The sequence below is a fragment of the Schistosoma haematobium genome, chromosome 1 (assembly GCF_000699445.3).
Source record: "Schistosoma haematobium chromosome 1, whole genome shotgun sequence".
In the NCBI taxonomy this organism is placed as follows: domain Eukaryota; kingdom Metazoa; phylum Platyhelminthes; class Trematoda; order Strigeidida; family Schistosomatidae; genus Schistosoma; species Schistosoma haematobium.
This window is the reverse complement of record NC_067196.1, coordinates 67,656,561-67,944,918: the sequence shown is the minus strand read 5'-3', so window position 1 is coordinate 67,944,918 and position 288,358 is coordinate 67,656,561. Positions and strand designations below refer to the sequence as shown.

At 33.4% G+C, this 288,358-nt stretch overlaps 5 protein-coding genes across 8 annotated transcripts; 3 read left to right on the top strand and 2 right to left on the bottom strand.

Annotated features, from left to right (window-relative positions):
• Window positions 1-37,092: 37,092 nt before the first annotated feature.
• Window positions 37,093-39,258, top strand: TRP1_2 (bifunctional tryptophan synthase trp1; the record flags this gene model as incomplete). Its single annotated transcript, XM_012939742.2, has 1 exon — window positions 37,093-39,258. The coding sequence occupies one exon, from the start codon at window positions 37,093-37,095 to the stop codon at window positions 39,256-39,258; it is 2,166 nt and encodes a 721-aa protein (XP_012795196.2).
• A 32,638-nt stretch (window positions 39,259-71,896) lies between these two features.
• TRP1_1 (bifunctional tryptophan synthase trp1) lies at window positions 71,897-124,003 on the top strand (the record flags this gene model as incomplete). The annotated part of the gene is made up of 10 exons (XM_051218564.1): window positions 71,897-71,968; window positions 79,885-80,236; window positions 85,065-85,339; window positions 90,653-90,800; window positions 93,722-93,809; window positions 103,246-103,477; window positions 108,780-109,130; window positions 112,921-112,968; window positions 121,489-121,604; window positions 122,779-124,003. The coding sequence occupies 10 exons, from the start codon at window positions 71,897-71,899 to the stop codon at window positions 124,001-124,003; spliced, it is 2,907 nt and encodes a 968-aa protein (XP_051074920.1).
• Window positions 124,004-124,088: 85 nt separating this feature from the next.
• JMJD4 (JmjC domain-containing protein 4) lies at window positions 124,089-142,928 on the bottom strand (the record flags this gene model as incomplete). Of its 2 annotated transcripts, XM_035733691.2 has the most annotated exon segments (13): window positions 124,089-129,295; window positions 130,343-130,486; window positions 131,179-131,336; window positions 132,532-132,903; window positions 132,933-133,057; window positions 133,401-133,630; window positions 134,376-134,508; window positions 137,865-138,154; window positions 140,076-140,163; window positions 140,223-140,316; window positions 142,429-142,535; window positions 142,575-142,815; window positions 142,835-142,886. In XM_035733691.2, 13 exon segments carry the CDS (start codon window positions 142,884-142,886, stop codon window positions 128,885-128,887), a joined length of 2,445 nt encoding a protein of 814 aa, XP_035587813.1. In that variant the 3' UTR covers window positions 124,089-128,884.
• A 7,480-nt stretch (window positions 142,929-150,408) lies between these two features.
• Window positions 150,409-220,033, top strand: MS3_00001939 (uncharacterized protein). 3 transcript variants are annotated; one of them, XM_051209459.1, is made up of 25 exons: window positions 150,409-150,456; window positions 155,792-156,436; window positions 167,426-167,620; window positions 168,698-168,775; window positions 173,075-173,142; window positions 173,502-173,880; window positions 177,463-177,700; window positions 180,126-180,466; window positions 180,693-181,316; window positions 184,941-185,219; window positions 186,611-186,941; window positions 188,120-188,406; window positions 190,740-190,999; window positions 191,719-192,080; window positions 195,318-195,585; window positions 196,829-197,277; window positions 198,357-198,623; window positions 200,990-201,153; window positions 201,981-202,202; window positions 204,490-204,708; window positions 206,370-206,573; window positions 209,576-209,854; window positions 214,839-215,018; window positions 216,830-216,850; window positions 219,270-220,033. In XM_051209459.1, exons 2-25 carry the CDS (start codon window positions 155,822-155,824, stop codon window positions 219,561-219,563), a joined length of 6,624 nt encoding a protein of 2,207 aa, XP_051074917.1. In that variant the 5' UTR covers window positions 150,409-150,456; window positions 155,792-155,821; the 3' UTR covers window positions 219,564-220,033. The 3 variants fall into 3 exon arrangements, with proteins under 3 accessions (XP_051074917.1, XP_051074918.1, XP_051074916.1); XM_051209460.1 differs by lacking the exons at window positions 150,409-150,456; window positions 155,792-156,436; window positions 216,830-216,850 and adding an exon at window positions 160,538-160,854; XM_051209461.1 differs by lacking the exons at window positions 167,426-167,620; window positions 168,698-168,775; window positions 173,075-173,142; ... (18 more) ...; window positions 216,830-216,850; window positions 219,270-220,033 and adding an exon at window positions 159,899-160,447.
• A 2,519-nt stretch (window positions 220,034-222,552) lies between these two features.
• MS3_00000894 (uncharacterized protein) lies at window positions 222,553-264,075 on the bottom strand. Its single transcript, XM_051208477.1, has 7 exons — window positions 264,025-264,075; window positions 249,976-250,163; window positions 242,093-242,881; window positions 236,326-236,825; window positions 230,642-231,353; window positions 227,344-227,842; window positions 222,553-225,702 (listed from the first exon to the last, which is right to left on the bottom strand). The coding sequence occupies exons 3-7, from the start codon at window positions 242,471-242,473 to the stop codon at window positions 224,084-224,086; spliced, it is 3,711 nt and encodes a 1,236-aa protein (XP_051074915.1). The 5' UTR covers window positions 242,474-242,881; window positions 249,976-250,163; window positions 264,025-264,075; the 3' UTR covers window positions 222,553-224,083.
• Between the last annotated feature and the right edge of the window lie 24,283 nt (window positions 264,076-288,358).

Genomic DNA, 288,358 nt, shown 5'->3' with positions numbered 1-288,358 from the left:
AAAAAGTCTTTTCACATAAACTTGATTGACAAGCAATTCAAGTGTAAATCGGTTTATTCATTACACATTACAGAATTATAATGATATATTAGTTTATTTGAAATAAAACCAAAATTATCATTTGTAATCATATAAATATGAGCGATTGAATAAAGCCTTACTGTTTAGATTAATTATATCTTCTATGTTATTAAATTAGGTATAATTTCGTGATGAAGCTTTGTTCTTCATTGTAGTTTAATCAGTAGATGGAAATGTTTATATGCCAGATGTCTATGGTATTAATGATAGATTCATTAGACGAAGTGATACATTCATATTTGATAAAGAATTAAATTATCTAATATTTATCAACAAATAAAGGATTGAATATAAAACGTAGACAATTTTTGTTAAATGTTTCAGATACCTTTAAAAAACTGGTTGCTTATACTATGATATGATGCTGTTTTTCACTAGTATTTATGTAATACATAGAAGATAGAAAATTGTAGTGAACTTATAGTTGTAATAAGCATTCATAGTAAACATGCTATTTATTTAGCGATGTAGAAATTTCCATTCCATTTAATTGTTTATACGTTCTTATTGAAAATAATCAACTACAGGTTATGTTTTGCTTCTTCCTCATACTTTATAAAATATAGATGCGCACTCCTGAAGAGTTTCATACTTGGACAAAGCGGCGGTCCAGTGCTTCCAGGTTTTCAATGGTAGTCTAACATAAATCGATTCATGATCTCAATAAAAAATTTAACAATCTTCACAACCCCAAAATTATAATTACAACGTGCTCACTAGTAACTAGCTTCAAGGAATACTCGAAGTTCTAGTGACAAGCCGTGACCAGTGGAGTAATTCCATGTCAGGTAAAGACAGGTATCTACCTCAGAAAATGGAAACTGATCACGTAATTTCGTGGATTGGTTGAAGTTAGACATTAGCACCGTCAGATCCTGGTCAGCTCAGTGGTCTAGAGGTTAAGCGCTCGCGTGCGAGACTGAAGATCTCAGGTTCAAATCCCGCGAGCAGGATCGTGGATACTTCAGAGGGGTCTGATACTAGGACGAAACGGCGGTTCAGTGCTCCCAGGTTTTCAGTAGTGGTATAACATTAATCGATTCATGATCTCAATCAAAAACTTAACAATCTCCACAATCCCATACTGATAATATTTTGTTAATGGTTTTTCATAATGTACAAGACTAGGCAAAATGATTAAAAGTAACTAGATACCACCTTACTATAAATCCACAGTTCAATAAAAAATCATTATGATTTGGTGTTAACATATTAACCTACATCTCTGCTAATCTTGTTCATTTCATAAATAACCGAAAAAAAAATCATCAATATATTAGAAGACAAGAAAATCTCTAGACATTCTGTTTACTTCATTTTGTTTTTAAAAGTAAGAAACAAAATATGAAATTTGTGTATAAAATTCTGTGTTTGTGTAGTATATTATTGCAACAATGTGTACTAATTAAATATCATAATTATAAACAATTTCAATAATGGGATAACTAATTAATTAAGTGATGCTATTCATTTCAATAAATATCATCATTCAGTTGTTTATTGTATCTCCTTTCATTATTATAACAAATACTTATGTTTTATTAAAAGACATAGCATATATATATATATATTATTAAACAGAAATTTGGTAGTTTGTATACATATATCGAATAAATAAACAGATGTATATCCCTAAGGATTTATGAGAATAATGGTACTACAACACAAGAAATGAAAATAAACAAAGTAGAAACTAAAAATGACATAAAGAAAGATTTTTATCTACAAAATAAAAGTGCCTACTCAGTTTTATTGCTGCTTACTTACTTACTTAACTAAGCCAGTTAACTCTCGTGGATGATGATGATTTTCGTAATGTATGTCTTATCCACCTTCAACGTCAATCTGATTTCTTCCTCAAATAGGAGATATTTTGTTTTCTCCCACAGTAGATTGCTGTTGATGGTATCCGACTAACAGACAGTGAGTATATTACGTAGAAATTTGTTTCTAAATAAGTGTACTTTTGTGGTCATGGTTGCAGTATTTCAGCTCTCTACAGTAGGACTATCTTGACGTTCATATTAGAGATCGTGACTTAATGTTGAATGACAGTTGTTTTGAGATGTATGAGCAATTCAATTGTAGGAATGCTGTTCGTACTATGCCAATCTTTGCCTTTACGTTTGCATCAGATCTTCCTTGTTGATCGATGATGATGACCAGATAGGTGAAAGTTTTTGCATCTTCCAGAGTTTCTCCATCAAGTGTGTTTAAGTTGCTGTTCTCCATGATGTGTTTGAGGATTTTTTCCTTTCTTTGTGTATATTGAGGCCTACTGCTGTAGAGGCTTCTATTACACTAGTATTATTCACCTGCATTTTTTAGTGTATAAGAAATAACAAGGCTAGGTCATCCTCAGAGTTCAAATGGTCTAGTTATATCCAAATCGCCTATTGTATATCAGTTCCTCTTCTGATTCTCACGTCTTCCATAGTCTTTTTCAACTTTTCAGTTATACAAATATGATCGATATAGTTCTGCTTAGAATGATTCGATTTGAAATATCAGTTCATAAATATATAATCAGTTAGAACGATGTATTCATTATATTCATTTATTGTTTGTAAACACATTTCTACCACAAATTTTAAGAAAAAAAAAGTAAAGATGTTTTTAGTTTGTTTTTTTTCTTCTTCTTCAATGTTTTACATCTTTAACCATATTTATATAACTCATTTTTATATGGAATCGTATTTCTCATTCACTTATCATTTACGTGTTAATAGTTCTCTGTTCATTCTATTTACATTTGATATTAATGCAAAATGATTTTCTTTTTTTTTGTCAAATAAAATTTTTTTTTATTTTTATCGTACTTAAATCATTTTAGAAAATAATAAATTTCGAAAAAATTTTTTGACTGAAAGAAGAAACAAACAAACAAACAACAACCAAATAGTGTATTGTTTTATTATAGAAATTTATACATACGTATACACACACAAACACTCACACACGCACACACAGGAAGTCAGAAACAAGATCCATAATTCACACGTATTCATTTTCAACAATCCAGAATTTATTTCAAAGAAAATTAATCGAAAATCAGGAAATTCTTGAAATTTTCGCTTTTTTTGTATTATTATTTACGAAAGTTTGACAACCAATTTTATTATTACTAAATAGTATTATTACTATAATAATTATTATTATTAGTAGTAGTATTAGTAGTAATGGTAGTAGTATTAGTAGTAGTATTGATAGTAATTACATATTTGTTGTCTTAAATTACATTCTGAAAAAACAAATTAATAGTATCACGTGTAGATACATTTATTTTTCAGAGAGAAAAGAAATAAGATTAACTAATTCTTTTTACTATTTTTTTATGTGTTCGTGTGAATAAAATATACTAATTAGTAGTATGAATAAAGTTTGATTATATAAAAGAAGAAAACAAAAATGCATTAAAATAACAAGAAAACAGTAATATGATTAATAATCGTTCTTTTTTCTTCTTCTTTGGAAGACACAACAGAAACAAAAAAAGAATGAAGTAAACAGATATACTATTCAATTGTTTGACAAGCTTCATTTAAATGTAAGTAAATATAATGAATGAATGGATTGTTAGTTTGTATTTCTTTTGGCAGTTTCAAAAAATCTGTGTATATATGAAAATATCTGATTGTTAATTATTATGGATTAAACGTAGTTAAAAAATCATTGAAAACTATGGAAAAACTTGATATATATTTGTTTGTTGAATTTTTATGAGTTTGTCAGCATTTGGAAAGAAAGCTGTATTGAACATTTGTAATGATATCTCTACAGTTGTCAAGTATTTGCTTAACTTCAGTTTCATTTTGGACACAATAAATTGGTGATCTGAATCTATGTCAACTTATCGTCCTCCACGTCCTCACGTCTTACATTGACTTTGTGAATTTTTTACTGATGTAAATATGATCTATGTGGTTCTGTTTGGTGTGATCCAATGAGACCGATGTAGCTTTGTACAGGTATTTGTGTGAGAATATATTATCACTTGTAACCATTTTGTTGAATACACATAAATTCACAAATCTCTCATGAATGTCGTTCGAAGTCGGTCAATGTCGTCAAATGATTTCTTGATATCCGGTGTTATCGATTATGACATTAGAGTTCAGGTCTCCGTGATTGGAGGATGGTCAGATGTTTTCCAGTGTTATTGTGCACGATCAATTGCAGCCTGTCATGAATCTGATTTTTATCATGTTGATTGTCACCACTGGTAGGTGAATAGCATTGGGTAGCATTAATTGTGATTCCTCCGTTCTTTCTTTTGAATGATGGTTTGATGATTCTGGATCCATGAGATTTCCATCTGTTTGAACTTTGGTATGGTTGAACTCCACTCGTTTAAAATATCGAAAAACAGGAATATTTAGATTAAGAATAGAACAGTCAACGCAAAGAAGATTTTTGCCGTTCTTAAATAAATTTTTAAAAAGATTTATTGAATGAATTTTTAGCTTAGAACGCCAGGTTTATAATTTTAGCTAAGGACTGAAATTATGAGCAGAGGTCCTTTTTCTTGAGAGATTATCAAATGAAGAAACAATGCGCTCGCACGCGAGACCAGAGGTTCTGGGTTCGATTTCTGAAGATTTGTGTAAAGCTTCTGAGTTATGTATAAAGTACTTTTCATCTAGTGATATAAGAAAAGCATCGTTACCCATCTGAAATTTGCTAAGTTTCATATTTGATCGAGCTAACTATAATAATAAGCCACTTCCTTGACAATTAATCACCTACGTTGAGCATGTTTTATTGCGTAAATAAATGTTTGATTGTTGTTGCACTTTCTTTGTCATGATCTGAGATATTAAGCTTGGAAGTCTGGACAATTTTTGCATTGAGTACATTAAATTAAGCAGCTGGTAGGAGTATTGAAAGAAAATTTCTCAATTTCAGTACAAATGACATCAACGCTTCACATAGGTTTCGGTAACTCAGAGTTGTTGATTAATTCAGGAATAGATTCGTCATATATTGGGTAACAGCGTTTACAACTTAGTGATGAATAAACTTCAAAAGCTGATTTATTTGTTTTGCTAGACTTCATATAGTAAAAGTTACAGCAAAAAATTATTAGCAGTACCGAGTTTCCATTCAGCAAAATGACAGCTTACTGATTAAAGTGTAAGCAATTTGACATTTATGATTAAATGAAGACGCGATACAAACCGGCCTAGACTGGGACCTTAATTCCTAACATACGGCTGATGCTTCAATTCAAGGAAGATTCAACCCTATACCGTATAAGTTATCAATCTCAGGAGTCACGTTAGAACTTAAAATTACCATTTTACAAGCGAGTGTAAATATGAGTAAGAGATACAGATGTTTAAATTTTATTAACATAACAGCAGTAGATATAATCTCTTTGTATAAAACCTTCACAAATTAATAATTTTGAAAAAATACTGCATCATATTAGATGAAGATGGATAGCGGTTAGCAGTGAAATCCAAGACACATGTTCCGTTCCATTTGGGACTCGTCAGCTGAATGACCTGCACCTTAGAGTTGATGTTCACTCTGGGACTCAAACCCAGTACTGTTCGCTTCAAACGCCATCACGTTATCCACAAAGCTGCTGGGTCCTGATAGGCACCTGCTTGTGCAATGGGGTGAAGTTTTAAATTCACTTAGGGTTGTTTAATTGTATCTTCCCATTGTTATTCAAGACTGCGATTGATCAGTCTCTTGTAGGTATGTGTGCATCCTATGCAGAGTCAGAGGGTCTTCATTTAGAAGAGTTATGACGCCTCATGATGAAAGCCAAGTTCCTTCTGACAACCAGAGCAACCACTTATTTAGGTACATGGAATACTCGTACAATGTGGGAGACCGAAAGAGTTTCCCAAATTGCTGAAAAATTGCTGCAGAAATTTATATCATAAAATTGAAAATACTATCTGAAATCCAAATTTCTTTCTGTATCTAATAATAATAATAATCTATTCTATTTCAATTATGAAATACAAATTATCGTACAAGAGATATACTCTTCACTAATGATTGATTTCACATATAACTATTCTAGGGTTAACAATAAAACAAATAATCTTTTCATCATAAAGTTATCATTTCTTAATAATGGTTAATTATTTTGGTAACTGAATTAATTTATTCCATTTTATCTATAAAGACATAATGGAAGAGACATTTAATTGAAAGAAAAAAAAAGAGAGAAAAACGAAAGAACGCATATCACTTTAATGTTTATTTAAATATTTAATTATTAGACTTGAGTATTATTATTCCTTTAAGGCAAATAAATGTTTCTATTCAAGATTTGTTTGTTCATTGGTTTATTATTTTTTTCACATTTTCTTTTCGATATTAAAATTTATATTTTGTGTGGTGAAAATGACAAAGTTAATCGTAATTCTGTAATTATAATGCATCGGTGTCTATATTTGACAAAAATAAATAATTTCAACAGTTGAGATCATGAGTCAATTGAAGCTAGACCACTATGGGGAACCTGAAAGTACTGGATGGCCGTTTCGTCCTATTGTGGGACTTCTCAACATATGCTCACTAGTGACTGGTTTCAAGAGGTATATACTCGAGTTCTAGTGAGAAGCAGTGATCAGTGGAGTTCAACCGGGCCAATCGTGAGGTAGTAACTCACTGATGACAATGGTGGATGTGTGGCTCAATTTCGTGGATTAGTTGAAGTTAGAAATTAACACTGTTGGATGCCGGCTGGCTCAGTGGTCTAGTGGTTAAGCACTCGCGCGAGAGAATGACAAGTCCTTGGTTTAAATTCCGCGAGGCGGGATCGTAGATGCGCATCGCTGAGGAGTTCCGTGACAGGATGAAACGGCCGTCCATTGCTTCCAGGTTTTCCATGGTGGTCTAGTTTCAATTGACTCATGATCTCAATTATTGAAATTACTATAACCCTCACAAAACCCCTTCTGATACTAAAGATAAATAAGATGAATTCAGTTATTAATGGATTAAAAATGAAGTTAAATAGCCTATAGTGAAATAATTCTCAATTTGATAATAATGATAAAATAGATTGTTTACTTAGAAAATATCAATAAAGTTTTTTTCTTAAATATTTTTGTCAGATATAACTCTGGATATCGAAATTTGTACGTTTTAATCGTTTTGTGTTGTGGACATTGAATTTGCAAATGTTGTGTACATTGTATTCGATGGCAAAATATCCGGTATATATATACACATATATGTTAATATTTACATTGAGTTATACACATAATTCGACTGATTTCAATTGTAAAAATTGTTTCATTCTATTTGAATCTTGTTGTAACTAAGCAACATGGAGACTGTTTTTCGAATGTAAGTTTAAAAAATAATAATACTTGATTCTTTATAAGTTGATTTCAGCTTTAATAGCTATAAATGTGTTTATCGGAAGCAGTTATTTAATCTGCTCATTTATATAGTTGTAATTGATGTGCTTACATAATGCAGTTGATTATTTGAGCTATTGTCCACTAAGATAACCGGTCACGTTACAACTTCATTGACAATAATTGTTCAACATTAAATACTATGCAATATGGAGTAAATGTTCAGCGACTAATTATTTTAAGTATCTTTTATATAAAATCAGTCTCAGTGCTCATAGATGGGACGTTTGAGGTACTGTGATTTATGACGAGGCTTTGATATTCGTATGAACAACCAATTCTCTCAAGGTTGAAGATAAACTTTACTGACAAATGTAAACTAGCAAGAAACTTCTCAGCTTATAATTTTTGAACAGTTAACGATAAAAACGAGCTTGTATATTGAGTTCAAGTAATTTTTTTAGTTCTTATCATTGTTGCAGTTCAACTAAGGTTGACATGTTTTATATAAACAGTCTACATAAGAGCATGGTGTTTTGCAGTTTTATGGTGGATGCAATTGAAAAAGCGCTATTTTAAGAAACGATATACGTACAGGACTTCTTGATTGTAGTCATAGTAAGTTAAAAAATGAAGAGAAACATCGTGATGAACTATAACACCAACACTTGAAGAAATAAATTATATATTCATGTTAAAAAATATCTATCACTGGTAATCATAGTCACTATTATTACTTTTCCTTTTATAAAAAATGCAGTTTATAATTTGTAATAATAATTTAACATTCGCAAAATATACCAATTCTTAAATCCGCCAGTACCACTTCTAGGTTTACTACCAGTCACAAGCCCACAAAAATGAAGGAGCCTTCGGTAATCGAGTCAACATCCCTGTCACGTAGAAAATAACCTCACTTAATAAACACCAACAAGAATAAACAATTTAAATTCTCTACTCCAAGTTGGACGATGTTCATTCAGAAAAATTACGATGTCTCATGATTAAAACCGAGATTATTTGAAAATCTTCACACCCATTACACTTCTAATAACCACAAAAACAATCAATGTAGGTACACAGCATGTTCGGACAATGTGGCAGACCGAGAGAACCAATCAAATAGCTACGACAACGAACATATACAACTTCACGCATCTCGCAATCACTGAAACTCATTGATTACAAACTACACAGAAAAGGATACATTCGACACGGATGATGCTACAATCTGTTTACGAACGAGAAAATACATCACTAACTCAAGGAGTTTCTCTGATGCTGTCTAAGGAAGCATGAACAACACTTAAAGGATCTAACGAATCTCATGAATCCGTAATCGTGAACGCACCATTGAAAAGAAAGAACAAAGGGCATTGCAGTGAATGTTATCCAATGTTATGCACTCAACTGAAGTTAAGCAAATACTTGACAACTGTAGAGATATCATTACAAATGTTTAATACAGATTTCCTTTTAAATGCTGACAATCTCAAGCAATTAATGATAACTTTCAACAACAGGTTACAAACCTTGCAGGATCTACTCACAGAATGGATAATCATAGTGGAGGACAACATGGGAGTGATCCAAGGAGGACTAACTTCAACATGTCAGGAAGTCCTGTACCGCAACAAGCATCATCCTAGCGAATGGATCTCTTTCAAAACCCTGATGAGGATTCAAGAAATGAAGAACAAGAAGACACCGATTAATAACATGCCAATCAGGCCAAAGTTGAGTACAAAGAAGCGAACGAGATAATAACGAAAGAAATTCGAAGTGATAATCGACAGCACGTGGAATACTTAGCAACGACAGCGGAAAAGGCTGCAAGAAAAGGAACTAAGAGACGACTATATGACACAAAGAAGAAAGTGGCATGGAAATATCTTAAACCAGAGAGACCGGTCAAGAACAAGTAAGGCAAGACAATCAGGAAGAGAGAAAGATGTGGGTAGGACACTTCGAACAAATTTATAGAACAGCTCCATTGAATCTGCCGGATATCGAACAAGCAACGTCACACTTTCTTATGGATTTCACTCCGCAAACGATCAGAAAAATCAGTGTGGTCATCAAACAAATCAAATGTGGAAGAGCAGTAGGATCTAACATAATAGCTGAAGCACTGAAGTCACACATATCTCACTCTCATTCTCGCACTTCTTTCTTCCCATGATTCTGAAGGGGCTGGATCGTTTCACAAATCTGGTCAGCATCATCGATCAACAAGGAAGATGTGATGCAAACGTAAAAGCAAGGATCAGCAAAGTACGGACAGTATTCCTACAATTGAATTGCTCATACATCTCAAAACAACTGTCATTCAACATTAAGTCACGATCTCTAATATGAACGTCAAGATAGTCCTACTGTAGAGAGCTGAAATACTGCAACCATGACCACAAAAGTACACTTATTTAGAAACAAATTTCTACGTAATATACTCACTGTCTGTTAGTCGGATACCATTAGCAACAATCTGCTGTGGTAGAGAACAAACCAGCTTTCATCGGAAGAAGAAATCAAGAAAAGACATTGAAGGTGGATAAGACATACATTACGGAAATCATCAAACTGCATCACAAAACAAGCTTTTACTTGAAATCCTGAAGAGAAACGGAAAATTGGAATACTAAGAAACACAGTGTGTCAAGAATCGAATGCAGATATGAAAAGAACGAACAGCAACTGGAAACAAATTGAAAGGATCGTGTAGGATAGAGTTTCATGAAGAATGCTACTTGGTAGTAAGTAAGTATGTATATCTACTTTCGTCGTAATAAACTTGTTTATTATTGGTTATTTCAACTTTTTTTATTCGATATGATTATTTATTCATTGTAACATTCATTAAATATTGCCAATAAATATTTCGATTTATTATTTAAATTAAATATTACAGTTCTCAAAAATACAAATTTTACATTTCATTTTATTGACTAATGAACTCCTCCTGTAACTCTTCTAGAGTTACTGCCAGTCCCAAGCTCGGGTGAAGGAGGAGGGTTGGGCATGGGGTTAGCAACCACATCCCGTAGAAAACTAACTCGCTAAAAAAACGCTAACCAGAAAAAGTTATTCAAACCTTTTAAACCCTACCCTGGGAGTCAGAAGGTCTTCATTTAGAAGAGTTATGACGCCTCATGATGAAAGCTAAGTTCCTTCTGACAACCAGAGCAACCGTTTATTTAGGTACATGGAATACTCGTACAATGTGGGAGACCGGAAGAGTCTTTCAAATTGCTGCAGATATGAGGAGATACAACCTAGAAGTGCTTGGGATCAGTGGAACATATTGGACGCAAGTTGAACTACAACGACTAGCTTCAGAGGGAGCTTTTGTCATACTCCAGCCTATGCTCCTTCACAAGGAGTAACAGGTGTAAGTAAAAAAAGTTATTGACTAATGAAGAATTCTAACTGTTCAACTTAGAAACAACAAATAGGTCATTGTTTTTAATGAACTATGACCTAAGTTAAAATACTTCATGTATATGATCTTATTCAGTAAGTAATTGCTTCTTGTTTTGTTTTTTGTTTTAAATTTAAGATGAAACTGTACAGTAAAAAAGTTACTTTATAATGTAAAAGTACTTATCAGTTAGTTTGTTCGTTTTTTCATAAAAAGGAATACATGCATCATAATGTGAAAATCAAGATACGGAAACAAACAGATAAACTTAATCTGATTGTTTATTTCAGCATATATAATGATATTAACAGAAGGCAATATAAGCATATAGTTACATAACCGGATACAATGTACTATTAATTAACACCATCTGTTTCATATGAACATTTGTGCAAATCTATTAAATTTTATTGTAAAATTTATTTTGTATATATTCACTTAAGCTTGGTTGTTAACGAACAAACTTCTTTGTTGTTGTTGTTGTTGTTGTGTCTTTTATGTATGTCTAGATTATTTATTAATTCTTTATGTAAGAAGTGCGCCAATAATTAAGTTTAAGAAACAGAAGTCAAGAGATGTTTAATATTCATTAAGTAAATCAACTTAATTTACTGAATTTAATTTAGTTCCGACTTTTTTTTTAAGAAAAAAGAACAATTTATTTGTTACTTTTAGATATAATATTTTACAGGGTATTTAAATTTTAGATATACTTTCTATTTATCTTTCTCTTAGTTGCCATGGCTACGAAAAGACTCTGGAATCTCTGATGGATTTGGAGGAATACAACCCTGTTGATAATAATTGATTTGATACTCTGATCTTTGTACGGTTTATTAATATTGAGTAAAATCTATAAAATAACTTGTTATATTAAAAAGTTAAATACTATCTAGGTTACCCAATTAATTTTTTTAAAAAGATTTCAGATATAGTATTCCATAAAATTTTTAAATGAACTTTTGAAAGAAAAAAACGCTAAGCTGTTTAATGTCATCAGTAAAATAAGTAGTGAATTTTAAAACATCTTGTTATTCTATGTCCCCCGTATGCTAAGCAGATAGTCGATTCTTATGGTAGTGAGTTCTTCAGAATACTGCTTACGTACAACTGTTACTCCTCGTGAAGGAGCATAGGCCGCTCACCAGCACTCTCTATCCAACCCTGTCCCGGGAAATCCTTTCCAGCTCCTTCCATATCTGCTTCTATTTCCCGACGTAATGTGTCACTTGGCATTCCTCTTTTCCGCTTCCATTCCGGATTCCAAGTTAGGGCTTGTCTCGTGATGCAGTTCGGTGATTTCCTCAATGTATGTCCTATCCACTTCCAACGTCTTTTCCTAATTTCCTCTTCAGCTGGGAGCTGGTGTGTTCTCTCCCAGAGAAGGCTGTAGCTGGCCGATGGATGTTGAGTATCTTGTGTAGATAACTATTTATAAGTACTTGTACCTTCTTGATGATGGTTGTTGTAGTTCACCAACTTTTTGCTCCGTATGGTAGACCTGTCGTGATGTCCGTATCGAAGATCCTGACTTTCCCCGGGCTTGGGAACGGCAGAAACTCTAGAACAGCTACAGGCCGAATTTCTTCAGAATATAGGTCGTCTTCTTTATATGTTTTAAATATCTTTAATAAGTGTACAATAGAAAGGGCACTGGCTAAATTTTTAAAACAATTAAAATATTTGACAATTTAACTTCTGAAAAATCCACGTAATCTAATTTGATTCCCTGTATTTACATCTATTATTCCACCTGAAAGTTGGATCTTTGTTTACAATACACTTATGATAGTTCATAAAACATGATTTCATATCAAGAAAAGGAAAAGTAATTAGGAAGTTCAATCATGGTCAATTAATAGAATTTAATCACCCATTCCATCCACATATAAGATATAGTGTGAGACAATTAACATAGATGAATAAAGAGAATCGTAATGACAAAGGTTATCAATCATAACTCTATATATATATGTGCAAGAATAGATCGGAGGTGATTTGTTGTTAGAATCAAATAGATTCATCTCAGTCATAAAATTCCGTCTATTTTATATTTTATATCTGTTGGTTTATATGTTTATTGATTTTAAATCTTTTCATTTGTAAGTTATCTCTTGTAAATGTTGAGTGGTTAGATACCCTAAAAAGCACTCTCAGTCCTGAGTGAACTGATCCATTTTTCGCGATTGAGATCGAATTAATTTCATGTAGCAGTCAAAGACTCTAATACTAAACTGTTTGTGAATTCAAAGGTTTCCATGAAGACTGATATATTTGCGCTAATTGATTACTAAGAGGTAACCAATCACAATTCCTTATTGTTAATCAAATTGAATTTCTTGAGGAAATGTAGATAAATGGTGTAATTATATACTGATGAGATTGTCTAGTTAGATGATGAAAGCCTAACAATAAAGCCATACAGGCCATAGGATATAATGATTTCTAAATAAATATCATTTAGTTAAATAAAGTGAAAAAATATTTAATATCAGATGGGTTTTGTGGATATTATAGTAATTTCAGTGGTTAAGATCATGAGTCATTTGAAGCTAGACAAACATGGAAAATTTGGAAGCACTGGACGGCCATTTGCTCCTATTGTGGGACTTCTCAACATATACACACTAGTGACTGGTTTCAAGAGGTATATACTCGAGTTCTAGTGAGAAGCAGTGATCAGTGGAGTTCAACTGGGTCAGTTGTGAGATAGTAACTCACTGATGACAATGGTGGATGTGTGGCTCAATTTCGTGGATTAGTTGAAGTTAGACATTAACATTGTTGGATGCCGACCTGTGTAGTGGTCTAGTGGTTAAGTGCTCGCGCGCGAAACCCGTAAGCCCTGGGTTCGAATCTCGCAGGAGGCGAGGTCGTGGATGCGCACTGCTGAGGAGTCTCACAATAGGACGTAACGGCCATCTAATGCTTTTAGGTTTTCCATGGTGGTCTAGCTTCAACTGACTCATGATCTTAACCATTGGAACAAATATTTCATAAAATATCGGTTTTGTAGTTAAACAAACAATGAACAAATACTGAATGAATTCCTATTAGATACTTATAGACCATAATTCATCAAAATATACAATGAATATTGTTAATGAAACGTATTCTATTTAATTAAATGATGGACATAGCAAACAACCTTGATAGTTATTGTATAATACTGATACGATTTATCTATTGTTTAAATACAAAATTTGTAAATAGTTATTTATTGTGGTAATTTATAATGAATAAACTAAACGATATTGTTCTCATTTAACATTAGAAAAACATTTTGTAAGTACATGTTTTCACATGCAATAAATATATACATAACGTTGTATTTTTTTACTTATTCATGTATAGATACGTTGCTAAATACACTGAATATGATGACATCAGGTAGTATATCTTTATTTCATGATTGTACAATCGGTATTGGGACTATCAGCTATAAAAAAAGTAAATGACATCACTGAACTAAGGCTTCTTAAAGCATTCGTCAACATATACCGAAATAAGAAATAGCAAGGTTTACAGTGACATTGATATATCCAGTCTAGTTTTTGTCATGGCAATTGGTTTTGCTATGAAGTTTGATGGACATTCTATCTTAACATAGTAAACTAAAGACGATTTCGTTTTTACCGCCTAAAGTATCATCGCAAAACATGAGTTTAGGTCAATAGAACTAAAAAAAATAATACATCAGTCAAATAAAGTTATTTTCAGGAAAAAAATTTTTACTTGATTTTCCCACCAATCAAACATACCGAGATTGTACTTTACAGAGATTTATCTTCTTATATATATGGGACTGGCAGCTGGAATATATTCGATGTTTTCTGGCTTCAACAGAGCTGCGCTATTCAAGAGTTATTCAAAGTGTTCTACTAGTCTTTTCCTTTGTTCTTGAGTTTCAGTGACTGGCTTTCGTTCTTTGTATTTGACTGACCTCTCTGGCTTACAATATTTTCCTACTAGTTTCTTCGTTATATTATATAGTTGTCCGGTATTTCCTTCCTTGCGGCTTTATCCTCTGTCATTGCTACGTCTGCCACATATAACTGTTTGTCGGCTGTATTGCTCTTCAATTCCTTGTTCGCTTCTGTGTATTCAACTTGTGCCTTGATTTTCTTTGTTCTTGTCTGACTGTTATTAATCGGTGTCTTCTTGTTCTTCATTTCTTGAATCCTCATCAGGGTTTTGAAAGAGATCCATTCGCTAGGATGATGCTTGTTGCGGTACAGGACTTCCTGACATGTTGAAGTTAGTCCTCCTTGGATCACTCCCATGTTGTCCTCCACTATGATTATCCATTCTGTGAGTAGATCCTGCAAGGTTTGTAACCTGTTGTTGAAAGTTATCATTAATTGCTTGAGATTGTCAGCATTTAAAAGGAAATCTGTATTAAACATTTGTAATGATATCTCTACAGTTGTCAAGTATTTGCTTAACTTCAGTTGAGTGCATAACATTGGATAACATTCACTGCAATGCCCTTTGTTCTTTCTTTTCAATGGTGCGTTCACGATTACGGATTCATGAGATTCGTTAGATCCTTTAAGTGTTGTTCATGCTTCCTTAGACAGCATCAGAGAAACTCCTTGAGTTAGTGATGTATTTTCTCGTTCGTAAACAGATTGTAGCATCATCCGTGTCGAATGTATCCTTTTCTGTGTAGTTTGTAATCAATGAGTTTCAGTGATTGCGAGATGCGTGAAGTTGTATATGTTCGTTGTCGTAGCTATTTGATTGGTTCTCTCGGTCTGCCACATTGTCCGAACATGCTGTGTACCTACATTGATTGTTTTTGTGGTTATTAGAAGTGTAATGGGTGTGAAGATTTTCAAATAATCTCGGTTTTAATCATGAGACATCGTAATTTTTCTGAATGAACATCGTCCAACTTGGAGTAGAGAATTTAAATTGTTTATTCTTGTTGGTGTTTATTAAGTGAGGTTATTTTCTACGTGATAGGGATGTTGACTCGATTACCGAAGGCTCCTTCATTTTTGTGGGCTTGTGACTGGTAGTGAGCCTAGAATTGCTATAGTCGGATTTATAATATTTTTATATATTCGGCTGATTTAGATCTGCTTACTGATTGCTGATTTATTTGTATGCTAAGGTTTTAAAAATTATCTCCTTTTTATTTACTCTCTTCAATATCTCACTTTTCCAAGCGTGTCTACACTTGATCACGTGCATCTATTTCTGCGGAGATATGTCATGACTGTTACTTGGTGTTCATGCAGATGAAAATAAAGGGTTTGACCACTTTTTCTGTTGTAGTGTTTTTCATAATCGAAACGGATAACTTTAAATAGATGTTCAACGTTCCTTCGATCACATATCATTATTCTGTTTGAATGTGACTGATTTTGCTCGTTCATGGGCTTCCATTATTTCAAATGGTCTCAATAATCTTGTCGTAACTTCTGATGTCTTTTATGTTTAGCAGAATGATTCGGTAATTGGTCTCGAAATTTAATTTTGTTCATTTTGATCAGTTTGATTGATATTTTTATATGAAGTCTCTTGGGTAGCTGTACGTTGGAAAACTGTCATTAACTATTTTTCATTATTTTCTGTATCGTATATGTGCTGCTGAGCTTTTTTGAAGTTGGAAGACAGTTATTTTTGTGAGTTTTTGGGCTGTTATTATTGTAGTTGAAAATTTAATCTGTGTCTCGACTTCTGTAAGTATCTATAAATTACGTAATGTGCAGATGTGAATACCACCAACCTTCCACATTCTCTTCGCTAATCTCTAGCTCATTCTGTTGTTGATTGGTTGTCTGCATTCGATATTTGTTAAAAGAACATCCTGACGAAGACATTCGTTGAGATAATGCTGTTATTATGTTGTGGAAAATTGTCTTTTGACTAAATTCTTTAATTTTCAAACAATGAGAAGCGTCTCGATAATGTGATGATAATAATAATAAGATTATCAGAACTATGATAATCTTCGTCTTCTTACTACATTATCGAAATTTATCAAAGGGACTAATTGCTTTAAATAAGAAGCGTGTTCTACTTATATGATTCTGGGATGAACAAAATTTGTAGCTCGATTTGATCACTTTTTTCTTAAAAGACATTCAACCCAATTTGATAATCGTTTATACATATGCATATTATATATTCATATAATATCATATCACTATCTCACAATTGATTGATCACTGGGTGGCGATCAATGTCATGCGTGTCTAGTCCTTATTAGTGCAGATCGAATGCTATCGATCATGTTGCATTGTCGAGTCACCTAGACTGGTGGCCACATTGCAACATGATCGATAGCCTTCGATCTGCACTAATAAGGACTATACACGCGTGACATTGATCGCCACCCAGTGATCAATCAATTGTGATTACATCTCCGTCCCACAGGAGGTCGGTCGCGCCTCGGATAGCTCAGTGGTAACGTCTCTGACTGTGAAGCTGGGTAACACGAGATCGAATCCGCCAGGGAGCACCAGTTCCCTCAAGATTACAGGTACACCTTGCTGGCGAGTGCCAAGGAGCACGAAACCCGGGTCCAGGGTTTCCTGTCGACTACCTCCAACCACCATCTAATCTCTATATCACTATCTAAATTTGCAGCTGAGCTTGAAATCTTTCCCGTAGACATCTTTTACTGAATTCTTTTAGTCTGAATTATTATCATTTCATCTTCTAAACGTCTTTTATTCATAATTATGTTTTAAATTATTGTTCATTTGAATCTTTTCCGTATATTTGGGTTTATAATTTCATCAGTGATGTCTCTCCAGAACTACGAACATTCCACATTGTTACAAAAATAACTGAATATGTCTCCATATCGTAGAAATGCAACGTTCTGCATGAAACTAACGTCGTAATTCATAAGGTATTAAGGCAAACCTATCAAGTCAATATGTATTCATAGGTTTGTAGTTTAATGATATTTAGTTTATCCCTTATTTGAAAAGTATTTGCACATTCATTTTGTCATCAATATAAATTCAGGTTTGTTTTTCTTTTGTTTACACGGGAAAACAAACATCTGCTTTGGAAGTGTAAACAAGAAGGAAGGAGATATGTCAACAATAAAATAGCGATTATGCATAAAACTTTTAAACCAAGCAAGAATGCTATGAAGACATTAAATTATTTGGCTTCGGACTTTTGATTATAAATTGTATTTTTGACGAACAAGAGGGCTTTAGTTAACTTTTTAACTTATTTTATCGTACTGACTCTTAATGTCAGAAAATCGGCTACGTTCAGTTTGTTTTCTATTTCTGTCAAATTTACTGAGGCCATAATTGTAACTATATGAACATCGTCGTTACATCATAATTCTGACTTCCTGGAATATTTAGCTTTCCCTAAATTCAAGTCTATTTTCTTCAATAGAGCGTAAGTTTATCACGAATAAAATACTGGGAAGATTAGTTGTCGCGTTTGAGAGACTTTATATTACAATAACAGAAACTTTGAAGTAGTTTTGTTCTCTAAGCTGAATGGTTTGGTTTAAACCAAATCATCCACCTGAGATACAAATCTTCACCATCTCAATAGCAGAAATATTTTCAACAACGGAGATTAGCAATAAGGCATCTAATATGGTAGAAATCTGAGAAACATTCACAAGATTCAATATTCTTATCTTAAGTAATATGAATACTGTACAGGCAAATTTTAAAAAAGGTTACTGGAAAAACCATGTCAAAGATGATGTAGTACCATATGAAAAATCAAATAAATCAAACTGAGAGAGTAAAATTGAGATAAGATGCAAGATTGAGTGATGAAAAGGAATTTATGACTGGAAATTCAAAATGAGACATTACCTAACTAAAAGTTTTGGAATGGGTTAAAGCAGTGAAAGACTGATGACGACATCTTCTTGAATCCGTTATCCCTATTTAAGGCTTCTTATAACAATAGAGTCGTCAGAAACAATAAATTTTAAGTCACTTTCAATGACTTTAAAATATCCACTACCAAATAGATTATGGTAAGGCAGTTGTTGGCTCTTAATTGATCTCTCAGTAACGATTTTTCAATCCAAAATATTTATTTGTATAGAATCCTAATTTACGTTCACAGTTATAAATTCTTTTTCTTCACTTGTGAGTTTTATATAAGGTTTATTCATTGTATATTTTAAATCCAAGGCAAAATTGGAAAATATATTCATTCCCAACTGTAATGGTAAAATCTTCATTTACCTTTATTGGTTTTTTTTAAACGGCAAAACTCCAGTTACTTGCCTATACTTTTGAAGAATATTTATAACAAGTGAATTACTGTTATCACAATCTGATATAACTCGAAACATAACTGGAGATCAGGTAACATCCAAAAATTCTTTTATTTTAGCTGCATCCTTTTTAGTTTGACGTTTTTTTACGCTACGAGTACGGACTGCTGGGGACTATCCAATGAAGGCAAACTAACAGTCTAATGTCCTCGAAATTCCATTGTTTCGTCAGCTAGTATAAAAAGAATAAGTAGTAGGATGTGAAAAATTATTTTATATCTTCTTGAAAATCCAAATGATAGATTTAAGTAAATATTAAAATTAAGGACAAGGTCATATGATTTACGTAGGTCTATTTTATCTTCAGCTGATATTTTCTTTGACTGACAACCATAATTTTAATCTGAATATCTTTATGTACAAGAACTTATATACATTTTAATCGTGAAGTTGGCACGATCTCACTTAAACAATAAAAAATTCACAATGAGAAATTCCCAAACTTTTCTGGATTTGTTCAAATTCAACGATAATAGTCGACAGTGTAAATAGTTTTTTTCTGCCTCACTAAATGAATGCATTGTCATCTTATCGATCATATAAAATTATCAGTATAGTATGGAGCCCGGGGATCCGACTCCAAGATCGTATAGATGTTTGCTATCGCCTATTCTCGTATATCATCATCGACTTAAACCGCGTTATCCAATAACGGAATTAAATAAGTCGAATAACGAGAATTGACTTGAGAATACATATATTTCGTACATGAAGCGAATGAAGCATAGCAAAGCAAAAATGACACGTATGGAAGATGGCTGGGAGGCCAACTCCATCTTTGTCAAGCGTTACTCAATATTTATAGTCAGACAAAAGAAAGCTACAGACATGTGATTAATGGAATAAGAAGGGCACACACATATACGCTCATATAAAAACAGTCTAGATTGATAAGCGAATAAATAACAGGGTCAAAGTATAGCTCAAGCAGAATGAATAAAATGGGATGTCCGAAAGCTAGAATAAGGTATATGGGCTTGGCATAATAACTGACACTACAATGGGGTTGAAGAGGGCATTGAGTTTTTGATTGAGATCATGAACTGATCAATGTCAAACCACCATTGAAAACCTGGTAACATTGGACGGCCGCATCATCCTATTGTGAAACCCCTCAGCAGTGCACATCCACGATCCCACTAGCGGGATTCGAACCCAGGGCCTTCAGTATCGCACGCGAACGCCTAACCTGTCTCTACCCGACACGAATTAGCTCTATCATCATCAATCAACATCAATCAGTTCATGATCTCAATCGAAAATTTAATAAACTCCACAACCCTATACTGATAATTACCATGTGCTCACTAGTGACTAGGTTCATGAAGGAATTTCGGAGTTCTAGTGAGAAGCCGAGATTGGTGGAGCTAATCGGTGTCAGGTAAAGACAGCTGTCTACCTCATTACAATATAAGATGGTCACGCAATTCTGTAGTTTGGTTGTGGTTAGACATTGTCACTGTTGGATGGTGACTCAGTGGTCCAGTAGGTTAAGCGTCCTCGTGTGAGACTGAAGGCCCCGGGTTCGAATCCCGCTAGTGGGATCGTGGATGTGCACTGCTGAGGGGTTTCACAATAGGATGAAGCGGCCGTTCAATGTTCCCAGGTTTTTAATGGTGGTTTGACATTGATCAGTTCATGATCTCAGTCAAAATATAAAATTATTGTATGTAATGAGTAAGATATAGAATCTGTCATGATTACCCTTATACATCTTTTTAAGATCAGATTTAACCCAAATGTCTTTGGGGGAATTTCTAAAGTTAAATCTAACCTGAGAAAACATTTATGTACTTATTAATTTTTCTAATTCACAATAAATGGTTATATATTAGTTCAGATTTTAAGCATCATGTAACTAGATTCAGGCTGTTTTCAATATTATGGTGTAGAATTGTGACTTAATGGTTAAATGACTGGAATTTCAACGAGATAACTGTTGGCTCGTTATTTATTTAATAATTTAAACACATAAACCTTGGTACAAGTAGACACCAAATAGATATGCGCCACATAAAGCATTCGATTTGTCTGAGGGCTAGGATACTGTCCGGGTGCTCAGACCGAAACAGATGGTTTTCTTAGGGGGCCACACCCTGAGCCTTCGACCTGAAAGTCTGATCCACAAGGCAGTTGAGCAACATCAGGAAATGGAGTCTCATGGTAGCCGATGACCAACGATTAGTTCATACGCCATTTGTTCCATCAGGATACTGGAGTCCATGTGCAACATTGGTTTGGAATTAGCATTTTCCAACTCCCCTAGGTGGATCCTCCATATCTACCGACCCGGTTAAACCGCCGGGCTTTGGCTTTTCATTATCACAATTTCTTAAGCAAGTCCCCTCCGCTAGAAGTTAGTGAGTAGGACTTCCTTGGCAGTGGTTGTATGCACGTGGTCATGTGAGAGCGTTTCATGAGGGAGAACTAGCTCTTCCCACACTCGGCCGTTTCAGGGCATTTAGGGGCTCGAAATTCGTTCCATATTTCTACAGTCATGGACCTAAGTATTATCACCAAGTCTGACAATTATAGCATGATTAAAAACAGAGTAAAAAACAACAACTTATAATTGATATATGGGTAATATTACACTAAGATTAATGAATCTGTGTCTATGTTCAAATAAATTTTTGAGATATTTATTTAACCGAGAATTAGTGGATTTTTGGTAAAATATATAAATGAATAGCAGCTAGCTATCGGGACTCAGTAGCTTAGTACTTAATGCAATGGCATTTGAAGTGAACGGTACTCGGTTCGATTCCCAGAGTAGACATCAAATCTGAGATGCATATACATCTAGCTGACGAGTCCCAAATAGAACGAAATGTGTGTCCTGGATTCCACTGCTAACCACTATTCATCTTTGTTTATATAAATTAATAGTTTTTTTTAATTTCTTGATAAATGTGTTTGATGATTGTATTATATTCATTAATCAATAGATGTATCTTAATTACTATAATTTTTATTATATTCAACGTATATCAATTCCTGCTCTTACAGTTTAGATTATAGAGAAAGTTACTTATTTTTATAGAAGTTACATTTATAATTCCTTTCTTAAACAACTTTTTTAAACATTTCATTTCAGTTTTTCATTAAGAAAAACCAACAAAAAAACAACAACAATCCCATTAACTTACATTTCAAGATCAAGATTATCGTTTATGGTGTTGTCCCCATTGTGTTTAATTTTTCTTTCTTTCTCTCCCTCCCCTTCCCCCCTTCTCTCTCTCTCTCATTCTCATGGACAAACATGAAATTTCAATTTACGCAATTAGTACAAATATTTTAATGTTTTTTTTCTTTCTTTCTTGTTAATAGAAACAATTGTAGCAAAGTTATGAAATAACTATTTGTTCAAATGAATTCATTTTTGTAATAGATATATCCATATGGAAAAAGACAATGTACTTTTATTAAATAAGGAAATACACCCCCCATATATATATATATATATATATATATATCGTTAAAGAGTTGAACATTGATTATAAATTATGTCATAACAATCCAAACGTGTAAGATAAAAATGATATAAGGCACCATTTTGAACTTATTAGATAAAAAGAGAAACTATTTAGAGAAGTGGATTTCAATTTTATTACTGATTAATAATTTTGTCCATTATAAGTTTTATTTGTTTTGTTATTTAAATAAATTATATATATACATATTTTTTTACTTACTTTACTTACGCCTGTTACTCCCAATGGAGCATAGGCCGCCGACCAGCATTCTCCAACCCACTCTGTCCCACTCTGCCTTCTTTTCTAGTTCCATCCAATTCTTCATTTTTCTCATGTTTATCTCCATTTCCCGGCGTAATGTGTTCTTTGGTCTCCCTCTTTTCCTTTGGCCTTGAGGACTCCAAGTGAGGGCTTGTCTTCTGACGCAGTTGGGTGATTTCCTCAATGTGTGTCCTATCCACTTCCAGCTCTTCTTCCTGATTTCTTCATCCGCTGGGATCTGGTTTGTTCTCTCCCACAGTACGTTGTTGCTAATAGTGTTCGGCCAACGGATCTGAAGTATTTTGCATAGACAATTGTTAATAAACACCTGTATTTTCTAGATGATGGCATTCATAGTTCTCCAGGTTTCTGCCCCATACAGTAAAACTGTCTTGACATTTGTATTGAAAATCCTGACCTTGGTGTTGGTTGACAGTTGCTTTGAGTTCCAGATGTTCCTCAGTTGTAAATATGCTGCTCTTGCTTTACCGATCCGCGCCTTCACATCTACATCAGATCCACCCTGTTCATCAATGATGCTGCCCAAATACGTAAAGGTTTTTACATATTCCAAATCTTCTCCGTCAATTGTGATTGGATTGGTTCATTCTGTGTTGTATCGGAGAATCCTGCTTTTCCCTTTGTGTATATTGAGACCTACTACTGTTGAGGCTACTGCTACACTGGTCGTCTTCTCCTGCATTTTTTGTTGTGTTTGGGATAGAAGGGCCAGATCGTCTGCGAAGTCTAGATCATCCAACTGCATCTTAGATGTCCATTGTATCCCGCGCTTCCCTTCAGACGTTGACGTCTTCATGATCCAGTCGATATATATATATATATATATATATATATATATATATATAATTTCACTTTTATTTTGATTGACTTTTTCAATCTGAGTTCAATGTTTAATATAAAACGAATGAAAAAGTGGTGATAATTTTAAGAAAATGGATCAATTTTTGATTATTATCAAAAGGAGGTTTTATGGAGAGTGTAGTAACTTAATAGTTGAATTCATGCGTTGATTAAAGTTAGGCTACAATGGAAAATTTGAAAGAACTAGACGGCCGTTTAGTTCTAGTGTAGGACATTTCAGCAGTACACATCCGTGATCCCACTCGTATGATTCGAACACAGGATTTTCGGTTTTGCGCTCGAAAGCTTAACCTCCAAACCACTGAGCCATCTACCATCCAACGGTGTGAATGCATAACTAAAAACGTACACTGTAGTTTTAAGTATTTGTTTTTCATTAAGTAGATTGTTTTTTAAGTCAATAATTTATCATTTACATGACCCAATTTAAATATATTGTAATTAATTATATACAAAAAATAATGAACTTTTTGTTAATACTAAATAGCATAGGTTAATAGTGAATGCAATAAACCAGTGGAACTTATTACTTAGTTTAAATCTTAACTTGATTAATCTGAAATAAAATTTACTCCGTTGTAACTAAGTAACAACTCTATTTGTTTTACAATCATATTCACTAACGGCTATAACAATATACTTATTTGGCTCTTTGAAATTTATAAATGAATTTAAAAGAAAACTATGCTTATATTGACTGTATTATATTTGCAAATCGTCTGATAAACTGTCAATGCTTATTAGAAGAAATACTAGTAATCTGAAATTTAAATAGTGTTTGTAAACGATAGTCATAAAGAAAATATATAAAGTAGTTGAAATCACTAGTTAATTGAAGCTAGACCACCATGGAAAACCTGGGATCACTGGACGGCCGTTTTATCCTAGTATGGGACTCCTCAGTCCTCAGCAGTCCGCATCCAAAATACCAACCCCCGCGAGATTCGAACCCAGGACCTATCAGTCTCACGTGCAAGCGCTTAAACATTAGTCCACTGAGCCGGCACCTAACGGTGTTAATGTCTAACTTCAACCAACCCAGTGCTTCCAGGTTTTCCATGGTTGTCTAGCTTCAATTGACTCATGATCTCAACTATTGAAATTACTATAATATCCACAAAACCTCTTCTGATAATAATAAATAAAGTATTCGATAGTGTAAGAAAGAAATCATTATGAAATTTATTAGGTTTTTCAATAATTCATACAACTTAAGCTAATTTTTATATTAATCATACTATCTACCTGTGAATGTATGTAGTTCATATTGTTACTATACAAAAAATGAACGTTTAAACGAGATTATACAAGAGTTCAGGGTACATTAGTTTCGAACTTTATTTACATTTGATGATTCTGATTATCACGCTGAATTAGATTGAACCAGTGTGGTTGGGGAAATGTTCAAAATATTTAAATTTCTGTCACTGACATTATTTCAAATATATTTTGACAAATACTGTATGACTTCTACTTAAACTAATGCTTTCTACATTATTAATAACAGAACAGACAAGCTACAGAATTTTTAAAATTAAATACTGAAACAATATGTCTTTTTTCTTTCAGTTTTTGGAAAGAAAACTTTAGTTTCTAACTAAGTTTTTTTAGATCGTTTTTCCCTGGTCTTGACAACACTAAAATCTTTTCTATTTTCATTGGTTTCTGTTTATTGTTTATATGATTTGTATACTTTCTATGGATAATTTGTTTCACTTTAAATAATGAATGACTATTGCAGATTAAATTCATTTAGAGAAAAGAAAAAGAGAGAGAGCTTGAAATGCTTTGTAGTGTGGCGTCGAGTCTCGGTTGACTATGATCACCACTACAGGAAGACCACGTGCCAGCTAACCGATAAGATCCCCCGTAGGCCAAATATGAGAAGGCAGTTGATGGCTGTAGTCGAGATGCATTTGTTGGCGATCTCGTGTTATCGAAAGAATACCGAGATTGTGCCAGGTTATAAGTGTGGTTACTGAGCATAACCGAATCCGCGCAAGGTCACAATCAACGGAAGAAAGTATGTGTTTTGGTACAGTTAAACAAAGAAGTACGGTAAAACAATCCCTGGTAAAATTGGTTATAATAATAATTGTTTCCATTGCACCAATCGCGTTCTCTTGATAAAAGTAGGTCACTACAACTTACGTAATTCATTTATCTATATTAGTATCTAGGAGGTTTGTAGAGACTGCTGAATTTAAAAATTGACCTTATAGACTAAAAAATAGAATTACTGGATAGATGTTTCAACACAACATGAAACTCTCCAACAGTGAATATCTATGAACCTAAAGAGAACCAAACTCAAAACCTTAAGCTCTTTCGGTGAGTGTTTAATTTTTGGATCACTGAGGCAGTATCCAGTGTTTTACTTCTATCAACTGTTAATATTTCGTTGAATACGAAGCCTTTTATCTAATCACTGTATGGAGACTGAAACTTCATTTAAGTTTGATCAATAGTATTCGTCTTACTGAGTTTGTGAATAAAGATAAGGAGATCAATTAAGCGATCTGATGTCCAACCTGATTACTGGTGAATATTATTGAACATTTCTTATATAACATAGTAATAATAATGATCATAACACTATAGATCAAATGAATTGTTTAAAGCTTATATTTATTGTGTTGTTCTCTAATATTTATTTTCAATTCATAACGATTAAGATATACAACAATATTGTTATCGTAATTTACAATTAAAATAAATTATATCCGACTAAAAGAGAAGAAGAGAGAGGGAGAAAGTGTGTGCGTGTGTAGACATTTTACAGGTTGTCTTTGTTATCTTTAATTTTTATTATCTTCAGTGTGTCTGTTTGGTGGGTTTTTTGTTGTTGGAATCTTCAACCGTTCTTATAATCGATGCCTTCTGTGTATGATGGCTTATAAGTAATCTCTAATTGAACTATCAGTACATCTGGTTATAATTTTTTTTAGTGAAAAATCTCATAATGAATATTTTATCAAAAACATATTGCACGCTTTCTTGTTTTTTTTGAAGACATATATTCTTTGACCATTGCTTATCTATTATGAAAATTAATGTAACTCACTTAGTAAATATTACATTATGCTCTGGGCTTTGTCAACTGGATTGTTTAAGACAGGTGTTTTATATACCTTGTCAATACCTACATCATTTTAAAATACTTAGTGAGATATGTTGGAAAAGAGACAGAAGTGATCATGCTTACACTTGTCATCAAACCATAAAATCATTGACTATTGGTTTGGGTTGCATTTCAAGAGGTGATCATTGAAGACTCTAACTGATATGGTTCAAAAGTGATCTCATTAATAAATGTGTTTTTCTTCCTTTTTTCGTCCTCAATCTTGTGTTCGAATTTTATTTTATGTACTTTTTAAAAACCATATTCTCACTGTTTCCTCGTTTTCATGAACACTGGAACAACTGCTATTCGGAGTTTTACTCACTAATAATTTTATCTCGTAATATTAAATTAGTTTGGTAACTTGTAGGAATGTACTTTGTGTGTTAGGCTTAGTGTTAACTGTATCTGACTGACCTATGCACTCAGCGTTCGACCGCGTTATTTGCATAAGATATATTTATACTCTTGGGGTGTTTCGCCTTAAGAAGGCGGAAAGGTATACAAACTTGAGATATCCTGATTGAAATCTGAGTAGTGAACCTCTAGAAGGAGTCACTTTGTAATAAATATTAGATTGGTGTAACTAAATTTTGAAAAAAAAAGAGAAACAGTCACTCCAATATTTATTATCAGGTAATCATTGTAGTGACCGATACATCTATAAACGGATATCCAAAACGTTTTACAGTATGATAAGTGATATATATGCTCACTAACAACTAAAGGTCTTAATCACTTGACACTCAATTTTCTAAAGTAACTGTTTTCTAACCAATAAGGTACTGGATATATCCTACTTAAAACGCAACTATTTCATACTCTCCTCCCATTATGGCCATCTTTTTCCCCTTCCATCTTCTCCTTAAACCTTCTACCCTCAACTGCTTTATTTCTGTTTCTATGATACACTTGATTGCATTTCATCTCAATTTCAACATTTTATCTTATCATGCTGAGCTATCCTTTCTCAATGATAATTTACCTATCTTTTGATGAGTAATTAAGCCATTAACAATCAACTGATTAGTAGTTCCATTCACTTGATGCTTTTTACTTGTATCTCCCCTTTTTTATTTAGGACTGTGATTGATCAGTCTCTGCTAGCCACTATTCATCTTTGTTTACAAAGCTTATGACCTAAGGCAATATCGAGGCAGTCTGCACACGATTCACATATACCTACAAGAGACTGATCAATCGCAGTCTTGAATAACAATGGGAAGATACAAGTAAACAACCCTAAGTGAATTTAAAACTTCACCCCATTGCACAAGTAGGTGGCTGTCAGAGCTCAATAGCTAAGTGGATAACGCGATGGCGTTTCGTGATAACTACTTAAACTTTCGACCAGTGAAATGGTGCCCATTAATTCACATTCATAATGACAGTCAATTTACTATACTATACCACCATCATACAATGCTATTAGTGATACCTGTCTAGTGTTCATTGTGGTTGGACTTCGTTGATCACAACTTCTAATTAAGACTACTAAAATTTTCTCTCGGACCTAAACAGAGATGAGTATCATGAAGATATTATTATGTCTTTTAAACAGTAATAAATCTAACCATGTAACTTTCAAAACATGCAGATAAATGACTAAATGATTGAAAGTTCTATCCAAATAAAAAAACATTTTCAAACTTGCCAATTTACGATAATGTAATAAGAAGACGAAGATTATTAGAACTATGTGATATACGAAAACTCAAACTCCCTTTGTGTATTCAAAAACAGTTTGTTCTCACCTTAAAGCTACCGTTGTAATACTGACTTATTATCCAGAGTGATTAGGTTTCAAATTATGTTCACTCTTATTATATTATTATCCTTGTCTCCTCTTACCCAATTTCCAGTCTAGTTGACCTTTTATTTTTATATGTAAATGTTCTTAACAAGTATATGTGTGATCAGATTGTTCGGAATGTATTGAGCTAATATATCACATAGTTCTGATAATCTTCGTCTTCTTATTACATTATAGAAATTTATCAAAGAGACTAATTGCTTTTAATTGTCAATTTACATTATGCAACATAGTACATGATGTCATTATAATTGATTTAATCACTTTCAACCACATCATACTCATTAAATTCCCATTTACAAATATTAACAAATAATTTATTTTCCAATAGCGTTCAATAGCTTGATCAAACGATTATTCACTTTTGTTATGAGTTTCAGAATACAATGTACATTATGTATTATAGTTTAAGTATAGTTAACTATAAAACTAATATACTATATCAGAAGGGGTCTTGTGGAGATTTGAGAAATGTCACTAGTTGAAATCATGAGTCAATTGAAACTAGACAACAATAGAAAACCTAGAAGTATTCGGCGGCCGTTTCGTCATAGTATGGGACTAATCAGTAGTGCGCATCCACGATACCGCTCCTCCCCCCCCCCACGAAATCCCAACTCAGGAACTATCAATCTCGCATGCGAGCACTTAAACACTAAACCACTAAGTCGGCCGCATACAACGCTGTTAAAGTCTAACTTCAACTAATCCACGAAATTCCACCACCGTACACTATTGTCTCCAGTGAGTTGATATCTCACAACAAACCTCGTTGAACTCCACTTGTAACGGCTTCTCACTATAATTCCACGACATACATCTTGAAGTCAGTCAGTAGTGAGGAGATGATTATTATCAGAAGGGGTTTTGTGGAGATTTTGGAGAATTCACTAGTTGAAATCATGATTCAATTGATTGGGGGTAAGGGTTGGGCGGTATCATGGACGTGCACTGCTGAGGAGTCCCATACTAGGACGAAACGACCTTCCAGTGCTTCCAGGATTTTAATGGTGATGTAGCTTCAATTGACTCATGATTTCAACTAGTAATATACTATATGCATATATTTGTCTATCCGAAAACAGAATTTATATAGGCTGTTTGAAAGATAAATATACTTTTTTTTAGTAACAATCAAAATGACTACATTGTTTTATTTTACATCAAATCAGTCAGTACATATAATTTAACCTAAAATAAATACACTCAGTTTAAACTTACATTTTGTGTTAGTAGATGATAAATTAGAAACTTATTATAATTTTTTTAATATTTATTATGACATTCAATTATATAGAAACGACAATAATTCCATATCATTTTAGTTGAATCTAAAACATGTGTTAATCAGTAAAGTTTTTTTTGTAAGTGAAAGTTTCCCTTTTTTTTATTTTTTTTAAAAAAAATAATAAAATTGGAAGGGGGAGGGGTGTACATAACTACCATAATATTTTTGTAGTTTAACACCAGGTGTAATTTTTCTTTATTAAACTCATCAGTAACTGAATTTTTTGTTGTTGTTGTTGGTTATTTTACAATATTTTGTAAACATATTGAATTAATCTGTTTGTACTTTTTTTCTTCTTATATTATTACGTTTACCTGAATAAATTTATACTTATTGCCAAGGGCAATGTAATTGGAAAAAACAAACTGTTTAATAAATAAGGTAAATGAAGTTATGGTAAGATTGATTTAAAGCAAAAATAAACAGAAATTTCAATTTAGGCAAATTTTTTTTCTAATACAATGAAAGTACGAGACATTAGTTTTGTAATATTTATAAAGTTTAGTTTGCTAATCTTAAGTTGGACATAGTACCCGTAAAACTTAGATTAACAAGTTAAAAAAAAGATTATTTGTAATATGATTAAAATGATGGGTGACACTTTGTTACTATTCAGGATGTCAAAAATATATGTTTCGTATTTTCTTACAAAATCAGTTTCGTGAATGAGAAGGTTGGAAAATATCTAGGAAACTTTAATAAACAAAATGTTTGAATGAGTGGGTATTTGATACATCTGTATTTATACATTTTAATTGTTGAATTCATGTGTCAATCTAAGCTAATCCACCACTGAAAATCTGAAACAATTGGACGGAGAGCACATCCACGATCACTCATGGGGACTTCGAACTAAGGATATTCGATCTAGCACGCGAACGCTTAACCTCCAGACCACTGAGTCAGTTGTCATCCAACGGTGTTAATCTCTAACTTTGATCCATGATCTTGTCCAACTCTCCATCCATTGTCTGAGGTGGATAACCGACTCACACCCGACAGAGATTGAACTCCACTTGTCACAGATTTTCACTGGAACTCCAGGAAATCCATCTTGAAGCCAGTCACTAGTGAGCAGATGATTATTGTCAGAATAGGAAAGCATTTGTTATTCCGACCCAGGCAAGGACGTTTCCACTGTTTCTGACTAGGTAAATAGCGAACTTAGAATATTTTATCTTGTTCATAACTTATGATCCTTTGTTTAACCTTCAGAAGGCATATGAGTTGCCAGGTGTATACAGGAACATAATATGTCTAAACTGGACCAGCCTATCATAAAATTTGATAAAATTGGTTCAGTGAAGTTTTATTTTCTTAAATTCATTCTCGACACAATACAGTAGAATATTTATACGTTTTTATAATGATGACCAATGATATATTTATCAGTAATAACAATTTGTTTGTTTGTTTGTGGTGAATATAGTAATAATTTGAGCATAATGAAATATAAAACATGGTTTAAGACGTTCGAATACTACCACTTCAACCGTTTCGTATTATTCAAGATAAATATGGTGATCCTAAAACATTCGGCTAACTCGTATTGATTAGTAACAGCACCAGGGCAGCACTAACATGAAGGTTTTTACAACCGTATTTCAGTCATTCTTATAGAGCGTAAAATGAAATAAACACTTGTGGTAGTTGATATTTGGCAAACCTTATTCATTTACCTATAATTAATAAACACAGATGTTATATCTAAATAAGTACTTGCCTCTGGATAATAGTTAATTACAAGTAATGTAAATCAACTATTTACATTGAATGTCAAAATTATGTATTATGCTACTGTTTAATTGTCTTTTCTTGCTGTTCGTCCTAATATTTTGTATCAATAAATATGATAGTTACTTGATTTTGAAGTTTCTACACCACTTGTTCGAAAAATAACAGATTGATTAGTCATAAACTAAGTTGTTTTTGTACATAATTCTAACGTTTAGCAAGTGGAATAAGAATTTATAAAGTTTATAAAAACGAGATCGTATACTCGAAACAGGAGTTATTTGCATTCATTAGATTCGCTAATCACTCATGTAGCACCAAAAATATACTATTAAAGAATGAACAACAATTGGATGGAACTGAGAAGGAAGAATGGGTTGGAGAATGCTAGTCGGTGGCCTATGCTCCATTGGGAGTAGCAGGCGTATGTAGGTAAGTAAAAACATATACAACAAATACCAATCTAATGATGCATGTATTATAAGATTGCAGATTATGTAAACGTAAAAAGAAAATGTAAGTATTTGCTTAAATTGTGATTAATTATATTTGACATCTACAGATTATTTCATAGAAATGCTTGTTTGCCTTTTTTTATTCGGCTTATGCTTCAAGCTACAAACCGGTTACCGAGATTCCACCTAGTTAATTGGGCGGAAAGATTACCAGAAGAATTCCACTGCAATAAGAAATAACAATACTAATTACTGAATCAAAATCTGATATCTCATTGATACACCAGTTTTTTTTATGAAGCTTACTTACTAGTTTAAGTAAAGCTATTACTTAGAGTGTACATTTCACAGACATTTTACACATTTTATGTACCGGAACATTTTGTAGTATCAAGAAACGAAATATTCATTAACAGAAGTAGTTGTACATGAAATTCATAAAAACTATAATAAAGATTGATCAATAACAGATATTTATGCAAACATTCATCATAGCGGTTCACAATTATCAGATTTCCCGATTTTTCAGTGATAACTTGCGCTTAATGAGCTTCAATCTATGGCTACTATAGTTCAAATCATTCTGAGCTATGAGAGTCTTAGGTTTAATCTTCAGTGAGAACGTGTTCATAAACTACATAGGAGATTTCTTAGTATGATGATAAAGATATCTAATGCGTTCTAGACTTTATTGGCTATTAAGCTATAAGCGTCCAAGGATTTTAAACTGTTTTGATAATACACAATGGTTGTTATTGAATCATTCTACATAGATTATTGGTAACAACTTAATTTTAATCCATATTTTTGTAAATTTTTTTCAGTTCAAATAATGATTCTTTCTTTTCAACTGACAGTTAATTTTATGAAAATATGGTTACTGAATTTTTCTATACTCATGATTTTGTGCAATATTCAAATGATTTTTACATTTTATACAACAATGATCTTCAATATAATTGCCGCCCCCTTTTTTGAATAGTTTTTTTCTTTTTTTTATTCTAGTCAGTAAAAACATTTCAATTTTATCTCATTGTTTTTATGTTGATGAAACTTTCAATTTTTTTCGATAAAAAACATCAAACAGATTGCTTTGTAACTTTGGAAATCGACAATTTAATTTTATCTAAAGGGGGTTTGAGGAGAGTTTAGTAATTTTATAGTTGAACTCGTGAGTCAACTGATGATAGACCACTATGGAAAACCTGGAAGCACTGGAAGGTCGTTTCGTCCTAGTATGGGACTCCTCAGCAGTGCACGTCCATGATACCGCCCAACCCTTACCCCCAATCAATTGAATCATGATTTCAACTAGTGAATTCTCCAAAATCTCCACAAAACCCCTTCTGATAATAATCATCTCCTCACTACTGACTGACTTCAAGATGTATGTCGTGGAATTATAGTGAGAAGCCGTTACAAGTGGAGTTCAACGAGGTTTGTTGTGAGATATCAACTCACTGGAGACAATAGTGTACGGTGGTGGAATTTCGTGGATTAGTTGAAGTTAGACTTTAACAGCGTTGTATGCGGCCGACTTAGTGGTTTAGTGTTTAAGTGCTCGCATGCGAGATTGATAGTTCCTGAGTTGGGATTTCGGGGGGGGGAGGAGCGGTATCGTGGATGCGCACTTCTGAGTTGTCCCATACTATGACGAAACGGCCGCCGAATACTTCTAGGTTTTCTATTGTTGTCTAGTTTCAATTGACTCATGATTTCAACTATTAAAATTTAATTTAAATAAATAAATAATATCGAAATATATTTTGATTAATCGGTTTCGAATTTTTGACCTGGAAATAAAAGGAGATTATTGTAAATTAAACTTTGAAGATGCCAATTATGTCTAAATATACATCATTCTTGTTAGATAAGTATTTACGTTAGAATAAAATATGTTTTTATTAATCTTTTTTGATATTTTTGGAATGTAAACAACTGGAAAGAATTAATCAGGATAGAGTTCGATGGAGAATCCTAGTGGACGACCACGAGAAGTAACAGGCGTAAATAAATAATTAATCCAACGTCTATATTGCTAGTAATTTGTATCCGGTAGGTGTCTGATTTTATTTTTGCGTTACATATTTCGTATTTATGTATGTCAGGATAGCTAACTAGGTGCTTGACTACGAAAACTAACCTTTGATATATGAAGTGTACAAAACATAATACTTGTGATGATACTCAGTAGTCCAGGTAGTCTAGCGTTAAATATTTTCTTCAGTTTTACTTTTAAACGTTTAACAAGTATTTAAAACAATGAGTATGAATTCATCAATGTAAGTAAACATCTATTTCGAAATACTCTCCTGGAACGTTAAGCCTACACCTCATAATGAAGTTAATGGCAGTCAAGGTAACAGAATAATCTTGAACATTTTGAACAATCTAATAATTCATCGGTGAATTAAAATTTTAAATAAAATTCATGATTTAGTACATTGTACTATCCGCTAAAACCCGTATGGCATAAGAAAATGGATCATTAACGGGAAACATTCTTTGAAAATATTAATAAATTAGATTTTTCAATTCTTAAGGTGACAAAATGGTGAAAAATAATAGAAAATCAAAATTTTTTTTGAAGTCAACTGAATAGACTTAAATGTTGACTTTATTTCTGGTATTGAATTATTTACCGTAATAAAGTCTAAACATATAGCGGTTTTTCGAAATAATCATATTCAATGACAATATTAATCTATCTGATATACGTTGGTTTATGTTGGCCAGACACTATCAGCAAAAGCCTACTATAGGAGAGAACAAACTAGATTCCAGCGGAGGAAGAAATCAGGAAGAAACTCTGAAAGTGGATAGGACACACATTGTGAAAAGCACTGAACTGCATCACAAGGCATACCCTCACATGGGATCCTCATGGTCAAAAAAATAGGAAGACCAAAGGACATATTACGTCTAGAAATGGAGATAGATATGAGAAGAATGAACAAGAATTGGATAGAACTGGAAAGGAAGGCTGAGGACAGAGTGGGTTGGAGAATGCTGGTCGGCGGCCTATGCTCCATCGAGAGTAACAGGCGTAAGTAAGTAACTAACGTTGGTTTATAATTAAATCAATAAATGTGAACAATTACTTGTTCAGTTTGTTATACTTTATCGATCTAAACAAATTATCTGGTTATTAGTTGTGATACTAGATGATGAACTTCATATATTTGAAATTGATTTTAGCAAGATAGTCTCTATGGAAATTTCAAGGTGTCTAATATCAACTGTGTATGAATAAATTTTCTTGCTATTCCTAATAAGACACTTTCAGGAGATTTGTGTTTTGATCAACATTTCTCTTACCGGTTTTTTTTGTTCTTGTTATTTTAAATATTACTCTTATAACCAAATCTAAATGATTCATGCCATGTTTATTAAAAACGGTCTAGTTTTTTGTTACTAATATTTTAATGAAATAAATCTGAACTAATATTTCTATTCAATTTAGTAAATATTTTTCTAAATATTACCCAATGGTCCAGTACATTTCTTGTTTATGCACATGAAATTTTGCATTCTTCACTTTTCCCTTAGCTTCACTTAGTATATAGAAAAAATAACATTGCAGTTTTACAAATACGATATGATGGTTAGGGGATAGGAGGGGGTTCTTTAAACGAGTGTTCAGTTTATCTATCAATCTTCGGTCAATATTATACTTATTGAAAAATGATAATATCCACATATCAAACAACAGTAAACTAAATAACAAACTAGTTATACAAAGATGGATAGTGACTAACAGTAGAATTCATGATGTGCGTTTCCTCCTATTTGGAATTCGTCAGCTAGATGCACCTACATCTCAGAGTTGATGTTTACTCTGGGACTTAAACCCAGTACCGTTTACTTCAAATACCATTGCATTATCCACTTCGCTACTGATAGCCATTTGCTTGTGCAATGATATGAAGTTTAAATTCAAGTTAATACAAGTAAAACAACACCAAATGAATTGAATTACAATGATGATTAAACTTGAAATAAGAAAATATGTTTATCACCATATTTTATAAAAATTTGATTTCAATGGTTAAGATCATGAGTCAGTTGAAACTGGACGACCATGGAAAACCTGGAAGCACTGAACGGCCGTTTCGTCCTATTGTGGGACTCTTCAGCAGTGTGCATCCACGACCTCGCCCCCTGAGAGATTCGAACCCAGGACCTACTGGTTTCGCGTGCGAGCACTTAACCATTAGAGCATTTATAGAAAAAAATGTGATTTTCTTATATTAAAAGGAAGAATAATTACAAATCGTTTTTTTAAAAATTTTATTTATCATTTAAACTTATTTGTATCCAGCTTTACACATTGGTCTATTTCAGTGTTTGTTATGTTGTTGGTTAATTTTTTCTTTTTTATATTTATTTTGCAATCTAACAATCTAATTGGTTATTACTAATACCATCCTATCCCTATGTGAATAATAATAATAATGGTAATAATAATAATAATAATAGTATGAATTTGTAAGTCAACTTATTTTAACTATCTAATTTTTAAAAAAAGACGATTGACCAACCAGATACAAAAATGAATTCATTATGGTGAAGTTCTTATTCATAGGAGATGACGATTATAATTTTATCTTTTATAGAAATATATATATATATATATATATCTTGCTATGTTTCAATGTTGACTGTTGGAAATATTCTCATTCAATGATAAAATGCTTATTTTTCTCGTTCTCTTTCTACTTATATATGAGACTAAATGTTAATTGTTGATGCAAATGTTCAAATGTTTAATCTTTGAAAAGAAATATTCAACTATTATCATTTTGATCTATGAAATATCCTTGTCTATATTTTCACAAATTTGCATTGAACATAATATTTAAATTAAAATTAATATATATATATATATATATATATATATATCGTTTATATTCATTTATATTGATATCACATATGTATATATATAATGGCACGTATTGATAATAAAAAAGTAGAATTTGTTCATCGAGAAAGTGAATCAGATTGTCGAACATTCAGAACTGGATCTATGGGAGAAAAAGAACAACATATAAGTCGGTTTCGTCGATTAACATCTGGTAGTCTTCGTCATAAAAGTCGTGGTAGTCAAGTACCAATAATAAAAACCGATTTTATTGAACCTGTACATAATATAGATCCATTACATACATACTTTAATTCTGATACTGAAGTAAGTGACTCAGGTGTACCTCGAATAAATGATAACTCTTATATCAGTAATACACGTAGACCTAAAAGATACAGACGTTCATGTCGTTCTGCTTATGAAACACCTAATTATTCTACTGCTTTAGGACCATTAAGAGAAAAACATAAACTTAGTCCATTGGAACGTATATTTTTAGAAGCAGCAGAACGAGGTGATAAATCTACCCTGATCCGATGTTTATCATTTTCAAGTGGTGTAAATGTTAATTGTGTTAACATGTTGGGTCGTACAGCAATTCAAATTGCAGTTGATAATGAAAACATTGAATTAGTTGAATTACTTCTTGAACAACCTGGTATAGAAATTGGTGATGCAATATTGTATGCTATTCAAGAAGGTGTTTATCGAATAGTTGAAATGTTAATTGATCATCCATCAATCACTAAAGAAATGTTAGGTACATCATGGACAACACAGTGTATTGGAATCGGTAAGCGAGAAGAAGAGAGTCATGACTTTTCTGCTGATATTTCTCCAGTTATGTTGGCTGCAATTTGTAATCAATTTGAAATTTTACAATTACTTATAAATCGTGGTGCCAGAATAGAAGAACCACATAAATCATCATGTTCCTGTGAACATTGTCATCGACTACTTACAGATGATCCACTGAAGCATACTCTTCAAAGAATAAATACATATAGAGCACTTGCTAGTCCAGCATGGATATCGTTGACATCTCCTGACCCTATACTAACTGCATTCGAATTATCTTCAGAGCTTCTTCATTTGGCATCACGTGAAAATGAGTTCAAAGAAACATTCTTATCATTATGTGAACAATGTAGGAAATATGCTTGTGATTTATTAGATCTATGCAGAGGAACAGGTGAAGTTGTCGCTGTACTCAGTAAAGGGACTGATAGCGATGAAAGTCTAAGTGATATTAGCAGTGATGAGTCAGATGATCTGCAAGGAGTAATAAAAACACACAATCTGTTTCCACCTACAAATCATATTTCTACATCTTATTACTCTCCAAATCGCCAAATTCACCAAACAAATCGTAGTCATCTTGATCTAATAAATAATCAATCTGAAAATAATCAAAATTATTTAAATAATGGAAATGATTGGCGTGAATTATTAGATAGAACATATATTTCTAAAAAACGACATCATAGACGTTATACAACATGGAATCATCCTACTTATTCATGTGCAAAATTTAATCAAACATTAAGTATAGAAAGTTCAAATCATGATGAAATAAATAGTAATGAAAATTTGCATCCATCTACTAGTAAAATTAATGAATTATATGATCCAGATAATCAACTTACTTATAAAGATCATTTAGAAACAACAAATAATGTATATTCATCTACCAGATCACCTATAACACTCAATAATAATAATAATACTTCTAGTTTGTATCCATGTAATATAAAAGAAAACAATGATACTAATAGTAATATTATAATAGAACCCAATTCAAATGAGAATGTATCAACAATGTTAATGACATCAGAACCATGTTCATCTATATTTTTTGAACGTAAACGTAATAGTTTCGATTGGGAATCACCAATATGTAGTTTTAATCAACAAACTCAATTAAATAATAATAATTATAATACAATAAATTCAAAACAAACTATTTTCAAAGGAAATAAATCAACTCATCATTCAATATGTTGTTGTTGTTGTAATTGTTGTTATTCATCTAATTATAATGATTGTCATTATTCAAAATCATCCATTAAGAATAGTAATGTCAATCGTTTAAGTATTAATAATAATAAATCATCCACTTCGCAATTGGAAACTATTGAAACATCTGATATTATTGGTATTAGACAACAGAGGAAATTTTATTCATTTAAATTAGATCGTTTAAAATTAGCCATTAAACATGAACAGAAAAAAGTAAGTAGTAAATGATAAATATTTTCTTTATTTAGTTTTATTTTTCTTCTTTCGTTTTTCTTGTGGTGGACTAAACATTATATTAACCAAAAAGGAATAGCAATGAAGTTATTACGTCCAAAAGTTAATATAACAACAAACAACTTATAAATTATTAACGCAAAATAAAGGTTCAGGGATGTTACTTAAATCACCTGGCTGTTGCGTGTTCCGTTGTGCTTGGTACCAAAGATCCACAATTATAGATAATTATTAATTCCAATAAGGTAAATATGGCTCAAGCCAGTTTTCTCGACGTAGAATGCAATAGGAATGTCACAGCAGTTTATAAATATGGTTAATAGTTAATCAATAGTTTAGTTATTATATCCACAGTCATGATAGAACGAGGCATGTGTGTATAAGAGTATATTTATTAATGCACAGTTAACAGTATTGTGCTATGTGTAATTCAAAAAGGAAGTTAGTTGTCTAGGTCACATACTTAAACAACAAGTGCAATCGTATAGTGATAAATGTACAGATTGTGGAAATAAACAAAATAAATGCAAAAGCTTCCAAAAACTATTTACAAAATAGGTTTATTAGGCCTATCTCCTCATTCTTTTAAAATAAAGTACTTCTTTTGTGTACAGTACTGTTTTAATAAAGAAATCACATTTTCAGATGACATGAATTCATCAATTAGAATAGTTATTAATTGAACCAAGTATTACAGATGAATATTATTGAAATGTTAATATAAAATCACTGTTCTTTTCATTATAATGTTGACTGCTGTAGAAAGTAAACTTTTAAGAAATCAGTATATGCACTATCTAGTTTGTTTCATCTTATTATAATCACGAATCTACTTAGTGTTAATTTAATGTAAATGATTTATTTGAAGAATATAAGATTTAAATATTTGATATCAGAAAGAGGTTTTTTGTGGATAGTATAATAACTTAATAGTTAAGATTATGAGTCAGCCCAAGCTAGAACACTGTGGGAAATCTGGAAGCACTGAATTGCCGTTTCGTCCTATTATTAGACATTAACATCACTGGATGTTGGCCGGTTCAGTGGTCTAGAGGTTAAGCGTTCGTGTGTGAGACCGATAGATCCGAGGTTCTAAAGCCGTGGGGCGGGATCATGGATACGCACTGCTGAGTCCCACAAAATAGCGGTCAAGTGCTTTCAGGTTTCCCATGGTAGTCAAGCTTCAATTGACTCATGATTTCAACTATAAAACTTAAGTATTTAATGGAACAATGTTAATTATAACACTTGAAATGAATATTGTAGGACTCTCTGCTTGTATGTTTAATTCAATAAGCATCATCTTAAGCAAAATTATCAACTTTAAATTTCAATTTGATAAATACTACATTATTGAAAGTTTTTGAACGAATACATTCCGAATTTTTCAACATTTAAACTATCTTCGATAAATAAAGCAAGAACAAATATTGGTGCAGAATAGTATGAATTCATATCATTTCGAGGTTTCTCGTCAGCTGCTTACAAACCAAAAAATGTGATAGAATTTTTTACATTGAGATAGAGTGAAAACAAATGACATAGATGAGTGTAAATAACTGGGTTACAATAATAACTATATATATATGCTAGAACAGGTCAGAGGTCAAAAGGAATTAATTCGGGTTGGGTGGTGTAATAATGGTATTGAATAATCATAAGATAGGTTACGTAATAATAATTAAATAGAATTTGAAAAGTTAAGATAACTTAGGAGGATCAGGTGGTGGAAATGCGTAAATAATAATGTGGTTTAAGAATTATGTAATAGGGGAGGAATATAAATATTTTAAAATAAATAAAAATAAAATAATATTAATCATAATAATAATAATAAAGGGCTACCAGGGTAGTGATAAGTTAATTAAAGTCTCTTTTTGAATGCATAAGTCAGGTTTAAGTTTTTGATCATAATAGCTTCAGCAAAACGGAGGGTGGTCGTACTTCTTTGTCTATTGATAACTTTGAAAGCATGAGGAATGTCGATGGTGTGCCCGGTGTCAAGTAGATGTCGAGCTATTTCACTGTTGAAGGCCTTATTCCCTCGCAGCCTCAAGTTTTTGGGTTGATTATTCCAGCGATTTCATCACCTTTGAAACGTAAGTGTAAAAAGCAGGTTTTTCTTTCTACTCCATCGTATTTTGTATGAGGATTGCTTTTTGCATATTTCTGAAATAAACTCTGCGTTGAAAGTCACCTACCCAGCAGCAAAACTTATGACAGTATGGCAAACGAACTGCTCACTTCAACAAACCAAAATCGACAAGCCCTCTTTTCTTAGTAGCTCCAACTGCATCTACCAATTTACATGTACGTGCCAAAGCACATACATTGGAAGAACTGAGAGAAGAGTGCATGTCCGCATTTCTGAGCATGTTCCAAAAACTTGAGGCTGCGAGGGAATAAGGCCTTCAACAGTGAAATAGCTCGACATCTACTTGACACCGGGCACACCATCGACATTCCTCATGCTTTCAAAGTTATCAATAGACAAAGAAGTACGACCACCCTCCGTTTTGCTGAAGCTATTATGATCAAAAACTTAAACCTGACTTATGCATTCAAAAAGAGACTTTAATTAACTTATCACTACCCTGGTAGCCCTTTATTATTATTATTATGATTAATATTATTTTATTTTTATTTATTTTAAAATATTTATATTCCTCCCCTATTACATAATTCTTAAACCACATTATTATTTACGCATTTCCACCACCTGATCCTCCTAAGTTATCTTAACTTTTCAAATTCTATTTAATTATTATTACGTAACCTATCTTATGATTATTCAATTCCATTATTACACCACCCAACCCGAATTAATTCCTTTTGACCTCTGACCTGTTCTAGCATATATATATAGTTATTATTGTAACCCAGTTATTTACACTCATCTATGTCATTTGTTTTCACTCTATCTCAATGTAAAAAATTCTATCACATTTTTTGGTTTGTAAGCAGCTGACGAGAAACCTCGAAATGATATGAATTCATACTATTCTGCACCAATATTTGTTCTTGCTTTATTTAAATTCATAAAGGGAACCAACTGCATGAAATATCTTCGATAAAGACGTTTTTTGGCAAGCTTGTTAGACATAGAATTAAAGTTAATTACAGGAAGTAACTTCAGTGAGACTATAATTTATGGATGACTATTGGGCGACGCTAAAGAGACCTTGAGACAGTCCACCTAATAACTAGGACCAAATGAGTCTTATAAACCAATGTAGGGAATTAAAAATTATAATTTACAGTTGATGGTTAAGGTTAGGTATTAGATTTCAGGGTTTTCATCACGAACTGACATCAGCTATAATGCCGAAACTCCATTTAACCAAATAAATGAGTGATTTTCACGTCAAAATTCGAGACCTGTTACTTTATACATGATTGGTTCGTCCATAAATTATAGTCTCACCGTAACTTCTTTACGGAATGATTTACAGAGGCTTCTGTTTTTTTATAAATTCAATTTTGAATAGACAAAAGTTAAGCAAATTAAACGTTTACTTATCTTATGATTATGATTATGTAATTCAGATTATACAATAAAATCATTTGAAATATTAGTTAGACATAAAACAAATTCAGATTTCAAACAAAACTCCAAGTGAAAATAGTCAAACTGTAAAAGTTTAGTGGTAGATGAATATTTGAATCATTTGAATGAAATTTAAGAGATTACTTACGAGGCTATTAATATCGTAGCAAAGAAATACTCATGATTCTTATCTACATGACATAAACAATGTATGTTTTTTATAAAGTCGATATAGTGTGGTTAACAACTGATTATTATCATCTATGGTATATGATAGCACTGTTCAGGTGTAGATAGTTCAGAAACTAATGAATCAACAGTAATGCCTATGTAGTTTAATCACTGTAAAACAAACGTAATGATTGAATGTTTATAAAACTCACTTAAACCCAGTGATTTTTGGATTTAGTATAGAAATAAAAATTTCAGTAATATTTGACTATTTAAAAAAAAACCTAATTTCTTGAGGTCTAACGTCATAACAAACTCCATTTTTGTCAATACTTAGATCTTAGTTATATATGTTTTGTTGAATAATATTTGAAAAACCTTAACAACTATAAAAAGTTCTTCTAGCCTATTTAATCACAAATACGTTGAAAATGGGTCTTATGGCGATGATGATGATGATGATGATGATGATGATGATGATGATGATAGAGTTTGTTACTTTATTTACAGGTAAATTAGTCAATTAAAAGTAAGATAAGATGTTTGGTAAATTATCACAGCTCATTATTTATGGAATTCTATAATGATACTTTTCATTTGTAATTTGCTTGAATAAGCAAAATACATCTCATTACTTCAATAATAACGAAATTATAAATTAAAGTTTCATCGCCGTTTTTCTTAACATGTTTTACAGTCTTATAACTAAATCGGTCAGTTTATTGTAACAGTATGTTTGTAGTGTTTCTGTTTTCTTCATCGAATTGTATTTGTCCAAGGTAATTGTTCACTTTTGAGTTTTCGCTAATCTAAGTGTTCATTGAGACTAATTTAAAAATATCAGAACGATTTTTGTGGAGATTGTAGTAATTTCAACAGTTGAGATCATGAGTCAATTGAAGGTAGACCACCATGGAAAACCTGGAAGCACTGGACGGCCGTTTCGTCCTATTATGGACTCCTAAGCAGTTCTAGCGAGAAGCAGTGATCATTGGAGTTCAACAAGTTCTATTATGCGATAGTAACTCACTGATAACAATGGTGGATGTGTCGCTCAATTTCGTGGATTAGTTGGAGTTAGACATTAACACCGTTGAATGCCGGCCGGCTCAGTGGTCAAGTTGGTTAAGCACCTGGCGCGAGACTGATAGGTCCTGCGTTTGAATTTCGTGGGGAGAGGGAGGGTTCGTGAATGCGCACTCCTGAGGAGTCCCACAATAGGACGAAACGGCCGTCTAAAGCTTCCAGGTTTCCCATGGTGGTCTAGCTTCAATTGACTCATAATTTAAAAATAGTTTATTTGATATCAAGTAACATTTTTTGTTTCCTTAATTCGGTAATGCTAACGTTTAAGCATTAAGAAAATATTATTGTCAGTTGAGTGTGATATAAAGAAATCACTCGCATTATTATTTATCCGAGTGATTCAACTATTGAAGTTACTACTATCTCTACAAACCCACATCCTGATAATAAACATGTATTCACTAGTGTCTAGCATCAAGATGGACTTCCTGGAGTTCTTGTGAGAAGCTGTGACTAGCTAGAGACAGTTATCCACCTGAGACAATGGATGCAGAGTTGGACAAGATCATCGATCGATTGAAGTTAGAGATTAACACCGTTGGATGCCAGCCGACTCAGTGGTTTAGAGGTTAAGCGTTCGCGTGTCAGACAGAATATCTTGATTTCGAATCTCACATGGAGGATTGTGTATGTGCACTTGTGAGGAGTTCCATACCAGGGCAAAATGCCCGTCCAGTTGTTCTAGGTTTTCGATAGTGGGCTAGCTTAGATCAACACATGAATTCAACTATTTAAATTGCTACAATGTTTACAAACCCTATTCTGATTAAGACTAGTTAAACTACAATCTATTAAACGACTTCCTGTTTAATATATATAATTAACTTACTATTGGAAGCCATTATTCACTTCTTTTCAATTTTTAATTATTTTTTTTCACAAATCACGCCTTTATATTAAGTTGATTATTATATTTTCAGTCACTAAGCAACAGACTGTTCGAATATATAGATTCATCATCATTGTATAAGACTGTATTGAAAAAAGTATTATCTATTAACAAACAATTCATTTTACTATACTTGTTTTGATGAAAATATATCAACATTTCTTTCACTGATACACTGATTAGTAGATCAATAAGGTTTTATTTGAATGTCTAGAAGTAACCTAACGATACTTTATCATTATATTTGTTTGACTTTCATTCAAGAAATCCCTTCTCCATCTCATCAACTATTTTGTTTCAAAGATGCCTTTTCAAAAAAATCAACAAAGTCACATTGGGAATCTGATTGATGAAAATACAAAACTTATGTCCATTATGTACTCGTTGAAATTGAAGAAAATATATTATGTTGCTAAATTTACTTCCATTTAGAAACCTAAGCATGCAATTCTACATAGGCCTCTAAATCGCATAAAATATTAAAGCGCTTCTCATCGTATTCAGTTGTTTGCATATGTGTGTGAACACTCTTTGAACGGAGCAATCAAACGTAGACATGTGTAGCCTCATAAACGGTTAGACAAAATTCGGGAGTAGAAAACTGTACTCCTTGATAGCAAAACCCTTGGCTACCTGGAAATTCAAAGTATCTTTGTGTACATAAAGACAATTTATCCTAGCCTCAAATAAGTCTCCATAAGTTGTGATCATTTAAAAGGCATAGAATGTGGACATCTACTTATTCTTTTCCCATAAGACTAATTTAATCATTCTATTTCCAACGATCACTTCAAACTTATGAAGCAAAATCATTTTCATAATTAGATGTTTTGATCAGTACATATATTACCAAACTGCATCACACAAATACACCGCATTTCTTTAAATCAACTCTGTTATGTTATTTCAATATTAAAGTATAGAAAAGTGACTAATTATTGTTAAATATCCATTTTGTAAACAATTCTTGTCTTACACTCGTCAGTTAAATGAATCTGTTATTTAAAAACATCCGAAATGCCTTTATATCATTATCTAGTCTCATAGTCACAATATAAAATGATAATAGATACATATATATAATGGTTTTTCTTAGGAAATTCAGCATATTTTGGATATTTCATTCATTGTTTTCATTAAAAACCAACCACTGTTACTATTTCATAGAACATACAAAAATAAACGATAATAGTTGTCACTTTTTCATTTATTTACTTTCCACAATTCATCATTATGAACAATCATTACTGTAACTTTTAAAGGCTCTTTTTATTCCAACTTCGTTATAGAATTGATAAACACAAAGATGTATATGTGCATGCGTGTCTATGTGTGTATGTATGTGCATATTTGATCTGATTTCTATTTCTTTCATTATATTTAAGTAGTATATTTCTAATAGAAACTATTTAGTTTATTATTTCTTTCTTGGCAAGAAAAAATAAAATCATCATTTTTAAAGATGATGGGTAAAAATGAAATAATTCAAAGATAATTTTATATCACGCAATAATTTTATTTTTAATTTTTATTTCAGAAAAACAAAATTAAGCGAAAATTTAACCAGAAAATTAATAACAAGAAAAATCTTTTAAATTAAATAAAAGTTATTTTATTTTTCCCAACTTAGATACATATATATATATATACCTCACCATTAATTGTTATCATTTATTATGATGGTACTATGGTTCTGAACAGTTTGGAGTTTCTGTTGTTGTTTTGTTTCCTTTTTTATTTTAACAACCAGTTTATATAGGCAGTTTATGATAGGCAATAATAGATTACTAGTATAGGGGTTGTGGAGATTATTAAGTTTTTGATTGAGATCATGAACCGATTAATGTTAGACCACCACCTTTGGAAGCACTGGATGACCGTTTATTTAAGTTGTCATTTAATCTTACCTATTAAACCAATTATTCTATTGAAACTCATATCAAAGTAAATTTTATAATAAAACTATCGAAACTATTCTCTTTTTACTTCACTTTGTTTCGTTTACTTTTACTTTTTTTCTTTTTTGTAAAAAAACTTTGTTTTACGTCGCTTTTTTTTTGTTCTGCTAATTGTTATTTTGTTTAGAGTTGAATGTTTGAAGATTATAAGACTGTGGACTTAGTGACAATAAATAGTTACAATAAGGATATTATATTCTTTGAAGTCATTTTTAAGAATGAAAGTGATGTATAGTGAATAGAAGAAAAGAAAAGAGAACAAACAAATAGATAAACAAACGAAATTTTCTGTTCATTCATCTTATTTCATAAAATGTAAATAAAATGAAAAAAAAGGTTGTTTTTTCCCCAAAAATTCAAATAGTTTATTGTTTTTATGAACTTTTTTAAAATGTATACACTAGATATCCAAATGTGGTTTAGTAGTTGAAGAATGAATGATATTGTTGATTGTTCTTAGATGATCGTTGTTACTTGACCGTGGTACTGTGTTACATTCTTTATATTATTAACTGGTTGTTATTTCATTGATGTGAAATTTATTAGACTGGTTTCTAAAAACGTCTTTTTAGAATGATATCTTTGATCTTTATTTTTTTAAAAATTTATGTTTTAACATTTCCTAATATATAAGTAATTGAAATTGCTTTGTTGTGTGAATTTAGCAGCTTAATAACTGGGTGTAGTTTTATCCAACTGTGGATATTTTCACATAAACTTAAACACGGTATTATTCTATTCAAGTGCGAAAGCATTAGACATTAAACTAAATCGTTACTAACTGGAAAATTCTTCAAAGAACTTTTGGAGGCTTGGCACTCAGTTCAACCAGCAATCAACAAACACATTGAAATTGATCCGATTTATCAACCAATCAGAAAAACTATAGACACTTCTTATTTAATTATCCTTGTCTAAAATCAATTCTTCTAGTTGAACTGAGAATTATTTTTGTAAGTTAACTTCAGATTTAAAGTAGTTAAATGTTAGTGTTTCTTATATCTTTACCGTTCAAATTATGTGACTAATTACACTAACCAAGGACATAGATCACATTTTCAAATTAAACGTTAATTATATTTATCTGTATTGTAATAAAAAAATAGTTGAACTTCAATAATAAATATGGATAAAGACGAATTGTAGTTAATTCATTCAAAGTAATTAACAATATTATTCATTGAATTTCGAAGTTGAATATTAGTTATAAACAATTGAATAATGTATCAGAAGGGGTTTTGTGGAGAGTATAGTAAATTCAATTGTTGAGATCATGAGTCAGTTGAAGCTAGACCACCATGTAAATCCTGAAAGCACTGGACAGCCGTTTCGTCCTATTGTGGGAGTCCTCAGCAGTGCGCATCCACGACCTCGCCTCGCGAGGTTCGGACCCAGGACCTATCGGTCTTGCGTTCGAGTGCTTAACCACTAGACCACTGAGCCGGACGGCATACAACGGTGTTAATGTCTGACTTCAACTAATCCACGAAATTGAGCCACACATCCACAATTGTCATCAGTGAGTTACTATCGCACAACAGACCTTGTTGAACTCCACTGGTTCTCTCTAGAACACCAGGATATACATCTTGATGACAGTCACTAGTGAGAATATGTTGATTAGTATCAGAAGGGGGGTTGTGGATATTGTAGTAGTAGTAGTTAAGATCATGAATCAATTGAATAATGAACATATTTTTTTATATAAAACTATTTTGATAATTTATTCATGAAATTTAACATAACAATTATTATTCATGAGTTAATTTTCAGAAATGATTAGCTTGTGGTATCGGTTTTTACATTAAGCCCATATGACTTATTCTAGCTTCTGGACAGTTCAATTTACCTATTCTTCTTGAGTCACGTTTTGACCTCGTTAATTATTCACTTATCAACCCTGACTGATTTTATATGAGCGTAGGTGTGTACACTTCTTATCCTACTCATCACATGTCTATGACTTATTTTTATCTGGCTATAAATATTGATTAATGCTTGATTAAATGGAGTTGGCTCACATGCCTTCTACACCGCGAGTCATTTCGCAGTCATTTCTACTCTTTGTCCCTCTGAATGTCTGTTCAAGTCGATGAGTGTACAAAATGTACGTGTTCGAAATTCATTCTCGTATTTGACTTATTTAATTCCGTTATTCATCAATGCAAGTCGGTAAAGACATACGTTAATAGTCAGGATGTATATTTTGACAGCTATCATTCATACGATCTAATTGTAGTCATATAAGGGCCCTACTAAAGTCATGAGACCGTCGACAACATCGTGCGGTCTAATTGACGTCAAAATGACGGGCCGCTAAAAGTCTTAGAAAAAAAGGCTTTAAAAAATAAACATTAAACAGAAGATAGAAGTTCATTACACTTACCACTTATCACTTGTTCTTGTAAATATAAAAACCAGAAGAAAAAAACAAGCAATAAAAACAACATGAAAACAGATGTATCAACTTATTAACAAATTTTTCAATTATTAATTTTTCCTATTGAAAGTGACAGAAAAACACGATTTTCACTAAGATACACTTCTTTTTCGGTATATAATCTCTTTTCATGAATTACTAAGAATCATAGTTACTATTTATAACGAAATATGATTAGAATTGTCTTTCATCATGGAAACAACAAAGTAAGTACTTACTAAAGGTACTGAATGATTATCTGTAGTTCGGGATTCTTCTAAGAGTATCTTATTATATCTGAGATTTTAGATTCTAAAGGCTAAAATCAATCTAAATTCATTTGGGATTGTTTACTTGAATCTTCCCATTGATGTTTACGACTGCAATCAATCAGGCTCTTATTGGTATATGTGCTTACTGTGCGTATTGCTTCGACATTGCCTTAATTCACAAGCATTATAAGCAAAGATGGATAGTGACTAGCAGTGGAATCCAGGGCACTCCTTTCGTCCTATCAGGACTCAGTAGCTAAGTGGATAACGCGATAGTGTTTGAAGTGGACGGTACTGAGTTCGAGTCCCAGAGTGAAAATCAACTCTGAGATGCAGATACATCCAGCTGACGAGTCCTAAATAGGACGAGACATGCGTCCTGTATCTCACTGTTGGCCACGATCTATCTTTGCTTATAAAATCAATATATATTAAAAGATGAAAAGATTATCAGTAGTATTGTATCGTAAATGTATTGTTTAGTTAAAATGATAAAGTTAATGTGAAGGCACTTAGTTTTCTATGATTATTAAAGAGTGCTTGAATGTATACTAACTCAATAAAAGTTATAAAATTAATGTAGGCACTTTAAAATGTTTTATTAATTACTAAAGAAAGTAATTAGAAATATCAATGATAATATACAACAAATGTAAAATTAAATGTCTTTTTGAAAGGAATTTCCACTGATGTAATCAGATTGTAATTACACAACACCAACACAACACATAGATTAGTTTTTTTCTTCAAATGAACTCGTTAGAAGTCTTGACATGAAAAGAGTATTTTTAGTTGATCGTTTTTTTCTTTATGGACTAGTTTACAACGGACTTCCTTGTATAATTTACATTTTATTGCTTGATATCACACATATTGACACAATGGTAACATACTTATTAACTGTTTACATATATTATCTTGGAAGTTACCTTTTAATATTTCGTATACACAAATTCACGTCTTAACAATAAATCTATTGAAAAGACATATTTTTATTGTAGAGCACATTAGACTAGCTCATATTCAACGGATTCGCTTTCCAATAAAATGTTTTAAAGGTTTTTAAAGTCTTTGTATTTAGTAGAACAGCTTTGTTTATGACCGAAATATAGAGAGATAATTTAAAAAGAATTTAAAGACAGTTCAGGAGTGAACATCAATTCTAGGATGCAGTTACATCCAGCTGACGGGTCCTAAATATGAAGAAACGCGCGTCCTGTATTCCACTGCTAACCACTATCCATCTTTGCTTAAATAGCTTGTGACTTAAGGCTATATCGAGCCAATTCGCACAGGATGCACATATGTCAACATGAGACTGATCAGTCGCAGTCCTAAATAACAATGAGAAGATACAAGTAAAACAAAATCAAGTGAATTTAAACTTTAACCCTTTGTTTCAGTTTTCAAAGTTTTAATGTATATCTATGTTAAAGTTTGCAGCAAACAATAGTGAAAATATCACAATAAACTGACTTCAATTTATCAATTTTTTTTACTGCAATGTAAGATAAAATAATAATTGGTTGTAATTATTTAACAAACGTTGACTGTAATACACCTAATCTTAAGTAGCTCTAAATCGTACGTATGTATGTAAGACATAGTAAAGGGATAATTGTATGTTGAGAGACTTAAGTTAATGACTTGTATATACTTTACGTGATTGTTTATCTTGAAAATATCTAAAATTGCAATGAGGTCAATTGATATGAAGTAAAACTAGTTTTAAAAAGGAATCACAAGCCACATCTTTACACTTAAAGACTATCAGAAGTAATCAATTCTAGTTTCATATTTTTCATCAGTCTAACTGCACACGCATTACCACACCGTATCCAACTTAGAAGGTTTTAGCTGTTGTGTCTATACTAATTATTGACTTCAGTAAAAATTTAGTAGTTTTCATTCTTACTTAATATTGTCAATGAATGTTTTTTTCACTCTTTGATTTACTGAGTCGATTGCTTCTACGTTCTTTACAGGATATCCACCTCTAGTGTGAACTGTGAACTATTATTCAGTTAAAGATATGTTTAAGGTTCAGTTATGTTTCAGGATCACATCTATAATAAACTAACAAGAGCTTGAATTACTTGAAATATTTCTATATAGTGATAATAGTGATTCGTTTACACATATCGTACTAGTTATATTGAAAAGAAAAATATATACCTTAACAGAACGGCTTTATGCAGTACCTAAAATAAATGCTATTTACGACTTCTATAGTGCTAATACTTTTGATGGAGTTTTGTTCTGTGAGCTGGATAGCTTGATCCATCCAGCCATCCAGCTCACAGAACAAAACTCCATCAGAATCATCCACCTGAGCTACAAATCTCCACCATCTCATAGTGCTAATACCTATATCTTGTGGAACTTGTTAGCCTTATTTTAAACCTTGAAGTGTATAAAACTATGGCTTAACTTCATAGGATGTAAGCAAATTTAAATATTTGTACATGTATTTGTTTTAAGCCACCCAGAAATAATAATAGAAAAACCATATTTTCCTTTAATCTAAATTTGTATAGGGCCTATTGAGAATGGATTTTACACATCATCCATAAAATTACCTAAAAATATGATAAGTGAATGATTAAAATTGATGTTTTTTTAAACTTCACGGATTCAAACAGCTGGTTTATTATCATAATAAAGAGTTATGGTGAAACTCTCTAGTTTAACTGTAAAACAATCTGAACAATCAATTTATGTTAAATGGTTTTAGTGAATCAGGGAAACGTAAGTAGATTCATTTAGTAATAATAATAATAATAATAATAATAATAATAATAATAATAGTGATAATAATCATCTACATCTTATGTTTTTAAATGACTTTCTTTATGAAATAAAGTATTTGAATAAACAATCAGTACGTTGAAATTCTTCATGAAAATTTTCAGAAGTTTTTCATCAAACTTGTATGTATAGAACCACAAAGTTACTTTACATGATTATTTAACTGTTGAAAGAAACTAACGCAATTTATTGTTGATCGTATTTCTTCAAAAATTTTGTACAAAAAATGTTAGAAAAGATATGCATATAAACCAAGTGAAAACACATTTAAAACTAATCCATTTGTTTTAAACGGAACAAATTTATAACAAGTTTGTACTGATAATGTCATATAATATTTTATTGATTAAATAACTTACTTACGTCTGTTACTCAGTTGTGGAGGATTATAGACTATCCACTAGCATTGATCATCTAACTCTGTTCTGAACGATCCTCCTAAGTTGTTTTCGCTTAGTTAGTTACCGATGAGTAACACTTTATAATCTAGTTCAGTTAGTATTATAACACGACCTCAGATCACAGCTTCTTCACAAGATCTTATAACAGTGCTCTCAATATTCATCCTTCTCAAGACAACAAATCAACACATTGATATACAAAACTTGCATTGAAATATTCAAAAGTCATTTCTCATCAATTCCCTTGATTAAAATGATATAGTTGTGTGAATACGAAGTCAACAATGCTGAGAATAATATGAATATTACTCACTCACACCTGTTACTCACCATGGAGGAGCATAGAACACCTACTAGCATTCTTCACCCAACTCTGTCCTCCACAATACTTCCATGTTGTTTTCAGTTCACATTCATTCTTTTCATGTTTGCTTCCAATTCTCGATGCGATGTGTCCTTCGTTCATCCTCTTTCTTGTATCCCTTCAAGATTGCAACTGAGCACTTGCATCATGATGCCGTTTGATGAATTTCCGAAATTTATGTCCTACCCACCTCCAACATCTTTTCGTAGTTTCTTCTTTATCTAAAAGCTGGTTTATTCTCTCTCACAGTAGGTTGTTGCTGATTGTATCCAATCAACAGACATTCACTATTTTACATAGGTGATTGTTTATAAATACTTTTTTTAATGATGATTGCAGTAGTTCTCCACGTTTCAGCTCTGCATAGAAGAACTGTATTGACTTTGGTATTGAAGATCGTGACTTTGATGTTAGCTTTCAGACAGTTGTTTTACGTTTTATATATTCTTCAGTTGTTGAAATGCTGCCTTTTATTTGTTAATCCTTGCCTTTAACTAAAAAAAACATTTATGTTATTGTAAGTTGTCTTTATATAAGTTCTATTTTATCAATTTTTTCTAATGTAATCTTCATATTTGGTAAACAAAGACTGTTGAGTCTCCTTAATACCAACAAGTATGTTTATGCTGTAATTCTTTTAAAAGTGAAATCTTCAACAACACTATTCATTGACAACATATAAAACAGAATTCTTACAACGACGTTCTTGTTTTATACCATAAAATAAACTAATAACAATGACTGACATAAATTTTCTAAAATAAAATTAACATTCTCAGAACTGTTAACTGATTTATCTGTTAACTTGTAGTTACCTTTTGTTTTTGTTTGTTGTTGTTGTTGTTGAAAATCTTCAATGTGATAGTTGCATTATTCTTTAACCTTATGAATAGATCATTCCAAAATAGTAAGATATTTTTTTGCCGTCAATCACATATCTATAAAGTTTCTCACTCTTATTGTATTAGATAGTGTATAACTTGATGATCATTGTCGAAGTTATTTTTCTCTATATTAACCAAGATGGTTCTGTTGACGATTATTTGAAAGAGTAAATGTTTGAGAAATTTGATAAAGATAAGCTTGAAATGATGTAGATATTTATGATTTTTAAAAAAATCTATTTTGTGTTTTGTTTTTGTTGTTGTTGTGTGAGATGAATGACATAAAAATACAAAAAATAAAATGTTAACAAATATTTTACTGGTTCCTTACAAAAAAGAAATAAAGTTGTTGACTAAAATATCTAGTTGTATTTGAATAAACTAGTTAGAATTCTCACAGTGAATATTTCATTTTCTAATATGACTTATCAAGTGTATTCATTATTCATTTTGTTTTACTCAGTAACATGGAATGTCAATCATATATATATATATATATATATATATATATATATATATATATATATATATATCTTAAAGAATTGTGTTTACTACAACCTTGTGGGACTGAAGGTTTTGGTAAGCAGCGTTTTATCGATTGATTCGGTGACAGTGACACGTAAACACGTACGAACAACCTAGTGCCCTGATTGGTCCCGCTTCCTGTCTAGCCCAGCCACTTGAGTCCAGAACACAAGTCACAGCCTCTGAGTTATGAATCATTTTATTCCAGACATACTCTATTTATATACCAAACAAACAAACCACATCGTACCATAAAAATAGAAAACAACATTTACATAATATTTAACAAGTGAAATAAACATCGACCAATAGGAAATGTCCATTTAACGTCCAAGGACACCATTCGACTTAACACGATAATTATTGGTACATTCTTCTGCATACCTAACAAACTTAACCCCGAAACAGTATACCTCAGCAAAAATGGAATCACCTGAAAATTAAGCAACTATAAAAAAGCACTCTAGATTATTTTAATAGTTCTTGGGAATGTGTACTTTTAATCCTTTAATTAATTGGATTTAAACTATCTAATTATATAATACAAGTAGTGTTATATATAACTATTAGATTAATCATGTCGAAAATGAATACTGTTTTACTTAATTGATACATTTTGATGGAGTTTTGTTCTCTAAACTGAATGGTTTGATTGTAGAGCTTTCATTGTTCTTCTAAGCGACATTATCAACACAAACTTCCGGTAGAAGTGAAGTATTCAAATTTCGACTATATATGACTCACATATGTTGCGTAAGTATAATATTATTGAACATTGAGAAACTTAAATTTACTGGTTGTAAACGTTTTAGGAGTACTAACTGTATTTAATATCTTTTTATATTGAATAGTAACAGCTGTTACAGAAAACAATCATAAAGGAAAAGAAGTTTGGAATTTCAATGGTTAATTTCAATATCTATGCCTTATGAATACTATTACTTGTACCCATTTATATAAATTATTTTAACCTTAGTTAATCTGAAACTTAAAGATTTGAGGTTACTTATCTTATCTAAATTAAAACTAGTGAAAAATTTAACCATCTGTTATGTATGAAAAAAAAATACTTTTTTTCATTATGAAATCAGTCATGCAAAGATCGATCATGAGAAAAAAAATTTTTATCAACCTAATGAAGTGGGGGTTTTCAAAAGTTAGTGAGAAATTCAGAAAAAATTTCTTTCTTTAATATATAATGTACTTTCGATATAAATCAATGGGTTTGTACTACATTGGAATTAATGTAAAAAATCAATATAATTTATATTCGTATTGACGGATATCCTCAATAACTGCCTACGGTGGGAGGGATTAAACCAGTTTCCAACTGAAAAGGTAAATATAAAAAAACGTTGAAGGTGGATGGGACATAAATTTCGGAAATTCATCAAACGGCATCATGATGCAAGTGCTCAGTTGCAATCTTGAAGGGATACAAGAAAGAGGATGAACGAAGGACACATCGCATCGAGAATTGGAAGCAAACATGAAAAGAATGAATGTGAACTGAAAACAACATGGAAGTATTGTGGAGGACAGAGTTGGGTGAAGAATGCTAGTAGGTGTTCTATGCTCCTCCATGGTGAGTAACAGGTGTGAGTGAGTAATATTCATATTATTCTCAGCATTGTTGACTTCGTATTCACACAACTATATCATTTTAATCAAGGGAATTGATGAGAAATGACTTTTGAATATTTCAATGCAAGTTTTGTATATCAATGTGTTGATTTGTTGTCTTGAGAAGGATGAATATTGAGAGCACTGTTATAAGATCTTGTGAAGAAGCTGTGATCTGAGGTCGTGTTATAATACTAACTGAACTAGATTATAAATTGTTAATCATTAGAAACTAACCAAGTAGATAAACTGGTATCGTGTTCATCGTATAACATAAATATCCTATACTCAACCTCATGAATGTATATCCCTATGGAGGTTCTTAGTGAAAAACACTGCTGATATTTAATGCCTCGTTTTAAGTTTTTCTTGGAATAGCAGATCTCTTCACTTTGGTAGACTGACTGAATTGAAACACTTTAGATTTTTTTATGTTGCAATTATTTCATAAAACATCTTAGGTCCCTCCGATCCAATAAGCTGGCACTGAGTAAATACAAAGAATTGAATGTTAAACTTTGAACATGATATAATGGATAAGTATGGCTGAACAACTAAATAATTACATTTCGAAGTAAATATTGCTTGTCAAAGAAATAAAACGAATAATTTCATATTGGAATTATTGCATGGTAACTAAAGTGATTGTAGAGTAATAAGTTACCTAATAAATGTTTCAATTCTAATTGTGTTGAACAACTCTTACAAACTTGAATTAATTTTGATTTGGTTATTTATTCTCTGAAGAAGTGGCTTACACTAAGTCACGAAACGCCAAAAAATCTAATGTTTCTACTCATTAGGATATTACAAATATTTTAATTTATTCATAACAATCTACTCAATGCTCAAATTATTCGAAATTATCAAGTCAAACCTTGTTAATGTTACCTACAAACTCTTACACTAATTTCATTGTAGAGTGTAAACTTTTGAAAGTCTTTCAATGTCATACAATAAAGTTAACACATAATGAGATATAGTAATGTACATTAGTCTAATAAAGCTGTCTTAAATATAAGTTGACATGAAATACAAATCTGTAGTGAATTTGTTGCTTAAGATAAATGATAACTTAATATAATTTTTCTGGTTAGCGTTTTTTTAGCGAGTTAGTTTTCTACGGGATGGGGACGCTAACCTCATGCCCAACCCTCCTCTTTTATCCGTGCTTTGAACGGGCAGTAGCCCCCGGAGGCACTTCAGGCGGAGTTAACTTTTAATATACCTCCTGATATTTTTATACTATAAGATTTGAAATGAGTTGGCAGTGATAAGTCAATCAATGGAAGTACTGTAGCTTTTTTATACTCTAATCAATTTTAAATAAATTAAGCATTGAGCAGAAAGTTAATAGTAAATGTACTACTTATGGTAACCCAATAAGTAGAAAATCATATTTCTGACGTTTTGTGACTTCATGTAAGCCACTTCTTACTCTAAGGAAGTAGGATATCATTACTAGTATATTTATTATTAACTAATCATTTGTTTTTTTGGTAATGGCATAAATATGAACTTCGAGTACGTACAAAGGAGAGGGACAGTTACGTTTTAATTGATTCGAGACACGATGAAATACATTCATTAAAATATTTCTACTTAATTGTTTGTAGATGAACTTTATTATTTGAAAGTTCTGCATTCCTAAAATTCAAGGAACGCAGTTGAAAACCGAAATAAAACTAACTGGTTACTTTAATATTTGTTGTATAGCCAAATTAGCCGTTTATGTTTCAAATTTATTTAATTTATAACAGAGTATGGTAATCCACTTGGTGTTGTTTTACTTGTATCTTCCCATTGTTATTTAGGACTGTAATTGATCAGTCTCATGTTGGCATATGTGCATCCTGAGGGGGAATGCCTCGATATAGCCTTAAGTCACAATCAATTGTAGTCCTAAATAACAGTAGAAAGATACAAGTGAAACAACACCATGTGAATTTAAACTTCACCCCATTGCACAAGCAGGTGTCTATCAGGACTCAGTAGCTAAGTGGATAACGCGATGATGTTTGAAGCAGACGGCACTGAGTTCAAGTCCCAGAGTGAACATCAACTCTGAGATGCAGGTACATCCAGCTGACGAGTCCCAAATAGGAGGAAACTCTGCTAACCACTATCCATCTTTGCTAAAAGAGAATGATAATGTTAGGAATTCTAGTCATTTGACTAAGCTATTCAATTCGTAACTGATACATATATGATAAAATCATAGTGAAAAAGTGTTTACTTTTTAGATGACCAAAATAAATCTTAGATGGTATTGGTTTAGGAATTTAATTTAATTAATAACGACTACCCTTCAACTCCTTTGCCTAGGTTAAAAGCTTTATAGGGATATATCATGATAATATATCTCAGTGGAACTTCAAACAAATTACTCTATCTTACAATGTAACATGTTTCAACAACTAAATAGAAAATCAACAGTAAAATAGATAGAATGATAGATAGTACATGATTAGTTTCCAATATACTGAATTGATATAAACTAGAAATTTGAGGAATAGTAAGGTCAAGTTGATATAAATCATAAGTAATACATCTCAATGTTCAGTAATTTACATTATTATTCATGTTGTAATATCAATAATAATGTTGTTGAAAACAACTGTTAATGAATTAATGAGCATAATCTACTTATATAAAAAAGGAAAATACTTAAGAAATGAAATTATTTTTTCAATGAAATGTATTCATTTGAGAATTATTATTCAATTTGTATTAACCATGATAAATTACGATAAGATGATGGTTGGAGGTAGTCAACAGAAGACCCTAGACCTAGGTTTCGTGCTGTTTGGCACACGTCAGCAAGGCGTACCTGTAATCTTGAGGGAACTGATGCTCCCTGACGGATTCGATCCCGTGGTCGATGGGATTAGATCTGTACTAAGAAGGACCTGACACATATGACATTGATCACCACCCAGTGATCAATCAACTGTAAATAAACTATGATAAAAATGAATTATACATAACTATTCATATATAAATTAAAATTGTTTAGAAAAAATGTTCATTAGAATGATAATAATGTTGATAATAAAATTCACATTCACCTGTAGTGATAATAATGATTATTTATTATTATACCTAAAAGAAAAGTTAAACAAAACAAGCATGTTCTAGTTAGCGTTTTTTAACGAGTTAGTTTTCTACGGGATGAGTTCGCTAACCCCATGCCCAACTCCCCTCCCTTACCCGGGCTTGGGACCGGCAGTAACTCTAGAGGAGCTACAGGTGAAGTTAAAACAAACATGTAAATAACAATAAAAAATTATAAAACATGATTTTTTAGTTAGATTTTCCAACTAATGATAATGGAATTATTTGAAAGTGATATAATTTTACAGTTTGTTGTATAGAATTCATATTTAAACATCTTTAGATTTTCCGCTAATTTCAAAATATATATATTCAACGAATGAAATATAACAGATTTGTATAATTCTTATCTAAGAAATGTGAACAGAAGTTAGTTAATATCGTAAAACTAAGGAATTCGATATACACTGAGCTACGAAATACACCGTTTTAGTGAAAACTGATGATAATATTGATAATAAATTAGTTGACGAAGGGTATAAATCTACAAAGTAATGGTTAAGAAATGACAGTGTTAACTACTTGATATGATAAGATTAAACATTATAATTACGTTCCTTTACTCAATGTGACTTTTTTGTTCCATTACTCAGTGATGTATTTGTGTTTGTTTTACAAGTGTGATATTTTATTCAACATACGATATTCATGTATTAAATTAAAACAAACTATGCTCAGCATGACACTCAGCTTGTGATTTGTTATCACTTTGGGTATGTTTCATACACGCGATTTTTATCCTAATTATTAATCTAAATGGATGTAAAGTCAGTAGAAAATGAGCGTATTTTCTACTAGAGACGTCGTCATGTTTGTGGGTTAATTAATCTTCACTTGTACCAGTCTTGGTGTTCATACTTCATATCATGGGAATTGCAGTGGTAACTTGTTTTACAAGCATAAGTAATAAGTGACTTCGACATAACAGTTAGTGACGACTAGACAAAACAATTGGAAAAGCAGTCACAGAACTACTAACCTGCCAGTCTACTTCAGGCTGCAATACAATCAAAGTAAAGTTTTTATATTCGGCCTATTCCTGACCAAATAAATAATGTTTTCTGTTGAACAAAAAAATTCTTAACATATATGTTGAATCTGTGTCTTACTGAGATGTACACATCTACAGTCACATTATATTGTTCTTCTTAATATAAATTATGTAGGTAGATATTCTGTTGTCATCCTCAGATCATGATGTATATTTTACATCAAGAACTTAGTAATCATGGTATTCTGCTAATTATTTTCTGAATAATGTTCCCTAAAATAATATTTCTTATCACATTAATTAGAATTCATTGCATAGCTTGTTAAACATAATTTATTCATTCATTTTCGAAAGAAAACGTATATCCTTCACCGATCGTTACTTTCAAAACATCACATCTGCATACCGTGTATTAAATCCTTGCTTTTTTCTTTCATCATATAAGAGGTTTTTATCCTAAGATCATTACTGAGAAATCCTTAATTGGTCTATGGTACAAAACATCTTTATATATTATCTTACAGTTCTTTATAGCTATATAAACACGATTAGAAATTTCCCACTATCATTATGCACATAGACAAATATTATTTTTATTCATTCTAATTCAAATAACAACAATGGCGTAGGTGTATACATACTTTATCTTCCCTTAAACTATGAGATTAAAATTACATTATACCTTGCTTTCTACTAACTAATTCTTCCTTCCTATACTATTTCCTTATACTCAATCTTTCTTTTATATATTGCTATGATTGAAGTAACTACTTCTATGAATTTGGTGTTGATCTTGTTGTGCTAATGCGGTGTAACAACTAAGACTAATGCATACATATGCCTGATCCTACGTTGTAGCTGACTGACTAATTGACTGAATAACTTTAATCTCTTGAAAATTTAACAATAAAATTATCAATAGACAAAACTGAAAAATCTTTTGAAATTGTTTATTTAAAGCCAAAATATCATCTCACAATGACAATAATATTACTTACTTACTTACACTTGTTACTCTTGATGGAGCAAAGGCCGCAGAACAGCATTCTACAACACACTCTGTCATCGACCTTCCTTTCCAGTTCTATCCAATTCTTGCTCATTCTCCTCATATCTGTCTCCATTTCTCGACGTAATGTGTTTTTGGTCTTCCTCTCCTCCGTTGACCTCGAGGATTCCATGTGAGGGCATGCCTTGTGATGCAGTTCGGTGCTTTCCTCAATGTGTGTCCTATCCACTTCCAGAGTTTCTTCCTGATTTCTTCCTCCACTGGAACCTTGTTTGTTCTCTCCTATAGTAGGTTGTTGCTGATATTGTATTAGGGATTAGAACAGTATATAATGGCTACTTTTTAATCGTTAAATTTTAATATTCTTTAATTGTGAATAAGATTGAAAAATGATAATGCATCAAGATTATTACTTAATCTCACATTAGATAATTAACTATTAAAACATCATAGGAATAAATGTATTCCATAAGTTAAATCTATCGATACAAACAATGTAGGATTGATTCGATTATAATCCTTCGTAATTTTTTAATACGTTCATCCTGCTAATATGTATGGTTAGTTTCATTTTTAATTATATCGTGTTTTAGTATATATTTGTTATTGTTAAATAATTACTCAGTAATTACTCAGCTCAACTTTATAATCATCAATCTTACTTTATATCTATCATATATGAATGGTGTATCTGTAACATATAACAGATATATAAGTATATAGCCGAAAAAAGATTGATAACAATACTGTCAAAATGAAAGAGAAATACAGATGAATAAGCAATATGCTAGGTTATTCTTATGTTAGATGTTTTATTGGTAAATTCATTATAATAACTTTATTTTCATCATAAACTGATTGTACTTAACAAATGAATTGGTGATAATTTAATAGTTGAATTCGTGAGTCGATTCAAATTAGACCACCATAAAAACACTGGACGGCCGTTTTGTCCACACTAGTGACTGGCTTCAAGAGGTATTTCCTGGAGTTCTAGTGAGACGCTGTAACCCATGGAGTTCAACCGTGTCTGTTGTAGAGGCATTTATTTACTGAAGACAATGTTAGATGGTGGCAAAATATCGTGGATTGGTTGAAGTTAGACATTAACACTGTGGGATGCCGGCCGGCTCAGTGGTTGAGAGTTCGTGCGCGATACCGAGAATCCTGTGTTCCAATCCCACGTGCGGGATCGTGGGTGCGCACCGCTGAAGTGTTGCATACTAGAACGGAAAGGCCGTCCATTTCTTCCAGGTTTTCCATAGTGGTCTAGCTATAATCGATTCATTAACTTAACTATTAAGTTACTACAATTTTCACAAACCCTCATTTTGAAAATTAGTAATGACTGAATATTTTAAGCTTGATTCATATTCTCAAATAGTTTTGTAGTACAAACTCGTTACACTTAAGCTTCTGTTTTGAAGCTAGTGGTGAATTTTAATATACTTGCACTAGTGTGCAGTATTGATCACATAATATGACAGCGTTTGGTATAACTGCTTCATTATTTCCTCCGAGTAACAATCCACTTTTGATGATAATGACGTATGTCGTTACACATAGTTTTCAACCTAATTTGAAATACAGTCACACTGCTGAGGAGTCCCACAATAGGACGAAACGGCCGTCCAGTGCTTCCTGGTTTGCCATGGTGGTCTAGCTTCAAGTGACTCATGATCTTAACCATTGAAGTTAAAAATATATTTGTTCAAGATAATTGAACAAAAAATTTATTTTATCATAGGACTGTTTCAGTTACGTCATTTTGGACAAAAAATTGAAACAAATTCATTCGGTGACACCTTGCTTAAACCTCCTTGTCGTATATTTATTAGTTTTGCAAATAACATAAAATCGTAACTCTCTGACTCTTCATGTATGTCAACTGCAAACTTTTTCCCCATTACGTTTCATGAAAGAAGTTCCATTCTTTAAGGAGGCGAAGTTAAGGCAGATTAATCATAGCGGTTAGTAAGCTTTTCATTGTTTTCTTTTTGAAGAAACGACAGTAAATCACTTTGGAATTCGTGGATTAAATATATAGATTGTGAAAAAAACGTTGTTAAGCGGGAATTTGTTAGAGCATTACCATAACCTAGCAAATAGAACTGATTATAGCGATGATAACTAATCATTTTCAGGGACTGAATTCGATTTTTAGATTGTGAGTCTCCTATCAAAAGTATCATTAGTTTAATCCGAACTTAATAAGCTTTCTAATTCAGGTTTTGACTCACTTTCTTTTATATTGAACTTTCAGAAATGATGCACCTTAAATCATCATGGTTTCATAAGTGTCGCTAATTTATTGCAATTAACTTTAGTGTTTAGATAACAGTTTTGAAACTCAAAGCGACATGAAATCAATAAATCACTAATAAATTTTCAGTAGTGAATGTACCTTAAAATGTCGGATGCAGATTTATTACCTAAGAGCATTGTTATATAGACAACCAAAGTTTATTTCTGCCTCATTGAACAATTTAAGAATAAACGAAAATACTGAATTCTGTGAATAGGAAAGAGAAGTTAGTAAAGGAAACCAAAATAAATAAGGGAGGGCAGTAGATGAAGGAAAAAGAAATATATCATCAATATAAAAAATATATAACGAAATAAGGATTTATTCTATTGTATTTACGCGACTTCCATTATAATCTCTACATACACCACATACATGATGATACTGTTCGATTTCTGTTGGAGATGTTAGATCCCCAGAACTCACTTGGTAAATGCCTCAATTTTATAATTTTATTTTGGAAATTTAAATTTGCTTGTTTTCGCGCCAAAAGCGCACTTTTTACCTTCATGTCGTATTTCCCACTTGGGAAAATCTTTAACGCTATTGGTCCGTTGTGTATTTTTAGTATGGTATTTTTGCTGCGCTTCCCAAGGACAGTTTTATGCTGTATATATACGTTTGATTTGTGTCTGTTATTATTTACTTGTGTTTCTGGCTTACGGAATATACTTTCCCGTTCCAAGCTTGGACTTCTTCCTCTAGTTAGTGGGGCTGGGACTGTTAGGTATGCAGAGGAATATACCAATAATTATCGTGTTAAGTCGAATGGTGTCCTTGGACGTTAAATGGACATTTCCTATTGGTCGATGTTTATTTCACTTGTTAAATATTATGTAAATGTTGTTTTCTATTTTATGGTACGATGTGGTTTGTTTGTTTGGTATATAAATAGAGTATGGCTGAAATAAAATGATTCATAACTCAGAGGCTGTGACTTGCGTTCTAGACTCAACTGGCTGGGCTAGACAGGGAAGTGGGACCAATCGGGACTCTAGGCCGTCCTTACGTGTTTTCCGTGCCACTGATTCGATCGATAAATACGCTGCGCATCTAACCTGCAGTCCACCCGTTACAACAGGGACGCATCAACTAGCTAACTTATTGGTCTACGGTCACAAGTCTTTGCTCTGTTTGCATACTAAGTGAACTCGTAATAGCTTCAAACCTAGCAATTTCATTCTCTGAAAGTTAAAAGAAATATTCTTTTTTGTTTCCATTTACTTTTGAATGTGAAGTGAATTTTTTCTAAAAAAAATAAAAACTAAATCACGTAGTAAAAATGAACAAAAAACAAGTCAGAGTTATAAAAGGAAAGGAGAAATTACCTTGTCAAATGTAAATCTTTGATAACATCTGCTAATTAGTGTAATCGACTGAGTAGTTATTATTTGTAGTTGAACAGTTGAAGTATGAAGTTATATTTTGGCAATTTAATTTTTTATTTAATTTTATGCTAAAGATTCGGTTGAAGTATTTGATTAGAATAAGTTCACTTTTACATTCTCGTCGATCTTTTTTTTCGGTCGTTAACGTAGGTAGGTATAGATTGATGAAAATGGTAATTACTGTATTTCTATTTAGATGCCGTTGGACTTCTTGACCACCGCTATCGGTGTAGTCCAATCTGAGAAGTTCATAGGCTCAATGACACCTATTTTCTGAAGGCGTTCTGGTTCCTGTTCAACCACAGGGAGATCCGTATGAAGAACAAGTCTTTTATGTCGATAAACGGGAGTAGCTTCAGGTCCTCAGGGTTAGTAATGCTTTGGCTTTCATACATTCTTCCACACCCTAAGTAGACTCGTTGTGATGTCTTTGTAACGCGGAACTCTTTCGAGTTCACTCTAAGGGGTTTTCAGTTCTGACACGGCTGAATATGTTGTTAATCGAATGGTGTGCCAGTTATAGTGCCTCTGTCAGACCTAACCCCAATAAATCGAGCACTGGATTCTTTGTAATGTATACTGTTGCATTCGTTGTTGTATTACCTTTAGAGTCAATGAAGGGCACTTCTCTGACAATCTTCAACTGTCCTGTGGAAGAATTGTGTGGTTGTTGCGTCGTTGACGACGCAATATTCTTCCTCGTTTCCGGATCGATGAGAGTAGTGTCGGATACTGTATTCAGTTGAAAACGAATACGGTGCTTGTTAATGTCCACAGTTACATGCTGCCTTCGGCGATCAATTCCTGCTCAATTATGAGCTATCAATATTTTGTTAGTTATCCCTCTCGATTTGTATTTCTTGAAATAGGGTTTCGATGGGTAACGTTAGTTTCTTTATGTCCTTTACGGTGGCATTTAGTGCACCGATGATCCTTATATGAACGGGAATTCTTGTAATACCAACCTCCACATTTAAACTGGTCTTCTGTCATGGAAGATAATTTGAACCTCTTATATTCTCGGTTCACGATTCCTGCATGTTTCACCCACTCTTCTCCTAGTTCTTTCGTTATCTTTAGGCATTCGAAACGGATATTAAATAGAGATGACTGTTCTCCGAAGATTTGAGACAGGGTTTTAATTGTTTCATCAGAATTGAAGCCCCATGGCTTCTTTGGAATAATAAAATTACTGTAGCGTTCATGTTCCGTCGTCCTAATTTTTCTTCAAAGTATTCTGACCTTTGAGGCGTCATACAGCCTGCAGAGATGAATATGGAACAGACCTTAATATTTCTTGAACCAAGAGTCAAAAGTAACACCTGCTACGCCGTCAATGTTAAATTCACGGATAGCATTTATGACTCAATCGGTAGTAGTTCACCAGCAGCGGGGTTTTACCGAGACAGGGACGTTTTCTGACTTTCCGTATAGAGTTTTAGTTCCTCCAAAAGATGATCATTGTAGTTTTCTCCGTCGTTACTGATAAATTTTCTTACCGAACGCTTGATTTGGTTTCCCAATCTCTTCTAGTATCCCTCAGGCTTTAAAAGAAACATAATGAAATCAAACAATGTAGGAATACAATCTTAATTCAAGTTAACTATTGATCTGATTACATATGGATAATAAAGAACATTAAATTGATGGGACCAAATCGTTGACAAAATCTAATTAATATTTCACTTATTTGTCAGGTAAATGAATATTGAGTCAAATAAATTAAAAATTTGATAAAAATTCAACTTTTTTTTCACTTTCGTCAACTCAGACGTTGATTTTAAATTTTACCATTTTATGACTTGCAGTAGTGTATAATTGTCTTAGTTGTATACAGTTAAAAGGCTAATAATTACATAGTACAGATATAAATTAAAGTTCAGCTTATTAGTTACATAATAAAAGGGTGAGTTAAGTAAAACTGGGCAGCATCAATAATGAACACGGTGGATCTGATACAGATGTGAAAGCGCGGATCGGTAAAGCAAGAGCAGCATATTTACAATTGAAGAACATCTGCAACTCAAAACAACTGCCTGTCAAGCAACACAAAGGTCAGGATTTTCAATACAAATGTCAAGACCGTTCTACTGTATGGAGCGGAAACCTGGAGAACTGCCACAACCATCATCCAGAAGATACAGGTGTTTAATAACAGTTGTCTATGCAAAATACTTCGGATTCGTTGGCCAGACACTATCAACAACAACCTACCGTGGGAGAACACAAACCAGATTGCAGCGGACGGAGAAATCAGGAAGAAGCACTGAGAGTGGGTAGGACATAGATTGTGGAAAGCACTGAACAGCATCACAAGGCATGCCCTCACATGGAATCGTCATGGTCAACGGAGGAGAGGGAGACCAAAAACACATTACTTCGAGAAATGGAGACAGATATGAGGAGAATGAGTAGGAATTGGATAGAACTGGAAAGGAAGGCCGAGGACTTAGTTGGTTGTAGAATGCTGTTCTGCGGCCTATGCTTCACTGGGAGTCACATTCGTAAGTAATCAAGTAAGTAGTTAAGTAAAATGATCGAAAAGCTATGGTCATTTCTCACTAACAGGTACCTACCATTTTATTTTACTTTGAAACAACGCAAATGGTTGGAATATTATTTCGTTAATGTGTATATGTTGATATATATATTTATTGACCATTAGTTTACTGTAACTGTATTTATAAAGTAAACTTACATCACAGAATCATTTATGCTGTAAACAAAGGTCTGTTGTAAAATAACTTATATATGTATAAGTTATTACATTTGATATTGTTGTTTGTCTTTCATTAGAACTCGTAAGCCAATAACTCTTAAACTTAAACTTCAATTGATATCTTATGCCAATGCTAAAATCATAAATGCTGGAAATAGAGTATTCTGTTCGCATCTATCAGTAACTTTCAAATATTGTTAAAGGTAGAGATTAATTCAATAAGGATTTCAACTCAGCAATAGGCCTTTATAACTTATCATACGTGTTTTACGTTAGCACCAATAAACATATAGACTTATTAAAATTCTGTAAGTTAAATTAAAGTCTTTCCGAGATGTGATTGTCATAAACAGAATGGAACAGGATACTACAACATTTAACCGACGATACATGATTCAAACTGCATGATTCAGGTTTTATAATTTTTGCCTTAATGTTTGTCATTCAAATCTGTTAATATACATTTTGTAATAGAATTTCTATTATTTACTACAATTTAACTTTCTTCATCTTTAAGACCTGTCAATTGAACAATAAAGCTGACAGAGTTCAAATTTTTAAATGAAGTTTCTACAGTAGAGTACACTCCTCACGTTTTAGTTACCAAAGACATATTGAAATAATGATAAGTTTCGTTTTACATACAAAAAAAAACAATTAAACATAGTAGATAAAACATTAGTCATTTCATTCTGTGCTTAGATACAGTATTTTTCCTTATTTGGAAAAAGGAAAGCTCATCTTTATTAAATTTTTTTTCTGTTGAGTTCAAGCAACAATCAACCAGAAATAGTATCTAAGGTATCCTGAAACATAATTACCAAAAATATCATACACATAGTTCCCTCTATCATTATGAAAAGTCGAAGAACAAAGCTTTTAGCAGAATAGCATGAATTCATTTTATTTCGTTTGATTCTCTTCAGCTGTTTACATTTTATAATATTTAAAATCATAATTACATAATGCATTTAAATTATTTACATCAAAGAGTTTGATTGAAAGTTATATTGAAGATTTATATTAATTAGCAATATTAACATTCATTTAATATACAATAAGAATCCTTTTTCATTATTGAATTATGCTTCTGTTTTTGAGTGATACTTTAGTTGATGCAAACACTGTAGTTTTTTTATTTTGAAAATATAACAAAATTTCTTACATATTTTTAAAAAAAACTATCTAAAGAATAACAACAATCAACGTTCAATAATTACTCTAAAGCTATTCGGTCTGCTTAAGCATCTGGGCTACCTGTTCCTGCCATCCAGATATTTCAACAAGTTATCTATTTTTATTTGTTTTAATATATCAACATGTTTATTATTCACATGATGTATTCTGCTGCGTTTCTGAAAAGTGTACAACCTTTCGTTGTCAAAGTTACAAAAAACTCCATAAGAGCCAATGTGGTTGCTGGCAATATACAGCGAAAAGAATGCACATTATTCGGACGTTCATTTACTGAAGTGCTAACATCTAACTGGCGATCACTCAATATTTATCGCCATGACCGACCAAGAAAAAAAATGGAAACTTGTTGAAATACTTTACGCTGAGAATTCTATATTGTACCAAAAATATAATATTGAATAAAGCTGATAATAATAATAATAATATAGCCCCCTTTCAGAAATAATACATTATTCTTACAGGTTTATCACTAATATATTTCTTTATTAATGTGACAATATTTTAATATCAGAAGGGGTTTTGTGGAGATTTTAGGAATTTCACTAGTTGAAATCATGGGTCAATTGAAGCTAGACCATCATGGAAAACCTGGAAGCACTGGACGGCCGTTTCGTCCTAGTATGGGACTACTCAGTCCTCAGCAGTGCACATCCACGATACCGCCTACCACGAAATTCGAACCAAGGACATATCAGTCTCGCTCGCGAGTTCTTAAAGACTAGACCACTGAGCCGGCATACAAGTGTTAATGTCTAAGTTCAACTAATCCACGAAATCGCGCCACCGTACACTATTGTCTTCAATGAGCTGATATCTCACAACTGACCCATGATTTCAATCAGTGAAATATTTTAATACATGATCAATCTTCATAACATTAAAATCTTTAATGTTATTTCCCTTCAATTTCTTAATTACTACTTAAATATTACTCAAATTCGAGGTAAGTCACGTTAGTTTACTGAATAATATATTTCTTATTTTTAAAAACAACAACATCAACAACAAAAACTTTGGAAATTTATTCGTTTTGAATATAAATAAATAATTTTTTTCATTTTTCTTTCCGTAAAAAAACTAATTAACATTTTAAAACACTTTTTTCTCCCTCCCTACCTCCTTCTCACTCTTGCTCACTTTTTTTTTTGTTTTTTTTTCAGCTTAGAATCTCAGAAAAAAAATAAAGGATATATGCGTTTTTTTTCTTTTTATTGTTTACAATATTTTTTTCTCTGTTTTTTTCTTAATCCTACTGAATTAAACATTCAGTGCTTTCATTTTACATTGTAATATACTAAATAAAATTATTGGTTAAGCTGAAATTACTTAACCGATAAATCTATGAATATTATAATGTATATGATAATTCATATGAAATTAACAATAAAATGGAATAATTAGTAGGTCGTTTATTTAGGGAATGAGTAATATATACATATATATGTATATATATATGGAATCCTATTTACGATTACGAAATTATCTGTATATGATAATAATGATAATAATAATAATGATAAGGCTGATGTGACTCGGTTAAGTACACGTTTGTAGATTGACTAATGTACTATTTGTAGAATAATCGGTTACATTTGAAAATATTTCCTATCGGAAATGATGCAAAATTACTTTTCGGAAATAGGAAATAATGAAATTTTCTAGTTGAATTGATGAGTCAATTGAAGCTAAATCACCATGGAAAACCTTGAAGCATTGGATGGTCATTGCTTCCTAGTATGGAACTTCTCAGCAGTGCTTATCTACGATCCCGCATCGTGAGATTCGACCACAGGCCCTATCGGTTTTGTGCGGGAGCGCTTAATTTCTAGACTATTGAGTTGGCATCTAAAGCTGTTAATGTCTAAATTCAACCAATTGATTTACAAATTATTATTCACAGTGAATCTATAAAATTACTAAAACCTCCAACAAAATAATGGCATATCAAGGGTTTGACGATATATGATTTTGAGAAAGAGATAAGAAATTTCATCACTCTGAATATGGATTTCACAAGTAGTATCTTTTCTAGATAGCACTAGTAGTGGATGATGTAAATTTGATTTTATTTATCTTTTTTAATTTCAAAAACAAAAGATTTTAAGGGTTAAATCAAAATACACGATCACCTAGTAAATGTAGTAGGACATTTATTTATTTTAAATAACGCCACAATTACATGATTAGCCAGTCCCATATATTGTTTAGTTGTTTCTTCGGTTTACAGGATTCTAAATCGATCTATTTATGATAGTTTATTCAATGCTTATTTGCTGGTGTTGAAGAATCATTGACTAATTAAGTTGTGTATTTTTTTCGGGATAATACAGAACAATTTTGTTGTATTTGTTAGTTTACTACCTGTTCATTTTTTTTATTGAGATCATGAATCGATTGATGTTAGACCATCACAATTGAAAACCTGGAAGCACTGGACGGCCGTTTCATCCTATTGTGGGACTCCTAAGCAGTGCGCATCCATGATCCCAAACGCGGTATTCGAACCCAGAGCCTTCAGTCTCGCATGTGAACGCTCAATCTACTGGACCACTGAGCTGGCCGGCATCCAACGATGTTAATGTCTAACCTCAACCAATCCACGAAATCGCGCGATCATCTTCCATTGTACTGAGGTAGATACCTGTCTCTACCTTACATGGATTAGCTCCACTGGTCACTGATTATCACTAGAACACCGACAATTCCCTCACAAAGCTAGTCACTAGTGACCACATGGTAATTGTCAGTAAAGTGTCATTTTGATGGACAAGTGAATTCACATAACAAAGTTACTAGATCTGTATTATTATATATGTAGTTGAACATGGCTCTTTTGGATAATTTAATATTTACAATAATAAAATAACTAGTCTTGGAATATGTCAATGAGTAGAAATTTTTATGTAAGGACTGCATATTTAACTCAATTATGGATTACATATTTTCAACGATTCTCATTTAAATGGAATTTGTTACTGTTGAATGGTTTGTATTACATTCTATAATAGCAAATCAAATCAATACTATCGTTAAGGTAATCCCAATTGATCTCTTAATTTTTAAGCTTGTCGTCACAATATCTTGTTCTTAATTATTGATGTGTATAGAATCTAACCAATGTTTCCAATGACAGTTTAAGTAAACGAACCAATCAGTTAATATATTATAACTCAGCAAAGAAAATGGTATCTTCAAGTTATGTTTCAGTCTTTTCGCAACACGATGGTTAAGAAAAACTTTTCGGTGACCGAAAACGACTTCCATTTCGCGTCAGAAAGATCATGAAATACGTATATTGATAGAGTGGTATATTCACTATGCATAGTAGAAAATTATATATTTTTTTATATTCATTTAGTGTTATGCCAGTCCGTGTATTGTTCGATTACAATTGCAGCATTTTAAATCTTCCCAACGAATAATCCGTTTTTAAAGATTATAATTCAAGCAATTTATTACATTAATCATGACATATTTACAGTTCTAATCCTCCAATACTTCCAGTCTTTTGAAGTGAGCTATGTGAAGTTCATAACTAAACTTATGTATTATTAAAAGTCTATCCGTTGAACATTCAAACAAGTTAAAAATGTAGGCGTACTTATTGTGACATTTTAAGAGTTTCTTCAAAGACATTGATCGAAATGAAAGTTTTTTTATAGAATAAATGAGGCGCTGTTGTGATTTGACGAATAATTACTGATATTTTGTGAAAAATTCAAACTTACATTGTTCTGGACAAAGTTTTAGAAAGTTAGCACTTGGTGTACTAATAGTTAAACTTACTATATCCTTTGTGCCTTGTAAGACGATGCTAAAAGAACATAGATATTCTATTACATTTTTAAATTGGTGTTATAGATGTTTGCCTTTTTTAAGATTCCATTACTTCGGTAGCAGTAAAAATAATTTTAAAGAACAGGCATCAAGTAAACACTTATTAAAATTCATAATTTTAGCAAAATAAAACTTTTGTTCATTATTGAGACAATCATCATAATCCAGCTATTACAGTAGTCAAAACTCCGTTTCTTGTGTCCTAAAGAATGTTATATGGAATATAAAAGAACTGAAACGTAAAGCCCAATAACCGATGAATATTTTCCTTACATCTATAATCTTAATAAATCTCTTGAATATTCAGTACAAAAGGATCGGAATCTAATCACTGTTTATAACCATTAGTCCCAATGATAAATTTCAATAATCCGATGTGAAAACTGTTATCAGGATTATCTAATATATCGGCGCAATATATAAAATGAAAAGTTTACAGAAACTCGACACTATCAAGTGGAATATTAGAATTTTGAAAAATGCAGACACAATGGTTAAGGTAAGATTGTTAGAACAACAACAAAAAATAAAGTGTGTTGTGTTAACTGACAAATCTTCATTTTATTTACATAGCACTTGTAACATATTCGCTTATTCTCAGCTATTGTAAAATAATAAACCCTACACTTTAGATTAACCATCTTTAAAACCTTATGCCATATACTAATTCCTTGTTGTATTCATTATATATTTCTATAAATTTTTTTCTAAAAACTCTTTTCTATTTTTCAAGTTTAAACTGAGATACCTGATGGATAAACGCAATATTATAATCAAGAAAGTAGGTTGATTAACCCTGGAATAAGCTTTTTGTGAATTTTTACTAAATAAGGCATATGTAGTATTCAATAAGGAAGGAAAGATTCAACAATAGGGATTAATTAACCTTAAAGTCTCGATGGATTTCACATATATGTAAAAGCGATAAATGTTGTATATATATATATATATATATATATATATATATATATATATATATATATATATATATAATGTGTATAAAGGAAGTTAACTTCAAATGTCAAAACTAATCTTTTCTTTATTCTGTTTGAAGACTATAAACAAACTAAAAATGCCCGTGACAAAGCACTATAAAAGTGTTTAAATTTACCTTTACAAAAACTGATTGTGAAAGTATTTCAAACTGGAAACTGAAGGATTTTAAAAGTAAATTAATTGATGAATACAGAAAGCTTTCATCCAAGAAAATAGTGCAAACGAATAAAGAAGAAAATACATATATCAGTTTTGCAAAGTATCTTTGGTACATACTACAGTCTGATTGTAAATGACGAAAAATGATTTTACTTACGAAGTTATTCCATTTAACCTTCGTGGAGAATCATAGGCCGCTCATCAGAGTTCTTCATCCAACTCTGTCGTGGATAATTCTTTCCACTTGTTTCCAGTTGCTAATTATCCTTCTTATGTTTGCTGCCAATTGTCGACACAGTGTTATTTGGCCTTCCTCATATTTTCATTTCCATTCAGGATTCCAAGTTGGGGGTTGTATCGTGATGCAGTATGATGACTTCCGAAATTTATGTCTCATCGACTTCCAACATTTTTTACCAGTTTCTGAAAGCTGTTTTGATCTCTCCCACAGTAGGACGTTGCTGATTGTATCCGGTCAACAGACATTCAATATTTTGCATAGATGATTGTTTATAAATACTTGTACCTTTTGATGATGGTTGTAATAGTGCTCCACGTCTCAGCTCTGTATAGAAGAACTGTATTGACTTTCTTATTGAAGATCGTGACTTTGATGTTAGCTTTCACAAAGCTGTTTTGAATTCCACATGTTCTTCAACTGTAGGAATACTGTCCTTACTTTGCTACTCCTCCAATATACGTCTGCGTGCAATATTTTCGATAAATATCCAGTTTTGTCAGATATAGTAATTGTGACCTCAGAATAAAGTATATGTATTCAGAACTCTATAATCTATAATTTTCATTTATACCAGACTTGTGTTCTTACTTTCGCGTCGTTGGAATTGCAGAGGTCCGTCGTTTCGAGAATAAGTGTTAGGTGTTTTCGACACAACAGTCAGCAACGACCAGATATAACAAGTAAGCATTCAAATTAACAAAACATATCAAGAACTCTAAAATTTCCATTCAGTTGGTTCCCTTTGAGAATTCGAATAAAATCAAAACAACAATTGAGGCAGAATAGTATTAATTCATTTTGATTCATGGTTTTTTATCAACTGCTTGGAATTATATATGTAATAAAGTGTAACATAATATGAAGCAATCGGCATTGATGAAGAAATTAGAGTAACAAAGATAATGACTACATATATATATGTTTGTGTATGAGCATATTCGATGTCATTTGGAATTGAAATTCAAAAACACATTTAGAGTGAGGCAGTAATTAAATGTAACTGTCATCGCTTCAGATTGTTTTGTTTTAAACAGAGATGCTAGTCAGTGTTTTAACACAAAAGAATCTCTTTTACAATTGAGCATACTATAAATTACTCCTATTTATGTTTACGTTTGCATAATATACAGTTTATTTTACAAGTTAACAAGTGAACAAAAATCAGTTACTTGGCCAAGTCTACCGTTGTATAATTAATTTAAACAAATGTTTCAGTCATTTTCAAGTAAAAAAAAATACTATTTTTCTTTTTCAACACTTCATTGAATATCCGTCAGTAATTGTCAGTGATTGAGTTATACTGCGAAACTTTTTTGACTGCATTTCTGTTGGGACGGCTTCCGACAATTACGACGGAGCCTCCATAGGCCCTAAAGGAGTCAACCAGAACATGATGGAGCTTTCTAGGATATCAACGAAGCATGCTACTATTGAACAGTAACATAACATGCCTCTTTGCGGATTGCCTGAAATGCATTGTTGATATAACAAACGTTAATATCTATAAATACCCATGATTTTCTGTACATTTTGATTCTTAACCAACAAGCACTTCTTCCGTATTTTGTCTTTTGATTTGTGACTGTAGGGGTTCTATACGTTTGAGTGCCATAGTTGTATACCGTATTCTGCGTTAATCACTCACTTATTTATTCATTATATTCAACCCATTAAACTGTGAAATAAAATTCTCAGTAGGTTTAGTAAATTTGTCTTTACTTTCAAAGTTCTCAAGTTATGACCTTACAAACGAAACTTCAATAATGCCGTTTCGTCAGTAGACTAAGGAATTTTAAATGTTTTTTCCCCAATAAAATTATGTTAATATCTGTTCTGTTAGACTGTTTTAGAGTTTGTTTAACAAATTTGATTGTATTTCTAACACTAAGGATAAACCTTTTACTTCATTAAAATTAAGTTATTATCTAATAATATGTAGCATGCTCAATATTTAGATAAAAGTACAATTGTGTGCATACTTTTTATCTTAAAATAGTCTTCTGTATACATTGAAAATATTTCCCTACTTATGATAATGTTTATAGTTATATTTAAATAAATATTTTGTCATTCTAAGCAAAGATGGATAGTGGCTAGAAATAAAATCCTGGTCATGTGTTTCGTCCTATTTAGAACTCGTCAGCTGAATGCACTTGTATCTCAAAATGCATATCCACTTTGTGATTCGAATTCAGAAAAAAAAACTCGAAAAGAATTAGTTTGTTCTATCTTTTGAATAATTTTCAGTTTAAAATCTTAATATTCACATTAGGAAACAATTACAAATTAATCTTGATTGTTCAAATTTATTTATTCTATGGATTATGACAATTGATTAGATTAAAGTAAAATAGTTTGAAATCATATGATTACTAATTGGATCATCATAGTGAAGTATAAGCAAAATCAACCCATATTGATCCAATTAATTAGTATATAATTAATATCAGAAGGGGTCAATTGACTCGATTTCAACTAGTGAATTTTCTAATATCTTCACAAACCCCTTCTGATAATAATCATCTGCTCACTAGTGACTGACTTCAAGAGATACTCCTGGAGTTCTAGTGAGAAGCCGTTGCCAGTAGAGTTCAACCAGGTCTGTTGTGAGATATCAGCTCACTGAAGACAATGGTATATGGTGGCGCAACTTTGTGGATTGGTTGGAGTTAGTCATTAACACCATTGGATGCCGGCTCAGTGGTCTAGTTGGTTAAGCGCCTGGCGCGAGACTGATAGGTCTTGGGTTTGAATCTCGCTGGGTGCAGGATCGTGGATGCGCGCTGCTGAGGCGTCCCACGATAGGACGAAACGGCCGTCCAGTGCTTCTAGGTTTTCCATAGTGGTCTAGCTTCAAGTGACTCCTGATTTCAATCTGTGAAATATAATTAATAATTAAATCTATATAATTAAATAACTTATAATTCATTAAATTATATCATATAATGAACTTAATATTACTGTTGATTATATTCTTATCAACATAATGTAATAATAAAGAGACGAATATATATATATATATATATATATATATATATATATATATATATATATATTTCACGCTACATTTTGAAAGGGGTTTGATTTTATTTTTGTTTTAATTAATAAGAATTGCTTTAAACTAGAATGAATTACTTTGATCAAGTTTCATTACAATTTATTCAATGACCTTATGATTGAAATTAATAATCATTAAATATTGCGTGATTAATGAATAAATCATTAACTGATTTATTTTCTATTTGACCTTTATATACTACTGAACATAATAGTAATAATAATAATCTTAAATTTCTTTGAATTCATTGAATTATATAGTTTTTTTCTCATTTATAATCTATAATAAAGTTAATATGATGTATGGACTTGATTGATGATTGAAATAAAAACTGGTATTTTAGGTATTTATTGTAATAAATTTTGAAATAATAAAGAATATAATGTCAGCTACTATGTTAAGCTTATATAAGTTGTTTTAACTTCTGGGTAAACTGTTTTATTCATTCTTCTTGAGTCACTTTTTGTACCTTTGTTTGCTGATTGGGGGGAGGTGAGAGTTATTATAGCAGCTCACGAGCAATTGAGTTTGTTTATATTTAATTCGGTTAAGCTCTATTGTTAATTTATTTAATGGATAGAGTCATCCGTATAATAACAACTTATCTATATCAATGTACCCTTATTCTTGTTACACTTGTATGTATGCTTGAGCATTGTTTATTGCTCACTCATATACTCACTCTGGTAGTCCTACAATTAATCACTAACTTGATTCGATGATTTACTCATTTCACTATGTATATATACGTACATTTTAATCCTGTTCATTGACTCGCCGACTTGTTCATTTGACTAGCGTATTCACTCACTTACCTGCTAGCTTTTCAGCACAACTCTTTCATGCTTGCTTAGCGTGCATGTAATTTTGGTTATCTGTGTGTGGTACAACAATAAACGTAATCAACACTTCGTATTCGCCATTGGGGCGTTGTCTAGTGACGGTTATCAGGACGAACTGTAAACGAAGTTAAAGAATTATATTGAATACCGACCATCACAAGAAGAAGCAACTACTCTACAACATATTTATTTGATGACTTAATCACTACTTATCATTCATAAATATATTTATTTGGAAGTTGTAAGCATATTTAATGGGGAGTTTTTATAATGAATTTTCATTCCTCTTTTTTTAAAAAAAGAACAATCAGAAGTACTTTAGATTTTGAATAATTTAATTAACTGGTAAAAGTATTTTTTTATCAGAATTGGGTTTTGTGGAGATTGTAGTAGTTTTTAATAGTTGAATTCATGAGTCGACTAAAGTTAGACCACTATGGAAAATCCGGAAGCACTGAACGGCCGTTTCATTCCAGCATGAGACTGGCTTCATGAATTATTTCCTCGAGTTCTAGCGAGAAGCCATGACCACTGGAGTTTAACCGGGTCTGTTGTAGAGGCAGTTATTTACTGGAGATAATGGTGGACGGTGGTGCAGTATCATGGATTGGTTAGACATTAACATTGTGGGATGCCGGCAGGCTCAGTGATCTAGAGGTTGAGCGTTCGCGCGCAATACCAAATATCCTGCTTTCGAGTTCCACGTACAGGATCGCGGAAGCGAATTTCTGAGGAGTTCCATACTAGGATGAAACAGCTGTCCAGTGCTTCCAGGTTCTTCATGGTGCTCTAGCTTCAATTGACTGATGAATTCAACTGTTAAATTACTATAATATTCACAAAAATCTTTTTTGAGTAAATGGTTAGTTGAGTTCTCAAGAAAATTATAAAAGTATTTGATAAATATTCAACGTTATCTTAACTCATTTATTTTATTCGTTATTTGTAAAGATGTTCAAGTTTAAATTAGAAGTATAAAGTGATTTCGAGTATTTAATGTAAAGTAGGGAATCTACACCAATAACGTTTACTTATCTAAAATGAGAAAGTGCGAAATGCTTATTCATTGTATGTTTCTTATCGGTAACTAAATATAAACAAGCAATTAATTTGGTAATTCATATAGCTTATCTAATTGGATGAGTTTTTCTGTTTCGTAGTTCATTAATTCTTTCATAAGATGATGAATATCTGTATGTATTAACTGTCCATAAAATTTTAGGGAAAATGTGACTTTTCAGCTATTTACTGAGTTTCTTAAGAATAAAGTGACCGAGAACATAATCCAGAGAAATGAGATCAGCCAAGGAACTACTGAAAATCCAATTATACTGTAGAGATGTTTTTCTAAATTCAAAATTGTTGATATTATAAGCGTACAGGTTAAAAATGCGACTGCAACAAAGAGCTGATGAAAGTAGGTAATATTCGTGCTATATTATGGATTGAGTGAAGTTAAGATTATAGACCATTGGAGTCGAACTTACTCGTTGAATGGTGTGTGAATGAATATGGACTGACAGACTGTAATTTGTGCTGTATATGTATCGTATATATCTAAGGTGGGTTTTGTTGGCAATAACCATATTACACTTGGAAAATTCTCAGATAATATTTCTGAATTTTTTGTGATTATGTACTTAACATGATTCAGTCGTGAAAATGTTCATAAAGGGGGTTCTTAAACTTTACATTTTCAAATTAAGTATCTAATTATATTACATAAATCACTAATAATTAACTAAAGCATTTAACATTTACTTACATATTAGTATTAATTGTATTTGATCTGTTTTTTTATTTTTTTTTCTAACTAGTTCGTTGCTCATCCACATTGTCAACATCTTTTAACCACCTTATGGTATGATCAATTACCTGGTTGGCGTAAACGTCATCCATTTACAAAACTATTTCTTTGCTTTTGTTTCATAATTGCATTGCCAATATTAGCTCCGACATATTTAATTCATCCACATGGATGTGTTGGCCAGTTGATGCGAAGTCCATTGATAAAATTTATTAATCATAGCGCATCATTTGCAATTTTTATATTCCTACTTTTGATTGCATCAACTGATACATTAACGAAAACAGATTTACAAAGACGTAGTGAAATTCGTGGACCAGATCCAAATGTTATTGAAATGTTAATATTATGGTGGGTAATTGGTAAGTTTTAAAAATACAAACATCAAATCCTTGTTTTAAACGAACTTAGTTTAAAAGTAATAACATTTTTCATAATGTTTTATCGTCCCACAGTTTGATACATAAAGTAGACTTATAGTATTCTATTTAAATTATAAATCACAATGTATAATTACGTAACAGTAGTTGTCTTGAAGATATTCATAGTTGAAAAATGTCATAAACAATTGAAGGTCAACTAGCGCCTAAAAGTACCAACAACCCAACTAATGTGGTTATAACTTAAGTAGCAAGAACTGCCCTGAATTAGTTTTAATAAATTGAATTATATTTTCTTAACGTTTGAATTTTTTGTGCAACTGCTACTCCATCAGTCTGCTACAACGTAGGACCTGTGGGTATGTATATCAGTTCACGTTTCCATATCCAATTATTACAGAGAGATGAGGTTGTTAGGTAAAATCCCGGAATAGTAAAACTAGTGACAGTATCAGTGGTAATAGGAAAGACTCGGCATGGAAGATATGACTCGAGAAGAAAATATAAATTAGCGAAATAAAAACAAGAAAAAATTATGTGAAATTAGAATCTCAGAATTTGGGGGAAATCATAGAATGGATGTACATGCGCCATTGCAAACAATTTTGAGACATATCATTCAAAGTCTCTAACCATTGTTTACGATAATCATGCAGAACGCGACTAGGGTAGTCAACGCTTATTAACATGACTCAGTCCAATTCTCAATGTCTTCATGGATTGATGCCATAGTTTGGTTATGCCGCCTCTAGCCTTATTCTAGCCTACTTCTACACAAGAAAACATCGCCCATCGAGTTAGGTGGTGGTCGAGTATGCATGACATGTCCAACCACCTCAGTTGATGAAAATTTACTAATTCATCAATCGATCCCCATCTTTAACAAGCACCCTATTCTTAACCCAGGCATCGCTTACTCCTTAGTCCCGAAATACACGAGCAATACTTCGAAGACACCGATGACCGAATACCGATAAACTATGAGTATCCTCTATTCTTAATGGTCACGTTTCACATCCGTAAAGTAGAACGGATCAAACCGATGTTCAGTGAATTCGTTCTTTGGTTGGAAGACGGACAAGTGACGCTATTTGGCAAAAGCCAATCTAGCCTCCTGAACCTGTGCTGAGATTTCGTCAGACGCCAGACTGTCAGTAGTGGTGAGACTTCCAAGATAAATGAAACGGTCTATGCGTTCAACTACTTCACTCCCTATCATTAACTCAGGCGATGACGCAGGCCATAACTAAGGTCACATTTTACATTTGAAGGAAGAAGACTACATCCTAAGCATGCTTGAATTGTTGCTTAAGGTGTTCAGGACACTGCATTTTTATCAGCGTATTCGCCAAGCAGAACTATGTCCTCTGTGCATTCTACGTCAACAAGTGGATCTCCTGGATCTCGGGTTCTCTCTTCATGAGCTCTGGTTAGATGTCGAAGTATTATTGATGCTAATATTTCACACATTATGTCAGTTAAACCGATTGCCCTGTGATTGTCCTTTCTTGTAAACTGGGACGACCAGCGATCGAGATCATTCAGATGGGATTGCGTCCAGTTCCCAGATTTTAACTAATATTACAGTCATTCTAACTTCTAAACCTGGACCATCTCAGTGGTTGGTCCATCAGGCTCTGCTTTTCTCCTGTGCTTTAAATTGCTTATAGCCTCTTCAACCTCAATAAGAATTGAAGGACTTACATCAGTTTGCTATTCAGGTTGCTTGTAGATATTGGGTAACCAAAGTTTGTCTGAAGACCAGTTGAAATGTTTTCTTAAGTGTTCAGCCTATCGGCCCAATCTCCTGGATTGATAGTGAATAACGGCCCCGTACGTTTCCGAGATAGTTCCACTAAAGCCGGATTTTTAATATTCGTTTTCTTTTAATTATGAACAGTTGTCTACTGTTACTTATCGCCACTGAATTTTCTATCTCTTAAGGAGACTAAGAATAACATTATGTGAACTCAAATCATTAGCATTAGTAGAACGTGATGATGGAGACATACGAGAACTGTTGGTCGTGGGGTAGAAGAATAATTAAGAGGTGAAGGAGGAATTCCATCATCAACAAGATGATCTCGGGTGCTGACGGAGGTATGAGGGTGGTTGTCAATTCCTGATTATTTACATTACAGAGGAATATTTCTTCTTGACAGAACTAAAAAATCTGTAATAGTGGTGGTCATAGCGACTTGGATTCGTTACTGAAAAGCCCAAGGACGGTCGAGCAAGACCTTTTCATGAGATATTTTTGACTAACCAGTTACTTACTTCAAAAAGCCTTGCCTTCGGAGGTAGGAATCCGTGGGGTAAAGTGATGTGTGGCATTTTTGGGATCAATTTTTCCAACCTTTCCCTTCCGTTGTGACAAGGCAGAATTGTTGTAGATGCTGGTTGTCTGAGGTAAACACTTTGCTGTTGTCACACCCCTCTACAGTCAAAAGTATGGATTTGCCTTCAGGCCTTAAGTTGCTATCGTCCTCCAACCGACTTGCGTGGCATGGCAGGACCTAGAGGAACACGTGTTCCAGCCAATATAGCTCAGATCAGTCATCACGATAAGGAAGCCAGATCACCATGTCTAAGTAGCAGCTAAGGTTCGGTTTGTACAGCCGTAATGATGATGTTTATGCTTTCTTGTCGGTTTCATTAATTGTTGCTTAGCAACAGACTCTTTGATATACTTAATAGATGATGCTAGTTTGTTGGAAATGATGAGCTCTTGGTTGGTGTCGCAATGTTGATTGAGAAACTAGGAGAAATATCACTGGCTCTAATAGTAGTCACTCATACACTGACTGGTCAGTAGTATATTTTTAACGTGTTTGTTTGATTTTAATTCTTAATAGTTAGAGCTTTATGATCTCTTTTCTTCTCGATGTTTATTTAATGTAGGTACTTCGCCAATATTTGCGAATAAATATTCAATGATTAATAAATGTTTATCTTACGAGTAAGGTGACTGTCTTAAGTTATGTTTTGATAGAATAATCAGACTTAATCCTGGCATTTATGTTAACAAAACATTTAACTTTATTGATAAATCGAAATACTTCGACTTCGATAAAGGTCACATAATACATATTAATTAGGGATTTTGAAATCAGGCCACATATCTACTTAGTGTTTAGTCAGTTTGGGACTGATATTAAGTTGTAATAAAATTCACTAATAAATCATTTTTTCGTATTAGATTACTGCTTATTTTCAGGTCGACTAAATTAATATCTCACGTATTTCTGTATCATAATATGGGCTTATTCAGACATTATTGAAACAAGAAATTTCGTCTACGATATAATACATATATTACCGTAATACATCCTGAAAATGTTATTCATATGTAGGGAAATAAGTAGGTCGAATTAAGTTAATAAAAGAATATTAAAACGAAGGAAGTAGTGAAGAAAGAATACACGTTTGATGTTAAACGTAAACTTTATACTGAGAAATCCGTTTTACATTACTGGGGTCGATTTTAAGCTGGTACAAATACAAAATGAGCACCATTATATATGCACATATATTGAACTACCCACGTATATTTTTTTCTGCAACAACTTATATTCAATTATCAACCACACTTTATTATTTCTCTTTCTTATATACATATACTCTCGTAAATATGTAAATCGATAAATACAGCAAGATATGACATTATTGTCTACTTTGTTATTGAGTTCTCATTTCAGCATGGATTTCAATTTGTCATCTTTTAGTGATTTTGTTTCAGTAAAAAGTTCTAAACATTACTGGTTTTCAATAAAAATAATGTATTTTTAATATGCCAATGAGTAGAAAAATTGAGTTTTTAAATTTCCAGACGTTTTGTAACTCAGTGTAAAATGCTTCTTCAGAGAATAAATAAGCAAATTAAGTTAACCCAAGTTTAAATAGTACAAAAGAACAAAGCAATAATATTAAGTGGGATCAATCAAAAATGGGTTTGGCCAAGTTAATATCATATGATTCCGGTCAAGGAAATTTATATGAGACATGTTTGTATATTTGTGTGTGTGCATGGTAAACTACGCAAGATACTCAATGTCTGTTGCATGGGTACAATCAACAATAGTCTACTGTAGGAGAGAACAAACCAGCTTCCAGATGAAGAGGAAATAACAAAAAGACATTACGGAAATCATCAAACTATATTACGAACCGAACGCTAACTTGGAATTCCCAAAGGGAAACAGAAAACAGGAAGGCCAAAGAACACACTGCATCGAGAATTGGAAGCAAAAATAAAAAGAATGAATGGCAACTGGAAAGGATTTTCCAGTACAGAGTTGTTTGAAGAATGCTGGGGGGGTGATCTATGCTTCTCTATGAGGAGTAACTGGCGTTAGTAAGTAAGTGATGGATAAAAAAAGACAGTTGTGGTACGAAAAGATAGAGTTTAACTTGTACGTACGTTAGTGGTGTGAAATATGAATCTAATCAGACATGGTAACTCGTATAGATGGTGCAATTCGGATAGATAGTGAGGCCTTCTTTTCTCTTGAGGGCATTAAAATTAAGCAATATATGAAAAGCTTTAGCTATTCTCCTTTTGCTATAGTTGGAAAAGCCTTTTTGTATTATTTTGGTGTCCAAGCACAACTATTAATCTACTTTTGAATTATGATGGACTTTTTTCCTAAAGAACAAATACAGAATAGCGTTCATGTAAACTAAGTCGAACGGTGTGGTATTACTAGCCTAGTTTGTTATAAACTTGTATACTATGCATTTATTCTATTGTTCCTTATTCATGTGTATAGCATCATACAGTAATTTATTTCTATTTTGTTTTTTTTACAAGGATTTGTATGGAGTGAAATGAAACAAATATGGGAAGAAGGTCTTAAAGCTTATGTTCGTCAATGGTGGAATTGGTTAGATTTCTTAATGCTTGGACTTTATTTGACTACTGTTGCACTTCGTGTTGTTGCAGTCATATTACGCAAAACTAATCAATATGGGACAGAACCATTACCACGTAATCAATGGCCTGAAACAGATCCAACTTTACTCAGTGAAGCATTATTTTCTATTGCACATATATTCAGTTTTGCAAGAATTATATTTCTATTTCAAGTAAGATGATTTGTTATAACTGAAATTGAGTATTTATATTAATTTATTTTACTAAATAAATAGTACTTAAATTTAGACGCCCAAATTCGAGACCGGCAGGCTGGATTCCGTAAGGATCGATCGTGTACAGACCGAATCACAACACTACGGATCATTGTGGAAGAATCAATTGAACGGAAATCATCACTCTACATCACCTTCATTGACTACGAAAAAGCATTTGATAGCGTGGACAGGAAAACTCTAATGAAGTTTTTTCGACAGTACGGTGTGCCTATGATAGTCAATATCATACGGAATTCCTATGATGGATTAAAATGCAAAACTGTGCATGGAGGACAATTGACAGACTCGTTCGAGGTAAAGACCGATGTCAGGCAAGGTTGCTTACTCTCACCCTTTATCTTTCTCCTGGTGATCGACTGGATCATGAAGACGTCAACATCTGAAGGGAAGCACGGGATACAGTGGACATCTAGGATGCAGCTGGACGATCTAGACTTCACAGATGATCTGGCTCTTCTATCGCACACGCAACAACAAATGCAGAAGAAGACAACCAGTGTAGCAGTAGCCTCAACAGCAGTAGGTTTCAATATACACAAAGGGAAAAGCAAGATTCTCTGATGCAGCACAGCATGCAACAATCGAATCACACTTGACGGAGAAGATTTGGAAGATGTAAAAAGCTTTACATATTTGGGCAGCATCATTGATGAACACGACGGACCTGATACAGATGTGAAAGTGTGAATCGGCAGAGCAAGAGCAGCATATCTACAACTGAAGAACATATGCAACTCAAAACAACTGTCAACCAACTATCTAATATGGGAGAGAACAAATCAGATCCCAGTGGAGGAAGAAATCAGAAAGAAGTGCTAGAAGTGGATAGGACACAGATTGCGGAAAGCACCGAACTGCATCACAAGGCATACCCTAACATGGAATCCTCATGGTCAAAGGAGGAGAGGAAGACCAAAAACACATTACGTCGAGAAACGGGGACAGATATGAGAGGGATGAACAAGAATAGGATAGAACTGGAAAGGAAGGCCAATGAGAGAGTGGGTTGGAGAATGCTGGTCGGCGGCCTATGCTCCATTGGGAGTAACAAGTGTAAGTAAGAAGGTAAGTAAGTAATGGTACTTAAATTGGATCCAATATGTAAGAGATTAGTATCAAAATAAAAAAATAGCTTATTACATTCGTTTTCACTTAAGTAAATGTTAGTGAATTTGTATACCTAATGATAGTATCGTTTATTTCTAACAATCTTAATTACTGATTAATAAAGAATATATCTTAGTTAAAAACAAACTTATTCTTCATTAGTTGATTATAAACTAATTAAGATTACTTTTTTTAAAGAAAATTTTACCAATTCATCTATTATAACCATCTGGCAGGTTATTCTTAAGTTTTTTCATTTTTTGTTTTTGTATGCCATAAAACTAACATCTTTACTGGGTGGTAAAATTTTATATATTCAAGACTATTCAAAAATAGGATCTAATCACTATGTCTTGAATGTTTATTGTATTATGAAATGAGTCTATAACTCAGGATAAAATCAATCTGTAATATTTTTTTTCTTTTTTTTATTTGAATTTTAATTTGTAATAAGATCCCTAATATGGTGAAAGTGAAGTATGTAAAATAGGACTCGACATTTTTATAGCTTAATAAGTGGTAGAGCGTTTTATCCTATCGATTTCATCTCAAATTCATGAACCGTAAACTAATCGTATATTTAATAGAAACCTGAAAATTTTGAGAGAATTTGAAAAACATATATAGTTATAACTATAGATGGTACTAACATATTTTTCAACTAAATTACAGATGAACGAGTGTTAGAATTTACCATTTAATTTTACAGAAACTTGAACAGTATCTGTGTGCTGATCATATACGCTTTAAAACTACGACTGAGGGCAAATCATCTTTTCAATAAGGAATCCATATAAAACTAAAAATATATAAAGAGGGAAAATGTATTTGTAAAATCTCAGCGAAAGAATTTGAAGTAAATCCAACGTTTCGCCTGGCAATCTGGTCCAAGCTTTTTCAAGGAAAATAAGTTTGAAATTAATCAAAAACAAAATAATAGTCAATTAAAACTTTGTTAGAGAACATAATAAGGCAGAGATTCTCCTTGGTATGTAATTTACATTAAGCAATATAACAACAATCATGAACTGATTGATGTTAGACCATCATTGAAAACCTAGAACAACTGAACGGTTGTTTCATCCCAGTATGGGACTCCTCAGCAGTGCACATCCACGATTCCACTCGCGGGATTCGAACCGATATTCGTTTAAGGTAAATTATCGTCCCATATACGTAGACGAAGTAAAACTACCCGATACAGATTAGCTCCACTAGTCACGGTTTCTAACTAGAAATAGCACTGCTGAGGAGTCCCATAATAAGACGAAAAGGCCGTCCAGTTCTTCAAAGTTTTCAATAGTGTTCTAATATCAATCGGTTCATGTTCTCAATCAAAAACTTAATAACCTTCAAAACCTCATACTGGACATTTTCCGCATTTGATACTTATTACAATATGGATACTGTTTTGCATATATATATTGGCTCAAACATAATTATTTTGTCTGTGATTGAGATCATGAACCGATTGATGTTAGACCATCACAATTGAGAACCTGGAAGCAGTGGGCAGCCGTTTCGTCCTATTTTGGGACTCCTCAGCAGTGCGAATCCACGATCCCGCTCGCGGGATTCCAACCCAGGGCCTTTGGTCTCGCGCGCGAACGCTTAACCAACTGGACCACTGAGCCGGCATCCAATTGTGATAGTGTCTAACATCAACCAATCCACGAAATTGCGCGACCAACTTCCGTTGTAATAGTGACTAGCTTCGTGAGGGAATTCTCGGAGTTCTAGTGATAATCAGTGACCAGTGGAGCTAATCAATGTAAGGTAGAGACAGGTATTTACCTCAGTACAACGGAAGATGGTCGCGCAATTTCGTGGATTGGTTGAGGTTAGACATTAACATCGTTGGATGCCGGCCATCTCAGTGGTCCAGTAGATTGGGCGTTCGCGCGCGAGACTGAAGGCTCTGGGTTCGAATGCCACGTTTGGGATCATGGATGCGCACTGCTGAGGAGTCCCACAATAGAATGAAACAGCCGCCCAGTGCTTCCAGGTTTTCAATTGTGATGGTCTAACATCAATCGATTCATGATCTCAATCAAAAACTTAATAATCTCCACAACCCCTATACTAATAATTATTTTGGCCTAATTTAAATTACTTCTAATTTCTACATTATTTACTAAAACAAAACGAAAAAATAATTTAGATTGAAACTGAGACATAAAATCAAAATGCAAATTTTAACATTTTATTACTATTTCCCTAATTTCTTCATTTGGTCATACAACAAAAAAATTGATGTTTTCTTTCTATTACCCTTCAAAAAGAAAAAAATCAACAAAAAAAAGAAAAGAGAACGTTTATTATGCGAAAAAAAATGTACATTTTCAAAGTCATTGAACAACAAAGTACTTTCTTTTCTAATAATTCAAAATAACACAGTTTAGAAATGGAAATGGATCTTTTATTCTTTTAAATGGAAATGAAAAGCCGACAAACTGGAAGAAAAAAAGAAGAAAATAATATCAAAGAGATTAGGTTAAACATTATTTAATGAGAATAATATGACTTGATTGTTTGATTTCGAATTTATTAAATAATAAGTAAACTAGTAGAAACAATGAGAAAATAATCAAAGTCAATTTCAATGATTGTGTTTCATGAAATGAAAAGAAAAACAAAAAAGGAAGAAAGAAAACAAACAAAATTAGAATTTTCTTTTCTTTACAGATTGGTAATCACTTATAGTAACTCACGCGCAATTGAGTTGGTTCACATTTAATTCGGTTAAGTCATTTTGTTAACTTATTAACGAACTGAGTCATCCGTACAACAGCAACTTATCTATATCATTGTATCTTTATTATTGTTGCGAATGTATGAACATGTATGCTTGAGCGTTTGCTTACTGTCTACGCATTTATTCGCTCTACTATATATATATATATATATATATATATATATATATATATATATATATATGTCCATGTTATTCATATTTATTGCTCTCTCTCGCTTAATTATGCTCGCTTACTCGTACTCATATTCACTGACTCACTCGTTCGTTCGCTCGCTTACCTGCTTGCCTTTCGGCACAACTCTTTCATGCTTGTGTAATTTTCGATATCTGTGTGTGATGCAATAATAAACATAATCAACACTTCGTATTCGCCTTCTGATTAATATACCGTTGTGGCGTTATCTAGTGACGGTTATCAGGACGAACTGTATACGAAGTTTAAGGATTATATTGAATACCGACCACTATAGACTCTGTCATATACTTTTAAAATTGTAATTATGAATAAGCAGTTGTTGATTATTTTTTTAAAGAAAAAACACCTTACACCTTATTTATTTGAGTTGAATATGATTGGTGAAAATAACCTATAATTCACTTGAACATTTTGCATTCTAATCTCATTAAAGTGTTTCATATAATTATAACAATTCTAATTCCGCATCCCTCCCCACCCAAAAAAATAACGAACATTTTCATAGTTTTTAGGATTTTGATATGTTGATGATTTTCTCAATGTGTTGTATCCAGGTTTAATACTATAGATTAATTTATATGGTTGGATTGTCCTTAAAATTGTGAATGCTACATTCATACATAATTTATGATTGTATGATGAGTGAGATTATAATTTATGGACGACGTTTGAGCGACGTTAAACTGACCTTGAGAGTGTCCACTTAATAACCAGGACCAAATGAGCGTTAGAAACCTGTACGAGGAATGAGAAGTATAATTTACAGTTGATGATTTAGGTTAGGAATTAGATTTCGGGTTTTCATCACGAACTGACATTAGTTTTAATGCCAAAATTTTGCGCCGAAATCCGAGACCTATTATCTTATACGTGATTTGTTCGTCCATAAATTATAGTCTTGCCAACAAATTATGAGTCAAAATGTTTATAATAAAACGCTTACTGCAATTAAAGACATTTTACACAAACTTCTGGATAATCAAATCTAGATGCAGCTTTATTATGTAGAGCTTGAGAAATCATTATTTATTCAAATGGTTAATAAGTTGAGGTTTATTTTAAATTACTATGTGATAACATATTAGTAAAAATACAGTAGTGAAACGTTTTAGGTAGTCCAGTATGTGGTTAGATGAATGTTAATTTCCTAATATCAATTCTTCATAATCAATTTATAACCTGGATGTAGGATCAAGTTGTCACATATTACATTAGCATAGCCGGGGAAAAACATAAAGGAGATGAGAAGCACATGATTGGAAGTTATTTAAATGGTAACAGAAATATAAACCCTGCAAAATCATCTCAAAATGACGTGATAACTCGAAGAATGAAAAGTAAGGAGTGAACATAAACGCAGGATATATAATTAAAATAATTAAGATATTACTACTCATCTTTTAGTTAGCTCAAGTGTTAAATCCAGATTTTAATATATTCCGGTGTCTGTGTCGCTCTTCCGATTTCAAATAACCTAAAAGACGAAAATTGCCTACGATTTTTTTAGAACCAGCCGAAAGACTTTCAAAACTGTACAGGAAAGGTATTGTAAGAAAAATGTGTGTACAAATAATACTAATCGTACATGAACGGTTCTGTTTCCAATTAGTACAGACACCTGATGAAACTAAATTATCACAATACAAGTAATATTCATTCAAGGAGAAATAACCTAACAACATCATATCAGAGTAACAGCCATAAGGAAAAACATATAGAGTGATTGTCTCTTATATTCATATATCATTTATACAAAAAATGGATTTACATTCAAGTTTTCAATCACTAAAAACAAAGATTATGAGTGCATTGATCAGTTTGCTTGCACCTATGTACACGCCTTAGATTAACAGTTAAAAAGATTAACAGATCACTGTCATGTCCTGGTATACGTTTTACAAGATTATTGATGACCTATCCTTATGCCAACCAGTATTACACTTCACTTGTTGGTAAACAAAATTACCCTTTAGAAATTGATAAGCAGAATTTTAATTAACAAGGTTTTATTAAGCCATAATTAAACTGAACAGTCTGCTTCATACAACAATTGACAAAAACAATCGGACTCTAAATATGCATCTTCTAATTTCCTTTCAGTATAACAACTATAGAATTTAATAGTGACCATCTTCACTGTTTACAATGATATACAAATAGTGTATAATGCATAAAATCAATCTTTTGGATAGATATATTTGAACCAGTTATTAACACTAAGACAGACTTTTTTTCATTCCGGTCTGAAGTTTTAAATATAAGCTTCAACTGACTCATGATTTCAATCTGTGAAATTTCTAAAATCTCCACGAAACCCATTCTGATAATAACAAATATAGCTTCTTGTCCCGATTATTAATAATAAAATATGCCTAAAAAACTGGTTCATATGTGGAGATTATTCACAAATAAAATTAATCTTATAAACAAAGTTGATACAACGAAACAGTTAAGAAAGTGATACGAGATAGAAATCTTTAAATATTCTATGAGATTGAAAGATTTATTTTCATAATAAGAAATTAACTATTTTAAATTCAACTTTAACTCGAAAGTATTCACGCTGAAAAGATGGTTTCACCATAAACTGACGAGAAATAATGGAACATGAAGTTCCTCAGCATTGTTCATTATGAGTAAAAATGGTATTTGGTTCAGTTTTCTGTTGGATTCAATGTTAACATTAGAACCAGCCAGTTATTTGAAGCTTTTTGATTTACATGTCAAGAATTTTAACTCATGGTCAGGTCTAAGGTTCATAAACTAGTGAATAACTTAGACAGTTTGATTATTGCAATCATTTAGGTTTTTAAAGTGAATTTTCCATCTTTATTTATGTATCAAATATTTTAGATATCAGTGTGCAGTTTCATTTTGTAGGAAAAAGGTCAAGTTTTTTATTATCCTATCATTGGAGGTTTTGCACCTTTAATTAATACTCCTCATTAACAACACTAATCATATCAGTTCAGGGTATTGATTATATATATACAATAATACAAGTATCCTATGTTATAACTTCTTTACACTTACCAAATTTTGAGGATTTAGAATAAAACCCTAAATGTGAATCATTTTATCATTCCTCTTTTTCTTCATTCAACTAAGATCGAATTACATTTAGGATTAAATATTTTTGGCGGGAGGTTGGGGAATTTGCAACTTGAGACAGTTAATATTATGTTTACATTTGAATTCACTTTTTTTCTCTTTGAAAACAAATATGTTTACAAACTTTTTCGTAGAAAACAAACGAAATCTCTATAATTTATTATAAATATCTTATAAATTATTTAAGGGAAAACAGTTATTTATTAGAAGAGTAAACAAAATGTTCATAATTTATAATCAGAGAGGAGTTTTGTGGAGATTATAATAATTTAATAATTGAATTCATGAGTCAATTGAAGCTAGACCGCCATGGAAAACCTGAAAGCACTGGATGGCCGTTTCATCGTAGCAGTGCGCATCCACGATCCCGCCTCGCGAGATTCGAACTGTCTCAAACTTTATTGTGCGTTCATTTTCATATCAATCATTCTTTGCTCATGTTCTCTTTTATTTTTCTAAAAAATAAATCGACAAGAATAGAATAAACAATGGCACCCATACTTGTTCAAAATGTAATTTGAAGAAAATTATATCAAATGAAACCTATCATTAACGATGTGCTCTTAGTGATGATATAGAAGAATATTGTTACTTGGTGTTGTGAAGAGTGTTTAAATTTGGTACTTTAAATTGTGAACTGATCTAAGACTGTCACTTAAAACCAGGAAGCTCTGGATAACTATTTAGTTCCAGGCAAATAAATTGTAGGATGAGAGGATCAGAGGTTTTATGGTTTTGTGTTTGATACTCATTGGAATGGTGGTCAAAACACTTCTGAGGAATTCCATATTTAAACAGAACAAATATCTAGTGCATCATGTTTTTCTTTGATTATCTAACTAAATTCGCTTCATAATATCACACTTGAAAAGAGGAATGTCATTAATCGTTACAAAAAACACTAAAATTTGATAAGAGTGTAATTGTATAAGGTCTTGATTTGTTTTTACTACAGCAGACGAATGAATGTCTAATTTTTTAGTTCTAATTTATACATATGCATCCGTGTCTACAGTAACTGATAAAATAGATAATATTTTTTTCTATAATATTATTTTTCAGATTAATGAACACCTTGGACCATTACAAATTTCACTTGGAAATATGTTAATTGATATTACAAAATTCATTTTCATCTTTCTCTTAGTAATTTCTTCCTTTGCTTGTGGTCTTCATCAATTGTATTATTATTATCTTTCAAATGAAGAAGACAATAGACCACGTGCATTTAGTTCGTAAGTTTTAATTGATAAATGATTTGTTTGATAAATACATTTTTATTGTAATTATTTACTTTCTTATAATGCTTACAATACCAGTATTTAACTATCAAGGTTAGAAAATGGAATTGTTTTTGTTGAGAATTTTAAGATTACAATATATCTCAGTTTAAACAACACAGAACTTTTTAATTGTTTATTTGAAGTATGTACTAGCAACAAAAGAAGAAAATAACATTTTATGTAAACGTAACTGAAATTCTGTAAGCAATGATGGATAGTGGCTAGCAGTGGAATCCAGAACGCGCGTCTCGTCCTATTTAGGACTCGTCAGCTGGATGTACCTGCATCTCAGAGTTGATGTTCACTCTGGGACTCAAACGCCATCGCGTCATCCACTCAGCTACTGAGTCCTGATAGCCACTTGCTTGTCGCAGAGTGAACATCAACTCTGAGATGCAGGTACATCCAGCTGACGAGTCCTAAATAGGACGAGACGCGCGTTCTGGATTCCACTGCTAGCCACTATCCATCATTGCTTACAAAAAGCTTGTGAATTAAGGCAATATCGAGACACACGCACAGTATGCACATATGTCAATAACAGACTGATCAATTGCAGTCTTAAACCTCAATAGGAAGACAAAAGTCAAACAATAACAAGTAACTGAAATTCATTATCGTGTTAGATAAAAGTATACATTCATATGCTCTGCATTCTAACCAAATAAGAGCACAACAACGTTGAAAGGAGTTTATATTATAAAAGAGTTACAGTTTTGTTGATAGAATCATTTTTCAATTAAATTTGTATTGAATAGTTTATCAAAGCTTATCAGTATAATTCATTCTAATAAATGAATATACTTTATGTAATACATTACTTCTTTAAATACTCAAAATTGCTTATCTAATATAAAATAATATAACAGTTGAGTATAATATAATTGTGGTAAATGTTTACAGATAAGTAATAACTTTAGTAAATAATAATAGTAATACCTACAATAATATTAATGGTTATTATAATATTTAATTAAATAGAGGGGAAACTTCATTTGAGCCAAGAAATACTTCATACTATGGTTTATAAGTGAATTAAATGTGCTTTAATTTTCAGATTAACCATATCCACTGAATTGTTTTTAACTTCAGTTAGAATTATTCAGTATTTAAGTAGAAAGCCTGATTAATTAGAATGAATGGAAATCTAGTGAAAATCAACAGTTTTATACTCAGAACGTTGTCCAAACGCTATGTATTGAAACTGTTTTTGTAGGGTTTGAACTAAGGATTGGAACATTTTGAAATATTTTATATTGTTAATAATGCTGAACTCAGAGCCGTTTTTATTTTGATCCCATATCCCAACATTCGTAAAAATTATGATCTTTTGAGATCGTTTATATAATATTTACATCGTTATCCCAAACAGCGCTTTCAATGATTCTGATGTGCTTGTTTAGATGTTCTCTTAATATAAAGTTCTCTAGAATATCAGCTGAGCCACCTAACAGGCAACCTTAGCATACTTATTTACTTACGACTGTTACCCCTCGTGGAGGGGCATAGACCACCCACCAGTATTCTCCATCTAACTCTGTACTGGGAACTCTTTTCCAGTTCTTTCCAGTTGCTATTCATTCCTTTCATGTCTGCTTCCAATTCTCGATGTAGTGTGTTCTTTAGCATTTCACTTTCCCATTTCCCTTCAGGATTCGAAGTTATCTCTAGCTTCATGATGTAGTTTGGTGATTTCCGTATTGTATTCACTATACACTCCCATCGTCTTTTGCTAATTTCCCCTTCATCTCGAAGCTTGCTTGATCTCTTCCACAGTAGGCTGTTGCTGACGGTATCCGGTCAACGTACATCGAGTATCTTGTGCAGACAATTGTTTATTAATATTTGTGCATTTTTGATGACGGTTGTGGTAGTTCTCCAAGTTCCAGCTTCATACAGTAGAACTGTCTTGACGTTCGCACTGAAGATTGTGAGTTTGATGTTGACTTGCATACAGTTGTTTTGAGTTCCATATATGCTTCAACTACAGAAATACAGCTTCTGCTTTGTTAATCATTGCATCCACATTTCCATCAAATCCTCCTTGTTCATCGATGATGCTGTCCAGGTACGTGAAGGTTTCCACCTCTTCCAGAGCTTCTCTATTAAGACATCTTTAAGGTTAGAGTAAAACCCTTATTCTGGCTAACATAAGGATACTGAAAGCTTGTAATAATTGTGCATATTCTGTCAAGCAGCAAACTCTTAAAATAGGATCGGTTACTAATTACATTTCTAGCGCTTTGTTTAGTCTACAATCAAATGTAAACGCTTATTTGTATAGAAAACAAGCCTATGTGGTTATAGATGATCTGGTTAGATTTCTTAAACGAGTGTGAAACGTTGGAAAAAATATTAGATAAAACTATACATTGCCTGAATTGAAGTGACTTACGTTAAATCTCATCGAAAGTGTATGGACCTGCTTACCAGAAACAACATATAATCTACTACATAAATATCGGTTTCTGTCTAAAATAAAATGATTGTCAAAGCTGACATGAAAACTATTGTGGTATCAGCATCAAATTCAGTCTAAGAATGTGTCTTTTAACTCAATAAACGTGTGTTTATCTTTGACCTCTAAATTCTGTAATGTACCACTAATATTTGATGTGTTTAGCATAAAACGCTTACTTTGAGAATCTGGTAGTCCTAACAAAAAATCTTACTTCAAATGTAAGCAGTAAATCTGACAATTTTAAAAGTGATAGAAGCCATCATTTTAAGTTCATAAGTAACAAATCTGAGTAACAAAAGGCTATTTACAAACCAATCCTCTGGTTAGTCTTTCTTGTAATTCTGATAATAAGGAAAACTAGATATCTGTCACTCGGTCAAACGAAATTGGTGAGCTATATTTGCTTCTGAAACAATTTAAATCCTTGTACAACAACGTCTAGTGGTATACGGAGGTTCCTCTTTCGTTTGTGTGTATCCAAACACATATTTAATTTGATAAATATGATGACGTTCGACTAGATAGTTGATATGATGGTTAGTTTTTTGATATACACGAATTTTGTTCTTAGAATTACGACGATTTTAAGTGTGTAATATAATCAACTTGTCTCTGTTTTAAGCCTTCACTTCAACATAAATACTATTTGAGTAACATCTGACTAGTGTGGTTATGTTGACATTTACTTCCAGTTGAAAATTCAGGGGTTTTCTATAGATCAAACAATCATTTAGGGTGTCTTTTCTGTACCAATGTTTCATTTAATTATACCATTTCATTTTTTAGATATTTCTTCATGCATAGATTCTGTCAATTCTGTTACACGAACCTTAATAAAGTTTTATTTCTATTGGATTAAGCAAAACTATGAAATCTGGAATATTACCTTGATTATATAAACTTTCTGTAGATATAACGTTTACATAATCCAGTCTATCTCCAACTAATAAATATATTTGAAAAACGTTGGTTATAAAACGTTTGCCACTAATGAATATAAAGATAGAAAAATGATTTCCATGATGTCATTTTTATTAGAATGAGGATTGTATTAATTTTTAATAGTTGAATTCATGAGTCAATCAAAGTTTGGCCACCACTGAAAACTTGAAAGCACTGGACGATTGTTCCCTCCTTGTTTGGGACTCCTCAGCAGTGCATATCCACAACCCCGCACTCGGACTCAAACACAAGAACTAATTCCTTGGATGATAACGTTTAAAGTATAGCTGGCATCCAACGGTGCTCATGTCTAACTTCAATCAGTCAGTGGATGTGTACTGCTGATGAGTGCCATACTAGGACAAAACGTCCGTTCAGTTCTTCCAGGTTTTCAATGGTGATCTAGCTTAAATTAAAAAATTTAATTTTGTTTTTAACTTACAATAATAATACTGGTAATAATAATAATGGTAATGACGACAATAATGAATAAATCAATCAATCGCATTTAATGATATTTTATAATGTAACATAAAAAGAGAAGTAACATCCAAAATTTATGGAATGATTCAAATTAATTAATTAATTAGTTATCCTGTTAAAGATGCTTGTGTATTAATAATTTAATCTTTATGCTTTTTAACAAATAAACAAACATATTTATTTTAAATTGTTATTACATCTACGAATACAAATAGATTTGAACTAATTGGTTTTTCATCAGAAAAGGAATCGGTGGAGATTGCAGTATTTTCACAGTTAAAACTATAAACAGATATAAGCTAGACCACTAATGAAAACCTGTAAGCATTCGATGGCCTTGTCAAGTGTGAGACAGTTATCTACCACAGTCAACGGGGTGAAGGATTGCGCAAAGTCATAGATTGATTGAAATTAGACAGTAACATTGGTAAATGCCGGCTCGGGGGTTTAGATGTTGAGTGTTTGTGCGCGATACTGAAGGTCGTGTGTTCGAGTCCCGCTGGAGAGTCCTATACTGAAACGAAACGGCTGTCCAATGCTCCCAAGTTTTCGTTGGTCTAAATTAGATAGACTGGTGATTTCAACTGTGAAAACGTTTTTCTCGTAGGGATTAGCCAGTTTGAATTAATTTTTAATGTTTACTTCTAAATAAAGCCGATCAACATTGAAAATGTCTTGAACTCTTTTATCTTCTAGTTTAGATAGTTAAAGACAGATTTTTTCAGATGCTTTTAATCAGATAAATATATATGAACCGTTAAATTCCAGTCTTTATTTTCACCTGATAATATTACAGTGAACCCAACTTTGAAAATCTGGACTTGTTATGTTAATCTTTCTACAAAATTAAAAAGTAAAATTAGAGTTTTCAGCATTCGAGCGCTTTTATCTCAATCGTTTTGTACTAATCATACTTACTTACTTACGCCTGTTACTCCTGATGGAGCATAGGCCGCCGAACAGCATTCTACAACCCACTCTCTCATCAACCTTCCTTTCTAGTTCTATCCTATTCTTGTTAATTCTTCTCATGTCTATCTCCATTTCTCGAAGTAATGTGTTTTTGGTCTCCCTCTCCTCCTTTGACCATGAGGATTCCATGGGAGGGTATGCCTTGTGATGCAGTTCAGTGCTTTCCACAATCTATGTCCTATCCACTCTCAGCGCTTCTTCCTGATTTCTCCGTCCGCTGCAATCTGGTTTGTTTTCTCCCACAGTAGGTTGTTGTTGATAGTGTCTGGCCAACGAATCCGAAGTATTTTGCATAGACAACTGTTATTAAACACTTATATCTTCTGGATGATGGTTGTGGCAGTTCTCCAGGTTTCCGCTCCATACAGTAGAACGGTCTTGACATTTGTATTGAAAATCCTGACCTTTGTGTTGCTTGACAGGCAGTTGTTTTGAGTTGCATATGTTCTTCAGTTGTAGATATGCTGCTCTTGCTCTGCCGATTCACACTTTCACATCTGTATCAAGTCCGTCGTGTTCATCAATGATGCTGCCCAAATATGTAAAGCTTTTTACATCTTCCAAATCTTCTCCGTCAAGTGTGATTCGATTGTTGCATGCTGTGTTGTATCAGAGAATCTTGCTTTTCCCTTTGTGTATATTGAGGCCTATTGCTGCTTAGGCTTCTGCTACACTGATTGTCTTCTCCTGCATTTGTTGTTGCGTGTGCGATAGAAGAGCCAGATTATTTTCGAAGTCTTTTGTACTAATTTACAAATATTAAATTGATGATCTACCACAAGTAGTTACACTGCTTTTGGATTTCAACTTGTATTTTTTTCGAATCGAATTTAAATTACTATTTTCATCTTCCCATAATAGTATAAGAGGAAAATAGGTCGATGATGATAAAAGAAGCAAATGGATGAATAAGAATAATATACACATTTTATTAGCTTTAGACTTCTGTATTATAAGAGGCATTTCATGAGAACACTTGAAACTGGCAATTGTGGTTTGTGTTTACGAAATTGACTTATTGAAATTATTATAGAGTTAGTATTCTTTGAATTTTAATAGAAATGAATGAATCTAAAGCCAAAATTAAGGTGACACGGGGTCAAGTCCATCAGGGAGCACCAGTTCCCTCAAGACTACAGGTACACCTTGCTGACGAGTGCCAAGTAGCACGAATCCCGGGTCCAGGGTTTCCTGTCAACTACCTCTAACCACCATCTAATCTCTAAATAGTGCATGAAGTGTCGAGTCAACTGGACTGGTGGCTACATTGCAACATGGTCGATAGCAATTCGATCTGCACTAACAAGGACTTGACACAGATGACATTGATCACCGCCCAGTGATCAATCAATTGTGAATATATTTTCAGCTTTTTCATCTCAGAAACAAACAAACGAAAACCCCAGTTTATTTTTTAAAACTAACTGCTTAATAATAAATCTATTTGATTGTAACAAAACAAAAATAATTCAAAAGTAGTCAAACCTCTTTCATCATTGTATTCTATTACGTATCAACAATCAAATTGTTTTCTATTTTTGAAAAAAATTAAAAAATAAAAAATAAAAACAAGCTTAAAACTAACTGAAATACTTCACATTGAAATTTGTAATGCTTGAATGATTCCTTTAGAGCAATTGTAATTTTCTTTTTCTTTGACGAAAATTTCAAAATCTATTCCACTATAACATTTTACTATTTGGGTTCAATTAAACAACAACAACAACAATAAGACTTTATTCTCATATCGATAGTTGAAATCATGAGTCCATTGAAGTTAGACCACCATGGAAAATCTAGTGGTCTAGCTTCAATTAAAATCTATATAAAATCCCTTCTGATAATTTATTCTAATAGACAGTGAATTGTTGTAATACTTTATTTATTTATTCAACGTCTTATACAAATTTATACATCTAATGATACTATATGATTTGTGAATTGAACATAAACACTTCCTTGTCATTCTGTCATAATAACAATCTTGTTACAATGAATTAAGTAATAAGAGATATTTTGTAAATTATTTGTCAATCAATTACTGTTTGGATCTTTGTAAACATCATCAAATGAGCTTCTTTTCTTTTCATTTGTTTTCTTGGTTAACCTCAAAGTTCAAATCTAGATGATTTGTTATCTAATTTGACAATTGTAATTATTAAGTGTAGTTTAAATCTATAGTTTATATATAATTGGTACGGGTCGGTTATTAGGGACATTAAATTATAAGATTTTAGGTAATTTCATATATAACTGATTGTTTTCAATTTGAGATCATAATTTGAAAGTAATAGTAAATGTTATCTCTTGTACAGAATTTTACGCCTGACACATTTCATTTGATAATAAGATATTGATCAATTACTATAATAAGATTAATATTTCTCCATTGATTTAATTCGTTCCACTGGTAATGATTCTTAATTAGTACTTTAGAGAATTCGATTCATAGCTAGTCGATAGTGAGCCCAATGAAGTTGGCTACTTATGTGGGTTCTGTGAATTTATTTATTTGAACACATAGATATTGGTACAAGGAGGCACCAAATACATATGCGACACACAAATCTCATTTGGTTTGTGTGAGGTCTGTGATACTGCCCGGGTGCCCAAACCAAAGCGGGTGGTTTTCTTAGGGGGCCACATCTGGAGCCTTCGGCCTCAAGGTTTCATCCACAAGGCAGCGGAGCAACGTCAGGAGATGCAGTCCTATGGTAGCCGGTGACCAACAATTGGTTCATACGTCATTTGTTCCTTCAGGATACTGGAGCCCATGTTCACCATTGGTTTGGAATCAGGGTTTTCCAACTCCCCCAGGTAGACTCTCTGTGTCCACCAACCCGGTTAAACCGCCGGACATTCGCTTTTCGTCCCCTCACTTTTGTAAACAGCACCCCCGCTACGAGAAGGCAGTGAGTAGAAATTTTCTGACAGTGGTTGAATGCATGTGGCCATATGAGAGCATTCTGTGAGAGAGAGAGAGAGAGAGAGAAAGAGAGAGCGTAATCTGATCACTTTCGACTGTACTAGGGCATTTGAGGGTCCTGTACTATTTAAATACAAATTTATTCGCAAATTTACATTTACTGTAAAAAAGATTTTTAATAAGAGAACACATTAGTTGTTTCTTTCAAGTTACAAATTTTCCCAGTGTGAATCAGGAGAACTACGTGTAACTCATTCAAGAGTCTAAATTTCTTGTGCCAACATTAATAACGCTGAAGAATTTGCAACATCTCAAACATTTAAAAGTTGTAAGCATATACTGAAGAATAATTATCTAATGGTTTAGTTGTTCTATGTTCTTTAACTGGTCAGTAGGTACCAAATTCTTTCACATATGTGACGTTTATTTCAAACAGGTCTTGAAACTAATACAAAATAAGTTTTCTGGTTAACGTCAGTTTTACATGATAATAGAATCTCATAAAACACCACAGTAATAAATATCACTAAATACAATCATTAAAATTAACCTATCAGTTTTAATATAACCAATCTTAAACGTTTTCTTTTCCAAAATCAATGGGATAAAAAAGTTGGGAAGTTTCATTGGTGATATTTTCACAATTTACAACGTCAAATAATTTCGGTTAACTCAATTTAGAATATGGAATGTTTTTTTCACTAAACAATCTTAATTGTCACAGATTGAAATCATGAGTCAGTTGAAGCTAGACCACCATGGAAAACCTGGAAGCACTGGACGGTCTGTTGTGAGATATCAGCTCACTGAAGACAATGGTATCTGGTGGCGCAACTTCGTGGATTGATTGAAGTTAGACATTAATAGCGTTGGGCGCCGGCTCAGTGGTCTAATGGTTAAGTGCTCGCGCGCGAAGCCAGCAGGTCCCGGGTTCGAATCCCGCGTGGTGCGGGGTCGTGGGTGCGTGCTTCCAGGTTTTCAGTGGTGGTCTAGCTTCAACTAACTTATGATTTCAATCTGTCAAAATTTGTAAAATCTCTACAAACCCCTTCTGATAATCTTAATTGTGTTTTGTTTAGATTAATATTAAAAGAGTACTATAACTTATTAAAAAGAACTTTCAATAAATGTCTAAATAGACTTATTTAATTTACTATTGTATACAAAAACAATAAAAGATTCACCTAACCACCTATTTAGTGAAGACATTTTACATCCGATGTTGTTTCAATCTTATTGAAAACAATAATAATAATTTGTCTTTGTTGTTTTCCATTTTTCATTCTTTTGGCGGCAAGCTACGCATGATTGTTGTTTCCGTGACGATATGACATTTAAAAGTCTGTCAGCTGATTTTATAGCAGTCATTCATTAAATTTTTAGAGAAAATATATAAGATATAGAAAAGAAGATTCAACAATAATAAGCATAGAAATATATTTACATCATACTAGTAGATGAGATCAATAATGAACTTTAATAATCAAAATGTGGAATAGGAAACATATGTGCTTACATATGTTTTTTTTATGAAACTTAGGAAAAGTTTGATCTTTTTCATTATTATTATTATATGTCTCTGTTTATATCTATGTTCATTACAGACTTGTCAGTTCATATCGTACATTATTTTGGCATTTATTTGGAAGCAGTCAGTCGGGTAATTTTGAAGTGACATTTGTAAATAAAACCAGCGGTGAACGTGAACGTATGGAATCAGCTAGAAATACGATGGTTGTAGGTGAAATCCTACTATTAATTTATCATGCGATGGCAATTATAGTCTTAGTAAATATGTTAATTGCTATGATGTCTAATTCATTTCAAACTATACAGGTAGGTACATGTATAGAGTATAAAATGCTTTTAAAAGAATAACATTATTAAACTGTAATGCTTTCATTTTAACTATTTTTTAATTATGCTTTTAAGTACAGGTTTATTTGCAGCTAGTATTCAAATAGCCAACCAATATAATACCATAATATTGTTTTAACAATCTAACCTCAACCAATCCATGAAATTGCGCGAGGATAGACATTAACACTGTTGGATGCCGGCCAACTCAGTGGCCCAGTAGGTTAAGCATTCACGTGCGAGACTGAAAGTGCTGAGTACGATTTCAGCGTGCGGGATCGTGGATGCGCACTACTGAGGAGTCCCGCAGTAGGACGAAATGGTAGTCTAGTGCTTTCAGGTTTTTAATGATGAACTACCATTAATCGGTTCATGATCTCAATCAAAAAATATAATTGTTCTATTGAACTTGTTTAAGAAAATATTTTATTTATTGACAGGACAATCAGAATTTGTTAATGAATAATTTTAAAAGCATTATTTTAAAGTTTTCCTATTTTAACTTAAAGCCTCACAAAATTATATATTTAAAGACTGTTCTTTCAGATAATCTTAAGATTATCTTTGCGTATTCTGTTATATCACCGAGGGTAACAGAAAAGAAAATATTTACTGTTTTCAGGCATAGGTAACTGGGATCAAAAATCAATCGTGATAGTGTTAAGTTAGGTTTTAATTGTTTGTCTAACAAACCATTCATCTGAACTGATTGTAGTTATTTAGCAAAAAAATGAAATAGCTTACGTGGATTATCAACGAGTTATTGTAAGACGAGATAATTCATTGATAAAGTTGTTAGATTTCATTTCAACATATAGGGCGTCATTCAATTAAGTATTGATACTTAAAACTTACATACATCACTTTAAGTAAGAAAATCGTACGCTAGACAACTGAGTTACACTAGATTTACATTGAGGAAATATAATGTTTGAGTCAACCACTTAATAGAGTCTATCATGCTTACACAGAGGAAAATATGAGCCCAAAATTTCACAGGATTCTAAACAGTTAAATATTTTCTTTGTATGTATCTTTTTTTAAACTTATCACAGGTAAACTAAATCAAACGATAAAAAGTATTCCGGAATTTTAAGCTAGTGAGTTGTAAAAAACAAATGTTCAAGTCAGGTTTCGTTCTGCATATATTTGTTGCTTGTTGGTAGTTGTGCAAGAGAAGGCATTGTTTCTAAATAACAGACAATTAAACTAACACTTAAAACATGATACATGTGTTGGCGAAATCTGTAGACTGCGCAAATGCTAAAAATGAAGGCCAGAAGCAGAAAAAGATAAAAAGTTGCTCAAAACACATATCTACGCAATTACATTCAAGGAACCCTGATATGAGACTGAACGTTTTACTGATTACCTGCAAGTATACATAAATAAAATCTTTTTTAATGAATTAAAACTTCAGGAAAACAAAGAAAAATTCGTTTAATGACAGTTTACCCAGAAATAGTAACAAAAACTTATCTTTCTGGTAAAAGTACATATTGGACGTTAAGGTCTTAAATTATTCTGATTTGCGGATGATGAATTTCATAAGCTATAAATATCCAACTTTAGATATTTAGTATCACTCCTATTTATCTAGAAAACCAGTAATTATAATAGAAAATACATTTTAAATATCCTGGAACCTTAGTTAACCTAAGATAACTCATATTACAAACAGCGAAACTCTATTCATTTCATTTTGTGACCAGTTGGTAGATACCTACCGATGAAAACTGTTGAAAATCTTATTCTATAGATGATCAAAGCAGGTTGAATCAATCAGCTAAAACTCTCCTACTTTCAACAATTAGTTGATATATATATATATATATATATATATATATATATATATATATATATATATATTACATAGGCGACTTTTCTCTATAGAATACTAAACTGACTTGTGCTTGACACTGAAAACCGAAATCCGACAATTTATAATGATAACACAAGACTGGAAACAAATTCAAGTAATAAATAAATACGCTCATTTATACATCGATTTTAATTAAACTTGATCATTAGTTTACAATCATCTCACATAGGGAATATACACAGAATTACTACAAAATTCTAAACTGCCAATTTCATAGTGAAATGATGCCAAAAATATTATAAACATCGCAATACAATAACTCAGTGTTATACTGTACAAAATATCACGTTAAAACTAAAACAAACATTAAGCTAAGTAATAATCATACTGAATTAAAAACAGAAGTAACATTAAACAAAAACCCAGAATGAGTGAAAAATGTAATTTTTTTCTATTTATTCTATCATATTACTTTCTATTCTTAAGAATAGATCTTACTTCGTAAAATTAACTGAAGGCGTTGAGAAGTAGGTACAACTTGCTTGTGGATTATCAAATTGTTTACAATTCAACTTGATAGATTTAGTGTGTGATAAAAGAGTTTTTAAGTTAAACTGGGCTTATTTAACAATAAATCAAACCAAAAAAATATTTTAGATGAAAAAAAAATTTTTTTTTCTACTCACAATTCTGAATTTAAAAATGAAGGAACAAGCAACAACAACAACAAAAAAGAAACAAGGTAATAGGAAAAAGAAAAATTGCACATTTCGATTCTTTTCCATTGAGATTTATTTTCTATGGCAAAAAAAGAAACAAAAAAAATTTTTGAAAAGAAAAAAAAGCAAAGAGAAAATTTTATTGAACAACAAATGAAGTTTGAAATCTTTATTTCTTTTGTGATATTTACATACTTTATGGTTAACTGTTTCCCATGAGAGTTACCTTTTGAAATAAGAGTATAATAATAAAATAAATTTATTGGAAGAAATTGTAATCACAGTTTACTTGTTTCTGTTTTTTTCTTTTCTCTCTAATAACTATTGTTGTTCTCATTAAATGAACGGTAAATCATTCTTGGCCTAAATTTGTTTATAAGAAATTTAGATTTGCTGAATAATAAACTTTACTGATTCATTTGAATCGAATTGTTTAGATAAAGTGTCATTTAAATAGCTCCGATTACATTTCTTCTTTTTTAGATAATTTATCAAACTGATTAAAATAAGATTAGTGAACTTAATTATCTAAGTGTAATCAAATTTTAATTGAATTACTGAAGTATTGAATTATATTGATGTGTTGCATTAAACATTGTAGTGTTAATTAAAAGAATTCAAATGACAAATGTTATGTGTTATATTGGGCGAACTACCAACTGAACCAACGAGTTAGTGAATACTTCCCTTCGTGGTTACGAAAAGGTAACGTCAAGACAATACGCAGCTCGGTTCTATCACACTTGATCGCTAGCGGTCATGTAGTGGACAGAAACAAGTCATTTAAAGTTATTTATTGTATTTCTACTAGTTTTTCTTATGGTGTTCGATCTCGTCTCTTACACATAGCAGAAGCCATAGGAATTCGAGCCAACAATCCAAGTCTGTGTGTTCAGGAGAAATTTGTAACACCCTTATCTCTCCCTTGGCCTTAATAAATGAATTTATTTATTATTATTTTCCATACTTTCTCTTCGTTTATTATTATTTTTTCTTCATCCCCTCCTACCATTTCATTCTATTTCCTCTCAAATAGACGCTTCACGTTTCAATTATCTGAACCCTTCTAATTGCGTAATTTTAGGAATGTTATTTCACTGTCTATATTTTTCTAATCATTGACCTATTCCCGTTTATGTAACATTGATTTAAGCCTTTATTATTATTCTTATCAAAACTAGTACACCTGTCATCATACTATCAATTTGTACTTTTCACTTATTATGTAATCGTTTCCATTGTTATCATTGACTAATAAACTACCTTGATTGGTTTAATAATTTCATAAATGCATATAAATATTACTGTACATTAGAGTAAAGCCTGATGAGGATCTAATCGAAACCAATATTGTTCGCTTATATATGTTGTTCTAAATGTTACATTAACTGGAAGTGTAATCTCGTAGATATTATATTATTTAACATGTATTGTATCAACGTATTTCAATAGATTCTTTCGGATAATTTATACTAAACAGTATAATTGGTTGATATCGAAGAGAAATTTCAAAACATTCTCATATGGCCTAAAAATGTACTTGTAGCATGTTTATTTAACAAATATAAGCATAAATTCAAAGTTGAATGGATGAATCTTGTTTAATTTATTTAATAAATCATTCTACTGGATTCACTTGGTATTGTTTACTTGAATCCTCCCGTAGAGGTTTAAGACTGCAATTGATCAGTCTGTTATTGGCATATGTTCACAAGCTTGATAAGCAAAAATGGATAGTGACTGGCAATGGAATACAAGATGCGTGTTTCATTACATTTGGGACTCGTCAGCTGGATGTATATGCATTTCAGAGTTGATATTCATTCTGGGACTCAAACACAGTACTATTCGCTTCAAACGCCATAGTGTTATCCACTCAGTAGCTGTCTTTTCCAGTAACACTCAGGTAGCCTTACCAAACCTTACATAAACAATATGGCTCAAAATAGTATTTAAATCTGTGATTGTTGAACAAGTTTTATTTATTTGAGAAACGGTGATTTGGTGGTTAGGGTATTTGGCTTTCAACTGACAGGTCACAAGTTCAAACATAAACTCGTACACGGTATATGAATCACGTTATTGAAGTAGTTATTTACTGTAATAATCATCGCTTATGTCAAAATGTAAAATGCTTTATATCTCTTAGTGTGACACTGAGTTCAATGTTTTGGAGATCTCTGATATTTCCTGAATTATAAATGATGATTTATATGAGCATTAGACATGATCTTGTCCCGATTCTTGATTATGAGGTTGGTATTTAGGCAATGTTTACAGATTTTGAGTAATTAACCTATCAATCCTTCTTCATTAACGAATATCCTGTACTTTATTACATATAACCACAACAATTTAACAGCAGTTAAAAATCAGATAAGTAAAGACAGTCACTTTAACTTGGTCGAACGATACAAATAAAAGTTAACTTACATGTAAATTACGAAACCCGTAATATGGTATGCTACTTAACTAGGAAACATTTATTGTCATTTATTTGAATGGGTACTAAGATTTATTCAAGCAATAGAAACTTTATTGGGGAACGATATCAACCGTTTAATCTAAAATGGGAAAGTATAAGATTACCAGCCACTAAGTATTACAAATCCACAACACTCAGGTAACTGAACATTGAGCTGTAAACTAACAAAACTTTTCGTAAATATGCCAACAATATATAGTTTTTGAATATATGAAATGCATATAATGAATGAACGTCTATATTTTTTTGTTCTAGAATCATGCAGATACAGAATGGAAATTTGCTCGAAGTAAACTATGGGTTGGTTATTTTGATGAAGGATCAACGCTTCCACCACCATTGAATACAATTATAAGTCCTAAATCTATAATCAGATTCTTATGTGGTATATTTCATTTTATAACCTTATTAATAAAAAAATGTCGAAATTGTAAACTGTCAAGAAATACCAATAGTAATAGTAATAAACATAAACAGACAAAATTAAACACATTGAATCTTCATTCAAATCAACAAAATAGTCAAACAGAATGGGATATTGAAATTCAAGAAACAAATACAAATGGAATTTTTTCCAATCTTGATGTCATGAATAAACAAAAACAAGTAAGGAAGAAATCTTTTTTTCAAAAAAAATAAAAGATAAGCTTTTCTAAATGTATAGTTATATTTATCATTGAATTTCGGTTCATTATAAAGATAAAAGGTATGATCGAACTGATAAGATTTGTATCAAACGTTATTACTATTTAACTATTAACCAATTGGATTACTTATTCAAATTAAGGAATAAAACTTAATATCAGAAGGGGTTTTGTGGAGAATGTAGTAATTTCAACAGTTGAGATCATGAGTCAGTTGAAGCTAGACCACCATGGAAAACCTGGAAGCACTGGACTGCCAGTGGAGTTCAACCAGGTCAGTTGTGAGGTAGTAACTCACTGATGACAATGGTGGATGTGTCGCTCAATTTCGTGGGTTTGTTGAAGTTAGACATTAACACCGTTGGATACCGGCTCAGTGGTCTAGTTGGTTAAACGCCTGTCGCGAGACTGACAGGTCCTGGCCTCGGATCCCGCGAGGCGGGATCGTGGGTGAGCACTGCTGAGGAGTCCCACAATGGGACAAAACGGCAGTCCAGTGCTTCCAGGTTTTTCATGGTGGTCTAGCTTCAATTGACTCATGATCTCAACTGTTGAAATTAATAAAATTTAATGATTGTTACTTAGGCTTAGACATATTTTTGTGTAATACAATTAATAAATAGAACGATTAACTAACTTTAGCCAAAAGAAAGAAAAAAACCTACGCCATTTCATTGATTATTCTATTATTATGAAGGTTAGTGACATAAATGATGAAAAATAGTTAGACATTTACCGACAATAAAAAAGGAAGAATGTATTTGTAAAATCTCAGTGAGTGAATTTTGAAGTAAATCCAACGTTTCGCCTGGCAATCTGGTTCAGGCTTTGGATTTACTTCGAAATTCATTCACTTAGATTTTACAAATACATTCTTCCCCCTTTAATGTCTTACATTAATTCGGCGCCCAAATACTGTGAAACTATTCGATCAAATTTGGACGAAAGTTCTTAGTTACCGACAGTGTTGTCCAAATAGGATCTTTCTCAAATTTTATAACTTCGCTGATTGTACTAATCAATAAAGTCAAGCTACACAGATGTATTTTGTATTTAACAGAATTTTTGTTTAAAAACAATGTATTATACTTACTATTTTTAAAAAAAGAGTTATGTGTTTTCAAAGTTTATGTTAGAATTGCTGTAACGTATATATGGGGTGATAAAGCGAATACCTAAATGTAATAACTGTTATGTAATAAGAAGTAATCAATGGAATTTTAAATATTCCAACTTATGATACCTTAATATATACCTTAACAAGCAAATATTCATTATACAATTTATAGGTCAGATCTATTTCATTCTGTAAAAAGTCAAAGATAAATCGACGAATCGATCACGTGTAAGATAACAGGTCTCGAGTTTCGGCGCGAAATTCACTCAGCTATTTGGTTAAATAGAGTTTTGACAATTATAGCTGATGCCAATTCGTAATGAAAATTCTAAATCTAATTTCTAACCTTAGTTATCAAATGCAAATCGTAATTCTAAAAACCGCGCATAGGTTTATAACACTAATTCGGTCCTTGCTATTAGGTGGACACTCTCAAGATCAGTCTAACCTCGCTCAAAGGTTGTTCATAAGTTATAGTCTCACTGATAAGTCAACTATTTAACTTAATGAAAATATAAAATGTATCACTTTATTTCATTAAACTTTAGTTGACTTTTCAGCTTCAGGTAAAGAAAAATCCTCATTAATCTTTTTGTTTAGAATTTAATATCAAACTTTTGACTAATTTGAAGCTTCATTATATTTCCTATTTATTACTACATTATTGTATCAGTATTATTGATAATATTCCTCTTATACTTATATTATCTACCATTTATTTTGATTATTAATTCTACACTTCCAATTAAAGTATAAACTTAATCAAGTTAACAGGCAATACTAGTTAATTTGACGCTAATTATTTCATTTGACCAACAATCTTAAATGTATGTCATAAACTTGATTATTCCTTGCAACTATTAGTTTAGACTGATAACTATAGAACCAGATGAAAAATTATTGAGGTAAATATAATTCGCTTACATACTTCTGTTTTAATATTCTAATCGTAGTTTCTATGGTGACTCATTTCGAAATGAGTTCCTGAAGTTCTCGTGAGAAGTTGTCATTGGTTTGATACAGCGATTTCGGCATTTAAACAGTTATCATGAATTGAAATGAAAGATCATCATACTAAATCATGAATTGATTGAAGTTGAGAGTCTGTATAAGTGTTTTTTGACGGAGTTTTGTTCTCTAAGCTGGATGATCTCGGTTGTGGAGCATTCATCGTTCTTCTGAACAACACTATCAGCACAAACTTCAGGTAGAAGTGATGTGTTCGAATTTCTCTACACATGGTCCATAGCTTGTCTTGTAGATCTCGATGTTGATTGGTTTTTGTTGACCTCAAACATATCATTGTTTACTTCTTTATTTTAGTAGGATCTCCCAAAGAAGTAACAATTACACGTATAAGGTCAACAAGAACAACATTTTAACTTCCATACTAATATTTGTCATGGTGTATCATTTGTTTACTTACGAACAGAAAAGCGTTCATGGGTTAATCAAAAGCTAGAATTTCAATAGCTTACTTGTGTATAGACACAATTAATTATAGGCTTAGGAGTATAACTGAGAGAGATTTAATACATTACTAACGAAATAATTACTCTTCAGAAAAAAGATAAATCATTACTCAATGATAAATCAACTTTATAACTGTATTTCATTCAACATTAAAGATGATTTTTAGGGGAAACTTTGATCTATAAAAACATTCATTAAGTAGTGTTAGTAATTGATCAGACTGAACAACAATTTTTAGAAGCCAATTTGTTTAATTATATAAGATCAATGATAGATATAAACAATGGTACTGATCAGTAAACAAAAACCAATTAAGAAGTGGTACAGTGTTTCAGTCCACTATCTTAAATCCATCCAATTCTTATTATTATTAATTTTATTTATCTACAAAATACTGAAAAAAAGTTCGACAGATGAGAAAAGTTTACGTTTCTCTTATATATGACGTAATTATGAAATTCACATTGTCATAAACAATACTAAATGTAGATAGATAAAAGGAATTTAGTATGCACCAATTCTATAATTGTATTTTAAAATAATATGATATTGCAACATAATATCATATAATGATTGTCTTTAGTAGCCCCCTATCTGACTCCAATTGGATCGTATGAAATACACATGTCGGCTATTCTCGTATAAAATTATTGACTTAAATCTCGTAGGTCAGTAACGGAATTAAATAAGTCAAATACGAAAAATGGATGATTGGATAAATATATTTCATACATTCGTTGATCAGAAAGTGAAGTAAAACAAAATGACGCTCAATGGAGAAGGTGACTGAGCCAACTCCACTTAATCAAGAGTTAATCGATATTTATAGTCACACAAAAATAATCTACAAACATGTGATAAGTAAGATAGGATATACACACATATACACTCATATAAAAACAGGCAAAGTTGATAAGTGAATAATTAACAAGGTCAAAATGTAACTTGAGAAGAATAGATAAATTGGCTTGTCTGTAAGCTGAAATAAGCTATACAGTCTCGACTTAAGGCCAGCCACTACAAATCTGTAAAATTGGAAATAAACTAATCTTTGTATTAACTTGATTTTCTAAGAAGATTAGTTTTATTGAAAATCTTCAAAGACAAGTAAATTTTATCTGACTGATTGAAGTATGTTTATTAATGTTTTTTTTTATTTCAGCAGTCTATAAAAGAAACGAAACAAAGCAAACGAAAAACCTTTTATCAGGTTAGAGAAATCATTAAATTATTGTGAATTGCTTTTTTGAAAAACTTGCTTTAAGAGATCATTAAATATATTCACCAAAGCTATCGTTGTTTTTGGTAAATAAATACTCGAAGGGGTTTTTGTGGATATTATAGTTATTCCAATAGTTCAGATCATGAGTCAATTGAAGCTAGACCACCATGGAAAACCTGGAAGGTCGTTTCGTCCTATTGTTGACGAAGTCAATAATACGACGAAACGGCCATCCAGTGCTTCCAGGTTTTCCATGGTGGTCTGGCTTCAATTGACCCATGATCTCAACTATTTAAAATAAATATTCGTTAAACATTCCCAGTTATAAGTTACATATTTAGCAACACATTATGTGTTGTGTGTCTAAATAACAATTTACAGACTATTTTATTCATATTATAATTAATTTCTTAACTAAATCTATAAATTTAAATGTACATGGATATTTATTTGATTAATCAGCATGTTCTACGCTAAGAAAAGTTGAAACCTTATCAGTGAGCTTTAACATGGTAAGCACTAAAAATGTTTGATAAAAATGTGACTGCTAGCATTGAAGTATGAAACACTTCGATTGGACCCATGCATAGTGTCTGAATTATGTTACCATGACTGTTTGAATTTCACTAAAAGAATTAACAATTATCATACTCCATTAAGCAGAGGAAATAATCCAGTGTTTATCATGTGATCTAATAAATCCAAAATCATTTTCTTTAAACAATTTCTATGATTTGAAACCGACAAACTGATCAAACGTTGTATTTTGATTTCGTCGATTAGATTAATTACATAATATTACTTGAGCTTATTATAAAAAATGGTACTCATTACAAATCGTTATGTATTCTCAACTTTACTCAAAGTTTCTGATAAATATTATCTTCAAGAGAAGAACGAATAACATTTCCTTTAAACATTTTCACTGAGTAAACCTTCACCTGTGATCGATTTCATAGAATTCATAATATATTGACCTCATTAGATTGAGATAATAGAGAACTTTATAATTATCTAAATAATTTATTATGGCAACTAAAAGTATTGAACATATTCTTTTCTTAACACAATTTTAAATCACTGATCTGTAATTACAATTATGTAAAAGATTTTAAAAAATACTGATTAGCAATTAAAAACAAGCAAAGCCGTGACCAGTGGAGCTAATCCATGTCAGGTAGAGACAGGTATCTACCTCAGTACAATGGAAGATGATCGCGCGATTTCGTGGATTGGTTGAGGTTAGACATTAACATCGTTGGATGCCGGCCAGCTCAGTGGTCCAGTAGATTGAGCGTTCACATGCGAGACTGAAGGCTCTGGGTTCGAATACCGCGTTTGGGATCATGGATGCGCACTGCTTAGGAGTCCCACAATAGGATGAAACGGCCGTCCAGTGCTTCCAGGTTTTCAATTGTGATGGTCTAACATCAATCGATTCATGATCTCAATAAAAAAAATGAACAGGTAGTAAACTAACAAATACAACAAAATTGTTCTGTATTATCCCGAAAAAAATACACAACTTAATTAGTCAATGATTCTTCAACACCAGCAAATAAGCATTGAATAAACTATCATAAATAGATCGATTTAGAATCCTGTAAACCGAAGAAACAACTAAACAATATATGGGACTGGCTAATCATGTAATTGTAGCGTTATTTAAAATAAATAAATGTCCTACTACATTTACTAGGTGATCGTGTATTTTGATTTAACCCTTAAAATCTTTTGTTTTTGAAATTAAAAAAGATAAATAAAATCAAATTTACATCATCCACTACTAGTGCTATCTAGAAAAGATACTACTTGTGAAATCCATATTCAGAGTGATGAAATTTCTTATCTCTTTCTCAAAATCATATATCGTCAAACCCTTGATATGCCATTATTTTGTTGGAGGTTTTAGTAATTTTATAGATTCACTGTGAATAATAATTTGTAAATCAATTGGTTGAATTTAGACGTTAACAGCTTTAGATGCCAACTCAATAGTCTAGAAATTAAGCGCTCCCGCACAAAACCGATAGGGCCTGTGGTCGAATCTCACGATGCGGGATCGTAGATAAGCACTGCTGAGAAGTTCCATACTAGGAAGCAATGACCATCCAATGCTTCAAGGTTTTCCATGGTGATTTAGCTTCAATTGACTCATCAATTCAACTAGAAAATTTCATTATTTCCTATTTCCGAAAAGTAATTTTGCATCATTTCCGATAGGAAATATTTTCAAATGTAACCGATTATTCTACAAATAGTACATTAGTCAATCTACAAACGTGTACTTAACCGAGTCACATCAGCCTTATCATTATTATTATTATCATTATTATCATATACAGATAATTTCGTAATCGTAAATAGGATTCCATATATATATACATATATATGTATATATTACTCATTCCCTAAATAAACGACCTACTAATTATTCCATTTTGGTGTTATATTTAAAGTCAACTGACTGTGATTGTTTCACTTAAAAATTTAAGATTTTAAAAAGTCTTTATGGAAAAAAAAACAAATATAAATTGAAATCGAAAACTTAATAATTATATTTGGAAATACATTTATAATGTTAAACATCGTCGTGTAGGAGCATAGACCTCCAATCAGCAGTCTCCATCCAACTCCGTCATGGAAATTCCTTTCCAGTTGCTACTTATTCTTTTGATATCTGCTGCTAATGTACTTTGGTCTCCCACTTTTCTCCTTGACTACCAGATTACAAGTCATCGCTCAGTTCGTGATACAGTTTGATGGTTTGTGTAATGTACGTCCTACCATTGTCGAGCGCCTTTCCTAATTTCCTCTTCAGATGGAAGTTCGTTTGTTCTATCCTACAATAGGCTGTGGCTGATGGTATTCATCCAGTGAACATTTAGTATCATACGTAGATAATTATTGATAAATACTTGTACTTTGTTGATGACGGTTGTGGTAGTTCTCCAAGTTCCAGCTTCATACAGTAGAATTGCCTTGACGTTCGTATTGAAGATTGTGAGTTTGATGATGGCTTAAAGACAGTTGTTTTGAGTTCCATATATACTTCAACTGTAGAAATGTAGCTTCTGATTTGACAGTCCTTGCATCCACATTTTCATCAAATCCTCTATGTTCATCAATGATGCTGTGAAAGATTCTACCTCTTCCAGAACGTCTTCATCAAGTGTGATTGGGTTGATGTTCTCCGTGTTGAGGATGCTGGTTTTTCGCTTGTGTATGTCGAAGCCTGCTGCTACATTACTTGTGTTTACCTGCATTCGTTAGTGTGCATGGGATAGAAAAGCCAGGTTATCTGAGACGTGTAAATTGTCTAAATGCATGTAAGCTGTCCATGGTATTCTACGCTTCCCATGAGATGTAGAGGTTTTCATAATCCAATCGACCAGCAGAAGTAAGAGAAAGGGGGACAGTAAACAGCCTTGTCTGACTCCGGTCCTTACTTGAAATGCATCCGTCAGCTTTCCTCCATGCAAGACTTTGCACTGTAGTTCTTTGTATGAATTCCGTATTATTTTGACTATTTCCTCCGGTAGGCTATAGTAATTACATCTGCTTTTCCAAGTTAATTTTTACCCATTTTGGATTAAACAGATAAACCTATCGAATCTTCGTGACCTGATTTCGATCAAACAATTTTAAGATCAGATGCAGTTCAATACACTATTTTGTTTTTTGACAGAATACCCCAGAATAAATTAGCTCTCTCATTTAGAGACTATCAAACATTAAGATTATATTGCGATAGTATTTTCTACATCCTCTACAATGTATTTTTATCACATACCTAAAAATGTTCTTCTGTACTGATAAATTGAATGATTGTTGAACAATATTCATCACTTGAATTGATTGATATTGTCGACAATTACACATAATATTACATACATTATTGTTTAAAAGGTAAGAACATTGTATCCCTGAAACCTTGAAAACTACGAACTATATTCTAATATCAATTAGTTATTCTCTCTTGTTTCATTTTCTCCATTATCATTATCGACTTCATTAAAATCCTTTATACATTTTTTAGTGAAATCTTTCTTTCCATCAAACTACTGTATTTCACAATTGCCCATATATATATGCATGCATAAAACTGGCATTTTTGGGCGTTACTATACTAATATATATTATGTATAGTTTATTTGAGAAGAGATTTTTGTTACCACCTACTTAAATAATGATCAGTAATATATTGGATACATATTTTAAAGTAAAAAGAGTCAATTAAATATTAAAAAATGGGATGAAAAAAAGAAAGACTAATAGATTAGTATGATTTATCATACTGTCTCTTTTCTAATTATGTGTACATGTAAGTATATATGCACAAATTTATTGAATATTCTTTTGATAAATATTCTCATACTCACTAATAGAAATTATCTAGAAATTTCATTGGTTGAAATCATGAGTCAATTGAAGCTAGACCACCATGAAAATCCTTGGAGCACTGAACGGCCGGTCCGTCCTGGTATGGGTCTCCTCAGGAGTGCGCATCCACGACCTCGCACCCCGTGGGACTCGAGCCCAGGGCCTACTGGTTCCGCGCGCAAGCACTTAACCATTAGACCACTGAGCTGGCCGGTATCCAACGATGTTAATGTCTGACTTCAACCAATCTACGAAGTTGCGCCACCGTACACCATTGTCTTCAGTGAGTTCCTATCTCACAACAGACCTGGTTGAACTCCACTAGTAACGACTTCTCACTAGAACTCCAGGAGTGTCTCCTGAAGTCAGTCACTAGTGAGCAGGTCTAGCTTCAATTGACTCATGATTTCAACCAATGAAATTTCTAAAAAATCTCCACAAAACCCATTCAGAAATTATTTAGTAAAACTCATAATGTGATCGATCAATACGTAAGAATATGAATTGCTTTTTTACAATTGATAGATTATACTGAATGGATTCCCTACAAACCAATTACATTTTTATTTCATGACTACTACTGCTACTACTACTACTACTACTACTACTACTAATAATAATAATAATAATAATAATAATAATAGGATCGATAATAACTTAAGATTAATATAACTGTTAATGGTAAAAGTAGTACCCATGACTTCTAGAAAATAAGTAAATGACACTTTTCATTTAAAACAGTTAATTATTACTGATAAGTAATAAAGTAACTATTTAAAAAGCTGTCATAACAACAAATTACTGACAGTTGAATAACAATTATCAAAACCAAGCAAAAGTATTTCTTGGAAAACAGTTTCGTAGTTCTTTTAAAAACGAAAAAAGAACTAATTCAGTCCTAGTGATTAATTAATAATAAAATGAGATAAATATTAACAAATACAACATTTTAAAGTTATTATTTGAGTTGGTTTTCTACGGGCTGGGGTCGTTAACCCCATGCCCAACCCTCCTCCTTTACCGGGGCTTGGGACCGGCAGTAGCCCCCGGAGGGACTCCAAGCAGAGTTACAGATATATATATATATATATATATATATATATATAGGAGATAAATGGTGATATTTAAACATACGAGTGAAATACTAAATAGCTATGAAATAAATTATTTTAAACTGTAAACCACGTTTTTATTATTGTTGTTTCCATACAACTTTTTTTTTGCTATTACATGGATTCTTATCAAAATCATTTTTAATTGCCTAAAACATTTTTTATTCAAAAAAAACAAAACAAACAAGCAATCTATTAAAAATCAAGTCTAAAGAAAATATAATCCTTAACCTCTTATTCTTTCATTGAATTCACTTTATACTTTGAAGTAAGCATGAGACAAAAAACATTTCCAAGGTTTCTTCCATAGGTTACAAGATTCTCAACTATAATTCTCTTTTATTAGTTGAGATCATAAGTCAATTGAAGCTAGATCACCATGGAAAACTTGAAAGCATTGGACGGCCGTTTCTTCCTATTGTGAGACTCCTCAGCAGTGCGTATCCACGATTCCGCCTCACGAGATTTGAACTCAGGACCTATATGTCTCGCGCACGAGCTCTTCATCATTAGACCACTGAGCTGGCCGGTATCCAACGGTGTTAATGTCTAACTAATTCACGAAATTAATTGACACATTCACCATTGTCTTCAGTGAGTTACTATCTTACAGAAGACCTGGTTGAACTCCACTAGTAACGACTTCTCACTAGAACTCCAGGAAATACCTCTTGGAGACCGTTACTAGTGAGCATATATTGACTAATATCAGAAGGGGTTCTGTGGATATTATAGTAATTTTAATAGTTGAGATCATAAATCAATTGAAGCTAGACTACCATGGAAAATCTGGAAGCACTGAACTAAAAATATTAAAATAACGATTTAATAAAGTTCAATCATTATCATTAATTCTAAGTTATTTAAAGAATCTAGTAAATTTTTAAAGATGATAACGTTTATTATATAATTGAAATTAAATAACAACATATGATTACCTGAATAAAATCAGTTAATAAATGATTAATGGGATTTCTTCTGATGTTTAATATACTATGCTATACTATTTAATAATTGTATAAATGATGTTAAAGAGATCTAATGCAAAATACAACAACAACAACAACTACGTATGCTAATATGAAACCTGGTTGTTGTTTCCTTTTTTCTGTTTTCAAGACAAAAGTTCAGATGAACATTTACTAAAACTCTATCTCACCCTTTAAAAATGGTGTACTTTATTAATATCATCTTGTATAAAAAGAATACACCATCATAATACTTTTCATAAACAAGAAAAATACACTGACTAATCACATATGTGAGATACAAACATTTATTCAAGTATCAATAATACTTAAAAAGGAGTTTAATGTATTGCAGCTAAATAATAACAGATTTGTTTAAATAGTATCATACTATAAAATTTTGTTTACAGTGAAAGAAATTTGAAGTTGAATGTCAGTCATACTGTCCATATGGTGTCAGTTATAACTGGAATCCTAAATAAACACATATGTTTTTAACCAAACTATCCACTTCTTAAAATATTAAAACTAAGGTTCCAACCGCATATCATGACTATCTAATGAAATGTTGAAAGTAAGATCACAACTAATACAAAAGGAAAGACCTGGTTTTCTTATTCATCATAACCATTTGTCTGGTTAGAATGAAATGAAAAAAAGAAAGCAGATCAATCCATCAATGTAATACCACAACACAGTTTTTTTATGAAATAAATTCGAATTGCCTGATACTAGTGAGCTTTTGGATCAAACTACAAATCCTTTTAAAAAAACAGTATTATTTATACCGATTTCATTAAGCAACAAAAGGCTGTCATAATCACGTGGTTGGTTCACTTTTTGATAAAGATATAAATCGATCATACATGCGAATTATTTTCATAACATTTCACTGACTATACGGCTTTGAATCCAACAGAGGCCTGGTTGGTAGAGTTCGGCTAGCAGTAAAGAGTAGACAACTTAACTTTAGCCAATAGTTAGCGACTGATGATTAAGGTTAGCTCAATTCTATAAAGGACTTTAATAGAATTCTGAACATTTCAGTAACAACGAATCTGACTACGGCATTCGGTAATGTAGGTTCAGGTCTGTGAGCAATATCGTCCTTAAAATGATTTAAAATAATCGTCAAATATCTGAAATCAGGTACTGCCCACTAAATGTTTTAGGCCAACGAAAAATAAATATCATTTCAGTGGAAAAAAATAAATAAAAGGCCAATTATTCCCATCTAATATTCATTTAAACTAAAAGTAACGGATTGTGGTTTAATTAAAATTAATTTTACTTGAATGTAATGTCTCCTTTACTAAAGACTATTCTAATTACCCTTGATATTAACAAATGCTCTTTCGATTTATGCTACTCAATACATTACGAGTAGTTCAAACCAAAATAGACAATAAAAGTAGGAAATAACAATTATTATTCAAATTAATTTAAATAAAGTATTAGATTCTGAATAGAATACTGTAGAAATTTAAAACGACATTCGTGCTTCCTGGAACTAAAAGCATTGAAAGTGTCCGACAAACATTCAAACAAAACGTCTATATTCAAACAATTACAGTAGAACATTACGAAACTATAGACCAAATCAACGATTAGATTTTAAGATTGAGTCAATCTGTTAGATTATAAAAACCTATATGTTAAACGAAGTAACTCATATGATAACCACGAAAATTTTAAATAGTCAAGTAGTCATAATTTCGGCAGATTGGGACATAAACCAAAGATAATGTATATAAGATAAATGATTAAACACTTATATGTATTAAAAGATATATAAAGAATAACTAGTGAACTACGTTCATGATGTACAATCTGAAACGGGCGTACACGGATTTAAAATCTAAATTTGTGCTGCACTCGAGTTGCAAAAAAGTGAACTACAAGACGTATTCCGTAAGTGGCATGTTTTTTATCATACATACATACACAGGATTTAAATCTTCAAGTTTTGACTAGTACACCCCATTCACTGTTAAACAACATTTCAAGTCACGTATATATATATCAATCCTTGTTTTTGTTTACAGACAGTTATGCGTCGACTTGTAAGAAGATATATACATCAATCGAAGAAAACAATGAGACAAGATGGAGTGAATGAAGATGATCTATTGGAAATTAAACAGGATATATCAAGTTTAAGGTAACAAAAAAATGGTTAATTACCATAACGGTAATAATAACTTATTTGTGAGCACTACACACTATGAAGTAAAGAAGTACACTAAATGAATTACAGAATGAATCTAGAACTTCTCATGTACACCAAGATACAATTTGTAAGGATTGAAATTAAAAATAATACAATGGTTAATTTGACCGCTAAATTTTAGACGATCTGATAACATTGATTCTTTATGAACTAAGTTTTCTTCCAGAAGAAAACAACTTTGATTCAGTATACTGCATATACATCAGCTTGTTCATTCACGTAGTACACAATATCTTAGTATCATTATCAATATTAGACTTCATAATTCCAAAGAAATTGAATATTGGATACAGTGGTAGATTTGTGATGTCCCAATGAGTATCAATTCGAATTTCCAACATTTCTTGACTCAGCATAAGTCACTACTTCAGAATAAATAAATAACCGAAATAAAATAAACACACGCTTAAATAATATAGAGAAACGAGACATAATATTTAGTCTAATTAAAATTAAAGTAGATTTGTCTATGTCAATGTCATTTCATTTCTAGTCGAGATGATTCTGTGTCATACATCACTGTATATGAACTCCTGAATACTGAATTGGTAAAGAATTGAATAATTTTTTCTGGTTAGCGTTTTTTAGCGAGTTAGTTTTCTATGGGATGGGGTCGCTAACCCCATACCCAACCCTCCACCTTTATCCGGGCTTAGGACCGGCAGCAGCCACAGAGGGGCTCCAGGCAGAGTTGAGTTGGTAAAGAGATTGGAACACATTAACCGTAGTTAATAATATGATCCAATAATAATAATTTGACCATTTTTTAAATATCCCTAATCTATTTTAAATAAAAATTCATTCGTAGAATGAATAAATCTAGAGAAAAGTGTTACATATAACTTTGAACAATGAAAGTTTGAATCTTAAACACGAATGTGAATCTTTCTAAAGATTGTAATATTACATTAAAACAACATGAAATCTACTTTAGAATTTTACATAGTCAATATATATATGCAAAGAATTTAATTAAATATTCATAAATATTTAAGGAATTTCTATTCCTTGAATTCCCATTAAAATTCTGATCTAATTTATTCAACAACAAAAAAAGAAGAAAAAAAAGAGGATTTTAAACAAAAAAATTTTAATACATTTATAGATTTGAAATACGTGAAGATAGAAAACGGGAAGTTGTACGTGCTGTTTGTCAATTAGAAAGTTTAAAACAAGAACTTGTTGGTGAATTAAGTAAACAAAATTCAATATTACAAAATATTCTCTTACCGTATAATGTTGCTACTGGTGCTTCTTCTTCTACTACTAATACCACTACTCCTATCACCACAAATTGTACAATATCATCTTATCAAAATGCAATTACTTCTATTCAACAAACACTACCGAAATCTGAAATTGAATTACCATTATCAGTCAATATTCAAAAAAAGCATTCATTACGACATTATAGTTCAACGAGTAATACTACTGATCAAATATTAGATTCAATGAATTCTAAAATAAAAGATTCTAAAAAAAAATATTCATTAAATTATGATAAAGATATTAATTATTTAACAAAAATGAATGAAATATTATTTGATTATTCATGGTTACCTAATAAACACAATAAAATTAATACAGTTAAAGGATTATATATAGATGATTGGTATCAATTTAAAAATGAAATCAAAATTGGATTAAAAGAAGAACTCGTTTCATTAATTAAAAATAAATATCTAATAGTGAATAATGAAAAATTATTAAATGAATTAGAAACTACTAATAATAATGATATTAGTAATCAGATTGTATCAACATCATACAATTCATTGACAAATGAAAATAAATTAGATATTTTTCAGAATAAAATTTGTAATAAACATTCTGAAAAAACATTTCCAAGATTTACACAAACAAATTATAACTTTAGAAGAAATTCTAGACAGAATGATAATAATACTGAAGAAATAAAACTATCACATTCAAAATATCCAGACAATATCGAAGAGAAATCATCCTGTTCAACATTCAAATTATCATCATCATCATCATCACCCCCGCGATCATCTGTTCCAAACGAGATCCTATCATCAGCATTAATACCATCGTCATCATCACGATCCCATGATCAATACCTTATAGCTAGTACAAATAAAGCAATGAAAAATATAAACATATCAAATACCTCACGTATTATACCTACTGTATCCCCAACTCCGACTATTATCACTACTACTAATAATAGTAGCAGTAGCAGACATCGTAACAGCAAACTACCAAGAGACGAACATAGTATTGATGAAAATGAAGGAATAATCAAAATCTATGAAACTTCTTATATCCATTACGAAGATGATAGTAGTAGTTCAACCATTAGGAAGTGATCATATACTTTCTGTCATAAATCAATAAATGATTTTAAAAGGTTATTACCATTATTATTATTATTTCAATAACGATCATGATCACCTGTAAACAACATCTATTTTATTTTCAATTATTAAAAGAGAAATTTTTCTGAAAAGAAAATAAAGCTGAATATTTATTAGCTATAAGAAATACTTCAAAGATAGAATTCTATTCAATCTATCCTGTAAAATAATTTAATACACAAACTTTAAAGATTCTTCTCATTTTTTTAAAAAAACAAAAGAAAACAAAAATGGGAAATCACATTGATAAATATTAGTTTGTATATTTTACAGACTAACATAAATGAATCTACCTTAACGGTATGAAAAATTAAAATAAAACGCCCGAATATATAACAATAATTTACATAAATTACATATAACATAAATGTTTCATTTCAATTATTCATTTATAGTATGATTATTTTCTTTATCAAAGTAATATAATAGAAACAGAAAATTAACAAGAAACTAATGAGCGTTTTAATGTAATAAATAAATAAATCAGAACTTAATCATTATAACTTTGGTTTTATACTACCTAAATTCTGTTAGTAGTATGATTCTGGCAAACAAATTAATGGAATGATAATAGCTGACAACTGATAAGCAATAATCTGTAAATATTCATTGATGATTAGTTTTAATTGAAAAAGCTGAATTATGAAAAATTCAATATCTCTGAGTTACATAAAGTATATTTAATAGGACAGTTGTGGTGTGTGTATGCTACTTATATCGACATAAGTAGTATATAATGCGAATCAGGAATAGAATAACTGGCAGCAGAAGATTGAGAAGGAAAGAACGGGAACAGTGTTTGGTATGAAAATGAAGGAACAGTGAAATATGGGATGAATGATTGACATCTGCAAAGAAACACTCAAGTTTAACAAAATTGATCGATATTTTTCATATCAATTATTTACTGTATGGTTCTCAGATTTTAGTAAGGTGTTATGTAATTTTGTGTACAAATACATTTGATTGTCCCCCCACTTGTGTTCTCGTTCACTACACAATAACTTGCTTTAAGCAACTTATTGACACAGTAATTATTCTTGAAATCCATATCGTGAAAGAGGACTTTTAGATGGTTTTCCATGAACCAAATGATCAAGTATTATCGTCAATTTACATGAAGGACTACCATGAATTATGGAGTTGAATACACCATAAACCCAGTTAATTTTTGAATTTTGAAACGATGTTAATTCTTAATTTTAAGTCGGCAACTTACACTCCGATCAAACTCAAAATTTCGCGTTTCACTTAAAAACATAGACTGTTCGTAAATTTTTAATAATGGCAAAGAGGGTTAGAAAACTTGGAGTTACTAAGTGAATCAGCCTCAAACGCAGGAACAGTGGTTTAAAGAGTTAAACACCGTGTTTAACGGCAACACTAGGAGTCATATTTCCAGATCACAAGACAAATAAAGAATCTACAAGAAAAAATTGTTGGCGCAACCATTTATTAAGACAGTTTGAGAAATTATCATACGCCGATTCATTTAGCATTACACCGTACGCGGCAGAAAGAGTATATGAAATCCGAGAACAAGTCTCACATTTTAATGACGTTCCCTGTGAACACAACTGCGTACAGTGAATCCTCTCCCACAATCGACAGACCAATAATGACTTCTCTAAATTTCTGCCCTTAATACTTTTATTTATTTGTAGTTATTTCGTAAGTTCCACCAACAAAATAACATCACTTACCGTGTTCTTGAATATACAGATAGACATACAGAAGTTAGGAGAAGCGTTCTTAATTATTCATCTTAATGACCAATTGTAATTTTATGCAGCTTGACAAAAGCTAAAACGATTGATAATATCCTTCGGCTGTAATATGGCATTTGTTTACAAGTCTATTAAGTAGGGCGAATGCCGAAAACTATTTTGTCAAAAAAACATTGGGTTTGCCCTAAATAATACAATGGTACAATAATTCCACATAAACAGATCAGCGAATAAGTCAATCAGTCAGTTAGCTACAACGTAAGACCAGGCACATATATCAATCGGTTCAAGTTCCCATACCGCATTAGTACAGCAAGATGAACACTGGACTCACAGAAGTAGTTAATCCAATGGTAATAATAATAATAATAATAATAATAATAATAATAATAATAATAATAATAAAAGAAAGATTGCATATAAGGATATGGTAGAGGAAGAAAGAATTAGTTCGTAGAAAGGTATAAAGTAGTCCTAATATCATGGTTAAGGGGAATGACAGTCTATACACGGACGCCATCGTGATCGATCCTGAGCCATGTCACCAAGAGTCTCCAACCATTGGTTACGAAAGTCACGCGGACCCCAAACAAGTAGTCTACATCTACCAACATGGCTCAAACCAGAAGTTAGTGACTTCAAGTACTGATGCCATGTTTTGGTTTGGCCGCCCCTAACTTTCTTTCAACCGTAACCGACGCCGGTTAGCATTGCGCGTCGTAGTAATCGGTGTTCGGGCATACGTAACACGTGGCCCAACCATCTCAGTCGATGAAGATTCACAACCTCATCAATTGATTTACCATCCTTCCCTAATACCCTGCATCTAATCTCACTATTACTTATCCAGTGATCTCAGCAGATGCGAGAAATATTTCTAAGGCATCTGTGACCAGATACTAGTAGCTTATGACTATCCTCTACCCTTAATCGCCACGTTTTGCAGCCGGAAAGTAGAACAGAAAGAACTACCGCGCAGTATACTCAACCCTTAATTGATAAACGGATATCTGGCGTTTGCCATAGGTGACGTAAGTTGGCAAAAGCCAAACGAGCTTTCTGAATCCGTGCAACGACTTCGTCGGACACCAACGCATTACAGCTGACCAGATTTCCAAGATAAGTTATCGACGCGTCCAACTACTTCGCTCCCTATCCTTAATTCAGGTGTTGACGCAAGCCAGTCCTGAGGCAACAACTTATATTTAGTTGGCGAAAACGCATTCCAAACTTCCTGGCATGGTTGCTTAGTGCTACCAAAAGACACCGCATTTTATCAGCGTCTTCTCCAAACAGGACTATATCATCTGCGTATTCTAAGTCGATAAGTGGACCTCCTGGAAGGACATCAATGCCCGCAGTATGTCTATAATGAAGTTGACCAGAAATGGAGATAGTGGACAGCCTTGTCGGACACCACTAGAGGTTGCAAAATCAGAAGACAATTCGCCATAAGCTCTGACTCGACTAGCGGTGTTCGAGTAAAGAGCCTTCACAAGGTTTATGTAGTTCACGAGTCTTTGTTAGACGCCCGATAATTATTGAGGCTAGTATTTTAGATACCATGTTGCTTAAAATAATCCCTCTATAGTGAATGAACGAGATATTGGTCGATATCAATTGTTCAAAATATATTCTTTGTCGTTTCGCAACACACACAACAATTATTCGGTCCTAACATTTTGGCTGTAATTAGCAACCGCTAAAAAATTATTACAAGTTGTTTGCAAACAAGAAATATGGAATCAGAAGAAACGTACATTTATCTAGACAGGACTAATGAAAATCTCGAAATAACCTAATATTTCGGAACTCAGAAGCCCGAAACATTTAAGGTTTGATGCAATAAATTTTGCAAAGACTACAAGGGGAATGGACCAGGTACATCAACCCATCTATAAATGAACATGTGCTCTGTAATGCTGCAGAGATCCGTAGATTGTTCTAATTAGTGTTTAGCCATTTTGGAATAAACCAATTAATGACTGTCAGGTGAGTAGAATAACCTTGTTTCGCTTTATGTTCTTGAGATATAGATACGGCAAGCAGGAAAAATTCACACAAATATCACTTAAACTACTTGGTACGTTCATTGAAAACGTCTATACCATTTGACACCTCGCTATTCGTTTAGCACGGTAACAAAGTCATACAAGTCAGTATTCTGACTGGCGATTTTGTCACGTGATAATTGACAAGGGTAAAAGTCATAATAAAAAGACCAATTTACAGGAAACCTACTTACACAAAACGATACGCAACTCCTCGTAACTTTTGTTCTTTGAAATATTAAAATGACTTAGTGAGATGTCTATCCAAAATTATAAAATGTATGTTACGGTGATAACACTAGAGATGTGCATCTACTGAAGTACAAGTCAGGTAACATTTAAAGCGCTTCTTTATTCGCCCGAAAAAAGGACGCACATCACACCGTTACACAAAGAGTTAACTAATCGAGATTGTGAATGAGGTCGAAAAACCGTCCAAGATATTACGTTGGCAAGTTGCTCGTTATTGAGAAAATAAAACCTGATATTCCATATAGGGTCAAGCATCGTAAAAATAATTACGCCATATTCCATATTAAATCGTCAAAACCATCACCAACCCGGTTTCCTTTTTAATTACCTGAAGTTCCCCATTACTGTAGGCAGCTCGGAAATGTTGACAACCCCTTACACACATGTGGTGGCCCTCAAAATAACCTTGTTTATGATAAAATTGCATGTGCCAATTTACGTGTATGGATATACCTACAAAGGAAATCGCCAGGACTGCACTCTTAGGTTTGTGGAAATCCTGGATACTAGACAAATAATAATCACACTTATAGGCGATTTCCCTCAGTATGTAAGACCGGAAACAAGCAATAAATTAGCCAATATTGATGATGTTGGATAATGAAGAACAACGCGCATTCGTTCATCAGATAGAAGAAATTTAATTTATTTCACAATAAGTAAATCCACATAAGCTGTTGAAAATATTACAGTGACCAAAGCAACAAAAAGTATTAAATGAACAATACGCGATAAATACATGATAAATGAAATCTGAAAATATTGGCAAATGTTGAAATCCGCCTTTCTATATATACATATAATTAAAGACCACTCCAAAATGATTGTAAAACACCATTACAAAGATGTAGAGTATTAACAGTTTCATGATGAACAAATTCCTTGATAATTTGTATTACCATACAAAAATCATGCATACGTATCCAAGTAGATGTCTTAACGTCTGTTGTATAATACTTCCTCCAAAGGAGAGGATTTTTTAAAGCAGTTTGAAATATTTCTAAATTTGTTTCAATCAAACTAGTTAGTTCATAATCCATAGCATTATTGAGCACGTCCAATGATGTATACTGCATGGATTTGCACTTTTTCAGAAATGAACTAACACCATCGTCATCATTAGAACTACTTCTTGACCAACGAGTTATTAAAATATACTTCAACATTGAAAAGAACTCTTCGAAATTTATTCCTGCGTATGCTCGTAAACAAGTCTTTGTTTAAAAAAAGGAAGCAGAGAGTAATCAGAACTTTACGCAATACCATAAATTGAAAACCCCTTTAATGATAACAAAAAAAACTGTTTTCATCAAATTTTAGAGTCAGTTAAAACCAACGAGTATTGCCATAGTATTACTTAAATATCTTTAAGAGATCAAACTAATAGAAACTGCTCAAATTCATCAGTGAAAAGAAAATGGTTATAAGATGATATTCTTGAAAATTTGACATTTCAACTGATCGATCAGAATCATGGCTAAGTTCCAACTCCTGATAAAACTCCATCGTTTATGACTAACTAGGAAGTTGGAATAATAGTATCTGAGAGGAGTCTCTCCAATGAAATAGTGCTCCTTAGAAGACGACATAAAAAGAAAATCTTTTCTTGATGACTAACTTTATCATTCTGTTTGGTTACTTTCAATATTACATTCTTTAATACAAGAAATGTAGTTTTCGTCAGTAAAAGTGCATGTCTTGTTTAATCCTATATCATGTTAAAATTTCTAACTAGTGTCATTCATCTATCGGTTTGTTTTACTGAAGGCATCAGCCAGCTAAGTTTTTTAACTTATATGCTATCAAAAAGACTTTTATTATTCTGATGTTATAAGCTATAGTATTGCCAAAGTAATGAATTTATGGAGATAATAGCTACAATTTCCACAAACCTGTTGGATATGCATATATTCATCAGAAATGAAATTATCTTCTAACAACAATTATAAACAAATAGGCTTCTTTTCATATAAAAAAATGTATCACTTGATTATGTGCTAATTTTCCTTGCAGACTTTTATATTTCGTAATTATTGATTCATCTAGCTTTAGTTGTTTAACTTTAACCCTTTTACTAAAGCAGCTTGACATACAAATAACAATGTTAGGCCATATAGACAAGTGTGACCTATGGCCCTATACGTGGTTGGTAGGCTTGCGTCTGAAAAGATGAAGTAACTCAGAGTCAAGATGACAAAGCAGGCGGTTGTATAATAAAAGTAGACATTTTGTTAAGTATTAAATTAATCAAAGATATTTACCTGACACTCTTCATGCCATCCAGGAATAGAAGATACGTCTTTAGTTGACACTTCAACAGCTTTCAATTGATCTTGTAAATGATCCCAAACATGACTTACATTTGTAGCATTGAACCAATTATGGTTTATAGATATACAATCAGTCTGTATATGCATAAAAAAGTCAACTACACTTTATCAGCTGTTGCATAAAGATGATTACAAAGAATAAATACAAAAAATGAAACAGAACTGCGGAAGTACTTCGATATGGCAACACACTTATTCATTATGAACGAAAAGTAGAGTTGTTTGAAGATAGCTCAGAAAAACAACTAACTATTTGATTTGATTTTGTTAAAATGAATAATTCATGATAAACATCAGGGACTTCGATTAAACGTACTGTTTGAGAATACAAAGCGCACTACACAACACTACAGTCAAAGTAAGTAAAGTAGATTACGAACCGAAACAAATATCTCTCTTGTCTTAAACTATACCCGAATGTACACTAATTCTGGAGTAACGTTCTGCATTGATGAAGTGGAAAATAGAGTTCGAAAACATTTTAAATGTGCTCGTAAAATTGCGCAATTCGTAAGGTTTCGATTGATTGAAAAATTAGGTTGTTCTACTGTCCTATCTCCCAATTGAATTTATAGGGCGTTCATTTAGAAATATCCGAACATATAACAGAAAATTAATATTTTTATTTATTAATTTAGTCGTTACACAGAAAGCATATATTTATAAGGAAAATAATGGATGAGATCATTCACTAGCAAGTATGGAATTCTAGACCCTTCAAGATGGCCCTAATATAATGGCTATCAAGAGAAAATATTTATTATTACCATATTTACAACCTGATGATACCATCCAGAAGGTACGAAAACCACTTGTCCAGAATATTGGTCGACTAAATAATACTTCACATCTGTCCTGTCTTTTATAATGGAGCGTATATCAAAAGGAATTTGTCCGTTGGATGATAAGAGCTTTCTTTCTTCACCTTAAACAGAAGAAAAACAATTCATGTACAGTTATGCACTGAACTTAATCATTATCACAAAATTCGAAATATAAGTTAACAGGAGTAGACAAAAACAAAATGCAAAAACCGTAAGATGAGAATCGGCTTCAAAACATATTGCTACGTGTCTACAAACACCGATTCCCTTTTAACTACGATTTATATCCTCAAGGATTTCCACATATCAAACGAGTTTGATCTAAATAATTCAAACGAGAAACTATTAGATATTTTTTTTATTAAGATCATGAACCGATTGATATTAGGACGAAACGGCCATCCACTGCTTCCAGGTTTTCAATTGTGATGGTCTAACATCAATCGGTTCATGATCTCAACCATAAACTTAATAATCTCCACAACCCCTATACTAGTAATCAACATGTGCTCACTAGTGACTAGCTTCGTGAGGGAATTCTCGGAGTCCTAGTGAGAAGCCGTGATCAGTGGAGCTAATCCATGTCGGGCAGAGACAGGTATCTACCTCAGTATAATGGAAGTTGGTCGCGCAATTTCGTGGATTGGTTGATGTTAGACACTATCACCGTTGGATGCCAGCTCAGTGGTCCAGTTGGTTAAGCGTTCGCGCGCGAGACCGAAGGCCCTGGGTCCGAATCCCGCGAGTGCGATCATGGATGCGCACTGCTGAAGAGTCCCACGATAGAACGAAACGGCCGTCCAGTGCTTCCAGGTTTCCAAAGGTGGTGGTCTAACATCAATCGGTTCATGATCTCAATCAAGAACTTAATAATCTCCACAACCCCTATACTAGTATTAGATACTTATTTAACCTCTTTCCGTAAATTTGCGAACGCATGACTTCAAAGTAAACGGTGTCGAAACCCTCCTGACCTATACAGAGTGCAATAAAAATATTAGTTATCGAAAGTAATCAATCTTACATCTACTCTGCATACACGCAGAATTGGAAGAGAACCGTTCGAAAGTTTTCTGGCAATACTACACAGTACTGTACCATTCAACTAAGATCTCAACCGAACCAAGAATATGGCCGGTATATAATATATGTTGATATCCAATTTTAAACCATTATTTGAACTATATATTCGTATTTAAAGATTTAAAACTCATGAGATTTTTGTCAGGGACTTTAGTTTGGTACATAAACAATGACGCTTTTAACTAGACGAAAAGTTTATTTTAAGAGACCAACCAGGAGGAAAAATCCACCAACGCTTGTGGCCAAGTATATTGGCAGACCAACTGAAAGAACGGTACACATCAGCGTGTAAAGGTGTCCACGTTCCATGACTCCCTAAATATAAAAATTTGAAGTCATCAGAGAGATCATTTCGTAGGCTCCAAAATTCATTTAACCAATCAGAAGAAAAATATTCAGGTAACGTGAACCAACTGTTTTCTGAACTCTTTTTAAAGTAATGCCAATCTTTCAAATATAGAATGCGATCATCTTTTCCTTGAGCTTTACCAGTCCAATACGAAATAAATTCTTCAACAGTGACTTCACGAACAGGATGTGTGTTGAATTCGATTACAGAACAATCAGAAACACATAATTTCTCGTCTGAAAATATCACACTGATTATGATCTACCTGGAACATTTTCGAATATTTTTTTTAAGTCAATCAGTCCATCAGGGGAACGCCATGAAAAACATGCTGGCCAGTTTTTAGTAATCCAAGAGTCAAAAATACACAGTTGGTTTTTCAGAAGATAGCTAAACAAGATAATAATAATAATAATCAAGATAATACTACTTGAAATAGAAATCTGGATATTTGACATCTTCACTCAGATATGTTGCTACCAAAGTATTCTCCTGTTACAATACCCAAAAAAATCAACAATGAGCACCTGACATGGAAAGGATCAATAATTTCATAATGAATAAGGTATAAGATATACTTCATGAAAGCTTTATTTGCATAAAACAATAAACATGACACATACAAAGAAAGATTATAAATTTCGATAGTAATAAAGTACTGCAAGAAAAGCATTTGTGGAATCACGACAATGCAACTTTGAGAAATAAATTCCGAAATCTTAGTTCACATCACTTTTCAATCCGTGGCAATTTGGAACGCGGCTCTAAAGAATCTTCTTCCTGACTAATAGACGGATGTCCTGGGAGATCAGTAGAATGATGCTTTTTGACAAACATGGTTGGAAAAACCAACAAAATGCAGGTCACATTATCACCAGACATACGAAGAACAGCTTCACTAACCAAATGCGTGCACACTGAGTCCAGGTGCCGTTGACACAAAATCTGAGAATAATCAGTACACTACAATTTTTTGAGAAAAAAAGATTACAATGAAGCATCCTGAAACAATTACAACGGTATTTGTAAATAAATAAAAGAATTTAGATGTAGCTCAGGCAGTGTCACTAAAATAATAACTTATTCACTAAGACAATAGACTTCAATAGCAACCCTCCAGGTTCAAACTCTGCTCCATCTACTTCAGTTTAAGGGGCCAGGTAGTATCACTAACCCTCAGTAAAGCATGGCGCAAAGGTGAGTCCACAAACTCACACTTGATAAATAAGTTACATTAAATCCAGTTGAGGCAAACTTTTTTTAAATGACTGCCATCTTTACTGAAGTGTACGAAATATAGAAAATTCATTTTTATTGTATCAGTCACAAAGAACATTTCTAAGCGCACCTGAGCAATGTAGCTTTTTTGAACGCTTGTAAGTCCCACCCTCAGACCTCATTATGTTTAATATCTTTACACCACGAAATAACATTTCATCTTGAAATAAACAAGAAACATTGTGATTAGATATGATGGGAGTATTCGTGACAGTTTTATGAGTGACTAGCTGAAATTTGAAACACTGAAAAATATAAACCATTGTGCTTAAAAGAAAAAAAACTAACAAAACGTCTGTTGGTTTTTCACCTTAATAAACGTTTACAAGAAGTGATAGACATTTTTGGAGACAAAAACACTAACACTTAATGCCGTAATTAAGCAAGATACATGTGATGGTAATCATAAATCAAAAGCGACTTGACTTACTTGACCATTTAGTGATTCTCTGTGTTCATTTTCATACTTTTCAATCTCTTGCATCAAAAGTTCATGAGTGAGATGAACAGCTTCATTCGGAGGGAAACTTTTCCACAGACCATCACAAGCTATTAACAGAAATCTAAGAAATTTTTTAAACACTAAGAATTTTGAATATAAATTACTCACAACTAAAGAATAAAATTTGTTTTTACAAATTTTCACCTGATCAATAATAACATATTGACTTAAGTCTTCGAAACAGTATGAATCATTGTAAAAGCCCATAGATAAGATTTCCCACGTTTCTCCGTAGAAAAACAATATTGGGCGCACAAGAAACAAGGTATTAAGATTAACAATAATAAGGCCACGTAAGTGGCAAGTGACATGGAAAAGTAATCTCCAGAAAAGTTTTGAATAAATGAAATAATAATTATGATTATCACTTTGTGTAAGCGATACACCAAATGAAGTCTACGATGTTACAAAGAATTGATATCCAAAATGGGAGCAAAAAAACTATCTAAGATATTTTAAATATGCTGCAATGTAACCGGAAAAGATTCTCAAATAAACTACGAACTGAGGCAAACTGTACTCAATCGAATTAATAAGATATCTTACAATCAAGAGCAATATTTTTACATACAAAAATTCCAAAATAAAATGATGTTATACTAGGAGCATTAGTATCCAACCGTTTCCAGATTCGAATCGTTGAATAATAGCATGACACTAAAGAAATGACAAGAAGTGTGAACTCACTGATTCTGCGACTTTAGTTTCCACATAAGATTAATCGCCAACTAATTAAAAACTTAATCGTATTACATTAGTCGAATATTATGTATATAAGTAATAAATCCAGCTCCCTAATAATATCTCTTCTGATAACCATTTAGTTGGTATTTAGGGAATCAGCATCTCGAAAAATTATTAACCTAACCTTTTTGACTAAACTAATATATATCGTCTAGCTAATTGAACTGACACAAAAAGCTAAAAAAAAATCCAGTTTAAGTTATGGGAGTTCACAACAGATTGATCACCGGGTTGTGACTTACGTCATGCATGTTATATCCTTCTTAATGCAGACCGAATTCTGTCGATCAAGTTGTAATATGGCCATTGGTCTAGGCAACATCGCGTGAACTATATTGAGGTGTAAGATGGTGGTTGGAGGTGGTCAACAGAAAACCCTGGACCTAGGTTTCGTGCTACTTGGCACTCGTCAGTAGGATGTACCCTTAATCAGCAAAAAACTGATGCACTGTGGCATATTTGATGTCGTTATAGTAATAAGTAAAAAATAACTGTAAAGATAAACGAGGAAAGCCACGTAGAATGTCAGTGACCTATAACCATATTTTATATGAAGGATTCAAATATTTCTCATGTTCAAATATTACTAATGTTGATAAAAATTAAGAACGAATTTGCTATTTAGAGTTATTATCGAGTTCGTTTGTAACTTTTATAAGTTGAGATAAGTTTCATGGTCAGTGGACATGAAAACTAAAGCATATTTTAAAGGTAACACAATTCATAAAGGGCAGTCTCGCTGTGCAAGATAAAGAAACTTGTTGCAACTGTGATGCAAAATAGGATTATCGATTAGAATATCTCAAATTAGAACTTCAATGATCTGCTTTGACTTATAACAGAATACAATTATGTTGCCTGTGTCTGCGTAAAAGCAGATACTTTATGCAAAGATTCGCAGACTTTCACAGGCATTAATATGTTATCCCATTTTATTTACTGACAATGAAATAATGTTTGCACTCCCGAACATGTGATAACGAATTTGCGGTTGAGAGGTGCAATGGCTCTAAACAGTGCAATAGCTCTCAATTTAATTGTTACTTGGAGTGTCACCGACGTTTCCAAATTCTTCAAAATTATAAATAAAAAAGATGTAATTTCTCTTAGGTTCAGAGAAGCAGTGGTAACTGAAAAATTGAAACCAGCTTTGTATCCAGAAAGAGTGTAGTGAGCGGGAACACAAGTGGGGACAATCGAAAGTATTTGAATACAAAATTACAGAACATCTTAGTAAAATCTGAGAACCATACACTAAATCCTTAATCGGCAAAATGTTAATGAACTGTTTCAAACTCAACTGTCCCATTTGCAAATGTCAATCAATCGTCTCAGACTTCACTGTTCTTTTATTTCGACAGCAATCACCTACTGTTCTCGTTCTCTTTTCTTTAATCTTCTTAACCTTCTATCGACATCGGTAACACAAACCACAACGGCAACCAATTTACCATTACCTTAGTAAGTCCACGATTTTGACTTATATCAACGACAACTGCTGTTAGTGCTACCATCATTATTTTATTGTGTCTAGTTTTTTATGCAATCTTTGCTAAACCAGAAGTTATTTCATGTATGTTAAAGCCATCCTTTCGTTCGTCTGCTTTTTCCCACATTCAATTCTCCAAACTTATGGAAATTTTTAAAATCTTGTATAGTTATAAAGCAACCCAACTTATCAATGTCGAACTCTAGACAATTACTACCTCATCCCTCTATCTTTTGAATTTATTGTTAAGTGGTCTGAAACTCAAGCAAACACTTCAAATCGTTTATAAGTGACACACAACCCATCAGTTTCGTAAAAGGAACCAATTGTATAAATAAAATAATGATATACCAGGTAAAATCTGAATTTTTAACAAATAACTGGATTGAAACTGGCATGTTTAAATAGTAGAGAGGATCAAGGCAGAATATTCAGTTCAGTCAAAATAAAGATAAGTCTGATTATGTCAGCGTCATGTCTTTTCAGTCAAGATGAATTTGTGTGAGACATCACTTTTTATAGTTGTGTACACGATGGGTGTGAAAAGTGTGAAATTTGTTATAAGTAAAATTGAATTTTTGTGTCAGGAATGAATAGAATCAAATGTGGCTGTTTGGATAAACAGTTCAAGTCATGCTTCTCTTTCTATTGAAGGCAGAGGGACGTAGCATTAGATGAAAAGCCGCAGCTACTCGCCTTTCTTCATAGTTGGAAAAACCTTTCTCAATTATTTTGATGATTTTAATATCGATTTGGTGGTTATCAAATATATCATTTACTGTTATTACCGATTTAATCTGTAGATTTTTCAGTTCCACAGGATTATCAGATCTTTTTGATTTAAGCCTGACAATAACGAATTTAGATTTTGATGGCAAAACACTATTTAATAAGATTTCTCTAGCTGATCTTAGGGACCTAAATTATTTTTTATGCACGTACAATGATGCAATTGAAGTTCGGCCGTCAGTTTTTTGACGTGACTAATACAATGTCTTTGTTGTAATTTCTCGGAAGTTTTTATTTGATTACGATAAGATATCAATTTGTTAATCCAACAAATCAAATGACGAACAATTTCTAAACGGCATCTATTATTATTATCCATGACATGAAATCTCACGAGTTGTTTCATTCATTATGACCTATCACAAATTTAATATTAATAATGATATTTAACTTACTGATCATTATCCGTTAGCTGACACTTTTTCACATCCGGGATACAAGTAACACCTTGTTTCTTAAATTGATAGTCACCAAATGACCGACTAACTTCTAGGACATTGTTAACACGACCATTTTGAACAGAAGCTCCGGTGGCTTGAATACGCTGCCGTTCTTCATAATCCATGGGGTTGTGATCTTTCGTTAAACAGATTGCATTCAATTTTGGATTACTTAAAGTATTGCTACTATTGACATCAACGTTATTAGATTTAGATGGGGACTCAACCAATCTGGCTAGGACAACCTAATACCAGCAAAATAAACGGAATAAAAGTATCTCTACATGTTGTATGTATATGACAGTAAATTTAATTGTGAATTGAAAAGGCTTGTTAAAAACACAGCTTCACTTTGTAGTTATTAACTAAATCAGATAATACAGTGCAAATGTAGGTTGATTACAATAATAGCACACTGAATACATTATACTTCGAACAGAATGAATATATTAAAGTAATATGAAATACACACTCAGACAAAAAATTCTAAGGACTATGCCAATAAGAAACGTTTCCGTACGATATGTGACGATCACATACATGCCGGAGAAGCTGAAACAATAAGATATCTTTGTGACCAAGTATAGCTTGATAATAAGTCCGGGGGGGTCATTTTTGTGAGGGTAAAAGGATTGTTTTGCACATTAATATAAGAAAACTGTACTTTCAATCTGGCCTGTCCCTAACTTAAAGATCAGGCACTAATTTTGTGAATTACACAGGCCCAGTAGTGTGATCAAACAAGAAACGAAGAATAGGAAAAAAACTGGTTTTTTACAAAAGGGCCTTAATTTTCTCAACAAAGGAAAATGGCATTGTGCAACGCAGTATGTAAGTGACTGGGAAATATGATTAAATATCACTGGGAGATAATGTAACCAGTGGAAAACGAGAGCAAATTGCTAAGGGGTAAGTAAATTTAAGGCTTATGTCAGTAATTTGACCAAGTGAATAGCAACAAGTCATCCATATCCTATCATTACCATTATTTATGTAAAAGCGACCTATTCATTTTAATGATAAGAGCGTTTACAGTAAACTCAGAACTTTGTTCTCGGGTTATTTAGCAACAAATAAAACTCCTTGACTGTCAATAGATTAGTGAAATAAACGAAAAACAGACACAATCGTATCACAATTCATTGTATTGACTACCTGGTTATTTTTGTTAGCATATCGAAGTTGAGATAAGGAAGCATTTACGATTATTCACACAAGCAAACATTCCAACTGATACAAACTGTAGAACAAATCTGCATAAAATTCATGCATCCGATAAATATTTGATGACGTAATTCCCAAAAGTAGTATTGTTACAGTAAAAAACACATTTGCTCGAAACGTAAATCAGTAGGAAAACATAATGTCGCTTACATGTGAATATTACCATAACTCATAATATATACAACTGAATAAACGGTATCTCATAAAAATTTTTATGATCCAATAGTTAGCATTAAAATCGTATTTCGCTTTATACATAGTAAGGAGCAATTATTTACTTTGACGTGATGTAAGACGAAGTTAGGTTACATGGAAGAGAAGTGAGAGGAAACACACTGTACCGGTCTGTTATATGATTGACCAGTGGTCCAAGTTATCTCCTTCAGTGTACACTATCTTGGTGGAGTCCTGACAGTGATGGGAACAAATACACAGGAGATTGTAAATCGTTTCATATATACATAAATGATTACTCCTCATAAAAGAAACATTGGAGACTTTTGGTGACATGGCTCAGAATCGATCACAATGGCGTCGGTGTATACACTCTCTGTCCTAAACTAAGAGATTAAAATCTCTTCATATCTTTCTTTCTACGAACTAATTCTTTCGTCCTGTACTATATCCTTGTATGCAATCTTTCTTTTACATATTGACACCTCTGAATTAACTACTTTTATGAATCCGGTGTCCATCTTGTTGTGTTAATGAGGTATGGCAACTTGGACCGATGCATATATGTGCCTGGTCCTACGTTGTAGCTGACTGACTGACATAAAAGGAACAATTAGAAATAAACCGCAACACTCTAAATGTTACTTGAAACACTATCTGAGCACTGAAGTCCCTGGTGGTTGACAGATAACACATTAACCATAAAAAGTAAACAATATCACAACAAAGTATCAAACACAACATTAAAGCGAAATAAACATGAATTACTTTAGAGTCACCAAGATTTGCAATGTATAGTGTGTTATTGACCAATAGGATTGTTGCTGATGTACTACCATCTCTCCAGTGAGGGCGCCTGGAAAAATAGAAAGGGGCGCAAAAAAGGTGAATGAAACACAATGGTTGGATTCCTACTGCTGGCAAGCCTCTCTCAAAAACTCCTCATCTGTTTTCTTATAAGAGTCGTATAACACACGCTTAATATCCTTTTCTACCTGTTGCATCCCACCTGTTCAGGAGGAAAAAAGAATAACGTTTAATGACTGATATTTCCAAATAGAGTAATAAATAACATGAAACCTTAAATATAAAGGTGATACATTTCAAGACTCGGATTCATTTTCACGAAACGATTGCAAAAACCACTTTAAAAACAACCTACTACAATTGAAAAGATAAACTTACTATGTATATAGCTTTCATTCAATTAATTCAACATCTATATGTTGTGAACTGTAGTCATATTTTAGTTTACAAAATCCAGAAGAGGAACGCTCGGATATGTGGGGACTATCATTTGCAGATAAACTTTAATTCTTATATATTTGGTTAAATTCGGTTAGAAGTGACTGACACTGTCACAAAACCTCTCGGTCTATAGAGTCAAATGCTGCTTTTAAGTCAAGAAAAATTATTATTGTCGGACGCCGATAAGCATGTCTGTGTTCTAGAACCTGACGAATGGTGAATATGTGGTCGATGCAGACACGACCAGGTATGAAGCCAACCTGATTTTCTAGTGTTTGCAGTTCACGAGTCTTTGTTAGGCGCCCGATAATTATTGAGGCTAGTATTTTAGATGCTGTATTAGTTAAACTAACCTCTATAATTATCAAAGTATGATTTTGACACTTTATATATTGAGACGATCGGTGACTGCGACCAGTCAGATGAGATTACGTTCAGTTCCCAGATTTTGGCTAAAATATTCGTCAACCTAATTGCTAAAACTGGACCACTATCCTTAAAGACATTTGAACCATCTGCTCTTCCTCGTTTCAGATTAGCTAGTCTTTTGGACTTCAGCTAGAATTAGGGGACCAAACTCTATGTCCCATTCACGCTGTCTGGGAATGGTAGGTAGTTGTAGAGTAGCTGAAGTCCTGCTAAACTGTTTTCCGCCCATCGTTCTAAACGTCTTGACTGAGAGCAGATAAGAATGTCGTCTTTCTCCGAGATCGTCTCACACTTGAATTCTTAATTCCGAATTCTTCCTAGTTTGAAAAGCTGTCTTGTATTATGTACGGTCCACATGCAAGCCAGTTACAACAACCGAATATGTTACCTAGGTGAGTTAGTTCAGCTAGTTCCACCATCCTTATATTGCAGTATTTCGGGAATTCTTATTACGTTAATTCAAGTACTTTCAATTATCATAGACAGTTATACTAAAAGCCTATACATATCATTGGAATTTTTATTATGAGTAACTTTTTCGACAGAAGCACATTTGGTCGAAGTACAAAAGACAGATTTATATCAAAAAAGCTACGATCCTGAAGCTGTGCTAATGTAGTCTCGTCTCCAGGTTCCTTAAGAAGTATTTATCTATGGTGAAGATAGGTAGCAGAAATCCTTCACACACCCCAAGAAGAGCTCAAGTCTACCATTTTACCTGAAAATCACTTTTTTACTAGATTTTCCCCCAATTTTGATATCGATCCTTGATCACTAAATATTCGGACGGACTATCACCTCAGGAGAACCACTATAACCGCAAACCAGCCCTACCAAAAAGACCATTGAGTAGTATTATGACAACTGTTTCTTATTTAGAGGACTACTCCAACTTAACAATAAAAAGATATCCATTTATAAGAGTAACATTTTTGTATAACATAAGAATCTCTAGTATTATGAAACTGTTTAACAATTACAGCCCTTATCTTACCTACTACCATCCTTAGCATCATTTGCTTATGATGCAGTTCCCAAAGACTAGACCTAAAAGTAAGGTCTTAAGTGATTGGAGAATGGGTGACACAAGCTAATTTCCTCTAATCCCCCATGGAATTTTCTCATATTTATTTTGTTTTTATATCCTATATATAAGCACGCAATCCTACGATATAGAAAACTATTCATCTGACTAATGGTTTTTGTTTTGGAGTTCTAATCATTGAGGGTTCCTAAGTCAGTTATACGATCTCCAGTACCAACCACCTGGTCACATTATATCGTTGCATTCATCTGCTGATTGCATCTCGATTAATAGGTTTCGGCGACCAAAATCTTACTCCTAACAGAAAAATATTTCCTTAAGTTTTATTTTAACACATAGTATTCTTAAATTAATAATTGAATGACCTCAACATCAAATAAACAATCAGAAAATTATCACCTCGAGGAAATCGCATGGCTATATGTTGATGTAAACGCTTGCAAGCAAAATTAGCTGCTTTAGCTCCTCCATGTCCATCGAAAATAGCGAAATAGCACACTCTAGCTCTGAAAAATAAAACTTAAAACTGAAGTCAATACGATTACATTTCATTGGAGACTCCTCGATACATTAGCTCTACCAAGTTGTCGACCACAATATGGGAATCCTGCATTTCCGGTCTCTCACCTTTTCTGGCGACAACAGAACAAAGATATGGAGTAAGTTCTTGAAACGAATAATTCAGTTTTTCTCGCAAACAACATACTAACAACAGATTCCGACTCATCCCAACTGGAGTCTCCTCCCAATATTTCAGGTTTCTCTTGGAAATAAATAATTCTGTGACTGGAGAATGTGTACTTACGTAGATCATTGCTTTCCACACTTGGCTCAGGGAGATCATCGAATAGACTCATCTGACCAACAACCGCAAAATCGTTCAAGGTTGAGGCTTAAACGCAGGTAATTGAATATCCAAATGGTACAAATGTTCAACATGGTTGTGAATGTAAAAGAAGAAGCTTTTGCTTAACAAGCCCCCAAAACTGGTAGCTTTTAGACGGCAACCTATGTATATTAAGAAAAAAGAGAAATACTGTCCTTAGTGCTTAAAAATGTGAAAAATTTTCCGATGTACACCTGGGAATTTATCTAGACCCTCCGATAGTAGCGAGTTCCAGGACTTAGCTACTTATGAAAAGTACCTACACCCCAGCTTCCTTTTTCGTCTGTGGCATAAAAAAACTACCGAAACAAATATTCCTGTAGGTCTTCAACATTCAGGTTTACCTCAATAATTCATCTGGGCACACTCTAAAGGCGCTTGACCAAGCATCCGCAACATATCTTAAATATTTACGCTGTGAAACTCATCTTTCGCTATCCAGCCGAGCTCGTGTACTCCTAGGTACATCGAAGGCCTTCTAAATACATCTTAGAACTTCATTCCTAAATTCAGGTTCGACAGCATTTGAAATCCTCGGTCATAATGTAATTATAGATAAAACGTTATCAAGCCCTAAATATTTCAGGCGTCTTCGATAGTGAAACGACGTGCTATATGGTATACCAAGCGACTATCCGTGAGTCTCTTCCTCCTTTTAGCACCACATTTTAAAAAGGACAATGGTATTGTAGCGGTAAATAAATCTCCAAGATAAATTGCTCTGTAAGTTTTCGACATTGGATGCTGACTACATGTTTTAATGGACTCACCTAGCTAAAGGCGCTCAGTCATGCATCCGCATCAGATCACGATTGGGAACTCCGTGCTCAACAACCCCTGCAATCCCGAGCTAGATTAGATCAGACGATTCTCGATATATTGATACCATATCAAATATATCTTCAAACCTCCTCGCTTCTGTCTTTTGATTTCACTTGGTGGGTACGCTTCATATAGGTGTTACTGGTTAAAGCGTTATTAAAGTCCGCATACGTGCTGCACCTTCATTGGTGAGCCCAACGTGGTCTGGAACACCGAATCGCAAACTGTGAGTCTGTTCCTTTTTGGGATTCTATGTATCATAGCCTTATCTTAATTTTCTAAATATTGTGACATTTCTTTTTCGTGTTTTTTGGACATATATATATTTTTCCCTCGTTCATTCTCGTACCTCATATTTCATCATGACTGAACAGATACCCAAAGTACTCAAGCTTAAAACTTTGTCCCCACCTTTGTTTCAAATGATGCATTTCTGGCCGGACAACATCGAAGCCTGGTTTTGCTACACAGATGCTGACTTCTCCGAGCACGGCATGAACGACACACGTGCAGACTTCCTCGCAGTAGTCAAGGCACTACTGCGCGAATTCAACAAGTACGTAACAGTATGCTTACTAGTGATGTTTCTGAACCTTACGAAACGCTGAAACGTTCTATTCTTAAACGCGGAGACCTAACCGATAGACAAAGGTCAGACCAACTCCTCAATAACATCGACCTGCAACACGGTTCTGCGACGAACATGTCGCAACGAATGAGAGAGGTTATCGGCCAAAGAACCTTTGATGATGGCCTATTCAAACAACTTTTCTTGTCCAAACTTCCTCAACAGGTGCAAGCTGTGCTTGTCTCGTTTCACAACAACGCCTTAGACGAGTTGGCTGCATCTGCCGACCGCATCTTAGAAATCACCAAATCTTCTACTACCGAGGTTTTTCAGTCAAAGAAAAGCCTCAAACGACCCAGAATGATATAACAGAGTTGTGTCATACACTTACGCGTTGTCTTAAATTTCGTAACGACCGTAAGCGATCAAACACCCCATGTAAAGCATTTCAAGTAGACGCCCTTTCTCTATACCACGAGAGACGGATAATCCCGAGTGGTGCCTTCATCATAACCAGTATGGAAAGTCTTCCAGAAATTGCAGAAAACCCTGCAAGTTTCCCAACTCAAAGCCGACCGACACGAAAAACAACCCGGGAAACTTCCAAGTGGGCACGCGTTAACGGCAACCGTAGCCGACGAACATAGCTGTCTGTTATTCGTCACAGATGTGACAACGACAGCTCGCTACCACGTCGACACTGGCGTAGAAGTTAGCGTTTTCCCAGAGAACCCTAACGACCGGTTTCACGAATCGGTTTTAAACTTACAGGCGGCAAACGGAAAACCTATCGCTACGTATGGCAAAAGGTACGTTTACCTTAACGTGGGTTTACGCAAACCCATTCACTGGATCTTCGTTGTTGCAGATGTTTCCATGCCAATCATTGTTATAGACCTTCTACAACACTATAATCTAATCATCGATACTCGCAAACGGAGACTAGTAGACGGAAACACTGGTTTATCTGTTTGCGTAACTTCTTTTTCTGGTTGCAGATTATCCCCAGTCACAATTAAGCATACGATAGACCCACTTTATCAACCACTATTCGATAAGTATCCTGGGATACAACAAACGCAACCGAAATTGCCGTGTGTAACCAGCAACGTTACACATCACATCACGACTACAGGACCACCTGTATTCTCTAAAGCACGACGACTAGCTCCTGAAAAGCTAAGGTTGGCGAAAACCGAGTTCGATCACATGATGAACTTAGGAATCATACGACCGTCAAATAGCCCACATGCATCTCCGTTGCACATGGTCCCTTAAAAGGACAGCAACGATTGGCGTCCAACTGGTGACTATCGGCGATTGAATGCGAAGACCATTCCCGATCGTTACCCGTTGCCTCACATTCACGATTTGACAGCTACCTTGAAAGGTACAACTGTCTTTTCGAAAATCGACTTGGTTAAAGCCTATAACCAAATCCCTATGGCTACTGACGACATACCGAAAACCGCCATCATTAATCCCTTCGGACTCTATGAATTTTTGCGAGTGCCTTTCAGTCTAAAAAACGCTGCTCAATCATTCCAAAGATTCATAGACGACGTTTTTCGAGGTCTCAACTTCGTACATGCGTATGTTGACGACTGCCTAATCGCAAGTTCGGACAGAGAATCACATCTCCAGCATCTCGATCTTGTTTTCGATCGACTACAAAAACATGGCATTACTGTAAACATTCAGAAATGCCAAGTCGGAACTGACTCATTAGACTTCCTAGGACACACTATAGATGCTCAAGGCATTCGACCCCTTAGAACCAAAGTGGCGGCAATTCTGGATAATCCAGAACAGACCACGATCAAGGAATTACGCGCGTTTAACGGCCTTGTAGGTTCCTACAGATGATTCATACCGAAATGCGCGTTGCTCATGAAACCTCTTACCGACCAACTTCGTGGAAATGCGAAATCCATCAATTTGAACGACACCGCGCTAAAAGCATTCTCCAAAGTTAAGGAATTTATCGCTCAGGCAACAATGCTTGCTCGTCAGGACACTGAAGAACCCATTAGTATCACAGTAGACGCATCCAACTCAGCAATCGGGAGAGTCTTACAACAATGGGTCAACAACTCTTGGTAACCTTTGGCATTTTCCTCTAGACGGTTGCTAGACACTGAATCGAGGTACAGCACATTCGGTAGGGAACTCCTAGCTATGTATTGTGCTGTACGGCATTTTTCAACACTATATCGAAGGCCGTGAATTCACCCTTCCCACTGATCATAAACCGATTACCTTTTCTTTGAGCTCTTCAACATTCAACACATTTCTGGAGCAAATAATGTAGTCGCAGACGCTTTGTCTCCCATAACTTCCGTGAACAGTTTTCAAGAAATCGACCTTCTTAAACTCGCCCAGCTTCCAAAAGAAGACACTGACTTCATCATGAGCTATCGTCAACAATCCCTAAGCTGTGCCTTAAAAAGATGGGTAGCAAACTTTGGCTGCCCTTCAACCATCAACGCAGGTCGTGGACGCCAGTTCGAATCTGGACTTTTCCGTTTTTTGACCACACTATTGGGAATCACTCACTTCCGAACGACGGCCTACCACCCACAAGCAAACGTGTTGGTAGAACGCTTTCACCGGCAACTAAAAGCTTCACTATCAGCTGCAAACATTTCGCGGTGTAGTGACGCTCTTTCACTCGTCTTACTAGGTATTCGCAATGCAGTAAAAGCTGACATTGAATACACTGCGGCTCAACTCGTTTATGGAATGACACTTCGACTTCCAGAAGAATTCGTGGATCCTTCATCCTCTTCAATGAACATGGATCTAACCTCCTACGTGAACAGGCTTACAAACGCAATGCGTTCAGTTAGACCTGTTTCCACATGACCGCAATCAACTGATGTTTTCGTTCAACCTGACTTACGATATAGTACACACGTTTTCGTTCGTCGAGACTCGCATCGACGACCATTCGAATCAGCATACAAGGGACTTTCAAAGTTCTTCAACGCGAACCTAAGTACTATATAATCGATAAGAACGGAACAAACGATAGCATCAGCATCGATCGTCTCAAAGCAGCGTATTTAGAAGGAAATTCTATCCACGTCGATTTTCCTTCGGGACGATCGATCGACACGACTCCGACAATTGTAATACTTCATCCGACAACCAACACGCTCAATGGTACTTCGACAGTATCTGAAAATAAACTTAAAACAACGCGTCCTGGAAGAAGAGTAAGATTTCCAGAACATTTAAACGACTATTACACGTAAGACACTAGTTAACACTTCGTTTCATCCCGATTTTCCATGGCATTATATATAATATATAAAAAAATTAATTTTTATATGTTTATATTTGTATATATTTATTATTTGGCTAATATGTATATTTAAAAAAAACAAAAAAACATTTTGTAAAATTTGCTTTTACGTTATTTACACTTTTCGCCCATTTTGTGTCTTAAAGCGCGTACGAGTTTGTTTCGACATGCACTTACATATTTTTTTCTTTTCCAGAACGGCTGGAAAAGATAAAAAGAACGTTGAGGTTAACGAGGAACCAAAAAATTTCATTGTACACTATATTTTTCACTATATTGTACTTCATGGTCCCTTATGGTAAGGAAAGACGACCAGACGCTGCTAAACTTATCAAGCTATCAGAAGTGTTTACCAACGACAAAACTAGTTGGGTTTAAACTTCTGGCTGGCCACGTCTTAGGGTCATCATCACCCCGATAGGCGGGGAGTGATCTGTAGCGGCGAATGAATCTCCAAAATAAATAGCTCTGTAAGTTTTCGACATTGGATGCTGACTACATGTTTTAATGGACTCACCTAGCTAAAGGCGCTCAGTCATGCATCCGCATCAGATCACGATTGGGAACTCCGTGCTCAACAACCCCTGCAATCCCGAGCTGGATTAGATCAGACGATTCTCGATATATTGATACCATATCAAATATATCTTCAAACCTCCTCGCTTCTGTCTTTTGATTTCACTTGGTGGGTACGCTTCATATAGGTGTTACTGGTTAAAGCGTTATCAAAGTCCGAATACCTGTGGCATCTTCAGTATTTTTCCCTCGCTAAGCTATTTTTGTTATTTGATTGTTCATTCCGTATCAGGACTACATTTTTCGCTCGGATGGCATTGCTCAGTCTGGCAGACGTGGTCATTATTATATAGCTTATCTATTTTATTCATATTAAATACGCTATTCTATCTCTAACCAAAATGTATTCTCCAGATGCGCTTAACATCATATTGTTAATTGACACTGTACGATGAGTTAGAATAGATAATTATGAGACATCCACGTAAGATCGTATAGATTAGGTTTATACATCGTGACAAATCTACAATTATTAACCAGGTCCATTATTATAATTGTACTAATTACGAAGTACACCAGAATTCTACAAGTCTGGCTAGTTTGGTTGTTAAACTTTTAGAAAAAATTATTCGAATGGAGTTGTTTAAGTATCTAGACAAAAGCCACTTTTTTTTCTGAAAAACAGCATGGTTTTAGAACAGGTTGTTTATGTCTCTTCAACTTATTAGTAGCCCGTGACAGTCGGTGCGTTGTTGGAGATCAAAAGTTACCTATAGATGTAGCCCACATTTAATTTATCAGGGCATTCGACAAAACTCCTCTCAACCGCCTGTTTTATAAGTTAAGTAGTATCGGAATGGAGGGAAATTTATTAATTTGAACAAAGGACTCCCTAATTGGGCGTCAACAAAGAGTGAGGGTGAGATCAAAATTGTCTAGCCGAATGTAGTGGTACTGTTCATAGCTCACCGTATATTTCTGAAGTATTGTCCTGGTTGTTTGGCAATGAACTACTGTGAGATTAGATGGTGGTTGGAGGTAGTCGAAAGGTGGCCACACTGCATTCAATCTGCACCAATAAGGACTTGACACACATGACATTGACCACCACCCAGTGATCAATCAATTGTGATTACATCTCGGTCCCACAGGAGGTCGGTCGCGGCTCGGATAGCTCAGTGGTAACTTCTCTGACTGTGAAGCTAGGTGACACGGTGTTGAACCCGTCAGGGAGCACCAGTTCCCTCAAGATTACGGGTACACCTTGCTGACGAGTGCCAAGTAGCACCAAACCCGGGTCCAGGGTTTCTTGTCGACTACCTTCAACCACCATCTAAATGTAAAAAAATTGATTGACAAAGTTCAAGTGACAATGAGGACTAATAAGAAAACTGCGTTTCTATAGTCGCGCTCACTAATGTACAATTACGGTCTATTTGGTTATTAGAACTATTATAATTATAGACCAAATTCTAAAATTGTAGTTATGTCATGATCTGAAAACCTAACCTAGAAGATCTTACGTGGAAGTGACATCATTGTCTATTGTGACTTGTATCGTGCCAATTTATAGCAACTCACGTGTAATTGAGTTTGTTCACATTTATTTCGGTCAAGTCTTTTTGTCAACTTATTTAACGGACTGAGTCATTCGTACAATAACAACTTTTCTGTATCATTGTACCTTTAGTATTGCTGCGAATGTATGATTATGTATGCTTGAGCATTGCTTACTATACAGGACGACCACGTCTGTGAGGCTGAGCCATGCCATCCATTTGAATGGATGGATATTCCAACGTTCAACATTGTTGGCATTTACTGTTTTCCCTGTTATTTCACGTTCAGCTTTAAGGAGTGTGTGCTGATGACCAATACCATTACATGGGAAACCGTGGTTAGTGAAGTGCCTCAGAGTGCAGTTTTGGAACCAGTGTTGTTTTTCTGTATGTAAATGACCTTTCTAGCCTCCTATCATCATCGGTTTTGTTATGTTTACAATGATAAGATATGGAAAGCGATAAAAAGTGAAGGTGATAGTTTCGAGCATCAAAGTAAATTGGAGAAATTACCTGAATCGTTCAAAAGTTGGCAGTAAGGTTCAGTTGAAGAATGTAGAGAATGCAATTAGTATGACTAAATACAACAGAAAAAAATATCCGTGCAAACGCTATTTCAAACATAAATTTTCTATGGAAATATATGATTAGTTGTGGTCTTCAGTATTGAAATCTTTTGTCTTTGTAAGCTCAACATACATTATCTGAAATTGGATTTGGTGTTTAAGTCGATATCTCTAGCGGACATCTGAAATAAATACGAGTTCCTGTGAGTTAGCATAGCATCCTTGCAAATATTGCTTTTAGAAGAATGTTTTGAAACTAACAATATCCACGTTATGGAGAATATTTCCTTCTTTGTGTGTTTTAGATGGATTTTTCCTTCGCAATATGGTCTCAGACTATTTATGTTTATATCCACCCCTGCAGCCAATCTCGAGCTTGGCTGGCTTTTGTCGCGTTATGTCACTTGTGGCGTAGAAGAGATATCCGTCTGCTAACCAAAAAATTAATTCACTACACAGAAGTCCCTTGTAGATTTGAAACATGACCATCAAGAGTAGATGGTATTTGTAGATTACCGGTGATTCGTTCATACATGTCTTCAGTGTATTGCTCATGTATTTTGAGACCACGAAGTAAGTAATGCCTGAGTTAGGATTATGTTACCAGATAAGGATGGGAAATCGACTGGCAAGGCAACAGATCCCCATCAACTGAGGTGGTTGAGACGTGTGTTACGAAAGCTCGACCATCATCTATCTCGACATATAGTGTTTCCTAATGTAGAAGAAAGCTAGGAGTGACTGAACCAGAAATGGCCTCAGTTCGTGAAGTCATTGACAACCGGGTCAGATCGTGTTAATAGGTGTAAACCACCTGGCTAAGGTTCTCATGACCATCGGAGTCGGTAGTTAAAGACTTTGAATAACATGTCTCAGAATAGTTTACGATGGTGCAAATGCACTTACTTTTTACCGTGTTTTAAATGCTAAGTTTTTGAACCCCTCATAATTTGTCATTCCACAAATTTTTATTTTCTCGAATCATATCATTGATATCTAATATTTTAAGTAACCACTCTTTAGCAACATTTGATATAGATACTGACAAAATATCAACTCTGCACCTGTGATAAAAGTGTCTTGTGCTTACCTAGATTTCATTTTGTGTTTCATATTTAACTGTCTTTGGTACATAAGTGACGTCAAATATCTCTTAGGTAAAAGAACAGAAACACGTCCGTATAAACTGTTTGTAAGAAGCCAAGGAATTTCATACTCCTGACGCTTTTTTTTACAACTGGCCGGTGTCTCTAGGATAAACTGCAACATTTTACAAAAATGAAGATCTTTTTCTAGCTTCATATTAGGTAAAAATAGATGCGGTGGTATTTTGATCAATATGGGAATTTTTCCAAGGTAAAACTAGAAAACCACTTAAAATTTTGCCACAATTTGAGGTCTGACAAAAGCAAAACTCTGTAGTCAGCATTTACCATTACTTTTACCAATAAATTTGTAAGAACAGTCTTCAAAGTAGCACGTTTAGTTATATTATTAAACTACATAGCCCATATAAGCCTTTATAAATTTAAGATATAATTACTTAAACTTCCTGAAGTATTGTTCACTGCTTATAGAGGGCAGTACTACATTTTGTGATGACTTGTGTTCTTAAAAGTACCCCTGATACATAAGTTGTTCTGACAAAATCACTTAGGTTTCTTCGAAACCAGAAGCTTTGTTTATGCATTGCTGAATATTTTATAAATTAACACAATGGGTCACGACTTTAAAAAGTATCTTAAGATTGCAAAAAGTACACCATTAACATAAAGAGCGGATAGAAAACTAAACAGTAGGTCTGTTTTCTAATTATTCATTACGTGTATTTTATTCTTGGATTGATGGTGGGCTGAAATACATCAATTCCAAAGTTTCTACGAGAGAAAATTCCCGTTTTATTACATTAAATATAAAATATATACACAAAAATATACTGGATGTTACTTAAATTGTCAAGAATAATTGAGAAAAAAGAGCATGTGTGTGCAGCAGTGTATTTTTGAGCGGTACTCAATGTGGGGTGTTCGAAAATAAAAACGAAAGTGGTAATTGTACAAATTATGTGCATTAATAAAGAAATGCAAATAATAGCCAAAGCTAATTACAAAATAAGTATGTTTTAACCATCTCCAGAGATTTTCAGTAAAAAGTTAAAATTGAAACAGAATGACATTTTAGTGAAACAAGAAATTATTTTTATACTATCATTACATTAAAGAAAATGATTTTTTTCTCCATATTCTTGCTAGTTGTAATTGCACTTACTATAATCTCTGGTACTTAATCATGTTCAAGCTGAGTGTTACTTTTCTTAAAGTTAGTTTCCAGCTTTCAGCAATACATTTCATTCAACTGAATTAATTACATAAGAAACACAAAATCTGGGGTTCAAACATTGAGTGTATTATTCTACAGTCAAGCTGACAATCATGCAGTAATATGTATTTATCCATCCTTAATGCTCTTATATACTCTTAATTGCTGTAAATCTGTCGTGAATTACACAAGTAACACTTTGCTTATCCTTAAAACCCTCAAAACTACTATCTAACCTACTTTCACTTTGTTTGTTAGTTAAGACAGTATATGCAAAAAACGTTTTGTGGTCTAAAATCACAGGATACTACTCATCTTTGACCAAAAAGGCAAATTCACTAAATTTAATTTAAAAATTTTAAAGTCTGAAAACTCTTAAGATAACCACCATATGAACATCTAAAATAGTCCATTAGAAATACTTCACTTATCAGTCAAATGAAATATTATCCGGAAACATTATCTGTTATTACGATGATGCTTGAATTTTGCCATACTTTCGAAAGAATTGAGCTACTAGACGGTTATATTCTACAACACCTAAGCGTGCATCTATGACAAATGAATTGTCACATGTTTACCTAGTTAAGATTAATTTTTTTAGGGCGAAGCAACCCTATATAGATGCTTATTACTCAACTTTCGCCAAATCTCAGTGATTCAACAGCCAAATGAACTTGACATTTATGATGAATACAAATATTGAACCATTTATCTAGTTAGTGGGTACCTTGATAACCTACTTATGGGCGTAAGTGGTTGAGGAATTATCGTACCTCAGAATTTTATATCTTCTCATCTGTCACATTAGACCTGTATAAACATTTTCATTGCCAACAGTATACTCAAATTATCAAGTATATATGACAGCGCAGCTGGATAAGGGCTCATTCTTTAGTGTTTCTAACCAGATAAAAAACTGTTTTACATCTTGTTTAGTTTCATGTCACTTCTACTAAACCCACTGAATTAGTGCTTGAGAACATCTACTTCTTATTTCACAAAGGCATAGATGAGTGCGCTTGTGTTTATACGGCCAACTGACGTCATTATGCTTATCCATCATTTTTAGTATTAAACAGACTTTATTTTTTATTTAAGACGACATGTATCTCGGTGTACCACCACTTTATTTACTGACAGAAGATAAATACTTCATAATTAACCAGAAATAAAGGTCGTTTGTAAAAGCCTTAAAACAGTGAATATGAGGCTCAGTTTTCTATTAGAACGTTACGAAACTATTTTATAAAGAAGTAACATTGGTTAATATCTACTCATCAGTTACTTCATATACCTTTGATTGAATAAATACATAAATGATTACCATTCGTTTCCAAACTAAAATGTACATAAATGGTTTCATTAATACTGTTCCCAGAGGCAGATCAGTCATATTTGTAAGCGTGGTTCCGCAAGAATAAACGCCCCTATATTGTGAAGAATGAAGGTATGTGAGTAATATAAAGACAAGTTGATCCTAATGTAGGAAAAGCTCAGAACAATTATTTAAAAATCCAAGGACAGACTGACAATTAGGGCTAGATCTCCCATTTATGTTATTGCCCGTAATAACAAGATAATTTGTTGTAAAGTGGATGGGTTTTCTATATTTTGTATATGTGTTTTATGTTTTCGCCTAAAATTTCAGACCTAACTATAAAGTGCCCCATTTATTACATACTTTATAGAAATAACTTCTCCCCGTTAATGATTTTTACAGCGCATTACATTCTATGATGATTTTAAATCGTTAAAAAAGCAGCATTTTTTCCTCTAAACTTTTTTATTAATATATATTGATTCACAATTTAAGTTGATACATGTTAGTTAATAAAACATTTGCAGAATATAAACTTCCGCATTGTTATGACTGCTATATATTTTATGAGAGGTTTGACCTCACATACTCAGGAACAACAACTTTAGACACTTAAGTAAAATTACCATCACATTGTCCTGATAAATTTTGACTATGCTGTCATATACAACCTTGACTATCCTAGCAGAAGCATAAATACCTCATTCCCAACTACTGAACATACATTATACGGTGTATGAGTCCATGAAATTATTTTTTGTATCACTAGAGAAATTACTGACAATATTTTAAGATGCATTTTCAACGTGATCTTATAGGACAATGCCGTTGATACGAAAATATTAGGAAAATCTAGTCAGCACAAGTACCACTTGACCTTTGTTATTCAAAACTAATTAATCTTTAAAAGTCACAATTGTTTACCCAAGTTATGGGTATCAGCGCTTGAGGACAGTTAAACCTTTGGTAAGAGGTAAGAAGTATATATCTAATTTATAATTATAAATATAGCACAATATTATGTTTAAATATGATTTAAACCGGGAGTTATTACATTCTGGATAACAGTTGTTAATCATAATGTGTTGGAAATCTATTTTATTCCCTTGTGAAACAGACTACCAGCGAATAAACAAGTATTTCCGTAGTGTAACCCAACCACTTTCGTCCGTATCTTTCCCTCTCATCTGACTTATATTATTAATAATTCTTGGAATTTTAGATCTGATAAGACAAATAGTACTAGGAAGACAAACCTTTGATTCCAAAGTGTAAATAAATTCGTACAAAAACTGTTGAGAAACGGTATATATATATGATGAAACACATCTTTAGATTCTTATGATAGAATGCTATAGTATGAAAAAAAATAATTTCGTAAAATCTTATATCGGAATCACATTCCCACTTTAAAAGAATATGAAACTTCACTGATTTTTATATAAATCTTATTTTAACCAATTAAGCCGGTGTAATAAATACGTTATCAAAACAGTTTGCTTGCAAATAAATTATATGATTTAAACAATTATTGAAATGACAAACAACTTATATTTTCGGACGATTTGAAAAACATCTTAAATGGAATTTTCCAGATAGAAACGTTTTTATGTTCCCATTAAACACTGTTCGTATAAATCTCACGAATCTTTGAATATTGCTATCAATCAGGTTTTCATTTCAAGCTTTAACACCAATGAAAGCTTTTTATGTTAAGTCTTGACTCATAAATGTTTCTGAGCCTATATTACACAAGATTCAACAGTCCTAACGAATCTCTTTAGAGGTAAGTATCTCAGTTCTCTTAAATAATTTTTTCCTTATCGTTCCATAGATTCTCGAAATCTTACGTTTACACATAAATAATTTCATTGTGATAAAATTTCTTTTTTAATTAGATTACGCTCTTATACCGGAAACAGCCTCTAATGTGTGATTTAGCTTCGAAGACATCACATGAAATACTATCTTACTTAACTAAGCAACAAAGTTATGTAAACAGTTCTAAAAATGAAAACAAATCAGATAAGTCCGAAGATATCAAAGTAACTCATACTAATTCCGATTGTATTAATGATGTCCAATATTGTGAAAGCACAAATTATCCAGAAATGCATTATAAAAAAATTTCATCACCAAATATTATTTCAGAAGCCACAAACATAAATGCCTCTCATGAAAAAAGCAAACAAGTTCAAATAAATCCTCAGGTAGAAACACAATCTAAACAAAGTCCTTCATCTAATTTACGTTTAAGTTTACCGGGAATGGATAGTGATTTTTCTAATAAAAATAAGGAAACATATAGAAGCTGTCAAACAAGTTACAATTCCCAAAGTCAATTCGTATCAAGAAACTGGTTAGACTCAGATGATAACAGTAGTCAGTCAGAAATTTGTCACTTTCCCAAAACGAGTTATTCAGTACATTGCTCCTCTGAAATGAAAAATGTTGAAACAAACCGAACAATACTTAAAGATACTAATAGGATGACATTTTATGACAGGAATCATATAGATTCCATATTCTATTCCCCGGATAAGGTAAGTTGAATCTCTTTGTTTTAGTTGAAAAGCGGTCTTTTTCTTCTTGATTTAATATGTAAATTGACAAATGAATTTAAGAAATGGTGCTGACGATAATATTAGTGTAGCATTTTATGTTCTTCGATTATCATATATTTCTAAAAGAAAATATGAAAGAAGCAAACAGTTTATTTTCATATCATATGACGGAAATTAGTCGTGAAATTCTAGCAAAAGAAACCAGCAACTAAACTAGTGAATACAAGGTTTCTGTACTAATTGCCCTTCAGTATAATTATTTTTAACTTAATAAATCATTGCTTGGTTTCGACCTTAGTTCAAACACCAACATTGGGGTTTTGTTACATACAGATTACAAGTTTAATATAAAAGGAAACATTGTAAAATGGAGTCAAGAAATTATTCATGATGGTGGTAAGACACTAAAATAAGAGCCAATATATCAACAGTAGTCTATTGATCCATCTGAATAAATAAAATTTAGTAAACTAAACATTTTCTACATAAAGACTGAAGATTCTCCACCTCGGCTTATAGGATTTAATCACCATTAAGAACTAAACAATTGAGTATTTATTACTACCACGTGATCATTTAGCGCATATATATATATGTGTTGAGAGACAGTAGTGTACGGAGTAGCTTGATGATAATACCTCTAGTTATGACATGGGTGTGCATTGCACAAGAATCGTCAACTGTCTTAGGATTGTAGACATACCTTATTTCGAACTTACTTTTGATCAAAATATGATTTAGGTGTTGTAGGAATAGGAATATATTACTACTTCATAGTTAGCTTCATGTTGATACAAATCTCTCAGTGAATACTAGTGAAAGCATTACTAATAATCTATAGGTTCGTATTTATCATATTTAAACTTGAATTTAGGTGAGGTTCTACTATTTTTATTATTTGTAGAAAACTTTTTTTGTATGAACCTTACATAAATAACTTCATCAAACGTTTTGTAAACACAATATGTTTCACTTAAAAACTTGCGTTTCGAAAGTACATGAGTTTACGAGAATATCACTCAAGATTACTCAGCAGCTAGTGAAAAATGGGACTAAAAGATCATCCAGTGTTAAATACAGTTTTATGATGCATAACAAATAATGATGATGAAATAATGTATTTCTAATGTCCCAATGAGTAGAAAACTGAATTTTTAACGTTTCACAACTTAATGTAAGTCGCTTCTTCAGCGAATAAATAAATCAGATTTAAACAATACAGAGAAGCAAAGTAGAATAGTTGGTACAATCAGAAACAGGTTTAATGATGTTAATGATATGTTACTCCTATTACGGTGATTCTATGTGAATTATACTCATGCATATTTTTGTGTATATTGTTAGAGATAAAAAAATGTAATCAAGTGTTTTTTAGTATTTTCGGAATTTCTGAGTAATTCTGTTTATCACAGACATCGGTACCACTCTAAATACAAATGATATAATTTTTTTGGAAATCTGAAATCAAAATTAAGGTTAGGGGAAAGTTACAGTTTTCTGTTGTTTCAAACTGATCTCGTTTTGTCTTGAGTTATATGAATAATCTCCTGAAACTTGGGATTTATTTATTCCATTCACAATCAATCAGTAATACAACTCAACATTCATTCGTTTCGAATTCCGAGTCCGTACAAAAAGACTTTGTTTTGTTGTCACCATATATTTCCCACAGATATTCAAATTGACTGAATCAATTTGATCAGCTATAACTAATTCATCTTTATGCAAGTATAGTACTATTTCATTTATGAGTAGTTCAGTTCATTCAGAAAAATCGTCAACCTAATGTGGCTATACGAACATACATGTTTGTAACGAGTTCGCTTGATTGTAGGTATAGATTCATTGAAGCAATAATTTCAACTTCTAAGAGATTAATCTACTGATGGAGAAATGTCCTACAGTAGTGATATAAATATAAACAAGTTAACGATTACAACACATTACAAGTGATGATTACCACATTTTTACTGATAATTCAGTTAGTTCACGTCAACCTACGGTTTCTCAGCTGATGACTTTTAAATATTTTGGAACGACTTGGAAACACTGTAAATGATATCTACCATTTTCAGTTTTAAATTTCCTGATGGACATAAATAAGAAGAAGTTCCTTTCCCAATCATATATTTCATACTACTATATTTGTAGTTTATATTCGTCACCGACTGATCTCGTTTGGAGTACCATGGAAAACCATGGAACGCCTAATTGTATCGTCCTAGTTAGAAACTTTTCACACTTTATATATCACATCTGATAACAAATGGAAATCTCACATGAATGAGCAAAACCTTTAACTTGAAGAGAGCGGATTACGTTTATTCTGTAGCTTAAATCACGAACTAATCCTAGATAGATGACCATTGGAAAACTGTAAGCACTGAACAGCCATTTCGTGGGCTTCCACCACCCCGCCTGCGGGAATCTGACTCAGGACCTTCAATCTCACACGTGAACGGTTACCCTCCGAACCACTGAACCGGGATCCAGCGGTGTTAATATCTTACTTCATTCGACAGGTGGTCGAGTTACTCGACTGCATACTACAGAGCTTTGTAATTGCTTTTAGATATGTGATGTGACTATTTTGCAATATGTAAGAGCTTATTGACCAGTCAGCTCCACTTTTGAGAGAAATAGAGAGAAATAAATGAAATATACCGTTTGTAACATTGCAGTGAAGAAAAAGTGAAAGAAATGACAAATTCAGAAAGCTATTTTTCGGGGCATTATTTGCCTTAACTTGTGGTCTTTAAATTACTAACATTTACTTGTGTCCCTGCTCTATGATTAGTCATAAGCTTCCGGTTAATCTATATAATATTGACATATTTTCATTTATTTCAATCTTATCGTAATTTATCCACGATCCCCGTGTTCCGTTTTGCAGTCTAATTCTCTAGTCTGGGAATATACTGTAGTTTTTATTTATTACGTGCTGTGGTCGGTGAGTCATAAATTTATTTGTGTATACGGCTGAGTTAAGATGATTGGATAAACAGTTTTCTGCAATGGTCATCTCTTGTCAATCAAATCATACCACAACGTCGAACTCACAAGATTGGACTCTCATAGTTGCACCAAGTGAACAGACACACTAAGGCTGAAAGCTGGTTACGACACAACTCATGTTACGTATTTAAGTACAGACTGGCGGGTAGATAACAAGGTCTCAAAATATCCAGAAACGAGCTAAAGTCTCAGAAAATCATTTACATGATTTTTCATTTCTTTATTCTTTCCTTCGTATTAGACACTAAAGAAGAAATGCTAATTCGGCAAACAGAACTCTCCACTAAACCGAGAAGACATATTTATTGTTCTCAGATCGAAAATTGAACTTATCGGCGTTTTAGTATTTTCCATAACGTTCACTTTTTTCTCCGTCGAATTATTTTTTCAATTTACTCAAAACTGAGTTTGATGATTCACTTTTAGAAATAATACCTAATACAGGCAATTTATGGACTTTCATTTTTGGTAGAGAACACAATTCTGGGCTACTGTGTAGAAATCTTTGAAAATACTCTACAAATTCATACAGGTATGAATGAGCTATTCATACTTAGCTACTGAACTAGCAATCTGCTGTTTAAAAATATCGTGCTTGGCCACAATGTAAGAGGGAATTTTAACATTTCTTTCTCTTGTTTCTAGGTATTTGCGCTTTGCTTATTTGATTTCAGCTATCTATGTAAAATTGGTCATTCTTTGCATTAGATAAAATATTCCCATTCTTTCTAAACTGATTTTCATCTCATTTAAACTTCAACACTTGGAACCATGTATTGTTTCTAACCAAACAAACTGTCGTTTTGTTGACTCCATAAACACAGAGAGCTGCCAACATGTAGGCAATTCAGATGGACTGTAGTTAAAATGGATACAAGTCCCAAAGTTAATTCAGTTTCATAATTGTTAAGATATTTATGACCGAATCATTTTAGCTGAAGCGTTTTCTTAAACTTGTACCTTCGCATGGAGTGCACTTTTGAATGCCATATATATATATATATATATATATATATATATATATATATATATATATATATATAATTTTGTTCCGATACTTAAAATATTTGCACATAAAATTTGTACGCAACCAATGAGATTATGCAATTATATGGTTCATTTATAACTAAAACTTATCACTAAGGGCAACGATATGTAGCAGTTAGCGTTGTTAGGTTACATAACCTAAGGCATAATTTAGTCGAATGAAAAACGAGGTAAGCCGAACTATTTATTACCTGAGAAACATTATTTCTTTAGAAGTGTAAATTATCAAATAACAATATACATTCACCACTTTATCTGTTTCATTGTTACATTAATCACGCTGAATTCTAATGAGTGACATAACACTATCTGAACCATCAAAACGTCGTGGTGAAGTAAGTCATTGTTTTGAAATTGTTCATTATGACTAGTCCTCTGGCACAACATATAATACGTTCGTAATGCACTAGGTATTGCAGTGTTTAGTAGATGGATTTATCAATGAGATTGATTTGCAATACCAAAAACCAATACAATTTTTTATTTCATGTTCTTTGTATTATGAGATAGATGAACTGAATCGGTTGTGTTATATGGTTTTATGAAGTGATAATTTCATTTGATGTATTCAACTTATGAATGTTGTTGAATTTTTATGGGTTCACTGTCAAAAAGTAACCTTTCATTGGTCTGTATGTGATACTTTTATCAGTATTATTTCTTATATCCTAAATTCTCAAAACATTATGTCATTACATACGTTTATTCGTCTCTAGAAATTTGTGTATTTTGCATACAAAGATCAGTAATTGCAAGCAGAATAAATGAAGACTTGGTGAATTTCTCTATATCATTTGAAAACTTATACAAATACTCACAAATGTCATGATAATTTGTTTACAGTAGCAAGCATTTTCGTAAAAATCAACTAAGAATTTATAAATGATACAAATGAAGATTATAGTTCGAAATTAGTTCTCAGGAAAAAAGTAATCCTGAGAGATGATCACCGTACACGCAGATGTGATGTAGTTATCATGAAAACATATCACAATCTGATGGTATCGATGTTAGCAACTAAGAACGTATATAAGTGGAAAACTTCAAGGCTAAATCGAATGTTGAGGTCATCGCCAAGTTAAACACAAAGGTTTATTCTAATTCTATCTTTCTTTCAGTAGATACACTTCGGACGTATTTATATGCAGAAATCCTTTATTAAAAGCTGTAAAGTGGAGTGGGAAAATGTTCACTGCATAAACAATATGACTATAAATCCAGAAACCAGAATTTTCGAGATGAGAATGTCTAAGATCATCATCTTTACTTACTCATCTAATGAAGTAGCAAGATATCGTAATAAAGGAGATGAAGTTAGCTTTCCTAAAAATATATTTTAGCCCAATAGCTGAACCTTGTTAAGCGACAAACTACCTTCGAGGTTAACTGAAAATACTAGCTTTGGGGTATATTCCAGATGTTTGATAATAAATGTTGCATTTCTCATCAAGCTACTTTCTGTCCAAAGTTCAACGACTAATTGCTTGCTCTTTAGAGTCTTCATTAATGGATTCGTAATTATCTGGTTACATGAAAACGTTGGTCGTGGATATGAGAAATTTAATAAAAGTTACATTTTAATAGTGATCGTTATAAATTTTGAGCTATTCCGAATAAAGTCTACAGGTTTAGTTCTTCAGGAAAAGTTTATTACTGTTTTGCTGACTTTTTAAACTTTGAATGTAGGGAAAAGTTCCTTCGTAAATTTATAATAATGAAAGAACCGGTTAATACAATATGATAAACAACAAAAAGCTGTACCCGTTTGTACAAAAACTAGGGGACTAAAATATCTTTGTGTGTTGTAATAATTAAATCGATCAAATGATGAGATAATATATTCCCTCCTACTAGAGATGTAATTTAGATAGTAAGATATTGAGAAGTAGGATTATATGAGTGTATTCAATCAGTAATATAACAGTTTACCAATGAGTTTGTATGCTTAGATTATTAAAAATGCCGATATGAAGCCTTCAAGTAATTACAGGACATTAACTAAATATATGGATGGAGCATTCATAATGTTCATCTCCACTACAAAACCTCTTTACACAATACTACATTTTCATTCACACACCAAAACAAAGAAATTTATTAAGCACTTTAAATTCCAAGCATTAACCATACTGTTATTTGATGGATGCTCTTACTGATTACAGACTTTAGAAACTATTTTCTGACGTCATCCAGAATTAGTAAATATTCCAGTATAATTGATAGTAAACTGTAGTTAAATACACACCACTAAGAAAAAGCTAAAGTAACTATCTAGCACTTTCTACAATGAGAAGTAAAGCCGTTTTGGCAAAATACAATGATAAAGACTATGATAAACACATCTGTTACGAATACCGATGAGAAACAATGAAGAATGCTGACTGTACATCATTCAGTAGTTGTCAGTGAATCTATTAGAAAAGTGATAAATGCTATGGGTAATTCGCTTAAATAAATAAGTCATCTAAAGATCCCCATCATATTAAAAGACTAATATTTGAACAAACCCACGACCTATCAGTCTCACGCTCGAGACGGCCGTCCAGTGCTTCCAGGTTTTCCATGGTGGTCTAGCTGTAATTGACTTAGGAATTCAACTGTTAAATTAATATAATATCCACAAAACCTATATCTGATTATAAACAAAATAGAGTGAAATTGTTAGTATTGATATGACTCATATAGAATGTTAACTTGAGCCTGCATATATGTAAGTGAAAATTTAAGAACCATGATCACAATAAATATGGGTCAGATAGGGTGAGAGAAATAATAGTGCAATTACAATTCGGTCAAATGTTTAGTGGAGGACCGTATAATGTGAAAAGTTAGTAAGACGTAATAAGGAGGAATGAATGCGAAGTGAATGAATCATGTATTGGGGTGTAATTCAGCTAATTGTCATTTAGACAAATATCTAAAATCTATAAAAAAGACCACAGAAGTTACCAAGTAATTCATCTAGTAGTAATAGTAGGTTTTCAAGAATATCATGCTCTATTATTGTCACATCTATTAAACGGATCTGATTATTTATTCAGTGAAGTACATGAGTAGTTCATTTCTTAACATCAAAAAAGACAAACTGATAAGTACTTTGTTCGTAAGAAATTTTACTTTCGTTTGACTTATTATATTCTTTCTATAAACTCCAACGGACTATCGAAACTGGCTTTTTGAACAAGTAAACTTACTTAAAAATTCTCTATGGCTAACTGGAAATTTGTTTATGACATATTTTCCTGATAACTGATAAACTGTGTTTTAAAAGTTCTTAAATAAAATAACAATAAAGGTGGTGAAAAGTATTGAAGAAAAGGACAAGTTAGTTGAGAGATAGTAATGTATCAGTTTGAAAACCATCAGGGTAGTTAATCATTACATATATATAATGTTCCTTTATCTTCCTCCGTAATTTTGTATGATATTCGTCTTACAACAGATCTTTATAGTAGCTCCGATAGTTGTCTTTATGAACGATTCTTATTGTTAAACGGTTAAGATTGGTTAGATTTCTTACCACGTTTTTATTTATCCTTGAGATATGGCCGGGATAATAAGATCATTGTTAGTGTTCTGCAATTTAAATAAACGAGGTAGTATTTTTCGTAACTCAATTAGAATAAAAAGTAAAGATAAAATCACCCTAAATATTCAGGGAACCATCGCACGCTAACTTAATAACGTTTTTAACGTATGATGTGTGTGTATATATAATGTTTCGGATTATTTGGATTATAGTATGAACTAGGAATCCCAGAAATAACGTAATCGGATCAAGAAGTACTAGATAGGCACGAACGAATGTACTGTATTTAGAATTCGAAATCAAGCATTCAACAAGTACACAGGTATCATTAGTTCATTCAAACACCACATCCGGCACAGCTTGAATAGGAGTATAAGTGTCTGTAATTGATTGGACGTCTTCTTAAGTTCATCCTGTGTCTGTCCGACATTGTATTAGATAAAAACTCTGTATTATCTATAGAATGTGCTCATTAGTATTGGAATTAACAACCGAAATCGGAACAGACTCACCTGGAATTGTATACAATCAGCATGTCGGTTTTGTACTGAAATCATTAATATCTAGAATTTAAACCACAGATTTTTCAACACTATCCTCCCCCACGAAATAATGTTGGATCTTTATATCCCCAAGTTATGAGTGATGTGACTTCATTTAAAACATTTTTCACACATTGACTAGAGTAAACATCAGAAGTGAATTTGTGATAAGGATAAACAGCAGTTGATATGAAATCATCCGAATTGTAATAAAAATCGATTTCATTTAGTACTCGTGCTTCGCATTGAACAAGTTTCCCACAAGAAACAAATGCATTATGAGGACAAATAATATTTGATAGAACATCAAGATTTGACTCTTCTGAAATAGTTTTCTCAAATTTATTGAGAATGTCATTGCAGAGTAAAGGATCATTAGAAAAATCATCATCTATCAAGACTGTATCAGGTTTTCGATCATGACTAGGTTCACTCAACATATTTTCTTCAGATTTGCAAGGAATTTCGTCAGAAATATATGAATCATTAGGAAAAGCCATATGTGGTACAATAACAAGAGAAATCTGATAAGTTGATTGATTAGAAACCGTTGTCTCGCAAAGATTATGAGTTTCACTTAACTCTGAACTGCTATATGACCCTACAGTGTCTTTTGAAATCGTTGATAAAGATAAATAATCATTATCAATACTCAACTTAATAGAATCAGAATTACAAGACTCAATATTAGTTGCAGTAAGATGAACAGTAGTATTACAAACTGACTGAAAATGTCCAATATCACCACATTTAAAGCACTTAGAATTACGAAATTTACATGGATTAAAAGAGTGGAACTTGCCACAGGACAAATATTGACCAAACGTTTGCCCATCTTCGTGAACTGCATTGCAATTCCTCAATGAATTATCTGCATAACCTTGAGTATGCACTGGGTTGGGATGACGTAGTAATGTAGTGGAATTTTTTATATCCTCATGAATCGTTTTACGAGATCTTCCTCCTTTACGACATTCGAAATTTGTATACTTAGCACAGTCTAGCAGTAAATCCTTGAGAATTGTATAAGAAAGCGAAATGGGCTTTTCCGGCATAGCCAGAGTTTTTAATAAGCTGTATGCTTCTTTTCCGATGAATGTGAGGAAATGTGCTGCAATATTAACATCCTCATCATCTTCCTTGATCATAGCCCGAATTTCGAACCTTTCAAAGTAATCCTCAAAAGCTTCAGAAGTTGAATGAATGTTTAACTTTTCCATCGCAGGCTCCATTGCGACGCCAATATAATGTTTCGAATTATTTGGATTATAGTATGAACTAGGAATCCCAGAAATAACGTAATCGGATCAAGAAGTACTAGATAGGCACGAACGAATGTACTGTATTTAGAATTCGAAATCAAGCATTCAACAAGTACACAGGTATCATTAGTTCATTCAAACACCATAGTGTGTCACCACCAAACGACTTATTTTTGTTATCATGTACTTCTGGTCATATTCCGATTTCAACATGTTATCTTATCATGTTACGCAACCCTGTTTTACAATTATGAACCTGTATATAACTTCTATGACATTCTTGATTACTGTCCAAGGTTTAAATAACTACATTTTCAGTTTCTTAATAAGAATGATATGTTTTGCGATTTTGTTATTTCTTTTCTTTCGCTAGTACGATCAGTAAATTACTGCTACCAGCATACTTAATACTAATTATCATTAAGAAAAAAAGTGTTCATTTGCTATTATATAGGACTGAGGATGGATTCGTAGAAATGAGGACACTTCGTTGAACCAGTCTGTTATTTCAATGTTTGTTTATCTATCTAATTCTGTTTAAAGACTATGTCTGAACCTATTTTACGTCATCAAATAATGCAGTCAATTCAACAGTATTATTCATAATTATTGTGATTTAGATTTTTTTATTCCAAACTCGTTTAGAGAAAAAGCAATTAGAATACGGAATGATAATAAGCTACATATACGTAGTGTATGCAGATAGTCATAATCAAATGACTTAAAGTGTTCATCTTTGGATTCTCTTTAATCAATATAATTTATTGTATTTCATTTCCAGATGACATGAAACATGTACATCTTTATCAGTTAAACTATTTTATGTTGAACTCAACGAACAACCTTTTTTGACATCTAACTAAGTAACGTACTTTGTGCCAGTTAGTATCTTCCTACTAAATTAACTTTTCAAAGGAAGTATTTAACCTACTATTTACTTTGACCATTATCTAACAAACAATAATTGGTTGACCGGAAAGCGAAGTACTCTTTAGTTGACACTCAAAATTTAAAATATCTTTTCTGAAAGCAAGTTGTAATGAAAATAAATTTTCTATTTCTAAGTGTGACCACAATAGTTTGTTTGCACTGAATGGTATAAAGTGGAACTTATATTTTCATTTTATCTAACCACTTTGAAACAAACAACAGCAAAATATCTTCTACTAATATGCTTTGACAGATGAAATAAAAATATTCTATAGACTCTAAATAGAGTGAAATAATAACTATTTTAGTTAATCTTATTGTATATAAGTATTTTTAGGCATTTTGTGACCGGCTGTGTGTAGTATTATATGAAAACATTCCAATATATATATATATATATACTCCCATACCCAGTAGATATTATTTACTGTGTTAGTGCATATAATCATCTATCTTACTGAGTCTCAAAACACATTGCCTAGGAAGTAGATATGTTCTGATCACGTCCAGTTGATGTTCAGGTTCAACATTAGGTGGATAAACTAAAAATTACTAATTTTGGTGGATATTAACATTATATTCTAAGATATTAATAGTGTAATTGGTGATCAAGAGTTTAAATATTTATTGATATTTCATTTAGGATTTCGGTGAGTCATGTGAAGAAGATTCTATTGCTGGATTGAACATCCCATCAGTTACTCATAATTTAAGCTTGGAAAATCGTGATTTGAAGAGGAAGTTAGATGAAGAATTATCTACTTACAAACAAAGATTATCTGCTTACCAGGAAGGCCAGCAACGTCAGACAAACCTTGTTCAGCGGCTCCAGTCTAAAGTGAGTGGAGGTGTTAATGAAGATTTCTTTAAAGTAAACAAGGTTATTTATTTATTTTATCTAATACTACAAACTAGTAAATTTTTCGGTGCATAGGGTATAGTCCTCCATCTTTCTTATCTAGGATCGGTAGAATGCTTGTCGAAATTCACTCTCAAATAATACTGCGACCAACTTAAGCTACAAATAAGCACGAAAAATTAATTATTTCTTTTCGTTTTCTGCATACTATGGGGGCGATATGCGACTATGAAAAGTGACACACATGTATGAAGCACATCAAAATAAGGGATGATACAATAAGTAATGGAAAACAAATCGTTAAGAAAACAAATGTAATTTTGCTCAAATAGCATCCTTGATACCTCCTAAATTACTCACAGAACTTCACAGTCAAACGGTGGACCAGACGTTGGGACTGATTATCGTTCTTAATATTTTCAACTTCTGTTCAGATTAGATTAACGAGTTTGTCATTTTCTGCCAGCATCTGGTTTATACATAACGTACTTCACTTGTAAATTTTGCTTCAAAAACAGTATCATATGGACTTGGTGAGGGAATCCATGTTATCCTAACAGAATTTACGGAAATAAACATACTTTTACGAAATAACGACTACATTAAATTTACTCAACTTCTTCAAGTATTGTGGTAACTAATTTATCAAATCGCTATATTGTCATACGCTGATTACACAATGAGAACAGATATGTTTTTAGTATCCCATTACAATCTTGATAAAAAATTGTCAGAAAAGACCAAGTGGAATGTTAAAATCCATTCTTCTTTTGGTTGGATTTTCTCCAGCTCGGTTTAAAATGTGTTAAATATGTTCTGCAAACAAACGCATTTTTCTAAAGGGACAGCATAGTGCTAACGATGTTCCAGTGTTGAAATTTTCAGTCTGCGAGATATTTTCAAGGAGTTTTATTTGTTTTACATGAGAAAATGAGGGTTGGTGGATGCAAATGTTTCAAAATATCTAGTTATGGTACTTTGTGTTGTATGTAAACATTTTTTCAGTATATTTTTAAATTCTAATTCAGTTATATATTTTATTGTCATTTATGATAGGTTTTACAGTACAAGGAAAAATGTAGAACACTTGAACTTAAACTACAGATAGCCGATACGGAGAATCAAAACAGAAAAGTAATTTCACTACCTCATAACATTTTTAGTATTTCGCTAAAGTATTTTTAGGACAGGTTGTTATTGAATTTAATACAAAACATGGTAGATCTATTGAGGTTTGAGCATAATGGCCTTGTAATTTATGCTCAAAAGATAAGGAATTCTATGTATTTGATCTGATTATTCCTCTAAAAATATAAACCTTAGTCTTGGTTTCATTCAAATACTGAGAGTACAGAACTTATCAAGTAACCCATGAATTATTAGGTAACATATGTAAATGAAATTAAAACATATTTTGTCATCAGACAATTCAAAATGAGATTCGAGAGATTTTATACTATTTTGAAAAAGGGCATTTATTAAACCTTTTATTGACTATAAAATAATGGAGGCCTTTCCTGTAACTTCTTTATTGACACAAAACAATCTTCATATTTATTGTAAAATAATGAGATCTTTTCGTACATAATCCATAAAATTAAAACAATAGTACAGACACACATAGACACAGTGATATTTGATAGGCTAGATCCAACGTAAAGACAACCTGAAATTTGTATGATCTGTCTTCAGAATCGTATTGCGATGAAACGTTTCGATAATTTGCCTTTCTATGTTCACAGTTTACTCAAAGTATATTTATTGACCAGATTTTGATCTTCAATGAAGTAACTTAAGTAGTTGTTTGTCATGATTTTTATTCATGACTGTTAGCCCCAGTCAAAATAGAGTCCGGTATAGATGTGCTGCAGCCCAAGCTGTTAAATCATTTCAGCACACCTAGATGAAATCAGAAAGATGAACAACAAAAAAGTCGAAATAATATAGTACCGATGATAATGGAAAAGACTAGACGTTAAGATTATGGTTTGAGACAGGATGTATGTGTGAAAGAAAACTGCGACTCAAGATTTAGATTAAGGTAGAAATTTAACGCATAAGCCTTATTGTGGCCGATCCTGAGCTGTATCACCCAACGTTTCCAACCACTGATCGCGGTTACCGCGTGAACCTCAACCGCGTAGTTTGCATTTAGCTAACATGGCTCAAACTTACAGTCAATGACTTCATCGACTGGTGTCGTATTGTCCGCTAATACCTTTCTTTTAACTAACTACTTACTTATTTACTCCTGTTAACCACAACAGAGCATAAGCCGCCGACCAGAATTCTCTAACCCACTCTGTCCTGGCCCTTCTCTTCTAGTTCTATCCAATTTTTGTTAAATCCTTTCATGTCTGTCTCCATTTCTCGGAGTAATATGTTCTTTGGTCTTCTCCTCCTCCTTTAGCCTTGAGAACTAACTACTACACCAGTCATGATAGTGTGTCGAATTCGGCAACGGTTAAGCATTCGTAATATATATCACAACCACCTCCGTCGATAAAGATTTACCACTTCGTCAACTAATTCCTCATCTTTGCCTAACACCCTATGGCTAACGATAATACGGCTTACTCGATCGCTCGATGAAACTCAAGCAATACTTTGAAGAAACCTATGATCAAAATTCGGTAAATTGAATATGTCTTCTACTTTCGTAGACCATGTTTCACATCCACAAAGCAATACAGCTGGATTACTGCACAGTAAACTCGTCCGTTGTTTGGCAAACGGACCACTCGTCTGCGCCAAAAGTTGGTAGACATCAAGCAAGATTTCCGCATCTGTATGAAGATTTCGTCTAAAACCAATTCACTGGGGTTGATTTGGTTGGGAAGACTAACTTTTTAGCTATCCCTGTTGAACAAACATGAATGTACAGTGCTTAATAGATTCCTGAATCTATACCAAACCGGTGTAACGTGCATTGAAGATATGTACAAAGATATCGTCTGGTGATACCAATATTTTTATATAAATAAGTATACTTATATATGTAGCAAATATACTATAATGACTTGTGTGTGAAAGTCTATCTATCTTCTACCCAGGATGAATTATTTAAATCGTATGTGGATAAATGTCCTTAATTTCACATACTGTATGCTTAACAGTTAGTAATCATATCGTACTAAAGAGTAACTAGATTTAATTGCTACAATATTATCTTCTGAGTATCAAATTGACCTTAATTTCTTATTAAAGCATCGAAATGCATGAGTGTAGGTGATAAGTTTTTGATGGGGTAATAAATAATTTTAGAGTATAAGGTTAGCCCGCATATCTTCATTATCATTTGTTTGTAACATTTCGTATTATTGCCACATAAATTTATTGAAAACAAATAAATAGACAGTACAAAATTCCTTAGCGCTAAATATTATTTTTTTTCATAGTTGAACCATCCTAGTCAATTACACACAGCGGTAATAACAACTTACCTAATTGTTCGAAAATTAATTAATGAAAACAAAGTCCGATATAATTTACTTATATTTTTGTAAAAAGAAAATAAGTCAATAATTTGTAGTGATTAGTGAAACACGCTTTTACTTTAATTTTTATCATTAAAAATATCCAATAGTTTGTATGATAAATAAAGACTGACAATTTTAGTGAATTTTAAAGATAAAATAACTATAGATTTTGACTGATTTAGAACTAACTATTAAAGAAATAACAAAATTCTTGTTAAGGATAATAAGTGACAAAATTGAAAAATAATCTTAACAGATAGAATCTATTCATGTTGTTTCTACTTTTTCTGAAAATCAAACATACTCTTATTTAAGTTGGGCCTATATCCTGTTTCTACTAAAAATGTTAAATTTAATGTTAATTATCAAATAAATGACATCTTAAATATATACTATATTTTGACGATTTTTCTACCATCCCGATAACTCAAAATCATTTATTTTATAATTTTATGGTTTAGTGGTTAGAATATTGTGACATGATTTGACTATATACTTCATTAACCCTTTATATGGTCCTAAATCTGACTCCTATCTGGATCAACGTATGAACATGCTATAAATATAAATCTTTCATTTGAGTCCGGATATTATCTAGGCTAACCCCGTTTGTATGACGGTGGTAATAAGAAGTCAAATACTGGTGGTGTTGGGGGAATTTATTCCAGGCATTTGTTTATCCAGATAGAGATCCATAATAAGTGGCTAAGTGAAGGGGAAAGAGAGAAACGAAACGAAATGACGCACAATAGGGAAGGCGTGTGAGCCAACTCTAACTAAGCGCGACTCAATAATTATAGTCAGACAAAAATATGTCACAGATATGTGGTGATTAGGGTAAGGCATTAACTCACACGCTCATATAAAAAGTCAAGGTTAGTAAGCGAATAATTGACAAGGCCAAACTATGACGCAAGAAGAATGAATAAATTGGTTTGTCTGGAATAACAATAATCCCTTCTCCAAAGTAATTACTGGATATCAGAATGAAATAACAAATAATATTTGTTCTGTGAGTTGACACAATTTACAAATCGCCTGATCGTGTGAGATCAGACACAATAAAATTCAGATTATAAGATATGTGAACACATGCCTGAATGATACGCTAATAAATGTCATCATGCAATACATTTGTAATTTAATGCTTCTTTATGTAGATATTTGATTTTCAAAATTAGGAATATTCCGCACGTCATTTAGTTTGTCGTGTAATTTATTGACGGTAAGTTGAGAAACTTTATTCTCATTAAAAGAGCATGATACTAATTAGAAATAGTAGATGCTTCACAAAAAAATTTTTTTCAACAACAAAATAAATTATCGCTAATTATATTAACTATTAGGAATCGTATAGATCGGTATCATATCAATGGACTTTTAAGCTGACATTCTCACCTCAGTGTTTTGATTAAAGGTAGATTACATAATGTGAATTAAATAGTTCGCTTTCCAAACTAATTATCAAGATGACGTTTTTTAAGTAACTTTTACCTGGTTGAGTTATTCTAATCATTAACTGTTGATTTTTCACATTTTCTAATTTTATACAATTATAAACAGTTTAAATCACGAATCGATCTAAGCTAGACCACCATTGGAAACCTGGAAGTACTGAACGGCCGTTTCGTCCTAGGATGGGACTCCTCAACAGTGCACGTTCACGACCTTAGGTCTCGCACGCGAGTCCCATATTAGGATGAAGCAGCCATCCAGTACTTCCAGGTTTTCAATGGTGGTTTAGCTTAGGTCGACTTGTGAATTCAACTGTTAAAATCCTACATTCTCCAGAAATTTCCGTGCTAACAATTATAAGCACTATTAACCAGACAAAAGTCGAAATGGTTATTAAATTTTTCGAATAAATACTTAGTAACAAATGTTAAATACTTGTGTCTGCCACCGTTAACAAATATTTTTTACTTTTTATGAATAATCCTTCATTTATCTTAAGGCTGGAATGGATGAAAATACAGCTGAATATGAGGCGACGCTTCTGAGACTTGAAGAAGAGCAGCAGAGGTATGTTACCATTATACATGATTGAATGCACAAGTTACTATGGCCATGTTTGGAAACATAATATTTGTTTTTTTAGTTATTTCGATGATATAAATAAATGTGGTTTTTGAGCTTAAGCGTAATTCATTACTATCTTACACTCCATATCGTCGTGAAAAAGTAATTTTTACTTGCATAAAATAAGCTCCCATTTTTTGGCATTTAGGTCACAACGCTTTATCTCAAGTACATTGAATCTAAAACGTTTACCACAAATTAATAAAAAATAGCATATAAAATTACTGAAGTTTTGCTTTTAAAATATTTTACTTACAATGATTACATCCATTTGATTAGATTCTTTTGTGTTCATATCACAGGGCTTCAACGCTTGCTGGTGTAAATAGCATGCTTCGGGAGCAATTAGATCAAGCCACACATGCAAACCAAACGCTTTCCTCCGATTTACAGCGCATTAAGGAGGAAGCATCTCGTTTACGAGATGTTCTTGAACGACGGGAAGCGGAATGGAGAAACGAAGAAGCTGCTTTCAATGATTATTTTACAATGGAACATGGGAGACTCCTTGCCCTCTGGAGAGCAGTCGTAGCCTGCCGTCGTCAGTTTGTTGAAGTCAGGGGTCAGGTAGAACGAGAAATCGGATCTGCTCGGGTGGAACTATCCAGAGTATCGAGGATATGTCAATCTGCTTGCGAAAATTTTGCTTCTAACTTGCGCACAATGGAAGCTAGAAACATGGTAAGCTTTTCACTTTTGTTGGCTAACTGTTTTGGCTTTCTTTCGCAAGTAATCTGTTGCACACTGCCAAAAATTATGAAATATATTTGAAAACATCCATTATATAACTATGTTATATTTTAGAAACAAATATATCAAGTAAGTAGAGGTTTACGAAATAGTGAAGCATTCCACTTTTTCTCAATTAACAGTCAGCTTGCTAAAGTTAGCGGAACATATCCATACACGTTACTTGTTTTTTGACCCGAACAAGAACATTTTTTGTACCCTCATATTATTCGAACAAATAATAATTTCACTGACCATCAGTAAGCCTCAATCCTACTGCTATAAAATTTTCTGCATTTAAGTTTTATGTGTTCCAAAATCACAAATAAGAATTAGGAATACTGTTTTAATTATCTCAACTGATATGATTTCAGATACTGATGTGTGGGCGAAAATGATAATGATTGGTTGTTTGCTTAGCCAGACTTGTAGATAGTCTGACAGGCGTTAGACGAGTTACATATTCTCCTGTCCTTATTATTATTATTGACTGATTTCTGATTGCTGTTGGATTGTGTCGGCTTTTCGTCAGTTTTTGGTGTGGAAATATATTTATGATCTCAGTTGACTTGAAGTGCTATAGAATAGGTACTGGGAGGGAATCCAGTGTAGATATCCGTCTAAGGTAAGTTAACGTCCCATTCGTGTAAACGTGGGAAACCGGGCGTTATAATAGATACTTATGACGTAAATTTCTGTGCATTACTGTTTGCGCAAGCCGAAAACCACTGAAGAGTAGAAAGCTCTTAGTAAGTTTTTCATTTCTAGTAAAAACATTTTAATAGATGGTATACTTAAATGAAGCTCTTCCTGTGGTTCTTCTAGAGTTACTGCTGACCCCGAGTCCGGGTAAAGGTAGAGGGTTGGGATGGGGTCGGCACCCCATCTCGTAGAAAAAAGTCTTGCTAAAAAACGCCAACCAGATTAGACAAATCAAACCATTTAAACTCTGCCTTGGAAATTAAGGGAAAAATTTTGGCACTTCATTGTAAAAGCCGAGATTCTACGGAAGTCATGAGTCCGATGCTCCTTCTAACAACCAGAGCGACAATTTTTATAGATATATGGAACATCCAGACAATGTGGGAGACCGGGAGGATCAGTCAAATAGCAACGGAAATTAAGAGATACAACTCGGCAGTACTTGGAATCGGCGACACCCGTCGGACCCAAGCTGGGCAGAAAAGGCTAGATACAGGAGAGATGCTGCTATACTCCGGTCACGAAGAGGAAAATGCTCCACGCACTCAGGGAGTTGCTCGGATGTTGTCCAAAGAAGTACGAAATGCACTTATGGGATGGGAATTTCATGGATCGTGTATTATCAAAGTATCCTTTAAAACAAAGAAGAAAGGAATCACAATGTACGTTATCCAATATTATGCACCCACAAATGATGGCAACGACAAAAATAAACATCAGTTCTACTCGAGGCTGCAATCAATCATAGCGAAGTGTTCAAGAAAGAATCTCACCATCCTGATGCGTGACCTAAACGCTAAAATTGATATGGACAGCACTTGATATAAAGATGTCATGGGACGACATGCAATGAGAGAATGGAACTAGAATAGCGAGAGATTTGAGCCTTCAACAAAATGGTTATAGGTGACACAAAAAATTCAGAAGGTCAGTGAAAGACGTGGAAACAAGCAGAGGAGCTTATATAGCTTCATATCAACACCTAGTAGTTGCCACGATGAAACCAAAGCCTAAAAAAAACTGGACAATCGAAAAAACACCATTACAAGGGTTCAATACAGCCTTAGTACGAGATACCAATGAATTCAGCGAATTCAAGATAAGTCTCAATAACAGGTTCCAAGCCTTACAGAACCTACTGAAAGAAGAAGAAACTAAAACGGAGGACAACTGGAAAAGGACCTCCGATGCCGAGGTTTTCATAATCCAGTCGACCACCAGAAGTAAGAGGAAAGGTGACAGCAGGCAGCCTTATCTGGCTACGGTCCTTACTTGGAATGCATCTGTCTTCCATGCACGACTGCAGTATAGTCCGACATATGAATGCCGTATGGTGTTGACGATCTTCTCAGCTACTCATACCACAGTGTCTAAGAAGGTTCAATGAGGTTTCCCTATCTACACTGTTAAACGATTTCTCATAGTCAACAAAGTTGATGTTTAGTAACGAGTTCTATTCAACTGATTGTTGAGTAATTATCCGTAGTATCACGATTTAGTCTATGCACGACCGATACACACGGAATCCGGTCTGTTAATCTCGAAGTTGGTCGTCTGCTGAATCTTTCATCCGGTTCAGCAATACTCTTAACATTTCTTAGTACCGATAATAGTGTGATGCCTGTGTAGTTCGTACACTTGCTCACATCTCCTTTCTTTTGTATCCTGATGAGATGTCCTTCTTTCCAGTCTGTCGGCACTTGTTTTTCCATCCAAATCTTTCCGAAAAGAGCATGGAACATTAATGCAATTACCTCCATTTCTGGCTTTTGTGTTTTAGCCTGCATGTTTTTCGATCCTGCTGCGCTCTCACTCGATATGTTCTATGATAATGCTGATTTCTTCGGCTGTTGGTGGAATAACATCTTTAGGAAGGTCTGTGTGTGTTTCTTTGATGTTCGATAACTCCAGCGGAGCTGGTCTATTGAAGAGTTTCTCAAAAAGTTCTACTCATCTGTTTCTCTGTTCTTCAATCTCAGTGATTGGCTTTCTTTTTTTATGTTTGACTAGTTGTTTTGTCTCACTCTATTTCTCTACTAGTTTTTCGTTGTATCATATAGTTGTTTCATATTTCCTTCTCTGACAGCTTTTTGCACAGTTGTTGCTAGGTCTTTTACGTACATTCCCCACCAAAAAACTGATTGAATGCAGTCCATAACACCCACAACCTTAATATTCAAATCTTTACAACGAAGTTATGATTGCTGTTAGCATTTGAAAAAAACAACATGTATATTTAAATCCCTTAAGTGAACGGTTTCGTATCCATTTATCATATCATGTTCATTATGACATTTTAGTTCATACGTACAATTGAAATCATGAAACCAATATAAAGCACAAATAAATCAATAAGATTATAGTTATATGAATAAATTGCTGTCAGTATTTATGAAAATGAAATAAATGCTACTTCTAAAAGTTATTATCATTAGATAAAATGTATAAAATTACTACCAAATAATGAAGAATATTGATTTAGTGTAACTTGATACATAACTTTTTACATTAAAAGAAAAAAACATCATTCACACAATAGAAACTATTTGTTTTGTTATATCCACTTGGATTTTATTTCCTTTAATGGATGTGACCGATAGATCAATTTTATCAACCAGCATTTAAAATATGTTACATTATAATTTCTTTCGAAAAACATTTCCCACTTTTATATACGTTTAAGAAAAGCAGTTTAGAAATTTATTTTTCCATCGTGTAACATCAGAAAGGAATTGTGTTTAACTGTTGATTTTAATGTTTCATTATATTCAGAAATAAATTTTAATGACTTTAATTATATGGGTATGTATATACACTAATAATGTTTAACAGGTCACATTGGAACAGGAGAAAAATGAAAAGAAAAAATTGGAACATGAATTAGATGAATTAACTAGAAATTGTGAAAATGTAAGACAGCAAACAAATGGACAACTTGAACAAGCAAATCAAAAAATCACCAATTTAATTAATCAAATAGACGAATTAAACAAACAACTTTCTGATAAAGATAGAACAATTGATAGTTTACAACGACTACGTACTGGTCAAACTTTGTGTGGACGTAAAGGTTTGAACTTAAGAAGAAATTTCTTTATTTTGTTAGTTATTTACTATGAATTATACGTTAACTTAGAGCATACTTTAAGCAAATGAGTATATTTGGATTTTTCTGATGAGTCTTTACAATCAAGAAGTGTAATTCACTCAAAATATTGGAATTATTTTCATTAAGAGAATTATATATATATGAGTGAAAAGATAGTGATGATAATAATTATAACGAAGTCGTGGGATTGTACATATAGTTTGTTAGGAATTTTTTGTTTATTGGGTAGAATAACAAACATGAATCATTAATAACGGATGTAAATAATTTGTAAAATTGAACTGACGTTAAAATTATAACTAAATATAAAGGTACAGATGAACGTCATTGTCATTGAAATCATGTACCGATTAGAGTTAGACAACCATCGAAAACCTAGAAGCACTGGACGGCCGTTTTGTCCTGGCATGGGACTCCTTAGCATTGCGGACATACATGAACCGACAGACCAAACTCGATCTTTGGACATTCGATGAGCGCTTAACCTTTAGACCACTGACTCGGGATCCATTAGTCTGTAGTTCTAGTTGAAAAAGACAAGCATACGGTAAATTATCGAAAGAATGATGCATAGGTTTAGTCAAAAAATACTGCTGGTAATCGTCTCTATTAAACTTAGTGAATGAAGGTCTGCAAACTATGAAGACTTCGCTTACATTTGATTAATCAGTGGATAGTGACCAGCATCATATGTGTCAGGTCCTCCTCTGAACATATCGAGTTTTATCGACCAAATGGTAATGTAACCACTAGTTTAGGTGACTCGACAACGTGTTCATTGACACACGTGACATTGGCAACTACCCAGTGATCAATCGATTGTAAATACATCTCAGTCCTACAGGAGGTCAATTGCGGCCCGTAAAGCTCAGTGGTAACATCTCTGACCGTGAAGCTGGGTGATACGGGATCGAACAAGTCAGGGAGCATCAGTTCGCTTTAGATGCCAGGTTTGCCTTGCTGACGAGTGCCAAATAGCAACGTAAATGTTCGTGAATGTTTAGCTCTTTTCAATTTTTTCCTTCATCTTCTTCAAATGAGATAATATTGAACTTTTGATGCATATTTCTGTGTTGTAAATAAAACCTAATGGGAAATTACCATAAATACGTATTTCCTTAAATTGGTTTCCCAGTTTATCATGACGGAAATAATCAAGTTAAACACATGTTGATTAAAAAATTAGTAAGCCTCATTGAATAAACCACTGATATGAATAGTATAAAAATATTTCCTCATGCCTGGTAGTTCAAGATGAACACTTTCGTATAGAACCATTCAGGTGACGTGGATTTAAATCCTAAAAGGAACACCATTTGCCTGAGGATTGCAGATGAGGATACTAAAGTTTGACAACTAATACGAAACGTAGATCGAATTTTTCCTGATCATCGCCTACAAGCAACTAAAATGCAAGACTCAAATATATGCGTCAGTTACAAGACAGTTTCATTACCTGCTTATTACTTGTAAATTAGGTATAAAACTAAATATAATTATTTCTTAATGTATAAGGCGAAACATAAGATAGAAAGAAACAATCACATTTTAAAATTAGGAAACATGAAATACCATTGAAGTGATCAAACTAATTTCTGATATCTCGAAACTTCATGAAAGCCACTTGTTTCGATTATAGTTAAATAAATCAAAATACTTTTAAGTGTTTGAAATCTGCAGTCAGGTTGCGCTTTTATCGAATGTTCTTTAATAGAATAGGTTGAAAATTTCTAATAGTAATTTTTGGACTACAAACATAATCCGTTGTCGAAAATACGACCGAAGCTCTAATTCCATTGTTCGTTTGATACAGAAATCAAAGGTTGTTCACATGGTTGCCTGAGGCTCCGGAGTTCTGGAAAATTATTTACATACTTTGAGTAAATGATCAGACATATTAGGAAGGAATACAAATACATGAATAAATACTAATACATTACATAAAACTTATTTTTGTTCACTTAAGCCAGGTGTATTATGGAGTAGGGAGAAAAAATCTTCCAGTGTGACAAGTTTTTTCGTACTGCATGTTTATTAACAGAAAAATAGATTTTGTTTTCTTTACGCCGTACATATTTCAGATTAGTCTGTATAAATAATTATTCACCTTTCTGTTTACTTATAACACAAAATATTTAGTACTCCAGTGTACGAAATAATTTTTATTATAAGTAAAATATATCCATCTACTCATGACCAATATCACATATAATAAATGTTGTACATTTGTTCGTTCAGTAACTTACCGAAATTCATTCTTAATGCCATACCAAGTATAATTAGGATAAATAATTGACTCTGAAATTAACCATAAACTCGCTTGTGTAAAGAATGGTTTCTTTTTTACTTACATTTATTTTTAAACTTTCCCTAATCTTTAAAACAGAAGGGGCAGATATCAATGATCCTTCTTCAAGAGCACTTGTTGAGGAAACTCAAGCATTATACCAGACACTCAGAGATATTTCTCAGTCTGTACTTAACGATGAAATCGTGTCATCTGAGGCCTTTGGTGGTGTTGAAAGTTGTTTTCATCAGTCGAGATCCCGTTCACCATGCTATGCTTCGAATCCAAAGATGATAACTAATAGTTTCCATAACTCAAGGGCAGGAGCGTATGGTCGCACCGGATCACCACCACCACCAGTTAACAGTACAAGTGCTTGTTATTGGGGTGATTCAGCATTATCTGCTGTTCAGGCTGCACTTCGTAAACGTGGACTCCAAGTTAGTTTATTTGATTGAATCTTCGATATCTAGCTTGATAATGGCACTTTAAAAACATTTTCGTCTTAATAGATCAAGAATCATTTTCGTGTGTTTAAAATGTGAAAACACACACTAGTAATAAGACTTTCAATCATTAGTAAAATAACTTCGCTCTTGAATCGTTTCATGAAAGTACAAATTACACAAACTAAAATCTTAAAATAGGATTTGTTCACTATTTTAGGTTTCTGAATTAACGGCCAAGCTGAACAACACTAAAGATCAGTGTGACTCGGTTAAACACCAGTTAGACGATAGTGAAAATGAAAGAAGAAACTTAGAACGTCAACTAATGAATATGCGTGCAGAACTAGACAATATACGAAGAGAGAAAGAAGATATGGGAAGAGAAGTAAAACGAATTACAGCAAATGTTCAAACTCTGGATAACGAAAGAGCCGATCTCGAAAGATTACATACGAATACATCTGACGAACTAAAAAGCTTGCAGAGCGAACTCGAACGTGTTCAAAATGCTTATAATGAGTTGCGTAAAAACAGAGACACATTAGAAGGTGAATTAAATTGTGCTCAGCGTGATGCTGAAAGATGTTTAAGAGAGTCTGAACGTTGTCAACGTTGTATTGATACACTTGAGGAACGTTTATCAGCTGAGCGCGAAGAAGGGACAAATTTACGAAGCGCCCTTCAGAAAGCCAAATTAGAAGCTGAGATCAAAGCCAAAGAATTAGCAGACATTCAAGACGCTCTATCAAGAGCTGAAACACGCAAGGCAGAACAGGAAGCTGAAATAGTTCGACTACGATCAGATGAAGCGGCACTAGGTGAACATTTGTCCAAGTGCCAGGTATATTCTTTGTCTAAAACTTTTTTATTGACTACATAACAATGTTTAAAATCATGGAGGATCTTGGTTATGACTCAACATCTAAAACTTTACGTTATAATAACGATAAGCATACCAAATATTTAAATTCTGGAAACGAAATAAAATTCATATGCAACACATTAATATTTGATCGTTTGACTTTTAAAAAGTTAAGCTAAACTCATGTTCTAATGAAACGAAAATGTGAACTGCATATCTTGCAGAATTTTCCGCTTTTGTAAATAATCAGAACTAATTGAATTAGAACCAATTCTTAATCTAATATACTCTTTAGTTGAGGTGGTAAGAAATTATATGTACTAATATCTAACAGCACTAAATCCAAATGCTTCATTTGAAACATTTAGTCACTTTGATAAATTTCGATAGTGTATTAAAAAGACGAAGATTATCAGAACTATGTAATATATATTACCGCAATACATCTCGAACAATCTGATCACACATATACTTGTTAAGAATATTTATATATAAAAATAGTAGGTCAACTAGACTAGAAATGGAAGGTAAGAGGAGACATGAATAATAAAGAAAATAATGTCAAAGTAATCTGAAACCTCATCACTCTGGATATAAGCTAATATTACCAGGGTAGGTTTAAGGTGAGAACAAACCATTTTTGAATACACAAAAGAAGTTTGAATTTTCGTATGACTAAAGGTTCAATAAACTTTAATATACGTCCGTTCACATTTTTGTACAACACAAAAGCCGAGTTAAGATCAATCTTATGACCTGTTTCAACTCCGTGTTTGGCAATAATTCAGTATATCTCATATCATGGTCTAATTATTTTCTTAAAAATTAATTCTTTATTTTAAACAACAAGCTACTCAAAATCCATAACACTACTCTGATTAAATTATGTAGCCTATAAACTACATTTATTTACATGTGGTCATACACCATAAATTATGAAAGGCTAAATAAGTCAATAATATTTTCAAGTAACAATAATCGTTATTATCATTGTTATTATTATTATTATTATCATTGTTATAACAAACATTCACCACTATATCGATTAAAAGTACTTCATCAACTTCTAGGGAGTTTATTTATTTTACGTAAGTATAAATGAATGTAAACGCTAAGGGGTAAAAGCGCTACTAGCCCTAAGGATTACATCTTATTATGTTTTATTGAAACTAAACTACCAATTTTCTTTATTAGTTCATAGTATTAAAAATTATTTTCTACTTGTTTTAGTACAAGCATTTGCATTTCTCTGTACTTTAACTAAAAGAATTAAATTATATAAAATACCCTATTTAACAGTCTTGATTATTAGTTATTACGAACAGTGTTAAAAATGTTACCATTAATAACATTAATTTTAGTTTCTAGAACTTCTCATCATAATATAGCGACCATCTATTTCAGGTAAAATTTAAATAATGAAATGTTAAATTTTGCCATTTTAGTTTATATTTAGAGGGGCTTCTTGTCTAAGGGTAAATAATTTCTAGACGCGACTTTATTTACTTTATTACTGAGTTTCAAAATTTTGATTATTTAAGTTATGAGAATTTTCTTTACTTAAGTAGATATTTAATATTTTTCTAGCATATCCCTTCAATCTAATAAACTAATGTATCAATTCTAGTCAATATAATATTATTATTTTCTTTCAATTCTTACTAGGTGAAACGATTTTCACTTTAACAAAACAGTAATTCTGATTATACATGAACAATTAATTTCAGATTTATATGGTTAAAACGTCTGAAATGATATGTGAAATATACCGGATTATCAAAAAGATTTTTATTTAGTATGCGTAAATGAGATTTTTTGAAAATCTACAATTACATCTGGCTAACCAGGTCGACTAGTTTCATTCATGTGCTTGTAAATTTGCTTTTCATCAGTAGATCTTGATATCATTTTCCGATTTGATGCATAAATGGTTCGATATTTGTCCTGACTCAGTTACTAACCTAGATTTCAAATGTTTAGTCAATACTGATAGGATATGACAGTGAGTAGCTGCAAGGGACTAATAAATCATTCAACTTATTTACGATTGAAGTAATCTTAATTGTATCATTATTCACTCGGGAAATAATTCAGTTATCCACCAAAATTTCATCAACTTACCATGCAGTTTTGTGATATAAACAAACTGTGTTACATAAACTTAGTGAATCAACAGATAAACTAAAAGTATATTATAAAGGTATAGTGTTTGTGTGCATTGAATTATTACAATTTATGTTGTACTGTGCGCCTGAAATGTTTTTTTGGTTTGAACTATTTTAAAATAAATATTATCCATCATGAGGATTAGTAAAGTGTCTTTGGGTACATTTAATTACTTTACTATTACACTCCAACAATTAACTGATTATGCTAAAATGACGGATGATAAGTATATCAAACTAAGTAGGTATCATTACCAAGGTTTGATTTCATAATTTCGAATAAATTGAGCATTGGGTTGATTCTTATAAATAAATAATATATTTGTAATATCCCAATGAGTAGAAAATTAGATTTTCTGACGTTTCGTGACTTAGTGTAAGCCACTTCTTCAGAGAGTAAATAACCAAATTTAAACTTGGACTAACTTTAATTTAGTTATTTGTTCTCTGAAGAAGTGGCTTACACTAAGTCACGAAACGTCAGAAAATCTAATTTTCTACTCATTGGGATATTACAAATATATTATTTTTAGTTATATATCAAACTAAGACTGAAATCCAAATGGCCATGTAAATGGCAAGTAAATGGTTTACTCTCAATATTCAGGCTTAGACTTAAGTCTCTACATTATTTATGTTAAAGAATAGTAAGGTTACAGTCACACATCCCCGTCACATGTCTTAATGTTCCATGTTTTGAAGTCGGTTATTTCTTGTCTACAATTCTTTGATTTATATTTCCTCGCTGGTAAATAGGTAGGACTAAATGATTAGTACATTCATCTTCTATTCATTTTCTACTGTTTTCAACAATCTTTTGCTTTGTATATTAAGATTAAAATTGAGACTATCGGTTATAAAACTAGACTGTTTAACTTAATGGCGTTTGCCAGATTCATTTATTTTTCATAAATGATAGCTACATTGTAAACAAAACCCGGCATGTATACAATTAAGAGCTAATAATCTTTTTGGTATTACAGATAAAGCAGCTAGATACAATTTCTAAGTAAACCTAAACTATCATTTAATTAACCCTTTTTAGATGTTTTATTGAAAGTGTCCTTTTAAAAATTATCACTGTACTGGAAGTTACATACAAACCGTTTCAGGTATCTATTTGCATTAACATATTTTTCACCTTCTTTTATTACTTTCGTAATGAAACCAAGACTTCATTAAATTAAACTAGTATTTTAATGAAAAAAAACAACTGAAAGTAATGATATGTTGAGTTCCATTTACTTTGAAAGTGCATATTAACTGCTTAAGATATAAATATCATAAGTATGGATACGAAGGTTTTCGAAGAACATATCCATAACCAATCACTGTTTATTAAGTAATCACTCTGAAAGAAGTGGAATGACAAATCTCTTTTGAAAATGCAAATTACACCCAGATTCATCCTAAGAAATTAATTCTTTGTAAATTTTAGAGTAAATTAGAAGAGGCCTCCAACAAGAGGTCAATTCTGCAGAGCCAATTAAGAAATCAGGAAGCGGAATACAACCAGCTAGCATCTGACTATCGAAATGCTGATGCAGATCGTTCTAGCCTGAAAGAAGAACTTATTCAAATGGAATCACAAAAAAATGAACTGATTTACGAAAAGAATAGCATTTCTCAATCTTTAACCATGTCTGAAGCTGCTCGTGAAAGACTGGAAGAAGAAATCACCAGCCTGAACAGAGAAAAGTTAGAAATTACGGAGCAAGTAAGTTGGGGAATTTCTATCTATTTTGCGTTCTAAAATACTTATCTCTATTTTTATTCTGAAGTTTGTTCAATAGTTTTCTTGATATGACTTTGAAATATAAAGAGATAGTAGCAATAAAATTTGATTGCGGTATTCTCTAACTCAGTTATAATCTTACGACACCGGATTTGGAACTTTAAAAATTAAGTATACGGATAGCAATAGGTTGGTTTAAATTTCAAAAAAATCAAAGTTTCCCAAATGACCATAACTCAATTCTCAATTTCAATTTATTAAAACCGAAAACTAACGAATTTCAAAGGTTCATATTAAATGGAGTAAGCTATGATCTACCCTTTCAGAAAATTCACATTCATATTCAATGTCATAACATAAAATGCTACTTACGTTTCATCTTGTTTAAATCTTACCACTGACAATTAAGGACTGCAACTGATCAGATTCTTATTGACATATGTGCATCCTGTGAGGATTGGTTCGATATTGTCTTAAGTCACGAACTTTATGAACCGAGATGGATAGTAGCCAACAGTGGAGTCCACGCCACACGTTTCGCTCTGTTTGGAGCTCGTCAACTGAATGTACCTGGAATCCAGAGCTGATGTTCTCTCTGGGACTCTAACCCAGAATCTTTCTCTTTGCACACCATCACATCATCCATCTGTGCTTCAAATCCAAGTGATTTAGTGGCATTATCGAGACGATGTGCACGGGATGCACACATGCCAATAAGAAACAGATCGATTGCACTCAAAACTATCAATGGTAAGATTAAAACAACTAATATATAAATTAAACTTCGTCCCATTGCTTAAGCCATTGACTATTTGAACTCAGTGGTTAAGTGGACAACGGGGTGACGTTTGAAGTGGACAGAGCTCCGGGATGAACACCAACTGTGGAATCCACGTACATCCAACTGACGAGTCCTAAGTGGAACAAAACGTGTATCCCGGATTCCACTGCTAGTCACCATTCGTCTTTGCTTAAATTTTTTGCAGTTTTTCATAATATTTCTCCCATTCAGTTGAATACAAATATTTTTCAAAATATCTACTAAATTTCAAAGAAATTATTCTACTGAAGAACATCTGTTAATATCTTTAGTGTGAATTCATCTTCATAAACCTTCTGGTTATTTAAAGATGTAACACTGATGGTTACTATCAACCGTAAAACTGTACAAAGCTAGTCTTAGATAATATAGAATGAAGAGATATCATTCAACAATGAGGAAAATGGACCATTATGTTGATAACATAATCAAATGACTTTTTGAAAACTCTATTTGGAAATAAAAACCACGATTTCACTAATACCAACAATTGACAGTTAACAAGGTAATTTTAAAACGGTTATTTTGATAAAAGACTTTCGTATTTTTATAGCTGAATGCTGTTACAAGACAAAAAAATGGTCTCACTAATGAACTTATCCAAAAGAATAGAGATTATGAACGAATTCGTGATGTCATCGGACGTCTGAATAAAGAAAAAGAAGACTTGACAAAAGAGAAAGGTGAACTTTCGACACAAGTCACTGCACTTAGTAGAGAATTAAATCAAACTTGCGATTTACTTGTAGCGAGTAAAAAAGAGCATGAAAATTTAGACGCTGACTACTATCAAGCCAAGCAACAGATAATGCAATTGGAAACTAAAAGAGATTTATTAGAAAATGAGTTACAAGAACAAAATCTAAAACGAGAAAATTTATTGGGTAAGCTTTGATTTTAAAAAGGCGAGTTCACGTTTTTATCGACTCGGCGTAACATTTCATGGTGTTACTTTTACTCACAATGTAACATCTTGACACTGGTTTTATCCTCAGTGTAAGATTTTAATCAGTACCATATTGGTTTTATATTTTCAGTTGTAGCTTATTCAGATGCCTGCTCAATGGTTTAGAGGTTAGGTGCTTCCGTTTGAGGTCGAAGTTCCTGGGTTTGGATCCCGCGTGAGGGGACGCGAATGCGCATTGCTGAAGAGTTTCATACTAGGGCGCCCATTCAGTACTCCCAAGTTTCGAATGGTAGTCTAACTTAGATCTGTTCACAATTTCAACGAAGCCTACATGTTTATAGGAATTAAGTGTGAATTTCGTTCAGGATGACAAGTGTCAACTTTTGTCAGCGATGAAAATCATATATCTTGGATTATTCCATGTGAACTTCCTGTGCGTTTTACAGCAACGCTATGTATGTTTTCATTTCTGCGATGCTTACTAACTATTCATCAAAAGCTTTTAAAATCAGTATCCGAATGAACGTATTTGGTTTAATCATGCTATGATATTGGATGACTTGTTTTGGTGTCGTGTTTTTGTAAAGTCAATAAATCTTTAATTATACCAGTCTTTGTTTTTTTACATCACGTCATGGAGATTACACTAGTTCTTGTTTCCAAGGTTACGCAGTTGGACCGACAACACAACAGAATCGCCACGTACATAATAGAAGCGACAATATGCAACTAATTTTCTTCAATACCATTCGCTATTTTTATGCTTAGACTTATACAATGCAGTTTTGAGCAATGTCTCAAAAATTCTTTAATAAGTCATATGATAATAAATATAACTTTTACTTTAGAGCATAATTTGCCGATGATTGTTAGCCATTAGCATTATTCCTGATTTTGACACTACTTTAGCTGAAAGTGTTATCATAATTTTTTAACTGTAGACATTTTAACAGAACAGAACTATTTAAGGTTGTTTGCCTATACTGAAATTTACAATAATCACATAATTTAATGGCTCATATTGCATCAAAGGTGTTATTTGTTTAATATCGTGACAATAATAATATCCTGATAGGTAAATTTCACAAATTTGCTTTACAGTATTTCCAATTAAAGTTTAAATGTTTGTTTTATTGTATCTTTGCATAATACTAGTTGAACTGAAACGCACTCAGGCCGACCTTCAACATGAAATTGAACGTGGACTTCAGGCTCGTGAGCAAGCCTCACAGGCTTTACAGAAACGTGAAGATGAATTGCAAGGGGCGATGAAACTATCAAAAGAGGCAGCTGAAATCGAAATAACGAGATTGAGAAATCAGTTGACTGAATGTAGACAATTGTCTGATAAGGAGCTAAGGGATCTTACACTGAATCATAAAGAAGCTATTAAAGACCTTATAAATCAGAGCGAACAAGATAAACAAGATTTCGATAATGAAGTAAGAAATTTGGTCGCTTTTTATGGAAATTTTGTCTACTTTCCATTGAACTGACATATATTGGTTAGTACAAATATTCGAAATAAATTTACAAGTATATAGGGAAGAATTATGAACTATAATCGAACCCTAATTGACACTCACCTATAAAATAGAATAACATCATTTGATGTAGTATTGTTTTTGACTTCCCTAGCTTGAAATCTATTCTAATACGCCCATTCATTATCAATAGTTATCGAGAAACCAGACAATATCAGAAGTATAATCAATCAATTGAGCAAATTTTATATATAAAATATTTTGCAGTAAATTAGTCATATGAAAAGAAAAAAGCAACTGAATGAATATGAATTGCATACACGTAAGATGATGATAATGCCAAACAAAAACAAACTTTTGACTAACAATTTATTGGTTAATTCAAATGTTTCGAATTCGTACATAAAAATTTATTCTGTTAAGAATTTGTAAGGTGTATCCACATTAGGAAAGTAAAGTTCATTTGATTAACTCAAATTCTTGACAAAAGGTGATTATATTTATTCTTCTTGGATAGTTATTTTCACATAATAAGTATTGAAATTTTGGTTAGTTTTATTTTATGAACCAATGATCTGTTAGTAAATTTTGTTTGAAAATTAAATGACTCTGTCTGTTTGAATTATTGTTTGCAATATAATGAGAAAAAAAAAACAATTTTCGAGAAAAATATAGATCAAACAGTCTATTTGGTCTCATAGTTTAATAGTATTTTACATGTAAAAAGCATTTAATGCTATACAATTTACTAATTTTCGTCAATACTTGTATTTTTGAGAACTCTATTTGGATTATGCAAAACAAAAAAACTAAAAATAATACCAGACTACTGTTGACTTAAGAAACATCAAGTATATGGGGTCTGTTCACTAACTAATTTTTAGAGTGCCAAAATTGAGGTTTAGGTCAGAACTAGTCTAGACACCAAAGATATCGTTTACAAAGGCAATCTACAATGTGATTGCTAAAGTAAATACTAATTATACAACCATACAAATAAGCAACTTCCATCTTGAAGACCTCTTTTAAAGGTTAGCACGAAATCAACCATTGTTTCGCTGTTCAGATTCCTTGTCTATTCAAATTTGTCTAACTGTAATGCTAATTGATTCAACCGAAATATTTGTGTATTCTGTGTATTGGCTTTGAAATGTAATTCCCGAAGTTCTAGTAAGTAACCATGACCAATGAAGTAAACCAGTTTAAGGCTGACTAGATAATAATGTTTTGGTAGATAAATTAGCAAGTGATTCAGGTTAAATTTATTTGTACTATTGTATTATTTGTATCATATAAACCTCTTCAAACCACTCAGCTAAATAGGTTATTGTCAAGACCTTGAAACTTTATTGTTTATATGTCTTATAGTTTTTGTAATGTTGCGTTTGTCTTTGCTTAAGTTTTTTCGTATGATCCTGACTAAAGACTAACCTGTTCTTGAATCAATATATCGATGATTCGCAAATGATTTTAACTTATTATTTTACTGGTATGAAGTAAGCTCCCCATTTCAATGAACTGAAATACTCTAATATTTCCACTCTTGGTTATTGGTATATGGCAGTCTGAAATCTGGGAAAATCCTATATTTCATTAAACGAAAAGCTGGTAGTCTACTTTCAAAATGATATGTTTTAAAAAACCTTTATTGTCTATCAAAAAATTAGATCTTAAATTTCTATTTTCGTGATGGCAAAATTACAGATTTTATTTAATAAGTTGCTTCTCTCCTATTCTTTATTGTCGACAATAGTGGTTGATTGTCAGAACAAAATCTTAAGTCTTTTTATACTGCAAAATGATTTGATTTGTCTGTCAGATTGTAAATTTGACTGATGAGATTTTTAACCCTTAAAGAGCGTAAGCCCCATCAAGATTTCAACTAGGTCTTATTGGTGAGAGTCAACCTGCTAACTACTTCCAATATTTAAAACCAAAGAATAGAGCACGCAATTTCCTTAAGTTAGTAATCACATTGTGCCTTGATCGATGGAATTCAATTAAAATCAAGGGTCAGACAAATATGACATTACTTTTTATTCAACGATCAAACAGTTCATCTTAAGATATATCAGTATTCTGAACAATCCTCATTACAAAGTTATCAAGTGAATATTATCAAGATCGTTTAACGACTTGAAATGTTTTTTATTCCTATTAAAATGTAAAATATATTTTAACTTTTCTTTAATTTACAGTTATTGAATGTATTCATAAAAAATTATTTTTGCAAACGATTAAAATTTTTCACAAAATAAACATATTTTTCCTAAATGTATACATAATTACAGCTCATGAAACTTCAAAGGGAAAAAGATGAAATAACTTTGGCATATGAAGCAGAGAAACAAAATTTATTATCGTTCAATGAACAAGAACGAGTTAACTTAAATGAACGATTAAATCATTCATTACAACAAATTAAAGGATTAGAATCAGAAATAGATAGAATTAAACGCGAAGCTTCAGCTCGTCATGAACGTGATGATATGGCCAAAGCCGATTTGACACGGGAACTGAAAGAATTCCGTCAACACTATGAAGAGACATGGTAATTGAATATGTTGTTCAGATTCCATTTGTTTTAGAAATATAACAAAATTCAGCTTATTTACATGGAATAATCAAGTGGTAGAATTTACAATTAAGTTGTCCGATTTTCTGAGTTTGTTGAATTTTAAATTGTCTTCGGAATAATACAATCGATAGTTGAAACGATTTCATAAATTTAGTTTTTCAGAATTTAAGCTAGTAATTACAAAATTAGTTAAATGTTTCATTTATCTCTATTGTTACTTACGGTGGTGGTAAACACCACTAAACTCACAGATATGTACGTAGTTTATTTATACACTTGTCATGGATTACATTTTTGGGATTACTAGAGTCATTTTCACCGTCATAACCATTAAACTAGGATTTATATTCGAGAATATAACAGACTTTAATAAATACTGAATATTATGATTTTTTGTTACAGTTGTGGCTAATAGCAAATATGAAATTAGATTAAGCCAACTATAAGATATTACTTCCCATGATAAACATCATATGCTAAATAAGTACGTCTTAAGGTTTCTTGAGTAGTAGTTAAAATATTTGTCTCTTACGTTTTAACAACTTTTTACGATTTTAACAGTCGTCACGGAGCAGAATGTTATAAAAGCTTGAGATAATATATGTTTAGTGTTGGTTGTTATCTATTCTGCATAAGATAGTTATTCACTTCTATTAAACAAATTTATCTAAAATATTATCATCATTTTATAGTGCATTACATGAACAGGCAATGAAGAGCGCTCAAGCAAAATCTGCTCAGCTAGCCACTGAAAGAGATCTAGCAAGAAATGAAGTGAACGAATTAAAAATGCAAATAAATTTAATTGAAGAAGCTCGAGATGGATTACAAAAAAATATCTCAGAAATATCTCGTCGTTTAAAAGAAACAGATGAAGCTCGAGAAACACTACGTAAAGAAATTATTGACTTACGTAGAACTCTAGCTGAAACGCAGCGTGACCGCGACAATCAGGAAGAAGCCAAAGAGAATCTCGTGAAACGAGTTCAGTCTCTAGAAACTGAGCGTGTTGATCAAAATAGAGTACTAACTGACCAACAACAACAAATCTCTGGTAATTAATCTTAATCTAACAACAAGTTGTGGTTTATTTTTGTTTATGACTATTCTTTCAAAACATCCGAGTCAGGGTGAGCCGGCTTACGATTTTTATTGATTTTGTTGATGATCGTTGATGAAGGCAGAAGTTGAGTCCCACTTGGAAGCATACTATTTGTGCCTGGGTTGCATTCTTGGAGCTCTATTAATTGATCAACACGGCTTGATTGATTATCAGGAGTTAGTTTTATCTCAGTCACCAAGTTTTCTGTCTCAATTCAAATCGCGTTGAGTAAAGTAAAATGAACAACAAACCAGGTTTTAACTGATTAATCCGTAAAAGCTAGAATAAAAACCTTGTAGAGCATTGAAAAAATAAATTTGGAAATTAATGTAAGAAAATATGAAATTACAAACTATACACACATTTAATGAAATAAACACTACAAAATAAATATTAGTTTATATAAAAAGTTTTGTTACTTGGACATGTAAAGTCTATAGTACCTAAACTGAGTATTTTTCACAATGGGCCTGGCCAGAAATCCCAGTACTGAGTGACCGAATACTGTTAGTTGATGGGCGAATTGAAGAAGATAAACATTTTAGCAAAAGTCTTAAAGAATAATTGGCATCTGACAATTAGTGAAAATAGAAATGGGAACTTAAAAGTACGTGGCAAACAAGACATATTTTCAAGTAGAAGGTTCTCCTAACGTTTTCGGTATGAAAGTCACAACGTTATAGATAAAAAAAGTTTATACAGTAATTGAAAGATATACAGAATACAAATGTAGTGTTAAACCATAGTGCTAGTAGCTATTACAAACTCAACTGACAATACGACATTGTCGATGAAGTTCGAAATCTCTATCATAACAGGCGGAAATTTGAAGTAAATCTCAAACCCACGAGTTTTACATTTCACGTGATGCATGCTTTGTGTAATTTTTGGATGTCACGAGCTCGGATCCCAAAGCAACCTGAGCTCTGTTTATTTAAAATCCTAACCCTAGCAACGATAATTCAAATTCGTCTGAAGTAGTAAAGTAGCTGGATATATATATATATATATATATGTATATATATATATATGTCTTCGCGAACCTAAACCATTTTCCGTATCCCAGATTTTCCACTGATCTATCTTAGTATTGTTATAGCCCGAAATCATGACGTATTTCCTAATACTTGAATCAAGTCAACAATTTGAAATATGTATACTGAAATAACTTGGCTTAGTGACAACCCTTTGAATAAATGTGCTTTCTGATTTACGCCTATAAGTCATGACAAGCCTAAAAATTATAAATTGACGAAGATCAGATTAAACGGGTCAACTATCGAGTCTCCATTACGGAAATAGTAAAAGAACCCTTTCACTTCAAAAATGCTATTCAAAGTAGTTTTTACGAAGTTTTACCATTTGGGTAACAACTAGACAGTGGAGATGAAATAAACTTTCTGTTGAAAAGCTGTTGGTTTAATCCTCTGTTATGTAAAGTAAATTTCTTGTCTAAATTTTAACTCAGGTTCATTAAAATGGATAGTGACTTATCTGGCAATACAAATGTAAAATCGATGTTAAAAACCACCTCAATTTCGTTTTCAATTAGTCATTTGACAGTTAACCTTTTTATGATAGTTCGGATGTTGTAGTGTCGGTTGTTGTGCCAAGCCCATATACCTTATTCTAGCTTTCGGACATCCCATTTTATTCATTCTACTCGAGCCATACTTTGACCTTGTTATTTATTCGCTTATCAATCCAGACTTTTTATATGAGCGGATATGTGTGTGCCCTTCTTATCCCACTAATCACCTGTCTGTAGCTTTATTTGTCTGATTATAAATATTGAGTAACGCTTGACTAAAATGGAGTTGGCTTCCCAGCCATCTTCCATATGTGTAATTTTGCTCTGCTCTGTTTCATTCGCTTCATGTACGAAATATATGTATTCTCAAGTCAACTCTCGTTATTCGACTTATTTAATTCCGTTATTGGATGACGCGATTTAAGTCAACGATGATATACGAGAATAGGCGATAACAAACATTCATACGCTCTAAATAGGAGTCAGATTCACGGGCCACTAAAATGTATACTTCGTATACAAGCAGAAATCTTTTCACTCTAGAATACGTTCAAACATTTAGGTTGTGTTTTTGTGTTTTTACAGAAATAAATTTGGTTCAACTTTATCCATCAAGTAACCCCTTTGTATTTGTGATTTCAGTATTTTATTTGTTAAATTTATCATAACACTGTTGGTAGGGATTGACAAATGGAATACAAGAAGTATATTATATCAAAAAGTAAACTATAGTTATCATATAATGTAGACATAATCAATCAATTGAATTTCTTCAGACAATAAGCAACCGATAAGTTAACGTTACCTATATAGTGGTGAGACAACAGCCTACTAAGTCTCAGTTACTTCTCTTTGATATACTAAGGCAAATTTTAGGAAACCAATTGAATCAATCGATTTGTTTCAGTTACTAATGACAGGGTGTAATAAACTTCAAAGTTTAATTTAGTAAAGAACAGCAGTGTAATGACTTTGTAAATCAGTTTATTTATAACATTAAATCGACTTAAAAGTCTTTTATTTAAAAATATGAATAGGAGTTCAAGACAACTATTATATTCGAATATGATAGCTTCAAAACTAAAGTTGAGAACATCTGACGTATTGGTGAGTATAATGGATTGATGCTTATAATTAGCAACCCAGCCCAGAACAGAATGAGGAAAGTAGATTGTGTGACGAAGGAAAGATAAACAGTCTAGCAATCATCACGTTTTTCTGAGCATGAGCTGACAATCTAGCACTAGACGTTATGGTGTAGGTTTATCGTGTCCACTTTTTATTATTGTGCGTTGGAAAGATCGTGATTGTTTGGAAGCAGTTTTGCCTAACTCTTAAACATGTTATACCAACGATGACCCTTTTATTCCAATTAAATCCGCTACTTCAATGTCACTCGTACTGATATAGGCTAGTACTTAAACTATTTTATGAGTCGTCAGTCTCTAATACCATTGATCCAAAAAGATCCAAGTGATCCCAAACCAAAGCACTCTATGGCACCTGAATATCGGACGGAAGTACTTTTCCATAAACATAGTTTCCACTGAAATGCAAACTAACCCACAAACGTTTGTATAAGGAAGAAGAGAGAGTATTATTTTTCAGATTGATATTTCACGTAACGAAAAAATTTATGCATTATATTTCTGTCGCAGCTTTTGAAGAACAAAAATGTGCCGATAGCAAGGAGATTGGTGAGTTGCGCTCAAGTGTTCGCGAAAGTGAGAAAGGACGTCTTGATGTCCGTCGTGATCTGCAAGAAGTTAGACGTCAACTTAAGGATATGCAATCAGATCATGAAAGGCAGACTAAGGATTTAATGGAAATGCAGTCTAGAATAACACGGGAGGAAGAAAAAAATGAAGAATTACGTCAAGAAAATACCGTCTTGAAACAACGTAATGGTGAAATAGACGCTTCTCGGTAAGAACTAACTACTAAAATCTACTGAGTAGCATGACAAAATCACCGACATTTCGAACTTATTCAAAATAATTTGGTCTTTTAAATGATTGATTCGTTTGTTGTCGAAAACTGGAACATGATACGAAATCACAAGAAATTTATCGTTAAGTGACTTTAAATGATCATATAAATCTCATTGATCCAATAACCTATTTAACATGTAATGAAGAACAGTAATGTAGAGGTTCAGGGATTTTAATAATTTGCACGATAAACAATAAAGAAAATTCACTTCTGAAATAGTTGACCCCCACACTAAGCATGTGAGTTCAACTATGTTTATTAAACACAAATCACATTTTGAGAAAGCGCTTTCCAATGGCGTCACTAAATTTAGTTTACAACCTTATGAAATAAACCAACATTCTCCTAAACTTAATGAGTAATCTTATTGTAGCATTCATTTTTGACGTTTATAAAAAATGAAGCAATATAAATGCATCAGTCATTTTCCCGTTCAGATAAGTCGAGTATGCTCGTACTTGTACAAGATATTTTGTTTATCGTATCAGTCTTTTCAAGCGATACCAAAACCACTCAAGAATAACCAAATTTAAAACTGTATAATCATCTTTTTTTTAATGAAAAATGAGATTTTTCCTGAGAATCTGTTTACCATTCATAGAACAGTGAAAACAGTGGTAAAAGATCATTTGATCACTGCCCAGAAGTAAATACATTCTATTTTAAATGAACAAATAAAGGAATCATGATTATTTAATTGTTTAATAAAATTCACAGGTCACAATCAAATCTATAATGGGAACTAAACAAGCGACGAGTAGTAAAATGTTTCAGTTCAGTAATAACACTAGTGTTTGAATCAGGGTTTAGTCCTAATAGTAACATTCACACACAGGCATGCAAATAAATCCGGGTGAAGAGTCCCAAAACGAACGAAATGCCTAGCCTTAACTTCAAACCTAGCTATTAGTCAATGCAGTAAAATAAATTGCTACAGCTATATATATTTTAATAGAATCCTTGTTTTCCTAAATCCGAAATGGTATAAAATTATTCCGTCATGATTTTTTAAAGCTTTAGTCTCTCTCAGCATCATTCTAGCGAAAAGTCGTTTCTATAAATCTTTCTTATTATGAACGAACTTAAAGTTATTCATTTGAAAGAAAGACTCCATAATTCTAATACTTTATGATGTTTTAGTTCTTAAGTGGTAAAAATGATTATTTGTTCAATATAGATCTAAGCTACGGAAAGAGTTATCCACTAGTGAAAGAAGAATATGTGATCTACAAGAGCTATTATCAAGTAGAGAACGAGAATACAAACAAGCAGCAGATCATGCAAACTGCGAATATCGTCGTCTAACGGACACAATAAATCAATTGGAAGCGACCGCTGAGGCTCTGAGTAATGACTTGGCGGAAGTAAGATTGGCTTTAAGTGGAGCTGAGGGTCGCGTGAGTACTTTGGAAGCTCAGTTGGCAAAAAGTGAATCAATACGAAGAGATTTTGCATATAAGCTGGCATGTATACATAGTTCACTTCGTAGGCTTATTGGCTATAATCAAGGTCGCCATCGATCGAAAACTCCATCAAGAATCAGAGATTCAACTTCCGTTTCACCTGTTCGTAAACTAAGAACAGGAACAAGTCCAATAAATAGTCGTGATAACTCCCCTGTAAAAGGTAAGGATATATCTTCTAAAGTATCATTTTTCATAACTATTTAAACACCCTTATAAAATTTCCCTACTCTACAGATACTAAATCGATAATACGGACTGAAATATTTTAACTTATTATTAATTTATGGTTATTTTTCGCTGTTAACATCTAGGAAAGAATCACTTAACCTCTGTTAGGATATAGAGACCTTGAACGGATGCATCAATATTATCAACATTAGCTAATGCATAACCTTCACTCCTCTCCAATGACAAAATTGGTCGCTTTCGTTATATGCATAACCCACTAAATCCGAAGTAGGATAGACGTCACGTCCTGGATTACGCTACTGCGGAATCTCGAAAGCATCTTCGTAATTTATTTAAACAGCTGTCAAGTTGCTTACTGTGTTTAAATAAAAATTTAAGAGGAGTTGAACACTTATTACTGATAAAGAATTATATGCTGAATAAATTATGAATGATCTTCCCATATAAACATATATAGATATAACATTTTTGGTCTGATTGGCGCAAGTCGACTTAATATACCAAAGCATTTAGCTACTTTTAATGCTAGTTAGTAAATAATACATATGTCCTCAGTAAAAGCTCTTCAGTTAGAATATTGTTCCGATCAATTAGTTCGACTATATCAATACTGCGTCCAAGAGAGATGACTAAGTTAGACACTATATTGGTCTTATCTCGTTACAAAATATTTGTTGGTGACGTTACTCACGAAGTTCAGCCGACGTTAACAAATATTAATGTGTGGTTATTTTATCTTATGTTGGGTCGATTTAATAAGGACCAAATTCAACGTCTTATTTAAATCACGCAGCAATAAGTTTTCTTTGATAAAGTTCATAGAAATACTTTGGTAACCTTTAAATATGCTTTTTTGAAGGAGCATAAATTGAATTTTCTTCAGTTTATTCTTCGTTTACATTAGGAAAATATCATGAGCATTCTGATCGAGAACATTAGTTAATTGAATTCAATTTTGAGGCAAAACTCTGTTTTTATTTAAAATAAATTGTGGAAGTTGGTGAATATTATTTGGCCTTCCTATATTTGTACTTATGATTCCTATTTTAGATGGTGTTAGTGATTCTAAATTATCTAACGTATCAAGAGTATATCCTAGTGATGGATCGTTCAATGCATCTGACCTAGATCCTGAAGCAGTTCGTTTGGCTTTACGCGACTTTGTACAGAAATATTCCTCAGTAAAACGAGATTATGAAGATGCACAGGCACAAATCACATCTCTTCATTCTCGATTAAACGAACAAGCTGAACAGACTGAACAGTGGGCTCGAAGACTTCACCAACTTCAGCAGGCTTTGTGTGAAGCTGAAGCAGGTAATTAAGAGCTTAATAAATTTTCTAGCGATAATTACCACTTTTGTTATGTACTCTTTGCACTCTTTTTTGCAACAGAATACCAGGTATAAGTAATTATAAAAACTAATAAATTCTTTCAAATTACTTGGTCATCATACAACTGGTTTTTTTAAATTGCCTTCAGTTAAATTACGAGATAATTTATGGGAATTATTCCAAATTTTTGAAGAACTACAGATCAATAGACCATCCATAAAATGTAGTCATAAAATATCAATGTCAATGAATTTGACCTCCAATAAACATACTTTTATTCAATGACTTGACAAAATAAGGCTTTTTCTGTCGGTCTACCACTCAAATATTCAATAAACCAACTGAGTAGTACTGAAATTAAAGCTTATATAAACGTTACGCCTACTGTCCTTGGACATATCTCATGTTATGGATAAAAGTCTCATAGTTTTCACAAGATAATGCAAATCGAAAAAATGTTTATGGTATATCGCTTACATAATTATGATGATAAAAAATATTACAACATTTATTCTTCAGAGTTTATTTTGACGGTGCATTCCTCATTGTAAAAATTATGAAGCATCAAACAATCATCACATAACTCGCCACTTATAGATCCGCATTTGTTTCGTGAATATTAAATTTTTTGTTTAATTTTTATCTGTAGATAGTTGTTTTCATTTGAGAGTTCGCATTTTTAATTCATATATACATTGACTGCTTGACTCTTACCATTGATAATTAAGGACTGCAACTGATCAGATTCTTATTGAAATATGTGCATCCTGTGAGGATTGGTTCGATATTGCCTTAAGTCACAAACTTTATGAACCAAGATGGATAGTGGCCAACAGTGGAGCCCACGCCACACGTTTCGCTCTGTTTGGAGCTCGTCAACTGAATGTACCTGGAATCCAGAGCTGATGTTCTCTCTGGGACTCTAACCCAGAATCTTTCTCTTTACACACCATCACATCATCCATCTGTGCTTCAAATCCAAGTGATTTAGTGGCATTATCGAGACGATGTGCACGGGATGCACACATGCCAATAAGAAACAGATCGATTGCACTCAAAACTATCAATGGTAAGATTAAAACAACTAATATATAAATTAAACTTCGTCCCATTGCTTAAGCCATTGACTATTTGAACTCAGTGGTTAAGTGGACAACGGGGTGACGTTTGAAGTGGACAGAGCTCCGGGATGAACACCAACTGTGGAATCCACGTACATCCAACTGACGAGTCCTAAGTGGAACAAAACGTGTATCCCGGATTCCACTGCTAGCCAGCATCCCTCTCTTTCCAAAATTTTTGTACTTTTGTTTGGCGAACTAATTAAGCTTACATCAAGTTCTACGTAATCCATGTTGTTCAATGATTTTGCTAGTATTGTAGTGAACGACAAAACACAGATGGGTACACCCAAATGTATCTTATTAACACAAAATTACAGAATCTCATAGTAAAATCTGAAAACCATACAATACTTCATCTGCAAAATACTAACCAATTGTCTCAAATTTGATTGTTCTTTCGCTTCCACACCAATCATTGTCTGTTCTCATCCTCTTCTCTTTGATCTTAATCCTCTTCCGCCAGACATTTCACATACATACTTCATATATCTGTCAACACCAGTAGCACACACCATAATAATAATAAAAATTATCAAATGCAATAAACTACATGAAAATAATGCTATACTTTGAATAGTTTCAACTAGATTCTTGAATTATTTATCTATAATCTCTTTATAAACTCACTCTACAAATATACAGTTTTGCATATAGCTACTTTCAACAGCAAATGAATTCGTAATTAGGTCATACAAACCCATTGTAGCAGCAGTTTAAGTCACCAAAGCCAATACTTCAAGTCGGTCGGATCAAAGTAGTTGCTTTACTGAAATATCGTACCAGTTTTAAGGAATGAAGTAGAATTAAATCTTATATGGACATCGTCATATATGCCTCGGAAGTTCCAAAAAGTGATATAAAAATGTGCAATTGTAAAAAATGTGGGATTGTTATTGACAAAGTTAGATTGAATAATTTTTATTATCGCTGAAGTTAATGAGAAATAGTTAGTTATCCGTAAAAAGATATTTTTTACCACGCAGTTATGACTGCTCACAAAAACACAAAACGAAGTCAAGCACCGATTTTTGATGAATAATCTCGGTTCCAGTAAACGTTAATTGATGTTGAGTAAATAAAACACGAAGATGTACAGTGCATTTGAAAAAATAAAGAACACGAAATAATTTACCACAGGTTTATAATGAGCTTGTCAATTTTAATTTATAATTTTAATTTATTGATACTTTTACTTTCTTACATATGTTGTAAAATATTAAATAGATAAGAAAGGAGTAGACGGAAGATTATCTACTACTCAAACTGCTCTTATGCTTCAAGAAGAAACCTTACGACAAAATGAACGTGACAGAAAAATAATGGCAGATAAAATAAGTCAACTAGAAAGACAGATATCTGCCATAGAAAATGAGAGACATGAGGATCAGGTATGAAATATATTGGTTAAGAGTTCTATCAAATGCTAATCATTGTACTAATATTATTTGACGTGGCTTGAAGATAAGAATGATTTGCAAATTCAAAAAGTTTTCTAACAGAAAATTTTGAGTTGTAAATCACTAAAATCATTAGCCGTATTCTCAGCAGCAACTCATTCAAACCACGCTACCCTCGTTTTAAGATCAGTTTATCTCTCCTGAAGTTTAGCAAAAGTAGAGAGAAAGAAAACGGTACACAGAAGCTTAAAACATATCATCGTTTCAGCCAAACAGTCTAATGATTTTAAAAACTAACAAAAATCGTCTAAGGTCATTATTATATAGGTAATTTTACTTTCAAAAATGCCAACCAAAACAAATTATCACAAAACAACAGAATTGCTCTCACAGACCTAAATGATTGACTTTTGTAGGATTACAGTTACACAAGACAAGATTTTATTTCACTATGTCGTCTGGAGCAATTAAAAATATTAAAAAAATAAAGTTTATATTATTCACTGAAAATTTAATGCAACAATTAGAATGTAGTAGAAACACTTATGTACGTAAATAATTCAAGTCGACAACGACAGTATTAATACACGTATGTAATGATTTCTGAAGAAAGTCAAGTCAAACTTTAGGATTGTACATATTAAAACAAACTATCAACAAATCAGTGACAAATTTACCAATATCTCAGAACATGCTTATTTTACTTAAACTAATTACTTTGAAGTGTTGCTTCATTATAGACACCAGAAAATATTGAAAACATATAACTTTTAACTTCTAGTATTAAATTACATTTATGTAAACGATTGTAACTTAAGGAAAAAATAATGCATTTACGTCAAACTGGAGCACGCTTTGAAGAGGAGCGACGTCTCAGTCGAAGAGCTTTGGATGATGCTGAAAATCACATCACACAACTCGAAGTAACTAGACGATCATTAGAAGGTGAATTGCAACGACTCAAGATGTGCATCAGTGATAAGGAAGCTGAGAATCAAATGCTTGAGGACAGATGTCAAAACCTTTGCAAACAAATACAGGTGAGATGATCATAATAACCCCCTATACAATATAAACATCTGACACCCCACCTTGGTTGCTTTCTCTTAGCATTGGAATACACTCTAAAAGCGCGATCGTTTCATTTATCTGTTCGATGATATTGGAAACAATGTAGACATTTGAAAAAACCTTATCCTCAGTACCTATCTCTTGATGATTACAAAATGTACAATACGTTATTTGAGTACGTAGTACTCTACAGATGATTTCATTTAATGATGATATTTATGAAAAGATTCTTTTGATACTGCCGTTTATCTTCATACTTATTTATCTCTACATTGTCGAAGTAATTTTCTAGTATTTTTACACATATAAAAATTTCATTTTCGTCCAATGCTAAGAATCAAGTTAAATTCACTTGGTATTGTTTTACTTGAATCTTCCCATTGATGTTTAGGTCTGCACCTGATCAGTCTCTTATTGGCATATGTGCATACTGTGCGTATTGCCTCGATATTGCATTAATCTTACAAGCATTATAAGCAAAGACGGATAGTGACTAGCAGCGGAATCCAGGACGCGCGTTTCGTCCTATTTGGGACTCGTTAGCTGGATGCACCTGCATCTCAGAGTTGATGTTCACTCTGGGACAGGTACATCCAGCTGACGAGTCCCAAATAGGACGAAACGTGCGTCCTGGATCCCACTGCTAGTTACTATCCGTCTGTGCTTATAAGACTCAAGTTGTTCAGAATACTAGTAAAAAGTGGATTTTTAATACCTGTCATCATTAGTTATTTACAAAACTAACTATTAATTAGTTATTCGCTTTTAAAATATCCTTTACATACGCTAATAATCAACCAACACAGAATGGGTTAAATTAACCTAAAAATGAAACAGAGAATGACTCACTTTTCATTTGGTAAGTATCAAGTTAGTCCATAAACAATAGATACAAACACATTTAGTGAAAATTTATTTTTGATTTAAAACTTATCTTTATTACCTGTTGAAAATTGTTAAGCTATACCAATTATAATACTTATCATAAAATATATTGAAAATGTTTGAGGTTTCATCCAAACAAACGTTATTTGAGTATTCATTGAAAGAGATTACTGGTGTTTTTTTTTTAATTTACAGTGCTCTTATAGAATTTCGTTTCAGTATTAAATTCAAAATATTGCATTATTTATATAGACACAGTTCTGAGCTTCCAGTTTGAAATATGGCTATCGATATCTTTAAAACTTATCTAGGTCTTTGGACGAGAAAAATAATTATACTCACGGGTTAAATGACTGCACGAAACATTTTGGAAGTCGTACACTTAGTGAATTGGAACTCAACAGTCCACATTATCAGATTTTAGCCAATTCCTAACATGGTACATATATGAAATCCTACTCAAATCTAGATTTATCAGTCTTGTATTTGATTACGTATGAAGTCACTAGTGCATATTTTTTAGTACCGATAAATTAAGGCAAATCAATTATACTGTAGCCTATGATCTTCAAACATTTTTTCAATTAATATCAATCCATATTAATGACCATCGTCAAACGTAACGAATCTTCACAAACTACTCAAGCAAACAGATATTCTTAATGGACACTGAAGTGACGTTATAATTTACTGTAAATTTAGTAATTTTGAAAGCTGTCGATCAATGGCTTTTGATTTACCGTTCTGAAGCTGTATAATTTCGTTGAAATATAAAAACGTTTCGTGATGTTACCTGGAAGCAGTCGAAAGCGCATACTCATGCTTATTTTACACTCATTGGCACTAATATTCTCAAGAATTTTCATGAAGTCTATATAATTAATAATGATAGACATAGGTATCATTACCAAGGTTAGACTTGATAATTTCAAATAACTTAGCATTGGGTAGATCGTTATAAATGAAAATAATATATATTTGTAATATCCCAATGAGTAGAAAAATTAGATTTTTCGACGTTTCATGACTCCGTGAAAGCCACTTCTTCAGAGAATAAGTAACCAAATTATAATCAACCTAAGTTTAAATAGTACAAAGGAACAAAGCACTGACTTGCCCAGACTTGTTTTTGATTGACCGCACATAATATTTTAGCGTCAGACATAATTTTTCTACTTATTGGGATATTACAAATATACTACTTTTATTTATAATGATAATCATAATTTTAAATATTATTTCTTACCTGACTTGTAGAATGTGGTCTGCTTTCGCAAATTATTCTGCCATAATTTCTGAATTTTTTTAACTATCAGCTATTTCTCTAGCACTGATTTTATTGAAATATTCTTATGGATACTTTTTTCACAGGATTTAGAATCGAAATCACAGTCATTACAACTGACAGTTGATCGTTTAAGTACAGCGTTAGCTAAAACAGAAGAGTTAGAAAGTGCAAGCAAAGATAAAATCCAACAACTTAATTCAAGTCTTTCAGATCATAATCAAACCATATTAGAATTACAAGAACGTCTAGCGCATTTACAAAAAGCTCTAACGAATTCAGAACATGACAGACGAATAATACAAGTTTGTTTTTTTATAATTATTAGTTAAGCTATTCATAATTTCTATTTACATAAAGTTAGTTTGTTTTTCGTATTTGATAAATCTTTTGACTGAACACTTGGATCAATTCTCTAAGCTCTTTAGTGGCCCGGATATTTGATTTCAATTAGATCCTATGAATGACTGTTGTCAAAATATACATCCTGGCTATCGTCGTATATAATTATCGACTTAACTCGCGTTAGTGAATAACGGAATCAAAATAAGTCAAATATGAGAAACGATTTCGAATACGTATATTTTGTACAATCATTGATTCAAGCAGACGATCAAAGGAATGAAGTGAAACGAAATAATGCGCGGTGGAGAAGGCATGTGAGCCAAGTCCATTTAATCAAGCGCTAATCAATAATTATAGTCACACAAAAATAAGCTACAGACATGTGATGAGTAGGATAAGATGTACACACATATACGTTCATATAAAATCAGTTAGGGTTGATAAACGAATAATTAACAAGTTGAAAACGTGATTCAAGAGGGATGGATAAATCGATTTGTCCAGAAGCTAGAATAAGCTATATGGGCTTGACATAGGACTAGACACACTACACTCTTCTAATAACCCAGGCTAAAGTCAACACGACAACTTGAACACGATAGAAAAGACGCTTTTCTCCAAGGTTGATTTATGTACAGAAAATTGAGGGTATTTATGGCATCTCAGATGGAAAATTCTGGAACCCTGCTAAACATAGTAGCAGGATAGGTAATCATCCAGTCAGAAATGCGGCACGTAAGTCTTCGCTTTCTTGATATATTTGAGACACTTCCATTCAATGTTAGTCAGTCAGTCAGTAACAACGTAGAACTTCGTACGTACGTTTTCAAGGCCTCTCTGACCTTTTTTCGAGGAATACTCTGGATTTCTCCAACACTATTGAAGAAAAGTGCAATTTAAGATTCATAGTAAAAATTTGATTACAGTGGCACCATCTTTGAGATTATACAACTCGAAACGTACAGAAACAGTAATTCGAAATAAAACAATGTAATGACCAACTATATGTTCACAAAAAATAATGAGTATAATGTAATATAACTTATTTTTAATAAACTTCAGTGTAATTCCCTTTTTCTATCATATTTTCGTGACGTTTGTTCAAAACAATCAGTAACATGTAGTTTAAAAACTAAATTATATGCCGAAAGAATAACCGTTTGTTAGCATCATAATATAGATGGCTTTGAAAAAGTCCATGCCATGTGTTGAGTAAGAAACACCAATAATATTTTAGTGATAAAAAATTGGAAGTTCAGAACTCAGTTATTGAAACCGGAACAGGTAAATAGGTCATAATTCAATCAAAAGTTTTACTTGAAGACTAGTTTATATAATTAAACAGTGGGATACTTAAATATTACTGAGAACTCTTGAGGTTTAATAGATTTTGGAATAAATGATAACGTTGGTAACAAACCATTCTTTCGTCGAGTAATATTAAAAAAGCAAACTTGAGGGATTTTTCACGATTTCTCAGTTGACTAGATATCGTTTCGAACACATTTGGTTTTCTGAAAAGATTTGGAGGACAATAATTGGCATGATCTAAAAGTCCTAGGATGATTTAAACTCATCCTACATAGTAATCATATTTTAATTTTTATTTATTCAAATTTAGGAGCGATTAGATAATACACGTAGTGTGTTGCATGAACAAAAACATCAAAACCAACAGTCATGTGAAAGAATACAGTCATTACAAAGTGAGTTGGCTGATGCTGAATTGCGTCGAGGAGAGCTTGAAAATCAAGTTCGTCAAACAAATAATACTTTGGATAAACGTCAAGAAAATGAACAAGAACTCAATAAACAACTTCAAACGGTAGGTTTAAACGAAATGTGACAAAGGTGTACACATCTCAGAAGTATACATTAATAAGTCATATATTGAATAATAAAGGAGAAAATATCATTCACAATGAGATAAGTATGCATCGCCCTCGTACCATTCCATTACCTTCAACAGTCACAATGCTAATAGAGTATGTTTAATAATATTTGACCGAAAAAACCGTACATATTATGTCTATATTTCGAACAGTTTACATAATGTAAAATATTTTTTTATTAAGCCGATAAGTAATAACTACAAATCCCTTGAATAATAATGAAAACTTAAGGTCATTGTTAGATAACGTATACAACCTGGATGGTAATCCTTACTTTATTATCATAGTTTATGTAGTAGAATCAAAAAAGCTTAATATTTATCCCAATACTTCAGTTATCATCTCTCAAATGGGCGAGTTTATTTGAAACAAGATGTACGAAATTCACAGCATGTAGATTATTTTGTAGCTGCCACTAAAATATTAAAAACGAAATTTGATCGAGAGATACTTTTTCAACGAATTGATTGACTATTGAGGTTATGATTCCCACAATAATTTATCATGCTTTTTGTGTGATTATGTAAAAACTGACCACTTTGGGATTATTTAAAATGATAATATACAGTAAATGGAAAATACATTTAGTTATGAAGACGAGAATTTGGTTCAATATATATATATATATATATATATATATATATATATATATATATATATATATATATCAGGAAGTTAAGCAAGCACCTTTTAAATTCACAGTTCAAGCAACTTCGTGTGTTCAGCAACGGCTTCAGGAAAACAGAGCTGGAAACACTAATTTCGATAGACTTCTATCTGCTTTCTAAAGGACTTCAAACTATCAGTCTATTTTTGTTGGAAGTCCGAATATTCACAGGATGATCTATAATCGTGCTCATGCAACCACTCCTTAACTTTATTTTACCATCCAATATAATGTTATTGGACCTTCTTGAACAAAATGTTTACCGAGAGACCATTATGTCTTACTTTATTAGAGCAGAAGCAATATACAGATTGATAAGGTTAAATGCAATTGTTTGTTCGCTAATTTGTTGGTAAATAATGAACTACTGGAGAAATGATACTCAGGGTTCCAGTAATAGAATGTTCTTTTCTTGGCGTTTGCGATTACCACCTTGAAGATGTCAAATATGGAACACATTCTGTTGTATAAAGATTTCAGATTCTCTGGAAGGTTCTGGCTTTATGTTTATATCAACAAATCTTAATGAAAAAATATTTTTATGAGTCCAACGATTCAAGTTCGCCGAGTTTGCGAGGCAAGAGACATCATCAAATCCATTCATCTCCTGATGAGGACTTAGCTGCAGAACCCTGCCAGTTGACTGTTCCATATGATTTTTTGTAAACGGATCTTTGTAACGCTCCATAAGGTGTTCTTTCTATTTTTGCATTATAAGAGTGAGAATTCAGCTCATTTCCCATTGTGATTTTATTCATTTATCAACTTATTCTTGTTGCTATATTCGATCATTAATTGTTATCATAAATAATACATAGGTCTATTTTTATATGCTTAATAATAGTTGGTAAAAGATAACCAACAAATATATTAAAAGGTTCTGAATGAATGAGATAAGCCAGTGATTATCACTATTTTAAGAATAACACTTACCAGATCAACTTCTAATGCAGCTTTCATAACCTTATTTATTAATATCTAATTACTGACCAATAACTTGCTCCCTAGACTTATACTTCTTATTATTTAAATTGATAAATCAGTGATGATATAAAGATACTAATGATCAGTTGTGATTAGCCTATGTATGTTATTTGAGACTAACAGCTTTGTATAATATTTCTATCACACACTACTTATGTTCAAAAAACATAAATTTCCCTTCCGACTGAAAGGAGCAAAATTGATTTAAGATATTAAGATAGTATGTTGAAAATAAAATAGCTCTTGTTATCGGAAATAAATAGAATCTAAAGCACTGAACAGTACAATCAGATCAGTCTTCCTTCTTATTACATAATAATAATAATAATAATAATAATAATAATAATAATAATAATAATAATAATGGCTTTATTGAGTATTATATGTTTAGTACAGTACGGAATTCCCCCCAGTATACATTTCAACAAGTTTTTCTTATTCTTTTTGTTCACAAAAAGTATATATACATATACGTGAAATATGTAAATAAAATAATATGGTGTTAAGTGAAATATTTGTAAAAACAAAGAATAAATATCTATAAAACTGTGAACTATCAATATGTGCAAGTATATAGGTTTTTTATTAAATCGGCTTTTACAAACTGTTCGTTGCATAATAGATGTGATAGATAAGGTATGGCAGAGGTTTTTCACTTTGCTTGCATACTGGAGTTTGTACAGGAATAAAGATCTGAAGGAAGTGAATGTTTATTATCCGACAAAGTAACGCGTTCCAGCAGTTCCCAAAATTTCAAACGTTTGTCCGCAATCATATTAATAATAACATCGAGAGATTCACTATGTACCTTATTAATTGACTTCAACACTCTCTGCAACACGGTAAAATCGTTCTCAAAATTTCATGAAGGAATAATTAAGAACAAAAAAGGATAATAAGTATTATACAAACATTCATAAATAGTGAAAGTAAATACTGAGTCATATCAAAAACATATAGCCTCTTTATATAATACGTCACCTAAACTCTTCTTCGATATTAATAAACTTATAAGAACACCAAGAGACGTCAGAAAAAAAACACCAAAATATTCAGCATCTAACAGTTTTAATTATAGAATCTCGAACAGTACAAACCTTGTGTGATTCAAACAGAGTATTTAGATGCTTTTCCTATCTCAAACCAAAGTTTGCAGTTTAACATGTCGAAGGATAAAGCGTAGAACCATTAAAAATGAACCATCAGGACAGATCATATTCTGATAATAATAAACATTGAATTCAGAAATTAGATTTATTTTTGTAACATTTACAATTTTTATAGCTTTTAAAGGAAAGACAAGAACTATTTGACAGAGTGTCCTGTTTACAGCGCAATTTAACAGGTGTTGAAAATATGCGTGATCACTTAATGAGATCAAGTACCCATCTAGAAAAAGATAGGCATAATCTTAAACGACATTTAGAAAAAGCCGAAAGAGAAAAACAACAAAACGAAGAAATTGTGAATAAGAATAATCTTGATCGTACGGAGTTAGAAATAACATTACGACGTCTGGAAGAAGAGAATTCAAATAGAAGAAAGCAGACTCAGTTCTTACAGGTAGGTTTTATCACGTTAGTTTATCATAATATTTATTCCTCTAAATATATCTGCTGTAAAACGCAATAACTTACAGTTTTTCTCATTGCTTAAGCAATTACTATGATCTAATCAGATAGTTAAAATATCTTCAATTTCTAATTCTTATTCTTGATTTCATTCAAATGAGTAATCGAAATTTTCACTTTGCATTTTACGAGTTCAAAAACCTGTAATCTAAACAATTATATTATAATCTTCATACCGGGATAAGAAATGCTTAACTTTTTAGAAAACATCTGTATTATACCGTTATTTTAACTGAACTAGTATACAAGATTGTCGAAAAGAAAACATATTTAATCAACAACTCAGTTACAAATAAAAATAAACGTGACTGATAAGGGGAGGTTAATTCGGTGCCTAACTAATAAATGTCTTGAGCTCATTAGACTAACAGACATTGCCACAATATCAGCAAAAAGAGATAGACGTGAGATAACAATAATAGCATATAATGTTAAAGATTTTGCTCATCAGTAGTAATTATAATACAAGGCGATTAAGCAAAGTACTCTATATAGACTTCCAGTATATATGTATAAGTAATAAAACAATCAGAGCATGATTTTTAAGACCTAGTTCACATGATTAATCGATTCATAACTAGAACAAAAGCTTAATAAAAAATTTATATTGAAAATACTGAGTTTCTACCTGATGAAAATCACTTTATCAGTTAGTTGAGCGATAAAATATTTCGGTTTTTCAAATATATTTTTCATCAGCCATATGTAATAAAAAAGTTAAGACTATTACTATCCGTAGACTTTTTACCGCATGATTGACAGATTAATGTTTTGTCAAGAACTGTCTCAAACTAGTAACAACACTAACAAAATTCCACTCAAAATTTACACAGAATAAAGCAGAACAGTGAAAAAATGGGAGCGATTGTAAGTGTTCTTACAAATGAAATTAAATTTGTCTGCTTTTCATCACTGAAGTGACCTGAGACACAAATAAGATATAAATAAGGAAATGTACGTTTTACCTTCACACAATAACCAAGTATGACGGTAATCGTTCTTAAAATTAACATTATAATGATTTTAACTAGTTCATCACATTGAAGTGAAATGATAGTGTGGTATGTGTTACTGATGTCGACAGATATAAGTAGTATGTATCATCAATCGAAAGTGAAATATCTGGCGGCAGAAGGTTAAAATCAAAGAGAACAGAGTGAGAGCAGACAATGATTGATGTGGAAGCGAAAGAACAATCAAATTAGAGACAATTGGTTAGCATTTCGCAGATGAAGTATTGTATGGTTTTCAGATTTTACTATGAGATTCTGTAATTTTGTGTTAATAAAATACATTTGGGTGTACCCGTCTGTGTTCTCGTTCACTACACTAGTACTGCTTTTGGTCACAAATACTAAACGTGTTAATTAGTTAGGCAATTATTAGTTTTGCAAAGAGGATTACCGTATATCTTTATAAAAATTGGTTTATTTTTCATAAATCTTCATATGAGTTTTTCGAAATCATTGCTTAATAAATCTGATAACAATTGTTCATAGATGAGAGATTATTTTTCACTAACACTTTAAACTAGTAATGCATTTACAATGTCCTTATACCGCTACTTATACAAACTAACTGAACTACGTTAACTTTTAAAATAAGTTTATAGTATCCCAGCTTGAAAACTTGGGAAAATGTAACACAACTCTAGCGTAAATTAAGTTGAAATTCCCAGTTTGTAATCAGCAACTAACGATGCGAAGACTATATGTTTGCATGTGACGTGCTTCAATCATATAGTCTCTAAAAATCATGGTTGATATTTTATAAAAGGAACCAGGAAATTAGACTTAGTATGATTTAATCAACAGAGTGTTGATCAACTGGATGAACAGCTCAGTAGACGTCCAACTTCGAAATCAACAGATCGGATTCCGTAAGAATCGTTCGTGCACAGACGAAATCGCGACGCTACGGATCATTATTGAACAATCAGTCAAGTGTAACTCGTCACTATACACCAACTTCACTGACTATGAGAAGGCGTTTGACAGTGTGGATAGGAGAACATTATGGGAACTTCTTCAACACTATGGTGTGAGTAGCCGGGAAAATCGCCAACACTGTACGGCATTCATATGACGGACTACACTACAAAGTCGTGCATGGAGGACAGCTGAAAGATGCATTTCGAGTGAGGACCGGAGTCAGACAAGGCTGCTTACTCTCGCCCTTCTTTCTTCTGGTGTCCGACTGGATTATGAAGACCTCGATATCTTAGGGAAAGCACAGAATAAAATGGACAGGTTGGATGCAACTAGACAATTTGGGCTTCGCAGATGACCTTGCCGTCCTATCCCATATACATGAACAAATGTAGATGAAGACAACTAGTGTAGCAGCAGCCTCTGCATCATTAGGCCTCAACATACACAAAGGAACAAACGAAATCCTCAAATACAACACGGAAAACACCAACCCAATCACACTTGATCGAGAAACTCTGGACGATGTGGAATCTTTCACGTACCTGGGGAGCATCATTGATGAACAAGGAGGATCTGATACAGACGTAAAGGTGAGGATTGGCAAAGCAAAGGCCGCATTCCTACAACTGAAGAACATATGGAACTCAAAACAACTGTCTTTAAACCAACATCAAAGTCACAATCTTCAATACCAACGTCAACACAGTCCTACTATATGGAGCTAAAACTTCGAGAACTACTACAAATATCATCAAAACTGTATGAGTATTTATAAACAATTGTCTACACAAGATACTCAGTGTCCGTTGACCGGATACTATCAGCAATGACCTAATCTGACAGAGGTCAAACCAACTTCCAGATGAAGAGGAAATTAAGAAGAGACACTGGAAGTGGATGGGACATACATTAAGGAAATCACCAAACTGCATCACGAGGCATGCCCTCACTTGGAATCCTGAAGGGAGACGGAAAAGAGAAAGGCCGAAGAACACACTACGTCGGGAAATAGAAGCAAATATGAAAAGGATGAATAGCAACTGGAAAGGATTGCCGAGGATAGGGTTGGATGGAGAATGCTGGTGGACGGCCTATACTCCTCCACGAGAGGTAACAGGCCCAAGTAAGTAAGTAATGATATGCTCTGACTGTACCGATCGATTTTCCGATTCCACAGTCCTCTAGTATTGTTTCAATGGCAATAATGTCAGGTTTTAGGTGGAAAAGGGATTAGAAATTGTGTACATGTATGATTACTGTGTATGAACGTTTATTTTTATTCCTTTTGATAATAAAACCTATGCATAATCGTGAAAAGACTTAAGGTATTTTCGAAACCATCATCTGCATTATTCGCTAAAGAGCTTATCTAGCCATCACTTAGTGAATCTAAAGCACCTCACCTACACTTGAGTCTTTATTCGTTTAGTTTCATTAAGTTATTAAACTGACTTAACAGACAGTGTCGTTCAAACAATAACGATTTGCCTATATCTATAAATATTATCATATCTGTAGGATCTGTATGCTGAATTACGTGTTATACCCTACACACATCCCTCTTACTAGCTTAAATGTTTGTCGCTTAAATCACACGATGACTGATTCGCTTTCTTATATATATGTCATTCTTAAATTCGAATAATTCGCTCACATTCGCATTCTGTTCGTATTCTTTTTGTGTACTTCTGGCTTTGTAATCGGCGCTGTACAATAATAAACTGTAGTCAACGCTTCGTATTGTCTTCTGAAATTTATACACCGTCGTCCTTAAGAATTATATCGAAGATATTCCACTACAAATCCTTTGATTGAATCTGTAAAATTTATTTGTTATATGTGTAGCGTTAAGCGTTCACGAAAAACATACTATGGTACACATTTTTCATGGTTTTTGTCAACTTAAAATGCAGAAGTTACGTTAATCTTTTGGTAGTTCTTCTTACTTGATATCAAATAACAAGAATATTCTAATATGGAAAGATCTTCATGAAAGACCGGTAATTGCAAAGTTAAAAATCCTTACTTATAAGAATTTACATCTAAATTTGAACAAATAGTTTAACATTAGGCGCCAAGTTAATGCAAGACTTTAAAGAGGAAAATTATATTTATAGAAATCTGAAAGTTGAATCGCTGAGGTTTTTACAAATATAATTTTCCTTTTTAGTGTCATATCCTTCTTGTTATACGAGTAGCTAAAATTTAATCAGGTTGATTTCATATATTTCACAAAATCGATAACTGCATCATTACTTAGATTGGATTCTCTACATTCCGAATACGTTATTAATTATTCAACAGTAATGGTTATGATTTAGTTTTGTTTGAAATATTATTAAATACAAATAATTTATTAAGGGACAAACCTCATCGTCGCCTCGCTCACTGATAAAAATCGATATAACTTTATCTGTTAGTTTACCGAATTTCGATCAGTTTTAGTTGGCATATGTGCGTCCTATGTGTGGATTGCCTCAATATATGTAGCCATTATGTCGGAAGTTTTCATAGGGTAAATAAAATATGGCTATCAGGGCAATTCTCGACGCGGGTTTAGTCTTGTTACAATTCATCAGCTAGCCATATATGCATTCTAGATCCCAGTGTTAGCCATATTTCATTTATTCGATTGAAGAATCGTTATACTGTTCTTTAGATTTATGGTACAGAACAATTTAAATTCAACTCTTCATCAAATGACCAAATACATATGATAAAGATCAGATTAAGGAATAAAATTCACTAGCCATTTTAAAGAAATGATTCATATATAGATTATAACATAATAGCTTTAACTTAAACTGTGCTACCGAATAAGTTAATTATATCAAACAATTAACCTACTCAGTTAATCCTAAAACAGAATTTAACTTCAACTATACACAGATAGTATTTATCTGTAGATAATTTATAAAACAGGTAGAAAAAGTATATTTCATTAATTTATTACTATTGCTCTTAACGCTTCTATTTAAATTGTAGTCCAAATTGGTTGAGATGGAACAAGCTCATGCTAAACACCTAAATGAACTAGCAAGTAGACATCGAGCAGAAAGTGAATTGGAACTAGAAAGACTGCGCTGTGGCAAAGCTCAAGCTGAACGTGCACTTGAAGCACGCGAACGCGCCCACAAACAGCGTGTTAGAGCTTTGGAAGATCAAGTAAGTATTGAAATAGACAGTTTTCCCAAATTATCCTTCAAGCAGAAAGATATTACATTGCTGGTGATAATATACTTAACAGTCATTTAAAATTATCAATCTGTAGAAAAATTCATGCAACAAATCTATGTGTAACTTACCGTGGCTATCACTTTATGAAAATAACATTATCATTATGAATATATTTGATAATTTTGTTACTAATTAACTTAGTGTCACTTTCTTAGTATAAAATATTTTTATAACTTCTCCTGATTGCTTAAAGTTTATTATCACTTTTTAAGAACTCATATTTTCACCAGCAGCTAGTTTCATTAAAATAATCAAATCGACTTTACCCTTTGAAATGAATTTAATAAGTAGTTTTTTATTCTTAGGATTTGCAAATTTGATCGTAAAAATGTTCGCGAATTGAGGAATTTGGTTTGCTTTCTCATACATTAACCTTCTAAGTTGCGTTAATTAGCATTATCATTTAGATATTGTATATACGCGATACTAATGTATTAAAAAATCACGCTGCCAAAATACTACTGTTCACCTACTGGATTTACAAATTTGAATCAACAACGACAATGTCTTACTAAAGCTTTCATATATTCACTTGTATTAAACAAAATGACAGTGTTTACCTAATCAAATTCATGAATATATTACTAACATCAATGTCTAACGATTAATGTGCACATTTAAAGCATATTTCTGAGCGCATCTGACAGAATATGAGTAAACTATGTAGAAACTTGAACTTGAAAAATCACTCAAATTTCACTACCAGATATCATTGAATTCACTAAAAGAATACTTCTGGAGCTGAAATACATATACATTTTAGAATTTGTATCTCAATAGTCGACATATGTAATCTAATTTATGGGATTTAAAACACTTGTTAATAAATCTCTAAGTTAATTGGTCCTAAAAATAATTTCTTACAAAATAAATGATGCTAACTACTAAGGTGTAATGAGAAAATATTATCTTTGAAAATATGTAAAGAGTTGAGCCATTAAAATACAGAAATTTCCAAAAGAAATATTCCGAAGAAATACTACTGCCAACCGTCATCTTATTGTTAGGCTTATTAAAATTTAAAGTATGTTTTTTTGGATTAATATGTTCAATCTCTGTTGGTCGAGTTTTGATTTTATGATAAAATCTGGTGTGTAATCTCTTTCTTATATGTTGTCAGATGACTGTTCATTTCATTAAAGAGAATATAAAAAAGTTATTAATCTCTGAATAAAGACTTATTTACATAATTTCGATCCAACTGAATAACTAGAAAAAAATTAGCACATCAGATGTAGATGTAGCTTAGTATGTAGAGGTCATAACTATGAGACTTTATTTGATAGATTCTAATTTAATCAAAAATGAACACTTACATCATTTAGATGAATGAGATTTTTTAAAGTTTAACTTGATCTGTTAGTAATATTCGCCAGAAACTGGTCTCAGTTGGAGTATCATTAGAAATGAGAGTCCACTGGATAGCTGTATAGTCTTAGTATGGGGCTCCTTAGCATTGTGCACCCACGATCCCACTAGTGGTCAGTCTAAGGATCTCAGAACTAGCGGCGAACTGTTAGAACCACTGGGTCTGCTCCCACTGATACACACTTCCAGTTTCAATCAATTCGCGATATAGCATCGATTATATCTAGATTTTTAATGAGATCCTGTTACATTTCACTCACTAATTCTATACATACTTCAATCTTCTGAAATTTTATTCCGAATGATGATAGTTATCATATTTTTAAAGCTATACCTAAACACATAGAATCACAAATCTTTTTCTTTTAAAGGTTGTACAGTTAAAAGTTAAGGTAGGTTAAAGCTAATTTGTTTCATTTTGTTCAATCAATTTAAAATGTGTTCATTGTCTTAAATAAGACAAACCTACATGTTGGAGTCGTTATCTATGCACAATATATTAATGTAACACTAATTAATTCGTAAAACACTTTCATACATATATTCCTATCATTATAGTAATCGAAGTTGCTAAAAATATTTATTTTTATTATGCACTTGCTCATATATGCATTTTTCACAAACATTTACATTAAAACTGACTAAACAATATAGTATGATTTCATATAGTTGTCTTTTTCTAAAAATTGATTCACTAAGTACTATTGTATAACGCTGTATTTTCTTATCTATATCAATATGGAATTCTACATTAATAAAGTTTTCAATTTTTATTAATAATAACGAAAGATCCAGTTATCATACTTATATTGCTTTAAATAAAATGTTACCTTCATAAGATGAACTTAAGTTTAAGATAGAGTTAAGAGATCACGATAACTTATTTCAAATAAGTGATATTTTTGTAGGAAATATATTTTTTGTTATATCGCAGTGAGTAGAAAAATTGTATTTCAGAAGTTTAGTGACTCAATGTAAGCCACTTCTTCAGAGTAAGTAAATAAATAATTAACTTCCTACCTAATGCTCAATTTATTTGAAAATATCAAGTTCAACCTTGGCATTGATAACTATCAAGTGATATTTTTTCGTTTATTTTTTAAGTTAACTTTTAAGACTGGGCCTAGTTTATATGTATAATGAAGTTAACCATAAAATGAAAGATTTTAAGATTAACTTAATTGAAAACAGTGGATCATATTGAATAACTTTAAGAATTCACTGTTGATCTAGAACTTTGGATTATTCTGTAGAATTCATTTATGAAGGATTTATTCTGAAGATCTTGAATGAAATAGATGGATTGAGAAATATTCATCGTTTAGCAATACTACTGCAGATTAACATCTAGATAAAACTAAAAAAATATTTTATCCCACCATCTAATATCCCGAATAATTAAAAAAATGTTGCTTGAATAATTACATTGAGTACAGTCATAAAATTTTTCTAGATAACATATTCATAAAATTTACAACAAAATAACCTCGAAACTATAAATTTTACACACTTGTTTACATACAACAGTTTAATTAGATTTTGTTCGGAACACTGATGCCCAAATTTAATTAGAAATAAAATGAAACAAGTAAGCATTTCAAGTTTAGAGAAATACGGTAATAGAAAACAGAAACTATTTGCCCGAACAGATAAAAAATTCAGATAGAATCTGTTGTTTACAGATTAATACATTTGAAATTGAAGTTGAATATCCTCGTCTAAGAAAATCGAAATGGTCAAATGCAAAATCTATCCTTCTTCACTTATTCGTAATTTTATAATCTGCAATAATAGTCTGTAATATATTCTCTAACTTGAATAATTTATCTAAGTGTATAAAATCGAAGTTCATTTCCTTCAAGAAAATATACAGAATCTTGCCATTATTCAAATATTCTTAAAGTTTTCTGATTTAAAAACAAATCTAAATACATATGGAACTGCTTTTTCCCTTACTAAAACTCCAATTAACTTCTTAACCATCTCAAAGACTTATTATTGCATTTTATAATGACAATAAAAATAATATTTACATTCTGTTTTTTTTAGTTACTGAACTTGACACTTTTTAAAAGTTGTATTTCAGGTAGTTGATTTGCATAATATCGAAAAAATTGTAAATTGAAATTTAATCACCATAATAATTGGGATTGAGATCACGTGCCGACCAATGTTAGATCACGAATTGGAAATCTGGAAGCACTGTACGGCCGTTTCGTCCTAGTATAGAACTTCTGATTAGTGAGCATCCATGACCACGTACGCGGGATTCGAACCTAAGACCTTCGACCTCGCGCGTGAACGCCTAATTTCTAGACAACTGAGCCGGCATCCAATGGTGCCAATGTCTAACTTCAACCAACCCAAGATGTTGAGTGACCATCTTTCGTTGTCTTCGGTAACTGCCTCACAACCGACATGGTTAAACTCTACTGGTCACGGCTTATCCCTAGAACTCCAAGAATTAGTTAGTTAGGAATAGATGAAAATGACATCGGTTAGTATTTAGTGACGAAGAATTAAGAAGAATTTGGTCCTATGTTGGACTCGTTGGTTAAGTGTATCCACAGTCGTGCTGACATATATTTTGGAATTTGAATCGAGTATCTGCTACTTCGGAAACAGACGGGTTAACTATTAAATTTCTACCCATTTTATAATAATAACAATCATATTTACATTCTGATCCGGTTTTAGTTTTAGAATGTAAAAGCTGATGTTTCATTTGGTTAATTCGGTTGAGAAATCTTCTTGTTCGAAAATTGAATTTATACTTTTCTTAAATTTTCATTTATACATTCGTTTTTTCAGCTAGCCTCACTTAAAGATCAATTGATAGTAGAAGCAAATAGACCACAGCAATTAATAAATAATCCAAATAAATTTCCAACAACTATTCGCCCTGAAATTCCATTGAATACATCATCTACTAACCGACGTTCAATAGAACGCAAATCTGGAGGACAAGGTGATTTATCATTGAAAGCATCATTATCAAGCGGTGATATACGTCGGCTAACAGATAACGGAAATACAGAAATTCGCAATACAGCAGGATCAAAATATTTAACAAGTAGTCGACCAAATAGACTTCCAAGACGATAATTAATTTACCTGATAAAAAAATATCTGTCATAGACTTTATGAACATAATACAATGTTAAATTTTAAAACTAGGTAAACAATGTTCATCAGGGATCAACTCAATCATAAAATTAAAAAGAAAAAAACAAAACAAAACAAGGATTATTTATCTCATTTTTTGTCCTAATGTGTAAACTTTCTTCGTCTCTTGGAGTATATCCTTTTTTGTGTATTCATATTATTAGGTTTTCGTATGTGTTTATTTTAAGAAACATGCAAATTCACTTCTAAATTACTTTATACATATTATTTAGATTTCCAATTCTTTTTGAGAAGAAAAAAAATGATTGAGAAATTACTAATTATTAAAAATGCGGAACAATAGTATTCCTTTCTTTCAAATTTGATTTCATGCAAACTTACAATCCAAAAAAAATATAGAATGATAAATTCAAGAAATACTACAAATGATAATCAGATCACAATCATCATTAAATATAAATATATAATTATATTGTTCATAAGTATAATATGTAACAAAATAATTATAAAGTATACTAATAAATATATATACATTTAAATACTCTTAATTTTTTCACAGTAGTGAATATACTTTAAAAATTGTTTATCAAGTATATTTATAGCTTTCAACTAGGTATAAGAAATAGTAATTCGTATATGGTTATTCACCGTACATGTAAATTAGAACAATGTATGCTTTAGAATTCTTGAAAGAATCGTTTATCTCATTCAAAATTGACTGTTTGTAAAGAATCTATGGGAGCATACCAGTTTTAGCTTACGATAAACTAATCTGTTATATCTGTCACCCATTACTTACACTTGAAAACGAGGAACAACTACAATTAAGAACATCGAAAACAAGATGACTCTTGTGGAAAATACACTCATTTATGTATCGAACATAGTTCAGGTTAATTTTATACAAACAATAGCTTATCTAGAATAAACATCACACTGAAGTAAATCAAAGTTATACTGTACAATATATCATAACGAAAATAAAACAAATATTAGTTAATTATATTATTGAACTAAAAAAGGAAGTAATTTTGAACAAGAATCACAGTGAGTTAAGAAAATGTGATTTCCTCGTTTATTCCGTTATATCACGATAAAATCTGATAGCTTATGTAAAACCTAATTTACTTAGGCATGGAGTCAAAAAGACTACAGCGAAGGATACTATTCAATTCATATATCTGAAGGCTCGATGCCTAGTCTTTTCTATTACTACTGTTAAAACCTCTACCACTGTATGGTTTAATCCAATAAATTCATCTCTGAGCTAACGGAGTATGACAACGGGTGTACATACGTACCACGTTCTACGTCGCATTTAACTGACTGACTTCTCATTGACTTATTGTAGTATTTAAAATTCCTGTCACATTCATGATTGGATGTTTTGTTTATCTATGATATTGAATAACTTTTGTAGGCTTCAGAGTGCCTCTAAATGATGGATAGAATAAAACTAATTAGGGAAACCTTATAATTATTTCATTTATAATCAATAAACGACTGTAAATATACAGAATCTAATTTTATGTCGAGGTATAGTTGAAATTTAAAAAGTATTGATTTAAATAGTTCCTGATTGTATAAGGTGAGGGTCTTCTGACTGGTTGCATCAATATAAAATTTTAAACCATTTAGTTCTTGCGAAAACTCTGGCAGACTAACAAACTACACCGTCGAATTGTATCTAAGGTTGTAGGTTAGGTAGTATATCGTGATGTTAATTAAGAGTGGTTGAAGATAAATCCAAATTTAGCTGACTAAATAATTGAACGTCCGTTGTTGGAGTCATGTTACGGACGGTAGAGGTGAGAATGGATGGAAGGGACCATATTCTTATTTTCTGACGAATAACTCTCATGACGTAGCCAGCAAGCACTATTCTATTTCTATTCAAACATCAAGATCTCTCAGAACCTTGACGACGCACCATGGCTTCTTCAAAGTTAACCGTGGACGTTGTTTCTAACTAATGTAATTTTGTTGCTGATTTGTTGTAGAACTTATTTATCTTTGGTAATTCCGGTCATTTATCTGATGCTCAGACCAGTTTACCGGGCGAAACGTTGGAATTATCCAGATTTGAAAAGCTGAAATTTAAAATAGAACCCTTACATCTAACGTCTTCCATACACTTATGATCTCCATTTTCATTCATCAAGAATGAAATGTAGTAAGTAATCTTGATTATTTCGAATATGACGGGTTTTAGGTCCATTATATAAGCAACTGGTTAGTCAATGGTTCTTTTGGGACTAGTGACCAGTTTCATTCGGCCATTTTGGTCAATTGAGTTACTTTATCAGTCAATGGAGCCGATATGACAAGTCAGTAGAAATATTCTATCTTAGTATGATACGTGACCATACTCATGTTAATATTTTAGCTACTTATCTACCGCAACATTGACGGTTAGTACGTCAAACCATAGTTGTCAATGATACGCCTTTCTCTCAAACTCATAGTGATAAAACACTGAACTGGGGAACAATTTGATAGTTATACAATCGATGTCCTATTTATCTATAAATCAGTGATGCTAAATATCCAGTCAATTTTATAGTCACTAAAAGGAGAATTAAGTTCAAGTCTTTCTCTGAGTTAAAAAATTTCTATTCATATATCTTGTACTGTGCACCGGTACTACCCTAATGTACATCCAAGTATGATTGAAGATCTCGAACATGAACCAGTGGTTCATCACGAAAAACACGAATTACTTCCCAAATCTTTACACGTACACGAATACATGATTTAGTGCTAGGCAGTATAAAACTACAACTTCTTGCTTACTTATCGAGAACCATAAAAAATAGACCAACATACTGAATATTACAAATATATTAAGGCTTTATTGTGGAGTTGACTAGTTAACTAAATAGTTAACACAATTCCTAGTATTAACTTAACACAGTTCACTGACTACGATTATCAAGAACGAACAATATTTATGAAATGTGTTTTAAAAGCATGATTGATTATGTAAACTTTAAGTTTCTTCAAATTTCTGAACAAGAAATAACAGTTGCTATTATTGCTGACATTGACAGAACTACATTTCTTTTGTAGTATGTTCTCACTTTCACCTTATGACTGTAGTCTGAATTCTACGGTTGGTTATTTTTCCGCCGAAGTAACAAATATACTCGAACCCGTGAACAATAGAAAAAAACAGGAGTATATATATATGAGTAATTAATTTTGCTGCTTTCGAATTTTTGATAAAAGAAAAATATGAAATAAAAACATGAGAATAGAAACCACCAGCGAGTCAGTAATACAGTAGAATGATGTAGTAATTTATGTTGCACAATAAGGACAATAGTCATAGTGATTATCAGTATTCATATGTCAAATTAATCACTACTCTTCAAAAGAAAAATAAACACTTTAGAAAAGCAAAAAATATTAATATTACTTAACTATGATAACAGTAGCAGTGAAGAGTAGTAATTGGAGCACTAACAAAGATAGACGTATATATGTATATATGACAACTTGAAAACTTTTTCTCTATCACTGGTTTAATTAATTCACAAAGAACGACAGAAATAGAAAAGCAGAAAAATTATTTTTCTTTAAAAATAATTTACGATTGATAAGGTGGAAAAAATGGATTTTGATGTTGAGATGTATTTGATCATATTCCAATAACTATACAAATATTTATATTCATTTGAAACCTACTTAATATTGAAGAGATAAGAAAGAGTGCATATGTATCTATTTCACCATACAGTAAAATATACGTATACATGCAGTTAAACGTACAAACATCTACATATATACAGTTGGAATTATCACTTTCGTGAAGATAAACTTTTAACTTTTGAAATAAAATAATAAATTGTATCAATGATAATGGGAAAAAAGAGATTAACATGTACAAAAGAATCTGGAAATTGAAACAAGAAAATATAGAATAAATGAAACGTATGGGTTGATATAGATACATATAGATGTATATATATACATATACAATGTGTTTATAAAAAGCTTCCAGTTACAGATTACAAGGTCAAACTGATAAGTAGTATAACTGTGTTGTAAGTATAATATGAGAAATAGGTTAAGAAGAGCTGAAAAGTAACAAGATACGAAAAATCTATTACAGTAAGTAGTGGATAACTCTACATTTTAAAAGCGGACAACGGAGATTAAAAAAAGAAAGATAAACAAGAAAATGGAATAGAAAAGTAAAAGAAATACTGTCGGATCCGTCGTCCATACTATTTCATGCAGCATATACATAGACAATGAGAGAAAAAAGAATTAACTTAAAATCCTGTAATAGTAGTGATAATAATCAAACACTGAAAACGACTTGTTTTCACGGCTGACCGAATATTTTCTCAAAAAGATTAGCTTTACAGTCAATACGAATAAAAACATTTTCGATGTATACACACAGTAACAAAAGGGCATTTATGACAAAGTATCCAAGACTAAATAGAAAGACAATTACGATGAAGTGATCAATATAAATGACTGCATAAATTCTATCGATGAAGACGTCGTTTCCGAAATCGTTGGGAACTGGATGAAGTAGATGATTCTGTGACAGTGCAATTAGTACAGTCAGTATTATGTGTACGTGAAGATGACTTCGTAGTTCTATCTCTTAAATTAATTCCACTATTGTTTGTATCCGGATCCTCTGATGTGACACTAAAAGAGTCAGCTGAATTATTTGCATCTTGTGTGAAAGCATGTTCACGAGAGACACGCGGTCGTAAAGAACGTCTAGTATTGACTCGATCATCTGATTTAATTTGTCTTAATTTTACACCTGAAGAATTGGATCGAAGATTAGTTGACCGGGATGAATTGGATGATTGAGGAGATGAACCACATGATGAGCAGGATGCTAGTGTGACTGATGACACAGCGGAAGAAGCCAAACTACCCTCAACTATGCTATTCTCATCAATAGTTACAGATGACTTTTGACAACTATCTGTACATAAACTATTTGAAATAAGTAATGGGCATTGTAAAGTAGATTCACCAGTTTCGTCACGATGTTGCTGATTTACATTGATTCGTATTGCACGTGAGTTTTTACTTTGTGTAGATGCAACTGGTGCTTGAAGTGTAGTTGTAGAGTTAGTCAAAACACTTTGTAAATTACAAGAGCCAGAGGAATTCACAGATGACAATGACTCATCCGTCACAGGTGGTCTATAAGATGATGTTAAATCAGTTGATTCACCTAATGGAGATTTTAATTCGACTACACCTGTATCCTTTCCGGTACAACTCGATCTTGAATTCCTAATAGAATCTCTCATTCTTCTTCTCCTTCGTAGCTTGCGATATTTCAAAGCGTTATAGTGATGAGAGATACGAATATTATTGTTTGTAGATTGACTAACTCGAGTTAATCTATTTATTATTGAACTTGAAAGATAAGTTCTCTTTTTAATTGAAGAATTATTAGTCAATGAGTAAATGAGTTCAGTATGCATTTTATTAGATACATATTTATTATTACTGTTATTATTATTATTACTTTTTACATTTGACTTTTTACAACTGTCTGATACTTGTATAGATGAAATATGATTGTGATTAATAACAGGGGTATGTTTCAGTTTCATTGCAGATAATACTTGATCTTTTAACATTCCATGTCTAGCTAGGGCAGTGAGAAAAGCTCGTATAAACGGTTCATAATTGTGTATACGTCTAGCATCATCAATACGATAAGATCGACGTTTCTCTTCTTCTTCAATCAAAGCACTAAGACATAGTTTTATTTGTTCATCTATTTTATGTAGTAGGATATTCAGTTCTTCCACACTTAAAGGTGGAGGATATAAACTTGGTGAATTCTTCAATTTCATGTAATCATACGTAAACGGTGATAAGTATGTTGAAGTAATATTTGTAGTATTAGTATTAGCATTAGAAGTGGAATGAACCGTAGAAGTCTGTTCAAAAGAAGTGATTCTACTAACTTTTGAAGGACTCGTATTACTGTGAAGAGTAACAGGATTTGAACGAAGGTGAGCTAAATTATGAGAAGCTAGAGTATCCATTCGAGTTGATGATCTTGTTGGATACTTTGATCCTCGATTTGGACCAGCGATATCACTGGATGAAATTGAAATGTTGGCTAATTTTTTAATAAAACAGAAAAGTGAAATATACAAACAGAAAACGTCCGAAACAATAAATTAACACGAAAGCTGAAAAATAACACAACAACAGTAACTACATACATAGTTTAACAAATCCCTTAGATGTTACAATAATACTATTAAAAAATAAGGTTCACTCTCTTCACAGCAATAAACTATTCACTGTATGAATAGATAAGCTTAAACGATTAAAATATTTTATTACTATTACTTCTTCATAGGTCATGGTTACTTTATGAACAGATATACAAAACCAAACAATTACATGTCTGATTGACCTGAAATAAACTGTTTTTGAACTCTGAAAAGAAGCTTTATCGTAAGTACTGACTATAATTTTAGATCAGTAGAGTTATAGTATAGTATGTCTACGTTATTCCATTATCCGATGATCTTTAACAATAATCTTTCATTTTGGTCATAAATTCAAACCAAATGATTAAATCACGTCCGTTCAAAGGCTGAGGTTTGTACTATCCGAATAGTATTCACAAGTAAGCATTTTAATCATATATTTGCTGAACAATGGTTTAATATTCAGTTGTCAGACTATCCTATACGTACATCGACTTGTAACCGAACGATCATTGTCTGGTACTACAATTATGACACATTTCTTAATTTCGGCCTGAACAGACGTCAACACTTCATACAACTGTTTTACAAGTTAATACCTTATTTGAAGTTCTGATTCATTCTACTACTTGGTTTGACTAATCTCAGCCAGCCATTCCTTAATTTTGATTTAATGTTGGTTGGAAATGTGTAGAGTTGTATTTTCGACTAATAAAGTCTTTAGTCAAAGGATAGGTGTCGTTTTAGTGAGATGATGTACTGAGTGGAAAGCAATCGCTATTCCTTGTGCACTATTCTTACTCTACCCAACATATTCCATATCATTGAACCAATCAACCTGATAACATTAGGACCTTCAACGGCACAAAAAATTAATTAACTGTCCGATTATTTCGATTTCAAGCTGAGAACACAACTTATTATTTAGAATTTATGTATGAATCTGTATACGAGTACTGTTGTTTTCTAATTATGATTACTACATTGTTACTGGTAGTAATATAAAAATAAAAATAAACCTAAGCCTATATGATACTACTAATTGAGTCTATACATGGTTAAGAATATTAACATTTATATATCAGTCGGTTTCACTAAATTAAACGTAATTTGTATGCAGAAAAAACATCACTTTTATTTTATCATTATCATAAATGTCATATAGCAGCAGTATAGTAGACTATTCTGAGATATTTGAGTATAAATAATAATTGAGAGAATAACAAACATTACCACAATAAGAAATATTAACCGATGGACACATATAAAATAGATGGAATGTGGTTAGCAGTGGAGCCCAGGATGTGTGTTTCATCCTATTTTGAAGTCGTCAGTTGGATGTACCAGGATTTTAGGGTTGATGTCCACGCCCCAATTCGAACCCAGTACCTTTCGCTTTAAACACCCAAAAATTCATACGCCGACTAAAATTGATTGAAATTCAGTCAATTCATCAACGGTGAGATGATCTAGACCATTGGAAATTGAATTGATATACACATAGTTTGTGACGATAAACTGAGAACAATGAAACAACTTACATTCAGCTAAGTCTGTAGTCATTGGGGAAATTTCTGTAGGTGAACGATACTTGTTTGATACATCTGAATTATATAAACTGGATTCATGATTCATCAGTACTGATTTATTTGATTGTACATTATCTGATGATATTTTTGTGATCGAAATTCGCTCTTCAGTTGATGCTTGTACTGAACTAAGTGAATTTAGCTTTAAAGATGCTCTAGTAAGTGCTCGTGTTTGGGGACGTGAATCTAAAACGGTACCACAAATTTCATTAGATGAAGTTATCGATGAATTTGTAGGATATATGTCATTTGTAACAGGTGTTTCCGAGTCACCTGTATCTAGATTTTCTGAAGTAGCATCACACCATAACTTTGTTTCAACAGTTAAAGGTTTAGTAAGTTCTTTTAATGGAATGTTTTGTCTGCCCAATAATGTTGATCGACTACAGTATGTAGGTTCATTAACTTTACAAGAATTTAGTTCTGTACAACTTGTAGATGTAGATGTTACCTAAAAAATAATGAGAAAATCTTCAATTACAGTAATTATTTACAAGTATTCTCAAGTTGTATTTATATGATAGAAAGTAAATAATTATGATGAAAACACGTTGGTTACATTTAGACATAAATAACGATAAAGTAACGAAGGTGATTCAAAATTAAATCTACTCTGGTGAAACGAGCCAATCAGAACTAAGTAAGCGATTTCAATGTCACGACTCCTATTTCAGTACTCAGTGCACACGTACGATCGATTCACAGCGGATTTCAAGAAGGCTGTTATAGTTGAGCGGCTACAATAGATGGGATTGCTCAAAAGCTCCTTTATTTCTGATTGCGGTGTTCAAATGATTGCTGGACGATGTGGTGTTTCGATGTAATATATGTTTGAGGAAGAAGTTTTCCAGAACGGGGATTTTTTACTCGATTCTGATTGACACTAAGACAGGTTATGCTGATTGTTGTAAACAGGATAATAAAAGCACCAGCAACACTGGCTGCAATATTTGCAGATGTTTTCGAAGCTTCGGTATTTCAATGGTATGAGTACTGAAGAGACATATGTGCAATAAAAAAATCAGAAGGATCGTAGAAATAGATGTAACAATCATTAGGAAACCTGAATTCAGAAGAAGCGTAAGAGAAGGCTGGGTAAGTAGTAGTTCCTTAAGTATACCTAGCAGATCTTTGGTGTATAAGATAGATCATCGCAAAAGCAACATTTCCAAAACCTCGGGAACCGACAGGCTGCGACGCTGATACCAATTATAGAGGAGTATGGGCAACCGAGTACCACAATAGCATAGACGACTGGACGGAATATAGATGCCTATCTAGATTTTGTTACGTGCATTATGTCGTCTTTCACATGAAACATTTTGCAGACCCCATCACGGGAGTAAACATCAATAGAATGGAAGCAATGCGGTCGAGGCTAAAAGAATTTCTGCGAGGTTATTACGACTCCGGAGGTCGACTGTTGTGAAGTCACATGGATGAGTTCCTGTACCGTATGCATTAAGATTTCAGAACCCCAGTCTTTTTCTAGCTTGACACGTTTTTAAATCATGTTGAAAAAAAGTGTATCCACTCCGATTTTTCGGTTTTGCATAATAAATTCTTACTCTGTATCAACTGCTTTCCAGGTGGCTGAAATTTCGAAGGGTCACTTAAGATTCATCGTCTATAAATTATAGTCTCGCCGTCTACTTTCAATACAAATCGTAAGTAACAGGATAAAACAGAATACGAAATTACTACTTAAAAATTCAATAGAAACAATATTGGAAACAAGCTATAGGACATTATCCTTGTGCTAGTATACGTCAATAAATTGAAATATCTATTTTGAAAAAAATAGTGAGATAATAAATCAGAAAACCTTGTAAACGAAATGTGACAATCTATGTACTGTGAACGTTAAGCATATTATCATCTGCTTGATCTCAAATTGTTTGTCATGTTCCAGTTTATCGGAAAAAAATACACAGGAACACTATTAGAACAACCATAATGAAGTCTATTTGGTCAACTTCGGACACTAAATCAATGATGGCGAGACTCTAATTTATGGACGAGTCAATCAGGGGCGCTTTAGAGATTTCAAGGCTACGGCGCCAACTTCAGTGCTTAATGCTAACGTACGATCGGTTCATAGGGAATTTTGTACAAAACGTGATAATTGAGCGACTATAAAAAAATAAAAGGACGAGACTATAATTTGTGAACGAATCAATCAGATATAAGATAACAGATCTCGGATTTTAACGCGAAAGCCTTCCAAACATTTGGCTAAATAAATTTCTGGCATTATAGCTGATGCCAGTTCGTGATGAAAACCCCGCATATAATTCCTAAGGCAAATTACGAACTGGATAATAAAAGCACCAGTAACATTGGCTGCAGACAGGTACTACAATATATACGGACGTTTGGAGAGCTCACAGACTGCTACATAGGTTTGGTTATGTGCATCGTGTCGTTATCCACAAGTAGCATTTTGTGCACTCAACAACCGGAGTGCACATAAACAACATTGAAACTATGTGGTCGAGGCTGAAAGAGTATTTGAGACTTTATCATGACTCCAGAGGCCGACTATTCTGTAGCCGTATGGATGATTTCCTCTACTGCATGCATGGTGATTTTAGAACCTATGAACTTTTTTCTAACCTTGACAAGTTTTTGAACCACATATAAGAAGTGTATCCACTATATTCCCTTGGTTTTGTATAACATATTTTTACTCTATACTGACTGTTTGCTGATTGGCTAATATTCCTCAAGGTCGCTCAAGATTCGTTCAAAGGTCGTACATAAATCAGTCTCGCCTTAATGATTCTAACACAACAAACTGGCAGGGAAGGAAAGAAGACTTTGGTTCTAGTCAACAAAGAATCAACTAGATCTCTGCTCTCCGTCGGATTCTGATTTTCTATATCAATCAAATGGCTGATCCATAAATTTATAACTTTTTGCAAATAGTGGTCGTTCAGTGATATCAGCTTTAATTCTTATTTCTTGTTCCTTCTTATTCTTAATTATTGCCAGAAAAATAACTCAATCAAAATATCATTGTTGCACACTTTTTTAGCTCACCAAGATAATTCAGTCAATTGGTAAATGTCTTTATATTTTTCTATCCATCAAGCTGGAATTTAGGGGATTGCTACGTTGGTGCTGACCTGATTGGTCCACACAGACTACTTTTTTACTACACATTGAAAAACACTACATTCAATATGTCATTAATGAATAATGACTTTGTAATAATCATACACAAAAAAGAACATCACAAAGCACTTACTTTTGTTAACTGATCTGAACTGTGATCAAGTGAATGTAAATCCTTCACATCATAAAAATAATTTTCTTGTAGTTTAATGGAAATTCCATTCGGTATACCATTCTCTAAATCCTGTATTTCTTGAAGATTCCCTTTTGATTCTTTACAATCATCTACTGAATGAGAAATTTTATTGATATTCGACTTACGAACCGTACTAGACATTGTTTCAGTAAGTACGGTAAGAGATAACGGTGAATTATTTGAAATGAAAGAAGCGAAAATTCTATTTATTTTATTTGTATTCGGAGAATATTCTAATTGGGAATTACAGTTATAACCGTTTTCACCATTATTATTATTATTATTATTATTATTATTATTATTATTATTATTATTATTATTGATATCATCCTGTTGAGGCATATGTAAATAAGGCTTTTTGTGTTGACAGTCCCAACAGTCTGGATCATTATGTTCATTTGGTGATGAATAGGAAGAACGTTTACGAGATGAAAAACAAAATGTACTGTAATCATCATTGGTAGGAGAATGTATACTATCAGTTAAAATAGTACCAGATAGAGAATTATTATTATGTTTTTGATGTATTGATTTACTTAGTTCTGACTCAGGATAGTTGTGGTTCTCATAAACTGTTTGTTTGGCAGCACGTGTCGCTGAACGAGTTTTGATGGAACGTGAATTCTCAAAGTCATCAGATGGTTCATGTCTAAAAAAATAGAAAAATAAACGTTTAAAATACCTTTTTCAATGACATTATCCAAGAATATTATTATAGACAATTGCAAAAATAAAAAAGGGGATACAATATTTTTTATCCTGTAAATGGATAAATTTACATTAGCTATTTAACAGAATCAAGTTACCCCACTACTCACTTCAAACTCGAATTATATTGTTAAAAACAACTTATTCATACAAAATCATTCATGAAAATATGTAGAACAGTATATTATTGTGATAAAAGTTTGAAGAAACATTCAGTTTTAAGTATAATTTTGCATAACTGGTTTAAACGACTAAACTACCAACCAAATTAGTCAAATAATATGTTGTATAGACTAATATGGGTATTATTTGTGATTATCTCATTCATCATGATTTATCTTTTTAAAGAATGTAGAAAACACGTCCCACTGTTTACACACAAAAAACATCATATGATATCAAACGATTCATGTTATTTTATATGACTTTCACTTCGATTCCTTTTACACTAATTATACACTTTTTAAGAGTACCACTTCACGATGTAGTATGTGTTTTAATTGCTCATTCAATATATACCCCTTATCTAAAGTAAGAATATAACCACAGAGGAATACTGTGATACCTAAAACACTAGCTTTAATGACCCGACGCTTGACAGAAGCTCGTGAAAAACAAACCCAAGAAAGCCAGGCTGCTCTGAGACCCGGGTTTCGATGCGTAGATCGAATATTAACCCTTCTTTCAGGTTTTGAAACACAGACATACTAACCGACTCGGACCCTTCTAACTGTATTTCTCGACCTTAAGCCGATGTTTGACTCCATATATCACTATATATCAGTATAAGGTTGTGAAGATCGTTGAGTTTTAATTGAGATCATGAACCCGTCAATGTTAGATCACCATTGAAAACCTGGAAGCACTGAACGCTTAACCTCTAGACCACTGAGCCGGCATCCAACGGTGCTAATGTCTAAATTCAACCAATCTACGCAATCGCGCAACTGTCTTCCATTGTCTGAGGTAGATACCTGTCTCTACCTGGCACGGATTGGACTCCGCTGGTCACGGCTTCTCATTAGAACTCTGAGAATTCCCTCTCGAAGCTAGTCACTAGTGAACATATGAAGCTAGACATCAACACCGTTAGATGCCGGCCCAGCGGTCTAGAGGTTAAGTGTTCGTGCACAAGGCTCAAGGTCCTGGGCTCGAGTCCCATGTGAGGGATGGCAGGCGTGTATTGTTGAAGAGTCCCATATTGGGACGAAACAGCCGTTCAGTGCTTCCAGGTTCTCAATGGTGGTCTAGCATTGATCGGTTCGTGATCTCAATTGAAAATCGATTGGTCTTATCGCAAACTTTATCGCTGAAAGGCGTACCAAAGAAATACATTAACCTTGTACAAACTCTCCACTAGAACACTACTGGTCGAGTCAGAGCCCATGGAGAACTGTAATAGAAATCAGTTACTTCAGGGTGTTCATCGGGGTTGTCCTTTTTTCCACTTTTACTTAACTCTGTCATAAGGATAACGTTTTCGTTGTCCAACTTGTTGGGGATTGATCCCCTACCAGATCCACTTATTCACTTAGAATGTGCAGATGACGTAGTTGATTGATAAAGATGTCGATATAGTATTTTGATCGTCCTTTGCAACAATGCAAGCATGTTTGGAATGCGGTTCTCTCCCTCTAAATAAAAATGTATGTATTAATCATAGGGAGTAAAGTGGTTGAGTGCATCGACCACTTTGCTTGACCCGGAAGTCCCATCAACCTAAAAGGGCTGATGTCTGATGAAATTTCGACAAGAATCAGGAAAGCTTGACTGACCTATGATAACTTGCTGTGATATTCCGCTGCAATCTGAAAGCCGAGTATACTGTGCAGTAGTGAGCTTCATCCTACTTTATAGCTGGGAAAAGTGACCTTAGAAAATAGAGGATATTTATTAATCATAGATGTTGCAAACCATTCCTCGTGTACTTTGAGACCATCAGGTTAGCAACTCTGAAGTTAGACGCACAGTATTAACTAAGGATGGGAAATCATATAAGGGGGTAGTAAATCTTTATAGAGTGAGATGGTTACATGTATTACGTAAGCCCATCCACCAACTACCTCAACACGTGACGATGGTTAGTGCAAGAATACATAGCTAGGGGAGGTCCAATTGAGACATGGCATCAATCCATGAGGACATTAAATGTTGGACAGAGCTATGTAGGTAGGTCCAGACTAATTTATATGGGTCACTGTGATTATCGTAAACAATCGTTAGAGACTTGGGGTGATACGACACAGGTCTATTCCCTTAGATCCTAAATTTCTAAAACCTCATAAGTTATTAAATAAGAACTTTCGTCTAAATTTGAACGAATAGTTTCACCATATTTGGGCGCCGAGTTAATGTGAGACAATAAAGAGGAAGAATGTATTTGTAAAATCTCAGCGAAAGAATTTGAAGTAAATCCAATGTTTCGCCTGGTAATCTGGTTCAAGCTTTTTCAAGGAAAATATAATCAAACAACAAATTATTGAATATAAATAAGTACATGGTTCTCCGGTTTACTGTATACTGAATAAGTCATCCAATCAACGTGAACAATGATTAAAAGAGGTATCTACATTAGTGTGTAAGAGACTTGTGGTGTGAAACGAAGTATTAAGATGACAGATTATGTGTATACGTAAGTGAAGTGAGAAATTTCATTCAACTATATATTGTCTTCGGTCTGTGAATATTAAGAAAACATATCATTTTATATATGATATGAATCAAAAATGTCACAGCATGCATTAAATGATGATAAATAAACAAGATAAAAGACTGAGTTCAAAGAGGAATGTATTTGCAATTGAAAGTTTGTGTTATTTTAATGTTGCAGTCAATTGTTTAACATATTCAGATAAGATAACCGATTTGAACCGTTGAATGTATTATCTATTGATTAGTTAATATGATATAGATAGATAGAATGGAAGAAGGAGTTCAGGTTTACTTATTAATTATTAGTTGCCATGGGACATCTAGTTTTATTCCATCTCTTCTATTAATACTGTTTGGATTCGCCCATATATGTAGGGCTTCGGTTGTTAGTCTTTCTTTGTAGGAATTAAAGCCTTTTTGAATGATGAATGGAGCAAGAATCATTCACAAAGGCTTTAATTTCTACAAAGAAAGACTAACAGCCGAAGCCCTACATATATGGGCGAATCCAAACAGTATTAATAGGAGAGCTGGAATAAAACTAGATGTGCCATGGCAACTAATAATTAATAAGTAAACGATGGAGATGCTGTAGAAGAGTTGGTGCTATTGTAGTGACATATACGAGTACCTCTATGTGAATTTATACTTACTTTTGGATAGATAGTAATAATTCGGACAGTATGTGACTAATAAATCATTTTTATTCTCAAAAAAACTATACTTTTCATAATTGAGGTCTATACATGTACGTTTTTATGCGCGTTTTATCTGTACATATGTCTGTTTATTGATTATCTTATTCACTGTCTATTTAAACTATATATAAGCTCATTTAAAGAGTATTCGGAGTTGAAGTATAGCCAGTCCCAACGCTTTACCTACTCATCTTACACTCATGATTTGTCGGTGTATTCGCATGTATGGAATATATATCCAAATAGACTTCGTATTTGCTTTTTAATACCATAGTTGTACAAATGGGCTAAGGGGAAATACAGTGTATGAAAGTAAATTCGGGATATATATATTTATTAGGGATTATTAAATTACGGATTCAGATGCCCAAAAAAGTAGTGAGTCCAATGTAATTTGAATAGGCACACCCTCGGTCTTGAGTCAGACAAGCCATATCAGCACCACGCTAAGAAATTATATCCTACGTGAATCAGAAAAGAAAAAGTCAAGAGATAACGAGGAAATTTGTTGTTGAGATGAAGCTAGAAGAGGGGAAGAGGTCTATTTCTAATGGAGATTTATGACTTCCATACGGTGAAAGATTAGTTCTGTTGATATGCCTAACCCAGATATCTGATCATAAGGTTCATAGGATACTAACTTCAGGCCGATCCAACAGTGTTCTTTGGGAATATTTCATTTTGTAGGCTTCAGTTCATAACTCAGAATTTATGGGATGAACACTCAAATTTCGTAAGATAGGATAATTAACCTTTGAGGAAATGTTCTTTCATAGGAAAAATTATGAATATTTTGTGTTTAACTTTTAGTCTATTTATGTGGTGGCCTCCGTTTTGACGTCGATTAGATCGTAAGATGTTGTCGATGGGCCACAAAAGTGGTGAGCCCACCGACGACGAACATAACGCAGCACGCTACATCGATGAAGAGACACATATGTATATTATCAATAACGATAGTTTCTCCGGTTCAACTGGAGTTAGACATTGGACCACAAAAAGCTAATAACATACTACGAGGCTACGCAAACCAAAGTACATGTAGCAAATTTCGAACATAATGCCTTCCAATCAGTTTATCAAGATAACATAACAGGACACACATAATAAAAAATGACAGCTACTAAAAAACCAAAAGATTCTTGGTTGCCTTTGGATTCTTCAAAATACTTTTTCGTACTGTCGATACACGAAATAGTGTATAAGGTTTTGAAACTATATATATATATATATATATATATATAATATAAACGTTTACTATTGTAAGTTATGTAGCAAGCATTAGTTCACAATAACCAACTCAATTTCACAACCAAAGTAAATGCCGTTGATTGGCCTATACTTCAATAAAGTAAAACAAATAACAGTTGACAGTGAATGTTTATGCACATAATTTGCCTATATTCAGTAAAAAAAAGTGCACATAAAATACACTGAATAAGTTCAATAAAAAAGCGTGTAGTACAAATCCAACAAAAATATCTTTTCTCTAAAAACAAATGTAAGAATAATTAGAAAGCTCATTAGGCAATTATTCTAAATAGTAAAGAAGTAAAAACCTACTTGTTTTTATCAAGATTGTTATTATTGGTATTAATACTGTTAGTACAATTATGCATATTTGTGCTTGTAGGTGAACATTTTTCTATGCATGGAGGGTTATATTGTTTTCCCAGAGATAAAGATGGTGATGAGTTTGGCAGGTGTACACAGTTTTCATCATTGATAAAATGTTCAGATGGACTTGATTTATATTTTTCTTGAATAAGATGAGAATGAAGATGATGATGACAATTAGATTGATTATGTGGATTTTCATGATTGATAGAAACAGTGGTAGTAGTAGTAGTAGTCGTAATATTGGTAGTAGTAGCATTGGCAGTAGTAACAGTAATACTATTACTATTAGAACAATGTAACGATTTGGACGTATGATCAAACTGACACATACGGAACAGAATATCTTGAATAAGTTGACGATTGCGTTTTAACATTTGCATACGTTTTGTAAGCGCTACACGACGATCTGGTACAACAGCTAATAAATTATACCGAACATCTTGCTATGATCACGAAGGTGGTGTTTGAAAACAAAGAATTGAATAAAAAGTGATCAAATCTATGGAAATATAATTATATTTTAAATAAAAAAAGGTTATAGATTTTTTTAAGCGATGTATACGATTTCTATCGACGTTAAACACCATACAGATAAATGATTAAATAGATTAAAAACATATGGTCTTTTATCATAAAAACACCAAGAATATGAATGTACTCTACATATTAATATCTGCGAAATCCAAGCGCATTGTCTATTGAAAACAAAAGTGTCTTCATGATACCAGTTGTATAATCATTATTGGTCTTAAGATTAAACAATATGTACATAAATGAAATAAAAACCTAGTTTTTAAGTGTTAAACTATTCCAAAAACTGTGAATCCTAATATAAAATTTCCTAGTTTCGTTTAATATATTGACTATGATGTTCAGTAGTTTAATTACTGCAAGTGGCTCAATTAATCAGGTTCTTATAGATGTGTTTGATTTTACAAAGAGCAACAAGTGAACATAATTAGTTGCTAAAATCCCTCTATTTGAATCTACACAAAAGTATTAAGGGTAGTGAAGAGTTAGTATCTGTTTTGGGTGTTTAAAGAATTACGTAACGTAACTACCCGACTAGTATTATTTCATTGTAGTAAATCATACACATATTTATTAGTGTAGAGCAATGAAGAAAAACTAATTGAAAACAAATTTCTTTGCTCGATTTCTTATTTTTTCCAAATTTCCAAATGAAAATTTTCACTATTAACAGTATTTTACCAGTAATAGAAAATTACATTCAGTTTATACATTAAGTATATTTTAAGTATTGAAACAAAAATCAATTGTGACAATATGCGTATAATGACGATGACAAAACACTGTATGGTAGAGCATTATTAGCATGATTGATATCAATGACTTATAAGCACATCATAAACAACCTTCAAAAAATAAATCGCATGACAAAATATCTAGTTGTTTGTAATCCCAAAATATTTTAGTAAACATATCTAGAAAATCCATACACATAATTCATGTATAAGCATAGTTTAAATATAATAGAACTTCTAACGAATGAATCTTCTCTAGAAAAAATGTTAAGATATAGAACGTGCATATAAATAAAACTTATTACAGCACCTACAATTATTTTGCTACGATCACTTAATTATTCAGTTACCAAATAATATCTATTTTCACAAATTAGATCATATATCCCACTACAAAGAATTTGTTTATGTTCTTAAAACACGACAACATATGAACAAACAGGTACCAAAATAAACATGCATCACAAAAGAAAATGAGATCATAAACATATAGTTGAAGGAGAGAGAATGCAATCAAAATAAATTGATGAAAAATAAAATGTAAACGAGAATACCTTACAATAAGACAGTGTCGATAAAAAATATGACCAGGAAGAATTTTTTTCGGTTAACAAAATTACTTCCACTTTCGCAAAGAATATAAAAGAAATCTAAAGTAGGACCACCATCAGCTTCATTTCTGATCCAAGTCTGCTAACGTCTCAAGTAAACATGTTGCACTATTTCTAGGATCCTATCCATGGAGTTGTGATGAACCGACAGCTTCCTTCCATACCACAACATCATATCATAGACTGACCACCTCCTCCTTCTTCCAACCAGTCCTGGTATCGGTACATAATGCACAATATGGAGTCCGCTGGGGCAACATTCGTAGTACATGTCCAAGTCACCCAAGTTCGTGTTTCAAGGTAGTGTGACACAAGTTGAACTATCGTCACTGTCCCTGAACACACGTTCAGATCCTCCGCACCACTAACACAGCGTTGTCACTAAATATCGACAATTCTTAGTAGACAGCGACGATAAAAGACAAAGAGTTACTTAAAGTCATCAACTTGGAGAAGCCAGGTTTTCAAAGCAGAGCAGAACTGCTCTCATAGATACGTTGTACACCCGACCTTTTACACGCAGAATAACATCATGACGGAACCAAAGATCGGCCAGATTCGGATAAGCCCCTCTGGATTCCATCATACATGAATTGATCTAATCACTCACGCCACCACAAACACACACAGCTACCCAGATGCACGAAATTCCCAACTGCTTCTAACTGCTCAATACCAAGAGTGAGTGCAGGTAGAGGCTCCTGCCAGTTTTGTCAAAATACTTTACACTTAGACGGTGCTAAGCATATGCCATACCAACCCACACTGATTGACGACATGGTACAAATCTATGAAGTCACTGACAAGTGAACTGAGCCATGTTGGTAGGTGTAGACTACCTGGTTGGGATCCGCGAGACGATAGCAACCGATGGTTAGAGAACTTGAATGACATGGCTCAAAATCATTGGCAATGGCTTAGGTGCATCCACTCTTTGTGTTCTCCCGAATTCTTCATGTCCCTTTTTTTCTCTTTCCAAATTTATTTCACTGGATTATACTCCTTGAATAGCATCTTCAAACCCTAATCTTTCCGATTACTGCTTATACTTTCACTACCTCTACCACTACGAGATTTGAATCGATAACTGCATCTCTGTGCTAATGTGGTAAGGAAACTCGAACTGATGTACGTACGTACGAAGTTCCACGTTATTACTGACTGACGACTGATTAAGTGCAATTTGCATACCTTGACTATTATCGTACAGTAAGGGAGTATCATCCACACACACAAGGTCGAAATCTTTTTCCCGATAACAGATTCACATCACCATTACCCACTTCCACCAAAGCTGTTTCCAGAACGTAAAGTTGAAGAGGGATTTTGGAACTCCATTGACTGGATGGAAAAATGGAGAGAAGTGGTTGTATGCCTTCACTTTCCCTAAGGTGTTTGCACTCGGAGCCTTCAAAATGTTAATAAACTTCTCAAGCACACTCTTCTTCAACAGACAACCCAATATCACAGTCCTGTCCAACGATTCGAAGGTGCCACAGATATCAGCAAGCACAACAATTGTTAGGTTGCAATGAGTAGGTTGTTGTTCTATATCCGGAAGGGGTAAAGACACGATCAACACATTTACGACCAAAACGGTGTTCCTGGGACAGGGGATTAGCTGGACTGTTCCCCGAAGAACCCCCATAGTCCAGAACATCGTCGGACGTAATTGAATGGCATCCCATCAAACTTGTAGATTGTTTCACTTATACCATATTTCCTACACCCACTGGCTATGATAAGTTGAGACAGTTTTCGGCAATTACCAGACGCGGCTGCTGACTTCATCTCGTTAACATGCCCCGACCAACCAGACTTTTCAGTTTCCTCACGCAAGAATCTATGTTTATTGTTAAACATATTAGCTGGAGTAGACTGACGTGTCTTCAGGAGTGGTAAGGAGACTGTAAAAAACCAGTCCTTATGGGCGGGACGGTTCGCGAAGCCGCAAACGACGTTACTCACCATCTTTATACGGTCATGAAAATGCAGCCAGTGCTCATCTATACTTTCCAGTGAGTTGGTATCTAGTTCGGTTTGATATTAAGTGGCAACAGAAACTACATCCAATTTGCTTACATCGGTTCGTTCAGAATGATGAATTTATTGGCCACTGAAAGGTAAGATAAGATCAGCGCAAATGACGCCGTGATCAGAGTCCAGGTAGGCGCTCTGAAAGGAGCGACAGTCTTATACACGATCACACCAGCGGTAGTTGATCACGATGTGATCAATCCAAGTCCAGGTATAAGTTGCAGGAAGAGGATGCCAGGTAGTACTGTCATAAATTGTGGCCTTGTGTCCTATTAATATATATAACGCAATGATACCGCCAGTAAGAGAACAGTGACTTATCGACTGGACAAATGACGCATAAACGCGTACGAGTAATCTAGAGTTCTTATTGGTCCTACTTCCTGCCTAGGCCTGTCTGTTGAGTCCAAAATACCTATCTCAGCCTCCACGATATGAATCATGTACTTTAAACATACTAGGTTTATATACAAACCAAACAGACAACATCGCACCACGAAATAGAAAACAGCATTTGTACAAGATCTGGCCAAAAGTGAATGTGAATATGAGAGATCGTAATAAGTAGACTGGGAATAACTCAAGAACGGTAAATCGTACCATAATAGTCTTTGGGTCAAAATAAAGTTTATAATAATAGAAACATGAATATGCATAGTTTAGTTACTTAACAATTATACAATAAAAGTATATGTATAGTATTAGTCAATAAGTGGATCCCAACAGTTAGTATTCATTATTCTCGTCGGAATATATCAAGTACATCTATGATGTCTGTGACGATAGTTAGTGTTGGTCAGAAACAAGTAGTAATTTGCGTACATTTGCGGGAGATGGTCATTTTCATCAGACCTGAGACCAACAAGTTCTCATTGGCCATTCAAAAGACTCTCCTCTGTGCCTAGATGCCCAATCTGCACATCCGAATATCCGGCCAGTACTACAATATATGTCGAACACGCTTTCTGAAGATCACTTAACTGGTGGTAGAACTCATTCTTGACTACAGTGGTGCTGCAATCTCTCATGGTTTAGGAGGCGATAACGGAAATACATCGTTTCTCACACCGATTTCTTCTAAATTTTATAAAGCTTTCTAATCTAACAGCACATAATCGACTGCTAATGGGGATCCAGTCGATTAGTGTTGCCTCTGCTCTGGGGCACCAGTTAAACAAGACGAAGATGCCACAGGGCCCTCCAGACAAACGCACTTATAGCAAGCTTTTTTGAATTGACAGATGGAGAGTGAATGTGTAGTACTTTACCAGTGTCTTCAATCTGAGTCCTAGACAACAGACTTCGATGTTAAGACTTTCTATTGTCCGATCTACATTAGTGTATGAACGTTAGAGGTCAGTTTGAGCAGAAGCTGTGGTTTCAGAAAGGTTGGTTCAGAAATCATATTCAGTATTAGCATTCAACTTTCGACTAGTCAGTCGGTGATTTCAGCTAGCTTAGATAAGGTAGAATTTCTACCAGCTGCTGTACTAGTTAGCAAATAAAAGCACAAAACGGGAATAAGAGAGAATAGACAATTGACACAATGTAAAATAGGAGAGAATATTACCCCACCCTTGGCTGTACCAAGGGCATTACCGAAAAAATCAAACATGCTGTATATGGTACACAATATAACGCAGAACGACTGATAAGTTGTATTTCTCTTTTTTCATTATACTATTGTGTTTATGAAAAGGATAAATAAAATGTTAAGAATATTGTGAAGGTAATGTGAAATGAAACAGCTAAGAAAATATATCTTAATATAATAGCATTCATTGCACTTAGACTTACTTCTTGCATACGTTCCTTCAAAACATCAGCACACTGTTCAGTCCAAGCAAATTGATCATTTGGATTCTTTAACGGACCATGATTTATTGGTTCAGATGTAAGACCATCTAGTTCATATAAAAACCCACCAATAGGAACATAACAAACAAAATGAAATGTATCTGGAACTGTTACGTTAGATCCTGTTGTAGTAGCGAGACTAGGACTTGAATCTGATGAATTCACACAATTCACCGTTCCTATACTAGCCTTAGCGATTGCTGCTGCGGTTGCTGCAGCTTGACTTGGTTCAGGTAATTCCAAATTGGATATTGTTTCGTTCTTACAAACTGTTAGTGGTTTTGCAGCATGTCGATTATGTGCCTGAGCAAGTTGTGGCATACTTCCGATGGCAAGACCTTTAGCTTCTGGTGATAAATAGCGAGTAGCTTTTTGAAATTCAGCTAACATATGTCCTATATTTATTTCAGGTCTATTTAATAAAATACTCAGTAGGGCGTGAGTAGCACAAGAATTTTGCACAACCTGGTGAGCAAAGAAAATCTCTGTTTTGTCCGGAGTAGGAGTCATTGACTTGCATTCTGAGATTTCACCAGCAGACCTGGACTCTGGAGTGGTAATAATATCCTGGCAGGATCCAGATGCTGAACGGTGACGAGAACCATTATTTCCCGTCTTCGGTGTAACTGAATTTGATCGCACATCACAAATGGAAACAGGTGTGTAAGAACTCGGAGAAATTGTATTTGTTACCGAACCGGTCGAACTCCTTCCAGTACGGCGGCATGGCTAAGAATTATTCAAAACAGATATAAAAATGTATTATGACATTAATTTTACAATAATCCAAAATAAAAATCATACTAAATATTAAACAGTACACTGAGATGAAGATTTGCAAACCTGAGATTTCAACCATAAAGTTTAGATGGTGTTTAATAATCTACTCGTCTTATTTTGTTCCTTTTTTCTCCATACAAGTGATTATTTTTCTACATGGATAAGTCTCTTTTTTTCAGTTAATTGTCTCTAGGAATCATCAACACCTAAGCGGATTCATTTGACAATTCAGCTTCTCTGGTGATAATCATTCATATACGAGACAGACTAAATAATGGAGAATCAGTTGGTCAGTCAGTCACAAAGCAGAACCTGGTACAAATGCACATCGCTTCAACTTGCTATATCCCATTAGCATAGACAGAAAATTTTCGGGCCAAATCTCAGAATAGTAGGGGTAGTGACAGTATCAGTGGTAATAAGAAAGATTACTAATTGAAGATACGATTAGAGAAGAAAATATAAATTAGTGAAATAAAAACAAATATGAGAAACTTAGAATCTCAAAATTCGGGCTAAGACAAGGGATGGATGAACTTGCGCCATCGCAAACAATTTTGAGCCATCTTATTCAAATTCTCGAACCATTGTTTGCGAAAATCATGCAGACCCTAATCAAGGTAGTCTACACCTATTATCATGACTCAGTCCAATTCTCAATGTCTTCATGGATTGATGCCATGGTTTGGTTATGCCGCCTCTAGCCTTATCCTAGCCTACTCCTACACAAGAGAACATCACCCTTCGAGTTAGATTGTGGTCGAGTATACATAACATGTCCAACCACCTCAGTTGATGAAAATTTACTAATTCATCAATCGATTTCCCATCTTTAACAAGCATCCCATTCTTAACCCAGGCATTGCTTACTCCGTAGTCCCAAAATACACGAGCAATACTTCGAAGACACCTATGATCAAATACTGACAACCTATGAGTATCCTCTATTCTTAATGGTCACGTTTCACATCCGTAAAGTAGAACGGAGCAAACTGATGTTCAGTGAATTCGTTCTTTGGTTGGAAGATGGATATCTCACCTACGCCAAAAGTGACGCAAGTTGGCAAAAGCCAATCTAGCCTTCTGAACCTGTGCTGAGAGTTCGTCAGACACCAGACTGTCAGTAATGATGAGACTTCCAAGATAAATGAAACGGTCTATAAGTTCAACTACTTCACTCCCTACCATTAATTCAGGTGATGACGCAGGCCATAACTAAGGTAACATTTTGCATTTGAAGGGAGAAGATCACATCCCAAAAATGCTTGAATCTCTGCTTAAGGTGATCAGAAGACTGCATTTTTATCAGCGTATTCGCCAAACAGAAGTATGTCTTCTGTGCAGTCTAAGTCAACAAGTGGATCCCTTGGTAGTAGATCAACCCATAGGAAGTCAAATGATGGACATTTTACCTGTAAAAGCATGTCCTTGACATAAAAACAGGGAGAGCGGACAATCTTGACGGACAACACTCGAACTAATTTCTATAAGAGTTCACCATAAGCTCTTACTCGACCACTAGCGTCCAAGTAGAGAGACTGTACAAGGTTAATGTACATCTATTGTCATACGTCAAAAAGCATGCCTATGTTTCAGAACCCTTCGAAGAGTGTATATACGGTCTATACACCCACCCCCAGGTGGGAAACCAGTTTAGTTTTCTTTAGTCTGCTCTTCACAAGCTCTAGTTAGACGAGCTTTTTTGGTGGCATTGAGTAACAATGCCAGGATGTTTGGGAAGCGCTTCTCCACCTCTAAATGTAAGTTGTCGCCGCAGGACTGGCCTGCGTCAACACCTGAACTAAGGATAGGGAGTGAAGTAGTCGAACGCGTCGACAACATCATTTATCTTGGAAGCCCTAACCGGTTGGTGTCTGACGAAATCTCTGCACGAATTCGAAAAGCTCGTTTGGTTTTTGCCAACTTACGTCACCAATGGCAAAGGCCAGATATCCTTCTATCAATTAAGGGACAGGTATACTATGCGGTAGTTCGTTCTGTTCTACTTTACGGCTGAAAAACGTGGCCATTAAGAGAAGATACTCGTAAGTTTCTAGTATTTGATCACTGATGTCTTAGAAATGTTGCTAGCATCCGCTGGAATCACCGGGTAAGTGATAGTGATGTTTGACGCATGGTATTAGGGAATGATGGTAAATCAATTGATGAGGTTGTGAATCTTCATCGACTAAGATGGTTAGACCACGTGTGACGTATACCTGAACACCGATTACCACAACGCGCAATGATGAGTAGTGTTGGGGATGGTTGAAGAAAGTTAGGGGCGGCCAAACCAAAACGAGGCATCAGTGCTTGAAGTCACTACCTTCTAGTCTTAGCCATGTTGGTAGATGCAGACCACTTGGTTGGGGTCCGCGTGACTATCGCAACCAATGGTTGGAAACTCTGGGTGACATTGCTCAGAATCGATCACAATGGCGTCGGTATATAGACTCTTTGTCATCCTCCTTAACCATAAGATTAGAACTACTTTATACCTTTCTACGAACTAATTCTTTCTTCCTGTACTATCTCCTTATATGCAATCTTTCTTTTATATATTACCGCCATTGGGTTAACTGCTTCTATGAATCCAGTGTTCATCTTGCTATACCAATGAGATATGGCAACTTAGACCGATGCGTATATGTGCCTGGTCCTACGTTGTAGCTGATTGACTGACTTAGACGAAGTATTTTTGAGGTAATTATTTTAAACACTATATTAGTTAAAATGACTCCTCTATGATTGTCACAAGAGGAATTTTGTCCTTTCTTACAAACTGGGACGATAAGAGATCAAGGGCAGTCATACAGGATTACGTCCAGTCCCTAGATTTCAGCTAAAACTGGACCACCGTTCCTAAAGATCTCAATGGTTATTCCATCAGGCCTTGCTGTTCTCCCGTGCTTTAAATTACTGATAGCCTTTTCAACCTCACTAAGAGTTAGAGGACTTGAGTTAGTTTCCCATTCAGGTTGCTTGTAGATAGTGGGCAACAGAAATGTGGCTAAAATCCAGTTGAACTGTTCCCTAAAGTGTTCTGCCTATCAGTTCAGTCTCATGGATTGAGTGAATAATAGTCCCGTCTTTCTTCGAGATAGTTCCACCAACAGTCGTATTCCTAATGCCCGTTTACTTGATAAGCATGAACAGTTGTCTTCTGTTACCTCTTGTCTTTCCCCTATCTCTTGCTTTCGCTATCTACCACTGCTTGCGACCATTGTGTAGCTTTTTTTAATCAACCTATGTTTAACCTTTCCCCGCTCCTCATCGTGTTCTGAGCCAAACGGGATGAGTTTCCGAGCACCTGTCAGTTCTGTAGACACCATTGAAATCACCTTTTCCACAGCCCTTTGGACATCATAGTAAGCTATATCGGGATGGATATCACTCTCACGGTTGACTAAATTTCCCTTTCTAGTTGTTCCTGAAATATACTCTCTACCTTTTCATCATTAAGTTAAATGCAAAGGGGTTCCCTTGCTGTGAATTTTCTATGTCCAGTAGGATGCAGACAAATACGTGCTCAAAATAGAGCATGGTCCGAGTCTAAAAGTGTGCTCCAGAATGAGAGATAGTCTTCTATCGAGACCTTTCAACGACGGCTAATGGCAATATGATATATTTGAGTCCATCAATGAGTCGATTGTGGAGGTTTCCACGTCAGACTATGCTTCTCCCTACGTTTAAACTTGGCGTTTGCCATAAATAGATGGCTACCTGAGCATAGTTGCAACAGACGGTCGCCATAAAGATCTTGACTCATCGTGCCAGAATGATTTGTTCGGAAGACACCATTGAGGATGAACTGGTAAATATTTGGAACTTACTTAGTATGAATGGGTACCCTATGAAATTCATCGACAAGCACATGATAGAGATGAAAACAAGGGCAAAGATACCTACCGTCCCTAAGAAAGTACTGTTTATAAAATTACAATTCATAAATGTCACCACTGAAGAAATCGTGACTCAGAAACTAAGAAGAGCTGTACAAAAAACATTTAATGCAGCCAGATTAAATGCTATCTTCTACAACCACCCCGAAATAGGAATTAACAATACAGACTGCCTGAATTCGCCAAATCTATGTGTATCTATTAATTCAACTGCTCCTGTGGAGCCAGTTATATAGGGCGTACAATTCGGCAAGTTCGTCATCGTATTACAGAGCATCATCCGTTGTGGTTAAACAAAGAACAGGTAAAAGTGATTAAAAGTTCTATTCTCTCTCACTTGGTTGACACAGGCCATCAAGTTGAATTGAATAGAGCTTTTAAGGTTATCTACCATATCCCATCAAATTTGCCACATGGTTTACGAGCGCACCTTTTGCACATTGCCGAAGCCATCGCAATCCATGTTCACAAATTTAACCTTTGCATTCAAAAGAGATTTGCACAACCACTTTCGCTGCCTTGGCCATCGGTATAAGATTTACCTCAACAGAACTATTTTTCACACTTCTTCCATTTGGTTTTTTTTTAATTTTTGCAATTTTGTTTTTGTTGTTTTTGAACTTTATAATGTCTCGACATTCATCTTTTGATACGTAACTACTATTCTATTGACCATCCATTAAAAAATTCTGTTCCTTCTCTTTTTCATATATTACGCAACGTAGCAACTTCTTGATTACTTTGAATATTAATAATCCTCTTTCTTCCAATTACTCAATGTTAATTTAAATGTCATTATGTAATTGTTACGTAACGTATCCGCTCGATGACTATTATATCATTATTGTAAATCATATATATATATATATATATATATATATATATATATATATATATATATATATATATATATATATATATATATATATATATATATATTGATGTAGAGCCATGATGAGAAACTAATTGAAAAGAAATTTCTTCGCTCAATTCGTTCCTTCTTTATTTACCAAATATTCTCACTATTGTAATCAACTTCAGCTATCAAACTATTAATCTTGAAACATTGAGATCCAATAACTAAATGACGAGTGTACTTACAGTCGAAAGTTAGTTTTTAACGACTAACTATTACTGAGATGCTTTCATCTAGGGAGGATTATCAGAAGATGAAGCATATGTCAAGGGTATAAAAAGTACTTCCACGTGGCACAAACAATAGTTTAAGGACTTATCTGTTAACATATTCAATATATATATGCGTACAAATAATTATCAGTGTTGCACCTGAACAAGAAGAATTAGGCTGCTTATTAGTACATACAGCACATGACCATTAAACTGAATTAAACCAGTCACATTAATCATAGTTCGTAATGTAAATTGATTTAGGTTATGAATATAAGGAAAGCAGCGGGGCAGTGACTTTCAACCACTAGATGGTTGAGAGTGAGACTTTGGTTCCACCTACTTCGGTTTGGGCAGCCAGATAGTATAAACAGCCTTAACACGAAGTGTGGCCAAAAGCCAGGTACAAGAATTTGTACTTGGTCGATGAGTGACATCATCACGAAGGAAATAACATTAAACCATCGCTCGGCTTCAATGCCAAAAAAAAATCCACGGAAATCAAAATAAAATAAAACTGTGATTATCGATTTAAAACAGCAATTTAATAATGATTACATAAAATCCAAGCGTATATACAGTTATTCCTTTTAATAAACAATAAAAATGTAAAAACAGCTTATAATTCTAAGGCAACTGCATTCGAAACAATGGCAACTATTATCAAATTTACAGGTAAGTACTTATTTAGGTAAAGATACAATAATAGTAGGCTGATCGGAACCTATAGAAAGGTCTAATGCTTGCTATTTGTTCCTAGGGTGGTTAGTAAACAGTACTAGATAAAACTTGAGTTACAAGTTAGGACGTCTAACGAGTAATTACTAGGATTTCCGTTAAATGTGTTACTGTACAGTTTGCAATAGGTTTGAACAAGTGACTACTGTAATCCACCAATTCTACATATTTCATCCCTTTTCTTTCATTCTTCACTACTGCTTAAGACAATAGCGTAGACTTTTGCTAGTCGAGGTTTAAACTCCCTCCCCTACGGAGCCATTTGAGGAACGTTCCCAAGTATTCATTGACGCAGAGGCCGTGGAGGTGTGTTAGTGTTCTCTAGCTTTCTGTTAAAGGCTGTCAACAGTCCTTACCACTGTTTGTACGGCAGAGTGGAGGTAAACCAGACTTTATGTAAATGAGGCCGTTACACTGTCCCAACTGTATGCTAAAGAGTTATGACATATTAGACTTTCTCATCCACTGTTGCTTTGATGCTGATAATGGTTAATAAATTAGACAATATCTCTCATCATGCCTGAAGATGGTACTTACCAGAAATAGGTGGTTGTCAGAGCACTGTTTCAGAAAAGTGTTACCATTAGGAGGGAATTCATTTTTTTAAAACACAACCACCTTTTCGCATAATCTAGTCCACTAGTTTGAATGTGAAGCTTACTCGCTACAACGACCACATCTGAGTATCCAGTTATTCCTACGGGATTAGAAAGCTTTCGGTAGAACTTATTGTTTGGTTATTTCAAGTTGCAGCTAGCGGCAACGTATGATTTTAAAAAACCGTATCCATTCTGATTCGAGAAAATGCTGTTAAAACTCCAAATACCCATATGGAAAAGCACGTAGGTTAACCATATTGACAAGTTATGCTCTAAAACGTGATAATTCTTATGGTTTTATTATTGGAGCCTATTACCTGATTTGAAAGATAGTCCGAGAATTTAAAGCTTTAAAACGTAATTCTGTGTTATTTTAAAAGCCAAAGAACGGCCTTTCTTATGTTTGAAATATCGACAGTGGCTGCATGAGAAAAACAAGTTGAAGCTAGTGAGGAAGGGTCGGTAACAGAAATTAAAATATCTGAACATCATAACTGTCTTACGAATCGAAGGCTTTGAATCTGTCGAAATTAAATTGATTAACTTCAAGCCATTCGATTTAAATAATTTAGTAATCCAAGGTATTTAATCAATCTTAAAGTAATATGTATTACGAAGTATATATGTATACATAGTGACACAATCAGTAAAACATCAGTCAAGTGGTTTATCTTACCTTCTTCTTGGCTTTGTTCCAATGAAATAAAAATATAAAGCCGTAAACAATTTCAGTGATAGGTTTAGACAAGTCATAAATTTCCTCCACTTGAACACCTTGGACTCCAAAATCTTCCAAAAGTAAAGTAAATAACCCAGGGTCACTTTCCAACTCCAGCCATTCTGCCTGACTCATAGTGCTTGTAACTAGAATAGAAAGAATGGCAAAATATCTAAAAAATCTTTAGATAAATATAAAACTAAAATAGAAGTATTACATTTAAAGGTCTCTTAAAAGATCATAAAGTAACATTACATTATGCTCTCTGAAAGCGAATAAGTACATTTGCGGTCAATTCACTAGATAGCATATTGATACTTTGATCTTTGATAGCACAACAAATTAAGTAATCACATATATGAAACAAAATAGCTTGTTTGTATCGTCTAGTAATATAAATACAAACGCTATCAAAAATGTAGAATTAAGCGACATATTCGCCCACTTACTTCCCCAAAAGTACCCACTTCATTCGCAAGAGCTTACACATCACCAAGTTTATTTCGGAGTTATTCTTACTTAACCTTCGTAAAATTAAGATATAAACATTCAACTTGGTATGATACGCTGACAAATAGATTCATAAATCTAACTCAGAATTTCAACCAGGATTAGTCTAATGACAACCGAATTCATAAACAAATCCCGTAGCAAAGCTGAGACGAACGAATAACCTGGTCAATAATTATAATATCTACCCACCTACCTGACTTCGTGGATTAGTTATGGGTTCATAAATAAAATACTCCAGATTCGTTTTTTGCATCGACGAATTAAATATTATTTAGTATAGAATTAAATGGGTTGAATTTTTAGAGATCAAAAGAACATTAACAAAAGCAAAAAGCCAATCACTCGCGATATCGATATAAAATGTCGTCTTAAGTTTAAACGTTTCATTGCTCTATAGTTGAACAAAATATAAATAAATACTGTGATTTTCCCCAGAATGTTTAAATACGTCTACAGTACCAATGTCTTATATACTACTCCATCAGACTAATTTATCATCCCATTTCATAAATCTTCAGGGTTAACTGTTGTCGTTTACTTGAGTCACTAAGCTATCTTTCAAAGCGCAGCTTGACTTAGCGATATACAGAGATATAGTCCAGTTTATACCATTTTTATGGTCTATGACAGAACGGGAGTTTGACTACATCTGACATTTTAAATCATTTACAAAATAAAACCTTGATACAACACAGCTGAAAGAATGTATCGAGTAAGATAGCATGATAGTATTGTGGAGAGATACATCCATTTAGTCTAATTGAAAGTAAAACTACTGATAATTGCATTTAAATTTAGACGGACCGGATACATTTTCTTAATAACTTTATATATCGCTAATTTTTCATATTTCCTTGACCTATCGCTTGGGTACCCAAACAAAAATGATAGATAATTACAAGATAAGTTGGACAACTTAACAGTAATGTATCAAACTGAATTTTATTTACACATCAAAACAAATTAATATTAGTCGTTATTTTAGGAAAAAATGAGGTATTCGGCATACTTATAGACACCAGATTTGAGTTTTCGAAATATTCAGTATCTTTTCTTGTTCAGTACCACTCAAGACCAGTTTTGAATCCTACTGCCTTGTGACCACTCACACGAAATATTTCACCAGTGTCAGCAGAAAGACTCCAACCGACAGATCGTGAGCTTACTTGTGACGGATCCTAAGAACATTCTTCTAAAACACTCAAAAGCTATCTGCATTACTTACTTAGATACGTCTGTTATTCACAATGGAACATAGGCCGCCGATCAGCATTCTCCAACCCACTTTGTCCTGGGCCTTCCTTTCCAGTTCTATCCAATTCTTGTTCATTCTTCTCATGTCTGTATCCATTTCCCGGAGTAATGTGTTCCTTGTTCTTCCTCTTTTCCTTTGGCCTTGAGGACTTCAAGTGAGGGCTTGTCTTGTGATGCAGTTGGGTGCTTTCCTCAATGTGTGTCCTATTCACTTCCAGCGCTTCTTCCTGATTTCTTCTTCCACTGGGATCTGGTTTGTTCTCTCCCACAGTAGGTTGTTGCTAATAGTGTTCGGCCAACGGATCCGAAGTATTTTGCGTAGACAACTGTCAATAAACACCTGTATCTTCTGGATGATGGCTTTCGTAGTTCTCCAGGTTTCCGCCCCATACAGTAGAACTGTCTTGACATTTGTATTGAAAATCCTGACCTTGGTGTTGGTTGACAGTTGCTTTGAGTTGTAAATATTCTGCTCTTGCTTTTCCGATCCGCGCCTTCACATCTGCATCAGATCCACCATGTTCACCAATGATGCTGCCCAAATATGTAAAGGTTTTTACATCTTCCAAATCTTCTCCGTCAATTGTGGTTGGATTGGTGCATGCTGTGTTGTATCGGAGAATCTTGCTTTTCCCTTTGTGTATATTGAGACCTACTGCTGCTGAGGCTGCTACTACACTGGTCTTCTTCTCCTGGATTTGTTGTTGCGTGTGCGATAGAAGAACCAGATCATCTGCGAAGTCTAGATCGTCCAGCTGCATCCTAGATGTCCACTGTATTCCGTGCTTCCCTTCAGATGTTGACGTCTTCATGATCCAGTCGATCACCAGAAAGAGAAAGGGTGAGAGTAAGCAACCTTGCCTGACACCGGTCTTTACCTCGAACGAGTCTGTCAATTGTCCTCCATGAACAATTTTGCAGTTTAATCCATCATAGGAATTCCGTATGATATTGACTATCTTCTGAGGCACGCCGTAGTATCAAAGAAGCTTCCATAGTGTTGTTCTGTCCACGCTATCAAATGCTTTCTCGTAGTCAATGAAGTTGATGTAGGGCGATGAATTCCATTCAATTGATTGTTCCACAATGATCCGTAGAGTTGCGATTTGGTCTGTACACGATCTATCCTTACGGAATCCTGCCTTTTGGTCTTGAAGTTGGGCATCTACGCAGTCCTTCATCCTGTTTAACAATACCCTGTTGAAGACTCTCCCTGGTATTGAGAGAAGAATGGTGTCCCTGTAGTTATCACAGTTGCTGAGATCGCCTTTCTTTGGTATTTTGACCAGAAGTCTTTCTTTCCAGTCTTTTGATACTTTTTCCTCATCCCAAATCTTATTGAAGACAATATGGAGTATCTTTGCAGTTACTGCTACGTCTGCTTTCAGTGCCTCTGCTGGAATGTTGTCTGGTCCTGCTGCTTTGCCACTCTTCATTTGTTTGACGGCCACGCTGATTTCTTCAATTGTTGGTGGGCCAACATTGATTGGGAGGTCCATGGGTGCTGCTTCGATATTGGGTGGGTTCAGTGGGGCTGGTCGATTCAAGAGTTCTTTGAAGTGTTCTACCCACTTGTTTTGTTGCTCTTTAATGTTGGTGATTACCTCGCCTTCCTTGCTTTTCACTGGTCGTTCTGCTTTGCGGCGATTTCCAGAGAGTTTCTTTGTTATGTCATACAGTTGTCTCATGTTTCCTTCTCTTGCAACCCTTTCCGCCGTCATTGCTAAATCTTCCACATATTTACGTTTGTCAGTTCTGATGCTCCTCTTCACTTGTTTGTTTACTTCTGTGTATTCAGCTTGTGCCTTGGCTTTTTCTGCTCTTGTTCGACTGGTATTGATTGCTGACTTCTTGATCCCCCTTTCTTGAATCTTGTCCAGTGTATCAACAGTGATCCATTCCTTGCGATGGTGCTCCTTGTGGCCCAGAACCTCATGACATGTTGAAATGATTGCCTCTTTTATCCCCTTTCAGTTGCTCTCCATAGTAGTTCCTTCTCCATTGAGTAGATCATAAAAAGCCTGGAACTTATTGCTGAGGGCTATCTTGAATTTGTTGAGTTTGTCAGTATCCCGAAGAAAAGCTGTATTGTACCTTTGTGATATTGTCCGCCCCGTTGTCCAGTGCATCTTGAGTTTCAATTTCATCTTGACGACCAGCAAGTAATGATCTGACGCTATATCAGCTCCTCTCTTGGTTCTCACGTCCTCCACCGTCCTCCTGGACTTTTTGTTGATGCAGATATGGTCGATTTGGTTTTGCGTAGTGTGATCCGGTGAAGTCCATGTGGTTTTGTGAATGCGTTTATGTGGGAATATAGTACCGCCTATGACCAGTTTATTGAAGGCACATAGGTTTGCAAATCTCTCACCATTTTCGTTCCTTTCTCCCAGTCCATATCGTCCCATGATGTCTTCATATCCAGTGTTGTCCATTCCAACCTTGGCATTTAAATCTCCCATCAGGATGGTCAGGTCCTTTGTTGGGCACTTCTCGACGATTGGCTACAATTTATCGTAGAATTGATCTTTAGCGTCTTCATTGTAGTCGTTGGTAGGCGCATAGCATTGGATGACGTCCATTGAAATGCCCTCTTTCTTTGTTTTGAACGAGGCTTTGATCATCCTTGTTCCATGAGATTCTCATCCTCCTTGTGTATGTGGGGCATTTTCTTCATCATGGCCAGAGTATAACAGAAGCTCCCCTGAAGCTAGTCGTTGTTGTCTGACTTGCGTCCAACGTGTTTCAGTGATCCCAAGCACCTCTAGGTTGTATCTCCTCATTTCTGCAGCAATTTGGAAGGCTCTCCCGGTCTCCCACATTGCACGAGCATTCCATGTACCTAAATAAATGATTGCTCTGGTTTTCAGAAGGGACATCGGTCTCGTGACTTCCGAAGGAACTCAGCTTTCATCATGAGGCGTCATAACTCTTCTAAATGAAGACCTTCTGACTCCCAGGGCAGAGTTAAAAAGGTTTGAATAATTTTTTCTGGTTAGCGTTTTTTTAGCGAGTTAGTTTTCTACGGGATGGGGACGCTAACCCCATGCCCAACCCTCCTCCTTTCTCCGGGCTTGGGACTGGCAGTAGCCCCCGGAGGGACCCCAGGAGGAGTTTCTATCCGGTTACCAAACCCAAAATATGTGGGCAGCTCAAAATCAAATGCCTTTTTCTACTAAGCCGCCGCTCGAACAATTCATCTGTTACTTTCTTTGACTGCCACAACGACGAACAGCAAAAATGTTAGAAATTGTAAGCTTCCAGCTTGTTACCCCTTTTTTGTGCAAGGCTAGCCACTTTTCTTATCGAAACATAGTTTACGCTTGATAATTATATCCCGGAAGTGAGTTGCAAGAAAGAAGCTAAGTATATCTGTACGTCCCTGTATGATTTAAGATCTAATTACATCTAGGCTTACAGATGTGTATGGGCTCATATGCCTCATGGTCTCTGTTGTCGTGTCGCCGGAATTCCACTACAGAATAAGTTGGGGCAACTGTCAACGGAGATATATATTTGGCTAGGAGTAATCACATTGGAATTCCTTATTGAGTAGCACAGTAGCCTTGTTATGGCTGTTAAATACCGTTAAGGAACCCTAATCCAATATGTTTAATCCAAGATAAGCCTTTCTCTTCATCAAGCGGTACAACAACTTGATTTCGTTTTACATAGATTTGATCAAGGTGGCTTGGTAGCTTATTCTATTCTATTTGATTTTTGCCCGACCGTGGCTGCTGCCTTGACGTGGTGGTCAAGCTTGACTATCGTGATGACCCAACCGAGCTATGTTATCTGGAACATATGATCCTGTAGGTTCTACCATGCCAGGCATGTCGATTGGAGAACTGTAAGACTAAAAGCAGCAACTTGCCGGCGTAGGTATAGCATTGAGTCCTAGGGCAGAACTAGCTCACTTAGACTGGATCCCATTAGACAGTCGTTTGTGCGCTGCCCGACTAAACAGAACAGTAAGGATCCGAAAAGATAGGGACACGTCATTGCCTCTTCGTCGTCTCTGCCTATTCTCCCACTGACTGCAGCTCAGATGATGTAAAAGATGAGTTTTACAGAAAGCTTCCCGACCTTCTCCGAAAAGCTAGGCGCTCTGATCTAGTAATAGTGGCTGGTGACTTTAATGCTCAAGTAGGTAAACTAAGCGAAAGGGAAAGACACCTGGGTGGATCTTATGGTGTCGCGGCTCAGAGAACAGATTATGGCGACCGTCTGTTACAGCTATGTTCAGATAACCGCCTGTTTCTTGCAAACACTAACTTCAAGCATAAGGAAAAACATCTTTTGACATGGCGACCCCCGAATTCGTCCCAACGTTCGAGCCAACTAGATCACATCGCTATCAGCCACCGATGGAGGGGCTCGATAGAAGACTGTCGCTCATTCTGGAGCACATGCTTAGATTCAGATCATGCTCTAATGCGGGTGCGTATTTGTCTGCGTCTTACTCGACGTAGGAAAGACGCTGCAAGGAAACCTCTTAGGGTCCTGTTTAATGATAGTCAAACTAAGAGTATATTTCAGGAACAACCAGGAAAACAGTTAGGCAGCCATGTATGTGATGCCCACCCCGAGGCAGCATGGAATGATATCCGAAAAGCTGTGGAAACAGCAGTGACATCTGCTAGTACGGTAAACCACAAGGTTAGGGAGAAACACTGCAACTCAGCAGCATCTACCGCACTGATAGGTGCTCGAAAACTCATTCCATCTGGATCTGAACATAATGAAGAGCGGAGTCAGCTTAAGCGCAAGCTGACAAGAAGCCTACGCAATGATCGTGAACAGTGGTGGGTAGCGAAAGCAAGAGAGATGGAAAAGGCAGCGACAATAGGTAATAGCAGACAATTGTTCAGACTCGTTAGGGAAACCGGTATTAGGAAACCGACTGTTAGCGAAACAATCTCAGAGAAAGATGGACATATTATACATTCTCAATCCAGGAGATTGGATCGATGGGCGGAACACTTTAGGGATCAGTTCAACTGGCCTTCAGCCACACTTCGGTTTCCCATGATCTCCAGTCAACCTAAATGGTAAGTTAATGTAGGTCCTCCGACTCTTTACGAAGTTGAAAAAGTTATAGGAAATCTGAAGCCAGGGAGAGCAGCAGGCCCTGACAAGTTTACTCCTGAGGTTTTTAAGGACGGCAGTCCAGTATTGGCAGTGAGATTGACTGAGGTCTTAGGTAGAATCTGGGAACTGGACGTAATCCCGTCTGACTGGTCTCAATCACTGGTTGTGTCAGTCTACAAGAAGGCACAAAAGTCCTCTTGTGACAATCACAGAGGGATCAGTTTGACTAATACAGTGTCTAAAATATTAGCTTCAATAATACTCCGACGCCTAACCCAAGCTCGTGAAGAGCAGACTAGAGAAAATCAGGCTGGTTTCCGACCTGGACGTGGTTGTATAGACCACATATTCACTACGTCAGGTTCTAGAACACAAACATACGTTCAGACGCCCCACAATCGTAGTATTTCTCGACCTTAAGGCAACATTCGACTCGGTTGATCGTGAGGTTCTATGGCAGTGTTTGTCACTGAAAGGAGTACCAAAGAAGTACATTAACCTTGTAAAGGCTCTCTACTCGAACATAACTAGTTGAGTGAGAGCTTATGGCGGACTGTCATCAGAATTGATTACCTCAAGTTGTGTTCATTAGGGCTGTCTACTCTCTATTCTTGTTTAACTTTGTCGTTGACGTGCTTTTAGAGAAAACATTTTCCTCATCTAAATTTCCAGGAGTTATACTTTTACCGGGAGATTCACCTGTTGACTTAGAATATACCGATGACGTAGTTCTATTTGGTGAAGACGCTGTCAAAATACAGTCTTCTGACCACTATAAGCAACAATACAAGCATGTTCGGCATGCGATACTCCCCTTCGAAACGCGAAATGTTGCTTCAGGATTGGGTTACTTCGACACCCGAACTAGTGATAGGGAGTGAAGTAGTTGAGCGTGTCGACCGCTTCACTTATCTTGAAAGTCTCATCAGCCCTTGTGGTCTGATGTGTGACGAAATCTCAGCACGGATACAGAAGGCTCGACTAACTTTTGCCAACTTGGTTCACTTATGGTGTAGGAGATATCCGTCTATCAACCAAAGGACGTGTTTACTGTGCAGCAGTTCGTTCCGTCCTACTTTATGGCAGTGAAACATGACTGATAAGAATAGAGGTTATTCGTAGGTTACTAGTATTCGACCATAGGTTTCTTTGAAATATTGCTCGTATATCCTGGGACCACCAAGTAAGTAACTCCATTGTTTGGAAACTGTACTAGGTAGGGATGGCAAATCAATTGATGAAGTAGTGAAACTTCATCAGTTGAGATGGCTGGGACACGTGTTACGTATGCCCAACCACCGACTGCCCCGAAGTGCAATGTTTTCTGGTGTAGGAGTAGGTTGGAAGAAAGGTAGGGGCGGCCAGACCAAAACATGGAATAAATCCATGAAGTCACTGACAAGTGAACTGAGCCATGTTGGTAGGTGTAGACTACCTGGTTGGGATCCGCGAGACGATAGCAACCGATGGTTAGAGAACTTGAATGACATGGCTCAAAATCATTGGCAATGGCTTAGGTGCATCCACTCTTTGTGTTCTCCCGAATTCTTCATGTCCCTTTTTTTCTCTTTCCAAATTTATTTCACTGGATTATACTCCTTGAATAGCATCTTCAAACCCTAATCTTTCCGATTACTGCTTATACTTTCACTACCTCTACCACTACGAGATTTGAATCGATAACTGCATCTCTGTGCTAATGTGGTAAGGAAACTCGAACTGATGTACGTACGTACGAAGTTCCACGTTATTACTGACTGACTAATTTGATTTTTACGAATATGAGTAATATATTTATAATATACCAATGCGTACGAATATCAAATTTTCTGACGTTTCGTGGCTCACTATAAGCCACTTTGATTTTTAGGATACATTTACCCCGTAATTCCCTATACAATGACTAGTCTCTGGTGTTAAAAGTAGTATAATTCTTTCCAAGATGAACACATACCTATTGATCTTGCGTGTACTGTGCTACGGTCAGAAGGAAGACTTTGGCGATTTGGCTTGTGACTGACAAAGCGGGTTAAGTCGACTGATGGAGTAAACAAGGATGCAGTTAGATAGATCCCAAATAGATCCATTCACATATGTACTAGGTTCTGTGTTGGTTATAAACAACTACAATCTACATTAGACTTACTCGTATTTATCAATCACTCATGAGTATTTTTACTTTTGAAAGTGAGTAGTAGCGCCAATACTAAGTGTGCTGGTTGTTTAGGAGTTTGGCAAGGTGTCACGTTTATTCTCATTAACGTCTTTATTTCTCTCAACTTTTGAGGACTCATGACTTGTGGTTAGAACAAGAGTTTTATTCTGGTCTTTTACAACTATGATGGACTCGGTTATTTGGGCATCATCTAAATGCAGGCTTCTCTCCCTTGAGGTTGGTTACCGTGCGGACATGACTGCCTACACTTGGAGTTCTTATTTTGATAGATTATACGCGTAAAGTCTGTATATTTACTTTCTTCGTGAGGAAGTGATATTTTGACTGATGAGCTTGATAATTTTCTGTTTATTAGATCTTACTAATTCTAGGCCGATTCAGAATCTGCTCACAGTCTTTCAGCGTGGAAAACGATGCTATTTTTCATTGAAATCATCTTTTTGAAAACAAATAGTAGGAGCAGTAGGTCCACACAAGCCTCTTATTGCCGAGGCATTACTAACAATGACCTTATGAAATATAACAGTAATGTATTTGGCCAAATGTACTTAGTGTTATGTATGGAGGTAGAAAACTAACTCGCTAAAAAAACGCTAACCAGAAAAAATTATTCAAACCTTTTTAACTCTGCCCTGGGAGTCAGAAGGTCTTCATTTAGAAGAGTTATGACGCCTCATGATGAAAGCTGAGTTCCTTCGGAAGTCACGAGACCGATGTCCCTTCTGAAAACCAGAGCAATCATTTATTTAGGTACATGGAATGCTCGTGCAATGTGGGAGACCGGGAGAGCCTTCCAAATTGCTGCAGAAATGAGGAGATACAACCTAGAGGTGCTTGGGATCACTGAAACACGTTGGACGCAAGTCAGACAACAACGACTAGCTTCAGGGGAGCTTCTGTTATACTCTGGCCATGATGAAGAAAATGCCCCACATACACAAGGAGGATGAGAATCTCATGGAACAAGGATGATCAAAGCCTCGTTCAAAACAAAGAAAGAGGGCATTTCAATGGACGTCATCCAATGCTATGCGCCTACCAACGACTACAATGAAGACGCTAAAGATCAATTCTACGATAAATTGTAGCCAATCGTCGAGAAGTGCCCAACAAAGGACCTGACCATCCTGATGGGAGATTTAAATGCCAAGGTTGGAATGGACAACACTGGATATGAAGACATCATGGGACGATATGGACTGGGAGAAAGGAACGAAAATGGTGAGAGATTTGCAAACCTATGTGCCTTCAATAAACTGGTCATAGGCGGTACTATATTCCCACATAAACGCATTCACAAAACCACATGGACTTCACCGGATCACACTACGCAAAACCAAATCGACCATATCTGCATCAACAAAAAGTCCAGGAGGACGGTGGAGGACGTGAGAACCAAGAGAGGAGCTGATATAGCGTCAGATCATTACTTGCTGGTCGTCAAGATGAAATTGAAACTCAAGATGCACTGGACAACGGGGCGGACAATATCACAAAGGTACAATACAGCTTTTCTTCGGGATACTGACAAACTCAACAAATTCAAGATAGCCCTCAGCAATAAGTTCCAGGCTTTTTATGATCTACTCAATGGAGAAGGAACTACTATGGAGAGCAACTGAAAGGGGATAAAAGAGGCAATCATTTCAACATGTCATGAGGTTCTGGGCCACAAGGAGCACCATCGCAAGGAATGGATCACTGTTGATACACTGGACAAGATTCAAGAAAGGGGGATCAAGAAGTCAGCAATCAATACCAGTCGAACAAGAGCAGAAAAAGCCAAGGCACAAGCTGAATACACAGAAGTAAACAAACAAGTGAAGAGGAGCATCAGAACTGACAAACGTAAATATGTGGAAGATTTAGCAATGACGGCGGAAAGGGTTGCAAGAGAAGGAAACATGAGACAACTGTATGACATAACAAAGAAACTCTCTGGAAATCGCCGCAAAGCAGAACGACCAGTGAAAAGCAAGGAAGGCGAGGTAATCACCAACATTAAAGAGCAACAAAACAAGTGGGTAGAACACTTCAAAGAACTCTTGAATCGACCAGCCCCACTGAACCCACCCAATATCGAAGCAGCACCCATGGACCTCCCAATCAATGTTGGCCCACCAACAATTGAAGAAATCAGCGTGGCCGTCAAACAAATGAAGAGTGGCAAAGCAGCAGGACCAGACAACATTCCAGCAGAGGCACTGAAAGCAGACGTAGCAGTAACTGCAAAGATACTCCATATTGTCTTCAATAAGATTTGGGATGAGGAAAAAGTATCAAAAGACTGGAAAGAAAGACTTCTGGTCAAAATACCAAAGAAAGGCGATCTCAGCAACTGTGATAACTACAGGGACACCATTCTTCTCTCAATACCAGGGAGAGTCTTCAACAGGGTATTGTTAAACAGGATGAAGGACTGCGTAGATGCCCAACTTCAAGACCAAAAGACAGGATTCCGTAAGGATAGATCGTGTACAGACCAAATCGCAACTCTACGGATCATTGTGGAACAATCAATTGAATGGAATTCATCGCCCTACATCAACTTCATTGACTACGAGAAAGCATTTGATAGCGTGGACAGAACAACACTATGGAAGCTTCTTTGATACTACGGCGTGCTTCAGAAGATAGTCAATATCATACGGAATTCCTATGATGGATTAAACTGCAAAATTGTTCATGGAGGACAATTGACAGACTCGTTCGAGGTAAAGACCGGTGTCAGGCAAGGTTGCTTACTCTCACCCTTTCTCTTTCTGGTGATCGACTGGATCATGAAGACGTCAACATCTGAAGGGAAGCACGGAATACAGTGGACATCTAGGATGCAGCTGGACGATCTAGACTTCGCAGATGATCTGGTTCTTCTATCGCACACGCAACAACAAATCCAGGAGAAGAAGACCAGTGTAGTAGCAGCCTCAGCAGCAGTAGGTCTCAATATACACAAAGGGAAAAGCAAGATTCTCCGATACAACACAGCATGCACCAATCCAACCACAATTGACGGAGAAGATTTGGAAGATGTAAAAACCTTTACATATTTGGGCAGCATCATTGGTGAACATGGTGGATCTGATGCAGATGTGAAGGCGCGGATCGGAAAAGCAAGAGCAGAATATTTACAACTCAAAGCAACTGTCAACCAACACCAAGGTCAGGATTTTCAATACAAATGTCAAGACAGTTCTACTGTATGGGGCGGAAACCTGGAGAACTACGAAAGCCATCATCCAGAAGATACAGGTGTTTATTGACAGTTGTCTACGCAAAATACTTCGGATCCGTTGGCCGAACACTATTAGCAACAACCTACTGTGGGAGAGAACAAACCAGATCCCAGTGGAAGAAGAAATCAGGAAGAAGCGCTGGAAGTGAATAGGACACACATTGAGGAAAGCACCCAACTGCATCACAAGACAAGCCCTCACTTGAAGTCCTCAAGGCCAAAGGAAAAGAGGAAGAACAAGGAACACATTACTCCGGGAAATGGATACAGACATGAGAAGAATGAACAAGAATTGGATAGAACTGGAAAGGAAGGCCCAGGACAAAGTGGGTTGGAGAATGCTGATCGGCGGCCTATGTTCCATTGTGAGTAACAGACATAAGTAAGTAAGCGGATAGAACCTGACCTGGAACACCTGAAGAATGTCAGTGGAGCATAAGTTCCGTATATATAGACTACTTAAATCTCTTCAAGGCACTCGACATTGTTACTCATTGAATTCTTTGTCGGAAACCGAAATGATTGAGCATCAGTGGCTATGTGACTTAAAAACGGGATTACCAAATGAAGAGGCTACAAGCAGTGGGAGCTTGCTTTATGTTTTCGTATTAATTTATGATGTTGAACCGAGTACAGCAAGTTTTCATATTCAGACCACTCTTTTTCTAATTACTTGCTAATGGTCTACTTAATAATCTCGACATTAAAACTGTACTACATAAGAACAAACTTAAGATTTGAAGAGAGATGAAAGTTACCATCGATGTCTACTCTTCAATAAGATGAGTAAAATAAATGACTGCGCCAACAGCAACTCTCATAACATCAGTTGATATTAAATTGTAAAAATGAACAACAATGGAGCATCGACCTTATACTTTCTGAGCGATTTCAGTATTGCTTTTAGATCCGTAAGAAAGGGCTTAAAAATGTCGTATTTGTTACGATAGATGTCCCTTTCTACTCATATTCTGCAGTCAATAAAGCACGCGGTCATGCGGTTTCTTATTAGGATTATAAGCAACCTGAACACTCAAGCTATTGAAAATGCTCAAATTTTACGGACCATTAAGACATTTAAGTACCAAACTACACTTACGTGAACATCGCTACAGCAGAACACGGAAGAGTGCTCACAGACATGTGTGAAAAACTTGTTATGGTTATGTCATAAAATCCACTTCTAGAATTGAAACAGACTGAAAATACCACTGATGTTTCCTGAAAAAAGGCTTTAAATTTTATCTATTTTACAAGGCACTGAGAGGAGACTAGTCGACGTGCTACTCTCGTATCACTCCTAGTGACAATTATTCCCCCATACTTTCAAATATCTCGAAGACTATAACAAGTTAAACTGCTCCGGAACTATAAAGCCTCTCCAGAAACCCTGGGAGACATACCAAAGAATAAGCTATTTGGTATTTCCGTTTAGCAGTTTGGAAGTTCTCAGTGCGGAACTATACAACCCGGCATCCCACTTTTGAGTCGACTTAAAAATGTCCCGAATAATATGCCATTTAATACCAAGTCAGAGTAACTGACTACGAACTTCTTTCTTTCCATATCGTTTAATCAAAAGATGGTTGATTATAACACTTTCATAAACTACTAGCCTTATTTCTGGCAAACAACCATTAAAAACGGTAAACACTAATGTGTACCATGTAAATTCGCATTTTAATAAGGCCTAGTGATGACGAAAAATTAACATAAGCTACAAAGTTCACAGTCTCACTTCGGACATCAGTCAGGTACAGCCCAAGACGAAACTGGCGCAAGAATCTTGATGTTTCAAATGTCAAACTGTTATTCAAAATATGTTTCACTATATCCAGAACGTATACAGTAATATTTATTTTAGCGAATCCTATTTTGTTTTAGCCAGAAAGATGTAGTATTCTACTATGTCAATAAAAAGTGAAAAGAAACGAACTTAGTACGAAAACTCTAATAGCAAGATTATAAATACCCTTAGATCTTGTTGTATAACTATCTTGAGTGTGTTTTAGTATCTTTCGAATATTCCCAAACATAGTGTATAGATGTTAGTAATAGCCTATAAACTACTTCAAGGACATTGGAGCCCCAGATCTACTAAAAGTATTCACCTAATTATACCATTACTTTTAGTTTCGGACTACGAGATTCTCGAGTTTTCACTAGGTAGTATTTCTTTAAAGAACTTTCCGTTATTGACATCCCCAGGATTTTAAATGACTCTCGGTTCAAGAATAGAGTTCATAGGAATCAGAACAGCTTTCAGAGAAATTCATACATGAATGAGCAACTGAGAAAGTTATCGCATAAGCGACATTGCTTGGCTGAAAACCACACAGTGAATAAGGATATTCGGATGTTTCGTCGTTGCACATTACGTTGAGAACAACTAAATTACTGAGACATCACTTTTAGGTTACCACCGGAAGCTCTACTTAAGCGCTAAGTCTCCAAGAAATGAGCATGATTAGGATTTCATGAAACAAACTTAGCGTCAACAAACTTAGTCATGAATCTTGTATCTCATATAGATGGTTTCTGGCCTCATTTTATTTAGTTCATCATAATCCTTTTAAACGAAAAATCATCACCTAGAGAGCCTCCTGGCACCATCGTCTCATAGTATATCTGTCAACGTTTGTTAGAGATTTGCAATGAACGGTCCGACGACTCATAATCCACTGTGCTATCTTAAGTGGAGCTTATCCCTTAATCTTTGTTCGAGGTAACCTAGGACCGAATCATGTAACTAGGTATTCTAACTTTTTGTCTGTATACAAAATAATAGCTATGGGTAGGTAATGTCGGTTAGGATACCATGGTATTAATTATGGACATGTTAGGTGGACACAATTATGTGCTGATTTTGGAATGAGATATCTGACTGACCATCTTACAGTTAAATGTATCAACTCTATTTCGTTGGCTGACTTGTGATCAGCTGTGTGGTTACTTCGGATACTTTATATGTGAGTCCTCCCAATACTCGATAGTTGTAATGCATGTCTATCTATCTGTAGGTCAATCACTTAATCATACTCCACCTCCATATTGATGTATAAATACTTGAGACACGCTGACTGTGTGACGTTCTAGACAGTCTGAATTTATTCCAGCACAACACATGTTGGATTATTCTAATACAGTTCTGGAGTTATTTTACTGACTTATAATTTGTGGATATTCTATTGCCATTGTTGTTTCTATTGTAATGCATTTGCTGGCGATGCTTGGTCACAGTATCGATATAAATCCAACGCATTACTAACAGGTCTGGCTAAAATTTTTCATCGACGTAACCCCGCGTACCCATTCGTTATCTGGTACTAATTCGTAACCAATTATTTTTGTCAGGGTGTGTCCAGAAAAGCTAAAGAGGCTAGTACCAGTGTCGAAGACCTACGGAACTACCTATTGAGTGGATCTAACTTCCGCTACAAGATGTCCTTATAATACGATTGCTATTTCATTCCAGTTGTGTCTGTTCAACCCAATTATACTATTTAATGTGCTAGTGAACTCAATCACTGAAATATGCATTCAAGAACATTCGCGTTCCAGATCCTAAATAATTCATTTGTCCTTGGTGATCACTTATAGAAGATAACGAATGCCACGAATACCTAAAAAAAGCCTAGGTCTGTCAGGGGACGTGGATGAGTGCATGTGTGCTCGGTACGACATAATAATGATCGTAATTTTAGTGTTGATTTACCTTTAAGGCTTGTCTATACACATATTTAACATACTCGAAGATATTTCAACCCCAACTATGCTGACCACCCAGCCTAATTTGCGTAGTTAGTGGTGTTATCATCCATTGTTAGATTTCCCAATAAAATGAAATTCCTATGTATGACAGTTCGTTGCATCGATGCAGCCCCAAGCACATTTAAATGTTGTTAATTTTCACCATCATCCGAAGGTCATGGCATCGTAAGGAAATACAAATACATAGTACCAGCAAGCGTTTTGTGTTAAAGAAGCTGAAGGTATTCGGAGTTTGACAACGCTTTAACCGGTAACGTTTTTTATAATCAAAGCATGTTAACCCAGTGAAATCAGAAGTCAGAAATGAAAAGCTTCGAAGATATAGTTGATAGGCTACTGATATGAGATGTGATTAATCCAAGCTCGTTAGTGGGCGTTGGGGATGTGTAGCACGTTGTATTCATTATTGGTCTGGTGTGAATGCATGCCTAAAGCAGTTTCAGGGTCCCCTACTGAATTTTTCATCTGGTTCAGCAACATTCTGTTGAAAAGTTTTTCTGCTACCGATGGTGGTATGGTGCCTGTGTAGTTCTCACACTTGCTGAGATCCCCCTTCCTTGGTGTCCCGATGAAATGTCCTTCTTTCAGGTATGTCTGTCTGTCTGTCTGTCCGTGTCTATCAGTATGTCGTCACTTGTTCCTCCTCCCAAATCCTCCTGAATGGAACATGGAACATGTTTGTGGTTATTTCTACGCATGACTTCAATGATTTAGTTGGTAAATTGTCAGGTTCGACTGCTTCTGCTGCTGTTGATGTTTTCCCACAGTTGATTTGTTTGATGACCGATCATCCTGATTTCTTCGATCGTCGGTGGAGTGACAGTTGTAGGAATGTGTGTATGTGTTGCCCCGATGTCCGTTGTGTTCATTGGAGCTGTTCTATTCAAGAGTTCGTCAACGTGTTCCACCCATCTGTTCCTGCCTTGTCTTGTTTGTCCTTAATCGGTCTCTCAGGTTTACTCTATTTCCCTGCTTGTTTCTTGGTTGCGCCATACGGTTTTCTGATATTTGCTTGTGTTACAGCTTTTTGCACTGTCGTTGTTAGGTGTTCCATGTATTTCTTCCTGTCGACTCTAATGCTCCTCTTCACTTGTTTGTTTGCTTCTGTTTATTCAGCTTGTGCCTTGACCTGCCTTCTTCTTCGACTGTTGTTAATTGCATTGTTTTTGTTCTTCTTTTCTTGAATCCAAGACAGGAGTTCCATAGAGATCCATTCCTCATGATACTGCTTGTTGTGGTGCAGCACTTCCTGACACATTGAAGTTGGCGTTACTTTGATCCCTTTCCAGTTGTTCTCCATAGTATTTTCTTCTTCTTCTTCTTCTTCTTTGATTAGATCCTGTAAGGCTTGGAAAATATTGTTGAGAGCTACCTAGAATTCGTTGAGTTTGTAGACCACTAATGTACATGAACTATGTCGAATGATTAGAGGCCTACTTGAGTTTTCCGTGATAAGTGTGACGAACCTGCTTACTTCGAAGTCACACTTTCGGTCATCATCTAACATGGATAACCCCTTTGACATATCAAAGTACGATGTCTGCTTTGAAGACCGTACAATACAAAGGACGTTATTAAGGAGATATATTGGTGGGAATGAGTACAGAGATGGCAAGACCACCACTGGGTGCTCCAGTCCATGACATACGATCAACCGATGCGTGCTCGTTGTTGTTGACCTTGAACGGGGTCGACAAATCCGTTCGATATCCAGTGACCTAAATGCCGGATAATTTGGCTAGGGCTTAGTGACACTTTACTGGCCCTAGAATACTAACCCGCCAGATTCAATGGCAGTTTGAATCGATACCATGCATATTGGGAGTGATCGCGCGCAGGAGATTTCCAAACGATTAATATAAATCCTCAGGGTATTGCCGAGCTGTAAATCAAGTGAATAAAAAGCGGCAATAATTGATAGGGAAACAGCGAGTATTATGTTAGCAGGACGTTGGTTGAATATAAAGCGATTAACCGTAGGTATAATAGAAAAAAACACAACGTTTCGAAGTTCTATCAAGTTGCGTTGAAACAGACAGATCTGGCAAGTGATTGGGGTCCTCAGATGAAAAACACTAATGATGCTAGTGATAGTATCATAAGTGTCTTGTCAATCAAAGCCGATGTTTATACTGCCATTGGTTTAAAGTTGAACGTCAGACAGTGTCGTTGACAGCTTCTCTTCTTAATTTTGGAATTCTAGTTACATCCATATTTAACAGACTAGCCGTAAGTATAGAAGTATAACCGTGAAAGAAAATCGTGATTTTGTTGTGCGAAGCTATTAATCAACTTGTAGTCAGAGTTTGAACAGTCTTTGACTGCTCTTACAGTCAGTAAAGGTCGAAGGCTACAAATCGACAGCAAAGGTGGCACGATGAAGTCTCTAAAAGACGATAAACGGTTAGCGTTCTCTGTTTTTTCGATAAGTGAAAAGAAAAATATCGAAAAGAACATGAGAAACCAAGAGTTTCACTTTGGACTCATGTCAATGATACCAGTGAAAAACACTATCAGTGCTGAGATAGGAGCGACAATGCCGTTTTCAGTATGCAGGAGATTCGTGCGACTGTGTAAACTGATGATTCGCGCGGATGATAATGTCATCAGACCACCAATTGAACTGGACAGGTTTTAAATCGTCGAGTAGTCGAACAGCCAATTGTTGTATGGAAATAATCTGTTAGATAATAGGTACGAGGAAGCAATACTTCATAAAATAAAGTACGATATCGAAGTTGAATAACTACAATAGTTCGAATTTGTTATAAATTCAAACTGGAATAACATCGTTCTTACGTATAATGACAGTTGCACTGAACGTTCGTTTATGTTCTATTAGCGTAATAGTTGGATGTGCCAATAAAAACATATCCGAAGACTATGGTGGGGTTCGTGGAGAACTTCAGTGTTCGTTTAGATATTTTCCAAACGCGTATTGCATGTAAATAGACCAAAGATGGAATTTAAATGGCTGTCGTGTAATGCGGGAGTCGAGCCACGATTTACCGTGACAAATAATAGCAAATACAAAATGGTAACGTGGCCACTTCCTAAAAGGCTGATACAAAGAGCTCATTACCTAGCGTTAAGCGACATATTACACACCACAAAGTGTCTAGTTAGGACATGGACTAAGATTGCTCGTGTACATGCAATATGTTTTACCGCAGTATGTCGACTTACGAGTCGGAAATTTACATGATTTCGACCAAAACTTGACTGCAGTGACAGAATATATAACTACTCTACGTGAAAGAAACTACAAAATGTTATTAGGCGTCATAAACACAGTCCGAAATAATCTAAAGCAATTGTGAAACTCGCTTGGGTTATTCTCGCTTCCAAGTAATGAAGATATGAAGTAAACGCTAGTTTGAATCTGGATTGCATGCGAGGTACTATTGATTAAATTCTTGAATTAACACAGCGTTGTAGACTGAATTTGTATAAGTAGAAAATTAATTGAAGCCAAATACGTAGCTTTGCCTGAAGAAAAATCTAGACGAGATCTAAGACTGCAGGAAATTTATAGTTCAAACTTACCGCAAATTTCTAGCTTTCAGATTCGCTATTTGGCCATGGAACTTGTAGTGGCATTGGACAACAGCCACACAATCCACAAAGCTGTGAACACGAGACTACTCAGAAAATAGATATTCAATATTTAACGCGGAGAAATACCTAACAATGGAGAAGGCGCGGAGAATGAATTGAATGGACTGGAGTCGATCGAGTGGCATGGCTCGGCCATGCAGGCGTGGTCTCTGCTGAATATTACCTTATATCTTTTATTCATATTAAATATATTGTTCTTTCTCTAGCCTAACCTTGTTCTTCATCATGTATTGGTAGTTGTTACGATACGGTGAGTTGGTGTAGTCGATGGTGTGACTTCCACGTAAGATCTTATAGATTAGGCAGTTATATCATGACAAATCTACAAATTTAGGATTAGGTCTATTATTAGAGCAGTACTAATATCATAGTAGACCATAATTCTACAAACTCAGCAATTGGAAATTAGGCAGGCAGTGGTCAAGTAAGTAAAAATTTCTTGTAGATAGTTTCTGACGGAAGATAGTTGATAGTGATTAGGCGGAAAGATGAATCTAAAATCAACAGTTCATCTTGTCTCAATTATACAAGTGTATAGATTGCAAACAGATATGCATTCGTGTTGCCTTGTGGCTGCATTACGAGTGGTTGATATTTTAACAGACAATTATACGGGAGCATTTACGTGCTGCTAACGCTTGTTAACGAACTGCGATAGCCGATTATAGTCGTTGTAACGAACGAACTGCTAATATTCGGTTTGAACGCAGGACTGAAGAACCCAAATTTATTAGACTGGACCAGACTACGTTCTTCTGTATAGTGTACGAAGCGTTCTCGAGATACTCGTATTAAATTTAATCAAAACACAAACTCTGTGCCCAACTTAAACTGTCCCAATTCAGGAAATCAGATAAATTATATCAAAAATACAAAATACCTCAAACGGCACAGTCTGTGCTATACAGTCAGAAGATTCTCTAACACAAAGTAGCGTGCTAACCAACAAAAGAAACAGTTAACACAAGAGAGTTCAATACATGAGAATCAATAAAAATATTCGGCGAGACTCTAATTTATGATCGACCTGTAGCGTGGCGTCGAGTTGAGATTAACTATGAACACCGCTACCAAGAAACACGTGCCAAGTTAATCGGAAGGCGAAGGTTGAACGTAACCAAAGAAACCCATAAAATCCCCGAGAAGCCAAATACCAGAAGGCAAGTAATGGACCAAGTCGAGTTATATTTTCTGGCGATCTCGTGGCATCGAAAGGATACCGAGATCGTGCCAGGATACAACCTTGGTAACAGAAGGTAATCGAATTCGCGCGAAGTTACAATCGAAGTGTAAGTATAAGAATGGAAGCACAAAATAGCTGTCATTAGCACAGTCAAACAAAAGCACATTAAAACAAGCACTGGTACAGTTGGTTATAATAATAATAATTGTTTTTATTAAACCAGTCGTGTTCTCGTGGTAAATGTGAGTCACTACAGACCTTTGAACGAATATTAAGGGACCGTAAGAAATATTAGCTAATCAACAGTCAGTATAGAGTAAAAATATGTTATACAAAACCAAGGGAATATAGTGGATACACTTCTTATATGTGGTTCAAAAACTTGTCAAGGTTAGAAAAAAGTTCATAGGTTCTAAAATCACCATGCATGCAGTAGAGGAAATCATCCATACGGCTACAGAATAGTCGGCCTCTGGAGTCATGATAAAGTCTCAAATACTCTTTCAGCCTCGACCACATAGTTTCAATGTTGTTTATGTGCACTCCGGTTGTTGAGTGCACAAAATGCTACTTGTGGATAACGACACGATGCACATAACCAAACCTATGTAGCAGCCTGTGAGCTCTCCAAACGTCCGTATATATTGTAGTACCTGTCTGCAGCCAATGTTACTGGTGCTTTTATTATCCAGTTCGTAATTTGCCTTAGGAATTATATGCGGGGTTTTCATCACGAACTGGCATCAGCTATAATGCCAGAAATTTATTTAGCCAAATGTTTGGAAGGCTTTCGCGTTAAAATCCGAGATCTGTTATCTTATATCTGATTGATTCGTTCACAAATTATAGTCTCGTCCTTTTATTTTTTTATAGTCGCTCAATTATCACGTTTTGTACAAAATTCCCTATGAACCGATCGTACGTTAGCATTAAGCACTGAAGTTGGCGCCGTAGCCTTGAAATCTCTAAAGCGCCCCTGATTGACTCGTCCGTAAATTAGATTCTCGCCGGTTAGCAGTCACACAATGAACCACGCCGTGACCTTGAACCTAGTCTAACACGACCTTATTGTCAGTAGTCCGGCAACATGCGATAGAAAATTGGGTTACAAAAGATAAGTCCTTGACCAAAATTGCATAATAAAAGCTCAGACAAGGAAGACTGAAGAACGTATAGTGTGGTCAAAAGAGATCTGAACAAAGGTTAAAATTAACGACAGGGAGAAGAAACAAGTAAATGACAGTACTGTTCAATAAAAATGATCACCAGTGTAAATCACCAGCGTAGAAGATCCATGTCGAATGATCGAAGGCCCACTCGAGTTTGATGGGAATGTTGTGACGAGTCAGCTAACTTCGAAGTCACACTTTGAACGACAATCTAGATATTTACAATTCTGTGTACATTCAACAAATTGATTAAAGGCAGCACAATATTTTCACACAAACGCATACACAAAGCTACGTGGATCTCACCGGTCCACACCACGGAGAACCAGATAGATCATATATTCATCAGTAAAACATTCAGACGGTCAATGGGAGACGTGTAAACAAGTAGAGAAGCTTATTTAACCCCAGATCACCACAATCACCACCACCTGATTGGGGCCAAGATCATACTGAAATTGAACAAGCATCAGACAATTGCGGAAACATTATTACTAAGGTTCAATACAGACGTCCTTCGACATATTGACAAACTCAACGAATTCTAGATAGCTCTCAACAATATTTTCCAAGCCTTACAGGATCTAATCAAAGAAGAAGAAGAAGAAGAAGAAAATACTATGGAGAACAACTGGAAAGGGATCAAAGTAACGCCAACTTCAATGTGTCAGGAAGTGCTGCACCACAACAAGCAGTATCATGAGGAATGGATCTCTATGGAACTCCTGTCTTGGATTCAAGAAAGGGAGAACAAAAACACGTAGGTGGATTCTGTGTATCCATCAGCTCGGTTTAGGCACTGATTGTTCAGTTTTCGTCCTCGTAAGTCCGTAAACAATAACCCCGGAGCGACGTGCATTGAGAAGGACTTTTATGGAAATGGCTATATACGCGTGGCCACATGAGAGTGTAGCGTGGCGTCGAGTCCCAATTGACTATGAATACCGACACAGAGAAACACGTGCCAAATGACTCAAGAAATCCCCCGGAAGCCAAATATCAGAAGGCAGTTAATGGACCAAGTCGAGATATATTTGCTGGCGATCTCGTGGTATCGAAAGAATACCGAGATCGTGCCAGGATAGAAGCTTAGTTATAGAACGTAACCGAATTCGCGCGAGGTCACAATCGAAGTGTGTGAATAATGGATGCTTTTTAGCACAGTTAAACAAAAGCACATTAAAACAGTCACTGGTACAATTAGTTATAATAACAATTGTTTTCAATAAACCAATCGTGTTCTCGTGATAAAAGTGAGTCACTACAAGAGTATTTCGAGAGTGGACCCTCCATACCCTCGACCGTACTAGGGCATTTAGGAGCTAATATAATATCATTGATCTGACTCGAAAGATCCCCAATGATTTGTAGCTTTTTCTAAGTTACTCAGATACGGCTTATCCGCCTTCTATCATGTAGCATAAAATCAATAGTGAAATGTGAAGATTTACAGGACAGTGTATTTTAACTTACTATCAGTTCTGTATGTAACATTCTTGCAGGTAAATCAATGCAAAATTCACAGTAGCAATGAAGCAAATCAATAAACAAGTGACCGTTAATCAAACAAATCATTTTTAAGGGTTATATTAAAGGTTTTATTTTGCAAAGAATAAGGTTTCTGAAATATCAATATACATTAAATATCACAACAAAAATAGTTCATATGATCTTTCTTGTGAAGCACTACTGTATGTGACTCTCCAAACTACTTGTGTATGTATGATTAGTCAACCTGCTATATAAGTCGCTAGACTTCGTACAAGTTTTGTACAACTAAAAATAAATAGTCTTTGAAAATCAGCGATACTTAAGAATCGATGTCTTTTTTAAATAAACTTGATAAGTAAAAATACTATAGATTTTGTATCAACACTAAATACTATGAACACTATTTATCAATTATTTAATAAACGTACCTCAAAGAATACTCTAAAAATGCATGTGGTGTATGCTACGTATATCGATATAAGTAGCATATAATACCAATCAGAAGTGGAATGCCTGGCAGTAGAAGGTTGGAAAGATCGAATCGAAGAGAACGGAAACAAAGATTACTTGTTAGGGTAATGAAGGAACGATGAAGTTCGAGATAATTGATGGAGGATTTGCAAATGAATTATTAAATGTTCGATTTTTACATTTAATTACAGAACTCTGTGATTTTTAGTCCTCGTTCACTACGCGCATACTAAACAAAATAAATACGTTGTTTCGAACATTGTAATTATGACAGACTGACTGTAAGTAAATTTGAATACAATTCTGTGTTACAATAAATACCAGTGAATCATAAGCAAAAATCATTTGATGGAAACTTCATGTCTTCCATCTTTTGAACGAACACATAATTCCTCATTCCAGATTTTGATGAATGTTTCTCGAGTTATCGAAGTCATTAATACAATTCTAACCTCCCATGCTTAAACTGTAAACCTGTATGGGTTTTTAGTGTACGCATTTTGTGGGAACAATGAGACCTCCATTCAACTGTATCACGAGCATGAGTAATAAATCTGTTCCCTACTCTATATGTTAGTAGTTTGAAACTCGTCACATTATTGTAATGTCAATGAAACTTTCATTTTCATTATCCCCCTGAACATTACTTTTAGAACAAAAGTATTGTGAGACATTCATTAAGTTATAAAGTTGACGATATTCCCTTCAACATATTAGTTTTTGTACCCAATATAAATATGGCCTAATACTTGACTTAATGACTCCTTTAAATCCAGTCATACTTCAGTTGTAGAGATACATTTTTCATCAAAGCATTTTTTACTGTAATATAGAACAAACCAACTGCTGTAAATTTTCTACGGTCTTATTGACAAAGAATGTATCTGACCTATCGTCATCGATTGTAAGCCATATTCAACAATTTTTTCCACTGTTTCTTGATAAATCGAGTATTACATTCAGATAGCGCAATTTACCCTTCACTCTTCAAATCAACTCCATAACATAATATCATTCATTATTCTGGCCTCAACTAGCTTTTCGTTAATCTAATCATAATTTAATCAATGGAGATAGTCGGAATCGACAGCTACTTAGGACACAAAACAAATGACCTAGTCACTTAAAACTAATTACCCTCCTTCTTTACCACTAACTGTATTTATGACCCTAGCATCAATCAAATGTTGGTTTCACAACCCACTAACAAAACACTTCATGAACAATTATGAACGAACCTTTAACAAAAACAGAGAAAGAAACTATTTAAAAGTATTTGAATCAAATATTTTATGAGAGCTTTACATTTCTATATCAAACCTCCACATGATTGGCAGATACCTGCTTCAACCCGCTCTCGAATAAACTTATTAAAGCTACGGTTTTTTGTTAAGTATAAGTTTCTCTTCCTACTATTTAAAATGTATTTTTCTGGGATTTAGTAAGATGCTTTTCAAATCGCATCATATTTATCAGATCTTATCTAGTTCATTTTATAGTCAATTAATTAGATAGTAATTCAAAGGTTTGAGGGTTTTTAAGAGTAATTTCATCAAAGCGTTCTATACGTACCTCGAGTACAGTGTTTATATGTTTATTCATTTTCATTTATCTATGTAAAAAAGATCATCTTAGTAACTTAGCAACGGATTTTCAAATACAATAAATTTAAATTCAAAAACAATTCGTGTTCATTTCATTAAAATTTACATTAGTTGTAGATAACACAAAGAACTGAAAATATTGCCATTATTGTTACTCCCTATGAAGTAAACAGTTTTTCGAAAATTCCCATGCAACTTTATGATGCTTAATAAAAGTAAAAAAAAATGGGTGTTAACGAAATCACTGTTAAAGTTCTATTTACAATAACTGTAGTAATTATGGATATTTAACCTAAATTTACTTTCCATATAGACTTTTGTTTCAATTAAATAACACGACTCTCAATACATGGATAATAACAGTAAATGCTTTAAGCGATTTATAACACTTTTTGGAACTGTAAAATCACTGATACTGGAAATTTTTGTTTAATCGTGTCTCGTTCAATAAGCATTTTTAAACATCATTTGTAAAGAAAAAAAAGTAGCAAAATAGTGACATTTAACTAACTCTACTTTGGTTGTCAGAAGGAGTATTGGCCTCGTGATTCCCAGAGAATCTAAGCGTTCATCATGTAGAGTCATAATTCTTCTACATCAAGATCCTTCAACTTTTAGGGTAGAATTTAAACTGCATTTACAGATAATCCCTAAATTGGAATCCTCAAGGCAAAAGAAAAGAAGGTAGACCAAAGAACACATTGCATCAGGGATTGGAGGTAGACATCAAAAGAATGGATAGCATTTGACATGAATTAGGAAGGGGAGCTAAAGACACAACTGGTTGGAGAATCCTTGTCTGCAGCCTACGCTCTAATGAGGGGTAACAAGCATAAGAAAAACTAGCTCTTCAACTTTTTTTCTGATAATAATACTGACCGAAATTAGTAGTAACTAAAGTTCACCATAGATGAACTCTAGATGTTTGGTCACCTTAAAATGAATTGAATACTAACTAGTTGCTTTACAAGTTTGAGATGAGTTCATTACCTAATACTTCATGCAGACAACTTCAAAATAATACTTGGTAAGTGAAAAAGTAATCAAGAATTCAAACCGATATTCAAATAGTTAGACTCATTTGACAACATTTGAATATTATTTTATAACAACTTATAATTGATAGAACAATGTTCAGTCATGTTTATTTTATCCGATTAACATACACTTCTAACATATGAATAACTATCTCATTTTATACAGGAAAAACAAGTTGACCAGTCACTTATTCTATCTTGACAATGCAATGGGAAAACGAAGTTTATCAGAATTATGGGATATATTTGTGCAATACATTTCGAACAATCTGATCACGCATACACTTTTTAAGGCATTTTTGTATGAAAATTAAAAGGTCAACTAGACAGGTTAAAGGTAAGCCATAACAAAGAAAAATAAAGAAATAAAGTACACAAAACCAACGTGGTACCCACTCAGGATAATAAATCAGTATTATCAGGGTAGGTTAAGGGTAAAGACAAATTGTTTTTGAACGCATAAAGGGGATTTTATAGTCAAGGCTCCAATGAACCTTAGTATACGTCCTTGAAGACATTTATACTACACTACAGATGCTGACTTGATGTCAACCTTATGACAAGTCTCAATCAAAAGTTCCTCAATGAAGGAAGATGTCTGTCTATTCTGTGATCTTATTTAACCATTGGAATTCATTTGTTTCTGCAGACATTTTGGTATGTGTTCATCTACCCTTAACTGCAGATCATGATTGCTCTACAGATTGTTCAAAATGTATTGCGCAAATATATCCCATAATTCTGATAAACTTCGTCTTCTCATTATCGAAATTTATCAACGGGACTAATTGTTTTGAACCTATTCTATCCTTTGACAGTCGTTCAATTAGAACAACCGATTTCAGAATGAATCTATAAGTTTGATATTATAAGGAGCTTTTACTAGATCAATCATATATACTAACAAACAATTAACAGGTAATTGTTTAGAGTTTTATCTCAGTTAAAATTCCATAATGGCTCTAAACATGGATGAAAGTAATGTGTAACGTTATTTTCTTTTACATATATATACGTAGTTTTGTTCAAGAATAACATAGTGATCAGTCATCCTAATAACATTTCAATTAAGCTCATCTTGCAAAGTGAGCATATCTTCTAGTGAATAAGTAGTCATCGACTCTATCATTTGTTTATTCCGGTTAACTTTTTTTAGCTATATTGTTTCCTACGAGATGGGGTTGCTGACCCCATTCCCTATCCTTCTCCTTTACCCAGGTTTGGGACTGGCAGTAACCCTTAACGAGCTACAGGCGGAGTTTGATGGAGTATATTTGTGGGTGGCCTATGCTCCTCCACGAGGGATAACAGGCGTAAGTAAAACTCTGTTATTTGATATTTATTTCTTTTTATATTTAAAACCGCTAAGTCTTCGAACTATTTGGGACAGCCGGATGATCACAAACTTTTAAGCTGCCTGTTTTTTTTTCATTATCAGATAAGATAATGATGAAGTCAAAAATATCTTCACAAGTGTGTTTGCTACCAACTACCCTAAAGCTTGAAATTAAGTGAAAATCTAATATGCATTGGTTGATACCCGTATACTGACCTACGGTACACTCATAGCTGATTACAAAGTATAATAAGACTCAATATAATGCTCCATAAGGGCTGATAGTTAATGGAGGATAACGTAATTAATAGGATTTACCAACAAATACAAAAAACCAACATAAAAGTGATATAAAAGGAGCAAAGCATAAGTGAGTAAAAACACTTGTATAAACCAATCAAATAAGCTCATAAGTATAATCTACTCGAAATTACAAATAATCAACCAACTAAACAATTAGGTTGTGTAGTTTACTGTTAATAAGCTAACGATGAGCACCCTAAGAGTAATTGTACTATTTTATCCAACATGTGGAAGCATCACCAATACAATTACTGAAGATACGACATCATTTTCGTGTTGAGTTATTTCACTGTTTTATTCAACTTTTACTAAAGAATCAGAGGTTTATCCTCTGACAAACATAAGAACGATTACAATGTTTCTTAAAAATTTGGAAAAATGATCTCAGTGAGCAGTGGAGGTACATGTAAATGTGTTGGTATATTGACTCCTTATTATTGAGTTATACGCGCACACTCACATTATCTGACTTATTGTTTTCTATGACGAAGTGATCATGAACATACTGGTTTATATTTTGGTGGATAAATATATGTATATTTCCTGGTTGGTGATTCAATTTTCAGTCAATGGGTCTGAACCCTATAGATACCATCTCTAAACATTAATGAATCAGTGATATGAAAACCATAATGACTTCCAGTATCATTGACATACATTTATACTTGTTTGAATGACTGATAGGTATGAAGTAACTAGAATTATACCAACGTTATCCAGGAAACCTGAAAATAAGCTTCAATGAAGCAGTTGGTAATGAGAAAATTCCGTATTATGACTAATTCATCAAAGTATGTAACGTCACGAAGAGGAAGATTATCACTGTACTACAAGTGGAATATTTGTCAGTTATGGTCCATAAATAAAGCGACCAGTAGTTTTTACTTAAATACCTATCAATCAAACTTAGTATGACTTTGGTGTGACCCGTCTTTCCTTAATTACGAATCATGAAATTGAATTCCTTTTATGAACATTATTGTTTAGCATTGATTTATTCTGTTACTTTCTTTGTCACAGTTCGATACACAAGTGTTTCGTTATTGTTTTTCCTACTTAGAGATATTATTCCCTGTTCTTTTATGAATTTTATTGGTTTACATTTTAGGAATAAATAATGCCTGTAATGACCAGGATCTACCCGTTTGACTACAGCTACGACAAGACTGTTTCAACAGCTCATTTGGGAATGTCTTTGAAAAAATATACCTGTAGACAAAAGTAAATCTTACGATACGAAAACCCAGGATTAGAGTTGCATCTGATATTGTCAGTCAGTTTCCTAAGAACCAAACTATATGAGTAAATACTACACCCAAAGCCTATGCACACCAGTTTAGTTAAACTTAAGTAGTTAACAAATAAATTGAGGATTGAGTAGAAATTTAATAATAATAATAAATATATTTTTTGTGTTATCCTAATTAGTAGACTTACATTAAGTCACGAAACGTTAGAAATACAATTTTCTACTCATTGAGATTTATTATTAAGTAGTTAAAGTCATATAATTAATTTAATTGAAGAAACTGGAAATTCAGTTGGTTAAAATAATTATTCAACCTACAAGACAAATACATGTATGTCAAATATCAGCCACCCTGACTATTTGAAAAAATATCTAGGAAATAATGTAGAAAAGTACGAAAAATATAGCCACTTGGTTAGTTTACTGATCTACTCGTTATAAAGCATGTGAAACTGCTCACATAGTGTATGACAAGACCAGGAGGTTAGAATGGCTCTTGGAATAAATCTCTTGGTGAAATGTGAACAGATTTTTAACTTGATAAGTGTCAAACCGACAAAAATCGCCCAGCCATTTGTAACGGTCCAACTAATTAATAATTTTTATGTCTAAATTTGTTTCTAACTTACCGTTACCTATCTCACACAACAACCGCTGTTATGTACTGACTTTCCAGTGATAACAAAATGTTATTGAATAGTATATCGTCAAAACTTTTATATCATGAATCACACCATTTATGGGTGGAATATTAGCTATTTGTTTCTATGTAAATTTCTTATTTATTAACATGTAATCGGTTCCAATAATTAAAGCATTCAGTTTTCTTTTTATTCGGTTTATTGATTACTCAGTATAGTGTTAAAAGATAACATCAAAACATTTTTATTCAAAACCTCATTCAGAACATACCCTTACACTTATTGATGCTTAGTTTTAAGTGATCTGCAATGATAATTAACCAACTGTGTAATTTTCATTTCACTTTCATATCCTCTGGACTGCAAGTCAGGTAATATTGTAGCGAACGAGGAAACAAGTGGGGACAAAAATTGTTAAGCGACTAATCCCTCTGGTAGATTTCCATAGTGCAATAAGAAGACAAAGATTATCAGAACTATGCGATGCATCGATGCAATACATGTGATCAGATCATCCGGGGTGCATTGCGCTAGCACACCACATAGTCCTGACAATCTCCACTATCTTACCACACTATCAAGACAACTTACAGAATCACTTGGTAAAATCTGGGAACAATACAGTAAATACTTCATTTGCAAAATTTCCATCATTTGTCTCAAACTTTATTGTTCCTTCATTACCATAAGAATCACATTTTGATCGCGTTCTCTTCTAGTTAATTTTTTCAACTTTCTGCTTTCAGGGTTTACATCTTCGATCGGTGTTACATACTACTTATATCTGTCGACATAAGTGGCACATGCCACGCTAGATTTATAAGTAATGAATTATATTCGTAGTATTTTGATTATTATTTCATTGAATTTGATCACTTGAACTTTTTCCTTATAATGGCGTTCATTGACCTTAATGAAAACTGCTATATAAATGTCATTCACTTTTAATCTGCTATACATTCTAATGTCTTTGGTAATTAAGCTATTGACGCATTTTATCCACGAGTATTGAATGCATTCCATAAAATCTGTTCGAACTATGTAGGGATAAGGTACGTTTCCGTGAATATGCAGCCCGTTTGTCTTTTAATGTTCAGTATGTGTGCAATATTTAGTATTTTTCCATTCATTTAGCAAGTGAATTTTGGATATATGAATATAATTTTCACTGGAGATTTGATTCCAAGCTCTAAATTTTACTTTATTTGCTTTTCTTATCCGGCAAGCTAGTAGTGTGTTCCCAGAAGATAGGTAGATAACTTTAGATGACTAAAATGAAGACCCTGGTGAAAAGCACACCCTTATATGCAGCACTGAAATACTATGTGAACAGGAAAATATTAGATATGGCACTTTTACAGAACACTGAAAAAAGATGGTTATCTTCACGCCTTACAAACTGACATACCAGCTTGTTAATACATTACTTATTGCTTATGAATGCGATTGTGAATCTCATAAAAATGAGATTAACATAAAAATGAATGTCGCTATGGTCTGGAATTATTTGAAGGACAGTTGAAAACCGTGAGGTGCTTGGTTTCTGTCTGATTACTGTTTGGGGCTCCTCAGTAATGGAACTACATAACTTCACAGGGAATAAGTCCCCGGATTCTCATATTCCTTAGAGAGAATAATACTTTTATCTCACTGGTATACAATTTCAATTCCAATTAATCTGGGATATCACGCTACCAAAATGAATTCAATTACATATAACGAAGACAGAGAAAAGGAAAATAATTAGTTGTAAGGAAACCATAATAAATCCAAAATATTCTACAAATCTTAAATCACAAGAATCTAAAGCTCATGGATGAAAGCTCCAAAATCATCTTCCTATGTACAAACAACTAAAAATCCGTAAGGAAGATTCTGAAAAACTTTAGCACACATGAAAGAGGATATCGTTTACTTCCACATAAAATTCTATCAATAAGCTTAATGGAGTAGACTGTGATGATTGTTATATTCTCTCATGAAATTCTTACTATACACCATATTCTTGACACAACAATATCCCATGATAATCTGTACATTTTATTTTCAATTACTATGATAATATAATCAGTAAACAATTTAAAGAGGTATTTTTTCTTATTATAAAGTAAAATGAACGGTTGAAGTGTCAGTCCGTTGACCTACAGTCCACAAACGAGAAGGCCTTATTATACCACTAGTAAATCGATTATACATAGACTCTGTTACACATATATCACAAAAATGAATTCACACTTCATTCAACATTTTTTTTTATATACATATAAATATACACGAAATGCATTATCGATTTTGAGATGAATATTCAATATATTATGACAAAATGATTTGTTTTTGTGTGCAGATATACATAAAGTGAGTACGTTTATTTGTAATTTATATTATAGATTTGTTATGTAAAAAAAAATTTAACCACCTTATCGATTTATTTCTAGGCCTTAGGTCAACTAAACATATCATTTATTAAGTAGACAGTTTTAGACAATCAGTTATTAACTAACTCCAGTTTTCATAGTCATCTATTCAAAGTTAGTCTATGGTGTAAAGTGTGTAGTGACCTGTTTTTATCAAGAGAACGCGATAGGTGTAATGGAAACAATTATTAGTATAACCAATTGTACCAAGGATTGTTTTACCGTACTTGTTTGTTTAACTGTACCAAAACACATACATTCTTCCGTTGCTTGTGACCTTGCACGAATTCGGTTATGCTCAGTAACCACACTTGTAACCTGGCACGATATCGGTATTCTTTCGATACCACGAGATCGTCAACAAATACATCTCGACTACAGCCATCAACTGCCTTCTGATATTTAGCCTACTGGGGATCTTATCGGTTAACCAGCACGTAGTCTTCCCGTAGTGAAGATCATAGTCAACCGAGACTCGACGCCACACTACAAGTGTAATCGAAAAAAACTTTTACAAGCCTGTACTAATTATGACGTAACCATTTTGTTAAATCAGTTTGATCTTTATTCAATAATGGTAATATCCGGACATTTTCAGACTAAGTGATAAGTGTTTGATATAATGGAACTTATATTTTTTTTGTAAAATTTTATACCAGGAAATTCAATAAATTTTAACATTGTAAACCAAGTTCTAAATGATTACAGGTATTCACATCTACTTAAAGTTAAATAATACTATTTTTATTTAAATTGATTAGTCAAACTAAAAAAAATAAGACACTGGACTCAAATGATTCGAATGTTTTTTAGTACATTATTTTAATTAGAGAATATAATGTTAAGCACAAAATGATTCTATAAAACTGGTTTGCATTTATATCAAGTCTGACAGTGAAGTAAACAATGAAGTGATCATGTTACTTACACTATCAATTGAATTACACCAAATAGACTATTAATTGATGGAATCTAGGGTTAGACATTAACAGTCTAACTATAAATAACTATTTTGTTCGAACTTTGAGTACTGATGGGATGAAAATTGTTTGTCAGTTGTAAAATTTATGATACAATAGTAACTGTTCCACACAAGTAAACCACCAATACGATTTCAGTAAAATAGTCTCCTAAGCTACAAACCTTGTACATTTTCTTAAGCACAAATCCTGTTACAGTCCAGTTTTTTTCAGTCTCATTAATTACTCATGTTTTATTGTGTGAATAATTAAGTGGTAGAAATTTGATGAAGTTGATTTACTTTTGCCACAAAAATGGTCTGTAAAGTTTAAACATGTTTAATTGTGCATGCATAGGATAAAAATACGACTGTTATCATTTCAACTTCAAGGTTGAGGCGAGCTTAATCCACAATTTTACGACACTGATCTGATTTAAAGCATATCTGTCTCTTTTATTGACTCTTAATTACTGCAGTTTAAGGCTATTATGAATGATTTTGACAAATTATGAAGCGGATAAAATAAACTTTGAAATTTTATTATATGATCATAGCAACTACTGTACCAGTCATTAAAGGTCATTTTAAAGCAATTAATTTCGACAAAACAATAAGATGGAATTGATCTAACAATAACCGTTCACACCAATAACCTTGAAGCTAATTACGAAACACGCAAGCGAAACATCTAGACACACAGTGTTACACATCACACTCAGCACAACTTGAAATATATAGGTTTGGACCATAGATACTGCTAATATGGAATTGAAAGGATTTTCTTGTTCTCTAATTTGGTGAGAAATTTATTATTAAGGTAAATAATCACCAGTACATTCTCTGTAGCTGGTAACTCCGATCCAATGTCTTCTCCACCAATTCCCTATTCTGATCGTATCATCGTCCACCGTGATGTTTGGCAGTATTATTGTTTGTTGATGGGTTAGATTTGTGTGATTTATCTCAATGATTGTTAAATAGTATAAATCATGGGTCACCTATGACCACATAGTATCAATAAGATTTTCTTCATTCAAAGCTACTGATTCAACTAAGAGACTTCGTGTTTTCAGTTAGAAATAGGCATTTATATAAGCAAGATATTACTAGATTGACCCCCAAGATTAATCTATCATTTGATGAGCTTTATCCAGTTCACGAAGGACTTCTTCCGGCTTAACTCAAGGATGGAAATGTAAATGATGCGTTTTAAAAAGAGCTAGCTAAACGCTTTGTCAGATCTTAGAGAGATACTCATTATGTGGCTGCCTACCATAATCGTCAAACAACTGTAACGCCTCTAATCATCATGAACGAAAAGTTTAGAAAAGGCCAGTGAATTTCGGTATCTTCTACTAAATTAATAGTGTACTGTTGGTATTGATTAATCTGAATTCCGGATCGCAACTCGATTTCGACAATAATCTTAGACGAGCTAGGGTAATGAGGACAATATTTATAATAACAGTAACAATAGTGATAATACTTAAATTGTATTCAGACCACTAGTGATCCAAACAACTAAGCAGTCAGTAGTAAAGTTCAATCCACTGAGGTGAAAAAAAGAGCATGAATACCACTTTAGGTAGTTTGTAACACGGGTTCCTACTCAATTTTGTCTTCGCTATTTGTTTAAATGGAGTAATCAAGCCTTTAGGATCGCAAATAGAAGCTGAACCAGATGCAAATCATGATAAACAACCGATCTTGATGAGAAACTGGTGGTGGTTCAGTAACGTAATTTAGATTCACTGAGATGTTATCCCATTCCGACTGGTTATTATCACTGATCGTCCTGGTACTTAAGATTGACCGAGCATTCTCCTGTAGTAATTACAGAAGGATCAACATGACCAATTTAATTTTTGAGATATTAGATTCCATAATCATACAACCCCAAACTGCAGTTTGCAAACACCAACTTAAGTGTTGGTCTAACAAACGACCTTGTGTATTGTCAGTAAAAATGCATATTATATTGCCGAATAAACTACCACCATAATCACCCAGTTCAGCACGAAGCTGTTAAGCTAATTTTGTCAATAATAAACCTTTCTAGATTGAAGCTGAAGTTGTGACCAATAAGCTATAGATTCCGAGAGAATCAAATTATTCACATAAAATATACTGTAACAACAGTACGACGTTTTACCACTACACTATTTCGTGACCTTTCCATTTTCATATATACTCATTATCTTATTATTACTGTTGTTGTTTTTTTCAGTTGTAAGAAAAAAGTGATCTTAAAAGAAATTTATAAGTACCCTTTAGCCCTGAATTTACATAAATGTAATAACACCACTCTTCTTAAGTCACCTTTATATTCGAATAAGATTACTCTCTACCTATTAGTTACTTGGTAAAAAGTTCAGACTTTCATTTTGATTATTTAGTTTATATTGCAAATACATTTCTAAAAGTGATCGACTTTATCTCTTTACAAAGTTATATCGTATGATCAGTTAAAAAGATAGGTTATTAAGCAAAATGACAGGATTTATATAAAGTATTAATGACTATATTTCAATTCAATATTTATTTTAATCAGTTCGTCCACTTTTGAAACTAATTATCAAAGAAAAGTATTGAAAAAGATCAAATGGATGGGAACCATAGTCTTGAACCACTTAAAATAATAACATTTAACTAAAAATCATTAGTAAGTGGCCAGTAACTGATACGCTGAATCTGAAAAAGGTTTGCTCTCACTGTTAATAGGATAAATGATATTCTATGAAAATATTTGAGATTGTTGTCAAAATTTTATATCGTAGTCCCAACTGGTTTGTTATATTCTAAATCCTCTGTCGTTTTAATATAGTAGTACGAATTACTAATGAACCAATCAATCAGTAACACTTCAACAAGATAAGAGATAAGTAAGTCTGAATTCAAAGTCAGCGATAGTGTGTTGTATTTTTGGTGGCCTGATATCTGAATTCATTCTTACGATCTAAATGGAGTCCGATACAGGGCCACTAAAATTATGGTATGGTCACGAACTGAAACAGTCAGTAATGAAATATTTAAAGTACGCAATGATTGAAATAATTATTCACCATATACTGTCAGTATTCAATTCATGAAAACCTAATGCTTCATTCTAGAATAAACAGGATTAGTTTAGTATTAAAGAAATTTCAATGTTTTAAAACAGTATATTACATTTAAGGATTCAAACTTATTGCTATAAATAGACCATCTTATTGGTAATAATTTAAGTGATATTAAGTATTGATAAATTTCAATTATAGTGAAAATTCCCATTTCAATTAGTTTAGATCAGTATCATTATAAGTAGAGTCAATAATGATGTAATACATCCAGCAACAACATGACTATACAGAGACTTTTAACTGGAATAACAAGAGTGATTTAGAATCAACAGTTAGTCAAACGACCTGAATAGCTTACAGTATATTAGATAGTGATCGTCGGAAGTTTATACTTACATATATAAATCCTCATTAATTACATCTAAATGACGAATTATGGTATTTGATTCCATAATAGCTATTCTCTTTATGAATTGAAAATCTAAAAAGTACATGTAGCCTTGTCCATATTTCATCAATTGGATAGTTCTATTTCCTGGAGTTTCATAGCCTTGCTGTTTAAACAATAAAAAAATTCAGTCATAAATATCAACTCTTATAGTTAACAGATTATATGATAATCCACATTATAAGTACAATTTACAGCCAATTAGAGATATTAATTATTGTGGTAATTTTTAAACAAGTTCATAACTATATTTATCCCATTTTTCAGTTTGACTAAAATTTTGTAATTCAATACATAACTGACATAAAACACCATAGCATTTATAACGTTTCTCTTTTGTTGTTGCTATTGTTGTTGTTAAGGATACCAATTGATTTGTTTTAATCTCATGATCAGATTTTAATTAGTTTTCACTTAATATGTTGTTCACATTCTTAAGAATTAGATTATATACATATTAGAGACATTAACCAATCAACCTATTATTAAACAGATTTCAATGGAATAACTATAGATTTTTCTATATACTATACAACTATACATATGTCTTCAGTTATGTTTTAAGCACATTATTGATTGCTAATTTTCTTTTCATTCATTATTTATCGATTGTTCAAAATCGATAGTTACCATACAAGCCTAAACAGAATTTAGAAATGCATGCAATTACGTATATCAATGACAAATAAAATTTACTTTTTCTAATGGTATATGATAATCTAATGAAAATCATTACGTGAATTGATTGATTTTTCACTTTATAAAGTATAATCTGTACACAAAATATTAAACAAAATTATTTGAGATTATTCATTAAATATAAATAAGTTGAACTAAATCAATAATGATAGTTGATGAACAAACATTTGTGTTGGTGCGTTAAAGGGTTTATTAATTTGAAGATAATGTCAGTCATAAACTATATCAGTGTTATCTAGGCCAATGGAATTTGAGCCTGATGATCCAGAAAACAGATAGAGTAGAGTGATCCTTATTCAAAAGAAATTCAATATTAAACACGTTCTAAAGGTTAAAAATGCATTGCAAAGGTCAATAAATGCGGTACCACGAATATAAGTACAAGTAGGATAATTACACTATGGAATTTTCTGCCAGAAAATTTGTCAAATACATTAGATTGATGATGAAGTGAAAACGATTATTACATAAAAAGTAGAGTTTTTTTTAAAGTGTAGCGTATATGTGGAAATTCAGTAAAATGAATGACCGGAAAGAGCGTATTCAACACAACGAAAGATAATTTCACCATAGTTCACGACCCTAATAAGTGAACTCATCTTAATATATATCGATAGG

Bases quoted from the DNA above. Each gene is read 5' to 3' on its own strand.
- MS3_00001939 (XM_051209459.1), top strand. From the start codon at position 155,822: ATGTGTGATTTAGCTTCGAAGACATCACATGAAATACTATCTTACTTA. The intron at 168,776-173,074 runs GTAATTTCACTA...ATTTATCTTAAG, and splicing joins CGGAGAATCAAAACAGAAAA to GCTGGAATGGATGAAAATAC. The intron at 191,000-191,718 runs GTAATTGAATAT...ATCATTTTATAG, and splicing joins CAACACTATGAAGAGACATG to TGCATTACATGAACAGGCAA.
- MS3_00000894 (XM_051208477.1), bottom strand. From the start codon at position 242,473: ATGCCACAACTTGCTCAGGCACATAATCGACATGCTGCAAAACCACTA. The intron at 227,843-230,641 runs GTAAGTGCTTTG...ATTATTTTTTAG, and splicing joins GTTCAGATCAGTTAACAAAA to GTAACATCTACATCTACAAG. The intron at 225,703-227,343 runs GTAAGTTGTTTC...TTAAAAAATTAG, and splicing joins GACTACAGACTTAGCTGAAT to CCAACATTTCAATTTCATCC.